A 288,358-nucleotide genomic window follows, 5' to 3' on the forward strand; every position below is an offset into this window, starting at 1 on the left:
TCCTCTTTTGGAAACTGTCACCCCTTCCTTCGCTTTCCTTCATTTTCCCCCTCCCGTCCCTGCCCACAAGTTGCATAGTTCATTTTCCACATACCTTTTCTTGTCTTTTGTCTCAGAAGATTTTTCTTAGGCTTCTTCTTTAAACCAGTGCTTACTGGTGTGCTGTGAGTATGTATTTATTATATATATATATATATATATATATATATATAGTCTCTATATATTATATATATACATATTTTTTCCTATTTCTTAACTTTAGGTTTGGGATAGATGAGGCCATTTAACCAGTCATGGAATTTAACATAGTATTTTCCCTGGGATCTGCGCTCACTAGTCAGTCTGCTCACTCCTCTCTACTCAGGGGAGTCTGCTTATATTTGTTTTACATTAAGTTCAACTTTTTGTCCTTTGATTCTTAGCTGTAGTTTGAAGCAGAATAAAGAAAAGTGTGCGTTCTTTCTCTTCCAAGAAGCAAAAGTCCCTTTAAAATTATGTATCTATGCAGATTATTTTCTTTTTTCTTTCTTTTTTTGGGGGAAGGGTGTTCTAGGGTTTGAACAAAGGCCTTGTGTTTGCTAGGCAAACACTTTGCTACTTTATCTCTTGAGCAATGCCTGAAGACCTGTTATGTTTCTTTTTTAAAAGCATCGCTGTGTTTAGTACAGGGTATAGATCTAGGTAAGTGTAGATATTTCGTTCTCTGTTGATCCTTCATGTCAAGCCCATGAAGATGAATAAACTTGTAAGCACCCATATTGTGTTTAATTTTCCTTTCAATGAGCTGAACTGTTGGTGACTGGAGAAGTTTAACTCCTTTATTTGATAGCTGGTAGACCTCTCTTCAAGACCCTGGCTGTCCTGAGTGAACTGGCTGGGCTTCTCTCATGACAGCAATGGATGCTTTGAATGTTCCGCTGACATAACAGCCACAGATTGCTGCTGGAGCACAACTCTGGTTCTGGAAGGCACTGTTCTAGCAAAGACTTTGCTTGAGACTTTGTCACCGTAAGCCTCAGTGAGCCCTACAACACTGTAGTACCTGCTGTCCAGACCACAGGGGAATGCTTCTTTCCCATTGTGGACCAGCAGAAGTCCTCCATGCCTGGTAAAAATTCAAACGTTCATTTCTGTAAAGAACTTGTTAGGGGCTGTGCCATGCCAAGTGCTAACACAGCTGTTCATTTGCATGAGGGCATGGCCAGGACTATTGCAGAAACACTTGGTACACTGCTATTCTGGCCACTCTCTTGTACTGTCTCTAGGCCTTTCAATAGTAGGTACAAGGAAGGCTTTCTCCATTGTTCTTCTTGAGATTTGATTCATTCCATCAAGAGTAACATGATGCAGGAGGCACAAGAAATGATGGTCTAAAGATAAGAGGATATCCTCTATTTTTGTGGCTAGGTTTGATAAACAATGAAGCAATGTCCTTGGAGAAACATATACAATGTGCTTGGAGAAGCAGATACAATTAACTGTGCTAGGTGGAAAGGGGAAACTCAACAAGTACTTACTTCCTCTTTACTCTTTATAGCCTACCTATTGTTTTCCTTCTTCTTGAGTATAGATAGGGATTCCTTCTGAAATGAGGGTCTTATGAGTTACTATCAGACAGGGGAAAACAGAAAAGTTCTTCATGTGCAAGGATTATACAGGAAGGTGGGGGAAAGCTAGAATGATTCATAGGTATTTTGTGGCTTGTTTATGGTAGGTGGTCTATTAGTTGTCTTGAGGAAAAATAATAGAGTAATTTTGGGGGTTTATGGCTGGTCTAGTGCTAAAAACAAAGCATGATAAGGAAAAGTGTGAGGTCAGAAAGAAACTTCATTCTAAATTTTCTTTCTGTGAGCTACCGTTGAAAGTATTAACTCAATGTATCAATGCACTATACGTTTAAATATTATTTTGAGCCCCAATACTTCCCAAGGGACATAGGGAAAATTTTGTTGGTCACATTTCGTGTGTGTGTGTGTGTGTGTGTGTGTGTGTGTGTGTTGGTGGAACAGTACTGGCATCTAATAGGCAAGGGCTGGGAATGCTGTGCTTTACCTACCACACAGGATAGGACCACAACAAAAATTACACAAATATCAATAATGCCAAAGCCAAGAGACTGATTTAAATGACTAAGTAATTGCACATGAGAAGGGAATTAACACATACCAGACACTTTTTATATGGTGGACTTAATTACTAATAGGTTAATTATCTCATCTAATTATCACATTGACAAAACAAAATAGATCTTTTATTTATTCTAATATTTCGTTTCATTTTATCTTGGCAGTTTAAACCCAAGACTTTGAAAATAGTAGGTAAGAACTCTGTCACTGACCACCAACCCAAACCTTGTTACGAACCTCATTTTATAGACATATACAGGAACATGTGCATAGAAGTATACACATATATAAACCAGGGTCAGAGAAGTCATATCACTAGTACACAGACTCGTAGCTAGGAAGTTGAAAAGCCTAGACTTAAATGCTAAATGACTCAAATCATCCAGAAGCTACTCTTTGTCTCTCAACTCTTTTGCTATAGCATCTATTTGTAGCCTGTTAACCTATATTCTAACATTTATAGATTAATACCCAGAAGTTTTAGGAATTTTCTAGAAATGGCATGTAACTATGGACATTGGACTTCCTTCTTCTTATAAAGACCTACAAGATATAATGAGGACAAAGAGAATCACCAGTAATTCTGCTTTGGAGACTAGTTTTACCTAGTGAGAAGCTGTAAGTTGGGCATAACTTTGAGTCTCAAAAGAGTGAATGCTAAGTCGACATCACAGGATATAAACATAGGCTCAGCAATCGCTACCCCTCAGGGACTTAGGCAACCTGGGAAGAAATCACAAACAGAGAATAATTTTCTGTTGTTCCAATTAATTTCTCCAGAAATGTAGATCCCCGTTTGAGTGACATAATATTTTGAAGGCTCCTATGAGATTGTTGTTTTTCTTTTTGTAAGTGAACAGACACTTCACTTTATTTAGAAAAAAAAATCAACGGAAAAGATGCCAAATTCTGCAATGTCGTTCTAGTAGATCAACAGTAGTTTTCCAGTAATGACTATTAACTACTTCATTAGGAACATGGCACTCACAGGACAATAAGCAGGAAGGACTCCTGAGATCCAGGAGCTGTGAAAGTGTCTAGGGATAGAATCATCTTCCTCTTGATAATTTCCCTTCAAACCCCAATCTGTATAAACCATTGGTTCTGGAGAATGCCCTCCCTGTTCATTGCTCATATTCAAAGCTTTAATGAAGACTGAGGTGAAGGGATTGAAATGATATTCAGAGACGCTGACAGTTCTATAAGCATCCTATTGAGTGACGTTACACAGCATGGATGGAAGAAGGAAGTAATGAAAATATCTCAGGTTCCACTATGGTAGGTAATGGTCTTTACCAAGTGTCTCAATATAACCCTGAGTTGTATACTGGTGGCCCCACTTCTTGCTCTGGGTCAAAGAATGAGGGTCCTTTGTCAATGTCATCTTCTACCTTTGTTCCTACAGGTCCCATCCATCAAGCAAATGATCATGAAAAATGATTCATCCGTGATAGAGTTTATTCTTATGGGATTGACAAGCCAACCTGAGTTCCATCTGCCTCTCTTTTTCCTGTTCCTGGTGAACTATATTATCACTGTGATGGGAAACTTGAGTTTAATGAGTCTAATTTGTCTGAATTCACACCTTCACACCCCCATGTACTTCTTTCTCTTTAATCTATCATTCATTGATTTCTGTTATTCATTTGTCATTACTCCTAAACTGCTAATGGGCTTTGTATCCAAGAGGAACACCATCTCCTACACAGGATGTATGATCCAGCTATATTTTTTCTGTTTTTTTGTCTATTCTGAGTGCTATGTTCTGGCAGCCATGGCCTGTGATCGCTATGTGGCCATCTGTCAGCCCCTGCTATACACTGTCCTCATGTCCTCTAGGACTTGTTCTCTGCTGATGTTGGGTTCATACCTGATGGGGTTAGCTGGTGCCATCATCCACACCGGGTACATGACCAGGCTCAGCTTTTGTGATTCCAATGTCATCAATCACTACATGTGTGACATCTTTCCTCTCCTCCAGCTCTCCTGCAGCAGCACTTCTTCCAACGATCTTGTGAGTTCTGTTTGTGTGGGTATATCTGCCATGTTGTGCAGCCTAGTTATCTTAATGTCCTATGGTTTGATTCTTTTTAATGTTATCCACATGTCATCAGCTAAGGGCTGGTCCAAAGCCATGAGCACCTGTGGTTCTCACATGATCACTGTTGGGCTATTCTATGGGTCTGGTCTACTCACACATATCAAACCATCATCTTCTGGGGCTGTAGGGCAAGGGAAATTTTTCTCAGTGGTTTACACGCTTGTGGTGCCCATGTTGAATCCTCTCATTTATAGCCTCAGGAACAAGGATGTCAAACTTGCAGTGAAGAGAACCTTCAAGAGAACCACAAACTGATGGTACCATTGGATGTGCCTTCCTCTCTGTTCACATTACTTATTCTCTTTGCCTCTTCCTAACCTACTTCTTCCTTCTATGTTTTATTTCCGCATCTTTTTTCAGTCTATGCAGGATTTCTACTGTAGTATATAATTTTTAATTTTCGTGTAATTGAGTGTCTGCCAGTTTCTTGCTGCCTGAGACATGTCGTAATTCCTACAATAGGTGAATACACTGAGATGATATGTTTCTAAGTAAACATAAACTACCTCTTTTTTTTTCTTCTCCATCAATGGGAAATCAGAGAACTTGATACTTTCTACAAGTTACTTTTCTTCTCACTGTTCTGAGTGTTTCATAGATTAATTTAGTTTAAGGGGTTAGTGGTTTATAGCTAGTTTTAACAATGGCAGGATTGGAAATGTTGGAGATAATGTAGGAAGATAAGTGTGTATGTATCCAACTCTCCTCATCATTATCGTACATTAGCATATACATTTATCAAAATTAACTCAGATATATTGACTCATTGTTATTAATGTCCATTTTTTTCTGTTTTCTTTAGTTTTGTCTAAGATCCTTTTACTGGACCAGGTTTCCATCTACCTGGTCTATATTGGTGATGTTTCTTCTTGCCTTGGATTCTCAACTGAGCAAACTATGAACAAATTCATAGCTCTGAGTAGTACTGCTAGTCATTAATTTTGTACATTCAATCAACTGGAATTTCTTCTGTTTATCTCATTAGCTGACTGTGGTTATATGGTTTGGGTCTTTTCATTTCAGTAATTAAATGAATCATATGTAAAAAACTGATTTGGGGCTGTTCATATCCTAATGTGTTTTCTTCTTTCATAAACATAGAACACTACAGTAATAGTTCTCATACAGCTTTAATAAAGAGGAATAATCCTTCTTATTAAATGGAATTATGAGGGCTGGGAAGGTGGCTCAGTGGTAGAGCACTTGCCTTGCATGCCTGAGGCCCTGGGTTCGATTCCTCAGCACCACATAAGCAAAAAGAAAAAAGCCGGAAGTGGCGCTGTGGCTCAAGTGGTAGAGCGCTAGCCTTGAGCTGAAGAACTGAGGGACAGTGCCCAGGCCCAGAGTTCAGGCCCCATGACTGGACCCAAAAAAAAAAATGGAATTATGAATGCCTTCATTTACTTCCTTTTTTCCAATTTCTTACTTTTTTACACACTTGGTTAAACAAGTTCGTTGTACTTTTTAATTGAATTTACTTACAAATTTTCCATATAAAAATAAACTGAGAGTGAATCTTGGCCATAATGACCAATGATAAAATCACAAACTCCCTGTAATATTTGTTGGAATTCCAAAAGCAATGATGGCTCCCATCATTGATCCTAGCTACTGAGGAGGCTGAGATCTGAGGATCACTATTTAAAGACAGACTAGGCAGGAAAATCCATGAGATTCTTATATCCAATTAAGCACAAGGAAAAGCTGCAAGTGAAGCTGTGGCCCAAGTGGTGGAACACTAAGCTTGAGCGAAAAACTAAGGGACAATGTCCAGATCCTGAGTTCAAGCCCCAGTACTATCACACAAAAAAATTCATAGCCTTCAAGAATATTTACATTATGTATATCAGAAACAATATTACATCCAGAATATATAATAACTCGATAATAAAAAGATATCTCTATAATAGAAGAGAAAAATTATTCATTCATTTTCCCTCTCTGTCTGTCTGTCTCTCTTTCTTGCTCTTTCTCTCTTTTGTTGGTCATGAGGATTGAAATTGGGGCCTGGTTGCTGTCCCTGAACCCTTTTGCTCAAGGTTAATGCTTTACCTCTTTGAGCCAAAGTGCCACTTCTGGTTTTCTGGTGGTTATTTGGAGATAAGAGTTTCACAGACTTTCCTGCCCAGGTTGGCATCGAACCATGATCCTCAGATCCTTTTGAGTTTCTGGGATTACGGACATGGTCCACCAGTGCCTGGCACATTTTCTCTTTTTGGTGTACACTAATTGTATAAAGGGATTTCACTGTGATATTTCTATATATGCATACAATGACCTTCAGTCAGACTCATTGTCAACTTAATAAGTGGACAATTTAATAAATGGACAAATTATTTAAAGAACATCCTAAATAAAAGCATGCAAAAATACACATGTGTAAACTGGTTTAATTAACTGAACGTGCTCAGCTGTGTTCAGTCGCTGGACAGCACTCCTTTACCCCACTGTGTATTAACCTTGCTACATTGCCTGGACTTTTTCCCTTGAGGGTCTGGAACATCTGGCAGGCCTCATCACTGGTCTCCCTCCCTGGTTAACCACAACCTCTAGATGAAGCCCCTGCTTAAAGGCCAAGCACCACCTCTGGGGCATCCCTAGCCCTCAATCCAAGACTCTGGTTGTGCTTCCTTTTCTATTTTCTATCACACCTGGGAATGATAGATATTTCTCTATAATTTTATTAGCATATATTGATTATACAAGTGGTGGTATTCATCATGACAATTCCACACATGCATACAATGTATGCCAATCAAACTCAACATTTCTATCCCTCTTTTTTATTTTCTTCCTCTTTGAATACTCCATAGACACCTTGAGGAAGGTACACACAACTAAAGCAACTAAAGCTTGCTGTAAAGCAAAACTCTGGTGCAGAAGGTACTGTCTCAGCCAACACCTTGCACTTTTTCCACAAGTCTTTGGACTGCAGTCCAGCCAAAGGAGTAGGTTTTCCTTTCCCGCCTGGCCCAGCAGAATAACTTCATGCGTAAGGGACTGCCATACAGGTCAAAGAGACTCTGCCTTGAGTTGTCACACAGTCCTCTATTTGTATGAGAGAAAGGCCAAAGCTTGTCTAGCTGTACAAGTAAACCCTTTGGTTTACTTTATAAAAAGCTAGGCGACACAGTCCTGTGCTGCCCTCTGGTGTTACAATAGTAGACACACTAAAAACTTCTCTAATGGTCTTCCATATTTCTGATTTTCAGTGTTAGAGAAGCAGCTGAGCTGATAACATGAAGAAAGAAGTGAAGCCTGGTGCTTGTGGCTCACATCTGTAATCCTAGCTAAGATCTGAGAATCGTGGTTTGAAACCAGCCTGGGTAGGAAATTCCATGGTCTCTTATTTCCAACTAATCACCAAAAGGCAAGAAGTGGAGCCATGACTCAAGTGGTAGAAGCATTAGCTTTGAGCAGATAAAGGTAAGGACAGCGCCCAGGCCCTGAGTTCAAGCCTCAGGACCAGCACACACAGAAAGGAAGGAAGGAAGCAAGGAAGGAAGCAAGGAAGGAAGGAAGGAAGGAAAGAAGGAAGGAAGGAAGGGAGGGAGGAAGGGAGGGAGGGAGGAAGGAAAGAAGGAAGGAAGGAAGGGAGGGAGGGAGGGAGGGAGGGAGGAAGGAAGGAAGGAAGGAAGGAAGGAAGGAAGGAAGGGAGGAAGGGAGGAAGGGAGGAAGAAGGGAGGAAGGAAGGGAGGAAGAAGGGAGGAAGGAAGGGATAGGAAGGAAAGAAATGGGAGGAAAGGAGAGAAAAGGAGAGGAAAGGAAAGGAAAGGAAGACAGGTTGGAGGAAGTGAGAGCTAAATTGACCTGGACTGATCAAAGTCATCAGTGACCAGAAACTTCCTGCCCTGAGGCACCAGGAGGCATAGAGGGCTGTAACAATTTATGGCAGGGGTGTGGGCCTCTGAGTCACTGGCCTCTCTCAGTCCAGACTCGACCGTAGTCACCATCTGCCATTCTAGTCTTGATCTGATCCTGAATCTGGCACTGACAGCCATTCTTTCTGAAGTCCTCACCTAGTGGCTGATCCAGATCCTAAACCTATGCCTGGAATAAAGCAAGGAACTGCTCCTCACCTACCCAGGATATCCATCCAGAAAGAACAGAAGGCCAGGCAGATGTATTGTGATAGAGATAGATCTTTCGATTTATTTTTATGTTATTATATTTGATTCCATGATTCCATACTTTCCATCCTACTTCATTCCATTTTATTTTTATTTTGGGATTGGATTTGGTACTTGGATTGAACCCAGGGATTTGTGTACTTAGACAACGTCTCTGTTACTGAGTCATAAACACAGACCCCTTTTAAGAGCCTTACTGTGTTAATATACATAGGAATAAATAAATATATAAATATACATAAACCAGCATCAGAGAAGTTATATTATTTGTCTATATTCTCATAGTTAGGAACTAGAAAATTCTGGATTTAAAAATCAGTCTGCCTTGAGTGCCTATTCCCATTCTTTCCATCTCTGAACTAGCTATCTATTTACAGAGTATTAACCTATGACCTAATATTTGCGAATGTGATCCCAGAGGTGTGTAGGAAAGAAGATACCCTGGATGGGTTCTTGTATCCTATCTACTTTTATCCCTGCAAGGGACTATGTATTCCTAGTTGGAAACTATACTTGCAGCTCAAAGTTCCTCAAGAGATTGATCGTTAGGTCTATTGATTAGAATGTAAACACAGGCTTAGTAATTCCTACCCTCAAGAGGTTCAGCCAGTCTCAGAGGAAATTCTCAAAGAGAATCATTCTCTGAGCCTCTAATACATTTTCCCAGAAGTATGGGGCATAAACGAGATCTTCATATGAGTAAGGGATATCTGGAAGCTCATATAAGCATCTGTTCTCTTTCTTGTGGCGAAGAATTTTCTGGAGAAATTGTTAAGTAGAAATCATGGCATATTCCCCAGTGTACCTCTTGTAGTAGGACAGAGACTGATTTGTACTCGTACTTGTTACCAGAAACTTGGACTCTTCCACACAGTGAGAAAGGCAGGTTTTAGAGGTACAATAACAGTGAGAGCTTTATGGAGGAATGAAGGTAAGCATAGAATTGCCTTTGTGTTGACAAGTTTCCTTCAAACCAAAGCTATGTAAATTGTGGTTTCTGAGAAAAATCAATTATGGTTCTTTGAAGTCCTAGAAAAGACTCCAATGAAGGAAGGAAACTATGTTAAGAGACATGGAAGGTGGAATCACATTTTAATCCCATGACATACAGCATGGGTTGGAGAGACTCATCAGATATTAGAAAGTCTTACTCACTCGATTTCTTGCTGATTGTCTTCAGACAACCCTGAGCTTGAAAACAAGCAGCTGCAATCTTCTCCATGCTGGGTAACAGAAGAAGGATTCATCGTTAATGTCACCTTCTACCACTGTTCCTCCAGAACGCAGCTACGGAAAATGACTCTTAAGTGACAGAGTTTTTTCTTATGGGATTGACAGACCAACCTGAGCTTCAATTGCCCCTCTCTTTCCTGTTCTTGGTGAACTATATTATCTCGGTTCTTGGAAACTTGAGTGTATTGACTCTACTTTGCCTGAACTCAAATCTTCATACTTCCACGTACTTCTTCCTCTTCAATCTGTCTTGCATGGATTTCTGTTATTCATTTGTCTTTACCGCTAAAATGCTGCTAGGCTTTATTTCAGAGAGGCACACCATCTCCTAGACTGGGTGTATCACACAGCTGTTCTTTTCCTTGTCAACTTTGAGTAATTGTGCTGGCTCCTATGGCTTACGATCGCTACGTGGCCCTCTGTCAGCAGTACACGATTATCAGGTCTCCTAGCAGCTGTTCTCTGCTGATGTTTGGTTCATACTTAATGGGGTTTGTTTCTGGTCCACACAGGGTGCATGGTCAGGCTCACCTTTTGCGATTCTAATATTATTAACCATTACATGTGTGACATCTTCCTGCTCCTCCAGCTGTCTTGCAACAGTATTTCGTCGATGAGCTTGTGAGTTCTGTTATTATAGGTACAGCTGTCATTTTATCCAGCCTCATTATCTTAATCTCCTATTTTTTAATTCTTTTTAATGTCGTGCACATGTCATCAGGTAAGCGTTGGTTCAAAGCTATGAGCACCTGTATTTCTCACATAACTGCTGTTTGCTTATTTTATGGTTTGGGGCTACTTGCTTATGTCAAGCCCAAATCGAATGAGTCCTTGGGCCAGGGGAAATTTTTTTCTCAGTATTTTATACTCTTTTGGTGCCTATGCTGAGCCCTCTCATTTATAGCCTTAGGAACAAGGATGTCAAAATTGCTCTAAAAAGAACCCTGAAGAGAACCACACACTGAGCAAAACTTTAGGTGGTCTTGCCCTGTCTGTCTATTGCTCTCTTTCTCATTTTCTTGTCTCTACACACTACCTTCCTTCTATTACCTTTCTTCCTATGTCATAGAGAGTGTTATCCTGTCCTGTTTTTCTTTTTCTTTTCTTAGTATGCAACATAAGTTTGCAACATAAGTTTGTGGACTTTTCTTTATATTGAGACTCATATTCTCACCTAAAATGGGCCCAATCTGGTTTTTATTTTTATTAGATGGCGGCCTTTTTCCTATATAAAGATAATACTGCATAATGTACTTTCCTATATATCTGATCCTTTCATGATATGACAAGTAGTATGGTGCTTTCCGATAACTTCTTTTATTTCTGCTTTACCTAGATCAGCCTAGCACTTGATTGGCTGATACTTTATCATTTGAACCACACCTGAGCCTGTTTTGTTGCTGGCTATTATCAACAGAAGTCTTCTACTAAGGCAACTTCCAATTTCTATCCTTTTGCTCTTAGCTTCCTAAATAGCCAGGATTACAAGTGTGAGCCCTCAACACCTAATTCTGAAACATTTTAATCATATTTTTATTGTCTTTAAATGGTTGGACATAGGGGTTACCATTTGACATGTCAGTTTATAAGTATAATGCATCTTCAATGATATCACCCTTTCACCATTCTAAAACAATTTTTGCAAAACTGTTTTGTTTTATTCTTTGTAACTGCACTAAAACAGAAGGGATGTTAAAATTAGAGAGGTGGAAAAATTACAAAAACCTCTAAACTGCTATGGAGTTCTTTTGGTAATTGTTTGTCTTGTATTTTTAAACTTTTATTTATAATAAATCTGTGCACTTTGTTGGATTTATTTTCTGCTCTCATGGATGTATAAGGGTAGATCACATCTAATTTTTTCAAACTTTAACAATAGTGAAAAATATATTGATGGCCAATTATTTGATGATAAAGAAAGCTAAGGTTTTAGCCATTTTGTTCATATGTCTGTGGAATGTATCTGTGCTTGTGTTTCAAAATTAGAAATTACATTCTCAGCTACAGAGCAGAGTGCCACATATAAAGTGAGATTCCTTGGTTCTTCAGGTGCATAATAATAGCTCAAGAATATAGTTGAACACTTTCACAGCAGGTGACATCCTCAGTTCAATCTCTATTATCCCATAAAAGAAGCTGAAAATGAAAATGAAAATGTATGGGATGCATTACAATGAGTTGGAATGTATTGTGTTAATTAATGTAAACTTAAACTTTCCCTTTTGTATCTTAGAACAATTGTACTTGGTAATCCAAACAATGAAACATCTTCTAAGCATCTTTAAGAAATCCTATTAAAAAAAAAAAAAAAGAAAGAAATCCTATTAGAAAAAAAAAGAAAGAAATCCTATTGAAGCTGGGCTCTAGTTGCTTATGCCTATAATCCTAGCTACTCAGAAGGCTGAGATCTGAGGATCACAGTTCAAAGCCAGCCCAAGCAGGAAGTCTGTGAGATTTTTATCTCCAATTAACCACCAGAAAACCAGAAGTGGTGCTATGGGACAGCACCCAGGCCCAGAGTTCAAGCCCCATGACTGACCAGAAAAAAGAAATCTTGTTGTACATAGGTCTCCATAGCCTGTTCTCTGGATGAGAAAACTTTATGTGATCCTTAAGGACACAGAACTAATTATACACAGTGCAGTTTGGGATGCCTTTGCATATCCTTTGAAGAAATTTTTTAAAGAAAGTAGAATTATGAACAGAAAATTTCTATAGAGTTGTTCAGAAATAGTTCAAAAGTAGGGATTATATGGAAATTAGGGCCTTACTAAAAATACCTATAGTACAGAGATGATTTACAAGGTAAGAAAGGAGCTCTAAGATGTCCTCAAGTAAATTACAGGAGGACAAGGCAATGAATGAAGAGATCATAAGAGATTAAGTGCAGAATCTTTTATCTAAATCAACAAAGTAAAAGGAAAAAAACTCCTCATTCCTTTTCTGCATGTTTAAGGTTTATCATCAGTGTAACATCCATTTTGCTTTTAGAATCAACCAACCAAGAACTTGCAAAACTTTCTCTGGACCCTCTCCTCCTCCTATCCCAAATCTTTGATAGCTTCGTTTTATTCTGCCCTATCATGTATAACCAATGTGCGTTAAAGTAAGTCAGTTTTGTTTACTTCTGTTCAAATCTTCATTGCAAAAATGCCCTGGCTCCTTAAACAATATGATTATTTTCCAACTCTTTTCTGGCTATTCTGGCAGTAGATTACAATGTTTGTCCTAAGACTGGTGCTTTTGCTTCTGTATAGTATCTGTTACAGATCAATGCAACTTTTATTCAAGAGACTTCTTGGTCTCAAATGTTTGATGAAACCAAGGCTTTAATGTCTAAGTAGAAAAACACATATGCTCTTGCAGGAGTCAGGTTTTATATTGAAACAAAGAAATGTTTCAGGCTGAGAAGGTGGCTCAATGGTAGAGTACTTGCCTCACACGCATGAGGCCCTGGTTCGATTCTTAAGCACCACATAAACAGAAAAAGCTGGAAGTGGTGCTGTGGCTCAAGTGATAGAGTGCTAACTTTGAGCTGAAGAGCTGGGGGACAGCGCCCAGACCCAGACTTCAGGCTCTACCACTGACAAAAAAAAAGAGAAATGTTTCATTTTATTCTTTTTCAATAGTTATCATTCTCTAAGATGGCTAAAAGGAGTACTTTGGGCCAAGGTTCTGATGACTTCTTCATCTTTCTCTAATATTTTCCTGTGTATGTAAACTAATTTAATTCAAAGTTTACATTTAACAAGGAAAACAGTGAATGGAATTAACAATAGACCAGACATTACAGAATAAATGAATACGTTTGAGTATCAATAGAAAATAAAATGCAATACTATTACTACTATTAAAATTATTAGAAAATTTTCAATCCAAAATATATTCCAAAATTCTTAAGGAAAATATATATGTGTTCCTGGGCATAATTTTTATGAGGTTTTGTTCTTGAAACCCTTTTATAGTTCTTGTGTTTTTATTTTTATTTTTTGCTAGTATTGGGACCTGAATTCAGAGCTTCACACAGCTGGTGCTCACCACTTGAGCCATACCTTCATTTCTAGTTTTTGCTGGTTAAGTGGAGATAATAAAAATAATCTCATGGATTTGTTAGCTCCGGCTAGCTTCAAAACTTGATCATAAGATGTCAGCCTATTGAGTAGTTAGGATTATAGGTGTGAGCCACTAGCACCCAGTCATTACCAGAAATGCTGGCCTGGCCTCCCACATCACAAAACCCAAACTGAGTACTGTGCTTCCTCCTTAAGTACCTGAAACACAACTCCACTAGCAGCCCCAAGGGTCTCTGGCCCACAGAGGATTCTGTCTCTCTCTTCTTGTGACTGCTGCAGCTTTGCTTAGGCTGTTACAATGGAGCAAGGATACGATTTTATCCCACTGTTCTTGTCTTGCCAAACACATGGTTTGCTGCCATGCCACGCGTCCTTACTCTTGACCTCCCAGACCTCTTCCTAGATAGACTACAATCTGTCATGGTAATCAAACTGGATTTCCTACAACATATCACACCTGACAGGCCTGGACTCAGTTCTTGTGACCCATTTATCATTCTGTGTGATATGCAAAGGTTCAAATTCTCTGCCCTCATCTATATTCCTGGAGAAGAGGGAATGAGAAAGAAGTGCCAAAAAGACTTTCACAACTGGGATGGGCAGGGCACTGGTGGCTTGTGCCTGTAATCCTAGCTACTCAGAGGCTAGGTTCACAGCCAGCTCAGGCAGCAAAATCCGTGAGACTCTTATCTCCAATCAACCACCAAAAAGCCAAAAGTAGAGCTATGGCTCAAGTGGTAGGTGTTAGCCTTGAGCACAAAAGCTCAGGGACAATATCCAGGTCCAGAATTCAAATCCTAGGACTGGTACGCACACAAAAAGAAAAAATAATTCTAGGATTCAATTTCAGCATTTTTAGTCATAAGTTTTATTAAATTTGGATTTGATGAAAATAAATTGGATTTTCTAGGTCAATGCAAGCAATTGCAATAGTCAATTAAGACTATTGACTTCACAAAACTGAGACAGGCTATTATTTGACTCAATGTCCACCAGACTGTGTTGTTGACTACATTATGGTCTTCAGCATACATGATGTCCTGATTGTGAGTCACATTTTGCTTTTTGGTTAAGTACCAAGATTTTTATAGAAGTGCATACTACACATATCATTCTGTGTCTTCAATAAGCTAGCCATGTCTTTATGAAATCATGTACTTCAGAGCAAATTTCAAACCAAAAACATTTAAGAATGCCGTGTAAACATGTACTGTCATGAATATAAAGAAAAGAACAACCAGCACTAGAGGTTCAGTCTCGTAATCCTAGCTACTCAGTAGACTGAGATCTGAGGATCATGGTTCAAAGCTAGTCCAGGTAGGAAAGTCCATGAGACTCTTATCTCTAGTTTATAAACCAAAAAGCTGGAATGGTGCTATGGCTCAAGTGTTTTAGCACTAGTCCTGAGCAAAAGAGCCCAGGGACAGTATCTAGGTCCTGAGTTCAAGCCCCAGTACTAGAACAAGAAAGGAAGGAAGGAGAAAGAGAGGGAGGAAGGAAAGAAGGAAGAAAGGAAGGAAGGAAGAAAGGAAGGAAGGAAGGAAGGAAGAAAAGAAAACAAAAGAAAAGTACATACTAGGCATTTAGACATAGCTTCAGAAATTAAATTTGAGATAAGTATCAAAATAAATATAAATGTTTAATACACTGCTATAATAGCAATGTTTTCATCAGATTAAAGTTATTAACTGGGATAATTAGCCTCTAATTATATTCTTTTCTAAACATGTTTATTATCATATATTAGTTATACAGGGGAGTTTCCTTGTAATATTTTCATACATGCTTACAATGTGTCTTGATTAATTCACCCTTTTCATTTCTCTCCCACTTCCTTACTGCCCCCATTCCCCAAAAATTTCAGCAGACTTTTATTGTTCTATTTTTATACAAGAATATAAATCACTTTGACCAAATCCACTCTCTTCAATCATCCTTTATCCTTTCAGTGATGCCCACCCCACTACAGACTTGTTTTACATTTCTGTCATTTATGTTTTAAAGTGTATATTATCAATTGTAATATTTTACACAGTCAGATTTACCCCCCTTTATTTCTTTCTCTTTACCTATCGCTCTTCCTCTTACTATTTGTTAACTTTCAATAAGTTTCACTATAGCATTTTAATAAGCAGATGCAATTTATATTGAGATTATTATCTTTCTATCATTTTTATCTCCTCTCCTTAATTCCCTAAAATACTCCATTATTATGAACACAAATACATCATACATATTTATTGATATACTTATTTTTAGGTCTAGCTTCCAAATTCAGTGTTTTATAATTCCAAAAATTATGATCTTGATATAAAAGTACAATGTTAAAGGACCATTCTGCAGAGCCATACACCTTGTTCTAGTTGGGCATTGAAGCCATGCATACTATCTCTCTGCTAGAGGCATCTTGCTTGAGGTCATCATTCCGATAGAATACCCACTTTGGGATCCATGAAAAAACAACTCTCCAGCAGTTCTCTTTCTTCCTCCATAGTCCTCCTTTCTTTCATCTATTTCCTCACTGGATGCACAATGAATTTGAACACTAGCTCATCATTATTAGCTTTCTGGCCTTGAATGAGTCACATCATCCTTTTCTCCTTCAGAAAACAGGATCAGGAGAATTATGCCTAAAAGGATTTGTAAAGAATGTGATACATGGTATAAGCCTTCAAGCCAATATTTGTTAGTGAAATACAAAAGAATTTACATATTAAATTATATATTAAAAGAAAAAAATCCAATCGGCAGTTTTCTACCATGAGCACATATAAACATATAGTCAAGATGTACATGTAAACATGCATAATCAAGATATCTTTGTGTATAAATATATTAAATTCCGTGCTAGGTGTCAAGCCCAATAGCATATGCATACATATCCTTTATTATTGCACTACACTTGCAGCTACAATTTATTTATGAGAGGAAGAAAATAGAGTGTTCTTTGCAAAATGGAATCCTTATGCAGTAGAGAAATAGAGTTTTTAACATTGCCTATCAGGAAAAAAGAGTTTTTAACATTACCTATAGAGTCAGAAATGTCAGGATACAATTTATTTTTAAACAATCACATACACAGTCCACATATCGAAGATAATCCAGTGGCAATTTCAGTCCTACTAAGGACAAAAATCACTTGACCATATATTGTCATTGTTAGTGAAATTTTAGAAGCTTGGTATAGGAGAATATCTCAAATAACTAGAAGAATTAATTTCAGTCCAGTATAGTATGATTGTATGCATGAGGCTAAGATTCTAGAAAACTATTCTTAGCAAGACACTGAAAATTTCTGGAAATTTGGACAGCTTCATTTTGCAATTTTAGTCATTCCTTATCTCTTGGTTGGTGTTGGTGGTGATGGTGATGGTCATAGGGCTTGAGCTCAATGCCTGGGCTCTGTCCCAGAGATTTTATGCTCAAGGCTAGCACTCTACAGCTTTGAGCCACAGCACCACTTCCAGTTTTCTGGTGGTTAATTGGAGGTCTGAGTATCACAGACTTTCCTGCCCAGACTGTCTCTGAACCGTGATCCTCAGATATAAGCCTCCTGAGTAGCTAAGCTCAAGGTAGGCATAAGCCTGGCTCCTTACCTCTTGTAGTTTTAAGTTATAAGTCCCTTGAAAGATTAAATAGTTGTACAAAAGTGTCCAAGAAAAACAAAAAGAAATGAACTTGTAGATAGTACACTATCTTTGGCTGGAGAAGGCATGTGCATAAAAAAATAGTACATAATAATATGTTTAACAAGGAAAAGTTATCAGCCCAGTCTCTCTCTCTGGTCAGGGACCATAGCCGTGTTGGAGCATAATGGTATGGAGAGGGACTAGTGAAAGTAAGCTAACACAATCAGATTTCATAGAGAGAGAAAGACATCACACAAGAAATCTAGCATAATTTTTTTTTACTAATAAAGCTGATTAGAAAGAAAAAATAGAAGAAAGGTAAAAAGAGGATTTAAGAAGAGTAGAAAAATGGAGCACTATAGACCAAGGTCTAAGGTAGACCCAATGGTTCCCTCAGTCTGTGATTCTCTTTAGGGTTCTCTTCAGAGCAAATTTGACATCCTTGTTCCTGAGGCTATAAATGAGGGGATTCAATGTGGACACTAAAAGAGTGTAAACTACTGAGAAAAATTTCCCCTGGCCTCCAGCCCCAACAGATGATGACTTAATATGAGCGAGTAGCCCAGACCCATAGAATATGACCACAGTGATCATGTGAGAACCACAGGTGCTCATGGCTCTGGACCAGCCCTTAGCTGATGACACGTGAATGACATTAAAAAGAACCAAAGCATATGAAATTAAGATAATGAGGCTAGAAAAACAGATAACTATCGCTACAACGATAGAAGTCACAAGCTCACTGACGTGGGTGCTGCTGCAGGAGAGCTGGAGGAGAGGGAAGATTTCACACATGTAGTGATCGATGATGTTGGAATCACAAAAGATGAGCCTGATCACGCATGCTGTGTGGATGATGGCACCAACTAACCCCATCAAGTATGAGCCCAACATCAGCAGAGAACAGGTCCCAGGGGACATGAGGACCATGTACTGTAGGGGCTGACAGATGGCTACGTAGCGATCATAGGCCATGGCTGTCAGCACGTAGCACTCCGAGTGGACAAAAAAGGAGAAGAAGAAGAGTTGAGTCATGCATCCAGTGAAAGAGATGATGTTTCTTTCTGAGACAAAGCCCATCAACATTTTGGGACTAATGACAAAAGAATAACAGAAATCAATGCAGGACAGATTAAAGAGAAAAAAGTACATGGGGGTGTGAAGGTGCAAGTTCAGGCAAATCAGGCTCATTAAGCACAAATTTCCTACCACCGTGACTATATAGTTCACCAGGAACAGGAAGAATAGGGGAATTTGGAATGCAGGTCGGTCTGTTAACCCCATGAGGATAAACTCTTTCACTGAAGATTCATTTTCCATAGCCATCTGCTTCATGGGTGGGATCCGTAGAGGAATGATAGAAGGTGATATTGGCAATGAATTCTAATTTGACCCCAGAAGGAGAACTGGAGTTGCTGGCTTCTGAGTTCAGGATTGTCTGTAAATTCACAGTAAGTTATCCAAAGAGTCATACATCCGAAGTTAATTCCTGGAGAATTCCCATTAGCTTCTTCTCCCACCCATGATGTGTGTCCCTGTCCAATAGAATGTGGTTAGATCTACCAATGTCACTGAACATCATTTCTTCCATTCACTTGAGTCTTCAGTAGAGATTGTAACAGAAAATGACAATAATAGCAAATGGCTTTCCAGGATCCTCCATTCATGTAGCTTTGGGTTTGAAGACAGATTATGAAGTGAAAGATGATTCAATGCTTACCCTTGCTCCCCTAGAGGTTCAAGACCTCAAGAGGCCTTCCTCCTCACTGGCTTCAGCGTTACAAGATTCTAATGATAAGCCATCAGTGAAGATTTGCTTTTTACATGCTAGAAGACAAATACTGGGGAACATTCCAGGATTTTTATTTGGGAATCTCTCCAGAAGGTTATCTTCACATGTGAGAAGGAAAACAAAAACTTTATATGACTGTCTAAAAAATCACCAACCTCAAGTGAAAGTCTATTTCATGCAACATAGTTCTAGAAACGTTGGTTGGAATAACAGTATATGTATATCTAGGTATATATAGATACCTAGTCTCCTTTATGATTTTGTCCCAGGTTGGTTGGCTGAACTCCTTTGAGGATGATTACCATGATTACATCCTGGGCCATAGACCAAACATTAGATCTTTTGAGACTGGAACTTCTGTTCAATTTACTTTCCCTACAAGGAATAATTAGTCCTCTGAGCAGAGTATAGGACAGTTCCCTGAATCACTCTGCTGATCCTGTCTTCTATAGCACTTTCAAGGGGAAAGTCCAAGGTTATAGTCACTTTCCCAATCCCAGGTATGTCACACTAGCCTCTAGGATTGAACTAACATGAGGTTTCTCTCTCTCTCTCTCTCTCTCTCTCTCTCTCACACACACACACACACACACACACACAGAGTTAATAAGAGAGAAACACGATAAATTATTTAATCCAAATTTTATCAACAGAAGCTTATTTTAAGAAAAGGACTAAAGACACATACAGAAATGTGACTGGATAAAAAGATGGATCTAACTTACTAGGAGAATGAGGAAGCTCAGGAAAAGTTTGTATCTGATTCTTCTAGGATAATCTGTGTTGCTTTCCTGGGTAACATCAGGATGCTTTCTGGAGTGAGGGTTTATCAGATAAGGAAGGTGTGTGTGTGTGTGTGTGTGTGTGTGTGTGTGTGTGTGTGTGTGTGCCAATATTGGGGCATAAACTCAGGCTTGGCTTTGTCTCTGGCACTCTACCACTTCAACCACATTCTACTTTGGGTTATTTGCTGGTTAGTTAAAGATTAAGAGTCTCTTGTGGGGCTGGGAAGTTGGCTCAGTGGTAGAGCGCTTGTGTTGCATGCAAGAGGCCCTGGTTTCAATTCCTCAACGCCACATAAACAGAAAAAAAGCCAGAAGTGGTGCTGTGGCTCAAGTGGTAGAGCACTAGCCTTGAGCTGAAGAGCTGAGGGACAGCACCCAAACTCAGAGTTTAGCCTCCATGGCCGACAAAAATAATAATAATAATCATGATAAAAAGAGTCTCTTACGATTTGTCTGCCAAGGATAGCTTTGAACCACCATCCTCATATTTCAACTTCCTGAGTAGCTATGAGTACAGGTCTGAGCTATACGAACCCGACCAGGAAGTAGTTCTTCATGTGCAGCTTTTTTTAAAAAATGGGATTTTTGTTATTCATTTTTATTAACTTTATTATTATAAAGGTGCAACTTTTACACAAAAAGACAGAGGAAGGTTAGAATGACATTATAAGTGCTATCTCTGGCTTGGAGGAAAGAGCTATCATTTTCTCTCAGACAACTAGAGGAAGAAATTCAGTTTTCATGGCCTGCCTTATAGAGAAAGGCAGAGCATAAAGAGGAAGAGCTGACGGAAGTGGCGCTGTAGCTCAAGTGGTAGAGCGCTCGCCTTGAGCTGAAGAGCTGAGGGACAGCGCCCAGGCCCAGAGTTCAAGCCCCACGACCGACCAAAAAAAAAAAAAAAAGAGGAAGAGCTGAGTCCTTCCAATGTCCTTCAGTTCAAAGTACTCAGCAAATCCAAGTAATATATTTGGTCATGTCATTTTTGAGCCCTGATCCTACCCAAGGGAACTTTGACAACCTCTGGGAAAAATTTTGTTGGTCACAACTGGTTGTGTGTGTGTGTGTGTGTCTGTGTGTCTGTGTGTGTCTGTGTCTGTGTCTGTGTTTTAGGGGAATAGTACTGGCATCTGATGGGCAGGGCCCAGGAATGCAGTGCCCTATCCACTGCACAAGATAGGACTACAACAGAAACATACCCAAATGTTAGTAGTGCCAAGATCAAGAAACTCTGCTTTAGATAAATAAGAATATGGAACATGGGAAGGGGCGCTAGCACCTACAAGGTTCACTTTATATGGTCGGCTCAGTTCTAACATTGTATGTAAATTATCTCATTTAATTCCTATACCAACACATCGAGATAACCCTTTCATTTTTTATTTTTGGGTTGCTATGTTTAAACAAGGACTTTATTTATAGTACACAGAAGCTCTACTCACAAGACTCTGTCCTCTTGTATTTGCTTCATTTTATATATATATATATATATATTATATTTATAGTATCTTTATATATTATTGTAGATATTTATTTTCATTATATATATATAAATAAAGAGGAGTATGCAGAAATTCAAATAAACAAGGGTCAGGGCATTTACATCACTTATCTACTAGTCTCATAAGTTACAAAGTTAAGTCTGGATTGAAAGGACTGATCGAGAGCCTACTCTTATTCTTTCAATGCTTTGTTACCACATTTACTTGATGTGAGAGAGAGAGCGAGAGCGAGAGCAAGAGAGAGAGAGAGAGAGAGAGAGAAAGAGAGAGAGAGAGAGAGAGAGAGAGAGAGAGAGAGAGAGCACGGCACTGGAGATCAAACTCAGGTGCTCCCACTTGCCACGCAAGCACTCAGTACTACTGCGCTTCACTCAACCTCTTAAGCTGCCTTTTGTTAAAAGAATTTGGCAGGTGGAGTGGGGGGGGGGGGCTGGGGGTAACCACTAGGAATGCATGTTTGAAATCCCAGGCTTGGGACACTGATGATGGAGGATTGCTACTTTGATACCAGCCTGGACTACATGAGGTGATTATGCCTGAGAAAAGAAAGGAAACGTGCCATCCATGAATGCTGTGATGAGAGGAAAGGGATCACACTCTTGTATCCATACAGTGGCAGAGCCATCTATATTTGGGAGTCACTGCTCTATCTGTACCTCCTGCACTTCCATCAAATACCAACTAGCTGTGGTGCTTCTGCTCTATCAGGACAGAAGGTGTGGTGTGTGAGAAGAAGCTTCTTTGGTTATTCTGGGACTTTGGTGGGATTTTAACACTGCTTAGGGAGCAAGAGAGGTACAGATGACAGTGAGAAACAGGTGATATCTTCTTCTGACAATGGTAGCCTCAGGAATGGGACTGGTTGGTCGCCTGTCAGCACCAGGGTCCAGAACTTCAGTGGTTGACACCACCAGCTTCAGGGCTGAAACTCAAAGCACCTGAAGTTGCTAGTGTCAAGCCTTGCCTCCTCATAGCTCAGGAGCCAGAACCCCGTGTGGGCAGTGCTCAAGATCTTTCCATCCTCAGTGTCAAGACTCAGAGTGGGAAGTCTCTTGTTAGAAGTGATTCCCAGGATTCCTGGCTTGGCCTCATGACAGAGACAGCACTTCTGGGTGAGCATGTACTCTTTGGGCTCCTGAAACCCAACTGATGGGCAGACCCAAGGGTCTCTTACGCACGAGGTCTCTCCTCCTTCAAGTGTAACTGCTGCTGCTGCTGATTGTGGGATGACTCTTTGCTTGGGATGTCAGAAAGGAGCAGGGATTCCATTTTATCCAACTGGTTTCACGCCTCCCAAAGCCATGGTATGAAGTCACACCATACTTCCTTACTCTTGACCTCCCAGACCCCTTCCTATCCTATAATCTTCCACGGTGACCAGACTGGAGCTTCAAATGTAGCAGGCCACACCTCAGTGGCCTGGATTCAATACCTCCACTCATTTGTCATTCTGGTTTCCATGCCGTGGTTAGATAGCTGTGTCATCTTCTCTATTCATGAAAGACAAAGAATGAGCACTGTGGCAGCAATTACCTAAAAACTCTCGATGACCCATCAAATGAAGACTGTGATGATGTTTCAATTCCTTTGGGTGATGAGATAAACTTGGTGGGGAAACAAGCCTTCTTCCACAGACAACAACATATTTACACTCAGTTTCTGAGATTTCTTTGCTTTTTCAGAAAATTAGACCTTGAGATAGTGCTCTTTTATGTTAATGTTACCTAATCTATTTAAGTCAGCTTGTAATATTAATCTCTTATGGAAAAAAGTCCTCTTTACATTTGTTACTATGGAAGTAAGAGAGCAAATATTCACAACTCAAAATGTGTGTGTGTGCGCGCGCGCATGTATGTGTGTGTGTTTGTGTAGAATCTATGAGATATAAGAAGAGGATAAGCAATGTGTAGACCATATCTATATTTTAACAAATTATACATAGAGTGCTGTTAGACAATTATTGTCAGATATATTTTTGTGTATCCAAATTGCTTTACATTTAATTATACTAATATTTGAGTTCCAGACTTCAAGTACTTTTAGTTATTGATAACACATGGATTTGATTAAAAAGTTAAATCAATTGGGCTTTCTAAGTCCATACATGCAAATGGATCTGTTAAATGGGTTTATTGACTTCACCAGGTGGAATCGGACGTGTAATTAGCTCTCCACCAGACTGTACTTTAGAGTACAAGATGGTGTTCTGACCATAAGTTATGTTCTCTGTCCATTACATTTTATTTTCTGGTAAAGTATCAAGGTTTCATAGCAATGAATGTTACATATGCCATTGTATGTCTTCATTAGTGAGCTAGGTCTTTAGCATCAGAGCAAATTTCAACCTTTTTTTTTTGGTCAGTGGTGGGGGTTGAACTTGGGGGCCTGGGTGCTGTCCCTGAGCTCCTTTGCTGAAGGTTAGCACTCTACCACTTTGAGTCACAGCCCACTTCTGGCTTTCTGGTAGTTAACTGTAGATAAGAGTCTCACAGACTTTCCTGCCTCGGCTGGCTTTGAACTGTGATCCTCAGATCTCAGTTTCCTGAGTAGCTAGCATTATAAGCATGAGCTACCGGTGCACAGCCAAATTTTAACCTTATGCTGGAATTTGAACTGAAGCTTTGTAAAAATCTGGCCTTCAAAAATTGTTTTTATAATTTTTGTCATTCCTTTTGTATCAATGCAGTCATAAGAAATGAAGCAATTGACACAGAAATGGTTTTATTAAAACTGTTTTAGAAAACCAAGAAATAAAAAGAGCTGTCAGAAAGCACCCAACTTCCCAGCTTTCAATGAGAAGCAGATATACAAGGAAAGAATGGCATATAGCATTATCTTTATATAGTAACATATGCCAGTCTAATGTTTTTATATGGTACAGAGTATAAAGACCAAGTTGAGCCTTGTTGGGACTAAAGGGAATAAAAAATATTGGGAAATTCTTGATGTATTAACATGTGTATATATATGTATATAGCTTTGTGATAGAGGAAAAATATTTCATAATATTTTATACCCTAGGACTTCCCAGAGCCCAGGGTATAAAAAGGAATATGAAGAGAACACCAGAGGAAGTTAATGAGTAGAGGCAAGCAAAGGAGAAAGCAACAGAGCAACAGAGACAGAGACAAGGCAGGCCAATTAAAACACTGGATTCAGTTTGTGATTCTCTTCAGAGCAAGTTTCACATCCTTGGTCCTAATTCTATAAATGAGGGGTTCAGCATAGGCACAAAAAGAGTATAAAATACTGAGAAAAATTTCCTCTGGCCCACAGACTCAGTTGATTTTGGTTTGACATAAGCAAGCATCCCAAACCCATAGAAGAGGCCAACAGTGGTTATGTGAGAAACATTGGTGCTCATAGCTTTGGACCAACCCTTCCCTGATGACATATGAATGACAATATTAAAAAAAAATCAAAGCATATGAGATTAAGATAATGAGACTGCAACAAATGATAGCTGTATCTACAACAACGTAACTCACAAGCTCATTGACGTTCGTGCTGCTGCAGGAGAGCAGGAGGAGGGGGAAGAGGTCACACATGTAGTGACTGATGATGCTGGATCACAGAAGGTGAGCCTGATCACGCCTCCTGTGTGCAGCATGGCTGAAGCTAATTCTATCAAGTGTGAAGCAAGAATCAGCAGAGAACAGATGCTAGGGGACATAATGACTGTGTACTACAGGGGCTGATAGATGGCCACGTAATTATCATAAGCCATGGTGGTCAGCACATAGGACTCAGACTTGACCAAAAAAAGCAGAAGAAAAATAGCTGAGTTATGCATCCAGGATAGGAGACGATGTTCCTCTCTGACACAAAGCCAACTAGCATGTTGGGGGTAATGACAAGTGTGTAACAGAAATAGATTCAGGACAAATTAAAGAGAAGTACATGGGGGTATGAAGATGTTAGTTCTGGCAAATTAAGTTCATTAAGCCCAAGTTTCCCACCACAGTGATCATATAGTTCACCAGGAACAGAAAAAAAAAAGTGGCATTTGGAGCTCAGGCTGGTCTGTCAATCTCTAAGAATAAACTCTATCACTGATGAATAATTTCTCATAGCCATTTGTTAGATGGATGGGATCTGCAGAAACAGCAGAAGGGGTTGACATCAACAATGAGCCATCTTTTCCCTGATTCCAGAGGTAGGTCTGAGGTGCTGAGTTGCTGAGCTGCAGGCAATCCAAGCTCTGGGTTGTCTGAAGGCAATCAGCAAGACAGCCAAAGAATAAGACTTTCTATACCGATTTCTGAATAATTGGAATTTCTTCTCCCCTTTCTGCCATGATGTATGGTTCTGGTCATTAGGATGAAGTGAGATTCTCATGTCTCTGGACATCCTTTCCTTCCTTCACTTTAGACTTCACTAGGGATAAGAAGTGAGAAGTATAATAAACTCCATTTCTCAGAAGCCATGATTTACATAGCATTGTGTGTGTGAAGGTACAATTGTGAAGACAAAGAGGATTCTACACTCACTTTTCCCCCGGAGGTCTCACTGCTACTGAACTTACAGAGTCTTTTCTTCTCGTGGTGTGGAAGTGTTTGTTTTCTGTTAATGGACATTGTAGATCTGTCTTTGCAATAGCTAGAAGGGAAACACTGGGGAAAACATGGGGCTGTGATTGCTATTTAACAATTTTGGCTAGGTGCTGGTAGCTCACGCCTGTAATCCTAACTACTCAGGAGGCTGAGATCTGAGGATGGCGGTTCAAAGCCAGCCAGGGCAGGAAAGTCTGTGAGACTCTTATTTTAACCAACAGAAACCTGGAAGGGACACTGTGGCTCAAGCGGTAGAGCACTAGCCTTGAGCTGAAGAGCTGAGGGGCAGTGCCCAGGACCATGACCGACAAAAAACAAAAACAAAAACCAAAAACAACACCCCCCCCCCCCCCACCAATTTCTACAGCAGGCTCTTTACAACATGAAAGAAAACAAAACCTTACATGAGCCTCCCACACATTTCCTCACGCCAAAAAGAATCTAGCTTATGTTTCATTCTTTTGGGAGAATTTATTAGAAGCACAGAAAATGATTCTGACTTTGAAGATTTCCTCTAAGGTTGGCTGGATCCCTTGAGGGTAGAAATGACTGAATCTATGCTTCTAGTCTATTCCATTGACCTAACTTTGGATCTTTTGAGAATTAAAGTTCCTTTCAATTTATACTTTCTTGCCAGGAACCCTTTGAGTTCAGTACCAAGTAGTTGCTAGGGCTTTTTAACATTCTGCTTTTTGTGTCCTAAGGTGAACTTCTTGACTGCGAAGCCATGGACAACAAACCTAACACTTCTATGTCTTGCATATTTATACTTGTATCTGCACATACATCTATATACAGCTATAATTTGAGGCTCAAGGAAAGCTCATATATTGCATTGTGGTGATAGTTAAATAAGATTTTTTACAAAAAGTATTAGAACTGCATTTAACATATATAGTAGCGGATAGCATTTTTTTATGCCTTTCCTTGTTCCACACAGGGCTTCTCAACCTCAACACAAATGACACTGGATGAGAAATTAGATTGTATAGTATTGCCAGTTTAACATAAAACGAACAGTATCCTTATCCCTGTCCTGAACACTCTCCTACCCCAAAGAGAATCTCACTTTTTCCAGACATCTCTCTGTTTCTAGGTTGTTCCAGGGGCTCAGAAAATGATACTGCAATGTATGACACTTGAATTTGTTGAGTTCTTTAAATGGAAGAACACTGGGAAAATCTCGGAACAGTGGTTTTCTAATGTAATCTTACATTTCTTTCTTCTTTTGCCCTTAATCCTTAAAACCAATGAATTGTATTCATTATCCTAAAATGCCATATGTAATGGAAGGGAAAAAAGCCATGTTCTGTCAATTGCTCAGCAGTTTTCTTTCGTATGTTGTCTTCCCAACAGTTGATCGTTCTCTCTAGCATTTACAATCAATGTCATGTAAAACAATTTTGCAGATGCTTCTTTTCCAAACCATATTTAGAAATATTTGTTCTTCTTGGCTTAATTTTGTGATATCCTTGTAAAATGTTGTAACTCTTGTTTGGTAAGATTCTGCTGAAATACAGCTTGGGACAGAGAAACATGAACAGAACTTCAGTAGAGTAGGGTCCTCAAGACAGACAAAATTAAGATTGGAAACAAGGTTAGTCCAGCCTAAGAGCAACACCTACCAAAATCTTACTGGCTTAACTTTGGGTAAAAGTATCTTATTGACATAACTCCTAGTCAATTCTCTGATATTGGATAAAATTAGACACATCAGGACAAATCTTACACCAGAAGGAAGAAAGACCATGCAGGACCAACCAGTGATGAGAGCCAACTACAGAGTGGTTAATCAACAATGTCTTCAATGATAAGAAAGTTGTCAGAATCAAAACAGTCATAGTGCATATGGTGACCCAAGACTATAATCCCAGCACTTGGCAGGATCACAAAACAGAGTCCCTTGTGTCATCCCTCCCTAAAGTTAACTACCAATGACAACTTATGAAGAGCTCTTACACTTTATCTAAAACTCTAGTCCTTCCATGTATCTATCCCAGAGAGAAGGCAAGGTCATACCTTTGGCAAAAAAATGCAAAACCAAAAACTTACAGGTAAGTATTTAACAAAAATGACCATATCTCTTTAGTCCAAACATATTTTTAGTAGTTCATACTCAGGGAGTTATTTAAAAAAGTGTACCCTACAGAATTTATTTAATTGGGTATCTTGTCTTTAAGTATTTATTTTATAATTAGGTTACTTTCAGGCTTAAATAACTGGCTCTTCACAGCCACTTCAATATGTCCCTTTCCCACATAGCAGTTTCTCCCCAGCCAGGCTTTTTTTTTTTGGGGGGGGGGGATCTGATAGCTAACAGGTCTTGGAGAATATTAAGTCCATATCTCTTTTTACTTGGAGGTCACCTTTTAACTCTTGCTCTCCTACTACTCCTAGCAATTGAATCTGTGAAGGCACTTCCCATTGCTTCTAGGAGAACGTACTAGTGATCTGGAACACCTGCCTTTTCTGTTTAGTCATCTTCCCAGTCATAGCCTACCCTGACTTGTTTTCTTGTTTCTTCATGCTATTTCCTTTTTACAAAAACAAAACGCCTTGAAACTCCACGTGACCTTCCCAGGCTAACCTGCCTCTAATAATCTTGAGAACTCATTAGAACATATGTATCTATATTAAGTGATTTCATTAGGCTTCTTGCCACATCAAGAAATAGATAATGTGTCTAGCACAGAACACAGCTTAGAGATGATCTATTGTGATTCCTTCATTTTCCAGGTGAACAGGCCCAGGGATCTCCCTCGGGATCAGAGCTCCTAATCCAATGTCCTTCCTGTCACCCCCTGAGCTATTTTGTGTTATCTCCTTGTCTAGTCCAATTGTTTAAATGCACAATTCAACTGACATATGATAAAATCGGAATTCCTATCTTGGTGTTTTCCTGGCTCTCCTACCTTCTTTAAACTTTCCTTTTCCTTCTGGGGTTGTCACAAAGGGCGTTTTTCATCCTTATTTTCATGAGTTACAAGAGCAAAGGAAGCCACTGGTAACAGGACTAGCCATAGACACAATGCGTCTGTCACTATGGGGTACCTGGTTGAGATGTTAAGAGAAATGAATGAGACTTCATTCTTGCTTTCAGAGAATAAGAAAAAGGTGATTCCAGATCCTATAGCAGCCAGTCATTCTCAGCAAAGTTCAGAGCTGTTTATGTTTTCTCTTTGTTGTTGTTTGTGAAGGTCGTAGTTCAAACAGAATCTTCTTTCCACCCCTGCCCCAAGGTCAAGAGTTCATTTCCCATGAGTCAGAATGTGGCCTGGATAGTTTACCTTTCACTGGGAGATCTGTGTAGGACCTGGTGTCCTGTAGACTAAGAAATTAGGGACTTTAAGAGTGTTAGTTAGCACCAGAATCAAATTTTGTAGGACTAAAGATGAGAACATCTATACACTGGAATAAGGCATCAGAGTTCAATGATAAGGGCATTGATTTTTTTGCTAAGACATTACTAGTTTCTTTTTCTCCTCAAGATATGTGTGTAGCATGTATCTGTATTTATCAGGTCTGACATGTTAGCAGCTAAAATGATTAAACTGTAATCCTCCTTCCCACATATACATTCCACCCATCCTTTCCAATATTTTTCCCCTATAAAGCTATATTCTTACATTTCCTTTTCATGTGTATGAGCTCCATGTTGTCCAGGATCATTGCCTATTTCATTTACTGCTGAATCTGCAGCACCAGAAATAGAGTGTGATACTTTTTAGGGACTCAATGGTTGTGGTATGAAATCATGAATTTATCTCCACCATGGAGATCAGCTTCTAAAGCTCCAATCAGTAACTGTAGTTAGGACAAGGTAAATACTGCAATGGACACACTGACAATTATTAACTCCACAAATTACATGTAGGTCATCACTATAGAAAAACGACTTGGGACAGACCTCTCTCAGAATATAGACTTTTTATCTTCTTAATTAAAACATTGATTAAAACTGAATTACATGATCTCTCATTTAAAGTATTACTGAAACTTTTCTTGAGCTTTTTTTTTTTGGCCAGTCCTGGGGCTTGAACTCAGGCACTGACCCTGAGCTTCTTTTGTTCAAGGCTAGTGCTCTACCACTTGAGCCACAGCGCCACTTCTGGCCTTTTCTGTTTATGTGCTACTGAAGAATTGAACCGAGGGCTTCATGCATGGTAGGCAAACACTCTACCACTAAGCCACATTCCCAGCCCAAGCATTTCTATTTAAGTAATAGAGTGATTTTCTAAATTCATGTTAAGCAATAGGAGGCTGGGTAGTGGCTAGAATCTAGATCTTGGGCTTTGCTCTTGAGTTATCATTGTTTCTATTGAATTATTCCACTGACGGAGGGAGGACATGCAATTTCCAATAAGGTAACTCAGTTATTTGCTTACACTTCTGAAGAACTTCCTGTTTTGTTGTTTTCCCATTCTATTCACAGATATTATTAATTTGATTGAGTTGCTTTGTTTTTCCTTAACCTTTCTGGCTGCTTGGTGACTTTTCCCAATCACCAAAACAGGCTATACAACTGGTGGCACTTACAATAGCTGGTGTCATCTCCTCTTGCTTTTCTCCCTCACTCTCTCCCACCCCGCTGCGCACAAACCCATATCTTTATTTCTGTTTCACCTGGATCTTGGTTCAAGCAATGACCACCACTTATGTCTACAAGCACCTGGTTTAGAGATTTATATAATCTCTATAAAGCTGTAGGCATGTTAATACAAGTCTTTCTATAAAGGGAAAAGTGTGAAAACAGGTTTTTATAACTCCCCAATTCAGTGCTCTTTTCACTAATCTACTCAAACACTCTGAAGTAACCTAAATACCAGGTACCAAAGAGAAATGGGTCAAGATTTTCATTACTGAAGGGGAAAAGACATTTAAATAGACACAGCACATTAAGTGCTTGGATTGCTGATATAGCAGCCTGTTTAGACCACACTTTACTCATATTTGAGCTTCAACTCTTATCACAACTTCCTGGCCATAGCAACTCAATACACTTCCTGAATAAATGTTTCCATGTCCAAGAGTTCTAACTGGGCTTCAGATTCTCTTATGTTCATACGTGTTTGTTCCACTCTCTGCATCAGATCTGCATAAACAGTCACAGGCTATACATTTCCTTGGATTTTATATGCAAATGTACATTAATATCCCCTGCCAGTCCCAGACATATTAAAAGTCCATTGGGGGAAAAACTAAGTAGCAAACTTGTCATTCGAGAAACAAGCGCATTACTGAAACTTAAAAGTGCATTCATTAGGATTTAACACAGATATGTGCTTGGTTAATTTAATTCACTTGTAAAACTTCACAATCTAGAACCAAGCCTGCCCTCTAGTGCCAAAACTGACATGAAATAAGAACAGCAATCCCCCAACTACCAGAAAAAGTAACTAGTAATATAACCTTAAATAGCCCCCAAAGTTTTAAGAATAAAATGACACATTTGTTACACATTTGTTAACTATTATCATCACGTCCAACCTCCCTTTCTAACCCTATCCTTGCTCACTAGATACAAGGATATTGCTGCTTGAACACCAAGCACAGTTAACAGAGCACCTTCTCACCCTGTGCATCCCGTCTGCCTTTAATGCTGTGCTTTAGACGTGCTGGTTCATTTTGTCTCCCTCACGTCTGCTCCATGTTCTATCACAAAGTCCATCTCCTGACTTCCTTCTCAACTCATTTTCCCCAAATAATCTTGTCACCATAACCTATGTCCTTCACTTACACACACACACACACACACACACACACACACACACAGAGGTCAGAGAATTTTAAGGCTGTGGCCTGCTTTACATTCAGACCTAGATCACGTGGCCTAAAGTACTTAGGATTTATTGCATTAATAAGCTAGTAGATGAATATATCTATAAAATAGATTAAAATACATAGAATAAAACAGGAAATCCTAGTGGTTCTTACAGGATGGTGAAATTTACTGGAGAAAACTAAACTTTTGAATCCATTTTTGTTCCTCTACCAGGAACATTTACTAAGTTCTGCTGGATCTTATTTGAACTTCCTGACAATAATGACAGTGATTATTATTAGCATTTTACAGGAAAAACTTAAAATAACAGAGGCCAAGTAACTTGTGAAAAGTGATAAACCAGGAATGTGTAAAAAAGGGTCACAAACCTGTTTCTCAGGTACTACTATGAAGTCTCAATATTCAAATGTGGTTCCAGACACTATAAATAGGTGAGTTTTCTACATTTGTAGATAAAATTGTATCAGCCTGCTACAGGCCCTGTAATTTGCACAACAGTAGCGCAGGTTATGTCCTATGTACACTAAAAAAAATGCTACGAAATTTGATAATACCCCCCAAATGACAAGCTGTCATTTGGTTCACATGTGATTGGTAGCAAGTTGAAAGCATATTTACTTTGATTTTCTAAATATGTTTAATTGTAGAAAAATGCATTAGTGCTTTCCTCAATCACACACACACACACACACACACACACACACACACACACACTTCTAGTTTTCAAGGTTGGGAAAGCTAAAAGACAGAGAGATAACACTACTCCAAATTATGTAATTTTGGGGAAAATGAAGAAATGTTTAATAAGACTGTTTTGCTATGCTTTTCCATTCATGGACCATAGATACATAAAATAAACACAACAAATCAGCATTATAACTGTACTTATGTTAAGAAGTCTAGTCAGAATATTTAACACATAGTAAACCCACATAAAAACAGGCCACATGATAAGGTTTTTTTTTAAGTACACTTCACACACAGCTCACATTGCCAAAATGTCTTGTCCATTCTAAGGACAAAATGTACACATTTCCAACAACTGATCAGGAAAAGGGACTAAGGAAACACTATCTGTACTTAAAAACACAGAAGACTGAAAGGTGGATATAGAAAGGTAAATAAATTAAGGGTTTTTTTTTTTTTTTTTTTTTTTTTTGGGGGGGGGGGGATCCGGTCGTGGGGCCTGAACTCTGGGCCTGGGCGCTGTCCCTCAGCTCTTTAGCTCAAGGCTAGCGCTCTACCACTTGAGCCCACAGCGCCACTTCCGGCTTTTTTCTTTTTGCTTATGTGGTGCTGAGGAATCGAACCCAGGGCCTCATGTATGCCAGGCAAGCGCTCTACCACTGAGCCACCTTCCCAGCCCCAGGTGTTTTTTTTTTTTTTTAACTGAAAGATTTGTTGCAGTGAAGTAAAAAGTTTTCCACAATTAAACATTCAGAAAATTTTACTCAAGGTTTGGGAAAGAACTTCATTTTCCCACTATCTATAAAAGTTAGGATGTCTTATGGGTGGGCTTCTACACAATAATCACAGATAACTAGCTCTGTTAACCAAAAAAAAAAATTGAGCCAAGCAATCAGTTACCAAATACTCAGGAAGAAAAAAACTGCATTCATTGAAAATTATGATCCACAATATTTGGTATTTCAGACTAACGTTTCCTACTGAGGGAAGTAATGAACTTTGCTGTTACTTGTTCTTCTTCCTGAAGAGAAAATGATCCTATCTTTGAAATGTTCCTTCTGTTGATTTCCAGTATCACTCAAGATCTAGTTCTCAAGTTCTTTAGGAATGAGAATTCGTCAGCAGTGACTGAGGTATTTCATGCTTTTTCTCCTAGAAATGCAAACACCCTCAACTTATTTACTGCTTTAGACATTTAAGAAGCATGAGTTTCCTAAATTATAAGCAAAAAGCTTATGACTGAACTTTAAGCTATAGAAGGCTCAAAAGCCAGAACACCCATGAGTATGAATTATTACCCACAGTATTAAGTACATGTCTTCAAGAAAGCAGCAAAATCCTAGCTACTTAGGAGGCTGAGATCTAAGGACTGCAGTTCAAAGCTAGCCAACGCAGGAAATTTTGAGACTCTCATCTCTAAGAAACTACTAAAAAAGCCGTAAGTGGAGCTGTGGCTCAAGTGGTAGTGCTAGCCTTCAGTAAGAGTTCATTATCACTATGTACTCTTCAAAAACTAAGCACATAATTTCAATGATTCTTTTAGTAATTTCATATTTGTAATCATGCAAAAAGGACATGTTTTACTGACAAAACACTTAAGAGTGAAGTGTTCATTAGTACTGTACTTTTATGTGTCCTATCTGGGCAACTTCTGATGTCTTGAATGCCTTAAAATGTCATTACTTCAAATTCTTCTCCCATCTTCACCCTACACCCCAAAGTGACTACTGTTAAGATTAATTTTTGGTAAACTAGGTGAAAAGGCATTTGTATACTCACTCCTCAAGGTCAACCTAACAACATCCTCTTGGGAGATCCTCAAATTCCCATTCCATTAACAGTCTACATTTCTTCTGGGTAAAAGCACAATCAACAAAACCTATACATTATACATAAAAATACAATTATCAGAAATGTATTGTCAAGAATTTTATAAGCAGCATTTAAAGCACAAAAAAAATCATTAGACAGTAAGAAACAAACATGGTAACACAATTTAGATCAGCATATAATACACCACTTTTTACCAGTTACTTGAATCCCTGGCAAGTTTTTAATTAAAAATTATTAGCCCACTGTGGAGGGCCAGCTGTCTACCTTCCCACAGTTGAGAATCAACACACTTGGCTCTACTTCCTTCAGTAACATTATATTTGAATACTATCTATCCTGTAAAAGCAAGTTAACTGCATGTTATAAAGCACCAGAGTATTTCATCCCGTACAAAGTAAACACATCTGAAAATTTTACAAGATTCCTGGGAAGGCACTTTAGTCAGAAAAGCCACAATTAGGAGACTTCCATTTTTATACCACAGGCTCCTTAATCCTGTCTTTGCTTAACATCTTCATCAGTTTCCCAATAAATTAAAATGGTGTTTAAAAGAAAAGGAAGACACAGCCCTAATCCTGATAGATGAATTAGGAAGAGTAAATGTGCCTCCAATGTAGGTGAATATTACAGCTTTAAAGGTAAGAGAAGACAGAGGTAAGACAGTATGGTGGGTACCAATCAGGATGGAATTTGAATTTACGCTGCAGATCTCATGAAGTAAATTTAATTTTCATTTTCAGACAAGAAAACCTAAAGGTATCCTTGGATGGGTAGATGGAGTAAATATTTTACATTTAATTTTTAAAGGTCATCTGTACATTTTGAATATTCTTTTACTCAAATAAAAAATAATGCAGATGACAAAGACAACGCCATTATCAGCTGAAGCCGTAACTTGACAACTTATAAGACTTGTTCATTTAGAGCTAAATAAAATTTGACAAGATTAGGCTGCAATGCTTGGTAAGAAATGTATGCATTATCCTGCCCATGTAATTGTAACCCCTCTGTACAGTATGTTCTCAAATAAAATAAAATTAAATTAAAAAAAAAAATTTGACAAGATTCCTCAAGTTTAGAAGTTGAGCCCTCAGAGAGAACTCAGTTATAACTTCAAAGGTCTAGAATTTGTAATAAATTTGATATTAAATCATTCATGATATAAAATCACAACATTGTTTGTAGGCTCAATGATTCTCCTACAGAAGAGGAACATTCCAAGAACATTATCTTTATCTACTTAACATTTAGGAAACCTTTTATATCCCAGTATTGTATCAGTTTTACAAAACTATACAGAGTAATCTTAAGAAGGCAAGTATAACATTGGCAAGTTTCTCCCTGGACATTAAGAAGCAAACAATAAAAAGCTATGAAATCCTCTTAAGCAATCAATCCTGAAAATTACTCATTAAAACAAATTTACCATCTAAAATCAACTTTTATCTCAAATCTCAATAGAAATTTCCTTATTATGAAAATGTAGCCTATTTACTTCTCTTCACTCCTACACTGAAACAGTAATTTTGGGGTTGTGACTTGGACTGTGAATGTGCCCAAGTTTCCCTATCACTGGGATACTCAATAGTTTAAATATACAAACAGGCCAGCTGCCAATCTTAAAGGTGCTTCTTATATGAATTAACAAAGGCTGTTATTGCCTCAAGACACCTTATTGCCAATAGTCAGACACCTGTGATAGAACAGCAGAACTGTGATCGCCAGTGCAGATGGCCTCATTGAGGCTGGGTGTGTAGCTGTGTGGCAGAGCACTTGCTTATTAGTGTGCGCAGGACATGGTTTGAAATCCCAGCACCTCAAAAAGAATGAATAAATAAAGGAAATGGGCTTGCTGAGTTTGCAGTTGCACCCAACGTTCTCTTCTGATTTCTCGTTATCTTCTTCTTCTATGTGTATCTTAACATCCAAGATAAAGTTTTCTTAAGGCAAACATGAATATTCTCAACAAAACTCCCCATACCATAAAATCAATTAAAAAGACCATGAAAATGTAATTTCATAACAGCGAGAATACAATTTCAATATTGGTTGTAATTCTTTCACAAGGACGTTTGACTTTGAGACTCATATATAACAACCTTGCACTTTAAAAAATAAATAAAACTTTTTTAACTGACAGAAATACAGAAAACCGAGAAGTCATGTTATACATGCAATGCTCATTAGTGCTTATTAAAATACTAGTTCAAGTTAGAAAATAAAATGACTGGGCTTATCTTTTTAATTCTAAACTGTTCAGGTAAGGTATATATACATAAGATATTGGCAGCTTGTACAGAACCCCAGAGCTCAAGTGGGAGTGATTTCAGTATCTAGAAACATTTTCTATTAGTGGCATTAGAAAATCATTATCCCAGGAGTCATAGCTAATAAGTATTCTTCTTAATTGTGCAAAGATGAATATAATGAGCCATACCAACAATGGACTATATCGCCATTGTTTAAAATCTGTGAAGTTCCACAATTTCAGGGTGACTGAGAACTCCAAGAATTCAAGTTTACAAAAATAAATACCACTCTGACACTCAAGGGAAATTTTTCGCTTTAAGGCCTTTGTCACAAATTGGAACCTTTATTGTTCTGAAATAAATGTTAAAAACATAACTTGAAACAAAACATCAATATTCAGTCTCAGAAGAGGTGTGGCTCAATGCCTATCACATGTAACAAGAAAACTTCCTTTAAAAAAAGGAAAACAAAAGTACTATGAGAAGTCTTTCACATGAATGAAAATGCACCCCTTTTTTTCTCATCTTATTAACTTGTATACACGTGGAAACCAAAAAGTTTGCATTTTCTTCAAAATAGTTCTTGCTATGATGACTGACGAACTTTTTGCCACTCAACAAATTCATCAAGAAGAACAGGCCCTGGGAAAAAAAGAAAGGTTTGTTGGAATTCAAAACTCATCTCTGGAAATACACAACCAACTCTGGGCAACTTCTGCAAGGATATAGGCCTGACAGTGAATTCCCCAAGGGTTCTGCTTCTGGCCTTTACAGTGCTTTTTGGCCATTTCCCTTTTGCCCTCAGAACAAAAATATAAGGAAGTATAGATTTCCATACCAACATATCTCAGAACCTTCCAACAACTGACTCAATACCAGGCTGTCCCACAGCATTCTGGCATTATCACATTAAGAGACTATTTTGTCTTCCAAACAGGACATAGTACAAAAATGGACATAAAGCAAATAATACAGAATTGAAGACTATTCAAAATTAGATGTTTGTAGCAGTAAAGATCCAAATATTTACCTTCAGAAGCAGTCAAGAGGCAATCTAAATGACTGACAGATTGTTTGATTTCATGCCAGTCTTGGAGCTTGAACTTTTTTGCTCAAGGCTAGCAATCTATCACTTGAGCCAGCCACAGCTCTACTTCTGGCCTTTTGGTGGCTAACTGGAGATTAAAGAGTCTCATGAACTTTCCTGAATAGGCTGGCTTTGAACCACAATTCTCAAATCCCAGCCAGAGTAGCTAAGATTATGTGCCTGAGCCACTAGCCCAGCTGTTTCTCTTTTTTTCTTTTTTTAAATTTAGGAAAAATACTTGTTCTATCTTGTCCCTCAAACCATGAACTCTCAGGACCTCTCTCTTTTTTTTTTCTCATTTTTAATAGGATCACACAAAAAAAACAGCAGAGCAAGCTCAGTAACGAACAGCCTAGATGTTGGCATACATGTGAACAGCCTAGATGTTGGCATACATGAGGACCGTCAACTTAAGAACAACCTAGGTGTTAGCATACTGTGAGGATTGTCAAACTGGAAAGCAACTTCAGCACAAGCTATTGCTTAGCTCCAACCTCTGAATTCTACAAAGGAATACAGGTACAGTTTTGTCGATTTTTCTTATTCAAACAAATCCAGAAGTTTTATTTCTACACAAAATCTCCCAGTTTTAAATGGTGGTTCAACAAACATCAATTTTCATATCTGCTTTGTGTAGGCTTTGAGCTGACAATGTACTGCAGTGTTGTCTCATTAAAATATTATTCATTTTATGTTATCCTGTAGAAGGGCATGCTATATATAAGGAAAAATCAAGATTATCCTTTTTCAGGATCTTATTTCTTCATCTCACAGAATTAAATGCTTAATTTTAGTTTGCATTTTCAAGGAATATACTTCTCCATGTAGCCATTCTAAATGTTAAAACAATGCATAGTCAAAATAATAAACTGAAAATTTATAGTTCTAGAAATTACATTTATCATTATTCAAAAATCGCTTTGGACATTCTAGCCATTTCAATGGAGAATACAAATATTTTAACTTGGAAGGACTAGAAAATTATACACTAGAAAATTAAACACACTTGAGTTTACTCAGAACCTATCTGCAGTTTTGAGAGGGAACTTATTTGGCATTATACTGTTGTTTAATGGGTCCTATATTAGTTTTAAAAGTCTCTTCTATTATTATTTTGTATTGAAAGTAGAACAATCAGAAAAACCATTTCATTTTCATATTTTAAAAATCAGTGATTGCAGTTTTTCTCCCAAAAGACAGGTATCATTTCTTGAAGCTAAAAATCTTACTTTTGGGCAAAAAAAAAACAACTGTCAAGAAACTGTCATTTAAATTTAGCTGTAATGCTTAGTTTGTAAGGAATGGAAAAAATTTCAGTTACTAGCAAAATTCTGTAACATTGCTGAGTCTAAGCTTTCTATCTCTACGGTACATGATTAAATAATATAAAATACCGTTATGATGTTTTAAGACTATTATTTTCATCAATACTACTCAATGCATACCTTCTTATTTTCAGAATTTTATTTTCATGGAAATTTATTACATTATACTTACAAGCGCCATCTTCATCATAGTTACTAAGATCGGCATGGACTGTTCTGCTAAATTCTAACACATTATACCACTGATCTTTGTTCATAACACGGTACTTTGATTGCTGTGGAAGTAACAGATATATGTTAACCACAGAACAAACATTACTTCTTTGAGTAACTCTAGTTTAGTAATTTTAGTAACTCTAGTTGTGATTTGTTTTTTCCCAAAACATTTATTTTTCCATCAATTATTTGTGCTTTTGCAGAATGCTCAAAAAGCATTTACACATTAACACCACCTATTTTTCCATTATTTTTCTTTCATTTCTGAGGAATAATAGTAAATAAAAAGATTCAACTGATAAGACTAAAACTCACTTCATTTCACAAATGAGGATATATACCAATGTATATCTTCTACATGTAGATATCTCTATATATCAAAAGACATCTATATATCTTGATATATATAGAAGATAGATATAAGATACATATATCTAATTATATATAGATATCCATATCGCTATGAAAAGATATATATCTTATATGTATGATATAAATATATCCTTATGTGTGAAATATAGTAGGTTGACATATCTATCTACGCATATCGTGTAACTACCAACAAAATCAAGATATAGAACACTTACTTTGTATCAATTCCCTATCAATAGTTTCTTGCATGAGCTACATCTTGAGGCTGTTATCTATGGAGGTAGAAGAAAGAATGTAGGCTTGGGTTCAAATCCCACTTGATACTTGTCTGAGTGACAAGGCTATTTAAGAATAGAATCTAAGCCTGGCTTGGTAGTACATGCCTAATCCCAGTACTGTGGAGATTAAAGAAGAATTTTGAGTTAGAGGCCAGGCCTGGACTAGTGAGATATCACTTCAAAAAAAACCTCAACAACAAACAAAAGATGCCACCAAAATTAAGAACAAAACCTAAAAAGACTTAAAAAAGAAAAGGAATATAACCTTTATTCCGCAATTGCTAAATGAGAAAAGTAAAGGAAGTGCTTGAAAATGTTTAATTCTTCTCAGCTCCCTTTACAAGTGATTATTTTTACATTTAATCTCTTTTTGGCCAAAACTACTAGTAGGAGAAATGTATGTCACTCACCAATAATACCTACTTTATCAGGCGTACAAGTTTAACTGTGTGCAAAACTCACTCACACAGATCTTTTCATACAAACTTTAAATAAAGCCACTCCAAAAAATTCAGTGAAGCAATCAGCTTTGTAGGAAATTATTTCCAAAAGGAAAAGGCATGTTTATTCAAGAACTGGTGAGAGTTGTATCAAAAAACAAATTAAAAGACATAAAGTTTTTTTTCATACAATTGTTTCTAACATATTTATAAGATGATTTCTATGTTGCTTTGTATGTCCTTCCCCCACGGTATAATCCATGCTTTCACTGTATTTGATGTTGGTGTAATTTGTGGAGGGGAAGGGCAAAAACAAATCATTTAAATAGGGATAGATACAGGTGGACCCATTGCAACAATGAGATCTACAAGTCATATCGAATATCAAACTTTACAACTTTGGTGGGGGGGAGGAAGTGGGGGGGAAGGGGAAGTATGGGAAGGGATGGGAAGGGGAAACAAAGAGGAGGCAACAATACTTGATAAGAAATGTACTCGTTATCTTGCCCATGTAATTCTAACTACTCTGTATGGTATTCTCACAAAAAAAAAAAAAAAAAGACATAAAGTAAGCCCAGTGTGGGTGGTGGGTGGCTCACAACTGTAATCCTAGTACTTAAGGAGGCTGAGATCTGAGAATTGAGGTTCAAAGCTAGCCCAGGCAGAAAAGTCTGTGAGACTCTTATCTCCAGTAAACCACCAGAAAACTGGAAGTGGTACTGTGGCTTAAGTGATAGAGTGCTCAACTTGAGCTGAAGAGCGAGGGACAGTACCCAAGCCCAGAGTTCAAGCCCCACGAATGACCACAAAAAAAAAAAAAAAAGAAGACATAAAACATATAAAACTAGACAAAGAAAGGAATGGAAAATAGTCTCTTCTTAGACACTGCATCTAGTAGATATGTCTTTTAGAAGCACTACCTACTTTATGAATTCTGTGTCTTTTAAAAGCATTACCTACTTTATGAATTTCAGCATATTTTTAAAAAATTATCAGTATAGTTAAGCATGCTATTATAGTGGTTCTTATATTTTTGGACATAAAACATTAAAGCCTCATATTGACTCTAACTAGAAAAGTAGAATTTATTAATATTATGGGTTCTCTCATATACATTTTAGCCTAGACCCTAGAAGCTTGATGTTTGTGTGCTAGGGTCTGTTATCTCTTGCAATCCTCCCCAACAATTTATCTTGTATGAGGAATGTCTATGCCAAAAATCTGTTTGTTAGTTCTCTTTTTGAGATGGAGACGTGGGTAAAAATATTTTTTCTTCTTTAAATGGGATGCTGAGGATTGAACCCAGGGCCTAAAACATGCTAAGCACATACTCTATTCTGAGCTACCTAAGTAGTCCAAAAATATCTTACCAGAAGAACATATCAAATAAATTCACACCTAAAACACCAAGATATACATACATTTTTGAAGAATTTTATCACTAACAAGCAGATTTATGTGTTTGTGTATGTGTGTGTGGTACTAAGGTTTGGACTCTAGAACCTTGCCTTGCTCAAACCAAAAAAGCCATGCCTCCAGTCCTTTTCAGTTTGTTTTTCAAATAGGGTCTCATGCTTTTTTTTTCTTTCATTTTTTTGGCCCAGTGCTGCCTCAGACCATGATATCTCAATTTCTTCCTCCTGCCCAGTGGGGATTACAGGCCTTGCCTCAAGCTGCTTTTATTCTTTTCTTTTTTAAAGAATAGTATTAAAAAATCCATTGTGCCTCAATTAAAAATATTTTTTTCAATCAAATTAAGTACTAAAAAACATTAAAACAAAACACACATACCTCCAGGTACTGGTAAAATACTGAAAAGAGTGGCCATGTTCTCCCAAGCAGAAGGGCTAACATAGACTTAGCAGTATCAATATCAAGGCTCCTCTGATCTTTATCCTGAAATGAAGTAAGAAACTTTCCTAAGTATGGTCTGAAGATAAAAAACCATGGCAATGACTAAACACGGAAATTGCACCTACCCTTGCAAAATCAAAGGCATATCTGTATATATTCTTAAACGATGAAATATCATTCAGCTGTGAGCGCAAAAAGTCAAATTTGTTCTGTAACTTTTCTGTGCAGTCACACCTTAAATTAAAAAAAATATAATCAAGAAAATTAAGTTAAGGCATTCTTAAAAAAATGAATTAAGAAAAAAACTAGTGCATTTATACAGTTAATTTAGATTTAAAATCCCGATTCAAATTTAAAATAACAAACTTGCTGTCTTGAATCTTCCATTCAGTAACAAAAGAAACCAAGAAAAATCTGCCTGAATTGACTGGAAGTTCATGCCAATAATTCTTTACAAGGAAAAAAAAAACTCCACAAAATTCAAAGTATCCAATAGAATCATAAATTATCTCTTGGGTTGATGGCAGCAATCAGTGTGCAGAGTTTGACTAACATGTGTAAGGTCTTGTCTTTGATCCCCTGCACTGCCAAAAATAAGTCCCCAAACCCCAAACACTCCAAATCAGAGTAACTCTTAAAAGATGTATTAAAATGTGATTTTACCACAAGTGGAGAAAAAAATAAAGAGCAGAGCAAATTAAATCAGGCCTCTGTCAAATTTCCTTTGGATGTTCTTAAGTAACAGCTTGGTAAAAGAAATTAGTGGGTTTAAAGGTTTAGGATACAACTCAGAGGAAATTAATACCTGGAGTCATAAGTCCACATTCCCTCATTTTTAGTTTAAAAGGTCTAAATCAATCATAGAAGTACCTAACTTTAGACATGCATAGTAACTAAATCAACAGAATGCTCTTCAATCTTGACTGGATTTCTCTCACTGGGTCAGTAGGTTTTACTATATAGAACAAGAAGCAAAGCAAAAAAACCCCAAAAAAATCCTCACAATTTGTCATAAACCTGTAGTCTTACCCTCATCCATAAATAGCACATGAGAAGGCTCTATCGGTGAAGACGAGCGGAATGACATGGCGGTGAGTACTACCATTTTGGGGAGGCAGAGTAAGGAGGATCACAAGTGCAGTCAGCCTAGCCTAGCTACAAAGGAATCGAGGCCTGGTAAACTAAATACAGAGACTATTTCAAAATCAAATCAAGCACCAGAGAAGGGCTGCAGCTGACACTGAGTTGTTGCTTAGCATACATAAGGTCCTACTATTGATCCCCAGCACTACAAAGAAACACACTCTATTCCAGTTAAGCATAACTGTGGTCCAAATCCCACCAATGCCACTAAAGCTTAAATGGGGACCTAAAATGTCCACCCTCCTGTTTCTCTCAAATCCAGCAGTATAACAGAAACCTCAAGGGGAACATGAATTCATACTAACCCACCGGTGCCCTCTGGTGCTCAGCTACGTGTTTAGTAGTTTTTATAGACTTCAAAGCAATTGTCATAAAAATGCTCTAATAAGCAAATAAGAACCCACCAGCTGGCTGCTAGTAGCTCACACCTTTAATCCTAGCTACTCAGGAGGGTGAGATCTGATGATCCTGCCAGCCTGGGCAGAAAAGTCTATGAGACTCTCATCTTCAATTAACTACCAAAATTAGCTGTAAGTAGAGTTGTGGCTCAAGTGGTAGAGTGCTAGATTTGAGCTGAGAGTTCAAGCTCTGGGACTGGCAAACAAAAAGCACCAAAACAAATGAAAAGACAAAAGTGTAAGCAAAGAAAGAGAAATCTAAGAAAAGAAATATGAATTCAAACTAAATAGAGGGGCTGGGAACGTGGCTGAGTGGTAGAGTACTTGCCTTGCATGCATGAGGCCCTGGGTTCAATTCCTCAGAACCACATAAGCAGAAAAAGCCAGAAGTGGTGCTCTGGCTCAAATGGTAGAGCACTAGCCTTGAGCTAAAGAACTGAGGGACAGCACCCAGGCCCAGAATTTAGGCCCCACAACCGGCCAAAAAAAAAAAAAAAACTAAAAATCTTCAAACTGCAAAGGGTAGATTTATATCCTAACATTAACCATCATGAGACATAAATGGTCTAAGTATCAATTAGAAATGACAGAGTGGATTAAAAGAAAACAAACCATAATCCAGGTTTAGGTGTGATAACAAATGGAATTTTAGTTATTCCCAACTATTTACAAGGCAGAGAGTAGGAAGACTGAAGTTTGAGGCTAGACCAGTCAAAAGGTAGAAAGACTCCCATTTCAACCAACCCGGGCTGTAGCTATGCAAGAGGCATAGGTTGGATCTTGGTTTGAGAAACGTAAGACACAACACATACAAAAAAATGATCCAACTATTTTATGATTAGAGGAGCATAACTTTTCAAAGTATAAGCTATAAGCAAGCAAAGTAAAATAACTAAAAAATAACATATAATGAAACAATCTCAAGAAAGCAATAGGACCTATTTTAATATTAGCTAACATAAACTTTACAGCAATGTGTGAAATTCTTAGTGGGTCTTTAGCTTAATTACTTTCCTTTTCAAACAAAGGGATTAAAAGTCATCTTTACTACTTACTTCTGTCCAAACTATATTCTATTCTCTTTTTTTTTTGGTTGGTCATGGGGCTTGAACTCTGGGCTTGGGTGCTATCCCAGAGCTCTTCAGCTCAAGGCAAGTGCTCTACCACTTGAGCCACAGTACCACTTCCAGTTTTCTGGTGGTTAATTGGAGATAAGAGTCTCACAGACTTTTCTGCCCGGGCTGGCTTTGAACCGTGATCCTCAGATCTCAGCCTCCTCAGTAGCTAGGATTACAGGCGTGAGCCACCAGTGCCTGGCTATATTCTATTCTAAATTACAAATTGTAAATGTTGAGCAGGAAAAAATCTAGAAGAACTGAGTGAAAGAGTAAGAGCACAAACTTCTACACTACAAGTGTCCTATGGCCTTGCAAAAGCTAGTTAACATACTGCAAGGAGTTGCTAACATCAACACATGTTTAGGTCCCAAATAAATAGTTCCAAGGGTCTGTATCTCAGGACTTGGAAAGTTTAGAAATACTTCCTTTAAAGAGAAATGAGTTTTAAGTAGTTTATCATGGGAAGCAAGATCATTTTTAAGAACAACCAAATAAAACCATTATGTTTAGAATGACAACAAAACTTTCAATTTCAGAAATTAACTTTCTGATGTTGTTAACCATCTGATTATAGAAGGCGGCTTTTGGATTTCTGCTTATTTAAGATCTGTAGAACAAGCTGTTTTGTTCTTGGGACTGAACCTAGGCAAATGCTCTATCACTAGAGCCACATCTCCAGTCTTGAGGAAGGCCTCTTTTGTATAACAGACCTAAGTGAGATTCTCTTCTAATGAGTGAATTTTGATAAATACGCTGTGACAAATAAAGGCATGGCAAAGAGCTTTATTCCACAATATTAGATTTAGAATTTTCAATCAGCTTTACCAACTACAGAAATTCAGTCTACTTGTAAGAGTATCTGCAAATAGTCAGTGCATCTTGAAACTGTCATGTTTACCCTAGGGAACAGCAGAGATGGAAAAGTGAGGAATGCTAATTGCAGTTTCTTGGGTACCAAAAGAATGACAGTTACATACCACACCCACCATAGCATCTCAGCTACCTTACTACTTCTGCTCCACTAAAAATGAACAAATGAAAAAAGTATTCCTTTCCTTTAATTCAAAACAACTCATTCCCTCTTTTCTTCCAAAGTCCAGGGTTACCCCAGTGCTGGTGGCTCACACCTGTAATCCTAGCTACTCAGGAGGCTGAGATCTGAGAATCAAAGTTCAAAGCCAGCCCAGGCAGGAAAAACCATGAGACTCTTATCTCCAATCAACTGCCAGACAACCAGAAATGGCCCTGTGGCTACAAGTGCTAGAGAGCAAAAAGAGCTCAGTGAGGAGGGGCTGGGAAGGTGGCTCAGTGGTAGAGCGCTTGCCTCGCATGCCTGAGGCTCTGGGTTCGATTCCTCAGCACTACATAAGCAAGAAGAAAAACAGCCAGAAGTGGCGCTGTGGCTCAAATGGTAGAGCACTAGCCTTGAGCTGAAGAACTGAGGGACAGCACCCAAGCCCAGAGTTCAGGCCCCACGACCGGACCCAAAAAAAAAAAAAAAAAAAGAGCTCAGTGACAGTGCCCATGCCCAGAGTTCAAGCCCCACAACTGGCAAACAAAAAAACAAAACAAAACAAAACAAGCAACAAACCCTCCAGGGTTCAATATGAAGCCCAGAAAATGTGCTACCTGCACCCTCCTGGCAGGCAACTTTGTTCTACCACTATTGTCAGATGCTACCTGCATGCTTATTTCATTATCATAGTCAAGTACAGGCCTCTTCAAAGGGTTGCAGCTCTTTGAAAACCAGTTTTTTTCCACCAGCATAGGTAGTATTGCTTCAACACCAAACTTGTAGCTAGCAGTTCAAAGTTTTTCACCCTAGTATAGCATGTCATGATAAAACTTTCAAGTATCCTTGGAATTTTGTAGATGGAAGAATATAATATAGGCAAAATTTGGTGTATAATAGTACATCTTAATAGGTACAAGGTCCAGTCTGCATAAAATTCTCAGAAGACTATGACTTTAAAACATGAAGAACAACTGCTCATTGACAATGATCCCCAAAATCTTTGATTCATTCCTGTGCTCAAAAATCTGATACCATTTCAGCTGGATACAGTGGCTCATGTTGATAATCCTTGCTATTCAGGAGGCTGAATTAGAGGATGGTGAATCAGGGTCTAGAAGAAATGTCTGCTAGGTTTCATCTCCAAAATAAATCAACAAAAGGCAGGGCTAGAGGCATGGCTTACGGGCAGAGCTCCAGCCTAGCAAGCACATGCTAACAAGCATGAGGTCTTGAGTTCAAACACCAGTCCAAGCTGGGCGCTGATGGCTCACGCCTGTATTCCTAGCTACTCAGGAGGCTGAGATCTGAGGATCTCGGTTCAAAGCCAGCCTGGGCAGGAAAGTTCGTGAGACTCTTATCTCCAATAAACCGCTAGAAAACCGGAAGTGGTGCTGTGGCTCAAGTAGTAGAGCGCTCGCCTTGAGCTGAAGAGCACAAGGACAGCGCCCAAGCCCAGAGTTCAAGCCCCATGACCGACAAAACAAAACAAAACACCAGTCCAAATACATTATATATATATATGTATGTATATATGTTTGGAAAGGAGAGTGCAGATTTTTATCACCTTATATAAAATTAAGAATATTAAAATGCCTATCGATTCTTAAAATTTATGCATAAAGATCACTTTTTGTCCCTTGGTTTCAATTTCAAACTTCATGCTACTTAATTCTTGCAAATTTATCACAGGGACATTCAGAGAGTAATAGGTCTTGGCCAATTGAAGAAAAGTACTTTGTACTCACATAGCAATCTAGCAATCTAGCTCATGGGGAAAAAAATCAACTGCTTTCCCACGTCAGAATGCATACTTGAGTACTTTCAAAGCTCTGTGGCGTATTGTTCTAGGCAAATGGGAAAGGAATGATAAACAAGTGACAAAGTTCCTAGGCATTTTACATAGTGAATAATTTACTTTTATTTTAGATAGCCTGTGAAATTCCTATAGCAAATGTATGTTTGGTTACTTATGTTGAAGACCACATGCTAAATATTCAGGAGTAAAAACAAGTTTTTTGTTTACATATTTTAATTATAGAAGGGCACTTTATAGCTACTTATGCAAAAGCATCAACAATAAGGAACTCTACCCACCCCCCAGGGTGGGGGGGGGCCCTTGGGCTTGAACTCTGGATATGGGTGCTGTCCCTTAGCTTTGTGCTGAACACTAGCACTCTACCACTTGAGCCACAGCTCCACTTCCAGTTCTTTTGTTGCTAATTGGAGACAGTCTCAAGGACTTTTCCTGGCTAGGCTGGCTTTGAACAGTGATCCTCAGATCTCAAACCTCTGTGTAGGTAAGAATACAAGTGTGAGCCACCAACACCTGGCCAGAACTTTTGTTTTTAAAATACAAAACCATCTATGAGATGGGATACTATAAAAAAGCAGTATGCAAAAAATAGAAATAACAAGAGCACATATGTCAAATATTTTAGATTCAGAAAGCCAGGTTACACATAACAATTTAAATAGAAACCAGCTTATATTTCTTTGTATAATGTTTGTACATGTTACTTTATCTAAAATGGTAACTAAATGTAGGAAATTGCCCAAATAATTTCAGGATTAGTACATTTAATGGGTATATTAGGATACCTAAGTATATGACTGAAATCATTCTTGGTGTTTACAAATACTGTAATTTAAAAAATTTTGAAAAGAACCTAATTTATCTATTAGAGAATAATATGATAGAAGTGTGGTGGCAGACTGGTAATCAGGGAATTTAAATTTTAGATCCTAACTCTGCTGTTAAGAAACTGTGTAAACTCTGCCAAATATTTTCTTAACTTAGTTGATGCTCAGGTTGCTCATTTACAAATAATGGAAAGTTTGATTTTATGTTCCATTGCAAAAATTATGATTTGGTTCAGCTGAGGAAAAGTTTTTAGTCAAGAAAAATTTTTATGAACTATCCATGTTAATGCTAGTCTAAAAAGACAAACATGCATTAGATAATGGAAATTCAAATGTAACAGAAAATTTTGAAGGGCAGATAAATAAGGATTAACAGTATTTAAGCATGTTAATAAAAGCATAACAACAAGAAATCATTGCTAATAATACTCAGTTCCTGACTTAAAGATAATATAAATTAGAGCTGAGGATGTAGCGAAGTAGTAGAGCACTTGCCTGGCCTGTGCAATTCTGCGTTTAATTCCAGGCACCTCAAAACAAACAAGCATGCCAACAAAAAAATATTATAAACTGACAATTCCTCAGCTTTAGAATGTTGACTATAACATCCGAATTACTATTAAGAACCGACATACTATAAAGTTTCCACAAACTACTAATTGATTGTGAAATTAAATTCAATCTTAGAAAAACAAAATCAAGTTGTTTTAATAGGAAAACAATTCTATAATTTGCAAAATATTCAGATAGCTCTAAACTCAAGATATACAAATATTAAATGGCTACCTGGGAACTACAGAACATCACTAGTTTTATTTTTCTATAAGTTCTGGGCAAAAAAAAAAAAATATCTGAAAAGAGTCATGTTATGGGGCTGGGAATATGGCTTAGTGGTAGAGTGCTTGCCTAGTATGCATGAAGCCCTGGGTTCTATTCCTCAATATCACATACACAGAAAAAGCTTGAAGTCGCACTGTGGCTCAAGTGGTAGAGTGCTAGGAACAAAAGCGGGTCAGGGACAGTGCCCAGGCCCTGAGTGAAAGCCCCAGGACTGGCAAAAAAAAAAAAAAAAAAAAGTCATGTCATGTAAATGTAACTAAAAAAAAAAAAAAAGTCATGTAATGCTATCTTCAAATTTATTAGAGAAGAGAGGAGGCCCTAGATTTTAGGACAATCAACAAACTTCATATTGTGGAGTTTGTAATTCAGAATGTGAAAGCCTGGAAAACCTTTATTACTCATCCTATGAACAAATAGCTTTTATCAAAGACTTGTAATGTACTCAGGAAAATCAACAGTAATTAGACTGCACTGAAGTTCTTTCCTTAAAGAGTATGAAAAATGGGTTCACTACTCACTTGTCAAACCCACAATATAACTGTCAATTCCCACACTGTTATAAATCAAACCAACTGAAAATGATGAAGCACAAAATACCAATAAGATCTTCAAATAGGCTATCAAATTTGTTTTTTAAAAAATTTTCTTACTGTAATGAAGTCATTCCCTTTAACCATTCTTCCTTGGTAAAAAATCCCATGCTTTCAGCCTCCAATTTCCACGCTAAAACTAACATAATAATCTGGAAAGAACAGAACATAAAGGATAGGGGAAAAGTCAGCATAGAGATAATCATGGCTATATTTTATCATGGAGAGTATTTTTATAACTATTTCAAACCTCCAACTATTAATGAGAACAATCGCTGGGGATTATTAACTATAAAGAAACTGAAAGGTGCCAGACAATTTCTTAAAAGTAGAAATTTCTAATCGTTTATGAAGGTAGAATCTCTCTTACTCTATTATAAATGACATTCGTATTGAGAACATTTGCCCAGTTTAAGCAGATTAAAAGTATCTTAAGTGCAAATTTACGTTAAATATGAGAAAATCTTCATGTAAGATTAAAATCTCAATTTTTAGAAATTTATGAATATGATATACCCCACTTATATTCCATTCTACTTAGAAATAAAACATACATTTTCAGGTTCAACACCAATGTCTTCACAAAATTTTTCCATTCCTTCTGGCCCTACAACTTCATCAGGACCTTCAAAAACAAAAACGTGATTTATATATTTTAGTATAATTTAACATTAACATAAAGCAGACTATTATGCTAAGGTCATCCATAAATACAATATAATAATTTACAAGTAACTGAATTTGAATTTGGCATAGCATTAATATTTGGTACGTGATTTAGAATTTAAAACTTGTAAAATATTTTTTTAATATGTCACAATATGAAGACATTTTGAAAATAGTAAAGAAATGCTCCATTAATATCTATTACTAGTTTGTTGAAAATTTTAAAGATCCATTAGCAAAACATTTCCTCAAGTTTTTCTTTACATAGGCTTTGTATATAGTTGATTTCTACAGTCATGAGCTAATCAGAAATACTGTCTGTACTGAACATGCACAAATTTGTTTTCTCATCATTATGAAAACATCTACACCACATTATATTACATTAGGCATCAGAAGCCTAGGGATGATAGATATAGAGTATACAGTAGGATATGCATGGGTTAAATGCAAATACTAACCCATCTTCTATAAGGGACTTCAGTACCCTAAAATTTTGCTGTGTGAAGAGCAGAACAGAGCTATTACATGGGACAGTTACTACCACTGATTTTTCTCTCTTCAAATTCTATTTCTGAATTAACATCACAGGTAATATCAGGGAGTTCATTGTATATATCATTGAATTCTTGTTCATTTAAGTATTACTTAAGTGTCAGTGCTTCAAGTCTGTAATCCTAGCTACTCAGGAGGCTAAGATCTAAGGATTACAGTTCAAAGCCAGCCCAGCAAGGAAAAAGTCCATTAGATTCCTATCTCCAATTAACCACAAGAAAGCCGGAAGTGGTGCAATGGCTCAAAGTGGTAAAGTGCTAGCCTTGAGCAAATAAGTTCAGGGACAGCACCGAGGCCCTGAATTCAAGCTCTATGAACAACAACAATAACAACAAAAGTAGCAGGTGTCTTGAAAGAGAAAAATGAACAGTTTATTACATATGACTTACAGCAGGATATTTTCAAAATTATAAGAATTATGTACTTTTGCCTTCCCAATTTCTTTATAACCACAAAGAAATTTTTCTAGCTATATATACGGGTCTAATACCACGTCAGCCATAAAAAAATACTAGGGAAAACAAAAAAACAGAAATTGCTGTGACACAGTGCCTTTGTCAGTAGTAGTTAAATTTTGGAACAACATAAAAGATAGGTTGTAGATTCTAATAACTGAGTTGTACGCATACACACACACAAGGTACTATGCTAAGTGCTTTATATCTATGAGCCTAAATGAAAGACACCCACATTTTAAGACAGAAAAATTATTATTTATTTAACAATCGATTCTCCTCTATTAGGAAGGTTTCTGCCTAGACAGTCTCTATAGAGAGGTCTTACCTGATTACTCTTAACTGAAACTTTATCCAACTCTTCCTTATTCTCTATTCCTGAACCTCCTCTTGTTCACCTGCATGACCCTCCACAATCTGCAACTACCTTGCCTACATCCCTGTTCACTATCTACCTTTCTCACTAGAAGCCAAGAATCCTGAAGGAAGAGATCATGTTGCATTCTTCAATATTATATCTCAAGCATTCAGCAGTGTCTGACTCACAAACAAGTGCTAAATATTTACTGAATGAATTACTGAATGACAGAGAACCTTAACTGTGTTTATTAGTATTTTTCTGTAAAAGTGAAAATTAGTTGCTATTTCCACAGTAGTGTAAACATTTATATGAAAAAAAAAAAGCCCTAAGCATGAGACAACAGTAATGCGAAGCATGGTTGGAGCTGACTGGGGTTTCAATCCTGGCTCTTGGGATTGTATGGCCTTGGGAAAATTACTCAATTTATCCTCAGTTTTCTCATTCATAAAATGAGGATGGTGTCACTTATTTAACAGAAAAGTCACAAGGAAAAAAAAAATGATATACTTAGCACAATTCTTAAAATGACAGCAATTAATACGGTGACTACTGAGATGCTGATAATGTTTAACGCATAGGAATTTATGATAACCAGGAAAGTTCCAAGTAGAGCTACAACATGTAAGCATGTAAAAGAAAAAAATGTACTAGTTATTTTTATGGTACTTAGTACTTTTTATATAGTAAGTAACATAAATAGTGATCCTTAGATTGCATAGCATGTATGTCAGTAAAACTGGCATTTAAGATAATGGGTCATCAACTTAAATGGAAGTCAGTAAGAAATGAATTTCCTTCAACTAAATTGGGTTAGTGGTTGTCTTGGGATGCCAGTAATAGCATTCTTTTTTTTTTTTTTCCTTGGTCTAGAATAAATCTGCTGAACAATTTTTAAATTATACTTCTGGGACCATTTGGCTGCTCTCAACAGCAAAGTCGATGCCCCTTTTCAGTCTTACTTCCCACACAGTTAGGCTAAACTTAACTTCAAATTCAAATTTGAATTTGAAATGAAAAGATCTTAGACCTTAACATGGATTTGTACTAAATATAAGGCATTAAGTATCTACTTGCCTTTATTTTAAATAAAGACTGTGAGAATGACAGTAAGGGGAAAAAATTAAATAAAAGTAGGGAAAGTAAGCAAAAGGAACAGGGAAGACCCCTGCCCTCCAAAAAAAGTTACTTTAAAATCACTAACTCCAAAAGACATGTAACTAGTCTAAGGAAGAAAAACTTAAATATATGAAAAAGTAATAATAAGGGAAACAAGTATCTTTTTATGTATTTATCTAACTCTTCAGCCTCAGCTAGCTTAGACTTTCACCTCTATGGTATGGCCTTACTTGGTCCTATAGGTTTCCATCTATCACTTACAGGACTTAGCTCAGGTTAGTTCACTACTCCAAAAGGTTCACTTGATACTTTCAGGGCTGGGTTATGTATTACTCCTATCAAATTCTACACTGTATTAATATTAGTCTATTTACTTTCTTACTTTTTATTATATCTGGAGTAAATGTAAATGGCTACATAAAATAACCATTAATGGTACAAGCACTGCAGGAGGATGTATGTAAGGTTTAAATCTTTGGCTGTCTCCCCACATTTCAGAAAATATTAGACTCTAGACCAGGAAAAAAATTATAAAAACAAAGAATATTACAAAACAAATTTTAGGCAGCTTTTGTTTCCCAAAAAGACTTTTGTTAGCCAATGGGTATTAATTAGTAAGTGAACTTGTGTGGGTGTGCATAGTAACAGTAAGAGTTTCTTCTTCTCCTATATTATTTAAATATGTGTCAGCCTTAAATGGTACCAAATAGCCACAATTTTTAGATCTGACCTTGTCCCAACAAACAGTACTACAACACAGCAGTCCTGCAATAAATAATTTGTTAGCTAAACAAACAAACAAACATTTTTCAAGCAAATGACTGATGTCTTCTTACATTAATTTCATTACCTGCATACTCATAAAACCAAGCCAGGCACTTCTTTCTTGAAAAAACTTCCTCTCCACTTATTAGTCTAGCAGGGGGTTGGGGTCTGCAATAGCTTAGAAAACACAGAAATGCTTAAGATGTTTATTAAGTTCAACTCTTAGTGAAACATAAGAACTAGTTCAATTCAAATGAAACAGTAAGTTGGCATTATCAGGAAAAAAAATCGAGTTAAATATTTGCAATTTGAAAAAGTAGTTTACACCTAAGAATTTCTAACAAAACCCAGATTCCAAAATTCCAAAACATAACCAAATTTACTTCCCAGATTTCAAGACTATACAGAAAGTCCAACCGAAGTCTCCATGAAAAACTGGATATGTATAAATCTTTGTGATTCTGCTACTGACTTACATGGAAATTGTTTTGTATAAATTACATATATTTGAAAACAATGTCTTAGAAAATGTATTATGATACTTCAATATTCAAAATAAAATGTTACATTAAGAGCTGCTTATTACCTATTAAACAGATTTTTAAAAGATAAACGGCAACTTGGCACTTGAAGGCATTTTAAATTCCAAAGATTAAAACAGCAGAATCACTACAACAAAAGTCTCAAAGAATACTCCAAATAATTAGGTCAAAGCTATTTCATGCCAGATCTTTTTTCATAAAATTGTTAAAAGTTGGAAAGTTAAAAATTGGCCCCTAGGATTTACTGGGCTTCCAAAAACATTTTCTCAAGAAACTCAAATAAGGAGATGAAGCTCAATGATATAAGAAATACTTAAATTTCGGCACCGGATTAATGGAATGTAAAATGACGCAAAATTTTAAATCTCAACTGATTTGAGTTCTAATATTGCCTTATCCGCTATTTTAAGATGTTTTAATTTTGAGACGGTATATACTATGATGTATGCCTGAAATCTCACTTGGTAGTCTGCCTGGGCTACATAGCAAGACTGTGACTTAATCCCTTCCCCCCAAAATAGAAAATAACCCCAAACTCTAATTTGTCTATGTCTCATAAAATATGAGCAGATATAGTAACCAGGTCAAAACTACCAAGTGGCATGAGGAAAGTGTATCGCATTTATGGCCCTAGAAGGATTCCTTCAGCAATTCTGCCAAAGCATACCAATGAAAGAAAAAAACGAAAAGGAAGATAAAACTGTACAGGTCCCCTCTTTCACATTTTAAATGGGAGATCTCTCTTTAAGGATAGCCCTGTTATTACTTCCTCGTTAAAATGGTGGCTACGGTCTTGTTTCAATGGTAGTATCTGAAGTGGACAACCACTGCTATACAAACACCAAAGGCCGTTTCCCACACCTAAACTGCAAGGCCTTTTCACAGCATTCAAATGTTTCTGATGCCTGAATGACATGCAACTACAATTTTGCTTTGTCTCCTTTTTCTCCAAGGGAAAGCAGTACAATAGCTGCTCAAGTTATTAATACTTAGGACTGAGTTACGAGGCTGGAACACAAAAGCACTCGGGGTCTTTCCAACTCCCCACACTGGGAACTGGAAGAGGTGCAGGCACTTGTCCTTCGAGAAAATAGGTTCCAGCAATTTAAAAGGCCTCCTGCCGGTGGAGGAGGGAGGGAGGGAGGGAGGGAGGGAAGGTGGGGGGAAGGGAGAGGGAGATCGTCCAGTTGGGGCCACAGTAAATACTCAACTCTGGACGCCAATTAGCTTAGTTTTCCTTTCTACCATTCCCAAGGCGGTAGTTAAGATTCCGCAGGCTCTGCTCCTTTCTTCACATTCCACAAAGAGGTTCTAGAAGTGACCCTACCCGCAGGTCCGGCCGGGGCTCACTTCTAGGTTTGGGGGTGGGGGTGGGGGAAGGGGAGGCGAAGGGAGGGAAGGGGAAGGGGGGCAGAGCGCAGTTCGCACGGGCACCCTCCCTGGCCCGCGGGGGGCCCGCTGCAGCTCGTCCGCAGACGGGCGGGCACGCGTGCGAACACCGCGGCGGGCTCGGGGTCCACCCCGAGCGCCCCGGGGGTCCGCAGCGGGCCCTCCCCGCCCCCCGCTTCCACGCCCATCCCCCCACCCCGGCGGGCCCGCAGCGGGAGGGAGGCGGTGGCGAGGCGGTACCTGGAGATCTTACACTTCTTGAGGCCTCCGTCCTCCGCCACGGCGGCTGACACCCCGGAGGCTTTTCTCTTCTTCTTCACCGGCATCTTCCTCCACCCTCCCCCGGCAGGGTGGGCGGGGGAGCCGGGGAAGGGGGTCGCGGTCGGGAGGGGGCCCCCTCGGCGCCGGCACCCACTCCCCCGACACAGCAGCAAGCCGAGGAACAGGGTCGCCAGTGCACTCCGGCGCGGGCCGCGGCTCCTCCCCAGGTCTCCTCGGCCCCGGACGCGGGCTGGGTTCTCCGCTCGGCGGCGGCCACCACCGGGAAATAACGCGGACAGCGCGGCACCTCCACCAGTCACTGAGAGCCGGAGGCTCAGCCTGACCCGGAAGTCGATGCCCGGGGCCGGAAGTGACGCGAGCGAAGAGGCGGTCGCGGGAAGCCGCTGGGTTTGTGGGACCGGCGTCTGCGTCAGGCCGGGCGGAGGACGACGCTGACCCTGCAAGTCCAGACCCGGGGCCGGCGACACCCTGCGGGATCCGGTCCGGAGCAGCCAGGCCCTGTGAAGCTTTTGCCCCTTGCTTTACAGGTAGTCACCACTGCGAGAGGCGTTGGGAGACCCCAGTGCTCTGCAGCTGCCATTCAAAACCAGCCGACTGTAGGTCTCACCGTGCTACCTGTGAAATACTTTGTCCCCGTGTTGTTACTTCCGCGTGTGCGCGCGCGTGTGTGCGCGTGCGCGCCGTGCTGGCTCGGGCGCTGCCCCGGGGCCTGTGCACTCCAGCATCGCGCTCTACCCCTGGAGTCGCAGCTCCACTTCCGGCTTCTTGAAGTTCTTTGGACGTTTCACTTTCTCGTGTGAGCCTCGTGGACTTTCCTGCCCAGACCGGCATGGAGCCAGGATTCCCAGATCTCAGCCTCCTGGGTCCCCAGGCGTGAGGCACTGGCACTTAGGTCACGCTTTGTTCTTCATGGTCCGAAGCCAGCTTCTCATTCACCCATCCTTAGTTCTCCCTTGTGCCCCACCTCTCCTCACGTCCTTCTCGAATACTGACACCTAAACGTTACCATTCTTTTTATAGTTCACCTCTCAGATAAGAGGTGGGGGTACTCACTGACTTAGTAGAGAGGGACTTTGGGGTCAGTTTTAAAGGTCTAGGCTTTCACTTTCTAAACTCCTCCACCTCAGTAGACATTGTTTATAAATAAGGATTACTGTCTGTAAAGATCATCTACCAAAAGGTGATTGTAACCACATAATAATATAAGAATAATCTTTGCAAACCAAACTGATGGTAGAAGGCTGAAAGTTTCTTTTAAATTCAGAAACAGTCCATGTTGCTCTGGTGAGATTGCCTCCTCTATGGCAGGCTAATCTAACCAATCAGAGTATCATATTTCTTTACTGCTGTTAATTGACTCAGGATGGATGCTTGGTCCAAGCCAGGACAAGGAGTGCTAGTGACAAGTTGAGCTGCTTATTTCCCATGGACTCGAACCTGAGAAGATGTTGGGAATGAAGCCAAAATTTAGAGCAGAATCAAGTAAAAAGACAGAAGAACCAAGATATGATTATGTGATATGTCCTGAATTCATGCTATCCCCTGGAATTTTCAGTTGAACCAATGAATTAAACTATTTTGCCTAAGTAAACTCTGCTGAAACAAACAAAAATCAACCTAATTAAAAATTCAGGAGGCCCTAAAAGTAGACACTCAATCATATCAAGTCTTAGTAGAGCTATCTACAGAAAGTAGAGGACAGGAATATGTTAAATACACAAAATATAGTATATCAATCTATAGGACAAATGATCCTGATTCTGCAACAAATTACTACAAAGAGAAGAGAGAAAGAACTTAGAAGGGATTTGAAAAGTATATTAATAATTTTCCTTACAGAAACAAAGATCAAATCCAGAGCTGTATGAATACCAGTCAAGCACTTTCTCGTTGATCTATAACCCCGGCCTTGATCATTTTCAGTATGATTCTTATTTAAGTTTCTATTCAAACATTTTAAACACTACCATGATGTTGTGCAATGGGGATTCTTAACACTAGCTCGATATTAGAAATAATTCTAGAACATGTAAAACTTATCTATAATGAAAGCATATCCATGACACTTGGGACTGGTACAAAGGTTAAGTTTCAGGGGCAGACTGCAAAGAAGTTCAGGGACTTTTTGGATAACAGACTATTCTATGATTGAAGTGGTGGTATAGATACTTGTCAGAATTCTTACTAAGATGTAGATAACACATCATTTCATTTTCATTAAAAAGCACTTATAACAAGAAACACACTATTGCAGAACACCTGTGCTATGTCCCCCCCCACCCCACACCTCATTTCCAGATCTAAAGAAACATTCAGTAATATTAGTAATTTTATCTTCTATCTTACCCTATCATTGTAATAAGGCATGTAAAAACCTTCACAACTAGAAAATAGCTATCTGTAATGACTAGACATGATGCTTATATTGAATAGGAAAATACGCTAAGGGCTGAGACAGCTCTGGCATTTTGGTCACACATCTTTTGGCTTTTGTAAATTATAGAACAAAATTATGGAAAGGGTATTTTAAAGGTTATAGCTGTATTGGGGTGTCCAAAAATAGTCCCTTAATGTATGTTCTATACATAGTTTTTTTTCCTTAGTACTTTTAAAAGAGAATTTCCCACCCCTCCCCCACTTGCCAGAAAAACAAATAATGCAGATATTAAAGGATTTGTGGGAAACAACATTATTTGGCCCTAGATCTTTACATCTCTTTTTACTTCAGTTATTTTTCAGATAGCGACGGAGAAAAAGGTAAGAGGGCTTGGATCCTCTTACTTTGCGTTTTGATTAGTTGGAACAGCAATTGTGCATTGTCATGCCTAGCTCATTATTTAGACAAGATCTGATTTCTTTGCCCAGGTTGGCCTCAAACCTCAATCCTTCTGTCTCCCCTAGGATTATAGACATGTAGCTGACATCTGCGCTCACTTTTGTTTTTAAACAAGCCCACTCTTGGCAATAACTAACCCACTGCAGTGATAGTGATACTAATCAGTTTGCCAGGGCAGAACCTTGATGACCTAACCATTTCTTTTGAAGCTCTACCTCCTATCACTATGGGTTGGGATTATATTTCCAACATGAATTTGGGTCACACATTCAAACCATAGCACATATTAAAAAAGTGTTCCTTTTTGGCTTTGGTTGGCTATCAACTAGGATGTATTTACCAGAACTATTCATAAAGTTATTCATGGAGCAAGGCTGATTGGAAACCTCATCTTGACTTATACTTTAATGATTGCCATGGTAGTAAGAAAGAATTATGGTAAAGAATACATTACCTTTTATCTGCATGATGGAGATCAAAATAGAGTGCTTTGGAATGTTTTAATAGGCCACCCAGAGGGGTTTTCAGAAATAATTTCTGAAATAATTCTTTCAGAACTGTCCTTTTGTGTGGGAGACTTTCATCTGTTGTAGATATACAAGAGGTTGCATATGGGCTCTGTCTTTTTTTTTTTGCCTTATCTGAATCAACCCACATATTTTAGAGGATGTCACATAGTCTACTGAAAGCTGTTACCTGTGAACTTCATCTGTATAATATGAGAACTATCAGTTGATGCATTTTTCTTGTCTCACTTCCATAACTTGCATTGTTACCTTTGCTCCAGCACAAGTACTGATTTCTTTCTTTCTTTCTCTTTCTTTCTTTCCTTTTCTTTCTCTTTCTTTCTTTTCTTTCTCTCTCTCTCTCCCTCCCTGCTTGCTTGCTCGCTCTTTCTTTCTTTCTTTCTTTCTTTCTTTCTTTCTTTCTTTCTTTCTTTCTTTCTTTCTTTCTTTCTTTCTTTCTTTCTTTCTTTCTTTCTTTCTTTCTTTCTTTCTTTTTCTTTGTTGGTCTTGAACTCTGGGGGGCTTGAACTCTGGGCCTGGGCACTGTCCCTGAGCTCTTCAGCTCAAGGCTAGCACTCTACTACTTGAGCCACAGCGCCACTTCCAAGTACCGATTTCTTTCTGTAGCTCAAGATGTGAATCTATTTTCCTGCACCAATGGCTATAGTCATGTGGTAAGTTATTCCTTGCTTGACAGAAAGTTCTTTTTCTGGCTCTTCTCTTTCTTAGCACACATAGGGTTGCTCTTTTTTTTTTTTTTTTAAGTTTTTTTTTTTCTTGCAACAGTCTTTTTCTTTCTTTCTATTTTGTCAGTCATGGGGCCTGAACTCTGGGCCTGGGCACTGTCCCTCAGCTCTAGCTCAGGGCTAGAGCTCTACCACTTGAGCTACAGCACCACTTCTGGCTTTTTCTGCATATGTGGTGCTGAGGAATTGAACCCAGGGCCCTATGCATGCAAGGCAAGCGCTCTACCACTGATCCACCTCCCCAGCCCCAGGGTTGCTCTTTTTAAAGAGAGCACAAGCTGACCTCAAATTCACAGTCCTCCTGCCTCAGCCTCCTAAGTTCTGGGACCTCAAGAGTGCAGCACCACATCTGGCTTGAAGAGTTTAGATATTCACTCTGAAGATTCGATCATTTTATTCTATGAAATAGGCTAACAAGAAGAACTTACCAGGAAAAAAATGCATGCAAATTGATTACCACGTAGATACTAGGAACCATACACTAGGAGTATGAGTCACATGCTTCCTTTGAGTATGTGACTCAAAGGAAAAGGTAGACGGTAGAAACTCAAATAGGTGTTGTTGTTGTTTTTGTTGATTGTGGGGTTTGAACATAGAGCCTGGGCACTGTCCCTGAGTTTTATTTGCTCAAGTCTAGCTCTACCACTTTGAGTCACAACTCCACTTCTGGTTTTCTGGTGGTTAATTGGAGAGAAGAATCTCATAGACTTTCCTGCCTGGGTTAACTCTGAACCTTGATCCTCAGATCTCAACCTTCTGAGTAGCTAGGATTACAGGTGTGAGCTACTGTTGTCTAGACTCAAATAGCATTTTACATAATCTATGAGCAAGGATCAGGTGAATGGTGGTCAGTCACTTTGCATATCTCAATTGTTTCAGTTAGCATAAAAAATCCACCAGGCTGACAGGAGGACATAAGTATGTGGAAGGAACTAAATATTGAGAATTATTTACAGAAAAGAACTAGAATATGAAATTTAGAATATGGATCTAAAATCAAATACATCAGAAAGACTCCATTTTAAGAGAATTACATTAAACTATTTGCTGGATTAAATAAGACTTTAATATTATGATTAAAATATTAAATTATTTAATATCTGTTAATGTTAACCTAAGACAACCATAATCATAAGACAACCATTTTCCTCTCAGAGTTTCTCCATCAGGAATCTCAGATAAGTTCTCTTCTTAGTTTATAAATTACTGAGGTGTGAGGAGTTGAACCTGATCTTAGATCTTTTCTTTTTCTAATGAAAGTTCCTCAGAATGTGTCTCCAAGGGCTGGGCAGCCTTGTTCCTGATGTGATCACTAAATACATGGTAGGAATTACTTTACCTCAATAGACTCACTGAGTATCGTCCTTAAGGATGTAAACTCACGAATTTCACACTGGATTAGATATTCTTAGAAATTAAAGGTGTCAAGCCAATGCTTGAAAAATAGGCTTTGAAACTTTAAATTTATCCTGAGCTACCCTGCTGAGTAAGTTGACACTGACAAGTTTTGATGTTCTATTTTCACAGCAACAGGCTGTGATGTCAGTGAGTTATTTTATCACAGAATTTATCCAAAAAAAGATGTTAGGCTCTGAGGCAGAAAGCTCTGATTTAATTGCATATTATTCAACAATCATTTTCTATAAATAAAAATGGAAATAGAATGAAGCCTCAAAATAACCTCTTATGTGAATTTTTTTTATTAATAGTTGCCATGGTGTAAAAAAAGCTCCAACACTTTATATGGATGGTATGTATTTTTAAAAAGACATTAAGGACATTCAGCTGTAAGTCAAAGCAAAACTGTTTCCTGCAAAGAAAAGATAAGCTAGGTAATACACATTGTAAAGAAAACAGCATTAAAGCATCTAAAAGAATTATTAAAATAATAAAAGTATAATTAGCATAATCATAGAGGAAAATGACCCTAATAGTAGGTTTTTGAAGAGGCAATGTAGATAAAATTGAAGATATATATACATATATATGTATGTATGCATGTATGTATCTATATATGGTTGAACAAACCATTTAAACAGCATTACATAATATCAACACATAAATCAGTGAAGTAGCCTCAATACTAGACACTGGGATAGGTGGACCCTGTGGATGAATTGCAAGTGCTAGCAGTTAATAGCAATAAAGCAGCCAAAAACTCAATTGTTTAAGAAAGCAAAATTTTCTTCCTTGGTCACACTACTCAGAAAGGGTTAGTTGGGGGCCTCTTTCTCTACCATTAGAGCAGCCTTCTGGAATATTACTAGTTCCTGTGGCAGGATGAATATAGTTTTTTTCCTTGTTCAATCATTTTTTTCTTAATTTGAAAGACATTAGAAGGTAGGATTGTTCTCAAATATTCTGTAGCTCTCATTTTGTATACAAGCAATGAAGTTACCTGTCCTTTTGCAGTTAGATGTGAACCATTTCACTTCCTTGGCCAACAAAACATGAATGAAAGAGCCAGTACCTGATTTTTTTTCCCATCAATGGTAACAAGATGTATTGTCAAAAATAAAAAATAAAGACTATTCAAGAAAACTCTTTACTTTAACTATAGCCATAGCTCAAGAAGTAGGGAAATTGGGAGGCAGAGGCAGTTTGAGGGTAGGCAGGGCAAAGAACATTAACAATTGATTATTATCTTGACACGAGACAGTATCAGTCAGAGTTCCCCAGAGAAACAGAATAGCACACATCCAGATATGAGATTTTAAAATTGAGAACTACTGTAGCTCACATAATTATAGGGGTCTGGCAGCCCCACAATCTGTCATCTCTAAAGCTGGAGGAACAGAAAAACCATGATAATGCCTGAGTCTGCAACTTTGAGCATCAGGAGAACCAATAGTATAATTCTCAGTATGAGACTGGAAATTTGAGAACTTGGTCAGGGGGGAGACATAGCTAGGGTTCAAAGTTCCAAGAGCCTGGAAAGCAAAAGACAGGTTTCAGATTGAGAACGAATTTGTTCTGCTTTGCCTATTTTGTTCAATCTGGACCCTCAGTGGTTCTGTTGATACCCTGGCCAGCCCAAGATATCATCCATGAAGGCTATCATCTTACTCAGTCTGAAATACTCAGAAAGAATGTTTTACCAGCTATCTGGATATCCTTTAGTCCAGTCAAATTGACTGGTATTTTTTTCTTTAAAAAATTAAGTTACTCTGGGGGCTGGGAAGGTGGCTCAGTGGTAGAGCGCTTGCTTTGCATGCCTGAGGCCCTGGGTTCGATTCCTCAGCACCACATAAGCAAAAAGGAAAAAGCTGGAAGTGGCGCTGTGGCTCAAGTGGTAGAGTGCTAGCCTTGAGCTGAAGAACTGAGGAACAGCACCCAGGCCCAGAGTTCAGGCCCACAACTGGACCCCACACACACACATACAAAAATTAAGTTACTCTGAATTAATTGAATGAAATTATAGTTATGTGGGAAATACATTATGGCCAACATTACATCTTTAAATTGCTCAACATTTATCAAACATGAGCAAAAGAAATTTTTTCTTCTAGTCACCTTCAAACAATGAATATAGGTAAGAGATCATCTACAACTGGGTTTCTGGAGGAACTAGAGACGTTTTCATATTTACCAAGTCAAAGCTTGGTAAAAAAAAATTTAATAGACACTATATGTCTCATTCACTGGGCTTAGCAAGGTACACAGCAGTAGTGGCTATGGTAGACAGAAGTCTGAGATGGACCCTGAGTTCCTACTCCCTGCTCTATACAAGTGGTGTAATTTTGTGGGAGGAACTTGTCACTCCCATGCTTAGTGTATTAATCAGTTACTCTGAGTTAATAAAAAAGGAGATCATCCATCTGGCCCGACTGACCCCATCAGGTAATAGCACAGAATTAAGGACTCATCCTTCCAAATGGAAGGGAATTAATTCTGCTTCAGTGGCAATACTGTGGGAGAGGGTACCAAGCTCTGGCAGGGGAATGCGGGCTTTCCAGTATCTCGATTTAAGCCTGAGATGCTAACCACAGAACTTGGCCACGCAGCACTGGCATTTCCTGACCTCTAGGACCGTTAGCTGGTAAGCTCGCGTTCAGGTGACTGAATTTTTAGAATTTTAATGTAGCAGTGAAAACATCCAGGTGTTCTTGCACTCATGGGAAAAAGATTGCCTTGCCCTGAAGAATGTTCTTGTGGGAGCCAAGTTTATTCAGACTCAAACTTTTGAGTAGAAGGCATTCCCAGGTTCTGAGTAAAGAAACAGGATAAGACCGTTTGGCTTCGAAGGTGAACGGATGTCTCAAGGGACAGAGCTCTCAAACCGCGATTACGAGAATGACTGTCCAAGGACGTAGCGGCGGGTGATGCTCGGTCGGCGCTGATCTTATGTTCTAACTCGCTGTGCCTGTGACTAAACTAACACACATTACTACACAGGCCTTTCAAGAAATTCAGCTCTGTCACGGCAGCGATCGTTAAAAAAAAATCATAGAGTTGGTAAAAATTCTTTAATCAGACAGACCTCGGGCACTAAGGTGCTGTGCCGGACAGCTCGTAGGTACGTCCGTGGTCCTCGATGCTGACAAAGGTACGTCAGGCCCAGGCCCCGCCCAGCTGCGCTGGAAGGCCAGACCTACGTCCCCTGGCCACGCGTTATAAGGACTCGGAAGGAAGACTAACAACACGATTCTTCAGTCAAACTGGCTTCAACCTCCTACAATCCACCACCGCACCGCACAAGGCCTGCCGGGGCTCTGCAGGCGCCCTTGCGTGCGCGCTCCCCGGGCGTGCGTGCGTGCGTGCGCGCACGTGTCTGAGCCGTTTAAGTCCGCTGCGCGCCGCCGGAGGCGCCCGTCGCCATAGCGACCGCCTGTGGCCCCGCGGAGCTCGGCGGTCCTGCAGGCCTCCGGGAGTTTGAGGTCTGCACGTCCCCGCGTCCACCTCAGGACGGGTTTCTGGATCCTTCCCGGCTCCCCGCCCTCCGAATCTCCTCTCCATCTCCAGAGTCATGGCGGGCGGGGTCCGGGACATTCGGAAGCTCTTCGTCCTCACCACTACCCAGAATTACTTCGGACTGATGTCGGAGCTGTGCGAGCAGCCGCTGGTGTACCACTGTGTGGAAATCAACAACTTCTTGGACGACGGGAACCAGATGCTGCTCAAGGTGCAGCGGTCCGACGCCGGACTCTCCTTTTCCAACACGGTAGGTTGCCTGACCTGGACCCCAGGCCTAGGCGCGGGGCTGAGCGGCTGCCCCGCGCGCCCAACCCGCGCCCAGCCCGCTCGGGCCCCGAGGGCCCCCGCGCTCCCAGCCCGTTCCCAGCCCGCTCGGGCCCCGAGAGCCCCCCGCGCTCCCAGCCCGCTCCGGCCCCGAGAGCCCCCCGCGCTCCCAGCCCGTTCCCAGCCCGCTCGGGCCCCGAGAGCCCCCCGCGCTCCCAGCCCGCTCCGGCCCCGAGGGCCCCCCGCGCTCCCAGCCCGTTCCCAGCCCGCTCGGGCCCCGAGAGCCCCCCGCGCGCCCAGCCCGCTCCGGCCCCGAGGGCCCCCCGCGCTCCCAGCCCGCTCCGGCCCCGAGAGCCCCCCGCGCTCCCAGCCCGCTCGGGCCCCGAGAGCCCCCCGCGCTCCCAGCCCGCTCCGGCCCCGAGGGCCCCCGCGCTCCCAGCCCGCTCGGGCCCCGAGAGCCCCCCGCGCTCCCAGCCCGCTCGGGCCCCGAGAGCCCCCCGCGCTCCCAGCCCGCTCGGGCCCCGAGAGCCCCCCGCGCGCCCAGCCCGCTCCGGCTCCGAGGGCCCCCCGCGCTCCCAGCCCGCTCCGGCCCCGAGAGCCCCCCGCGCGCCCAGCCCGCTCGGACCCCGAGAGCCCCCCGCGCTCCCAGCCCGCTCGGACCCCGACAGGCCCCCCCGCGCTCCCAGCCCGCTCGGACCCCGACAGACCCCCCCCCCCCGCGCTCCCAGCCCTCTCCGGCCCCGAGAGCCCCCCGCGCTCCCAGCCCGCTCGGACCCCGACAGCACCCCCCCCCCCCGCGCGCCCAGCCCGCTCGGGCCCCGTGGGTCCCCCCCCCCTGCCGCGCGCCCCCGCGCGCCCCCTGGGAGCTAAGTCGTCCCGCCCCGCCCTCTTTGGCCTTATATCCCTCACCTGGGGAAAGAAACGACTCTGCAGAAGTATGTTTTCCCGTTTTATTTTCCTCCCCATGTTCTCCAGGCTAGCCCCCAACTCCTGGGTCAAAGAGCTTTCTGCCACTGTAGCTGGGACTTGTGAATACTTGGAACTGTGGGGGCGTGTCTCCCTCCCCTCCGTTTTCTAAGTTTTTAAAGATTACAGATAGGTTCTAGAAAGAAAACGTTTATTTTAATTATTTTTCCCTCCCCCCGCCCTCGTCTTTTCCCACTTGAGGAGAATTCTGGTGTATCTTTTGTGTTATGCACTCAGTTTTACTACTGCCTGAAGGAAAGATTGCCCAAGGACTTCCAGTCTTTACAAAATAACTTGATAGACTCATAACAAAGTTTGCACTAGTTTCTCAGGGGACCACCTGTGGTGTATTTGTTGATCTGTCCTCTCAGCCAGAAGGATTGTTTACAAGATAAATGCATTTACAACCAAGTGTTGCAAATGTAAAATTCAAAGCACAAGACCTTGACAGGCTCACTCATAGATGAGCCCTGACAGATTGTAGACAGCTGTAATGGCTAGTTTGGTGTTGGCATTCATCTGTAGGTCTGGCAGTCTCAGACAGTAGTCAGTGCACTTTCCTGTTACGATCATTACAATATCTCAGGCTTTGCCAGGAGGTAAATAAAGACTTTGCTACAACTATAGCTTTGCCATGGTAGTATAAAATCTATATAACACTACTTAAAACACTACATGTAAGGCTGTGTTGTGGTAAGACTTTGTGGACACTGATAATTTGAATTTCATATTACCTTTATATGCCATGAAATAAGAATCGTGTCAGTTCCTGTCGACTAGCTAAAAGTTGTTGTCATTAGGATGAAAGCCACGTGACATCAATCTTGCTCACCTTCAAAGGGATCTTCATACTCAGCAGTAATAAGTTCATAGACAGCAAAGTGTCAATAACTTGAAAATGTGCAATACTGTAAAAACTTCTTTAGAAAGACGTATACTTTGTGGCTAATAATCTGTTTACTGTGAGCTTTTTAAAATTTTTTTTGTGTTTGTGTGACTTGAACGTGGGGCCTGGGTGTTGTCCCTGAGCTTTTTCTTTCAAGGCTAATGATCTCCCACTTTGAGCCACAGTGCCACTTCCAGTGGTTAACTGGAGATAAGAGTCCTGTCTGTGTTGACCTTGAACAATGAGCCCCCTAAGTAGGATTACAGGTGTGAGACACTAGCTCCTGGCATATGAATTGACATTTTAAGATTGCTTAAATGAATTTCAATTGAGTTCACCTGGTTCCAGTTTTATCTTTTTGATTTTCTTAATTTTTTTTGAGATAGGGTCTTGATATGCAGTTCAAGCTGGACTTGAACTCATGATGCTCTCCTATCTCACCCTCCACAGTGTTGGAATTAAAGGCTTGGAACACCATGCTTGGCTTTGTTCCAAATTTAAATAATTGACTGTGACAATTGAACTAAAAAAATTTGATGCTCAAACATTTAAAATGTTAGCCAGGTGCTGGTGGCTGACACCTGTAATCCTAGCTACTCAGGAGGCTGAGATCTCTGGATCCACGGATCAAAGCCAGCCTGGGCAAGGAAAGTCCATGAGATACTTATCTCCAATTAACCACCAGAAAACTGGAAGTGAGGCTGTGGCTCAAGTGGTAGAGCACTTGCCTTGAGCTGAAGAGCTAAGAGATAGCACCGAGGCCCAGAATTCAATCCCCACAACCAACAAAAAACAAACAAAAAAAAATGTTTTCTTAAAGGAAAAACCTTGGTTAAGGTAAAGATAATTTTCGGGAAAGTATTGGCAGTTTTCAGTACATATATATTTATAATTTAAAAATAACTTTCTTGGGCTGAGAAAGTGACTCAGTGGTAGAGTGCTTGCCTTGCATGCATGAGCCTCTGGGTTGGATTCCTCAGCACCACATACGCAGAAAAAGCTGTAAGTGGTGCTGTGGCTAGGCTTGAGCTGAAGAACTGAAGGACAGCACCCAGGCGCAGAGTCTAGGCCCCACGACTAGCAAAAAAACAAAAAAAGAAAACTAACAACAAAGAACAACCCTCCCCTTCTCAAAACCTTCTTTAAAAACATCACCTTCTAAAATACTCTTTTTTTTTCTAAATAGGAGAATTAACATCTCTGTTCCAGACTTTCTGGGGTAGTTAGACAAGTACACTGCTCATCACTGTGTACCTGTATTACTCAGTTTTGATTTGTAATGTGAATGAATCTGGCTGGAGTGGAATAGTTAGCAGTATATGTCAACAATGTATAATATTTTATTCTCATAAATCACTTATCAAAACAGCTCTATGATATAACCACATGTAGGTAGGAATACATTATAAACTCATATATTCTTAAGCAGAGATAGAATGGTTTTTAATATTTTAAAGTTAACATTTTTTTCAGCAAGTATTACAGTGATACAACATTTTAGAGCATGATTCATTTCAAACAATAAATTTTATGATGATTAAATTACAAATCATTTATTTACCAATTTAGATTGATTTTGGTGACACAAAAGATAAAGTGCTGGTGTTCTTCAAGCTTCGACCTGAAGTAATTACAGATGAAAATCTGCATAATAACATTCTTGTTTCATCCATGTTGGAATCTCCTATTAATTCCCTTTACCAAGCAGTACGGCAGGTGTTTGTACCAATGTTGTTAAAGGTGAGTAAAGTTTTCTCTAGTAGCTTGTGCAGATGGTATATAAATACATAAATATTTAGTATTTAATTTACTGTCTGTCATGTTTTTGTGGTGCTTAGGATATCAAACCTAGGGCCAAAATTTTTTTTCTCCAGTTTTAATTTTAAAATAAGCTTTGTTGACAAATACACAAATTGGGAAAAGGTGTGAAACATAATTGACATCAGCTCTTACAATGTCCATTAGTAATTAGCTTTATAAAGTTGTCACTGTTCAGAAGACTCTTCATCCCTCTTACGAAGTGTAGTTAGTGAGAAGTTTTTGGTGAAAATGGGTTTGTGGACTTGGTTCTTTAGACAGTGTTTTAGGCAGCCAGTTTTGCTGGTGATCTTTTGATCAGTAGTCATTCTTGTCCTCTTGTATAGGATCAGGAGTGGAGCAGAAACTTTGATCCAAAACTTCAGAATCTTTTGAGTGAACTGGAAGCTGGATTGGGTGTAGTTCTACGAAGATCAGACACTAACTTGTCAAAATTGAAACTTAAGGAAGATGACATACGAGGTATGTAGTATGTGCAATGTTTTATGTTTCCAAATTGCTTGCCAAAATAGTTTTATAATAAATACCAGTAACATAAAAGACGTACAAAATTATTATATTAGTACATCAGTAAATTAATATAGTTCACAGATTTCTTCTCATTATTTTGAAACTATTTTCAGGATAAAACTTTTTAAAATAGATGTATATGTATTTGGAGAAGAGAAATATATTTTTAAACTATAATAATGAAACTAGGAAATCATCACTTGCATTAATTACATCTTAAAAAGTCACTGTGAACACTGAATTAGAAAACAATGGATGACTGCTTCCAAGGGAAATGCAGGAGAAAGTTACTTTGAGCCTCTGGTCATATTTAGCCAATTGATGAGTATATGACTTTTTTTTCAATTTATGTTTAAAGACATATATATATATATATATATATATATATATGATCTATATCAGATATAATACAAATATATGTGTATATGTTTATAATTGATCAGTTAACAAGGAGAACCTTGTGTTTAGGAATACTAGGTCACATTTAGCACTGTGCTTTGGGGGTCATCCTAACAGTGGAGTCAACAAAAAGCTTAATACATGTCACTGAACAAAGAACAAAACATGAATATATTGACATTAGCAAGCTTACAGAGAACAAATTCAGAATGTTTACCAGAGTAGATAAGAGTCATACTGAGCAACAAACTCAACAGGTGCAATGTGAAGTCTAAATTTGGGGCTACCAGTGTTTTAGTGAATTTCAGTTAAGACCTTACTGTTGATAGAGATTTTAAGATTCATGTTTAGTACATCTTCAAGAATATGGAATATGCATGAATGTAAATACAACCAAAGTTAGCAAATGCACCACCTAATTTTCTGGCTCCCTGTTTTCTATTGATTGTTTTTTCTCTTCACTTTTACAGGCATTCTTACTCCAAGTGATGAATTCCAGTTCTGGATAGAACAAGCTCATCGTGGTAGTAAACACATTAGTAAAGAAAGAGCCACATATTTTAAAGAATTGTTTGAAACAGTTGCAAGGGTATGTGATTCATATGTGGTTATGTAGCAAGCTTCTTGTGAATGCACTTTAGGGTTCAGTTTTCACTGCATATTTCTCTGTTTTAAAATCAACTTGATGGTGAACAAAATGTATACTTCATATATAGTAAAGTTTAAGTCATGTATTTAAAGTGAGTAAAACTTACGAATATAAAACATCAAAGAAAGTTAAATTTTGGCCTAGAATATTTTTTTTTTCAAATTACATGTGTGCTTTTTGCCGATACTTAGTGAAAAACAAAAATCTTATCTATGTAGAGGTAATACGGTTTTCTGAATGAAGGCTTACTTTACACAAATGAACATTTCTGAAGTAATATGAAATATGAAGTCTGTTTTATGCCTGTATGTTGTTCCAATGTATATGCATAGAGCTTAATAAGTGATACTTTAAATGTGCTTGTAACATGTCTATTCTTTTTGAATATGTAGCAATTTTCTACTTGTTTCCACTATTATTTCACCATTATTATTTTAATGATATGTTTGAAATAATGGTAAACTTTTTTTGCATGGCTCAATTGGTAGAGTACTAGCCAGAAAGAGTTCTAGAAAGAAAAATATGTGAGAGTGTGAGGCCCTGAGTTCGAGCCTAGGTACTGCCACAAAATAAATAAAACTTTTTGTGGTAATAATAGTGAAGAAATATGGCATAATAAATTTTGCGCTCTGATTATATTACTCTTAACCACAACATCATGCAGCACAGTGCAGCAATGAATGAAGACAGGTAAACTACAATGCCTACTGTGTTTATGCACTTAGGGACATCAAAAGTGGGAAAATAACGACATCCAAGTTAAGAAAAAATTACCTAAATGTGCAAATAGGCTTTCATAATCATTATTTTTGACTTTATTGAAATTTATGCTTTTGGAGGACTTTTATGTAACAAAATAATCAGTAGAAAGAGAAAAATATGACTAATAATAGAATTACAGCAGTTAAGAAGTTTTAGAGGCTTTGTTTTTTTTAGTGCTGGTCCTGGGGTGCGAACTCAGCCTGGGCACTTTGCCTGAGCTTTTTTGTGTAAGGCTAGGGCTCTACCACTTGAGCTGCAGCTCCACTGGTTGTTGTTGTTTTTTTTTTTTTTTTGCTTTCCTGTCTGGGCTAGATTTGAGTCATGATCCTTAGATCTCAGCCTCCTGAGTAACTAAGAGTATAAGCATGAGCCACCAGACTGTGGTTAGTTTGAGACATTTTGGCTATGATACATGAGGTATGGATATAATTATGATAAATAATGCACTCTTGATTTTAGGAATTTTATAACTTGGATAGCCTGTCTTTATTGGAAGCTGTTGACTTAGTGGAGACTACTCGGGATGTTGTGGACGATGTGTGGAGACAAACAGAACATGACCATTATCCTGAGTCGCGGATGCTACATCTTTTGGATATCATAGGTACTGGGAAAGAAATTAATTTTTAGAACCCTGCAAGTCTGACTTATCATGTTTTCTTTTACTTCTAGACATTCTTAAGATGCTCCCAATGAGGGCTGGGAAGGTGGCTCAGTGGTAGAGCGTTTGCCTTGCATGCCTGAGGCCCTGGGTTCGATTCCTCAGTACCACATTAGCAAAAAGAAAAAAGCCGGAAGTGGCGCTCTGGCTCAAGTGGTAGAGTGCTAGTCTTGAGCTGAAGAGCTGAGGGACAGTGCCCAGACCCAGAGTTCAGGCCCCACGACCGGACCCAAAAAAAAAAGATGCTCCCAATGTAATTTAACAATTGCTGTTTAAAGGAATTCTTAGCGCAAATTATATAGAATTAATTACGTAGATACTTGTATATAGTTGATTCATTTATATGGCATATGTCAGCTTCTTTGAGTCAAACTCAATTTATATATATTTTTAATATTTATGCATTAATATATATATTCAAACTGAAAAATGTTTTAAATTATATTGGTTTATGTGTGTGTGTGTGTATGTGTATCTATGTATCTGTATGTGGTAGTGGGGTTTGAATTTGGTGTCTAATAGTTCAGCACTATACCTAAGCCTTTTTGTGTTTTAGTTTTCTGGTTGGTTCTCATGTTTTTGCAAGGATTGGGCTTGACTGAAGTTTTCTTACCTATTATGATCTACTTTGTAGCTGAGATCACAAGTGTGATCATACCAGGCTTGTTAGTTCATCTTTGGTCTCGAGTCTCGATAACTTTTTACCAGGTCTGGCCTCAAACCTTGAGCCTCCTGATCACCACTACCCATGTAGGTAGGATTATAGATGTGAGTCATTGTGTCTGGCACCTATGGCACCTATTACTGTAACTTTTTTTTTTTTTTTGTCGGTTGTGGGTCTTGAATTCTGGGCCTGGGTGATGTCCCTCAGCTCCAGCTCAAGGCTAGTGCTTTATCACTTGAGCCACAGCGCCATTTCCGGCTTTTTCTGTTTATGTGTTACTGAGGAATAGAATCCAGGGCCTCATGCATGTGAGGCAAGCACTTTACCACTGATCCACCTTCCCAGCCCCTACTGTTACATTTTGACCTGGAAAATACCATTTGTATTTTCCTAAGCAATATCAAATAAGTATTTAAAGGTATATATACAATGATATTTATTGGAGCACTGTAACATGAATAGAAATGAGCAGTTGCAAATTATTTACATAATGCTACTCCAATTAAGTAACCTTAACAGCTTTGATAACATACTTATTTCTACACTATATTAAAAGATGAAAATATACAAAATAATGTATGTACTTTTAACAAGACACATTATTGACAGTGGTGGTCTAAGAGTAATGTGCTACTTCATAATTTGCTAGCTTGTTAATTTGTATGTTTTAATCTTATCATATTTTATAATTATGCATAAGTTATTTATTTCAGTTTCAATCTTTGCCTTATGTTCAATTAGGTGGTTCATTTGGAAGGTTTGTTCAGAAAAAGCTGGGAACTTTGAACCTGTGGGAGGATCCTTATTATGTTGTGAAAGAAAATCTGAAAGCTGGCATTTCAATTTGTGAACAGTGGGTGGTAGTCTGTAATCATCTGACAGGGCAGGTGTGGCAGCGCTATGTTCCACATCCTTGGAAAAGTGACAAATACTACCCTGAAACACTGGACAAACTTGGCAGACGTCTTGAAGAGGTATAAATTGGATTATGTATCTATCTTTTAAGTGGAAGTAGTCTTCAGTTATTTGTGAATGTGTGTTTCTTCCCTGGAACTGGGGCTTGAACTCAGAATCTCATGATCTCATTGAACTTTTTTTGCTTAAGGTGGTGTTCTGCCACTGCACCACTTCCTGGTTTTTGGTAGTTAATTGCTTGGGATGACTTTGAACTTTGTTCTTTAAGATTTTTAGCCTCTTGAGTAGTAAAGATTACAGGTGTGAGTTACCAGCATCTGGATAAAACTGTTATGATGTTGTCAAATCTTAACGATTTTTAGCAGTTGTTGATAATCTTGAAGGGTTGTAAAATAATGATTTTTCTAATTCTGTCATTCTTTCTGCATTTTTTTTTTTTTTTGTCGGTCGTGGGGCTTGAACTCTGGATCTGGGCACTGTCCCTGCACTCTTCAGCTCAAGGCGAGTGCTCTACCACTTGAGCCACAGCGCCACTTCCTCTTTCTGCATTTTTGTAGTGATGATTTAGGAAAATGTAGCATTGTTTTTACTTTCCTGAAATACAGTTTGCATAGGAATGGCAGAATGTACAACTTCTTTCTACTTACAATTTTTTGAACAATGAGTAAAACCATAGATTCGTGCCATAGTTCCATAGTAGCAATAAAATATTTTTGGTATTATCATGAATTCATGGATTATTGTGTTTTATGTGTTTTAGAACATTGTCCTTATTCTTACATTATTCCATAGTTGGGCAGTGAGTGTCCCTTGCAGTTGCCCCTGTTATTTTAACAGTTTAGCCTCCACCCTTTAAGGAGTTGCACAGATCAGCTGATCTCATGCATTTTCTGTATTACTCTTGGAATCATCTACATTTCCAAGAAACTTGATTCTTTTTTTGGTGGAAAATGACAGCAGCAATGTAGTTGGGGAAATGCTGTTACTTAGTTAAAACTACTTTCTTTTTGTTGTTGGTAGTGGGGCTTAAACTCTGGGCCTGAGCACTGTCCCTCAGTTCTTCAGATCAGCAAGCACTCTACCACTTAAGCCACAGCGCCACTTCTGGTTTTCTGAGTGGTTTATTGGAGATAAGAGTCTCTCTCACAGACTTCTGTGCCGGGCTGGCTTTGAACCATGATCCTCAGATATCTCAGCCTCCTGAGTAGCTAGGAATACAGGTGTTGAGCCACCGGTGCCCGGCTAGTTAAACTACTGTTGAAACCTTTTACGTAGACAGAATTGGTGATGTTCTTGCAACGAACAAGTTTATACAAATATTTCTAACTGAAATGGAAGATTATAGTGTTTTTACTTAACATTTTTGAGTACTATTTGGTTGTTAATAGAAATTTTCAGTTCAAAATGCAATTATGTTTGTTTTCAGATATTTGTAAGTTATAAATAATGCAGAATAATGAAAATCAGAAGTCATTACAATATTCATGGAAATCTCTATACTTTTACTTAAATGAATCTTAAACACTCTTAAAAATATCTTAATCTTTTATATTTTGTCTAGATTTGAGCACCCTGGCTAATGTTAGTGTGATGGCACAGTTATGCCTTTGAGGTCACCTTAATTCTCAGGGTTATGCTTCAATTTGATTCATTTTGGAGAATCTGTTAAATTTTCATTAGACCCATTTATACCAATATTGATAATTTGATAATAAATTTCATTATTTTAATGTTTTATGTTTTAGGTCTTGGCTGTTAGAACAATTCATGAGAAGCTTCTCTATTTTTTGCCGACCAGTGAAGAGAAAGTCATGTGCCTGTCTCGAGTTTTTGAACCTTTTACTGGTCTGAATCCTGTGCAATATAATCCATATACTGAGGTTAAGAATATATATGTTTATTTCTTTATAATTCCCCTCTGTGTTGTTCTTTTTAAAGATAGTTTTAAAAATATTAAAATCTAATAATATTGTTAATTTGTTTAGCCTTTATGGAAAGCTGCAGTATCTCAATATGAAAAAATCATTGCCCCTGCAGAACAAAAAATAGCAGGAAAATTAAAAATTTACATTTCAGAAATTCAAGATAGTCCACAGCAGGTAAAATATTGAAATATTTTACTCTTACTATTTCTTTAACCTACTAAGGATATTTTTACTCCTAAAATACTGACCTAGTCTATCATGATGACATATTTTATTTTATGTTAGCTTCTTCAAGCATTTTTAAAATACAAAGAGTTGGTGAAGCGTCCAACTATAAGCAAAGAGTTAATGTTGGAAAGAGAAACTTTACTGGCAAGACTTGTGGACTCAGTTAAAGGTAAGTTTACCAGCTATTCTAGTGTTTGCTTGAAAAATATTTTATAAGTTGGTTTTTCTATTTGTTGCATATCCTTTAGTGTTAACATATATTCTGACATCGTCATCCTGGAGATAGTTATAAAATGACTGGTTATTTTCCTTCTCTTTCTGACTTGGTACAAAGTCGACGGTAAGGGCCAACTTTTTTTTAGACACAAGTTTTCATGTAGTGCTTGTTACATGGGAGGTGTTCAGGAAACTTGCCACCTCTATGTAATCATTTATTTGATTTAATTGCATAGATTTTCGACTAGACTTTGAAACTCGGTGCCGAGGAATCCCGGGTGATGCATCTGGACCACTTTCTGGCAGAAATCTTTCAGAAGTTGTGAATAATATTGTTTGGGTTCGTCAGTTGGAATTGAAGGTATTTGTTTTAATTTAAGCTGAAGAAGACTAATTGTTTAAAATATAGCAAATTGAGAAATGTATAGTAGAATCTCTAAAACTATAGTGCAAACATTCTGCTTTCCTTCACATCTCCAACTAATTTCATGTGAAAGGTATTAGTCTGAGAAAGTGTGAATAGCACAGTCTAATGATTGTTTGTTCACATAGACAAAATTGACAACTCATTTATCATTTTAGTTATACTTGCTCAATGCAAGTGCATTTACACTTTCTTAAATAAGCATCCTTTGCGCTGCATTAACAATGTAATTGCAAAATCTTAGATAGTTGTGGTCTCTAAGTTGGTTTATATGATTAAATCACTTTAGGTTGATAGAAAATTCAAAATTATTGTGACACTGAGGAAATGACAGATTTACAGGTTGAAATGACTATTATTTTATGATCTGGGCACTGTTGGCTCACCCCTCTAATCTTAGCTGTTTAAGAAACTGAGAATTGGAGAATCATGGTTCAAGGCCGGACTGGGCAGAAAAGTTCATGAGATCTCATCTCAGTACACAGCTGGGTGCAGTGGCAAGCATCTGTTATTCCAGGGCTGAGAATGGGAGGTTTGCAGTCCCAGGCCAGTTCTAGCTGAAAAGTCTGAGACTCTGTCTTTATGGAGGGAAACTGGATGTGGTTATACACCTGTGATTCCAGCAAAAGAAGCCTACAATAGGTTGATTGTGGTCCAAGAAAGTGCTGATGCAGAAAATGAGACACTATCTCAAAAACAACTGGCAAAAACTGGGCTGGAGGCACAGCCCAAGTAGTAGAGCACCACACTAGCAACTGCTTGTCCCTGAATTCAAACCCATTACCAACAAAAAACTTTAATATTCCTGGTCGTCAGTGGCGGCTCATGCCTGCAATCCTTGTTACTCAGAAGACTGAGCTCTGATGATCATGGTTTAAAGTCAGCCCATGTAGGAAAGTCCATGAGACTCTTACCTCCAGTTAACCACCAGAAAACCAGAAGTGATGCTGTGGCTCAAAAGTAGTAGGGTACTTGAGCAAAAGAACTCAGGGACAGAGCCCACCCAGGCCCTGAGTTCAAGTTTGACAAAAACACTTCTTAATATTATTAGCCGGGTGCCAGTGGCTCTCATCTGTAGTCCTAGCTACTAAGGAGGCTGAGATCTGAGGATCACAGTTCAAAGCCAGCCCTGGCAGGAAAGTCTGTGAGACTCTTATTTCCAATTAACCACCAGAAAACTGGAAGTGGCGTGGTGGCTCAAGTGGTAGAGTGCTCACCTTGAGCTGAAGAGCTCAGGGACAATGCCCAGGCCCAGAGTTCAAGTCCCATGACCAACCAAAAAAATTATTAAAGTTACTTAAGACTCATAAGACCCTACTGTTCTTACCATGTCTATTGTCTTTTGTATTTGACATATGCAGTAAATACTAATTTGATCTGTGATTAAGGGCAAGAGAATATTATAAAATCTAGCATTTTGACACTTAGCACTCCAGTTTGTCAGTGTTCTTTGTGTAGTTAGGGAAGCACAGTATTTTTCTCTTGATATTCAGATTTGCCTCATGGTTTGCTGTATTAACCAGAGCATTAACTCAGGGCACTATTACTATGGAACTTGTGTAGGAGTATTGCTGAAGTTTGGAGTTTTCTCTGAATATCAGTGGGCACAAGTATTTTGAGACCTGTCCTTGTTTTATTTTACCATTAAAATTGTGCCTGTCTGGACTGCCTTCTTGTGAGCTGCTGTTTTGAAGTCATGACTAAAGCAAGGACTGATGTCATGTTCTCTGGAAAACTTTGTTTTATTATTTAAAGATGAGGGGAAATAATTTATGAATGAAAGATCAGAAGAGGGTGTTAATTTTGTTTGAATTCCAATAATGTACATTATTATAATTTGACTTTATTAACCTCTTTATTCTTTTTTATACATTTTTTTATTGTAAAAATACCATATGGAGGGGTTAGTTACATGAGTTAAGGTAATGAGTACATTTCCTATTGAGCATTGATGCCTCCTCTTTTGTTTTTCTCTTACCATTCCTTCCTTCCCCACCTCTCCAACTACTCCCTATAATTTGACTTTTAAAGGTAGATGATGCTATGAAGATTGCTGAGGCTCTTTTGTCTGACCTGTCAGGATTTCGATCTTTCCATCGAAGTGCTGAAGATCTCTTAGACCAGTTTAAACTATATGAGCAAGAACAATTTGATGATTGGTCCAGGGATATTCAGTCAGGTTTATCTGACTCCAGATCTGGTTTGTGGTGAGTATAAGTAAACTAACTGTAAAACAAAACCATATACCATTAATCCAAATGGCACGGTAGAACTAATGATCTTTCTTCTTTCTCCAAACTTAATCCCTCTCCTTTGTCTTTTAGTTTGAAAACAAGTTAGTTGGGTTATAACTAATATGTAGTTAAGTTTGGAAACCTTGATGTTATGGTTAGATTGACCACTGTTTTGCCTTGATTTTTAACATCTATGCCCTGAAGTTGCAGATTCTCATTTGAGAATTAGGTTTTCTCTCTAGGTTTCCTTGAATTAGTATTTACATATTTTCTCTATATTTACATTAGATGCTTATTATTTTATGTTAGTATTGTACATGCACATTACAGTAATTTTAAACTTCTTGAGACAGGGACTATTTTTTTTCATGGGGCTCAAAGTAGTAAGCCTTAGGTTAGTATTTATTGAATTTTATATATTGATTGGTTAATATTATTCAAAAATAACATGTTTTCTAGAACCAAATACAGTTGCTTTGTATCTAGGGTCAACTTTCTTCTCCAGCATATTGTCTGTAATTTTAAACTTAAGTTTCATTTATTTTTTGTTTTAAGCTTGGGCCTTGAACATACGGTTCATATTGAGCTACATTTCTAGCCCCTTGTTTTTTTCTTCCAGCTTCTTGTGTTCTAAGACACAGGGCCTTCCTCTGTTGCTAAGGTTGGCCTTTAATTCTTGATTCTCCTGCCGAGTAACTGGGACCACATGTATATATACCAGCATGCCCAACTATATCTTTTAAAAAGAAACTTTTAAATATGAACTTCTATATATGAAGTCTGTCTTTACTGGTATAAAGGATGATTGGGATAAAAGTAATGTTTCTTAAATTGAAGGAATACTTTTGTTTTTATAGAAGGAGAATTGAGGAACCAAAAGGTCTGATACATAATGGTTCTTTCCCTTCCAACTCTGAGCCTAAAATAGGAGAGATGCTCCAGGCCAAAATAATTAAAAGTGCTCTATCCAACAAATTTTGGAACATTTGCACACTTTAGCACCGTGGTTGTTGGTGATGAATTCTGTGTAGTAGCACACCAAGGGACTGTAATCTGCTGTAGAGAAGACTGTTAAACTTGCTTCATTCTAGTGAGTGCATAAAACCGTGTCCTGAGTCATTAGGGTGGTTTTGAACACATTTTTGAAAGTGCTGGTATATGCAAACTGATTTTGAAGATAGTTCTGAATAAAAGTAAAAAGACAGATGGATACCAGTAGATGTAATAATAGCTACTCAGGAGGTTGAGATCTGAGGATCATGGTTCAAAGCCAGCCTGGGCAGGAAAGTCCATGAGACTCTTATCTCCAGTTAATCACCAGAAAACTGGAAGTGGCACTATGGCTCAAATGGTAGAGCATTCACTTAAGCTGAAGAGCTCAAGCATAGTACCCAGGCCCAGAGTTCAAGCCCCACAACCAACCAAAAAAAAAGTATAAAAAGACTATTAGACAACGTTGTCAGACACCTTGTATTCATATACTGTTTTGTAGAATGGGAACTTCTTTGTACAACTACTTCAAGATAATAATAAAAAAATTTAAAAAACTCACCATTATAGTTTCATGGCAGGCATAGTATACAGACAGAAAAGCTTAGACTGATTTTTTTTCTTTTTTGTTTCCTGTGCTGGTTGGCCTAGGAACCATCCCTGACCTTTTTTTGCTCAAGTCTAGACTATGCTATTTGAGCCCCACAGCTCCATTTTGGAGCTTTTTGGTGGTTAATTGGAGGTAAATGTCTTGTGGACTTTCTTGCCTGGGATTGCCTTTGAACTTCGGTCCTCAGATCTCAGCCTCCTGAGTAGCAACCAGGATTACAGGTGTGAGCCACCAGCACCCAGCCTATCTGATCTTTTATAACCCATTTCAGGTATGCATTTGGTATTGTGTTCTGTTGTGTGTACCATTGAAGGAGGTCAGGTGTATATATCTTTGCTTTTTAGTAGGCTACCTTGAAGAACTGAAGATTTTCTTAACTATGAAAATGATTTTAGAAATGAGCATTGTCTGAAACATCCTAAAAGGGTGTGTGTGTGTGTGTGTGTGTGTGTGTGTGTGTGTGTGTGTGTGTGTGTGTGTGTGTGTGTGTGTGTGTGTGTGTGTGTGTGTGTGTGTGTGTGTGTGTGTGTGTGTGTGTGTGTGTGTGTGTGTGTGTGTGATGAAAACATAATACCTTAGCTAAATTAAGACTGACATTTTTATAATACAGCAGATTTGAATATCCTTAACTAATATGGAGCAAATGTAGCAGAATGAAACATTTGAGTATTTCTCTTCTTCTGCACTTTAGATTGTTTTAGAAAAGATTGGCCTTTCATAGGCGGGGTAAACACTTTATCGCTGAGCTAGATCTGTAGCCTCATTTCTATTTAAAAAAATCATTGATCTGTTAATAAAAATATAAAAAACTCAAGTAGACTGGAAATTCTTGGATACCTTTAGAAAACGAATCAAAACGTTTCCTTTTTAGCTGACAGTTAAGAGATTGATTTTTGTCTTTAAAACTACTTGGTTGAAATATTGATGTAACAATGTGATTTGAGTATTGCAGTTTCTTTCTAAAATCTGGGTTGTGATTTGTGAAAAAAGACCATAATTTAAAAGTCATAATTAATTATTTTTGTTTTAATACTAATATTTACACAAAAATTAAGTTTTTCACCAGTCAAAACATTGATAATATGAGACTTAAAAGATTGTATATTTTTTGTAGCATTGAGGCTAACAGTCGAATAATGGAATTGGATCCTAATGATGGGTCATTAAAAGTACATTATTCTGACCGTTTGGTGATACTTCTACGAGAAGTTCGTCAGCTCTCTGCCCTTGGCTTTGTTATTCCTGCCAAAATCCAGCAAGTGGCAAACATTGCACAGAAGTTCTGCAAGCAAGCAATTATTCTTAAACAAGTATGTCATCATGTAACATGACTGCTCTGAATCCATTGCTTCAACTCGTATGTGCTAAGGGCTTCCTGTTGATATTTTTAGGCTAATAAAATTAGAATAGATCATTAACTTGTGAAATTATAGTTTGGTAAATGAATTGCATTGCAAAATTTGCTTTACAAATGGGATAAGAACTTATTGTTACTACTTTTCATTCAAAAGTCATTTAGAAAAGTAGAATATTGTTTGTTTTCTTTTTTATGTTAATTGCAAGGGTTTTAAAGGACCTTCTAATTAATGAGTTCCTCATCTGCCTAGCTAGGGTATGTTCATAGAGAATTCTGGGCTATTGGATTAGTCTTTATTTCTTGTCATTCCTTAGTCTAATTTGGAGTAATGTATTTTCATGCATGTTAGTAAAAAGAGGACTCCATCATCCTAGCTTGCTTTCAGTAGATTATTGGAGGCTATGATTGGAAGCAGAGACTAGAGACTGGTTTACTCTGTTGCTGAGAGATGGAGGTTTATGAGTTAGTGCTGGATCAAGAGAGCTAGTGAAGTGATAGGATTAAAGATACATTTTCAAAATATAGGTAATAGGCTTTTGTTGATGTAGGATGTAAGAGAAGACATAACAGACAACTCAAATAAGTTTTGATTGAAGAAATAGATAAGTCCTTGTGCTGTATCCTGAAAAAAGGACTTTTTAAAAGGCACAGAAGTTAAGAATTTAGATGTATTTGCTTGTTTTAGCACTCGACATGCTTTGCTAACTTCCTTTTTTAGGTGTCTTTGGGCTTCTTGATTCTAGGAACTAGATTCGGTCACCTTTGTTCAGTGAACCTCAATACATCACTTGAAAACTATAGGAATTCAATGTATATGTTGACGATATGTTAATACATATCGTCAACATATACATTGAATTATTCTTGAATTAGAGAAGACAAACCATTTCTGTTTAATCTTAGGATCGAGAAAAGTTACTATTCCCATTCAAATAGTAACAGTGAAGAAAACTAAAACTTACAGATGAAATCTGTTTTTATCAGTTGTTGCTAATTGGACTTATACTTCGTAGGTAGCGCATTTTTATAACTCTATTGATCAACAAATGATCCAGAGTCAGAGGCCAATGATGTTACAATCTGCCCTAGCATTTGAACAGATAATTAAGGTAAGTGGATATCTTATACTTTATTTTTAGACTTTACATGTGAAGTGATTATTTTAGTTTCTCAGTATAACATTCAGCTTAACATAGCCACCGATTTACACTTCCTTTTACTCCTTAATGCCTTCCTTTACTGTTAGTAACTTATTTTTTTAATTTTATCTTATTATAAACAAGCTGTACAGAGGGATTACAGTTACATGAGTAAGGCAATGAGTACATTTATTGTTGAGCATTGTTACTCCTTTCCTTGTTGTTCTCCCACTAAGTAACACATTTAAACAATTATTTCACATATTTTGCTATATGTTTTGATCAATTGTAATAGTGTAGGTAATATACAGTTTATATGCTATTTATTTTCCATTGAAGTTTAAGGTCCTTGTATACAGGGTTTATTAGCACTTTTATATTATGTCTTAATTTTGTGATTTAAGACTTAATTTCTCATTTATTTGTACTTATGTAAAGTCTGTAATGTGAAGTTGGGAAAACTCAGTTATTTTTATTGTAAAGGTGATGTATACAGAGGGGTTACAGTTAACATGTCAGGAAATGAGTACAATGCTTTTTGAACAATGCAGCTCTTCCCTCATTTTCTGTCAGTTTTTTCACTTCTGACCCCCTCCCTGAAACCTCAATAATTTTTAAACTATATGTTACTTTGTGACTACTGACTTTCTGAGATTTATATGTTTAGTTTTTCTAGACATAAATTGGTTGGAAAAATACATAAAGAGGAGTGCACTAACTCTTCTTTTACTTGAAAGTGGGTTGCCGTTCCTTTCAGGATCCTTAGGACCATTCCACATTCTGAGAGTCACTAGGAGTTGTGTGATTTAGTGCAGAGTTGTGTTCTCAGTGCTTGGAATGCAGCAGCAATTTATTACAGTGAATGAGTACAAAGCAAAATTAATACAGGAAGAAGTATATGGGTTGAAGTCCCAAAAAAATTCAGTATAAGCTTCCTGGAGTGGAACCACACAGGGCATTGAATTTCCTTACCAGCAGTTAAAGTACAGGTGAAATGTTGTCTTGCTAGGTAAAGTCATTAGAGATTCACCACTCAGATTTATATTGGGGGCTGTCACTTTGTCATTTTCTCTTTCACGTGTTCCCAAATCCCAGGATACTAGAAGGAAAGAGTGTTCAGCATAAACCATGTTATTTAGATATAAATAGGCCGTTCTTAGAGTTAGACTGGTGCGGTGCTCACCTTTCAGAAATCCAACTTCCCACATGTCAACTAAAGGCAGATTTTTTTTTTTGGTTGGTCATGGGGCTTGAACTCTAGGCTTGGGTGCTGTCCCTCAGCTCTTCAGCTCAAGGCAAGCACTCTACTGCTTGAGCCACAGTGCCACTTCTAGTTTTCTAGTGGTTTATTGGAGATAAAAGTCTCTTGGACTTTCCTGCCTGGGTTGGCTTTGAACTGTGATCCTCAGATCTCAGCCTCCTGAGTAGCTAGGATTATAGGTATGAGCCACCGATGCCCAGCATGAATAGATTTTTTTTTTTAAAGCAGGCATTTCATTTCAAATAATAGACCAACCATGTTAACTTTTTTTTTATAAGTTCTCAGGCTTAAAATATACTATAAGCTATATGATTCATATTGTAGATGCTTTAATAAAGATGATTTAATAACTTTGTTTTCTATGTTTAGTGAATTTATTATAGAAAGTTTAAAAAAATACAAGTCAATAAAAATAAATGTCTCCTATATTGCAACATATAGCAATTTTTCAAGTCTGATATAGTAGGGTAATGTATATAGATATATGTATATATGCATGCTATATCTATACACATACATATATATATTCTTTTAAACTTTTTTCTGTGTATTTATAAATATATGTAAGTATATGTATATCTGTATATACATGATTACTTTTTACTATTTTTCACCAAAGGTAGAGATTTGTTTTCAATTTTAAACCTTTTAATTTAACCTTCTCTAATAAATATATTCAAAATAACATCTGTTGATGCTGAGGTGAGGCTCAGTTGGTTAGAACATCTGCCTAGAGACCCTGAGGCCTGGTGTACAAACTTCAGGACCAACAGAAAATCAAAGCAAACCAAAACAAAATAACATGCTGATATTTCTGAGGAGAAAACTAATTTACTTTGTGAAATCTTGTAAGAATAAAATATTTTATAATGTATGTATACCATCTTGTAACCAAGAGGTATCAATTTGTACTGCTTCATTGCCTCCCATTAGGGTGTAGGCTTGGTATCTTGATGGACCTCATTGATATCAGGAACAGTAGAGCACAGGACTGATTGACACTGTTGTGTTGCTCTGAAGTAGAGGTGGAAGTTCTCCTTCCTGCCAACAGTACCTTAGTGGGGAAATTGGAATGATACCTGCTTCTACAAGTGGGGTAATGGTGGAAGATGAGCATTCTACTTGGTCTTACTAAAACTGCAGAGAGAGACGATTTTTCCATTAGTGTTTGACTACAACAAGGGAGGATTTGTTAAAAAAAAATTCTGTATGAGACTACTGTTTTCTGATCCTTTGGGGGAACAGTTGAGTCCTGGAGTATTTTTGGTCTGTGTGTGTTAGTGGATTGGCATTGAAGTTTCTCCAGGATATGAAGGAGACTGTGACAAAACCTAATTTCTGAGGTCTTTGCCCTTTGCATCCTACCTTCTTGTCTTCCTATGCTTGCTTGCTACATTGTATCTAGGGTTTTTTCAGTTATATATATAAAAAAACAAACCCTGCTAGCCCTGTACTGGTGGCTCATTCATGTAATTCTAGCTACTCAGGAGGCTACTCAGGAGATCTGAGGATTGCCATTCAAAGCCAGCCCAGGCAACAAAGTCCATGGGACTCTTTATCTCCAATAAACCACCAGAAAACCAGAGTAGTGCTGTGGCTCAAGTGGTAGGGCACTGGCCTAGAGCAAAAAAAAAAACAACAACAACAACAAAAAACCCAAAACAAAAAACAAAAACAACAAAAACCCTTCTTTCTTCCAGAGAGAACCTGGAAGAAATGGAGCCACGCAATCTTGACCAGATTGTTTTATCCATTATAGAATTGAAGGTGTGTGTGTGTGTGTGTGTAAGAAATGGAGCCATGCAATCTTGACCAGATTGTTTTATCCATTATAGAATTGAAGACGTGTGTGTGTGTGTGTGTGTGTGTGTGTGTGTGTGTGTAAGTAATGGAGCCATGCACTCTTGACCAGATTGTTTTATCCATGATAGAATTGAAGGGTGTGTGTGTGCTTGAACTGAGCCTGGGCGCTGTCATTGAGGTCTTTTGCTCAAAGCTAGCACTCTGCCACTTTGAGTCATAACCCCACTCCTAGTTTTTGAGTGGTTACTTGGAGATTAAGAGTTTCTTGGGTACTTTTATGTACAGACTGGCTTTGAAATGTGATCCTCAGATTTCAGCCTCCTGATTCGCTAGGATTATAGGTGTGAGCCACTGGTGCCTGGCTTAGATGCTTTATTGAAGGTCAGAATTGGTGATAATTGTACTTATGAGATAGTATTAAATCTTTTGGAAAAAAGATGTTTATCTAAATAGTAAATGTATCATAGAATTCAAAAGCAGGAAGTGGAGGAAAGTCACAAATTACTTGGGATAATCCTAAAGAATTAGAAGGCTACATCCAAAAACTTCAGAATGCTGCAGAAAGACTTGCCACTGAGAACAGAAAACTGAGAAAATGGCATACTACATTTTGTGAAAAGGTATGAATAATATTTTATAGAAAGTTATTAGTACCTAATTTTTATTTGGAAATAATTTGAGTCTTAAAGTTGCAAAATTGTAAATATTGTTCACTCAGTTTTCCCTTTAACAATTTGTATACCTATGGTCTAGTCTTAAAGCAGGAAATATGCTGCTTTTGAATTTTACACATTTTCCTTCTAAAACCTTTTTTATTTTCCAAGTATAATCCAGTTTCTTTGTGTTTAGTTGTTGAGTCTTTGTAGTCTTCTTGTTAGTAATTCCTTGTTTTTCACAACTGTGATAGTTTCAGTGAACCCTGGTTAGTTATTTTGAAGACTGTCAACTTGAGTTATGTGATATTTTCTCCTTGTAATTTGTTAGGTGTACTTCAGAAGTGATGTTTTGTGCTTCTCAGTGCTTTAGTGGATTGTTGATATGCCATATAGGCTAAGTGGTCCTCTGTCAGTTGATGAAGGGTACCTGAATAGGTACTTACTTTCTAGCAGGTTTTGACATTACTGTGCTTTAACTTTTGGAAGGTGGTAGTTCTTATGAATATTGATCTGCTTCGGCAGCAGCAACGCTGGAAAGATGGATTACAAGAATTAAGAACTGGCCTAGCCAGTGTAGAAGCACAGGTAAGAGTCTGTTTCACTTCTGTATTTTGAAGTACAATCTTTACAGATGATATGAATTGATGGCACATTCAGAATAAAGCTTTATTGATTAGCTCTTAAAAATCTTATGTAAATGACATGAAATAACAATGAATTTACAGTAACAAAAGTTTGTATGTCTTACTGAGTCCCAAATCCTTCAGAAACTCTATGTGGTTTTTCTGACTTGATGCTTAAATGTTTGTTGTTTGTTAATTCTCTTTTAGGTGATTGCAAAGTTAAGGCAAAAATACAGTGATTGCAATAAATCTCATGTCATAATTGTTTTATCTTTTGGGTAGTATTTCAGCCTGTTAACATTTTGATCTGAGGAGATAAATATATAGAGAGGTGGCAGCACAGAGCCTGCTACCCAGATAATAATCAGATCTTGGTGGAATATATATATTTATGAAAATGTATGAGAATTGATTTGTAGTTGTTTGGAAGCAAAATATGTAAACTATCCTAAGCTTTATATTTTAAATTACTTTGTAAATATCCAATGAATTATTTGGGATAGGAAAGCAAGAGAAAAGGTATATGTAATGGGCATTTTTAAAATTGATTTAAGAATTTATAAACTATTGTTTATTACTACATTCTAAAATAAAATCCAAATAGGTATAATGTTAAGTTTCAGTGATTTTTTTTTTTAAATTTTTTTATTTTCATTTATTTTTATTTTTTTGTCGGTTGTGGGACTTGAACTCTGGGCCTGAGCACTGTCCCTCAGCTCTTCAGCTCAAGGCTAGTGCTCTAACACTTAAGGTACAGCGCTACTTCTGGCTTTTTCTGCTTATGTGGTGCTGAAGAATTGAATCTAGGGCTTCATTCATGCAAGGCAAGCACTCTGCCACTAAGTCACCTTCCCAGCTGTTTCAGTGATTTTTTTTTTTACGTACTATTTATGAGCATTTAAATATTTTCATATTTATTTAAAATTTTATTTTATTTGAGAACATACTGTACAGAGGGGTTACAATTACATGGGCAGGATAATGCATACATTTCTTACCAAGCATTGCAGACTCCTCCTTTATTTACCCTTCACCTCCCTTCCCAGCCTCCCCCCTCCCCCCCACCCAGTCATATCCCCCCTCCCCCCCCCCCACACCGACATTGTAAAGCTGGTTTTGACATGACATTTTGTACTTCTCATTGTTGCAACAGGTCCACCTGAATCCTTAAACGACTTGTTTGTCCCCATCTCCTCCACATGTTATACTGACATCAAATATAGTGAAAGCAGGGGTTACACTGTGGGGGAGGGACATACAAAGCAACAAAGAAATAATCTTATAAATGCATTAGAAACACATGCATGAAAGAAACAAAAACATTAAAATACATATTTAAGGGTTCGTTTTCCTAACAACACATTATCTGACCTTTTCCGCTTGACTCATACCTATACTAGATATTGCAAATAAGGGAAACCATGGGACCTATGTAATGCTGTATCAAATGTCTTATTAATGTGACAACAAGTAAGGGGCTGGTGATTTCTGCCAGTAGTCTAAATTAAGAGTTGAGATCTGAGAATCGTGGTTTGAAGCCAACCCGGGCAGGAGAGTCAGTGACACTCTTTATCTCCAGTTAACTACCAAAAAAGCCAGAAGGAGAACTGTGACTCCCTTTAACAAAAAAGCTCAGGGATAGCATCCACGCCCAGAGATCAAGCCCCACAACTGACAAAACAAAACAACTAAGGACTGTGTAGTTTCAGGTATTTAAAGTTACCTTGCTTGTAAAGTATTTTCATATGATAAAGAACGAAAACTCTATTCTACTACCTAATTATTAAGCCAAAAATGTGACTGTCAATATTAGGGATTCCAAGCCAGTGACATGCATGCATGGAAGCAGCACTGGAATCACCAGCTGTATAAGGCCCTGGAGCATCAATATCAGATGGGCCTAGAAGCCCTTAATGAGAACCTGCCAGAGATAAATATAGACCTAACTTACAAGTAAGATGATTTTGAACCCTAATTTAACTTCCAATTTATAATTTTCTAACAGTTTATATTGTTAGTTAAAATACATATACTATTACACATAAAATTAAATCTTATATTTTATTTTCAGACAGGGGCGGTTACAATTTAGGCCCCCTTTTGAAGAAATCCGGGCTAAATATTACAGAGAGATGAAGAGATTCATCGGCATTCCAAATCAGTTTAAAGGAGTAGGGGAGGCAGGAGAGGAGTCCATTTTTTCTGTCATGATTGACAGAAATGCAAGTGGATTTCTGACAATTTACAGCAAAGCAGAAGACTTATTTAGGAGATTGTCAGCTGTGTTACATCAACATAAGGTATTCAACATGTCATTTTCTTGCCTTTGATCTTAAAATTTCATTTGATTGAATTAACAGTAAATGTACAGATTAATAATTTTATCTGGCATAAAATTAAAACACTGCAGACCAGAAAACCAGACTTAGAGATTCTTAAACAATTTGGATTTATCCTGATAATGAAAAAAATTTTTTGGTTCTTTTTTTTTTTTTTTGTAGGTCGTGGTGCTGAACTCTGGGCCTGGGCGCTGTCCCTCAGGTCTTCAGCTCAAGGCGAGCGCTCTACCACTTGAGCTACAGCACCACTTCCAATTTTTTGGTTCTTTATTTTACGAAGTTGAATAAACTTCACAAAATAGCAAAATTGCTATTTTAACTTGGAACGTGACATTGTTGTGTCATTTTAATTCTCCTGAATATATTTTGAGGTGAAGTGCTGGCATGTTAATGAAATCAGACTGATAAAAAGATAGTCACATTGGTAGTAGGTGTTGCTGGCTCACACCTTTAGTCTTAGCTACTCAGGAGGCTGAGGTTGAAAAATCTCAGTTTGAAGTCAGCCCAGACAGAAAAGTTCAAGAGATTCCACCTTCAGTTAACTAGCAAAAAAGCTGGGCTGGACTTGTGGCTAAAGTGGTGGAAGATTAGTTGTTGTTTTTTTTTTGTGTGTGTGTCCAGTCGTGGGGCCTGAACTCTGGGCCTGGGCGCTGTCCCTCAGCTCTTCAGCTCAAGGCTAGCACTCTACCACTTGAGTCACAGCGCCACTTCCGGCTTTTTTTTTTTCTGCTTATGTGGTGCTGAGGAATTGAACCCAGGATCTCATGCATGCAAGGCAAACGCTCCACCACTGAGCTGCCATCCCAGCCCTGGAAGATTAGTTGTGTGCGATCACACCTTGTCAACAATTGATGTTTGTTCTGTGAAATCTGTTACTAGGAAGTTTAGTCCTTGGGAGAATGCCATATGCTTACAAAAACTTCCATAATGAGGTTTTACTGCCCTACTGGACTGTATGGCATATCCGCACGAATGTGTGCGGCTGTCATTGTTTACAACATCATTAGGTGTATCCTGCCAACCAACCACATATAAACTCTAATCCCACTGCTCATTTTTATTGGTCCTAAGTGCTAAGACTGAAAACTAGTCCAGTTCCTAGAATGGCTTTGCAGTGCTGCTGAATTTTAGATTTGTACACTACTAGGTAAATCTGAATACTACCAGATTTGTACCTTATAGTGAGTTTTGTCTTTGCAGAGTGAGTCTGTTTATTATGTGTCTAATTTGGGAAGAAAATCTAAATTAAACTTGTATTTGCTGTATTTTCATGTTAAATTTTTCTTTATTCTCTTGGTTGTGTAATAATGACTACATTTACTTAAATTCGTATTTACTTGACTACCTTACATTTTCTCCATTTGTTTTAATAGCTGGATCCTAATCTTCTACATCTCAACTTATTCTACTTCTTTAACATATTTTTCATTTTTTAAATAGGAATGGATTGTAATTGGACAAGTTGATATGGAAGCTTTGGCAGAAAAGCATCTTTTTACTGTACATGATTGGGAGAAGAATTTTAAGGCACTGAAAATAAAAGGGAAAGAAGTAGAACGACTTCCAAGGTATTGGAGGTTATGTAGCACTTAGGACTATACTCATTTTTCTTGGGAGCAGTGGAATCAACTTCTTCCTTCCTGTGATCTCAGCTGTGACATTTGAAATACCATCTGGGGGGAAAGAACTTCTTTCTAGACGTTCTATTGGCTGAGGTCTAGTTGGGTAGAATACACTGAGGGAGGAAACTACTCTTCAGATCCAGTATGAGAAGGAACTATGTCTGCACAGCCTAACTATGGTCAGGAGCTACTGATGAGAGCTTCTTATATGTTATCCATATAACAGTGCTCTGCTTCCTTTAAGAATGCCCTGGGAGACATACAACATAGTGAGGCATCTATGTATTGATGAGAGGAGTATTTTATAATCCAACATTTTATAAACCTCTCCCCCTTGCTATTTAAAATTCTTATTACCACAACCACTCTTGGCTGAGAGTTTCATGACAAGGCTTGTATAATAGTGTACATATTATCTATAAAAAAGATAACCTCACTTTATTTCTTTCAGTGAATATTTAGAGAACGTTTGTAACATGAAAATCTTGTGCTGTAGCATACTGAGATGAAGAAGAGAGAACCTGAGATCAAGTTGTTAACTCTTAGTAGTGCCATATAGCAAGTGTATTTAATGATGAAGTCATTCTGCAGAAGGGTCAGTGGTTCAGCTCTGTCATTGGGTAGCTTTTACTGACTGCATGATCTTGGTGGTCATTTAAATTATGATCGTTATTTTTTTTTAGCTTTACAGTACTTAAAACAATATTATTGGTAATGCTTATGGCTAAATGTATAACCTGCATATAAATTACTGGTATAGGGTAAATTTTCAATAAACGTTAGCTTTTAGCTGGTATTATTAACACCACATGTCTGTGTTCCAAAAACAGATGTGTTATATAAAGTCATTTTAATGAGAATGTCTTTATGAGAATCTTTCTTAAAATGTTTCTCTCTTACATGGATATGTCCATTGGCATTTTTCAGTACTGTCAAGGTGGACTGCTTAAATATTAATTGCAGCCCTGTGAAGACCGTGATAGATGATCTCATCCAGAAGCTGTTTGATATGCTTGTTCTCTCTTTGAAGAAGTCTATCCAGAGTAAAGATACTTTAATTTTCATTTCTACTCCATTTTGTATGTAATGGCAGTACTTTGATGGTCATAAAATATGAGTCAAGGATGAACTAAAAACTAAAATTGAACTAGAAAATGCTATTAAATAAAATACTCTCAAGATGAAATTTTGAGAAAGTAAAAAAGTCCTATTCATCCTTAACAAGTGTAAAGAGTGAAGACAATTTCATTATTTGGAATCTGAAATACTATCAGTTTGTTGTTGAAGATGATATTGGAAAGTTTACATGATTTTGGCATAATGTATTTCTCAAAAGATTGAAGAAGTTTCTAACTTTTTAAAGTTTAGTAAGACTGAAGGCGTTTTATTTTCAAAGATTTAAAATACAAAACTGTCATGGGAAGAAATCTGTTTAATGCACTTCTTGAAATTTTATTGTATGATACATGATAATTTAGGATTTGATATGTTAACCCTCCTTGATTTAGAAATTTTGTAATTGAATTTCTTTTGGTAATGATAATGTGCCTTATTTTTACTATTACCTACCAGCTCATATACATGAAATTGATACGTTTGTTACTGAGGCGATGGAAAGCTTAACAGTTACACCCCAGTCTGTGGAAGAAATAGGCAATGCAAATTTACAGTATAGCAAGCTACAAGGTCGGAAGCCAGAGGTGAGGACTACAAGGCAAAGTTGTTATTGTTGTACTTACTATGGGTCTCTAGGTATTTTTGTGTGATTATGTAGAAGTATATGTTCTTCTATATAGAGGTCCAGGCAATCTGGTGATCTGGGCATCTATTCTCTGGACTTGATGCTGTGTTGGTATAATAGGACAGTAACTGTAAGGCTTCTTTTTAGCAGTAGTTGTTTTCTTTTTTCTTTTATTTTTTTATTGTAAAAATAGTGTACAGAGGGGTTACAGTTACATGAGTAAGGTAATGAGTACATTTCCTATCAAACATTGTTACCTCCTCCTTTGTTTTTCCCCTACCATCCCTTCCCATTTGTAGTTTATTTCATGATTTGTGACACATTAGAATTCTAAGTTGAGCATGCTACAGGATGAAATTAAAACTGAAATATGAATACCCACACAATAGAAGAGTTCATAGATAAAAATTAGTTATTTTAATGAAAAATGTATTTTAGAAAAGCAAATCATGAAGCAAAATGAATGGGGGCTGGAGGCTTGGTTCAAGTGGAATGCTTGATTATAAAGCACAAAACCCTAAGTTCAAACTCAAGTACCACAAAAAGACATCTTGAAAGAACTGATAAAACAAAAATTTGTTAAATATGCTTTTTTTTTTAACCTTTAGATTTTGCCCTTATTTCAAGAAGCTGAAGATAAAAACAGACTTTTACGAACTGTGGCAGGTGGAGGTTTAGAAACAATTAGTAATCTGAAAGCCAAGTGGGATAAATTTGAGTTAATGATGGAAAGCCATCAACTTATGATTAAAGATCAGGTAAGAAAAGTTTAGGTATTAAAATGGAAACTTAATTTATTCTCCCTTCATTACAGCCCAGTATTATGAAAATTTTAGGTTGCTATTGAAATTGACCTCCCTTGGTACATTTATAGTATTTTTATACTTTATATAGTGATTATTTCACATGGTTTGTCTTCAGTTCTTGGCATATGTATAATCTCTAATTTTATGAATTTTATGTTAATACCTTAGTTGATTTCTTAGTTGATTTTCTTAGTTTCTCAAGCTACAGTGCAAGTTAAAATGATGCTTGTACTTTATAAATTTATCTGGAATCCAAATTTCTTCCATTTAATTTCTCACCATCTGAAGGTTACTGTTCCAGATATTTCCCTACCTTATTCATTTGCTACCTAATAAGAAAGGGAAAGGGAAGGGACACAGTCTGTCATTTAGAGGTGCAGCCTGCAGGTTGTACACATCTTGTTGGCCTGAAATTAGTCTTATAAGCTCACGCTTCATGTCAATCCTCTGATAACAAAAGCCAGCAATTTTGACTGTGTGTGTGTGTGTGTGTGTGTGTATATATATATATGTGTCATCTTTGTTGATAGGTGTAGTTGGTGCTGATAATCACAGGAATGATTGGCATATTAATAGTTGAGGATTATCTCTTGTTATTGTACATTTGTGTTTTAATTTTCTCATTGAATTGTTACACTTAGGCCATCCTTTGAAAAGTTTGTGATGTATTTTTTACTTTAAATATTGGAAATAAAAACATGAACATACAATGTGAATTTATTCTGGACTAAATTATTTAAACTTTGCTGGCTTGTAGATTGAAGTGATGAAAAGAAATGTGAAATCACATCTTCAGGTCTACTATGAAGAATTGGAAAAGTTTAAAGCTCGCTGGGATCAACTGAAGCCAAGTGATGATCTCATTGAAACTGGTCAACTTGAAACTCTTGAGAAGAGTGCAAAGTTAATAAAGGAGAAGAAAATTGAGTTTGATTATCTTGAAGTCAGAAGGAAAAATCTGGTGTATGTTTTTTTCTCTAAAAATAGTAGTACTTATTTTGGCTGGGTGCTGGTAGCTCACACCTGTAAAACTGGCTACACGGGGAGCTACGATCTGAGGATCCAGTGCAGAGCCTGGTCAGGAAAGTCCATGAGACTCTTATCTCCAATAAACTACTAAAAACAAAGCCAGAAATGGAGGCATGGCTCTAGTGGTAGAATGCTAGACTTGATCAAAAAGAAACTCAGGGATAGCACTGAGGACTTGAGTTTAAGCCCTGGAATAAGAGAACATGTGTGCGTATGAGCATGTGCTCATACACGTAAGTTCTTTTTGAAAAACTTTGTTTATATGTGATAGTAGTTTTTCATTGCCTTTGTAAGTGAGGGCAGTTTCCTACTATCTCCACTAATCATACAAGCAGAATTCAGTGAAATAGCTTAGTAACCATTTTTTCTTACCTGTTTCTGTAGTGATGATTGCCATCATTTTGGACTAGAAGAGCCCAATTTCTCTCTGGCATATACCATCTCTAAAGACATTGAGAGTTGTGCACAAACTTGGGGACTTTATGAAGAATTTCAGCAAGAATTTCAGGAAATGGCCTGTGAAGACTGGATTACTTTTCGGTTTGGTTAAAAAATTATTTAGATTCTTGTAACTTGCAAGTTTTTTTTTTTGAGATGGGTAAACTTTAAGATGTGTTTCATTGTTTTCTAGGACTAAGACATACATGTTTGAGGAGTTCTTGATGAACTGGCATGATAGATTAAGGAAGATTGATGAACATTCGGTTATGACAGTGAAATTACAATCAGAAGTTGACAGATACAAAGTACGATTGTTTTATGTACCCTAAAAACAATGCTTGGAGCTCTCATTTATCTTTATTTACTTTAAAAACAATGCTTGGAGCTTTCACTTATTTAATGGCTAAACCATATTTTAATTTGTATATTTTTTTCAATTAAGTTACTCCATATATCAAAAAAAGTTGGAAAGAGAATAAATCATAGAAGTTATAGATATTTTTTATTGCCAAATGGAAAGAAGTTATAACTAAGACAGTTATAGTAAAACCTAATGGTATTTTGGATAGTGAGAGATAAGTCAAATCCTAAAGTAACCAAGGAGATACTCTCACATGTTTTAAAACATGTTAAACTGCAAAGAGAGATTTGCTTGCATTTATAACAATATTTACAAGAATATAATTTCAAGATTGTTAAATAAGATAATGTAATTGAAAATTTGAGAGGTAATAAAAGTAAATAATAGATATTTTTCAGATATATGCATATGTACATACATGTGTTTTTTTTTTTAACAGATTGCAATTCCTATATTAAAGTACGTCAAAGGAGAGCATCTTTCTCCAGATCACTGGCTAGACCTTTTCCGTCTCCTTGGCCTTCCTAGAGGGACTAGTCTAGAGAAATTACTGTTTGGTGATCTACTCAAAGTAGCTGATACAATTGTTGTCAAAGCTTCAGATCTTAAAGTAAGAATTCTGTTATAAAAATAGTATACATTTGACCATTATTCATACATAGTTTTTCTTCATATCTTGTTCTTTAAAATAGAAAATGAGATTTTTTTTCCTTTCTGGAGATAATACATGTCCTATTATCCCACTCATTAGTAATGAAAGAGTGTTTTGCTCTGTTTAGCTCTGTGTATAGGGTTATAGAAACAGTATAAACCTCTCTTAAAGAAAAAATATGAAATATCTTTTAAGAAGGAAATCAACTTTAATCAGAAAACTAACAAATGCAAAATAATTTACATAAATTTATTCACTTAAATTTATGCATTTCACTTAAATTTATGCATTTTGGTGTGCTAGAGGATACAGAAATTGAGAGAGCTAAACCAATAATCAGGAAAGATCTAAGATAAAAAACTTTTTCACAGTTCTGTAATGAGTGGCAGAATTCGTATGCTGTATTCTGCCCATTCTCCATAAAGCTATGAGAACTCTTGATGTCATATTGCTACATTTTTTGTCCAAAATGTAAATAATTTTCCAAAATGTCCAAGAATTGTGAAATATCTTTGATAATCCTGAGGAGTTATAGAAGTTATTAGCACCAGTGGCTCATGCTGAATTAGTAGCTATTCAGGAAGCTTACATTTGAGAATCTGTTTTAAGTCAGCCTGGCAGGAAAGTCCATGAGACTCTTAATGGCCAATTAACTTTCTAAGTGGTAGAACACTAGCCTTGAGTGAAAAAGCTAAGGGACAGTATGGCCCCAGTACACACACACACACACACACACGCACACACGCACACACGACTCATGGAGGAGATAATTGTACTTAATTGTTAATTCTTGGTGTATCAGATATACTAAATATTTAGAATACCATAATATTTCTATAGTTTAGTCTCCCAGATACTGGCTTTTTGATCTCAAAACTTTTAAGCCAGAACAATTTTTTCTATTATGATAGATGCTTGAATATACTATTTTTCTTTCATAGAAATGAAAAGCATAAGATAGAATCTGTATATACTTTGGTCATAGGAACATTAATCCTTATATCTGATATACCTAGATACAATAACTCGTTAATTTCTTGGACTATATATAAAGTATATCTACTTAGCTTTTTCCCCTGTGGTGAAAAAGCCAGAGAAATTTTTATGTATATTTCTTAGAATTAATGTGTAATTTAAAAATAATAATTGTGGATATTTTGTGCTAAATAGGACTTAAATAGCCGAGCACAAGGTGAAGTTACAATCAGAGAAGCTTTACGTGAACTTGACCTTTGGGGAGTTGGAGCAGTGTTTACATTGATTGATTATGAAGATAGCCAAAGTCGAAATATCAAATTAATTAAAGACTGGAAAGATATTGTAAATCAAGTTGGAGATAATAGATGCCTTCTTCAGTCCTTAAAAGATTCTCCATATTACAAAGGATTTGAAGATAAAGTGTCAATTTGGGAAAGAAAACTTGCAGAGTTGGATGAGTACCTGCAGAATTTAAATCATATTCAGAGAAAGTGGGTGTACTTGGAACCTATTTTTGGCCGTGGAGCATTGCCAAAAGAACAAACACGTTTCAACAGAGTTGATGAAGATTTTAGGTCAGTACAACTACATAGAATGTGGACATACATGTGTTTTTAATTTATATTGTGACATCTGCAATATAAGCTAATTACATTTTCATTATTGCTGTCTTGTGTATTTAATCTTTAGTGGATTTTTCTTCAAGGCTGTTTGCCAGTTATTTACTTCTTGAACTATTTTGTTCTGATCTCTTTACTATTCTACTTATTTCATTTTATTTTTGTTGGTCATGGGGCTTGAACTCTGGGCCTTCAGTTCAAAGCTAGCGCTCTACTTTGAGCCACAGTGCCACTTCCAGGTTTTTCTGCTTATGTGTTGCTGAGGAATCAAACCCAGGGCCTCATGCATGCATGCAAGGAAAGCACTCGACCACCTTCCTAACCCTACTATTCTACTTTGTGTGTGTGTGTACACACACATACATGCACGTGTGCATATATATATATATATATATATATATATATGCATTTCCTAAAGTTGCCAGTTACTTTCCATTTATGTATATATGTGTGCGTGTGCTGTCGTTCTGATTCCTATCAATAAATGCTACTACCTAATGGCTAAACATAGGAATATAATGGTCATATTTGGTGTCTTTCACTCCTTTCATTTCCCAGTCTATTAGAGTATGAAATCGGGTTTGTTGATTCACAACCTAATTAATATCTTGGAAATGCATACCTTGCATACCTCTACTTCTCTAATTCTACTCTAAAGTACTTTATCTTTGACATGGACTTCTATATTAACCTTCTGACCTGCTCTTCTTGAGTTTTCACACAGTAATCAGAATAGTCATTTTAAAATGCAGCTTCTTCACTTACTACTCTAGGTAAAAGTTCAACTGTTCCCCATTGCTCTAAAGATAAAGGATGATCCTTGTCCTTTTCTCTAGCCTCTTCTTGCACTGTTCTCCTTTTTGCTTCAGTAACTCTAGCCCTGAGTTTCGATCCCCCTTCTGCTTCCTCACTGTTGCTTCGTTGTTTACTTCTTAACATCAGTTACTTCCTCAAAAAAGTCATTACATTGCTATCCTACTTGCTACTGTAAAAGCACTTTGTATTTTTCTTTCTTGTCATTTTTGATACTTTATTTAAATACTTTGGGACATTATTTAATGGCTTTTTCTGTCATTGGACCATTAACTTTATGAGATAAGATTTAATACATGTTTAATGAATGAATTAGATGATTGGTAATATGATCATATAAAAATTATAATGAAATTTTAACATGGTATATTGGAAGCATAAGTTATTAGTGGTAATGTTACCACTAGTTTATTTAAAAAATATAAAAAACTAAGTGATATAGTCTCGCTTAAGCCAAAACACTGTTGACATGGATGTAAACAATTATTTCTTGCAGATCAATAATGACTGATATCAAGAAAGACAATAGAGTCACAACGTTAACCACTCATGCAGGAATCAGAAATGCTCTCCTAACAATACTTGATCAGCTTCAACGATGTCAGAAATCATTAAATGAATTTTTGGAGGCATGTTATTTTCCTTTCATCCCCCCCCCATAATCTGTATTTTTTAAAGAACCCAATATCCCAATTATTTGAAAAGAGATAGTTTTTCTTGTTTCTTTTTACTAGGAAAAACGTTCAGCATTTCCAAGATTTTATTTTATTGGTGATGATGACCTATTAGAAATACTGGGCCAGTCTACCAACCCATCAGTGATTCAGTCTCACCTTAAGAAGCTGTTTGCTGGTAGGATTAAACATTTCTTTAGTCGATATGTATTGAATTTTGAATACTTTCTAGACAGAATTGAGTAAATTGCAATTTATACACTCAAAGAACTTGTAGTTTGAGGAGGCAAGCTTAGAGAGTGACAGTTTTTATGACTGTTGTAAGTATATGGTGGTGTTATATGTGAACTCAGTTTTGGGACATTATGGAAAAATGACATCTAAGGTATGATCTGAAGAATATACAGGATTTTGTGAGTAGGTGTAAAGGCAGAGGGAAATAGGCTGTGTGAAGATCTGGACTTAGAGGAGACTATGCCTTTTAATTATTGTGTTTTAAGATCTCAATAATGATAATAAGGATTGTGATTCAACAGCAGCTCAGGCAGTAAAGTCTGAGAGACTTTTTTTTTCCAATTAACTATCAAAAATGCTATACTGGGGGTAAGGTATAGCAAAAATGCTATACTGTGGCTCAAGTGGTAGAGTGCCAGCTGTAATTAGAAAAGCCAAGAAAGAGTGAGTATAAGGCCTTGAGTTCAAGCTCTAGTACAGGTACCAAAAAACAACCAAAAATGTCAACAATAAAAGACAGCCAAGTTGGAAGTGGCGCTGTAGCTCAAGTGGTAGAGCGCTCGCCTTGAGCTGAAGAGCTGAGGGACAGCGCCCAGGCCCAGAGTTCAAGCCCCACGACCGACCAAAAAAAAAAGACAGCCAAGTTGACATACGCAGTAAGTGATTTTTGTTGATGATCCTGAGATAAAAAGGGTAGATTTGGAGGTCATAAAGTTAAGTGATAGGAATGGGTGAGGTTACTTGGGGGAGAAGTATAATTCATGTCTTAATGCTTCAGTATTACTTGAATTCAAATGGCAAATGGAAAGGGTTTGTTAGGAAAGTAATGATTATTTTTTTCCTCAAATACTTTGGTTAAAACCTACATTTTTCAAAAGAAATGAACAATATATCATCTTCACTCATAATCGGAGAATCAGTAAACCATCATATAGACCAAATCTATCTCACTATTTGATGTTTTTCAATAATGTTTGGTTAGAACATATTTATATCCACAGGTTTTACATATATTATTTATAGCTGCTTCTAAGAGTATTTAGTTGAGTATATGACACAGAAATCATATGGCCCATAAAACCTAACTTATTTACTCTATAGATTATTTCCTTTATAGATCTACTTCCCAAATCTTATGCCTCTGAAGCTCTAGATGCTTGTATCTGTGCTTTGGGCTGTGGGAAGTAATAGAGCTTCTGGAATCAAGCTTTCAAGCACTCAAGCTTTGTACTAGTCAGCTATTAATTTACTTCTCTAAAGTGTAGTTCAGTTTAGCAAATACGTTTATTTTTGGATCAAAGTGAGGTCATATGTTTAGGTTTTTAGTGCTGAAAAATTACTGTAAATTTTTGGACAAGTCTTATGTACCCATCCCTTTGTCTTAAGTCTATTACCTGTAGTGATCACTTTTATATTCCAACTAAAAAAAGTTTTATGCTAGTGCAAAACATTGTTTTATGTACTTTACAGGCAGTACTGTGTTTAGAGTTTGTAGTTTGACAAATTTTGTAAAAAAAAAAAATATACATCTGTATAACCAACACATAGGCCCAGGAGTTCCCTCGTTCTTCTTGGCAGTCGGCTTCTGCACTGTCCTCTTCTAGGCAAGCATGGATCTGAGTTTTATCCCTATAGATTCTTTCCTGTAATTTCTAGAGCTTCATAAAACCTTAAAAACATTTCCTTTTTGATAGATACTTTAACCACATACAACACAATTCTCCTGTGGTTTTTAAAACAAACATATACATATATTTGATTGTATATTCTTTATCACCATTTTCTAGAAAGAGTTTTAATATTCTTGGTAGTAGTATAAAATGTTATAATTTCTGGAAGATAACATGCAGTTTCTTTCTTTTTTTCTTTTTTTTTTTTTTGTCAGTCCTGAGGCCTGAACTCTGTGCCAGGGTGCTGTCCCTCAGCTCTTCAGCTCAAGTCTAGTGCTCTACCACTTGAGCCACAATGCTACTTCCATTTTTTTCTGCTTATGTAGTGCTGAGGAATTGAACCCAGGGCCTCACACATGCAAGGCAAGCAAGCACTCTACCTTCCCAGCCTGGCAGTTTCTAATAAAGGCAAACGTATACTTCACCATAGCCAGATATTTACGTAAGAAAAATAGAATGTTCTTAAGAGCTTTATTCATGAATGAAAAACTGGAAGTAATCCAAAAGCTGAATAGGTGAATGGGTTAATTCATCACTTGGTGAATGGATAAATTAATCGATATGTGAATGAATAAATTGTAGCATACTATAAATTATAGAATACTATGCAATAAATGAAATATAATTTGAGGTGTTACAAAAATGAGCAAATTAAGCCATACTTAAATAAGAGTATAGGAATGCGTATTGGGCTGTGGATATGGCGTGGCAGGAGAGTACTTGGCTAGCATGTACAGGACTAGAGTTGAATACTCAGCACACTTCCCAGCCTGCAAAAAGAAAAGATGAGCATTATTTTCCCCCTACAATCTGACATTTAAATACTGGAGCACTTACCAAAACATTTCAGGATGCACATTATAATTCTATTATAATAATGTTATGGTGCATGCAATATGTATTGTGTGGCATGTATATGTATGCATCATATCTAGAAATTAATGTTTTTGCATTTAAATTGTTGCTTTTCTGTAACAGGTATTAACAGTGTGTGCTTTGATGAAGAGTCAAAACATATAACTGCAATGAAATCTTTAGAGGGAGAAGTTGTATCTTTTAAAAATAAAGTTCTTCTATCAAATAATGTAGAGGTAAACTGTTATGGAAATAAGAATTAACCATATGAAATTTGTATCAAAATAGTTCATCAAAGGTGACTAACAAAGGTATTTTAGGAAAATGTCTTCACAAATAATGTATTTTGTTAGGTTCAGAGAGAGAGAGAGAGAGAGAGAGAGAGAGAGAGAGAGAGAGAGAAAGTGTGTGTGTGTGTGTGTGTGTGTGTGTGTGTGTTTGTCTGGTACTGGGGCTTGAACTCCTGTCCTAGGCACTCTTCCTTACTTTCTTGCTTAAGATTGGTGCTCTACCACTTAGGCACCAGCTCCATTTTTGGCTTTTTGGTTGCTAATTGGAGATAAACTCCTTACAGACTTTGCCATCTGGGCTGGTTTGAACTAGCTCTCATCCTTCTGAATAGCTAAAGTTACAAGCTATTGGTGTTTGTTTTAGTGTTGTTGATAGTAAAAAGATAAAATGAAGGCAGGGGTGGGAGTAGGGGTGGGAGGGAGGAGTTGGGGATATGGGAGGGAAGCGACGGTAGAGGAAAAACAAAGAAGGGGGTAACAATGCTCAATAGGAAATGTACTCATTACCTTACTTATGTAACTATAACTCCGCTGTACAGTATCTTTCCAATAAAAAATATAAAAATAATAAAAATTATAATACCCTCTCTAGAGATAAAAAAAGATGGTCAGTCAATGGTTTGCATATTTGTTTGATGAGTTGTGCATATTGCTTTCTAATTTTACTTTTAGGCTTGGCTGAATGATTTGGCCTTGGAAATGAAACAGACTTTGAAACAGTTGTTGAAAGAATGTGTTACTGCTGGACAAAGTTCACAAGGTGCAGTTGACCCATCTCTGTTCCCTTCACAGGTAAGGGCTTGTGTCTGGAATACAGTCAGGCCTGGTATTTCAGAGAGATTCCTGACCTAGACGAGAGGAGGTTCTGACAGCTGACATCTTTTTCATCACTGTCAGAGTACTTAACTTCTGGGTCTCTATTCCCTGCAGCTGTAAAACATGGAAGACAAACTGCAGGATAATGAAGTTATCTTCTTTTTAAAGTAATTTTTCTCTTTAATAGATATTATGCTTGGCAGAGCAGATTAAATTTACTGAAGATATAGAAAATGCCATCAAAGATCATAGTCTTCATCAGATTGAAACACAGCTGGTGAATAAATTAGAGTACTATACCAATGTTGACACCAATTCTGAGGATCCAGGCAATACTGGTATGAAAAAAGCAGTCCCTTTTTGCCAACCTTGGGTTCTTTGAATTGTTTTTGTATTGTATCTTCGATCTGTTTTGTTCCTGATTTGAAATGTATCCATCTACCTATTTTGGCCATTATAAATTACATTAAGACTTACGTATTGAATTTTATATTGCTTGTAAAATGAATAGTGTTAAGTGGAATATAGAAATTTTTACCACACATAGGTTTTTTTTCACTTTTTTTATGTTGTAGCTGTCTTCATATTACATCAACATTCTCAACTCCATTAGATTATATTTTTTTTTGCTTTTCTCCATTATACAAATTTTATGTGATTCAAGAGGAAAAAGTACTAAATTTATCCATGTTTAGTATTTCTGTTGTCCTTTCATTCTTGATATTCCAAATTTTTTTCTATACATGGTACCGAGGTTTAAACTGAAGTCTCATACTTATTAGTCAGACACTCTACCACTTGAGACATGTTCCCAGATCTCTACTGAAAATTTGACACCTTCAGTTTTTCAATTTTCTTTCTTTTTCTTTTTCTTGTCAGTTCTGGGGCTTGAACTCTGGCCTTGGGCACTGTCCCTCAACTCTTCAGGTCAAGGCTATCGCTGTATCACTTGAGCCACAGTACTATTTCCTGTTTTCTGATGGTTAACTGGAGATAAGAGTCTCATGGAATTGCCTATGCAGGCTGGCTTTGATCAGTGATCCTTAGATCTCAGGCTCTTAAGTAGCTAGGATTACAAGCATAAGCTACCAGCACTTGGCTTAATTATCTTATTTCTTTGGCTTGCATGATTTATTTTACTTACTATTCAAATGTAATTGACACTAAAGTTCTTTTTTATACTTTCATATATGAAGTACATAAGTTATAGGCCAACATTTTCCTGTTTTCACAGAGTCAGAAATTTTGGAGCTTAAACTTAAAGCACTAATTCTTGACATTATTCATAATATTGATGTGGTGAAGCAGTTAAACCAAGTTCAAGTTCATACAACTGAAGACTGGGCTTGGAAAAAACAAGTTCGATTCTATATGAAAAATGATCACACATGCTTTGTTCAAATGGTGGATTCTGAACTTCAGTATACTTATGAGTACCAGGTATGATTGTGGCAGAAATACTTACCATTTCCACCTAAGAATTAAAGAGAATTTGCTATTAAAAAGTTGTTTTTATTCTTTTTTGTATTACTGTCTTCAGTAATTTAAATTTGTCAGAATTTAGAAGATGTTATGTAAGACAAATAAAATATTGTTTATTAAAATACTGAAACAATGCTAGTGTTTTACTCAGTTCTCGATGATGTACCTTTACATTGAGAGGTATTTATATAGAACTTGGAATATATTTTTAATTAAGGAGAACTGAGCATTGCAACCTCAGTAGTATCAAAATACTGTAATTGTACTTACATTTAACAGGTTTTCTAAACACTTTCTGTTTGTACAGTAAAGGAATTCTTTAAAAGCCTAGTTCATGTGATTTATCCTTAAAAATACAGCTGTGTCCTTTTTGCCTTTTCCTAACACAGTGAATTAGTTATCTGAATATATTCAATAATTGGTTAATAAGCATATGTCAAGATTGCTGCCAGTTGGGTCTTTCAAAAAAGATTTTTTTGTTGTTGTTGTTGGTCATGGGGCTTGAACTCTGGGCATGGGCGCTGTCCCTCAGCTCTTCAGCTCAAGGAGAGTGTTCTACCACTTGAGCCACAGTGCTACTTCTGTTTTTTTGGTGGTTTATTGGAGAAAAGAGTCTCATGGACTTTTCTGTCCAGACTGGCCTTGAACTGCGATAATCAGATCTAAGCCTTCTGAGTAGCTAGGATTACTGGCATGAGTCACTGCTGCCTGGCAAGGCGATGGGTTTTGCTTCTCAAATATATATATACTTAATTGAGGGAAAAATCCTATAAATGACAGAATTCGAATGTGTTTTCTCTATAGATAAGTAAAACTTTTGAAAATTATTTGATAATTATTTTCTTAGGAAACTAAGGTATGATTGATTACACATTGAGGTTTCAGGGAAGTTATTTTTGAGTTTTATAATATGGAATGGAATTTCTTATATAATGCTCTTTTGGATTTGTCTTAAAAGGGTATCTGTGTGCTATTATCAAGAAATTGAGAGACTGTCTAGAAACCTAACACTATTACACTTCTATGGTAATTGAGGAAACAAAAATACATGCTTGAGAAATAATTATAGTTTGTGCTTTAAAAAGTTCCTTTCACTGAGAGAAAGTCTGGATAAATTTCTGTTAAAAATTTACCTGTTCCCTGGTGGCGGTGGCTCACTCCTGTAATCCTAGCTACTCAGGAGGCTGAGATCTGAGGAGAGATCTGAGGATCATGGTTCAAAGCCAGCCTGGGCAGGAAACTCCATGAGACTCTTATCTCCAATAAACCACTAGAAAACCGGAAGTGGTGCTGTGGCACTCACCTTGAGCTGAAGAGTACAGGGTCAGTGCCCAAGCCCAGAGTTCAAGCCCCATGACCAACAGCAAAAAAAATTGACCTGTTATTTCACTTTTAGCTTTTCAATTAGAATCTCCCCTATATGGTATTGATCCTTGTCAATAGAACAGGAGCACTGATGTTACATTTTTCCTGTGTAGGGTAATGCTCCCAAGCTGGTGTATACTCCACTGACAGACAAGTGCTATCTTACTCTGACCCAAGCCATGAAGATGGGACTTGGAGGAAATCCTTATGGACCAGCTGGAACTGGGAAAACCGAATCAGTAAAGGCTTTAGGTGGACTTCTTGGAAGACAAGTTTTGGTTTTTAATTGTGATGAGGTAGCACACATACTTACTAAAATATGTAATAAATTCTGTTAAGTGTTAAGATTATTTCTCACAAGTTTGTATATGAAATACACTTTTAAAATCTTTTTTTTTTATGGTTCTGAGGTTTGATCTCAGGGCTTCATCTTTGCTAGGTAGGTGCTTTAACCATTTGAGCCATGCCTTCAGCCCTAAAATATCTCTATTTTTATTTATTTTGAGATGGGGTCTTGATTCATAGGCTAGGCTGGTCTTCATTAAGTGGTCCTCCCTCCTCTTGAGTGCTGACTATGGGAATGTCCCAGTTTTAAAATCATTCTACCTTTAAAACATTAAAATCACTTAAATGTTTTTAGTAAGGACAGTACTAAAAAAAAACTCAAAAAGGATATTTGCAAAATTAATTTGAAGTTACTGATTTGTAAGTTACTGAAAGCAGTAAGATGTATATTTTGTTTTAGAGACTAACCAAAAGGTACTCTTAAATTTATGCTGTGTGTAGCCGGGCACTGGTGGCTCACGCCTATAATCCTAGCTACTCAGGAGGCTGAGATCTGAGGATCTCGGTTCAAAGCCAGCCCGGGCAGGAAAGACCGTGAGACTCCTATCTCCAATAAACCACCAGAAAACCGGAAGTGGCGCTGTAGCTCAAGTGGTAGAGCGCTCGTCTCGAGCTGAAGAGCTGAGGGACAGCGCCCAGGCCCAGAGTTCAAGCCCCATGACCGACAAAAAAAAAAAAAAAAATTTATGCTGTGTGTTTTTGTAGTACTGAGGCTTGATCCCTGGGTGTTGCACATATGATATAAGAGCTCTATCACTGAGCCACATCTCCTGCCGTAGTTCTCTGGGCCTTCCCCTCCCCACCTCTCAGTGTACTCAGGTGTATTAAGAATACTATGTTTTCATTACAAGCCCAGAGATGTGGTATAAGACTAACACTGATAATAATTTTTAAAATAATTATATAGAGTTCTTCACACCTTGAAACTATCCCAACTTTTGAAAAGAGTAGCTACTTAATTCCATATTGAGTCCCTCTCCCCTATTCTTTCAAACTAATACCCTTCTAGCTCTACTTCCTGAATGCTGAGTGCCGGGATTGCATGTGTGTGGCATCACATCTGTCTTAACCCCTATTTTGAAAAAAACAAGAGGCATAGATGGTAAAATGATTATTTTATCAATAAATGACCTGAATGTAGTTGTACAGTAAAATAATATCAATTAGAGCTTTTAATCATTTTTAATGAATTTTATTTAAATTGTTTTTAAGGGCATTGATGTGAAATCAATGGGTCGAATATTTGTTGGTTTGGTGAAGTGTGGGGCCTGGGGTTGTTTTGACGAATTCAACCGACTAGAAGAATCTGTCCTATCAGCAGTGTCTATGCAAATCCAGACAATTCAAGATGCTTTGAAGAATCATAGAACTGTATGTGAACTCCTTGGCAAAGAGGTAAAAAGAAAGCTTAATTGAAGAATTTAATGATTTTGAAAGACTTAAACTATATGATAAGACTTGGCTTCATTAACACTGTATTAAGAGTTTGTATTTCCTCTACTACTGCCACTTGTGATCTGAGACCAGTATGGTAAGCCTTTTTTTTTTTTTTTTTTTTGTGAAACTATCGTACAGAGGGGTTACAATTACATGGGCAAGATGTTGCCTCCTCCTTTGTTTCCCCTTCCCATCCCTTCCCATTACCACCCTCCCCCCACCCCCGGCACTCCCCTAAGCCTTCTTATCTATGAAATAGCTTTTTTAATTCCTGGTCCCCCTTTCACTATCCATCAAACACACACACAAATACATGCGTGCATGCATACACACACACACACATATAATTTACATGTCATCTGTGCTGGTCCATTAAAGTACACATGCTTTAATGTATTATCTCTTTTAATTCTCCCTACAGTCTTTTGACGTAAGTACTGTTATGCATTGACACATAACAGAAACCAAGATTTCTGGGAATTGAATCTATATGTAATCCTGAAAGCATGTGTTTAACATGACTCTAGATAATATTGGAGTAGTCACTTTTAATAGTGCTCAGTTCTAAGTTAACACCTGTTCCTCATTGCTACTCACTTTTTACCATGAGAGATTGTAAATGTGCAAAAACTGTAAATGTGTGTTTTTATGAATACTGCTGAACATACCAAAAATTAAAGGAACTGTGTAACAATTCTGTGATTCAAAATAACTTTTCACGGTATTTTTTTGGGGGGGTAGCCCAACAAAGACCAGATTTACTTTGTTAATACATTATTTACATGGTAAAGCTCTTGACAAGTAAAAATGACTTTATTAAGTCATTCCCCCATTTCTATGAAAGTTTACTCTGGTCTATATTTTCTTTCCTTTTTTTGTTTTAGAAAGTATTTTTTTTTCTTTTTCCCAAGGACCTTTTCTTGTTATCCTCTGCAACAGCTCTAGCCTTCCTTCTTCTAATCACATTTATCACCTTTACAAATACTAAAACATATATCTTGATTCATCTTCCCTTCTACTTCCTGATTTTTCTCTTAATAGATAGATTTTTTTGTTTTATTACTCTTTATTTTTATTACTCTTTATTATTATCTTTATTACTCTACTTTATTACTCTTTATTTTGTTTCATTCCTCTTTATTGTTGACATTGTATTTTAGCTTCTGATGTTGTGTTAAATTCTCCTATCAGGTGTTCTCATCATTTGTTGTCCTATAGTTGGCCTATGTAATTCTAGGTATACTATGTTTATGCTCCAGAAGGGCATAAGTAATATTAACTTTGGTGAGACTTGAACTTAGTGAAGTACCTAGTGGAAGAAAAACTTGTAGTAAACACATGTTGAATGAGTCAATACACAATCTCTTAAACATTTCATCTTAAACAACTGATTATGAAGGAAATCTGTATAAAGCTGTGGAGTCTTAAGGAGTTTATGTCAAGTATGAAGATGGTTAGCCCATTGGAAGTTACTTTTTCCAAGATGTAAGTCTTATTCTTATGAAATACAGTACAATTCTTCTATAAATCTTTATGCCTATCTTTCAATTTAACATTCTAGGTAGAAATAAATTCTAATTCTGGAATTTTTATCACTATGAATCCTGCTGGCAAAGGTTATGGAGGAAGACAAAAACTGCCTGATAATCTTAAACAGCTCTTCAGGCCAGTAGCTATGTCACGTCCAGACAATGAACTTATTGCAGAAGTTATTCTCTATTCAGAAGGCTTTAAAGATGCTAAAGTATTGGGAAGAAAATTAGTAGCTATTTTCAATCTGGCTAGGTGAGTTTTTTTCTTCTAAATATTTTCATATTTTATGTTTCCAGTGATTATAACTATAAGTGACCATTTGTGATGCTATTGTACTTAAGATATGGATATGAATATTAGTTTGAATAATAAAAAATAAATACTTATTTTTCAATAAGTTACCATATTTTTTACTGAAATACTTATATTGGGTTGCTTTAGTTTAATGATTATGATTGAACTAATTTACTAACAGACTATTCAGAGGAAACTAAATCTTTAGAGGGAATCTTTTACAATTTATCTTATTTCTTCTTCAAGTAATAGAGATTTGAGTTATTTCTTGTTGGGAAACATGGAATTGTTTTATGTCAGTAGGTAACAGGGAACTAGTTTATCTAAGACCATTATGTATTGATAAAAGTAATTTTCATTCAATATCTTAAGATAATGAGCTCATTCAAGACAGGTTTATCTAGCTTCTGAAGAGCTGTCTGTCCTCAGTGGCTTCTATAATGCTTATTATATGTGATTCATACTTTTAAAGGAATTAATGGTGTGTCAATATTCATTTCCTTGTGTTAGTATTCATACTCTGTAGTTCTTTGGATGCAGTGGTACAAGGGATTTATCATAGCTGTTGACCATTTTAAGAGTCGCATGTTTTTATTTCAGGGAACTTTTGACACCTCAGCAACACTATGATTGGGGGTTGAGAGCTTTGAAGACAGTTCTGAGAGGAAGTGGAAATCTTCTTAGACAGTTGAAGAAAACTGGCACTAAGAAGAATGGTATGATTCATTATTCCAATTCTAGTAACTTTTTTTTTCCTGCTTATATGGTACTGAGGAATCGAACTCAGGGCTTTATGCATACTAGGCAAGCACTCTACCACTTAGCCACATTCCCAGCCCCAAATAATTTATTTTTAAAAAATAAGCTTTAATTTAGAATTGTTTCATATTTATGGGAAAGTTGTAGACTATAAGTAATTTCTGTGTCCACTTCTTCTGTTTGGTGTATAGTTATATCTTTTATCATTACTATAGTTATCCACAACTAATGTAGCAATTTTGCTGTATTGTTTTTAAGTTCATGTTTAAGATTTCTCATCATTTTAACCTTTGTCCTATAATAACTTTTAAATGTACTTAAAGTAAAAAATAGTTTTGATAGATGAAGGAGTAGATTAGTTTTCTTGTTCTTTTTGTCGTTTATGGGGCTTGAACTCAAGGCCTGACTGCTGTCCCTAACCTCTTCAGCTCAAGGCAAGCACTCTACCACTTGAGCCACAGCACTACTACTGCTTTTTTTGTTTATGTGGTGCTGAGGAATTGAACCCAGAGATTCATGCACGAGAGGCAAGCACTCTACCACTCAGCCACTTTCCCAGCCCAGTCTTCTTGTTCTTAAAGTCAACAGTTTATTAGGATTACCTAGTAGTATTGAGCTTAGCACTAACCACATAATCCCATTGTGTTTGGGAGCCTGAGACTGGAAGATTTTGAATTTGAAGCCAGCTTGGCGAGAGACCCTCTCATAACAAAACAACACCAAAATAATAATCACCTAAACCATCTTGTGTTTTGCAGATTGTTGGACTGTTTTTTGGACTCTACCCTTCAAGTTAATGATTAAATAGAGGTAGAATTGAGAATTTGTCTAGTCTTAACAGAAACTCTTGAAACACATTGAGGTTTTTCTTTTTCACAAATAAGAATTCCTTGAGTAGAATTACATGGCATACAAATGTTCAGAAGGAGTAAGGCATATTCATAATCATAACCTTCTAATCAGGGGGTGCATAATAACATCATTTGGCTAATGTGGTGTTTACTAGTTTTTTCTATTGTAGAGTTATTTTCCTTGCTGCCAGTTTTATACTTGGAATTTTATTTAAAGCTAGCTCATCCTCAAAGAAGGGAGGCAAGGATTAAATTTAGGAAGTATCTGCAGATAGTATTTTAAATTCTCTAATAAAGATTTTTCTTGTTTTCTTCACTTTTTGTATTGATCAGATAATGCATTTTTTTAATTTTGTTATCCATTTTTAAGTAGTACAAAAAACTTGCTATTTAATGATATGTGTCTTTAAAAAAGGAAATGACTAACTTTGTTATTAGGTTGACATATGTAAGAGTAGATAGTTAATTTGTACAGTGGCTAGTTTTCTATCTGGTAAAGAAATATTTAAATGATACCTACAATAAGTTATAAAGATGGTTTATGAATTTAGTGTTCAAAATAAACTCTAGGATAGTTAAACCTTTTTAATATCCGTGAATATAGCTATATCAAGCATTTCTATACTTGCAAATAGAAGGCAGATTCTGTGTGTGTGTGTGTGTGTGTGTGTGTGTGTGCGTGTGAGAGAGAGAGAGAGAGAGAGATAATGGTGGGGAGGGAGGGAGAGAAAGAGAGAAGAGGAGTTATCAGTGAGCTCCAGGTATCTTTGAAAATTAGAGTCTAGCAATGATAATAGTTTAATAGTATTTAGTATATTTGGTCTAAGAATGGATTTGTAAAATAGTTTTGATCAAGGTTGTCAGTTTTCTCAGTTTGTCAGCTTTTAAAAAATAAATTATCTAGATGTCATATTGGTATATTTGGAGAGAGATGTGAGTCTAGAATTAGTTACCTAGATTTGAACCCAGTTTCAATGCTTATTGCTATGCTCTATCAGCTCTGTCATTTGAACCTTTAGAGGCTTAATGCCTCACATCTTAAATTGGAATGTTTTCTTACCTATTTTATAGAGTTATCATAATTCTAATAATTCATAAAGTGATAGTATAAGTGATAATTTTTATTATCCAAGTCTATGTACCCTGGGATTTAAATCCTATGGAAAGAGTTCATAACTCTGTTTAGTGATACTTATTTTTCAGCAGTTAAAAAATGGCTAAGCTTTCCAGTTAAGATTTACTTATGTCTTTAAATGTTTCTAGCATATCATTTAGTGATTAATAGCATATACTAAATCTACAGAGTACATAAATCTTTTTATTTCATTAGATTGGTAACTAATAATTTTGGTGAAACTTTGTCTCTAGCTAATGAAAGTCACATAGTGGTACAAGCACTGAGGCTTAATACAATGTCGAAGTTTACATTTGCTGACTGTACACGGTTTGATGCCCTGATTAAAGATGTCTTCCCTGGCATTGACTTTAAAGAAGTAGAATATGATGAATTAAGTGCTGCATTAAAGCAAGTCTTTGAGGAGGCCAATTATGAAATCATACCTAATCAGGTAACTCAAGAATATTTTACAGTATACTAATACATTTCTAACTGTCCTTATTCATCTTTCAGGGATGCTTTCTCTGATCAAGTCCTGGTTAGGTCCTCTTGTTATGTACTTTCATTACTATCATATATGCTTGTTTAATATTTGAGTATTTGATTAATAATGACCCTTCCCATCAGATAGTAACCTCCATGAAAGACAAGATCCATATATATTTTTTATTTCAATTTTGTTTCTGATGCTCATAATAGTGTCTGGCATGTAATAGAGTTGCCATTTGCTAATCCATTTATTTTGCTAATTGTTTACATGTAATTTCATTTCACTAGGACAATTTCTTAGTAAAAATTCTATTCAGAGGTTCTCTGTGTATTGTTTGAATACTCTTCCCTCAGAATTTAATTGAAAAATCACAGCATATATTAATAAGTGAATAAAATAAAGGATTATTGGATTTGGATGAATGAGTAAAGGAAATAATGTAAATTTTGTAATGTCATCCATGGAAAACAACCTGTTTTTTTAATCAAATAATGAGTTTTAGAATTTCACTGTGAATATATAGTCAGATTAATTTAGCTATTGTTCTGCTTAAGGTTTTGTCTCCCACTGAAGAAATGGCAGGCATAATTTACATGTTGAAACACAAATTTTACAGAATGAAATCAGAACTATGATTGAATAGCATAAATCACATATGGACATATTTCTTTTCTACTAGATCAAGAAGGCTTTAGAATTGTATGAGCAATTACGCCAGAGGATGGGAGTTGTTATCGTTGGTCCAAGTGGTGCTGGCAAATCTACTCTTTGGAGAATGTTAAGGGCAGCACTTTGTAGAACTGGCAAAGTAGTGAAACAGTACACTATGAATCCTAAAGCTATGCCAAGGCATCAGTTGTTAGGCCATATTGACATGGATACTAGAGAATGGGCTGATGGTGTTTTGACAAACAGTGCTCGCCAAGTAGTTCGAGAACCACAAGGTTGGTAATTTGATGTTTTACTTAATAAAGCTAAAAGAATATAAGAACCTGTGTATAATGTATGGTGCTGTTTTAATCAAAGCTAATACATGAATATTATATGAAATTTTTTATATGTGATTTTATATGACTTATTTATAAATGACTTATGAAAATTTTATTACATAAATTATCAATTTTATTATACAGTAGTATAAGAAGACCTTATAATGGTGTTCTTAAAATAGTGTTCTTACAATGTTGTGCCTTTGATTATTTACATGCTATCTTTCTTTCTTCTTCTTTTTTTTTGAGATACTTATTTTACTATATTCTCCAGGCTCTCAAACTTTTGATCTTAGACTCTCAAGTACTGGAATTATATACTCGATTCATGTTATCATTTTGACTTACATTTATAGTAACTATTAATATAATTGAAACTCAGAGTGATTAAATTGTAATTTACAACTAATGTACTTACAGAATCTTTATTGGTTGCTTAGTGGACATCATAACACCTTATAATCTAAGTTGAATTTTAAGGCTTAGTTTAAAATGTATCTTTAACTTGTTAGTTTGATTACATTGTTCTGGATAATTTTGAAAATTTAAGTGTTAAAACAGTAAATTTCCTGATCTGAATTTTTTATTTGAATTTTAAGGAATTTTTCTTTTTTTTGACTGCAATTAGGAGATTCCTTACTTTTTTATTGGGTCATAATTTAATTAATAGCTGTTTTTCTAAGGTAGTAAATGAAATAGAACAATGAAGAAGGATTTTTGATGTAGTTTCTTTTTCTGTGTAGTATATTAAGTAAAGGTCAGACATTACTTTCACTTTTATTGCTGACTGTTTTTTGAATTGTTTCAGAGGTTCAAGTATCTGAACCATGCAAGATGAAGAAAATACACTTGTTACTAGAAAAGCTATACGAGCACACTGGCCATTTTCCCCTTTGGGGTTATCTTTTTATATATTAAAAATGACTGCAGTTATTTTTTTATTTCTCAAGCAAGGACAGTGAAAATTCAGTTTCCTATGTTTTCTAAAAGAGATATTACATAGCAAGCATTCATTTGTTCTTATGATATGGTAAAGGATAGGTCTGAAGAACGTTTTATAGTTATCTTGTGGAAATAGTACTTAGGTCAGTTGATGATGTAGGCCTATAATCTCAACATTTCTAAGGCAGAGGCAAGAGGGTCATGAATTCGAAGCTGACTGAGTAGCATAGTGACATCCTGTTTCAAAGAAAAAAACCCCAACAATAACAATTAAAAAACAAATTCCTCTTTAAATCTTTTGCTGATTTTTCTCTCTCTTGTATATTGAAGAAGAGCTTGAAAACAAACTGAAGGTTAAATGAAGTTTTACATTACCAATTTTGAATGCTTATAGGTGAATAAGGCATTATCATATGACTTATAACTGAGTTTTTGGCCAGCTGAACTTGATTGCCAATGGGTTCAGAAGCACTTTTTTTTGGGTTGGTTATGGGGCTTGAACTCTGGGCCTGAGCGCTGTCCCTCAGCTCTTCAGCTCAAGGCTAGCACTCTACCACTTGAACTATAGCACCACTTCCGGTTTTCTGGTGGTTTAGTGGAGATAAGAGTTTCATGGACTTTCTTGCCCGGGCTGGCTTTGAACAGCGATCCTCAGATCTTAGCCTCCTGAGTAGCTACGATTACAGGTGTGAGCCACTGGTGGCCAGCTCAGAAGCACTTTTATAGTAAAAATTTATATAAAAATTTTCAGCTTGCTCTACTTTGTGTGCATAGGGGGAAATCAGTTATAAATAACAAGACATAGTTAATTTCTTAAAGTTTAATCACTTTCTCTTTCCCTCTGTCTCTCTCTCTCACTCCCTCCTCTCTCTCTATGTGCATGTGCATTTTTAAAAATCTCTACTATCTTCACGGTTGTGATTTGGCAACAGATGTCAGCTCCTGGATAATCTGTGATGGTGATATTGACCCTGAATGGATAGAATCTCTGAATTCTGTTCTGGATGATAATCGGCTGCTCACCATGCCCAGTGGAGAAAGAATTCAGTTTGGTCCAAATGTTAACTTTGTATTTGAAACTCATGATTTAAGTTGTGCCTCACCAGCCACAGTGTCTAGAATGGGAATGATATTTCTTAGGTAAGTCACAGAGCTCTTACATATATTAGAATACTCTTTAGTTATTACTTTGGTTTTATAGATAAGTAAAATAAATACACTGTGAAGGATATATAAATATTTTGCCTATTTTCTTGAATTAATATTTAGGATTTTTTACTTAGCAACTAATTTTAGGATCATGTGAAGTCATTTTAGATAGAGTATGACAGAACAGTACAATCACTTTAGTTCATACTGTGTTTTATACTTTATTGCCTACTGTTTGATAATATTGTAGGAAACATTTAGATTGAATTAGTCATGAGCTTCCTTTGATGTGAAATAATAATTAGAAAGTATAGTATAACTTAAATTTATAGTTCATAGCATTTATACACAATTTATCATTCAATATATTCTTAAAATCTTGTAATAAAGTACAGTAAAATATAATTTTATATTAAAATATTTTAATGTTCTTTTGAATGTTTATGATGTGCCTATCATTAAATTGGGCACCTTAGGAAAGATGGTAAGACAGGAGTAAAAGTAATATTTATTGATGGATTGTCATTTTGGAATATACCATAAAGTAGAGATAAACTTCAGTGCAACAATAATTATAATATAGGGTAGAATATAAAGGAAATAAGCAGTAAGCAAAGATCATTATTGCTACCTAGGATTATAAAATTGATGGTGAAACAGGTATAGGTTGGAAGAGATGTAATGAGTATGTACAATTTCCTGTAAAATGTAATAATGTTAACCTTTCCAGGTTGTATATGCATAACTTATACCTTAGTTTTAGATTTATTCCTTAAGAAAATGTTTGTTGCAAAGAAGGTACTTTTTAAAGAGGGAAATTTTTATAAGCATACGTAAGTAACTAAAGCCAATTCTTACGTTCTAGCAGATAATACATGTGTGGAATTAATGCTTGATTGGAGCAGAAATTTGGAAGTTTCTTCTTAAATAATTTCTTATGTATTTGTATTATTCTGTTTCAGTGATGAAGAGACAGATCTTAATTCTCTAATAAAATCTTGGTTGAGGAATCAGCCTGCTAAGTACAGAAGTAATCTTGAAAGCTGGATTGGAGATTATTTTGAAAAGGCTTTACAATGGGTTCTAAAGCAGGTAAGCTGACCATAACACTGAGGTGAGGACTTAATGGTGTGTGGCTTACTCTTTTTGCCTCATGAGAGAACGTACCTGGGATCTGGTGGTAGAGGGAGATGTAAATGTTTGCATTGCAATCTAAATCTTTTGGCCTACCTTTTTGCTAATCTTAAAACATTTTAAATTTCATACCTACAATACCTTGCCTGACTTTCTGAAAAATAATGAATATTGGTTCACAATAAAAAAAGAGTGGAAAAAAATGAATATTGGAATGTTTTGTGTTTCTCATTTGCAAAACAACCTTGGTGTCACAATTTATTATATCAATAAATACCACTATGTGTATCAAACTGAATACAGTATTAAATTAATACTAAAGTGGAAAAAGGATTATGAATAATGTGTAGTAATGTTGGGAGACATTTATTCAATAAAGATGAATAAAATACTATATGTTAAGCATTAAACTAGATAGATTTTAAGAGATGAAGATTAAAAGAATAGCTATTTTTCTGGACAAGGGTTTCTACTGGAGGAAAATTCCATACAAACACATCACCATGATATAACAGCAGGAAAATAAAGTCATTGCTCTCTTTTAGAGGGTTTTAGAAATCAAGATCGCTCTTGTTTTTTAATTTGAAGCATGCATAGAAAGGTTTCCAGGTGTGATACGTGATTTCACCTTTTCCTAGATTTTCTTTCATGCCATTTATTTTATATAAAAACACACATAAAAGAAGTAGAAAAAAGTGCTTTGAAAGTATCTGACTATTAGTCTAAAGGTGATTTAGTGGTCACTAATTTGGGATTGGACAAAACACAGCAGGAAATGGAGATTTTGCTGAGTTTGCTTGACCTTTTTCCTTTCTGGTATTGTAAGGATGAAGATAGGTTTCCTAAGAGGCCTCAGAATATGGGGATTAATACCTATTGCCTACATTATAGCCCCATGTTAGTAGATGAGTTGTTTCTCTCTCTTAAACCATTGATTCCTTCCTTCAAGCACAAAATTCCTTTTGTTTTTCAGCTGTAGTGTTTTCCTTTGCATGCTCTTTGTATAGCCAGGGAATCTCACCCTACAAATAATAGCTATCACCTATTTCAGAGTCCTTGCTTGAAATTTGAGTTACACTTTCACAGTGCCTTGTTCTGCTCTGTAGTTCTTACCACAACTTGTTAACCATTTTCTCTCCTGTGCTTGACTTCCATGAAGACATGGACTGTGTTAAATCCACTTTAATAAAAGCTTCTAATGTATGATTTGGTTTCAGTAAATGTTATGGAAAAAAATGATGATTTTTCAGCTGAACTGTCCAGCATTTACCAAAACCCTAGAGGCCTATAGAACAAAACCCTCTGTATGACCTAAATTCAAAACCTTGATTTTAAAATTCTGTTTATTAGCTGGGGTTAGGGACTCACTCTTGTAATCCTAGCTACTCAAGGGACTGAGGATTTGTAATTTGAAGCCAGCCCAGGCAGGAAAGTCTGTGAGACTCTTACCTTCAATAAACTACCAAAAAGCCAGAAGTGGAGTTGTGGGTCAAGTGATAGAGTAGTAGCCCTGACCAAAAAAGCTCAGAGACCATACCCAGGCCCTGAGTTTCAAGCCCTAGGATGGCAGGTGTGCATATCTGTGACACAAACACATATATACATACATTTCTCTTTATTGAGAAAACTGTAAATCATCTCATTTAGCTTGATTTCTAGTGCTCTTCTTTTATGATCATCAGACAAGCTTTTGCCTATAGTTTCCTTTTATCAGAGGAAGAAATAAACAAGACCAAGCTGGTGATCTATTTTGTAAAATGTATTGTAAAATGTATTCTGCTGGTTTAGGAAGAAAATAGATCAGGTATCTGTTTGAGGACATTAGTATTTATAGCTCAAAAATATAGTTTTATGACTTTCTTTTCAAAATGTGTACATAAATTGAGTAGAATCCAAACTCTGACTTGATTCAAGGGATGAATTTAAAGGTATTTTAAAAAAGATATATGAATATCACTTTATCTAAGTTGAGTTTACTGGTTAATTGCTTTTTTTCTGTCCCATGGATTTTAATCAACAGAATGATTATGTAGTAGAAACAAGTTTGGTTGGAACTGTGATGAATGGTTTGTCCCATTTACATGGATGCAGAGATCATGATCAATTTATCATTAATCTCATAAGGGGACTTGGTGGAAATCTGAATATGAAATCACGACTAGAATTCACCAAGGAGGTAATGCATATTTAAGTCTTGAATTCAGTAATACTTTTCATGACCCTTGACAACTGCAGTATACCAGTTTGTAACTATAAGGTATGGAACTTACTTTTTTGGGGGGTGTGCTCGTCCTGGGGCTTGAACTTGAGGCCAGAGGACTGTTCTGGGCTTTTTTCCACAAGGCTAGTGCTCTACCACTTGAGCTTCAGCTCCACTTACCGCTTTTTGTAGTTTGAGAAGAATCTCATGGACTTTCTTGCCCTGTGCTGGCTTTGAACTGTGATCTTCAGATCTCAGCTTGTTGAGTAGTTAAACTTTGGGCGTGAGTCACCATTGCCCAGCAGGTATGGAACTTTCAGGTTTTGAATTTATGCATTCAGTAGAGTAATATCTATATGTTATAGATGCATACATATGCACACACATATGTATACATATATATGAATATATATGAGTAAATACTTTTCCTAATTCATGACACTTGATGATACTCTATTTTTTATGAAATAATGTCTTAGTAGGCTAAAATTTGGGTCATGAAATGTTATGCATTTGTAAATCTATTTAGCTATAGTAAAGAATATAATTTCATTTTAAAATTTTAATTGTCAAAGTGATGTACATATGGGTTACAGTTACATAAGGTAGAGAATACATTTCTTGTGGAACATGTTACCCCCTTCCTCATTTTTCTCCCACTTTCCTTCCCCTAACCCTCCCTCCAAGTTGTACAGATCATTTCCTCCCTCCAAGTTGTGCAGATCATTTCCAACGTACTGTCTTGTGAGTATCACTGTTGCATCGGTTCCCCCTTTGTCCTTTGTCTCACCATTTTGTTGTTCCCCTTCCCTAATCCTGATAAACATACATACAGTACCTAGGGTACCAAAATCAAATATAGTGACAACGAGATAATCCATATGGGGAAAAAAGACCCAAAAGAAAAAAGAAATCAAGTGTACATTGAAAACAACATCGAAAACAACAATATAGAAAAATCTCTTGTGTCTATGACTGGGAGTTCATTTCGCTTATCATTGTCTTATATGGTCATATCTACATAGCTATTGAGCTATTCTGCTCATCTGCTAAGCTTATCCTAGACATATACTAATTATTACAAATAAGGGAAACCATGAGACCTATGTTTCTTTGGGTCTGGCTTATTTCCCTTAATATGATTTTTTTTCCAAGTCCTTCCATTTCCTTACAAGTGGGGTGGTGTCATTCTTTCTGATGAAATCATAGAATTCCATTATAAATATGTATATATAAAATGTATATGTAAAATATAGTGTGTGTGTGTATACATACACACTACATTTTCTTGATCCACTCATCTACTAAGGGGTATTTGGGTTGGTCTTAAACACAACAGTTTTGGGAATGTTAAACGGAATTAGTAATTTGTAAATTTTTTTATGTGTAAAGATTTTGTTTGAGCCAGTTCTTTATAAAACTGAATTCAATACCAGTGAGATTTTCTTCCGTTTGGCTTCTGTATAAATAGTTAGAAATGTGTTCCTTAATACTGGCTGCAACATCCTGCTCCAGCTTCCTTTTTCACTTTGCCCCTTTTAGTAGTCTCTTTTGTTACTTCTATTCTCTTTTTCTTCTAGTGGCCTCAGAGGCAATTTCGCATATTTCTCATTGTTACTAGTCAGCATTGTATCAGCCATTGAATAACTCAGTTGACATCTTCAGATAAGCTTTGATATATTTGCTTTAATTATCATTTAGAAATAAAATATTAATTTGTGTGAAAAGGTAGTTTGCTTATAAATAGGTTTGGTATATGGGAACTAAGAGGATTCACTTTAACGAATTTTACTTGGAAAAATTAATTTCACTTCATAGTATGGAGAATTTATTATAGCTCTTTCCTTTTAAGGTTTTTAATTGGGCACGAGAATCTCCTCCAGACACTCACAAGCCAATGGACACTTACTATGACTCTAATAGAGGACAATTATTACCTTATGTGCTGAAGAAGCCTGAAAACTTGACTGCTGAAGATTTCAGTAATGGCCAAACTCTGCCAGTCATTCAGACTCCTGACATGCAGCGTGGTTTAGATTATTTCAGACCTTGGTTGAGCTCTGAAACTAAGCAGCCATTTATTCTTGTAGGACCAGAAGGCTGTGGCAAAGGGTAAGTGTCCACAGTGGTTCATCTTGTGAACTTAAACATATGTACCTTAACAGCCATTGTTATATTTACATTTTCAAGGAGAACATGTCATTTTTGCTACTGTAAAAGCAATAACTATGGAGATGCATGTCCTTTACTCTGCCAGATTTTATATGATTTTTTTATTTTTTTTTTTGGTCATGGGGTTTGAAGTCTGGGCTTGGGCTTTTTTGATCAAGACTATCCCTCTGCCACTTTGAGTCACAGCTCCACTTCTAGTTTTTAAGTGGTTAATTGGAGATAAGAGTCTCACAGACTTTCCTGCCCAGGCTGGCTTTGAATTGCGATCCTCAGATCTCAGCATCCTGAGTAGCTAGAATTAAAAGCTTTTTTTTTTTTTAGAAATTGTTTTTAGAAGAGTTTATATATACAATCACAACAAAAGTTGACTACCTCAAACATACTCACAAATTAGCATGTGCTTAAATTATTTATATGTTGACGTTAACTCTATTTCAAAGTTTTTAATGTAGTCCACTTTTACAAAGTGCCTACAGAATATGATTTTTGGTAACAGACTTCATGAATTAGTAGTTTTACATTTTTTGCTTGGGGGGGGGTTCCGGTCGTGGGGCCTGAAATCTGGGCCTGGGCTCTGTCCCTGAGCACTTCAGCTCAAAGCTAGTGTTCTACCACTTGAGCCACAGTGCCACTTCCGGCTTTTTTCTTTTTGCTTATGTGGTGCTGAGAAATAGAACCCAGGGACTCATGCATGCAAGGCAAGCGCTCTACCACTGAGCCACCTTCTCAGCCCTAGTTTTACTTTTTATTGTGAGAATATTTTAAAATTTTATTAAACCATGGTAATTTTTACCTAAGAGAACTTAAAAATCTTAAATTGTGGAGACATAATTGGTGTAATCTAGATATACTTTAGCCAAAACACATTAAATGATTATAATTTTTTGGCTGAAATTAATTCCAACAATAGTTTTAAATGTGCATTTTTTCTAGTTTAAAAATTAGAAAGCTATGTGTGGTGACACACTCCTCCTATAATTCTAGTTACTTGGAAGGCGGTGTTAGGAGAACTGCAAATTGGAGGGCATCCCAGGCAAATTAATAAAAGTTTTTTTTAAACTATTTATGAGGCCCTGGGTTCAATCCCTAGTACCATAAGAAACAAAACAACCACAAAAACTCCCAAACCCCAAGAAAGTTTTATTAATAATGAGGCAACCATATCTGTGTTATTTTACTCTTAACTATCATCATACTTAGTTTAAAAACTGAAATATTTAAGATAAATTCTGTATTGAATTTTAAAAAATATTTTGGCTGTTGCATTTTCTAAGTCAAAATTCATCATCTTTTCTATAGAATGCTGCTCAGGTATGCCTTTTCTCAGCTCCGCTCCACTCAGATTGCTACAGTTCACTGTAGTACGCAAACTACTTCTCGCCATCTGCTACAGAAACTGAGCCAGACTTGCATGGTCATCAGTACTAATACTGGTCGGGTATACAGACCAAAAGACTGTGAAAGACTTGTTTTATATTTAAAAGATATCAACCTACCCAAGCTTGATAAATGGGGGACCAGTACTTTGGTAGCTTTCCTGCAGCAGGTAAGTCCTATCACTTGACAAGTTAATGCTGTTATTTTTTTCTTATCCATTAGGGCCAATTTTATCTAGCATGTGTTATGGAAATTAAACTCCTGAAACATTGTTCTAGGTTGGTTGTTTTGCTCTTCCTTTAGAAGATAGTGCTAGATAGAAAATAATAGATGTTCTATATCTGTGGCCTCTCCTTTTCCCCTAAATTAAGCAGTGAATCAGAAACTGGGTTGGTGCTAGAGGTGGGGAGGGTTGCTGACCTCCTGTGTTGAGGGTGCTTCCATCTGACAGTAGCTTCAGTTAATTCACACCATTTCTGACTGCATAGGCCCATTGGGAAGGACCCAGGACCATCCATTTCTTTCTTTTTAGTCAGTCATGGGGGTTGAACTCAAGGCCTGGGTGCTGTCCCTGAGCTCTTTTGCTCAAGACTAGCACTCTACTACTTTGAGCCACAGCTCCACTTCTGGTTTTCTGGTAGTTAATTGGAGAAAAGAGTCTTATGAACTTTACTGCTCAGGCTAGCTTTGAACCACAATCCTCAGATCCCAGCCTCCTGAGTTGCTAGGATTACAGGTGTAAGCCACCAGCATCCAGCAAAATCATCTATTCTTAGTGTGGAAAATTTTCCTCATATTTTGTACATCATATTAGCTATTCTATAAATTTTTAGAGCTCACTTTATATTTCAAAATTTAGCTCTATTATATTACTGCAGAATGTTATAAAATAATTAAAAAAAAACTTTTTCTGATCCTGACACTTTTATTCTACTGATTGCTGGGATTTAAACAATTTTAACAATTAATGGTGATAAAAGTTGTTTTTCTTTTTTTTGGTCATGGGGCTTGAACTCTGGGCCTGGGTGCTATCTCGGAGCTCTTCAGCTCAAGGCGAGCACACTAGCACTTGGGCGACAGTGCCACTTCTGGTTTTCTGGTGGTTAGTTGGAGATAAGAATCTCATGGACTTTCCTGCCTGGGCTGGCTTTGAACCATGATCCTCAGATCTCAGCCTCGTGAGTAGCTAGGATTACCGGCATGAGCCACTGGCTCCCAGCAAGCATTTTTAGAAATGAAGATATGAATGCAGTTGTGAACAGTATTTTTATTTCAATGATATGAGAATTTAAAGTACATTTCAGACTGAAAGTCTTGAATTAGGTAAAGGGTGAGGAATATGTTTGGAAATAATTGACATTTAGGAAAACATTATTGTGATTACAAAATATAATGTCTGAAACGTTTAAAAACATGTATTTTTAAATAGGTATTGACATATCAAGGATTTTATGATGAGAATTTGGAATGGGTTGGTCTGGAAAACATCCAGATTGTAGCATCCATGTCAGCTGGAGGAAGGCTGGGAAGGCACAAGCTCACCACCAGATTTACTTCCATTGTTCGTCTTTGTGCTGTAGAGTAGGTATCTGAGCAGAGTTACATCCATTGTTTGTCTTTGTGCTGTAGAGCACGAATATGAGTGCTTAAAATTGCTTAAAATTATAACAGGTTTCTATTAGTAATACGTCTTCAAACTGTAGACTATAAAAATAGTCAATCTTCAGACATGTTTTTTTCTACTCTTTCCAAATTATAGGCAGTGATTGAGGATGATAAAGGCTTTAATCAAACCATCTTATGTTTTAGAAACCTACAGGAAAATAAAATACCTATCTGTTATAAAATACCTTGTGTGGATGCCCATGCTGGCCTTGAACCTCAATTCTCCAGATCTCTGCCTCCTAAGCAGCTAGAATTTCAGTCATGAGTCATCACCACCCAGCTTAAAGTGCTTTTTCTTTTCTTTAGTAAAAATTTCCTTTTGTTCTTTTGTAAAGATTTGTAGGTTATTCCAACAGTTGTGTTTTAAAATAATTTTTATTGGAATCCTCTACCAGGAATATTATTACTGACAATCTAATTTGTTTGAAAGTGAGCAAAGTCTCATAGATCTGTATCTCAGAGAAGGAATCTCTCACAGCTGTAATTTAATATTTAAAATAATTTTGAGTGTTGGCTTATTTCAGCTCTCTTCTTTCTTTGACCTTGTTTAGTTACCCAGAAAGAGAGCAATTGCAGACAATTTATGGAGCATATTTGGAAGCTGTTCTACACAAAAATCTGAAGAATCATTCTGTTTGGGGATCTTCATCAAAAATTTATCTCTTAGCAGGATCGATGGTACAAGTATATGAACAGGTGCATTTTACTGTCGTTTTTATGTCTGGTGGTTTTATTCTGAAAATATCATATTTAATCTTCATTTTTGTGTTTATGGCCAGGTTTGACTTTGCTACCACTGTTAATACAGTGCAGCAAGTGTGACAGTGAAAGTGTGTTCAGTTATAGAGAACACAAAGTTGAGAGAGGAAGTAACTTTGTTGTGTATGGTAGTTATTGAGAAGGGGAAATTTGATCAGGGTGTTGAAAATTAATAGAAATTCACAAAGTGGTTCAAGATAACAGGTTTTAGGAAAGGGACCGATGTAAGTTATGGCATGTTTGCGGTATATAATTTTATTTTATTTTTTGGGTCTGGTTGTGGGGCCTGAACTCTGGGCCAGGGCGCTGTTCCTCAGCTCTTCAGCTCAAAGCTAGTGCTCTACCACTTGAGCCATAGTGCCACTTTCGGCTTTTTTCTTTTTTCTTATGTGTTGCTGGGGAATCGAACCCAGGGCCTCAGGCATGCAAGGCAAGTGCTCTACCATTGAGCCACCTTCCCAGCCCCATGTGGTATATAATTTTATAATAGTGGCGTAGAATAGGAAAGGTAAACTAGAAAGCTCCAGGCTAATGACCCATGCCTGTAATTATAGTTACTCAGGAGGCTAAGATCTGGAGGACTGCAGTTCCAGGACATCCTAGGCAAAAGAGTCTATGAAAATCTGTCTCCAAAATAACGAGCCAAAAGCAGGGCAAGACTGGACATATGGCTCAAGTGATAAGAGTTGCCAGATGAAGAAGTAAGCTGAGTGGGTGAAGCTCTGAGTTCAAATCTCAGAACTACAAAAAAAGATAATCTGGGAAGGAAGAATTACCTTTTATTAAAGTCAGATGATAAATGATAGCAAAATCACAATGAGTTATGTCTGTGTCCATAGAGTAGAAGGGATAGGCTCTTGTGAGGAGAGGATCTGTTTCATACAGTGACATCTTGAACTGACAGCTCTGTGGTTCTCATCATTAGAAAAGGAATTTTACCTGCATCTGTGACTTTCAGTCATTATTTTATAAAGCTCAACTTAGCTTTTGTTTAGTAGGACTTTTGAAACTTGTATTTTTGCTGCAGTCATCAGCATTCTCTTTAAACTTGTGAATCTTAGAATTATATGTAGAATGTATAAGAAAGAATATATAGATAGACTAATAATAGGTATCAGTTACAGATAGGATAACTGCTAGAAAACAGTTCTGTTAAAATGAGATTTTGCTCACAGGTAGAAACTGTGAGTCTAAGGTAATAGGAAAATTTATAACATGCATATATATATATATATATATATATATATATATATATGTATGTTTTTCTTTTTCAGGTGCGGGCCAGATTTACAGTTGATGATTACAGTCACTATTTCTTTACACCTTGCATTCTTACCCAGTGGGTACTTGGCTTATTCAGATATGATTTAGAAGGAGGTAAGTTGTACCATTGTGGGGTTGTGTATATGCACATAGATGTAAGCATTTGTTTGGTGTTACATATTTTATTCAAAATCAATAAATGAGTATTGAAACAGTTGTTACACTGATATCAAATTAACCCTATTAATTTTAAATATTACTACTAAAATATATTTCAAACTGATTACACTTTAATTAAAACTTGATTTTTAGGAAAAATGAAATAATTATTTTTATAATTAAGCCACAATTAATATACTTTTTTAAGTTCACATATTTATTGAATGAACTGAGATGATAGTGTTTAAGGTAGCCTTTGAATAATCAAAAAATCATATATCAGCTTATTAACAGAATGAATTTTAACTTTTTTCCCCATTTCTTCTACTTATCTGATGCCAAAATAATGGTATGTAAATTTTCACACTCTATTTCTTTTTACTGTTATGTTAAATAGACAATTTAAAACAAATTGAATATTGCCATTTAAAAAATTGCTTATTCTAGGGTCCTCCAACCATCCATTAGATTACGTATTAGAAATTGTTGCATATGAAGCACGGCGCTTATTTCGTGACAAACTTGTCAGTGCAAAGGAACTCCATTTGTTTGACAGCATTTTAACCTCAGTGTTTCAAGGGGACTGGGGCTCAGACATACTAGACAATATGGCAGGTAAGATGGTGGCGCCTGCGTAAGTATATGATTTTGATGGGTACTCTTGTTATTTTTCTGTAGTGTGATTTCATATCTCCACAAAACTTCAGGTAATTTTAATGCTGATTTTCATCAAATCATTTTGACCACAACTCATGATTATGTTCCAAACAAAACACAACAAGAGTTATTATATTTTTTTAAAGTGGTTTGGCTTATTGTTGTACACTTTAAACACAAAGTTGTTCATCCTAAATGATTTTTCACTAATACAAATTTGGTTAAGGCTATATATTTGGAATTAAAGAAATTGAGGAAATCTATGTTTGATTATAATATTCTTTTGCTTAATAGTAATATCTTTCTTTTTCCTGTCACTACCCATAACATTCTGACCCCAGAATGTCTCATATGTTCTTACTACCTGCTATATCCAGTTTTGTGGCAAGCAAAGTATAATATTCAGTCAAAGCAGCTGTGTTACATTTAGAATTATTACTGTTTAACAAGCAATTTGCATTTTGAAAACTACTGGGGTTGTAATGTGTATGAAAGAAAATTGTGTAATTAATCATAATAACTTTACTAGTTACTTAGAAATACTATATTGTGCTTTAATATTTGAAAGCATTTTGAGTGTCTTTTGGGGCTCTCAAGTTTATTCATTCATTGTTTTTCTTCACTACTTACAGCAAGCAGAAAGAACAATATTTAAACACGTGCTCAGTAGACATGAGTGAATGATGCGTGACTTGTATGTCTTTTAAACAGTTGTAAATATGGTATGGGATTTGCCTTGAAAAAGTATTGAGTGACTTTTTAGGTATATAATTTGTTGATAATTTAATCCAAAGAAAAAAATAGAGGAAAACTTAGAATTAGTGAGTAGAAGACAGATTCCAGAGTACACAATTTATAAGGGATAAGAAAGGAATTGAAAGACCATAGTAGGGTTTGTGGCTTTGTGAGAAGGGTCATGTAGACGTAAGGAAGAAAACTTAAAATGTGAGCTGGACACTGATGGCTCACACCTGTAATCCTAGCTACTTGATCTCACGATCAAAGTTCAAAGCCAGCTCAAGCAGGAAAGTCCATGAGACTCTAATCACTAAGAAAGCTAAGTGGAGCTATGGTTCAAGTGGTAGAGCGCTAATCTTTAGTCAGAAAAGCTCAGGGAAAGTGCCACGGCCCTGAGTTCAAGTACCTGAAAAAAAGGAAATGTATTGTGGGGGTAACAGATGCAAAGATTTGTGTCTGGAGGTTGAGCTACATTGTTATTTCCAAATAGAAGTTTTACTATCCTGGTTTTTACAGGTAGGGATGGTGCAGTAAGTGAAGGTGAAGGGAAGGAAAGAAAGATGAACTCTCTTGGCTTTAGGGAAGTTTGGTAGTTGTAGTAAGAATATTAGAACTGAGAATGAGTTTCCCAGAAAAGTTTCAATAGGTTTCTGAGTAGCTTTTCCTTTTATGTTGCTAAAGGTAAAGTTAAGGGAAACTTGGGAGTATTTTTGTTTTCTAATTGTAACTTAGTTGTTATTTCAGAAGTTTGTGCCTCTGATGTTATTAATAAATCTATATTCTTTCATAGAGTTTTGAAATTGTTTTGTTTTCTAATGTTGTGGAAGTTATTTTTAATAAAGTGGAGACTATAGAGAAAGAAAATGGGAAAACAGGGAGATAATGAAGTATAGTAAGAAGGACGGCAGTTCATGTGATGAGAAAGATACAGGGAGAAACATAGGCAAGGGCTCACTTAGCCAGTTCTCAGGCACCTTTGTTATTTTAATTTGAAGTCATATTTGATTTTCCAAATAATTAGCTTTGCATAACTTTCTGAAGATAATCTTATTGAGACTAAGATAATTTAATAAGCAGTGAATTTATTAATTCATAACCACAAATAATCTTTTATTTCTATAGATAGTTTCTATGTTACATGGGGAGCCCGGCATAATTTAGGAGCAAGAGGAGCCCCAGGACAACCATTACCTCCACATGGAAAGCCACTTGGCAAACTCAATTCTTCAGATCTTAAGGATGTTATTAAAAAGGTATAACATGAATCATGAATTTGAATAAGACTTGTCTGTGATTATAGTTATAGAAATGCTTGTTGGAAACATTTTTAGGGCATGGAGATAAAGTATAGATAGAACTGGTTCTGTTCTTTTGGAATTAAGTCCATTGAGGCAGACATAAGTAAGTACATTTGTACTAACACTGGTGTATTAATACTAAGATGTATTTCAAAAGATGGTGTTAGAAATATGAATGATAATGTTAATTGAGAAATCACCCTTGAGTAGTGACTATCAGGTTGTAGAATCAAAATCACCTGGAAACATAGAAAATATGTAGGTTCTTGGTGTCCAGCCACAGAGGTCAGACTCTCTATGTGAGGTCCAGAGAATCCGAAATTTTAACAGGCTCCCCAAGGCTGTTGATGCTCCTGGTCCTAAAACACTGAAGAGTGCTGTCCTTGACTTTTTCCCTCTCTTTGTTTCCTTGCTGGCTTACTTGCTCTTGGCTCTTTACTTCTTTGTTTTCAGTTTAGTTTTAAAATAGAAAAAACAGTGTAGAAATGACTCATAAATACTAATATTTATATGAAAATCATTGTAGGTTTTCTGTCAGAAAAATTTTATTGTCAAACTAATTTGTATGGAGTGGACACTGAAAAGTTTGGGAATATTGGGAAGTTCTTAATCTTAGAGGTGGAATTCTCTGGGCTGGGAAGGTGGCTCAAGTGGTAGAGCGCTAGCCTTGAGCTGAAGAGCTGAGGGGCAGCGCCCAGGCCCAGAGTTCAGGCCCTGTGACCGGACCTCCCCCCCGCAAAAAAAAGAAGTTGAATCCTCTTTTCTCATTTTCTGTCCTCTGTTGTGCAGCCTTGGCATGGTACAGTACCTGCCTATGTGGGCTCTTGACTCATTCTCAAGCAGCACAAAAAAAGAGTTTATAAAAAACTTTATAGATGCAGGGTTTCTAAGGTTTTGAGATTAATGATTTATATTAGATCTTCAATTTTGAGAGCTTTTTACTGTCATATTACTTTTTATTCTTTGTATTAATGCCTAAAGGTAACTGGGTTTGTACACCTTTGAATCTTTTTGCATCAAGTGAATTTGTTATTGGATAGGTACAATGTAGGTGTGAGGTTACATGAGTTCCTTCTTTTCATTTCTTGAATGTGTCAATAATATAATATTTTACATAAGTGATACTTTTGGAGCAATTGGGTTTAAATAATAAAATATATTCTCTCTGTTTTTTGAAAGGGTCTTATCCACTATGGACGAGATAATCAGAATTTGGATATTTTACTTTTCCAAGAAGTTCTGGAGTATATGTCTAGGATTGATAGAGTGCTGAGTTTCCCAGGAGGTTCACTTCTGTTAGCAGGACGCAGTGGTGTGGGTCGTCGGACCATTACTTCTCTAGTCAGTCATATGCATGGAGCAGTGCTGTTTTCCCCCAAGATTTCCAGAGGGTATGAACCAAAGCAGTTCAGAAATGATCTCAAACATGTGAGTTGTTAATGTTTTGCTTTATTCCTTTTTCCTTCATAATTATGCCAATTATTAGCTTACTACCTTTTTAAAGTCTTCAATCTCAGATATATATCTTTATTCTAAATTTTGATATTTTACACATAATTATTATAAAATTACATTTTTGTAGATAGAAAAGAGATTATTAAGATTTCTAATTTCTAGGTACCCCAGATGATGACATATTTGATGGATATAAATGATGAACAAAAGAATGGAATTTGCATAAAAATGGCCTCTCTTTTAAATAATTAAAATATCCCTCATATAGTTTTTATTCATATGCTTGATTTGCTTACCAACCTTTATGTTTGATTTAATATAAATTAATAAAGGATAGTGACCTAGAGAATAGCTTTTAATGGTCTCCAAAACATAATAAAGAATAGTAACAATTATTTCCCCCTTTGCAGGTGCTGCATCTTGCAGGAATTGAAGCCCAGCAGGTAGTTTTACTTCTTGAGGATTACCAGTTTGTACACCCTACATTTTTAGAAATGATCAATAGCCTTTTGTCTTCAGGCAAGTGGATGGTTTCTACTCAATGAAAGTAAAAGTGTAAATGTGAAAGTTAAGTCAAATTATCTCATATGGCATTTACCTGTGTTTCAGAGAACTTTGGACATGGTCCTTTACTGAGGTAATAATGTAGGCTAAACTTGCTTATGGCTGCAGAATTGGGAAACTCCATTTTTATAACTCCAGGAATATAGAAATTATGTAAAGTTACTGGATATTAGTGAATGTACAGAAAATAAATTTTCTCTCATATACTATCCCTTTTCCCTCAACCCAATCTGTTTTATTTTGCCAAGTTTTGATTTTGGCTTTCTAAGGAATTACACTATTTGAAATCTTCATTAATACCTTTGTATACACTTGTGTACCATTCAACATTTTTTACTTCTGAGTTTGTAAAGTAGATCTGCTTTCCACATATAAGGGGAAACATGGGTCCTTTATCTCTGGGCCTAACTTAATTTACCTAACATAAGTTTTTCCAAGTCTTTCTGTTTCTTCACTAATGGTACAATGTCATCATTTCTAATGGACAAGTAAAATTCCGTTGTGTATTCCATTTGTCCATTGTGGAGCATCTGGGCTGATTTCATACATTGGCTGTGGTGAATAGGACTTCAGTATACACCAGATTTTGTGCTGGCGGCTTTACCATATCCTGGTTTGTAATCTTTTGGATAAATGCCCAGGAGTGGAATTGTTGGACCCAAGGGTTAAGACACATTCCTACATATTACCAAACATCACTAGATGGAGATCTTGTTCAGTTTGGCTGACATAAATGGATACATAATTTGTTTCATTTTTGATGTGTGAGAGAGGGAGTGAGAAAGAGGGAAATGAGGGGTAACTATGTGATTGGATGATAAAGACAGTCTGATGCCTTTTAGTTAGATCTAAAGAAATTAATTAAATCTTCCTTTCTTAAAATATATAAACTATCACTATGACTGAAATCTACATCCACAGCTTCATTTCGCTAATTTAAACTCAAGCCATTCAAGGGAGATCATAATCAACTCATATGTCTGCCTTGATAGATTTATTTTTAATGAGTCCTACAGAAATGGGTTCATAGCAAAGGAATTTTCACTTATTCTCATATTTTTGTGATTTATAAGCATATTGATTTAGTAAATATATATTAAGCATTTACTATTTGTGGTGCCAAGTTAGAAGTATTAGATTTAGTGTAGTAAATCACAGTCTCAGTTCTCTCATCAAATTCTTACTGTCTTCGTCAACTTGAATTTGTTCCTTACCATTAATCTGCAGCATACCAAGCTATTGAACAGGCTGTTTCTCATACAGGTGCATTTGTTCATTAATTCATTTGTTCATCTGACAAACATTTGTGTTCTACATATTTATGAAAGATTGCCTCATGGTTTAATGTGGAATATCATGAAAGATTTATTCCTCAGAAATTCAGAGTCTGTGGAAAGAAAGGGAAGCAATTCATTAACTATAGTAAATGGTAACAATATGTGAGAAAGAAGAGTAGTATATGTATATAGTTAAGAAATTTAGTGTATATGTAATTAAGAAATGATCTTAGGAATTGCATTTGGCAAAGTTGTATCCTGAAAGATAAACAATAATTTAGGGTAAATATAAGGAGCGGAGGAAGACTGACTGGAGGATGTAAATTCCATGAAGACAAGATATTTTGTTATATTTCTGTAACCAGTTCATTGAGGCTGGATTGTAGGTTATGTTGGGGGGAGTGCAAAATAAACCTATCAAGGCAGACATAAGGGTTGATTGTGTTCTCCCTTAAATGGCTTCTTTGAGTTTAAATATAGCAAAATGAAGCTGTGGATGTAGATTTTAGTCATAGTGATAGTTTATATATTTTAAGAAAGGAAGATTTAATAAGGACATCATTTAATACACAAAGTGAAAAGAATTTGTATTTTAGGTTATTTTAGATGTATTTTAGATTAACATATTACAACTAAAATTAAAAAGAAATGTGCTATTTTCTTTCAGGTGAAGTCCCTGGTCTTTATACTCTTGAGGAGTTAGAGCCCTTGCTGTTGCCTCTTAAAGACCAAGCTTCACAGGATGGCTTTTTTGGACCTGTCTTCAATTACTTCACGTATAGTAAGTGATAGTCAATTCACTATTGAATGTAAGTTCTGAGTCAAGTGAAATGAAGGCCACTTTAATTTTCTCAATAGTTTGCAAAAGTAACAAAATATGGGTTAATTTAATAATTTACATCTTTATTTTTTCTGGAGTTTCTAGAATTTATGATACAGTAGCTTATAAATAAAACTTCTTTGAAACATTTTAACAAAAGGAAATGTTGAAAATATGGTTATGTTTCCTTTGTTTTACTGTGATAAAATTAGTGCTACTTTAGTATCATCCATCTTAGAGAACTGTTGAACTATTTAAATTGTGCCAAACTTTTATATATTTTAAATACCTGTTATTGATAGAGAGGCAGTTTTATGTACATTGTAGAAATAAAGTAGGAATAAATAAAAATAAGGCAATAATCATATGATTCAGACATAACTGCACTTAAACCCTTGATGTATCTCCTGGATCTTTTTCTTAGCATGCATGTACAAATACAAATATTTACAACTATCTTTTAACCAAAGTAAAAATCTTATCATAATGTTATAGCTTGTTTTTAAAAGTGCCTGTTATTATATTTCAGTAAATTTCGGTCTCATGAAACCAGACCATACTTAAATGTTCTGATTATATTATTATTATTATTATAATAATTTTCCATGTTTAATTTTTTTGTATTTTTAAGGAATTCAACAAAACTTGCACATTGTCTTGATTATGGATTCTGCAAATTTAAACTTCATAATAAACTGTGAGAGTAATCCAGCTTTACATAAGAAATGCCAGGTGCTATGGATGGAAGGTTGGTCAGATAGCAGTATGAAGAAAGTAAGTTTAACTGAAGTTTAAATGAAGATGGAAAGATTGAGCATATTTGATTTTTGAAGTTAGTGGCTTTCACAACTTCTCTTTGCTGTTAACTTTAACATTAGATTAAGTGTGGTGCTGAACATCTGTTATGTTTGAAAATATTGCTATTCATAGTTTTTTGTTTTGGTGTCATTAACAGAGTTTAATGAACTTGGTGCTTTGTGATCTCGCGTGGCTTTCTTGCTAAAAGCTGAGGCTCTATCACTTGACTCACACTTCTAGCCTGGCTTTTTGCTCATTAGTTAGAGATACAGGCTCACAGACTTTTCTGTCTGAGCTGGCTCCATGATCTTCTGGGTGTCAGCATCCTGAGTTATGGTTATTTTCTTTTTATTGTTGTATGATTGTTGAGTATCAAATTCTAAGTTTAGGTTTACTCTTAAATAAGGATCAAAGAGATAATCATCATACTTTAAAATTTTACAAATGTCACATAATAACATTTGCATAATGATAATTCTTCTAGGTAAAATTTATAAATTCCTCTTTTTAAGATACTCAGATTTGTATTGAAAGCCTAATGTTTACTAGAAAATTGTTTTACCACCTGGGCTGTGCTCCAGCCCATTTTTTGCTTTTATTTATATTTTGGATAGGATCCTGTGTTTTTTCAAATGGCTGGCTTTAGACTAGAATCTTCTTATCCTTGTTTCCCATTAACTGGGATTAGAGGCTCCCAGAACCACCTGAGTACCAGGCGAGGCTGTGGTGCAGGTCTATTAAGAGGAGAATGTGTGACTTTGAGGTTTAGATATGTTAATATGAGATGTTAGAGATCCAAGGTACATGTCTGAGAAGGAATGTGTGTGTGTGTGTGTGTGTGTGTGTGTGTGTGTGTGTGTGTATTGGACTTCGACATGCAGAAAAGCAAATTGGGGAATTATCAGGGTATAGGTGATACTTAAGCTGTAAGGATAAAGGTGAATAAAGAGTAGAGATAACAGGGGCAGAAATTGAGGACTGAACCCAAGGCACTTTATTGTTAAGAAGTTGGGAGCATAGACAAGGACTGCTGAAAGGAGCTGCTGAAAGCAGTGGTACATGATGTAAAACCAAGGGAAGACAACATTTGAAAGGAGGGAAGGTGATAAATTATGGCATATGGAAGTAAAATAATTGAATTAAGCAACACAAAGTTCATATATTAGTTTAAAGAAACATTATGTCTGTTTTAGATACCAGAAATGCTATTCAGTGAAACAGATGAAGAAAAATACAGTGACAAAAAAAGGAAAGAGGAAAAGAAAAAAGAGTCAGGTAGTACTCTGATAGAACTGATTTTATCTGATTTTTTTATTTATGAAGTAATTGCTCTTCTAATGTTTTTAGATTCCTTAAACATTCATGATAATTATGAATCTAAATGTTATTTGTAACAGTTACATTTTACAATTTGAAGCCCTCTTTATATTAAAATATATGTTATTTAAAATAGAGCTCAACAGAATATCTGTAGTTTGAATTTAAGAAATTCAAAAATTATTATTTAAAAATTTTATGTTTCTGTTATATATGAACATAAGACTCTGATATAGCAGCTAAATTATGATAGAAATGTGATTAAGTACATGGGAAAGTGCCTTGGAAAGGCATCTGACCAGAGTATATACTAGTGTGGAAAAGGCCAGAGAAGAAATGAAGGCATTTTGTGGACTCACAAAGAGCCTAAATGCTGAAAAATGCTCCAGCAGCCATACAGGACAAGATTGACAGGGTCAGGTAATGGTGAGACAGCTTCCACACATTATATTATGCCCGATTTGGAATGATCAGGGGTTATTAAGCTATTTTAATAGATATATAACCAGAGACTTATCTTGAGGTCCACTCTTCCCTAATAAATTCAGTTATTAGGAAATGGTCTAGTATAGGGAAAAACAGAAGGCAATTAGTTCATGTTAGACATGCATCTCAGTAATCTAAGAAAGACATGATCAAGATCTGAAATGAGGGGTAAGGATGAGAGGAGGAGAGCTGGGTGGTGCATGCATATAATCTTGGCACTTGAGAGGCTAAAGCAGCATAGTGAACCTTCACTACACAGACTCTCCCCAAGGCAAAAACTAAACAAATAACAAGAAAAAAAACTGGAAAGAAAGGACTTTAGATATTAGGAAGATAGGAGCTCTAGAACATGTGTAGGAATGCCTGTGCATTTGTATAAAATGTATATTTATGGTTATATAAAGTAGAAATATCTAATATGTAATAACTATAATGTCGTTAAGATCATTTTTCCAATTCTTAATTATGCTTTATAACTAATTTTTTATTTTCTGTCTTTATCTAGTTGATCCTGACTTTCTAAAATCATTTTTGTTAATTCATGAGTCTTGCAAAGCCTATGGTGCTACACCAAGCCGATATATGACCTTTTTGCGTGTGTATTCTGCCATTAGTAGCAGCAAAAAAAAGGAATTATTAAAGAGACAAAGTCATTTACAGGTACAATATTGTTAATCTTGAATGATTTTTGTCTTCATGATTATTTCAAATTTATCTTGTTATTGTTTGTAGGAGACAAGAATTATAAATCACAGTGCCACATTGCCTATGGCATTTATGTTAATGTAATATATAAATTCATGCCTTTGGAATGTACTATATTAAAAATGTTGGAAAACAATTTTTTTATTTGCATTATACACTGGATTATGCTAATGATACACTATAGACCTATCTATAATATACGTGTGTGTGCATGTGTGTGTGCCCCACACTGGGGCTTAAACTTGAGGCTTTTTTGTTGTTTGGAGTTTTTGCTCACAGCTAGCATTTTACCACTTGACCCATGCCTCCACTTCTGATTTATGTTTATGATTAACAGTTAAACCTTTTCTTCTTTTTGGTGTTTCTAGAGTTTGAACTTAAGGCCTCATGCTGCTAGTAGGTTCTCTACCACTTAAAGCACTCCACAGTTCTTTAGTTTTACTTATTTTTTTTAATATCTAAAACTAAAGGGACTGAGATCATGGCTCAAGTTGTAGAATTTTGACTTAAATGTGATACTGGAATGATGCCAGCCTCTAACTTGTCAGCAAATGTTTCCTCTCCAGAGATGTAGTTTCTCTCTGTTAGGGCAATAGACTAGAATCTAGCTTAAGTCACATAATTATTTTCTTCTTTCTAATGATTCATTTTCATTTGTGTTAAGCCACTGTCTTTGATTTTGAGAAGTTTGATTTCTGATATGTTCTTAGTATTGTTTGGGTAAAGTACATACACTTGCTGAGTTTCAGTCAGACTAGTGTGAGAGTGTATTAGATAATATATGAGGAACCTAGAATGCTAGCTGTCTTCTACTTTCAGATGATCAGTACATATTGGAATCTTTTTTCTCCAAGACTGTCTTCAAGTCTTCCAATATGTTAGCTGACAAAAACTTTAGCTCATATTATAGAAAAGAGGAATTTACATCAATTCATTCCTTGGATTAACTTTTGGCAATGCGGGGTATCATAATGGTAAATTCAGGATCAGATGCCCACCCATAAAGCAGGAAGGCAGTTTGAACAGTGGTCCACTGGTACACCCATATGTGACCCAGATGGACAAAAACAAGGCATGTCCACTTCAGAGAAGAGTGAATTTTGTTTCCTTTCACCCAGTGAGACTAACAATTGTGAATGGCTTACTAAGTTTTCCCTTGCTTTCTATTTTCTTTTCTAACATGATGAATAAAAAGTCTATAACCTAGTGTTTAAGCAATCAAATATTCATTGAGCACTGTTACTGTTGTTTTAAAATTTGCCTCTCTTTACAACCCCTGAAATCTTTCACTGCATCTCAGTTGGGTATGTTTAGTAAGTCTTTAATTAGCAATGAGAAAAAAACCTAAGACTCCTTTGGTTTCTATGTACCACTTGCATATTTGCTCAATTCTTTCCCACAGGAATTTATTTATGCTGTGTATGTATGCCAATCAGTTTTTTTATTGACATAGGCTGGTGTGTCTAAACTAAATGAAGCTAAAGCTCTTGTGGATGAACTGAACAGGAAAGCTGGAGAACAAAGCATATTACTTAAAACGAAGCAGGATGAGGCAGATGCTGCCCTTCAAGAGATCACAGTATCAATGCAGGTAATGTGAGACTTGAGTGCAGAAATGCAAGTAATAGAGCATTTATGTCTAGTTATCAACCACTGTAAAAATAACATTTTCTACTTACAGGGACTCAAAATATTGCTCATCCATACTGAGTCAGGCTGATAGAGTAATAAACTTGAGCTTTTGTAGAATTGCATGACATTAAGGTTAATTGAATGTCACTTGATAATTCCTATAGGATGCTAGTGAGCAAAAGACAGAACTTGAAAGGCTGAAGCACAGAATAGCAGAAGAAGTTGTGAAAATTGAAGAAAGAAAAAATAAAATTGATGATGAATTAAAAGAAGTACAGGTAAGTTAAGAATGAGACATTCTAAGAGCCATTTACATGCTTCACTACCAGTTGTATGTAGAGTTTAAACATTACTTGTAGCTTAACATGTGGAAAAAAAACAAGGAAAACCTAACAGGAGAGAAAATAAATTAACTGAGGGCAGTTAAAAATAATCTGTGCTTCATAGAAGTTTTGTTGTTTTGGTTGCTGAGAAGAAAATGCATTGTAGATAAACTGCTGCACTTTATTTTGCCCAGAGATGACTAAATTAATTACTCAAGGAGTCCTAAAATACTAAGAAGCTTTTTATAATGGCAAAATAATTTGCCATTAGAACACTGCAGTTATGGTGGCAAGTAGTCTTACTTGCTCAACTAAAACATTCTTGCTTTTTGTTTAAAAGTGTACATTATTTGAAAGCAGAGGGTATTAGTAATTGTTTAAATAAAATGATCATCATTTGTGAAGTTACTTGAAAGTTTATATTTTGAAGTAAAGTGACCTTTTTTTTCTCTTTTAGCCTCTAGTTAATGAAGCTAAACTAGCTGTTGGAAACATTAAGCCAGAATCTCTTTCAGAAATTCGCTCACTACGTATGCCACCTGATGTAATCCGAGACATTCTTGAGGGAGTTTTAAGGTTGATGGGTATCTTTGATACATCTTGGGTGAGCATGAAAAGGTTAGTTTTTGAGCCTGTGCAAAATGTTATTTCAACAATGAATTGCACCTTCTTTCAGAGTTTTTAACGTTTATTTTTCTCAAGCAGACCTTTATCTAAATACACTGTGCCCTGAAATTTCAGGTTGTTCTGTATTATCATATGTCAGAATCCTAAGTATCCTCTCCCAGTAAGTGATTGTCAAAAGTGTTGATAGAGGAAGAAAGGAATGCCATAGAATTTTTAATTCTTCCATAGTAGAAAAAGCACTGGTTTACAGATTTACAATCTCTTTTCAGTGTTGTATTTTGAAGGTGAAGAAGAAGAGGTAGTGATACAGGAGGGAGGGAGAGAGAGAAGAGAGGGAAAGAGAGCATGAGTACAAGCACATGCTTATGCCACAAATCATATGAGAGATACGATCTAGCAAAGTGGGAGGATTAATACAACCTGAAGCCATGGGCTTCACTCAAGTTCTACAATGGGATTTGGATTGATAGTACACTACTAGTCTTTAAACAGATTAGCCTATATTAGTTATATACTGAGGGGTTTCATTGCTACATCTGTACACGTTTGTCTTTCAGTTAATCTTACTCCAAGATTTATATCTGGAAATAGGAAAAATAATTTCAAATACCTTAGAAAGGAATCATGAAGTTTCCTTACATATCATAGAACATTTGAATAGTTCACATGATGGGAGTGGAATAAAATTTTGTGATTCTAATATTTCACTGAGGCTATTTTAAAAATGGTTACTGCATACTAATTTTTTAGTATTTTTATCTTTAAGAACTTGTACAAAGGGTTTTAATTCAGTATGTCAGCTTATGAGTACAATGCATTTTGTTCAGTGTCACTTTTTCCATCATTCTTCCTGCAATATTTTAGTATTCTTGTTAACTAAAAGTACATGTATGTGATATTTTCAGAAATGACCCTTTTTAGCCTTATTTGAATTTGTATTCTTTAATTTTAGTTTCCTTGCCAAAAGAGGTGTGCGAGAAGACATTGTAACCTTTGATGCACGAAATATTCCAAAGGAAATAAGAGAAAGTGTTGAAGATCTGCTTTATAAAAATAAGGCCTCTTTTGAGTCAAAGGTAATTTTTAACAGTTACACCATAAGCACCCTTTTCTACGCTGTAATAATCTGCTTTTTATTTTTATTTTTTAATTATTTTGTGGGGCTTGAACTCTCTGGGCTTGGGTGCTGTCCCTGCGCTCTTCAGCACAAGGCGGGTGCTCTATTGCTTGAGCCACAGTGCCACTTCCGGTTTTCTAGTGGTTTACTGGAGATAAGAGTCTCATGGACTTTCCTGCCCAGGCTGGCTTTTGAACCATGATCCTCAGATCTCAGCCTCCTGAGAAGCTAGGATTATAGGCGTGAGCCACTGGTGCCCAGCTAAATCTGCTTTTTAATATGGGATGCATTGTCATTATTAATTGTTTTGATAAAGTCTAAAATTTAAGGAAAGTTAGAAACTGTAGTCTGTATGAAGGTTTGTAATAGTAGGCATCATAATTGGGAATTAGTAACTAGAATCCAGGTTACAGGAAGTTAGTTTATTCTCTTAGTAGTAAATTCCCAGCTTGCCATGCTTTTACTTTCAACTTATAAGTTAAGATGCTTTATTCCATGTGCTTGTCACATTATAGCAAGTCTCTGGTAGAACAAATTTCAGTGGACTGTCTTAAGTTCCATAATCTGATGTGTTTTGGATCCCTTATGGTGTCATGTACATCTTCCTTGACTCCAATAACAGTGGTTTCAAAATTATTCTTATTTACAAAATGTCACATATAGAAGAAATGGAATCAATGCCTGCATATTGTTGTGAGTGTGGCATGTATTTATTGAAAATAAGGTAATTAGGTTAGGTGGTGGAACATTTTATGATAAGTATGTGGCTCTAAAAGATATATTTTTCTTAATCAGTATAGTTCAAAAATTTCATTAAGTAGAATATTAAATACATGGCTTAAATAAAATGTGTTGAAATTAACTTTGCATTTGTTTGAAATTTGGACTGGGGTGTTGGATAATGTCTAATGAAATCTTTCAGAATGCCAAGCGTGCCAGTACAGCAGCTGCACCTTTGGCTGCCTGGGTTAAGGCCAATGTACAGTATTCCCATGTCTTGGAACGAATTCAGCCTTTGGAAACTGAACAGTCTGGATTAGAATCGTGAGTGAAACATAAAACACAACAGTTCTGACATCTGGATTGCCAGTTGATGAGTGTGTTATATTGGTAGTAATTACTTTGGGCTTTTTAAGGAGCTAACATTATAGAATTTAAAATGAGTTATTTGAAAAGAAAATTAAAAATTAAACAGGTTAAAAAAGAAGCACTTAGGAAGTAGATAGCAGAATCAGCTTTGCTGTCATTTCTTGTGGTAGGGGTAATTTGGTTAAACTTCCTTTAGGAAAAACAAAAGCTTTATAAAGGAATAATACTGAAATACAAAAGAATGGTACAGAATTACGAGCTTTTCTGATTGTTTTCACCATAAATTCTAGGAAGTATTTAATGTTTATATTTCAGAAGTGTGTCTGGGAAGGTAGGGAGATTTAGTCATTTACTTTGGAGCTTAAAGATCTAATTTTTTCTTGTTACCAAATCAGGATTGTATTTTATCAATTTTGTTCTGCATGCAGACCAAGAAGTTTATTCGGTGTTAATAGTGTTTGACATTACTGGTTAACCTTATGCTTCTGGCCAAAGACTTTAACTCTCAGCTTCCGAATTTTCAGTATAATTGAATGAAGTTCTTGTGTTAAATAACTGCAATTATAATATCTTAATACAAAAAGGTACTCTTTTGAGAAGACATTTGGTCAGCTATTCCACTTATGCCTTGCAGAAATACACAGCAATACATGGCCCCCTCTCATTCCCACATTGCTGCCTGTGTTTAGTTTTTCACATGTCTCTCCTTCTAGCATACTACTTCCTTTTGATTTTTGCTAAATTTGAATGTTTTTTAAATTTTACTTTTAAAAAAAACATCAATTCCTCTTACATGAAAGACATTACTGCTCTCGGATGTTGTTTGTTCTGTTTTTTTTTTGTTGTTGTTGTTGTTGCTGTTAATTTCCCTTTTTCTCCTATCTTTGATAATTCCATTGTAATTCTTTCTGTATTTGTTTGCTTTTCTTCAAGTTAGGGTCTTTCTAGATACTTCTGTCTGTGGCAGCCAGTGATTAATTGTGAAGTACTGGAACTCTGATTAGCAGCTTCGAGTGTGGAGTTGACTCCTTGGCTGTTGATGTTGCTCATCATTGTAGGTGATCAAGTATAGACGGGTCTTGGATGGTAGCCCTTCACTATTCATATTTTTCAGAAATATTATTTTTCTCTAAAAGAATCCTCATCTCTTCACATAGGATTTGGTTGGGGTCAGTGGAGTCCATGGGTATAAGCTAGACTTGGTGCATTTGGGGTATAAGCTAGACTTGGTACATTTGGGGTTAGTTGGAGGATAGTTTGCTTTCAATAGGGGAAAGATTGAGGTCTAAACTTTATAATATGGACTAATAAACTTTGCATTTCACTTCATCATTACCTTTACATATAGATAATGTTATTTTCTTCATATAGGCATTTAGTTTGGGCTTTATATGTCCTGGTATGTCAGTTACCACTTTTCAGAATTGCCTTGAAATTTCTCATTTGCCACATTCTTCTCTTCATCTTTGATATATCTGTGTCTTTGTTGGGGGTGGGGGAAGAGCTGGAGATGATATGATTAACTATATATTATGGTTGATTTCAAGTTCATGAGACTAATACTTTCCTACAAGCTAAAGAGGGGTTTTGTTGTTTATGTTTTACAGTGCTACACATTGAATCCAGGTTTTATGTGTTTGCATGTGCATGTGCACACATACTTACATGTATATATTTTGTGCTTTATTTTAGCTCAATAGAATTCAGGGAAGAAGAAGAAATTATGTGCTTAATCTACTATTTCATCTAGGAATCTACATGTACAGTATTTTTAAATATAGGCTTCTAGATATGGCATGGTTGGGTCCAAGAATGCATTTTAATTTTGCCACTGCTTCTCAGTTTAAATTCTAATCAAATATAATATTACTGACAGTTTTTATCTTTCATGTTTACTACAAGTTTACCTTTGAAAATGCTTCTGCTGCCTTACTGTTGAGACCTTAAGTAGAATGACTTTTATAATACTGAGTTAAATTTTAGGAATTTGAAGAAAACTGAAGACAGAAAAAGGAAACTGGAGGAGCTTCTTAATTCTGTTGGTCAAAAGGTATCGGAACTCAAAGAGAAGTAAGTTTTGAAGTGCATTTTGGATATTTGAAGTATACAAGTTAAATTGCTTTTAAACTCTTGAAAGTCCTAATTTGATCACTATTTTACTTCTTCTAGTATACCATTCTAATGTGGGGAAGGGTATAGAATAATACAGAATTGATTTCTTTTTAAAGAACACTACCACTACGTATGTTCCCACACGCTTGTGAGAAAGTCGAGCAAGAGGAACTAAATGTAATGAGTTAATGCTGGGACTGTTCAGATTTGACATTACCTTCTTTTTAAAATTTTATATTGGGGATTAAAAGGGCCTTGTGCATGCTAGGCCAGGGATTTTATCATTGAATTACCTCCCAAGCCTTTCATCTCTCCATTTTAATCCTGTTTGCCAATTTGAAGCTTTGGCATTAAAAAAAACTTAAACAGAAATGGATGAGTTGATTTAACTTAATATTTACTATAGAACTATTAGAAAATATAGTATAGTGTGAATTGTAACTAAAAAATGTACTTTTTTATTTCCAAGTTCTGAAGGTCAGCATCATTTAGTAGAGCTTTTTTAGATGATGGATGTGTTCTGTAATCTACACTATCCACTGTGGTACCATATAACCATGCAGACCTATCAATCAGACCTGTTTAATATGTCCAAGGAATTAAATTTGTGTTTAACTTAAATAGACCGGTGGCTAGTAGCTACTATATTGGATAGCTCACTTCTAGAGGCTTATGTCTAGAGGAGGAAAGGTAAGGGCAGAACCAATGAAATACACCGGTAAATTCATGGAACTCAATATAAAGCTTACTATACATGAATTTTAGGTCCTCTACTGATGATTGTTGAGACTTTTACACTATGTGGTTGGGGTTTAGGTTTTTTTTTTTAATCACTTTAACAGGAAGTATAATACTTATTATGAACTGTTGGTCTAAGAATTACATGAGATGCTATTTTTTTGCTGCCTGGTACAAATCTGGCCATACTATATTTGACAAAGATATGGTAAAACATTACCATAATAGTAAAAATAATACAATTTGCAAGTATTTTTCAGGAAAAAATTTAAGTTATAAGCTCTGGTAAATAGTAAAAGAGAAATGATATATAATATACTGGATATTTAACATGAGTTTTAAAGATGACATTACATCTAAAGGATTGGATATTTGAGGCAGAGGGTATGTGGTTGGAAGATAGGCTAGGCAAATGGAACATACTGAAGAACAAAGGACTTCAAATGCAGGGTCATTTTTGTAATAATTTCAGGTTTTGACACATATTTTGCTTGACTAGAACAGAAAGAGAGATTAGATTGGTCTTAGAACAGGATTTTCAATATCATATGGAGACATTTGTAATGTAGTAGGATGTGGAGGCTCTGTCAAGAGTTTTGAAGTAGACAGAAAATTGCTTTAAATATATTTGTTGGCATGTTGTTTTACTAATCATTATATATATATATATATATATATGTGTATTATCATTAAATACTGGCAGAAAAGAATACTATACTACCTACAGATAATTTCATTAAGCATCTCTTAGACTCTTTCTGTTTTTAATTTAAATTTAATGCTTTGATAGATTTCAGAACAGGACTTCAGAGGCTGCCAAACTTGAAGCTGAAGTAAGCAAAGCACAAGAAACAATCAAAGCTGCAGAAGTCTTGATTAATCAGCTTGATCGAGAACACAAGAGATGGAATGCACAGGTTTGTTTGAGAGTTGTCAGAAAAGAAGAGAAGAAAGGAAAGTGGAGGATCCATTAGTTTTGGACAAATGATTTAGCTATTAGTGGTCATTAAGTAATCTTTAAGTACAGCATCTTTATAGGAATGGATTTATGAAAGAAACCCATTCCCCTTTTAGTTACTGTATTATATAGGGGAAGGCAGTGAACATGACCTCCTGGAAACTCAATACTCTCCTTAGAAATTTTTTGAATTTACCTTCCCCAGGACAGAAATTTTTGAATTCAACACTGTTGGCCATTTCTTTTTTTTTCCTTTCTTTTTTTTCTTTTATTGTGCTGGTCCTGGAGCTTGAACTCAGGCCTAGGTTCTGTCCCTGAGCGGTTTTACTCAAGGCTAGCACTCTACCACTTGAACTACAACTCCACTTTTGGCTGTTTTGGTGCTTAGTTGGAGATAAGAGTCACAGACTTGGTCTGCCTGGGCTGGCTTTGAACCTGAGCTGGGATTAAAGGCATGAGAAACTGGCGCATAGCATGGGGATGTTAGCCATTTCTTTATTCTTTAGATGTTGTGTCATATCAACTCTGTTGGTTTTGTCTCTTAAAAAAATTTAAACTTGATTCCTTCCTTGACTTGATTCTTCTTATTTGCTCACTTAATAACATTGATGATCTTCAGTATTGTTTTCTTCTCTTTTCTGATGATGAACAGAGCTATGGTTTTCTTCTTCATGACACCCCGTCCCTGTGATAAACAGAGCAGTATTTCTTCACTTCTGAGCTTAAAATTCCTATTTCCAGTATACATTAGACATTTGCTCATAGTTGCCTCTCAGGAACCAAACCCAGTGTATCTTCATGAACTTCCTTTCTTTTCTCATTCCACATCTCTGTTAGTTGTTAATTCACTTATTTCTTCTAGATATTAAATAAAAATAGGTGGCTTATTTTCACTTATACATTATTTCATTTCCATATCCAATTTTTTTTGTATTTGTCTTCTGTTCTTCATACTAGTCTTTTCCTTGCATGTGTGTATGCTTGTATGCGTGTATGCCAGTCCTGGGGCTTGAACTCAGGGCCTGTCCCTGAGTTCTTTTGCTCAAGGCTAGTGCTCTACCACTTGAACCACAGCTTCACTTCTGAATTTTTATTGGTTAATTGCAGATGAGACTCACAGACTTTCTTACTTGGTCTGTCTTTGAACTATTATCCTGAGAACTCAGCATTTTAGGATTATAGGTATAAGCCATGGGCACCCAGATGAATTGTAGACTTTGTGTGTGTGTGTGTGTGTGTGTGTGTGTGTGTGTGTTCGTGTGCGTGTGCATGTGCGCATGCGTGTGCACACGTGTGTGCGCGTGCACACATGCGTCTCTCTAGGGCTTGAACTCAGGGTCTGGGTGCTGTCCCAGAGCTTTTTTGCTCAAGGCTAGTGCTCTACCACCTGAGCCACACCTTTATTTCCAACTATTTTTGGTGCTGAGGCAGGAGTCTCAACCGACTTTGTTTCCAGGGTTGGCTTGGAACTGCAGTCCTCAGATCTCAGACTCCTGAGTAGTTAGGATTATAGGCATGAGCTACCAGTGCCTGACTTGAATTGTGTTTTTACAATCCAGCCTAATTATGTTACTTATTACTGGCTTAAATATTCTCAGTGACTTGTGCACAGGTTAAAACAGAAATCTTTTTTTACATTGGATAGAGAAAACATCAGTCTGCCTCCAGTCAGTTTCACTTCACTCTTTCTTCATTCCTTCTGTATCACTATCTTTTCCAATTGATTTTGTGCTTTATCTGCACCAAAGTTTCCCATTAGTCTCTATGTCTTTATCTTCGTTTATATATTGTTTTTTTTTTTTTTGTCGGTCGTGGGGCTTGAACTCTGCGCCTGGGCGCTGTCCCTCAGCTCTTCAGCTCAAGGTGAGCGCTCTACCACTTGAGCTACAGTGCCACTTCCGGTTTTCTGGTGGTTTATTGGAGATAGGAGTCTCACGGTCTCTCCTGCCCGGGCTGGCTTTGAACCGCGATCCTCAGATCTCAGCCTCCTGAGTAGCTAGGATTACAGGCGTGAGCCACCAGCACCCGGCTATATATTGTTTTAATCTTATTTTACATAGTGATGCAAATTTACTCTGAATTCATTATAATCCTCAGAAAGTTTTAATGACAAAATCTACTTATTTCTACAAATAGGATGCCATACCACACCATACAGCAATGTCTGGAGTCTTGTTGATATTTGGTTTCTCCACTGATTCCAAGACAAAATGTTAATTACATAAACTAATATATGAGGTTTTTTTTTTTAATAAGACAAAACTCTGTGATGTTGTCAACTTCTTCCATGTTAGAACGCAGCCATATCCATCTCTTTCTCTCTTGCTAGGTTGCAGAGATATCAGAGGAGTTAGCTACTCTTCCGAAAAGAGCTCAACTAGCAGCTGCATTTATTACCTACCTTTCTGCTGCACCTGAATGTCTCAGAAAAACCTGTTTGGAAGAATGGACCAAATCAGCTGCTCTTGAAAGTTTGTGTTTATTTATTGATGATTTGTATTTTCAGTGTACTAACAATGTACTTTTGACATCTGTTATTTTTTTAAATAGGAAACATTTTCTGATCTTTAAAATTTTGGGTGTGTTGTTAGATATGCCAATTTTAAAAATTGTTTAAATTTTTTCTTTGTGAGTCTCCTGTTCCTAACCACTCTTATGAAACTGAAACTAATGAAGTATTTGTGTTATTGTATGAATGCAGCTAAATATTTTCTAGAATTTCATCTCAAAATAAGATGCAGAGATTTCAAAATTCCCTGTGAATTTTTACAGAATTGTTAGTGTTATAAAGTACTGACTTAGAGCAAATACAGTTGTTTTTTTTTGTTGTTTTTTTTGTCGGCTCTTCAGCTCAAGGCGAGCGCTATACCATTTGAGCCACAGCACCACTGCTGGCTTATTCTGCTTATGTGGTGCTGAGGAATCGAACCCAGGGCCTCATGCATGCAAGGCAATAACTCTACCACTAAGCCACCTTCCCAGCCCAGCAAATACAGTTTGAAGTCTTACTACTTCTCAAAATGCTTTGTCCCTCTTGGGTTTAGGTGCTAATCTTGGACAAGTGGGTTTAAAAGTAAATATTGACATAAAACTTTTGCTACTCTATATTGTATTGGTTTTATTCCCTTTGTCCAGTACAGATTATTGCAGTGAAGGATTACTGCTGTCTTTTAACTTTTCAGAATTTGATCTGAGGAGATTTCTTTGCACTGAAAGTGAGCAGTTAATTTGGAAAAGTGAAGGCCTGCCATCAGATGATCTTTCCATAGAAAATGCTCTTGTGATATTACAGGTAATTAATTTACTCGGAGGAGGGTAAGCCTTTGGAAATCATATTTGCCAAAATAATTTTTATTTTTACTGGTATTAATTGAAAATACTTTTATGTTCTGAGTAGTCATTCACAATGAATACATAGAAATTGCCTTTGAATTAACTTTAATTATAGCTCATATTTGCTTTATATTCAGTATTGCTGAATAGTTATATAGACTTAAATGACAAAACAAAAATTATTTTAAAATTTTTTTTAGAATTTTACCTTATTAAAATAGTCAACATTTTATCTCAGTTCTAAGGTAGACTAGAAAAATTAAAATAAATTGTACATAAAGGTGTAATTGGTTAACATCATTGTTAACATACTATGCGAGATTTGTGATATTCTCTATATACTGGAGTCCTCTTATGAGGAAAAATGCCAGCTAGGTAGTTTTGATTTCCAACATTCAGAAAATTACTAAGTATACTAAAAGTTTTCTGAGATTCTTTCACAGTGAGGTTTTCCTAGACTGTAGTTATTCAATTTTATTGATGCTACAAAAAGCCTTTGATGTTTATAGTTATTTCTGCTGGTCTTACAGAGATGTTTGAAATTCTGTCATTTAGTCTGAGTATCCGCATTACCTGGAAGGAATCAGTGAATTCCTCGTCTTTGGCCTTTCAACAGGAATTGATGTGTGTTAACAGAATGTTTATTTGACCTAGTCTCTGAGGAGCAAGCAAACTTTAGCCACACATATTCTAGTTTTTGGATTACTTGGGCTGTGGTTTATATCTGTTGTCCTGATGTAATTATGTTTTATTTTACTTTCAAAAATTTACTGATATGGGCAATAAACTAATCTTTTTAACATTGAGAAAGTTGGTAATAGAGAAATCAAAGCACTTGATACAGAGTTATGAAAATAGAGGAATGACATCCATTAAAACTGCTTAAAGAAGGGGAAGGGAGATAAGAAAGGTTAGTAGAATGATGAATCTAATTGAAATACATATTATGCATGTGTGGAAACCCCCCATTTTGTACACTTAGTACATGCTAAGGGCAAAGCTCTTCAGAACAGATCAGAATTGAGTTTACTTTTGACTTTTTATGCCTCACCTTTGATCATACTTTTAAATCTACCTGTGACAAAAAACTACAGTTTTCCAAAAGTTCCAAGCTTGTTATTTCCTCTCCCTGTTGTGCTGTTTTTACTCCCAAATGCTTTGTTTGCTTCTTTGCCTTGCTAATCTTGCTTGGCTTGGCTTGAAGTATTTCTTAGTGGCCCACCTTCCCAGTCACCCTTCAGTAGCATGAAATTGTCCCTTTTGCTGCTTTATTGAGCATGAAGTCATTGGGAGTAAGAGAATTCTGTACTACTTTCAATATTCCTGTAGCTAATATCTAACACAGGTAGAAGAGTAAATGCATGAGTGAATGAATGAATGCATGAATAATGGAATGGATGAATGAAAGCTCATCAATTAAAATATATTACAATTTTTATTTAAGCATAACTACATTTTACAATTGTACAATTTTTATTTAAACATAACTACACGGTACAGAGATAAACTGCATCAGAGAAGTTTTATGTAAGCATTTCTAGAGAGATATAAGATGAAATCAAAGTACCATTGAATTTGTTAAACTCTTTTCCTTGCTAAAAATACAGTTTCAAACCTTCTTTATTTTCTTAAACTGCATCAGATCATTGGTATGCAATCATGGGTAAGAACTTTTCAAATTTTAAAGTAGTTATTTTTGTAGTTAGTTAAGCAACATGAGAATTAGGAAATGTAAATTAGAAGTGAAACTAATGTAATGTTTACAAGGCTATTTACTAACCATAAAACTTGGCTAGGAACAACATACATAATGGATCAGGAAGTGAAACATCTAGAAACAGATGCTAGGCCAAGATCATACAGTAATATTGCATAGGAAAACTATAGTAAAGCTGTTTTAACATGAGGTGTCATAGGGGTTAGCAGTTCTAAACAGTGTTGTTCATCAACAGTTCTTCATCTATAGGGCAGATATTCCTTCTTGAAATGTTCCTGAAATAGCATGTGCTCCCATTAGGTATATTCCAGGCCTGATGTTTCCATGGGTGTTTTCTTACCTCTATAGCAATATACATATATATATTTATATATGTATATGTAATCTACAATTGATACATTTTTATTAAATTATACAATTCATACATTTTGCAAATGATTTGAAAACAGTGCATTGTTTAAATCAGATTTACTAGTGATGATTAGGTAAATTCTAAATTTATTACACATGTGCTACATATTTTCTACATGAAATTGGCTTCTTTTGTTTGCTGAGTACTATTTTTTTTTTTTTTTTGGGTCCAGTCATGGGGCCTGAACTCTGGGCCTGGGCACTGTCCCTCAGCTCTTCAGCTCAAGGCTAGTGCTCTACCACTTAAGCCACAGCACCACTTCCGGCTTTTTTCTTTTTGCTTATGTGGTGCTGAGGAATCGAACCCAGGGCCTCAGGCATGCAAGGCAAGCGCTCTACCACTGAGCCACCTTCCTAGCCCCTGCTGAGTACTATTATATGTAAGACATTTCTACTGCTCTCTAAACTTTCTGTTTGCCTTAGAGTTTAACAAGCACAGGACAGTCTGAATGAATTTAGTTTCTTGCGCATTAGATTTTAACCTATAACACTTAGATGAAATTGTGTTAAAATGTAAATTGATAAATTTTAATGATTTACTCAACCAAAGGATATGTGAAATTATAAATAGTTTGATATGTATTTGGGAAGCCAAACAGAATAATGCATGTGGCATGGATATAAAACTAGAGCTCTTGCTTAGCATGTTGTTAATATATATTTTTGTGTTATTGTATGGTCAATGGGACTATACTCACTTTCTGAATTAATATTAGTTCGTATAGTCATTGAAAGTTTGTAACTGTGGTTATGGTTCAGATATAAACCATACTGTGTTCTTCCTTGTAGTTGTGCATTTATTTCAAATTAATTGTTTAATTGCTTTCTTTTTTTTAAAAAAAACTAGAGTCGAGTGTGCCCATTTCTTATAGATCCTTCTTCCCAAGCTACAGAATGGTTAAAGACACATTTGAAAGACTCACGGTTGGAAGTTATTAATCAGCAGGTGTGTAATACTTCTACTTTAGATCTTAACTACAAATAGCATCTAACAGTAAAAACTTTTCTGGGCCTATAATCAGGAAACAGATTCAAGACTGAGCCCTGTTACTTACATGGGGTGGGATCTATGGAAGAAATGGAACTTTCTGAGCTTCCATTTTCTAATTTATATAAAAAGGAATAAGAACATTTATTTGGTTCTAGGCATTGATCTATTACTGGATTTGATAATAGTCACTGTTCATTTTCTTCTGAAGATAACACTCTATTAAGTTAGAAAGATAAACATTTTCACAATTACAATTAATGACAATAAGGTACTGTAGAGATAGAGTTATGGGAAAATCAAAACACCTCTTGCCTTTTCACATATTTATATTTCTTATATATATGTATCCATTACTAAATACATTTACATGCATCATTAAATATATTTAAGCACAATATATGCATATATTCGTATTAATATATGAAGGCCTAGGATACAACTGAGCATAGTTGGAAACTGTGAACATTGTGTGTTTAGGTTACTCTTTTATTCAATAAGAAATTAATCAGCTCACAATAACATTTTTTTTGTCACTGTGGGGCTTGAACTCTGGGTGTGGGTGCTGTTCTTGAACTCTTCAGCTCAAGATGAGCCCTATACCACTTGAGCCACAGCTCCACTTCTGGTTTTCTGATGGTTTATTGGAGATAAGAGTCTCATGACTTTCCTGCCCAGGCTGGCTTTGAACCGCAGTACTCAGATCTCAGCCTCCTGAGTAGCTAGGGTTATAGGCATGAGCCACTGGTGCCCTGCTACAATAACTTTTTAAATGTAACTTTTAATTTTTTAGCTTACAGACTTGTAATAAAGTTTAAAATACCCATTGTACAATTTTACAAAAGATGTTCTTATGTCCTTATTTTATAAGCTTATTTTTCTAAAACAAATGCTTACCTTGACCTAGGCCTACAAAGTTCAGAATCATCAACATCTTGGGGTAAGAGAGCTTCATGGGCAGGAACACATACGACTTGTGATCTGTTATATTTTATTTTGGAGCAACTCTTGAAGGACTGGCCTGAGTATGTTTGGTAGTAAACCATTTTTCAGAAGTACAAGAACACTCAAAAATTCAGTGTAATGAAAATAAAATGACACATTCATTGGTGATCATCAAGTATTATGTGCTGTACGGGCTTGTGTGTGCCATGCCTATGCATCCTGGCAGGTTGGTTAGGTGGTTTGAATTAGCATAGTGACCAGTGTTACTAATGCCACTGTGTCCTAGCCATTAGGGTTTTTTTTAGCTCTATTTTAATCTTATTGTGCCACTGTTGTATATGTGAGGTGTTGCTGACCAAATTATTGGTATAGAGTACATGTTTATAATCCCATTTATGATTTGTAATATGAGATCTTAATTATCCCGAATGCTACATTTTTTCCTACCTTACATAAAAGTCTGGAACAAAGATGAAAATTGATTTTTTTTTGCCAGACCACTTCAAAATTCTTGATTGGTTTTAACATTTTGCCTAAGCTTCTTTTCAAAATTATTTAAACCTGTCACAAGAAAACATACAATACTATTAGTATTGTATGTAGCATTTACATTTTATTTTTGAAATAATTTATAACTATAGTAGAAAATTCAAGAATAGACTTTGTATTGAGATACAGTTATTACACAGTAGTTATGTACATTCCAGATGTGGAAGATGAAAATATCTGTAGCTCTGCTATTTACATTTTTTTAAACAGATTGGTTCTACAGTGGGATTCATTGTGATATTTATGTACATGCATACAGTATCCTCTACTCATTCTCCCTCATTTTGAACTCTTCTTAAAACAATTTCCACAGGTTTTATTTTCTTATAAAGTACATGGACTTCACCCTGTTTGCTTGCTTTTACCCCTCTCCCCACTGGTACCTACCCCACTGACAGAACTTGTTAAAATTCCTTTCTTGCCCCTTCCAAGGCCCTTTTGTGTTCCAAGGCCCTGTTTGTTCCCTTTTCCCTTGTGCTTTTTATCTCCCCATTCTGCTTTTTCCCTTCTCCTTTTTTCTCTTCTCCTTTTCCCTTATCTCTTTTCCCTTTTACTTTTTCTTTTCTCCCCATCTCTCCCTCTCTCTTCCTCTCTCTCCCCCATCTCCCTATCTCCCCCTCCCCCTTTCTCCCTTTCCCCCTTTCTGCCTTTCTTCTCTTCCTCTGCCTCTCTCTCTCCCTCTATCCTTTCTGTCTCCTCTCTCTCTCCTCATGCATGTTCATGCTCACACACACATACACACACATGTGTGAGCATGTACACACCAGTTCTCTAGGACTTGAACTCAGGACCTGAGCTCTGCCCTTGAGGTTTTTGCTCCACAGTCTGCGTGTGTGTGTGTATGTGTATGTATGTATGTAGGTGTGTGTTTAATTGGTGATAAGAGTCTCATGGACTCTTCTTGCCTAGGCTGGTGTGAGTCACAGACCTAAAATCTCAAGATTACAGGTATGAGCCACTAGAGTCTGGCTTTTTTCCCCTTTTTTTTCCCAGTACTAGGATGTATGCCAAGAATGGTTCAATGGGTTATACATATGATTCTCATATTTTACTGTACATATACAAGTTGAAGAGGGCAGATTCTTTTTTGATACAGTAAATATGTGTAATATTTGTTTATGTATTTTTAAGTTAGAAATTTAGAATAATTCAATTAAAATAAGTCAGCACCATCAAGTACATAGAATTATTTCTAGTCATATTATTTCTGTTAGTATCTTCATTCACTATCTCTTAAGGATCTAAGGATTGAGATAATAAATATGTATTAATATATATTCTTTTTTTATTCCAATAGGATAGTAACTTTATTACAGCTCTTGAGTTAGCAGTACGTTTTGGAAAAACCCTTATTATACAAGAGATGGATGGTGTTGAGCCTGTCCTCTATCCATTGTTGAGACGAGATCTTGTTGCTCAAGGTAAATATTCAAGAGAGGGCCTTTTTCTTTTTTTCATCAAGTTTTATCAAGGATTTATTTTGGTGTAATAGAGGTTTAAAATTAGGAGAAAGAGAAAAGGCAAAGAAACATTACCTGCTCCTCATGCAGGATATAGGAATTAAAGACTCAAAATAGCTTTTATATTTTCTGAGCTGGGCTCGGTTTACTTCACTTCTTGGTCTAGTCCTTTTGAATTATTAAAAATATTTCCCTATCTCTTAGCCTTTTCTCTTTGCTAATGGTCTTAGGTCTCTCTTAATTGTGATTGGAGTGAAGAGGGTAATAGTGCCTCTTTTAAAACTCCAAAGTTGTGAAGGTTGAGCCTTCAGAATTCCTCTGTGGGGGAGTCACAGGACAGCTCAGTTCTCCAAGCAACAGAGTACTGGGGCTGGAGGGGTGGGGGAGCAGGAAACCACAAAGCACACACTGTTCTTGATCATCTGCTAGCTCAGAAACAAGTTGTGACAACACGTGTAAATGTTGGTTATGAAAGAGGCTCATTAAAACTCTGTTTTATTGGAGACTGATTATATAAGCACACTTCCTAACTCATAGCAAAATTTCCCAAAGAAAAATAGGAATTTAACATAACCCACATTACATATAAAAATTTTAGGCACAATTAACTTTTTTTTTGTGTATGAAAATACCATACAGAGGAGTTACATGGGCAAGATAATGAGTACATTTTTTATCAAGCATTGTTGCCTCCTCCTTTGTTTCTCCTTTCCATCCCTCCCCACCATCCCCCATACTCCCCTCCCCCCCCCCCCCCCCCCCCCCGCCAAAGTTGTAAAGTTTGTTTTTCGACATAACTACTTGTATATCTCCCCTCCAGCATCTGTTATTAGAGTTCTTGATTATAGCCGTTCTAACTAGGGTGAGGTGGTATCTCAGTGTTGTTTTGATCTGCATTTCTTATATGACTAGGGAGGTTGAGCATTTCTTCATGTGTCTATTGGCCATCCTTCTTTCCTCTTCAGAGAAGTTTCTCTTTAAATCTTTAGCCCACTTATTTATTGGGCAGCTGTTTCTTTGAAGATTTGTTGTTGGGGGATTTAATTTTTTGAGTTCCAGGTATATTTTAGATATGAGACCCTTGTCTGTTGTATGGCCAGTGAAGATCTTCTCCCAATCCGTGGGCTTTCCATTGATCTTGCTAGCTATGTCCTTTGCCATGCAGAAGCTCTGCAGCTTCATGCAATCCCATTTGTCCAACCTTTCTTTGATTTGTTGTGTTTCTGGGTCTCTATTAAGAAAATTTTGGCCTGTGCTATGGAGACCTAGGGTTTCTCCTATTCCATCCTGTAATGATTTCAGAGTGTCTGCTTTGACTCCTAGGTCTTTGATCCATTTGGAGTTGGTTCTGGTGCAGGATGATATATAAGGATCTAGCTTTAGTTTTCTACAAGTAGTTAACCAATTTTTCCAGCACCATTTACTGAAGAGGCTGTCTTTCTTCCATTCTATACAATTATTAGTCATTTTTTAATCAGTTCTGAGAATGTTTGGAATTCTTTCCAAATCCATGTTTCTGCATTCTTTGATTATGGGCCAGCTTTGTAAGCAGGTCATTGTGTGGATAGCACTCAGCATTTGTGTGTTAGCACTTACCCCACAAGGCTAAGAGCTTCTTCATGCTCTTTCTCTTAGATTCTTTAGATTCCACATATAAGTGAGATTATGACATAATTTTCTTTCTGTGTGTAGGTTATTTTACTTTATATACTGTCTACTATGCTTATTTAAATTGTAGCAAATAGCAGAATGCCCATTTTATGGCTATATAGTGTTCCATTTTAAATTTTCTTTATTTTTCCATTACTGAACACTTAAGTCATTGTGTATTATGTCTATTGCAGATAATGCTGCAAGGAATGTAAGATTGCTGATAGTTTTATGATGTGTGGGTAGTGTGAGTCAGTTTTGTTGTTATGACAAAATGCCCAAGATAACAATGTTGGCAAGAGAATAGACAAAAAGGGACAGAGGGGTTGTAGATTTGAGCAGTCATTATGGAAATATATTATGGAGGTCCCTAAAGAAATGGAAAATAGGATTTCTTGTGACTGCTAATCTGAAATGTCCCCTAAAGCTCCTGTGTACCTTCAAAGCCTGATTGCCAGCTGGTGGGTTTTGTCCATGACTGAATCATGAAGGCTCTGATGTTACCAATGGACTATTTCTCTAGTGGAAATGAGAGATGGCAAGACTAGTTAAACAAAATAAATCTGTCTTCTCTTAATTTGTTGATAATGCAATTACTTATATTTTGATATCTCTAGATTTCTGTCACTATGTATTTTACATGTTAAATACTAGCACAATAAATACTTCTAGACAATGAATTTAGACATAGAATATAATATATGATTGAGAGTCTATTTTTGTCATCTATAATACTCCTCTTATAGTTAGTAATTAATAGTAGAACTGTACTATCACAGATATTCCTTTGATGCTTCAGTGTTCCAGAGACTTTTTCATGAAACTTGTCCACTCTCATTATGCACATGCTGACTAATAGAGCATTCTGCTGAACAGTATCATATACCTTAAGTTTTGTGTTAAATACAGTATTAAAAGCTTATAATGCTGGTCACTGGGTACCTCATACCTATATTCTAGTTACTCAGATGGCTGAGATATGAGAGTTGAGGTTTGAAGCCAGTATGGGCAGAAAATTCCACTACATCACCAGTTAACCACTAAAATGGCTCAAGTAGTAGAGCCCAAGCCATGAGCAAGAAAGTTTAGTAAGATTGCTAGGCCCTGAATTTAGGGCACAAAAAGAAAGCTTATTTTAAAAATACTTGTCCTACTTTTTTTTTTTGTTTGTTTGTTTTTTGTCCTTTTTTTTTGTCCTACTTTTAAGCAGCATGTAACACGAAGATTCAGGCCAACTAATCATGTGTATGTGTATGTGTGTATATGTACATATATATATATATATATATGTTTGTGTGTTTTATATAGGGCCACGTTATGTGGTACAAATAGGTGACAAAATTATTGACTACAATGAAGAATTTCGTCTTTTTTTATCAACAAGAAGCCCAAACCCCTTCATTCCACCAGATGCAGCTTCCATCGTTACTGAGGTTAACTTCACAACAACGAGAAGTGGGTTACGAGGGCAGGTATGAAAAATCAGTTACTGTTCATCCTGGAATATTTTGTATTTTTGTGAACTTTATAGTGTAAAGCCACTTGGTTAAACTGCTTACTATGCAAACCCCTGATTTTGAAAATAAACTTGCAAGCATGTTATTGAGGCTTGTTTTATTACCAGCTGCATGAGACTTATACATTTGATGCTAGCCTCAAATTGCTGCTTTTTCTAATAGGAATCACATTTGCCAGTCTATGACTTTATAGAATGGTAGAATTTGAGAGAGCAATGTTTCATAGAGATTAAGATCAGCATGTTTTTTTTAATGGTAAAACGAATTTGTGAAAATTGCAACTTTAAACTTTATTGGCTAGAATATCTTTTTTTTTTTTCTTAAGCTTTTGGCTTTAACAATTCAGCATGAAAAGCCTGATTTAGAGGAGCAAAAAACAAAACTATTACAACAGGAAGAAGATAAGAAAATACAGTTGGCCAAACTTGAGGAATCTCTTTTAGAGGTAAAATTGAACTATTTGGAATTTTTTTCATATTACTTTTTCTTTAATAAATATAAAAATGCTTTTTAAAAACTTAGCAACTTCAAAATAGTTGATTTTTGTAGAATTTCAAAATTTCAACAGAAAATAATATAAAATGAAAATTTTAAACAGCTAATTCTTTATTCTTCATTGTTTCATTATTATATATTTAGAATTTCACAAAACATTAAAAGCATGAAATTGTGATTGAACCTATAACTATGTAGTTTTTTTAAAAGTTTTATTAGATGGATACAGTTAGTGTTATTTAATAATTTGGTATGATATGGTATTATAAAACACTATACTTTATCACAGTAGACATATTCAAGGTTAGAAAATGTTGAAAGTCATGTAGAATAATCTTCACATTAATGATAGCTATTATGGTCTTCATTTAATTGGTTATTTTAATTTGTATTGCAAATTTTTGCTAATTTTTTTCTACAGACACTTGCAACATCTCAAGGCAATATTTTGGCAAATAAGGATTTGATTGAATCTTTGAATCAGACAAAAGCCAGTAGTGCACTTATTCAAGACTCGCTTAAAGAATCTTACAATCTCCAGATTTCCCTCGATCAAGTAATTATTTCTTTCTTGTGGTATTATGTTAGGTTTAAAAAACACAAAGCTGCTATGTTAGAAAAGGTAGAATCACATAGTCAGGGGAAAAAATTATGTTAAAAAATAAGATTCAGCCAGGCGCCGGTGGGTCATGCCTATATTCCTAGCTACTCGGGAGACTGAGATCTGAGGATCGCGGTTCAAAGCCAGCCTGGGTAGGAAAGTCTGTGAAACTCTTATCTCCAATAAACCACCAGAAAACCAGAAGTGGCGCTGTAGCTCAAGTGGTAGAGCGCTAGCCTTGAGCTGAAGAGCTGAGGGATAGCACTTAGGCCGAGAGTTCAAGCCTCATGACAGACAAAAGAAAAAAAAAAAGATTCAAAGCCCCAGAGTCTGAAGGTTGATTCTTGTTATTATAGAGAACAGTTAAGATGTAGGGTACCTTGAGAACAAAGACTGCAGATCATATACCCTAGTAGTTTCTACTGAATGCTGCCACTGTGTTATCTAAGGTAGAGCTAAACTTTTTACTGAAATTAAACACAAATACATTGAACGCATATGAGAGTAGAGATCATCTTTGGTGGTTAGTTGGCATTTCATTACTGTAATAAATAACTGCGGTAAATTAACTTAAAAACAGAAGAGGATTATGTGGAGTTTTGGATGTTTCATTCCAGAATTACTTGGCCCCATTGCTTTGGGGCTTGGAATGAGACCATGCATGGCAGTGGTATATGATGATACTACTGTTATGACTGGGATGTGGAGGAAAGATAAGAAAAGAGCAGGCCCCCACGATTCTTTTTGAAGGCCCTTCCCATTCGGCCCTTTCTCTTTCAAAGTTCTTCCACCACTCTTAAGGCATGCCTGCCTGCCCGTCAGCCCTACTTTCCTCCTGCTTTTTCCTTTTCCTTTTTGAGGGAGCAGTTTGCTATGTACCTCAGATATTTCCTCATCTCTCACTGTGTAGCCCAGACTGGCCTGAGACTTATGATGCTCCTGCTTCAGCCTTTTGAATGCTGGGATTATAGGTGTATGCTGCCACACTCAGCTGGAAATTCTCTTAAGGCAAATAAATAGTGTTTATAAATGGATCCTACTAGTGTGATGATCTGAACCAGTTTCTTACAAATGGCTTTAAATCCTTCTTGCTTTATTCTTTTGATGTTTCCTTTAGCAAAGTTTTGATCTAGTATCATTGTACTATGTCTTTTTCTATACTGTAGTTACTGAGCTTTATTGGATAGCCAGAGAAATTACTATTCATATGAATTTCTAGGCTCCAGATTGACTTAAGCTCTCTGACATGCTTTAGATTTTTCCCGTTTCCTCTAGAAACTTTTCCAATTTTTTCCTAGTAATTTATAGTACAAAGGTTAGACTTATTTATTTCTACTTTTTGGGGAGAAGTCTCTATGGAAACCAGAAAAATAGCAAATTTATAGCCTGATTCCAGCTCAGCTCTCCCTCTTCCCTTCCAAAGATGAACATGGCAGATGTCGTAATGGTAATTTTCTGCCAAAAGCATTTTGAACTCTCTATGCCTTGTCTTACTTAGCAGACATTGATATTTTACCAGTGTCATATTTATAATCCCAGTGCTTTTATCTCCACAGTATGGAGAATCTCTTAGTTTCACTCAGAACATTGAGGCCATTAATCTTGTGATGTTCCCGTTTCTCTCATTCATTACCTTTAGTCAGAATGAAAGACCCTGGCATTTGTTTTTTCTTCAAGGATAGTGTAGGAGTGCCATTCTCATGACTGGTTGTCACTTGAGCCACACCTCCAGTGCTGGTTAATTTGAGATAAGTGTCTCTTGGATTTGTCTGACTAGGCTGGCTTTGAACTGTGATCCTTTATAACTTAGCTTCCTGAGTACCTAGGATTACCAGCATGAGCCGCCAAGCCCACCCTGCCTTACTATCTTGCCTTACCTAAACAGATACTAATAATACTGATACTGATACTAATCTGAAACTGTATCAGCTCATCTCTGACCCCCAACTGCTTGCTGTTATTCCATTTTACCCTCTTTCCATAAATACTCTGGATCCTAATTAAGATCCATCTGAACTATTTGTAGCTCTATCATGTGAAGGTAGAAAAATACTTAAAATAAATTCCTTCAGTCTGAATACCCACCCCCTACCCCATGTTCAAACCTAATTCCCACAGTGGTAGTATGAAAAGGTGGGCCTTTGGGAGGTAACGAGTTCATGAGGGTAAATGGGACCTTTGCCATCTCTAAAGAAGGCTGAGGGAGCTTGTTTGCACCTTCTATGTAAGGATTTGGCAGGAATGACTGTGCCTTTTAACCAGAGAATAGGCCTCAGTAGATACCAACTCTGTAACTGTCTTAACTGGATGTGTAAGCTTCCCGAAATGGGAGAAATAGATTTCTATTTGTAAGTAGAACCAATAGAATGCATTTTGTTAAAATAGCCAGAATGGACTAAGACATATGTTGTTTTCAGCTTCATATAAAAATAAAGGAACAGCCAGGCACTGGTGGCTTGAGTCTATAATCCTAGCTACTCAGGAGGCTGATCTGAGGGTCACAGTTCAAAGCCAACTCTGGGGAGGAAAGTCCATGAGAGTCTTACCTCCAATTAGCCACCAAAAAGCCAGAAGTACAATTATGGCTCAAGTGGTAGAGCACTAGCTTTGAACAGTAAAACTCAGAAACAGCACCTAGCCCTTGCATTCAAGCCTCAGAACTAGCATAAGAAAATAATATTTTTACAAAGCTATTTCTTTGCAGTTTTTTGGTTTTTGTCATTTTGATTTGTTGTATGTGTACCGTGGCTAGATATGTGCATCACCATGCATATACCTGTAGGTGGCAGTAAAGCTCCAATTCTAATGTGTGTTTTTTTTTTTCTTCCCTCTCCACCAATGATGCACAGGAACGGGATGCCTACCTTCCCCTGGCTGAGAGTGCCAGCAAGATGTATTTCATTATCTCTGACTTGTCCAAAATTAATAACATGTACCGCTTTAGTTTGGCTTCATTTCTCCGAATTTTCCAACGAGCTTTGCAGAACAAACAGGTAAGCTGTTGTTACTCTGTAGTTGCGTTAGACAGATCACTGAGGTAGTTCATTAATACGTTCCTGAGCAAACTTACAGAGGATTATACTTCCAAAGCCCACTCTTAAACTGTATTTAAGAGAATTTAGTTCTTTAATTTTATCTTACTCATAATAAACTGTTCGGGGAATGGCAACGATAGATAGATAGATAGATAGATAGATAGATAGATAGATAGATAGATTTTATTTTATTGTAAAGATGCTGTACAGAGGGGTTACAGTTACATGAGTAAGGTAATGAGTATATTTCTTGCTGAACATCATTACCCCCTCCTTTGTTTTTCTCCTACTATCCCTTCCCTTCTCCACCTACCCCCCCCCCCCCCAAACTCCCTCCCCACCCCACAGGCTGTAAAGTTCATTTCCAACATAGTGTCTTGTGAGTATCATTGTCGCAATGGATCATCCTGTGTCTTTGTATCAGCATTTTGTTACTCCCCTTCCCCTCCCCAAATTAGATAAATGTACATACAAGATGCAGGGTGCCAAAATCAAATACATTGACAACAGGGGATATACATACCATAGGATGAAGAACATACAAAAACAAAAACAAAAAAATCACATAGTACATTACAAAACATCAACAACAAAGAAAAACCTCTTGTGTCCGTATCTTGGGGTTCATTTTGCTTAGCATCATCTTACATGGTCATATGTATGTAGCTTTGAGCTTTTCTGCTCATCTGATAAGATTATCTTAGATGTATACTAATTGTTGCAAATAAGGGAAACCATGGGACCTATATTTCTTTAGGTCTGGGTTATTTCACTTAATATGATGTTTTCCAACTCTATTTCCTAAAAAATGAGGCAGTGACATTCTTTCTGATGGAAGCATAGATTTTCATTGTGTATATTGTATATATAGATGTATATTACATATACATATATATACATGAGTATATATGCATATATGTGTGTATGTATACATATATATGCACGTATATATGTATATGTATATATACATGTATGTATATATACACACACTACATTTTCTTGATCCATTCATCTCCTGAGGGGCGTCTGGGTTGGTTCCATATCTTAGCTATGATGAATAATACTGGGATAAACATAGTTGTGCTGGTAGCTTTAGTAAGAATGGCCAATAGACACATGAAGAAATGCTCAACTTTTCTGGCCATAAAAGAAATGCAAATCAAAACAACATTGAGATTCTACCTCACTCCAGTTAGAATGGCTATAATACAGATGCTGGAGGAGATGTGGCCAAAAGGGAATCCTACTGCACTCTTGGTAGGAGTGTAAACTTGTTCAGCCACTCTGGAAAGCAGCGTGGAAGTTCCTCAAGAGACTACACATAGAGCTCCCCTATGAACCAGCCATCCTACTTCTGGGCATTTACCCAAATGATAGCAATTTATATTTTAAGAATAAATCAAGCAGTGTATAGTTGTTAAATACACCAAAGAAGCCAGGCACTGGTGGCTCATGCCTGTAATCCTAGCTGCTCAGGAGGCTGAGATCTGAAGATCGAGGTTCAAAGCTAACCTAGGCAGGAAAGTCCATGAGACTCTTCTGCAGAAAACTGGAGGTGGCACTGTGGCTCAAAGTGGTAGAGTGCCAGCCTTGAGCAAGAGAGCTCAGGGATAGTGTCCAGGCCCTGAGTTCAAGCCCCACAACCTTCAAAACAAAACCCTATGAAGGATTCATTAAGGTGTAAAGGTACCTGTTTTTTATTTAATTTTTTTGAGTCTGTAATATACACTAAGTACTGTTCTACAGTGGGACATGGCAATATCCATAACCTTTATAAGCTTATGTTCTGATGGAAAGAAGAATGTATTACAGGATAACAAATCAAGTTAGCCAAAATGTGTGATGCTATAATTTAAAAAGACAGTATGTTATGGACAACTTCCATGACAATGAATATAAACCTTCAAAAATTTTAAATACTTTAACTTTGTATAGATAGTATATTGGATATATTTACTGAGTATAATATTGCTACTAAAGTTGGCAGATTTATTTTATTGGGTCTGGTCGTGGGGACTGAACTCTGGGCCTGGGCACTGTCCCTCAGCTCTTCAGCTCAAGGCTAGCACTCTACCACTTGAGTTACAGTGCCACTTCCGGCTTTTTTCTTTTTGCTTATGTGGTGCTGAGGAATTGAACCCAGGGCCTCAGCCATGCAAGGCAAGCACTCTACCACTGAGCCACCTTCTCAGCCCCTAAAGTTGGCAGATTTAAAGCACTCATGCTCATGAAAAACAAAGGAGGGGGTAACAATGCTCTATAGGAAATGTACTCATTACCTTACTCATGTAACTATAACCCCTCTGTACAGTATCATTACAATAAAATATGTATATTAAAAAACACTTAATGCTCATGTCAGAAATTTTGTTAGTATACCACATGGTTTGACCATAATTCACAGTGACTGGGCTCCAGTGGAAACTGAGGGAGTGTGAAAGGGGCAGGTACTCCACTTACTGGCTGCCTGGAATACAGGGCCTTGGCGGCTGGCACTGTGGACTTAAACATCTGACAACACAGATTATCTGGCATTAGCACACATGGGAAATTTTATGTTACATTTTCTCATATGTTTACAATGTATTACAGTCTCACATGCACTTCCTTGAGGCACCAAATACTCACCTTCTTTCCTAGTCTTAGGTCAGTATTGTATCTGCTATCTTGTGCTGACTTAGACAGTGACACTTTATTCAGATTGAAGCCTTTCTGAAAGAAAGGCTTGATGGAAGTGTAGAAAAGAGTTTGGGTATTGTGTTTTCCAACAGCTTAGAAATGATAGGTTCCCCTCCACCAGAGCCCAGGTATTTGACATTTTCATTTTTTCCTTTGGTGAACTGTTTTTTTTCCTCTTATGTTTTATGTTTCCTTTTATGTTTTTCCTTTTATATTTTGTTAATATCTCAAAAATGAAATTTTAAGACATGCTTATATATATTAAGGATGTTAATCCTTTGCTCTGTGTTATAAGTATTTTATAAGTATTATCTACCTTTTCCCTTCAAAATATTATTTTTAAGTTGTGCACAAAAGAGTTGCCATTAAACAAAGCAGTTTATGAATACATTGCATGAATACAATGTGCATGAATGCGTTTATGAATACAATGTATCTTGATCAGTGTCACTCTTTAAACATTCTTATCCATCCTCATAAATATTTGCATAAAACAGATTTCACTTAAAGTAGTAGCTGTTTTTTAAAATTAGTTTTGGATGAGAAAAACATTTCTTCAGTGTGAAGTTTTAGTTTTCTTTGGACAGATCCTATATTTCAAGATGCTAGAAAATGATGGAAATTTTTGTGGTCCTTAGTTTTAAAGTGTATTAAAAGTTAAGTATGTTGAACCAAACCATTTGTAATATTGTACTGGTGAAACATTTTTACAAAAGACATAGAAATTAGGTTAAGTCTGAGGTTAGTTCATAATATGTGATTGGTCATACTTCTGATTCACTGTACTAACAAATACAACTGAAAATAGTACTTTTTGCCTATTTTTTCATATTGAAAATTGGAAAGCATTTGTTGGTAAGTTCATTTTTAATTACTCTTTGGTTAAAAAAATAGTTCTTAAAAAGGCTCATATAGGGGCTGGGAAGGTGGCTCAGTGTTAGAGTGCTTGCCTTGCGTGCATGAGGCCCTGGGTTCAATTCCTCAGCACCACATAAGCAAAAAGAAAAAAGCCAGAAGTGGTGCTGTGGCTCAAGTGATAGAGCGCTAGTCTTGAGCTGAAGAGCTGAGGGACAACGCCCAGGCCCAGAGTTGAGGCCCCACAACCGGACCCCCACCCAAAAAAAAGGCTCATATAAACTGGTATAAGAATGAATAAAGAGGTTAGCAGTTCAAATAAGCTTAATAAACATACTAGTTTCTCACTGTTTCAGAGTTTCCTCCAGAACAATAGTTCCGTCATAAATGATATAGCCATAAAATAAGTCTTGTGTATACTTGCATATGTAATTGTGTGCACATATGAATTAATGTCAAAAATTAATATGACTAAATATATGGCGTAAGAACTACCCAAGTGTTTTGATAATCTGGAACTTTTAGATTTGGTAGTCCATTTTACAATAGAGTACTATTTTATTAAACCTGAATTTCAATTTCACATGTGATTTTTCTTGAAAATAAGGAGGTGTATTTGTTTTCTGGAAATGACCGACCAACTCTCCTGGTTTGAACAAGTTACTACATGGCTAGACAAGTCTTGATGCATCTGAATGCATACAATGTTTTATACCAATTCACTGCTAATTCTAGAGGTGTTTTTTGAACCATTAAAAGTATTTTACTGGGGATTTTTTCTTAATAATAATCACAAAAAAGCAAGCAAATTTAGTCTAGATGTAATTTTGAACTTTGTAAGATTCATCTTTTTCAAATGTTTCCTAAAATGAGATGTAGAAGTCCCATCACATTTAGAGGAAAGATCAACATATGCAACCTTCCTTTCCTCCATTCCTATCTCAAGCAGTTTTTCTTACTCGAAGAAAATAGCCATTAGTGATATCCTTTCCAATCATGGCAAGCATGTATAACACAAGTATTAATTCAGCTTTAAAAAACTTAGAGAGTTCTTGTATATACATTTATCTAATTTGGAGAGGAGAAAGGCAATAACAAAGTGTTGATACAAGGACACAGGATGACCCTTTGCAACAATGATAGTCACAAGACACTATGTTGGAAATGAGCTTTACAACTTTAGAGAGGGGAAGAGTATGTGAGGAGGGGATAATAGGAGAAAAACAAAGGACGGGTTGACAATGCTCGACAAGATATGTACTCATCTTACTGATGTAACTGTAACCTCATTATCTTACTGATGGAACTGTAACTGTACAGCATCTTTACAAGAAAATATTTTTTTTTAAAAAAGCCTAAGGGGTGAGCTTTATTAAAGTAGTTTTAAAATTATTGTTAATTCTTACTGAACCTGAAGGGAACAGTTTAAGATTTATACTGAGGATGAAAAAAAATACAAGATGCTTTTAGAAATGTTATTTTAGGATGGGGTTGGTAGTTAATGTAATTAAAATAGCCTATTCCCAGCTTGAAGTACCTATGGATTTTAATGCTGTAAGAATCAAAGTATATTCTTTTGGTATGTGATTTTTCATTTCTTAATCTTATATATTTCAGAAAAATTAACCAGTTGAACACTTACCTAGCAAGTACAGGGCCCAGAGTTCAAACCCCAAGCACTTCCTAAACAAGAGAAAAAAAGACATCAGTCTTTTAATGTCACATTAGTGTATAAGATTGATGCATTTATTTAGTCCTCTGGGTTTTTTGGACAAAGAAATTTATTCCAGAATCAGCTTTAAGTGCCAGAACTGTTTTGATAAGAATAATTAAGCTATGAAATACCTTTAAAGTATTTAAAATTTGTAAATACAAGTTTTTAATTTTCAAATTATAATCTATAGGATTCTGAAAGTACAGAACAGAGAATCCAGTCTCTTATCAGCTCATTAAAACATATGGTGTATGAATATATATGCCGTTGTCTATTTAAGGTAAGAAGCATATTTTTAAATACAAAATCTTACTAGATCCTTGATTTCTTGCAGTGTTTACAGTCTCACCAATAGTATATTTAATGCTTTTTAAATTTCATTTATAAGAACATTACACTAAAATATTTTAGAGGTGCATTTATGTTATTTAAAATTCATTGGAAAGGGAATGTGCTATAAATAAATATTTTCAATTTTTTAATTTTAATTTTAATATATATTTATTTGTTGGTTGTGGGGTCTGAACTCTGGGCCTGGGTGCTGTCCCTCAGCTCTTTAGCTCAAGGCTAGCACCCTACCACTTGAGCCACAGCGTCCACTTCTGGCTTTTTTCTGTTTATGGGGTGCTGAGGAATCGAACCCAGGGCCTCATGCATGCGAGGCAAGCATTCTACCACTGAGCCACCTTCCCAGTCCTCAAAAAGTATTTTAAGAGAAGTGGAGCTGTGGCTCAAGGAGTAGAACACTAGCCTTGGGGAAAAAGCACTCTAGGACAGTACTCAGGCCCTGAGTTCAAGTGCCCCCCCCAAATAAAAATAAAAATATTTTAAATATAAAAATAATATAAATGTTGTATTCATTCTATAGATTATTAACTATTCTGATTAGTTTTCTGATTACTTCAAACCTGTATTTCAGTTTACATATTTGTTTTATTTATTGTAATAAAATATCTTTTCTAGTGAGATTTAAATCTTATGTCATATATTTAATAATGCAATTAGGGAAGACTAAGTGTTTAATAGCAAGATAACCTAGTATGTCAATAGAGGGTAGTAAGTGCTACTTCTTTGAAGTTACTTTATCTTTTAAAAATACATTTGAACTGGGCTGGGATGTAGCTCAGTGGCAAAGCACTTGCCTAGCAAGTATAACGTCCTGGGTTCGATCCCCAGTACCAAAAAAGAAAAGACAAAAAAAAAATTGACTTAGGCTAAATGGAGCAGTTTTTTTCCAATAGGAGAATTCATGAAAGGCTTAACTTAATGTCTTGGTGTTCAGTTGGAGTTCTTCTTTACCTATTTTGAGGAATACAGTTCTGTTGTGACTAGTGGAAAATCATTTTTAAAAAGTGTGGCTTACAGTTCTTCACATGTGTTTTAATTGATGGTGGAATTCATTTCTTTTTAGCAACATTAAACCTGTGCAGAATTCAGCATTCCAGTTTCCATCATGAATAAAATTCAGAAAGCACACTAATCATAAAGCAATGAGATATGTTTCTCAAGACAGCACTATAAGCTTTCTGAGGCGGGAACAATTTTGCATTTTTGTGAAAACTCTTTTGGGTTTTCAGCAATCAGCGTAACATTAAACTGCCTGCCAGGGTTCGTCTCATGCTGATTCAGTTGTGTTGGTGACAGCAGTATGGCCACAACAGGCTCTTGAAATGGAGACAAACTAGGGATATCAATATTCAGGTCACAGAGAACTGAAAGCAAGTTGACCTAGAACAGAAAAATGATTGACTTGTTTTGTAACAGAACATTTAGTCCTTTTAATAAACTGAATAGAGAAAGCTGTCCAGCAGTTTGTTTAGATTATTAGCTATGCCACTGGTTTTCCATCAAAAGATCAGAAGTTTTTAGTTCCCTAAGTATCATAAAAAAATTACAGGACAAATTACACATTTGGTGTTCCTGGTCCTTATAGTTGTTATAAAACCATATACAAGTACCTCTACACATAACATCTTCACTTCAGTTTGTTGTTTGGGATTGATAGAAAACAGTGGAATATCTTGTTAGGTTTCCAGCTATGGTAAGTGAAAGTATGGGCAGGGTTGGGAGAAGCATGAGGAGATACTCTTACTCATTTCCCTTTGAGAAGTATCATCTCAGAAGATAGCTCACATGGTATGAAGGGAATGCTTGGGGTCTCATGAACTTTTTGGCCAGTTTGGCTTTGCACTCTGATCCTTCTATCTCATCCTCCCAAGTAGCAAGGATTTTAAGCCTGGGCCAATGCTGCTTCTATACCTTTCTTGATACACCTGTTTTTGATTCTGTGTTCTTACTATAAGATATTGAGTCATCTGATAATTTTTCTAAGCTTACTTATATTTGAAGTTTATTTCCATTCTGTAAAAAATAACACATGGATGGTAGCACTATTTATTGTTTGGGCTCAGTTGATAAGACTTATTAAGGGCAAAATAAAGAGCTCACAACAATTTCTTGTCTTTAGGCAGGAGAAAACACTAATTACATGTAGTCATTCATACATTTAAACCTTTGCAGTGGTGGTTTTGGTTAGTTATGACTGATTGAAAACTGCTAGTTTTATCTGGCTAGTAACTTAGTTTTTTAGCTTAGCACTTTCTCTAGGTAGCATCACTAACTCTGTCTCATCCATCTTACAACTCAGAAGTATTTTTTCTATATAGATATAACATGAATAATCATTGATAAGACTACTCATTGATAAAATTAGATTCTATGAAAACAGAATATATAATTTTATAATATATATAATATATATATATATATATATATAGTTTTTTATCTATTATTCTTTGCAGGCTGACCAGTTGATGTTTGCTTTGCATTTTGTTCGAGGCATGCATCCTGAACTTTTTCAAGAAAATGTAAGTCTGATTGAAGAAGATTTTGGAGTTACATACAAATTTGGTAATAGTGAATTTTTCATTAGATTTCAAATTGTCTTATGCTAAAAATTGTGTTTTAACCTGTTAATCATTTATTTAGAAATTAGGGTAAGATAACTGTTTTCTGGTTTATCTTTCTGCTGATGAACACAGTATTCCAGAATGATGGCAAGGAAAGAAATGTCAGTAACTTAGCTGTCTAGTTTTACTGAATGTAGACCTGTGAGCACAGGATTTCAGAAGTTAGCCTTCTTATTTTCCTGGTCCACCAATGGGACATAAAATTGTAAAAAGTGAGATGTGTTGGGTACACAACTACATTATTACCTCCTCTGAGTGTCACAAGGTGAGCCAGGCGCTGCTGGCTTGTACCTGTAATTCTAGTTACTCAAGAAGCTGAGATTTTAGGATTGTGGTTTGAAGCCATTCAGGGTAGGAAAGTCCAAGAAATTCTTTGTTTTTTTTATTGTGAAAATATCGTACAGAGGGGTTACAATTACACGGGCAAGATAGTGAGTACATTTCTTTTTTTTTTTTTTGGGTCCAGTTGTGGGGCCTGAACTCTGGGCCTGGGCGCTGTCCCTCAGCTCTTCAGCTCAAGGCTAGCGCTCTACCACTCCAGCCACAGCGCCACTTCTGACTTTTTTCTTTTTGCTTATGTGGTGCTGAGGAATCGAACCCAGGGCCTCAGGCATGCAAGGCAAACGCTCTACCACTGAGCCACCTTCCCAGCCCATTGAGTAAATTTCTTATCAAGCATTGTTGCCTCCTCCTTTGTTTCCCCTTCCCATCACTTTTCAACCCCCCCAATCCTCCCCTCCCGCCCCGCAAAGTTGTAAAGTTCGTTTTTTGATATAACGACTTGTATATCTCGTTGTTGCAGTGGGTCCACCTGTATCCCTATTTAAACGATTTGTTTTCCCCCTTCCCCTCCACAAATTACACCAACATCAAATACAGAGAAAGCAGGGGTTATACTGTGGGGGAGGGACATACAAAGCAACAAAGAAATCATCTTATAAATATGTTAGAAACAATCGCATGAAAGAAAAAAAACATTTGAATACTTATCTTGGGGTTCATTTCCCTAACATCAACTTATCTGACCTTTTCTAGCTTGACTCAGACATATACTAGTTATTGCAAATAAGGGAAACCATGGGCCCTATGTTTCTTTGGGCCTGGCTTACTTAATATTTTTTCCAAGTCTTTCCATTTCCTAACAAATGCGGCAATGCCATTCTTTCTGATGGAGGCATAGAATTACATTGTGTATATATACCACATTTTCTTGATCTGTTCTGTCAGCCACCAGAAAGCCAGAAGTGGAGCTGTGGCTTAACTGGTAGAGTGCCAGCCTTGAGCAAAAAAGCTCAGTGATAGCATCCAGGTCCTGATTTCAAGGCCCAGGACAGAAGTTGTAGGAAGCTTTCTGGGGTCCGTAGGTTTATATTACTTCATGTGCCTTCTCTGCCTGTAGCCTCATGCTAGGCTGCTGTGAGACACTCATTTGACCTGGACCTAATTCATTTCTGGTCTGCTTCTAATAAAAAAAAATTTTTTTTGCAAGTGATTTTTCTCATGGTTTCGTCATTGTTATAAGATCAGCACAGCTTGACCTAGTGGCCTGTAAGTGTGCCTGATCAGATTGTGACTGTCTTTTCAGTACCCTCATTCAGTAGGGAAAAGCAAGCAGACCACTCACAATCTGTGCGAACTCTTGCTTTTTCTCTAGTCTCCTTGCTCTGGTCTCCCTTGGGTTGTTTATCCTGAATTTGTTCATTTGATTCCTTTTGTGTCCACTGTTAACTTTGATGAATTCCCTTCTATAGAATTTTAAACTATTATCAGTATGTTTCATGTAGTATTAAAATCTTACGTTTCCTACTTTTTTCTTCTTGGAATATTAAATTAGCACTTGGAAAAAATAATAAAAATAGTAATAAAAATAATAAAAATAGTAATAAAAATTAGCACTTGGAAAAAATAATAAAAATAGTATAAAATCTTACGTTTCCGACTTTTTTCTTCTTGGAATATTAAATTAGCACTTGGAAAAAATAATAAAAATAAAAAATAATAAAAAGAAAGCATTTTCTAATATATTTTAGTAGTAATCTTTCCTATTTTACTTACATGTAGCTACATAAATCCAATAGGAAAAATAGGTGGCTAGGATGGGTGGCAGCAGGGAATAGGATTTTTAGTAGTTTTTCCATACTGCTCTTAAGCTTTGTTTGCTGACCACTATGTGACAAATAGAATGGGAGTTTTATTCTGTAAATAGCAGAGTCCCAGAGTGAACAACACACTCACTTGAGTCCTTGACACTGGATTATTCTAGATCCTGTGGCTAAAAATAGAATTAATACCAATCTTATTCCAGTATATAAGAATAGTTAACTACCTGGACCTCTTTGTCCTTTTTCATCTGTCAGTCATGAGGCTTGAACCTGAGTTCAAGCCTGGGCACTGTCCCTGAGCTTTTTTGCTCAAGGCTAGTGCCCTACTACTTTGAGCCACAGGGCCTCTGGTTTTCTGGTGGTTAATTGGAGATAATAATCTTATGGACTTTTCTGCCTGGGTTACAGACAGATCTTCAGATCTCAGCCTCCTCAATAGCTAAGATTACAAGGGTGAGCCACCAATGCCTGACTAATTTTAAATGTTTGGTGTACCTTACTGCTTATATGCTAGTAAAGAATAGGATATGAATTATATTAAGTGAAGTAAGCCAGGCCCAAAGAAACATAGGTCCCATGGTTTCCCTTATTTGCAATAACTAGTATATGTCTGAGACAAGGAGAAATGGTCAGATAAGTTGATGTTAGGCGAAGATAAGGACTCAAATGTTTTTTCTTTCTTGCTATTGTTTCTAACATATTTATAAAATATTTCTTTGTTGCTTTGTATGTCCCTCCCCCACAGTATAACCCCTGTTTTCACTGTATTTGATGTTGGTATAATTTGTGGAGGGGAAGGGAAAAAACAAATCATTTAAATAGGGATACAGATGGACCCATTGCAACAATGAGATGTAGAAGACGTTATGTCGAAAAACGAACTTTACAACTTTGGCCCAGGGCGGGGAGAGAGAGGGAGGTGGGAAGGTCTGGTAAGGGAAACAAAGGAGGAGGGAACAATGCTTGATAAGAAATGTACTCATTACCTTGCTCATGTAATTGTAACCCCTTTGTATGGTATTTTGATAAAAAAAACAAAACAAGAAAAGAATAGGATATGAAATAATGTTCACATTTTAGGTGGTCAGGGTAGCACATAGAATGTAGTTATACCTTTGTTTCTAATAAAATTATTCCTATGGAGATTTCATTAATATTTGATAATGATAAGTGGATGTAGTCCTGTAACGTTAAAATTCTAGAAGTAGGAATGTGTGAGGACCCTCCCTTTACTCTCCCCATGTTCTTAGAAAGGATCTGTATGGTAAGTTATCTTTTAGGAAAATTAAAGTAATTCTATTGATTGGTTAGTATTCTTATATTCTTTGTGTTCATATTTGTATTCAACAGGAGTGGGACACATTTACAGGTGTGGTTGTTGGAGATATGTTACGGAAAGCTGTAAGTTAAAATGTCAATATTTCATGAAAGTGCTCTGGCTTTAGGCTCATGAACTATAATTTGCTTTCAAAATTATTACTGAAATTATACATTTGAGCAGTATGTCCTAGCCTTTGCTGCCATATTATTTGATATACTTTTGGTGCATTTTTTTTACCTTGAAAACATCCAATTTTTGAGAATATTAAATACTAAAAAATTCATATAACTAATTTTTTTTGTGCTGTTCCTGGGACTTGACCTCTGGGCCTGGGCACTGTCCCTGAGCTTTTTTGCTCAAGGCCAGCTCTCCGCCACAGCTCTACTTTTGGCTTTTCCCCCCTCCCTTTGGTGGTTAAATGGAAATAAAAGCCTCACAGACTTTGCTGCCCAAGCTGGCTTCAAATCATGATCTTCCGATCTCAGTCTCCTGAATAGCTAGGATTACAAGCATGAGCTGCCAGTGCCTAGCTCGATGTATTTTATTCCTAGAAAAAATTTACCATCCTTAGGAAAGTGAAACCTTGTATTATACCTAGGAACATTTTCTATGTATGTTAAGAAAAACTACTTTTTTAAAAAACTCTCTTTTGGTTATACTGGTGTTCTGAACTCAGAGCTTTACCACTTAACCTTTTACTTTATGCCTGGGCCGGCCTAGACAGCAGTCTTACTACTTGTGTTGCCTGTTGTATCTGGGGTGAAAGATGTGTGTAACTGCTCCCAGCCTTAATTTGTTGAAATGGAGTTTCAAAAACTTTTTATCTGGGCTGTCTTTGAATGTCAATCCTCTAGATCTATGCCTCCCAAGTACTTAGGATTATAGGCCTGAGCCAATACACTCAGTTTAAAATGGGTATTTTTTTTTAAAAAGAGTTATAAATGGCTGGTTAATTGCTATTTTTTTGAAGTCTTAAAGTTATGAAGTATACTAAGGAAAATAATTGCTTTCATTAAAGGACTCTCAACAAAGAATTCGTGATCAGCTTCCATCTTGGATCGATCAGGAAAGAAGCTGGGCAGTTGCAACATTAAAGGTATTCAATTTCTGCTGTAAGGGATATTTTAATTTTGTGTGGTTTGTTTAGTTCTGTTGACATTTTGTAGGTGCTGCTTATTCATGCTAATTGTTGATATTTTTATGAATAAGACAAAAATCTATCAGTAAAGGACACCAAATTTATTCTAATTTGTTCTTTAATCAATATTTAATTTATTAAATCTCATTTATGAAATGTGCCTTCAGTATCTAAACTTTCCAAGTATAGTACTTTCTTTTTCTCACTTTCTCTTTTTAACACAAAGTGTTGAAGAATGAAGGAAAGACATTTCTCCCCAAATCTTTCTTATTTATCTATGTATCTTCCCTCCTCCTACTTTTGTTCACATCATATGATAGCCCATGATAAAGAGAGTCAGAATAGCTAGTAGCTATTGATGTTTTATTATGTTCCTGGTGTTCAGAATTTAAAAATGATTTTTAAGTAATTCCAGTAACATCATAAGGTAGTTACTTACTTTGATTAAGAAACTAATGTGCAGAAAGAGAGTATCACTGTGGTCACTTATGAGTAGAACCAGGTTCAGAACTAGACGCCTTGCTGTATAGTCTGCCTTCCCCACCCCCCCACCCCTATATTCTCCGTACCTTTTTTCATGAATATTTGTTGAATAAAGAAATGGGTTCTGCTTTATATCATTTTATTGTTCTCTTCATTAATCATTTATTTGGTGCTGGCTACAAGTCAACATAGTGCCAGTTACTAATTTTTTAAAATCATTCTCTAATTAGCTGTATGAAAAGATTTCAATGCAGCATGTCAGTTTGTGAGCACAGTGTATCTTGATCAATGCCGTTCCTTCCATCATCTCTCCCTGTCCCACTTGTTCTTTCAAGTTAGTAAGTCTGACCCAACTTTAATCAACCTTCTGAACCCCGTTTTGGGCTCACTTACGTAATTCATGGTCTGGTTGTAACAAACTATTCTGGGTTGGTATGGTCAGAATTTTCCCATCTTCCATGTTGTATACCTATGATACCTGTTTAGCTCTCTCATCCACTCCACCCTCCTGGGTGAGTCTAATCTGTACTTGGCTGGGCACTGGTGGCTATTCTGTAGGCTAAGATCTGAGGATTGTGATTTGAAGCCTGATGAGGCAGGAAAGTCTGCGAGACTCTTAATCTCTAGTTAACAAGCCAAATTCTAGAAACAGAGCTATGGTTCTGAGTGGTTTGAATGAAAAAGCTAAGGGATAACACCAGGCCCTGAGTTCAAGCCCTAGAATCGGCACCAAAAAAAAAAAATCTATACTTGTCTTCTTTAGGAAAAATTCTGTTTAGTCAGAATTCTCTCTTACTCTTGATGTTTTCTCTTTGCAATTTTCTATCTAGTTACCTCTACCTTTTTTTGTTGTTGTTTGTTCCCATCTTCCACATCTTCATAATTAAATCCAGTTGTGTACTGACATCTTTTACCCCTATTGCAATAGCCTTACATATAATCTGTTATACTTTATTACCCAGTTCTGGGGTGTTTTTTGACACCAGTTTTTTTTTACACCAAATATATGTATTTTATTATTATGAGACTGCGTAATGAACACTCCTACACTGTGAAGGACGTACCTAAATAATTGCCTTCAGATATGGTTTGCACCACACAGAGCTGTATCTTGGTGATCTGACTCAGTACCTAACATTATATATTGAGATCTTCCTAACTTTGCTGTGCAGGTAATGTTAGATTTCTAGCTGAACACATGCTGCTTATGTAATATGCAGCAAACCTAAATCAGTGATGGGAATTTAGATACTAATTGCCATTAAAGATATTAGCCTACTATCAATTGTTATCCTAACAAGCTTAAAAATATTTATTAAAATGATTAATAAAATGTAAAATGTTAATTTTAGCTAGATTACATAATGAAATGTGGTCACTATAGAAGATTTTTTTTAGATATGACTGTGGATGTTCAGATAAAACATCCTAAATGCTTGATTCATGCTTCTAATCCCCTCCCCAGTCTACACTACAGATACATGTCTTCTAAACATTATTATTATTTTTTTTTTACTAGTCCTGGGCCTTGAACTTGGGGCCTGAGCTCTGTCTCTGAGCTTCTTTGTGGTCAGGGCTAGCTCTTTACTACTTGAGCCACAGCGCCACTTCCACCTTTTTCTGAGTAGGTTATTGGAGATAAGAGTCTCACAGACTTTTCTACCCCAGCTGACTTCAAACTATGATCCTCAGATCTCAGCCTCCTGAGTAGCTACTGATTACAGGCGTGCACCTGATCTAAATATTATTTTTAATGGGAATTTTCCATCTGCACACATTTGCCTGCTCTTAAATGTTGAGAAGGAATACTGAGGCAGAAGGAACAGATATGTTTGAGGAAATCTTTGAGGGATGGTATTAAGAGGAATATTGAATGCTCAGATATTTATGAAGTAAGTAAGTAGATTAAAACATTTAGGTGCAAAATGTTCTTTAACAGAGACAAATGGATATGGTTAGAAAACTATGCTTTGTTAAGGAATTGCTGTTACAGAAAACCAGAACTACACAGAAGTTGACACTAAAGAGTGTTTGTGTTTTTAATATGTTGTGTGAAGCTATTTCTTTTTCATTCTTTTTTTCCCCTTGGGTTTAAGACCTGTTACCATTTTTTATTTTAGTACCCTGTGTCTTATATATATGTTTATCTGAATTGGGGAAGGGAGGTAACAAATTGGTGAGACAGAGGACAGAGAGTGAACCAAATGCAACAGCAATACTCACAGGACACTATGCTGGAAATGAACATTACACCTTGTGGGGGAGGGGAATTTGGAGGGAGGGAAAGTGGGAGAAAATGAGGGAGGGGTAACAGTGTTCGACAAGAAATGTACTCATTACCTTACTTATGTAACTAACCCCTCTGTAAATCACCTTTACAATAAAATAAAACTTTTTTAAAAAAGAAAAGTCTGTTGCATTTGAGGAACAGAGACTTTAGTGTAGGAACTGAGCTGAGTTCTGGTTGTAACCTGGACAAGAAGGCATTCATAGTCAAGGAGAGGCTGGTGTCTCTGGATGGAAATCCACTAAGAGATATATTTCAGATAAAGGAAACAATTCTGGTTCAATCCATTTAGCAGGATTTTTGCTTACTAGGGTGATCAGATATCAAAGGTTGAGGATGAAGAATATGATTACATATTGAAAGTGGGATGGCTTGCTAATTTGAGACTTTTTTTTTTTTGTCAGTCATGGGACTTGAACTCTGTGCTGTCCCTGCGCTCTTCAGCTCAAGGCCAGTGCTCTACCACTTGAGCCACAGTGCCACTTCCTGGCTTGCTAATTTGATTAGCAAGTTTCTTGCTAAAACTGGGTTCTGAGAGAAGGACGTGAAGCATAAGGTTAAAGAGTAATTTTAAAGAGCTCAGTAGAGCCTGGGAAGCCATATCAGATAGAGAAAGTCCTTGTTGATACCAAATTTGACCTCTTTGCATTTGAACATACAACTCTACTGTAGCAGTCACTAAAATCTATTCTTGGTTTTAGTGCCAGTTGTTCTTTTTCTCTCCACAAGATGGCGATAGCAAAGTAAAAATGTTTTTTTTTATGTGGAGGGAAGATTTTTCTCTTTTAAAATAAGATACTTTAAAAATTGTCTTTAGGGGCTGGGAAGGTGGCTCAGTGGTTAAAGTGCTTGCCTTGCATGCCTGAGGCCCTGGGTTCGATTCCTCAGCACCACATAAGCAAAAACAAAAAAGCCGGAAGTGGCGCTGTGGCTCAAGTGGTAGAGCGCTAGCCTTCAGCTGAAGAGCTGAGGGACAGTGCCCAGACCCAGAGTTCAGGCCCCATGACCGAAAAAAAAAAAATTGTCTTTAAAGAGTTGTACACAAAGGAATTTACATTAAGATTTCTTATGATTACTGATCGATTAGCACTACTTGGAATGATTTTTCTTAATACTGTTTTTAATATCTGATGAATCTACCACCCTACTTCTAACCTAGAAATGATTAGACAAGTGAACATAAAGTAGAAAACGAGCACCTATGAAAAATTGGTTGTCATTTGCTTTTGCTGTCTTTATTAAAATATATACATAATGACTTGTGGGTTCATTATCTGTGGTTATTTTTATGTTTCAGATTGCCCTCCCCAGTTTTTATCAGACTCTCTGCTTGGAAGATGTAGCTCTTTGGCGAACTTATTATCATAATTCAACATGTGAACAAGAGTTTCCATCTATTCTTGTAAAGAAAGTTTCCTTATTTCAGCAGGTAAGATTCAGTGTTTTTCTTGTGTTCAGAAGACATTTAAATGGAAGTTTAAGGGCCTTCTGCTTTTACCACTTTACCTAGACATGTCACTGGCAAAACTTTTGAGTGGGGTATCTCTACCTGTAACCTTCCTTATTTTCTGTTACCTTACAGTAGTTACAATGTCTTTTAGAAAGCAACTACAAGGCAAATGATGCACATTTTTCACTCACCTTTTAGAGTCACATCTAACAAAAGTATGTACTATTAAAATGATATTTTTATTTAATTTCAAAATTAATGAAGAAATCTAATGGTTGATTCACTCAATTTTTTGAGAGACTAAAAAGTTCAAGGTAGGAGAATTCTCAAGAAATTGAAGGTCCAAGAAATAATCTTTCTTCTTTGGTGGCTGTTTTGAGATTTGACTTTTTTCTGAAATATCTAAGATATGTAAGTATACAGACAACATAGAAATAGTGATTTGAAGATTTTAAGCAGGATTATTCAGCCTTCACTCACTGTAGCTGGAAAAGCTTTGACTGTGCACTGTAATTTTCTCTTGCCATTTAGCCTCTTAAAGGATCTTGAAGAGATGGCTAATCCCATTCTTGTCTTAGGTAACAGAGTTAAGGAAACAAGTAGGTTTTGGTAATATTTTGGACATTAAAGAGATGTCTAAGGTATCTCTTACTATCTGAAGGATAGTAATGACTGTAGAATAATGATGTACTCACCTATATCAGTAAATATTTGTTCACCCTGATAATGTTAACTGTTCTTTAGTTAAAGCAGTTGTGGAAAGTTTATTACTTTAAAAATTCTGTTTATTTTAAGGTTCTTGTGGTACAGGCTCTGAGACCAGACAGACTGCAAAGTGCTATGGCTCTATTCGCATGTAAAACTCTGGGTAAGTACAGTACTTTCCAAGAGCTACTCTACAAGCCTGAGGTGCTGGCTTTTAATTTACATTAATTTACACTTATTTTAATGTAGAAATGTTTTAAAATCCTTTTTCATTCTTTTTGTCATTCCTAGTTTAGAATAATAATTCTCTATTGTACGTAACTATATGTTATGTTGAGTTCAATTTCAAACATAATTGACATTCTATATTTAATAAGGTGTTTTGAGATTTTGAGAATTATTTTGTTATGAAAATGTCATAGAAGCCGGGTGCTGGTGGCTCATGCCCTGTAATCCTAGCTACTCCGGAGGCTGATAGCTGAGGATCGTGGTTCAAACCAGCCTGGGCAGGAAAGTCCGTGAGACTCTTATCCCCAATAAACCACTAGAAAAAAAAAAAACTGGCAGTGGCACTGTGGCTGAAGCAGTAGAGAGCTTGCCTTGAGCTGCAGAGTGCAGGGACAGGGCCAAGCTCAGAGTCCAAGCCCCACAGCCGACCAAAAAAAGAAAATGTTACAGATATTTGCCCATAGTGAACACAAGACAACCAAATGTTTGTGCCAAATGTGTACACTCTTAAGGGCTACTTGTAGTCATACTTTGTGAAAAATTAGACAATTTAGGTAAAATATATTCACAGATACCATAGTCTTGGGAAATAAAGCCTTCAAAATGAGTAATTTTTGGCATGTCTAAAACAGAAAATTGAAAATTAGTTTGCCTTTTAGATCATAAATTTCATGGTAAAGTTTTGTTAAGTCTTCCAGATAATGTTGTAAGCATGAAGAATTAAGTTATCACCCATCTAGAAATATATTTTTGCAAGAGATATTTAGAAAACCTGTTTTTGGAAAGAGGATAGAAATAATTTTACTTTAATCATAGATTCATCCAGAATAGTGGATCTTTTTTTATTTTTTTTATCAGAATAGAGATTTATTTTCCATTATTGCGGTGTCTCAGATAAGTCTTATATACTTGGGGTACACACTTCTAGTATTTTGGACTGTCTCATTGACAGTGACATCAGTGCTAAGGATCAAGCCTAGGGCTTTAAGCATCTTGAAGGCAAATGCTCTACCACTGAGCTGCATCCTTAGTCCAACTTATCATATAGGCATAGAAGAGTGGATCTTTACCATTAGTAAATCACAGGCTTATACCTGTGTTGAAAATGATAAGTCTGGCATTGTAAAATAGACTATGACAATTCTTTTTTTTCATAGAAATCCTTCATTTCTATTTTTTTTTTTTTTTTGTTTGGGTCCGGTCGTCGGGCCTGAACTCTGGGCCTGGGCGCTGTCCCTCAGCTCTTCAGCTCAAGGCTAGTGCTCTACCACTTGAGCCACAGCGCCACTTCCAGCTTCTTTCTTTTTGCTTATGTGGTGCTGAGGAATCAAACCCAGGGCCTCGAGCATGCAAGGCAAGTGCTCTACAACTGAGCCACCTTCCCAGCCCTCATTTCTATTTTTTATATGTAGAGTTTTATATAGAAATTTTCTTCTCACATACATTAAAACCAAGAAAGAGTATTATATCAATTGTGTAACTTTTCTATAAATAATAATATCTTATATAAACAAGGTAGCACAGAGTTTTATAAGGTTGAAAAGATAGGCCCTCTATAAATATTTCTGAAAATTTTCACAGAAGTGAATAATCATTCTCCTGTTAGTATACTATCATTGTATTGTTTAGGGAAATTATTCTATTAGCTTCTTTCATTTAAACTTGAATTTTCATAAGGACAGTATCATAGCAAAGACTTAAATGGTGCTATTTGCCAGAGACTAGTTTGAGTACCCTCTGTGTATTAGCTTCTATACTCTTACCTCATTAAGCTCCTGCTTAATGTTGTTTTAAAGCATCAGTAGAAAATAAGCGCACATTTCCTCAGGTCCTTCCTTTCTCTTAGACCCAGACTTTACAGTATAGTTTGAGTGACAAAAGCAAGTTTTATGTACCATTACGGAAGGATGGGCATGAGAGGTGGAAAAAGTTGTTTGACTCAAAAACATTTTGGTGCAGAACCACATAGGTTTCTGGTTTCTCGGTCTCTGTAAGATCTTTGTGGAACCATATCTCTTGATGTTTTTGATACCTCAATCCACAAAACATAACATCCTGTACCTTTCCTTTTTTTTTGAAGTCACAGTTAAGTGAAAATTACACAAACCATAACATTTGCACTTGTCAATGCTTTAAAAGCACAATAGTAGTAATAGGTGGAGATTTTTCCAGTATATAGTTGTACTTTTGTATGCATTCCTAAAAATTTTTTAAAATTTTTTATTATGAAAATACCATACAGAGGAGTTACAATTACATGGGCAAGATAATGAGTACATTTCTTATCAAGCATTGTTGCCTCCTCCTTTGTTTCCCCTTCCCATCCCTTCCCATATCCTGCCCCCTCCCCCACCCATAGTCCCCCTAACCCCCTCCTCCCGCCCCTGGCTAAAGTTGTAAAGTTCGTTTTCGACATAATGACTTGTACATCTCACTGTTGCAATGCGTCCACCTGTATCCCTATTTAAACATTTTGTTTTTTCCCTTCCCCTCCACAAATTATACCAACATCAAATACAGTGAAAGCAGGGGTTATACTGTGGGGGAGGGACATACAAAGCAACAAAGAAATATCTTATAAATATGTTAGAAACAATAGCAAGAAAGAAAAAACATTTGAGTCCTTATCTTCGCCTAACATCAACTTATCTGACCATTTCTGCTTGTCTCAGACATACACTAGTTATTAACAAATAAGGGAAACCATGGGGCCTATGTTTCTTTGGGTCTGACTTACTTCACTTAATATAATTTTTTCCAAGTCTTTCCATTTCCTAACAAATAGGACAATGTCATTCTTTCTGATGGAGGCATAGAATTCCATTGTGTATATATACCACATTTTCTTGATCCATTATATCTACTGAGGAGCATCTGGGTTGGTTCCATATCTTAGCTATGGCATTATTTACCATAGCTAAGTTGTTGTGGTAATAAACATAGTTGTGCTGGTAGCTTTAGTATAGTCTTGTTTGTGATCATTTGGGTAAATGGCCAAAAGTGGGATTGCTGGGTCATAGGGAAGCTCTATGTGGAGTCTTTTGAGGAACCTCCATACTGTTTTATGCCTAAAAGTTTTTAGGATTGGTCTACTGACTTCTGTCTTCAAAATGTTTTCCATATGTTTATAAGCTATCATTTAAAAGTTCATAGATTACAACAAAGATTCTTTTTTTTTTTTTTGGGTCCGGTCGTGGGGCCTGAACTCTGGGCCTGGGCGCTGTCCTTCAGCTCTTCAGCTCAAGGCTAGCGCCCTACCACTTGAGCACAGCGCCACTTCCGGCTTTTTTTTTTTTTTTTTTGCTTATGTGGTGCTGAGGAATCGAACCCAGGGCCTCAGGCATGCAAGGCAAGCATTCTACCTCTGAGCCACCTTCCCAGCCCCACAACAAAGATTCTTAAAGCTTAATGAGAATTTCTCCACATGAATGATGCTTGGGAAATTGCATTTAATTTTAAATCTCTAAAATTTGAGAAATACTTATTCTCTAGCAATTTGAAATTTTAAAACATAGGTATATAATAAAATCCCAATTTTTTACATAAATTCTTCATTACTAAAACTGTTTGGTCAAATACAAAGTCATTCATTTTTTGCTTGGAAATAATATGGTTTCAGAAGTATGTTAACCTTTCAAAGCATTTGAATAAAAATTGGAAATCATGAGATTAGCAGTTAATGCTATACGCCTAAAATGTCATTTGACCTGGAGATGAAATAGTACTATTAACAGAATTATTCCCAAGACTGACTTGGTAGAGGGTCAAGCTATAAGATCAATAAAATGAAAAGGTCTTGGGCAATAGGCATTCAGACCATAATTTTAGAAAAACTAGGCAAGTGGATAGATGATAAGTAATTAAGAATCCCCCCAAATTGTTAGGTTTTTATTTAAACTTGCTTGAGTCATTATGAGAAATTGTAAGTATATAGATGAATCAGATACAAACCAAACAGTGAAAGGTGCTATACAGAAAATGTAAAAATGGGGCTGGGAAGGTGGCTCAGTGGTAGAGTGCTTACCTTGCATGCATGAGGCCCGGGGTTCAATTCCTCAGCACCACATAAGCAGAAGAAGCTGGAAGTGGCACTTGAGCTGAAGAGCTAAGGAATAGCACCCAGGCCCAGAGTTCAGGCCCCACTATTGGCAAAAAAAAAAAAAATTAAAAATGATTGGTATGTTAGAACTGACCAGGTAGCCCATAAAATTTGCCTGGAAATGTGAATTTATAATTTTAACACCTGAATGATACAGTAGCCATCTACTGAAAGCAAAAAGAATGGAAAATATAGAAACAGATGGTACAGGAGTCCAAGGGCTTTTGCACGCTGAAGCACAGTGAGCAAGATGAGAAGTGTACAAGGGCATGCCCTGGAGGGTTTGTAATCCTGGAGAAGGAATCTGAATTTTACTGTTTTGAGAAGACTTTAAAGACTGTGCCAAAGACATGTGATTACCTGGTTTTAAAGAAATCTGAGAAGATTGAAAACAAAGCAAAAATCGAAGTAGGGAGAACCAGCTAGGAAAGTAGCCCTAATTTCACAAACATTTATGTTCCAGTTATTAAGGCCTCAGGGAGACACATCATAAGACATTTGTTGTGTACCACAAAATGTTTGACATTTTTCATTATTTCCAGTTATTCCATTTTAAGTAGTTTCTCATTTAATTTTGGTGGATATATATTGGGTTAACTAGTGGTTACTGGTTTTTCTTTTATTGATATTTGTGTTACGTATTTTTCCAGTTGCCTTTTCTCTCCAACAAAGAAAAGGTAACTTTCTACACAGTCTTATGATGAATCCTAGCTGTGTATGAGGTGCATAGGAAGGTGAATGAATCACAGTCCAAGGCTGACCTCCATCAAAAATTTGAGATCCGTTCTCTTCATTTCCAGGGTTTTTGTTTTGTGTTTTGTTTTAACAGTTCTAGGGCTTGAACTCAGGGCCTGGACACTATCCCTGAGCGTTTGTGCTCAAAGCTGGCACTCTACCATCTTGAATCACAGCTCCATTTTCAGCTTTTGAGTAGTTAATTGGGAGATAAGAGTCTCACGGACTTTCTTGTCTGGGATGCCTTTGAACCACAATCCTCAGATCTCAGCCTCCAAGTAGCAAGGATTACAGGCATGAGCCACTGGTGCCTGGCTTTGTTTCTACTTTGGGAGGGCAAATGGAAGCCTTTTTAGCATGATTAATCACTCTGCTGGATATTAGAGTCTCCAGGACTTTCCTTTATATTTAAACATTTGTGTAATTTTTAAGTTAAATTCAGAATTGTATGCTTGAAACTTTTCATTGAAATCAGCTTTATTCAACTTTTTATTAAATACATTAATGGGGAAACATTCAAGTTTTAGCAGAAGATATTTCAATAAAACAGGAAAGCTATGTTGACTAGGACTTTGTAGTTGGGGAAAGGCAGCAGAGTAGAAGAGGCACAGATGAGTTACATTTAACTACAACTCACAGCAGCTGGGCATCCTTTGGTAGCACATTCAGCTTGGAGTATTATACACATAAAATGAGCATAGTATTTGCTTTTTAAGGTTGTATGGCTTAGCAGGTAAATTGCTTTGTTAAATATTTTTAGAATAAGAATGTGTGATGATGAAGTGGAATTTATTGCCATTTTATTGCCATTTATTCTAGTGTATTTTGACCTCAAACTGTGGATTGATTCATTCCTGTTTTACAAGTGAGGATTCTAAGGCACTGTGTCTTTTAGTGATTTTTATAAGGTCATTCAGCCAACAAATATAAACTGTCATATGTATTTTTGTCTCTAAACTAGGCACATTTTTAATTTTCTCTGACTAGTGTGTGAAATAATCTATTAGCCAGTATCATGAAAGTAAATTTGTTTACTCAGATGATTTAGAGTCTGATTTCCCACATAGAAAGCACAAGATCCATATAAATTGTATTAGTGAGATGTATATATCATCCATATAGATGGACAGGTTCAATCTTTTACAGGAAAGAGAATTTTGTACATTGAGGCAATGTTGGCTATATATTCCTTCAGCTCTTAAATGTGGTAGTCTGGATACTGATAGCCTGTCAGAAGATATCACACATGAAAAGCATTTATAGAAATGCCTGTCTGAAGCATTCAGTAAACATTAGTTATTGTGGATTTTAAGGTGAAAACATATTTAATATGTGAGGTTATATAGTTTATACAAGCATTCTCTATTATGCACCTTGTAATTGTTTTAAATAAAATGATGTATGATGCAGTTTACTTTTTAAATATATATATTTTAAGGATTGAAAGAGTTGTCCCCACTTCCTCTGAATCTCAAACGTTTGTACAAAGAAACACTAGAAATCGAGCCCATTTTGATCATTATTTCCCCGGGAGCTGACCCTTCTCAGGAGCTTCAAGAACTTGCTAATGCTGAAAGAAGTGCAGAGTGTTATCACCAGGTGGGTGCAGACTGCTCGGTGGTTTTTGACCTGCTCCTATTGCTGCCACACTAGGTTAGTGAAGTGAGCACTTTGTGTGTCAAGCCAAATGATCGCCTGATAGGTACTTGTCCTAATCTCCAGTCATTGTGAGGATGCTATCTTCCATGGTGAAAGGACCTGTGCAGACAAAGTTAAGGATCTAGTGATGGAGAAATTTCCCTGGATGATTGAGGTGGCCCATCCAGTTGGGCCACAGCACCTTTAAAAGAGGGAGACAAGACTTGAGAGTGAAAGTATGCAATGTGAAGGTGGAAGTAGAGGTCAGAGAGGAAAAGAAGATGAACTAAGGGACCACAAAGGAATGGTAAACAGTTTCCAGGATGCACATGAATGGTAGAGCTACTATTATTTTCAAATTTAGTACCTTGATTTTAAATCTATGTAAATTCTGACCTCCAGAAGTCTGAAATAGTTTGATTAAGGCATTAAATTTGTGGTAGCTTGTTAGAGCAGCAATTGGAAACTAATATATTTGCTTAAACTTTTAAGAATGACTTTAAAAGATTTATTTGGTTGCTTTTAATAAATCACAGTAATGTTTATTTGCAATTTCTTGATCTAAATTGGAAAAGACACATAAATATTGTGAATTAGATTTATCCAGTGTGATACTCTGTTTCCTCTTAAGATAGAAGCTTTCTTCTGTTCTGATAGCCCCCTTTTTTCCAAGGCAATTTACATGTGAATTTTAAAAATTTATTAGTTTATTCTTAGCAAGTGCATAATCTTTTTCATTAGGAATTTAGTTATTGATTTTAAAACCTTAATACATACAACCAAAACTTGGAAAGTAAGAGGTTTACAAGGAATAATGTAAATAGAAGACAGCAAAATAACATGGCAATTGGGAAGCTGTGCAGGTTTTTCTCTGACTTACTTAGAGCTGCTTCTTATTGAGCCATTATCATAGTACATTTGTCTATTAATTTAGGACAATAGTTGTCAGATTTAAGGCAGTGAACCTTTTCCATAGGTTGTACCGTCAACAGTAACTTTAGCAGGGAAACTAAACTAAGCATATAAACATTATTTAATGTTCCTGGAGAAGATGATGTAAATCCTGAAATTATTTTGGTTTTTCTTCATTAAAAAGCTGATCATAAAGGTTTACAGATTATTGTTATTAAAGACAGCTATGGAGGTTTATCAATCATTATGAAAATGCTTACAATGTATATATTAGAATATTACAGATATTTTTTGTTTCACTTTATTTTTTGTGTTTGTAGGTTGCTATGGGTCAAGGTCAAGCTGATTTAGCAATTCAAATGCTAAAAGAATGTGCCCGAAATGGAGATTGGCTCTGTTTGAAGAACTTGCATCTTGTGGTATCTTGGCTACCAGTTCTAGAAAAGGTAGATTCAGATAAATGTGGTACATTTGTATCAATTCAGAAATCACTAAAGAACATCAATATTAAAATGTATACTTAACTATTTTTAATAGTATTTAAACAAAAGCTTTTTTTCTAAAATAAATATATCTGTGCCAAATGATAGATCTTTTACTAGAAAGTCTCAGAATCTTTTTTCAGGGTGTATGAACAAACTCAAGAATTTATTAATCAAAATTGATGGGAAATCCTAGAAGACTTTTCCAGAAGAAAAATAGAAGATGCATAAAAGATTCTAAAAGATCTTTTTAAACCATTCCTCTGTGCTCATGTTCTGTTACCTATATGGAAAGGAAAGGGAGTCAGGGAACCACACATTCCTAAGGCTGCAGAAGTGGAATGTAAACTGAAGAAGTCATTTCATTTAGCCCACTGGCCCCAGGAGGAAAGTAACCATACAACAGAACAATTGCTGGGTAGACTTTGAATGCAAATCTGGGATTAAGTGTGCCGCTCATTTAAGAAAGATGACTTGGTCTTGGGTAAGGATTACAACCAAAGACCAGATACTGCTGGAAGGCTGAATGTAATTCAGCTAAGTGTAAAGGAAGAAAGGATCTCAGGCTAATTCTAGCAACAAAAGTAGATAGGTTAGAGATGCGCATGCCTCTCAGAATAATGTGGTGTCTTGGATTGAACTGGATGGTGGAAAGTGGGAGATAGGTGACTGGAAGAGCGAGGCTACAAAATACCTCAAGAACTCAACAGCGATAGTTTCGTTTTTGTTTTGAACCTTACTGGGGTTTGAACTGCGACATCCTGCTTGCTAAGGTATAGTGCTTAACTACTTGAGATACATCTATAGCCCTAGTTTGGAAATTTTACCCTGGGACTTAGCCAGAGGAAATCTTCAGTAGGGGTTAGTAAGTAAGTAAATGGGCAAAAGTAGCATGACAAAGAGGATCAAACAGAATAGAGTAGATTGAGGGTGGTCCTAGCCTAGTTGTGAGTTGTTGAAAATTTGTGCAATTGTAATAAATTGGCAACTACAGAATCTTGCACAAAGAAGATAATCATTAAATCTTAGAATAAATTAATGATTAAATAGATGGCTCAATGGACCATAATGTTATATTATTTGTAGTTAAATAGATTTTGGAACTGAGGTATATAGGAATAGTCATATAATTCTATAGTCTGTCTGTCTTTCTTTCTTTCTTTCTTTCTTTTCTTTCTTTTCTTTCTTGTCAGTCATGGGGTTCTGCGCCTGAGCACTATCCCTCAGCTCTTCAGCTCAAGGCGAGAGCTCTACCACTTGAGTCACAGTGCCACTTCCAGTTTTCAGAATGGTTTATTGGAGATATAAGTCTCACGGAGTTTCCTGCCTGGGCTGGCTTTGAACTGTGATCCTTAGATCTCAGCCTCCTGAGTAGCTAGGATTATAGGCGTGAGTCACCGATGCCCGGCCTTCTACTGTTTTCTGTAAAAGTCAGTAATGGTATAAAATGAAATTTGTGTGTAATGACTCATATGTCTTAAAACCTAAAGGATAAGTAGTTGTAGCCTGCTTTCGCCTATGGTTGAGTGATAAATACTAATCTTCGTAAAATGAAATTATAATTAAGTTTTAATTTTGGAACATAGAGTACATTACAAAAAATGTTAAACTTTTTTTGCTTTTGGAAAGTCTATATGAACTCTTTTGATATAAATTTATGTTTATTGTATACCCAATCAAATCACAGATGTGTTGTTTTTATTTAAAAAATTTAATTAAAAATTTTTAGATATGTTAGTTGAAGGCAAATTTTCATATAAACTTTATATTTTAAAGTTATGAAGTATAAATTGATTCACAATTTTTGTTTCATTTTGTTCCAGTTCTGAAGCATGAACTCAGGACTTGCACCCTGTCCATGAGCTCTTTTGCTCAGGGCCAGCATTTTACCCCTTAAACCATAGCTACACTTCCAAGTTTTTTGGTGTTTAATTGGAGATAGGAGTCTCATGGGCTTTCCAGGCTGATTTTGAACTACAATTGTCAGATCTCAGCCTCCTGAGTAGTTAGGATTACAGATATGAGCACTAGCACCCAGTAGCACAATGCTTTTATAGTCATTATTTTAATATTCTTTTGTCATCTCACATCTACATTTTACATATTAATAGTGGCAATTTGTGTCATAGAATATATTAAACTATTTTAATAGCTATCAGCTATATTTCATATATTCACTCTATAGATACTTGAGTAAACAGTAATAAGCCAAATGCTAGATGCTGGTTGTACCTGCTCTTTAGAGACATATCAAAAGAAACAGACCACATTAGTAAATAACTATATTGAAGCATGTTGTACACTACAAATAAGAAATGTATAAACTAGCAAGAATCACTAGTATAAACTAGTGATTCTTGAATTTTTTGTAGGAAAGTAGAGATTAAATTGTATTTTGACATAAGTAAGAATTTATCTGGTTCCCAAGAAAACAATAGAGCAGAGTGATTATGCTGTGTACAAATACTGAGGCATAAAAATCTGAGCAGATGGCTAAAACGTACATTGTCAGGGTCACAGGTAGATGAATCTGTGTTGTGAAATTCCCAGTTTAGGGGACAAGACATAGGTACTATGAAAAATTGTCAAGAAGGGAATTAATATCATTATATAATTTCTTAGAAGCATAAATAATAACAGAATTTGAAGGCCTAAGGCAGTTGGTGATTTACATATAGCAATGGTAGCTAACAAACATATCAAGGATGCAATAAGGGTTAAGTCTAAGGTGCTTAGAGTTGGTGTAAGTCATTGAGACTAAGGTCACAAAGCAAATAAACAACAAAGACAAGGTTTGGATTTTACAGAGTGGAACGACTTGCAGGACCAAGTTGTTATCCATTATACTAAGGGAGTAAATGTACTTTTACTGTTTGTTGTTGTTGTTGTTTTTTTTTTTGGTCGGTCGAAGGGCTTGATCTCTGGGCCTGGGTGCTGACCCGGAGCTCTTCAGCTCAAAGCAAGCAAACGCTCTACCACTTGAGCCACAGTGCCACTTCTGGTTTTCTGGTAGTTAATTGGAGATAAGAGTCTCACAGACTTTTCTGCCCAGGTGGGCTTTGAACTGTGATCCTCAGCTTCCTGAGTGGCTAGGATTACAGGCCACGGGCACCTGTTTCTGTTTACTCTTTTTTAAGTGAACAAGGCTATCTGTATGCACTGCATTGCACAACAGATCTCTAGGGCTTTTTCATTCTACATTCATCACACTAAGCTGGTAATAGAGAAGCTAAACATTTGAAGCAAAGAATTGATGTTTTAGAAATTTTAGTAAGATCTGATTTTTCATAATAGATTGTTAAAAGGGAAATGTATGTATTTAACTAGATTTAATTTTGGTTTTGTCAACCAGGAATTGAATACTCTTCAACCTAAAGATACCTTTCGTCTTTGGCTCACTGCAGAAGTTCATCCTAGCTTTACTCCTATCTTACTGCAGTCAAGTTTGAAGATAACCTATGAGGTGAGAAGTTTTGAAATGTATATCATGTGTTATATAACAACAATGATCTGATCATGCTCTCCAAAACTTTATAAGTAATTACATATACTGAACCTGTAAAAACTTCCTTTTATACTTAAATGAGGTGTAATTAATAATGTAAGTGATATAAAGCTTCACACGTATTTTAAAAGTTTATTTCTTATTTACCTCTTTGATTTAATGTGATAAAAATAAATAACATACCAGAGTTCAAGCCCCACGACCGACAAAAATAAATAAATAAATAACATAAAATTTACCTTCTGAACAACTTTGTTATATAACAGATTCCTTGGAACTATTTATCCTCTGGAATTAAGACCCTATTCTACTGAGTACTGTTAGTGAAATATAAAATATGGCAGCAAGCATTATGGAAAAATAGTATATACATACTTCAGAAAGTTAAAAAAAAGAGCTAGTATATGAGCCAGAAATTCCAATCTTGGTTTATATCCAAATAATTGAGAAAATCATCAAGGTTCCCCAGTTCCACATTTTTCCTTTTCCCTCTCTCTAGCCTCTGGCAACCACCTTTCTACTGTTTTACAGAGTTTGACTCATTTAGTACACTCGTTCAGTGTCTGTTTTTTTGTGACTGACTTACTTAGCACAATATCCTTGCTCATGCCTTGGCAACAGGATTTCCCCTTTTGAGGGTGGGGCAGAAATGAGGTTAAACTACAGGCCTCACATTTGCTACACAGTTGGTCTACTACTTGAATCCCATCTCTAGCTAGGAACTTAATTTTCAGACTGAGTAATGTTACATTATATGTATATACCATCCTTCCTTTCCTCCTTCCCTTCTTCCTTCTCTCCTTCCCTTGATGGACTTCTAGGTCCTCAATTTTTTGGCTGTTATGAATAGTGCATTGTACATAGGTGACCACTTCTCTTCAAGATTTTGTGGTGATTGTTTAGTTTCCAATCAGTGTCATGCTTTGTTAAGTTCTGCTGTGAAATTTTGGCATAGTTTATGATAATTTTTAAATGTTTCGTAAGCAAAAACTTTATTCTTAAAGATTAGGTTTAATAGTATATTCTTAGTTTTAACAAAAAAATTAAATAGTAATGAAAAAGTCTGCTCAGTATGCAGTAGTCAGTATTCTTAAAGTATGAACTTGAATTATTTTCTGCTCACATGAGAGACTATTTTGGAAATAAGATTTTATTTTTAAAACTTTTAATTATGGTTAGCAGACAAATGTAAACCATTTTTTTACTTTAAAATTCTCTTTGAGGGCTTTACTCTGCTTTTTTTCTAACTATTGAAATTTTGAAAAGTTATCTTTTAGTAGGTGAAATCTCAACATGTCAATTTCAACTCAACATGTCAATTTATCAGTACAAGAACCTTGATCAATGTCACTCATTTTCATCTATTCTAACCCTGTCCATCCCTTCAAGTTACTTGCTTTCATTTTCACATAGGTACATTGGTTATCATGACTATTCCCCCATCATCTCTCACAGAATTCTTCTAATCATCTCACATGCTACGTCTGCTTCACACGGAAGAACATTTTTGGAGTTACAAAATTTTATTTATTTATTTTTAAATGAACATTTTGAGTGCTAGTTTCATTTAAAATTTCATTTCTTTGGTTTATATCTGTGTTTAGCTATGTCAGGTAATGGCCATATCAACTTTTGTGGACTATTGTAAAAAAATTACATTATATGTAAATTTATTTTGAAGTCTTTATGGAAATTCAAATCAACTAGCAAAGTCTGATGGGCATATGTTAAACTTAAAAATTCTTAGCCCTGTATCAGGTAGCAGGTAGTACTGAAATGGTGATTATAAATTACAACTATATATAATTCTAGATTTATAGTTAAGATGAACTGTTAGATGTACAGTATTTAAAACATTTTATATTTGTCCACTTCCAAGTAACTGATTGAAGTCAACCTTCAATTTAGATTCTTTATCAACATATGTTCTCAAATATTTCAAATACAAATTCATTTGTGCATGTTAGGCAATAAGAAAGCTGTTAATTTCTTTATTTAGTCACCTCCAGGTTTGAAGAAGAATTTAATGCGTACTTATGAGTCTTGGACTCCTGAGCAAATTAGCAAAAAAGACAACATACACCGAGCTCATGCTCTTTTTAGTTTTGCATGGTTTCATGCTGCGTGTCAAGAAAGAAGAAATTATATTCCACAGGTAATTCAATTATAATGTGGCTAATGTTGATAAATTTGTGTGTCTAACTCAGCTTTTTGTACTAATCTTCTGGACTGCATATAGTTATCTATTTCACATTTCACTGAATTAAAATGTTAAAGCAACCTGTGACCCAAGATAAATATCCAGTCTAGCACTTCTATACTTTATATCTCACAGACATCTCAGACTTCAAAAGCTGAATCCTTGGACCCTTTTCTGTAATGTCTCCTCTGTAAAAAGCATTGATATCCATTTATTTTGGTTTTTTTTGGGTCTGGTTATGGGGCCTGAACTCTGGGCCTGGGCGCTGTCCCTCAGCTCTTCAGCTCAAGGCTAGCTAGCACTCTACCACTGGAGCCACAGCGCCACTTCTGGCTTTTTTCTTTTTGCTTATGGGGTGCTGAGGAATCAAACCCAGGGCCTCATTCATGCAAGGCAAGCGCACTACCACTGAGCCACCTTCCCAGCCCCCATCTACTTTCTTGAACTAGAATCCTAGGAGTTTTTTTAAAATGTATTTCTGTGAATTTCTGACTTGATCTATTATCTACTTATGTCTACTACTTGTGTCCTTTTCTCCATTTCCCCAAGCCTAGTCTTCTCTCACTGGGACTGCTTTGTGAGCTTACCTTCTGACTGTGCTTCCTCCAGTTTGCATTCAGCAGCCAGACTTGTCTTTCTGTGAGTTTGATTAGTTCATTACTTTCTGTTGTACTTGGGAAAACTATGCAAATTATGACCCCAAAGGAAAGATCTGTCTCTTCAGCCCCTTCTCAGCCTTGGTCTACTGTTATTTATTCTTCAGTTACGCTGGCTGTCTTTTTGGTATGAATCTACCCAAAAGATCTAGGCTTCCATTTTTCTGTTGTTGTGGCAGCCTTAGCTGGTGCTAAAACCCCATTTATTCCACAAGCCCTTTTCAGCCATAGATTGGATCTTTGTCCCCTCTTTAGATTTTTTTCCATCCTTATTTTTTCAACTTTGTCTGTTTCTGCTGGGAAACTGTTTCCTCATTCTTTCCTTGTCTTGTCCTCCCTTTAGCTACTGTCTCTACTTGACTTACAGGCCAAAGAAAGAAATCGGTTCTGAACCTAGACAGACTTTGACTGGGTAGAAGCTTTGGTTAAAACATTTTTTAAAAAATTTTACCACTCAGGTCCTTAATTCCTAAATATTTCACAACTTAATATTGATTATACGCTTTCTTTAATGATTCAAAATGCTACTGGCTCTCTAATTTATATTCCTAGCTCAGTTTACTTCTTTTAGGTTTGAGTTTCGATATTCAACTATTCATTTGACCTGCCTACTTATGTATCTCCATGTACTCTGGATCTATTTCTAGAATATAGGCTTCTTAAGAGCAGATTCTTACTGTTGCTGAATTGTCATTGGCCCAAATAGGGCCTGGTACTTACCAGACACTCCTTAAGATTTTGTTGACTACATTTTACTTTAAAATTATCTTGGGCTGGAGGTAAGGTTTAGTGATAGAGTGCTTTACCATCAGTGAGGTCCTGGGTTCAGTCTTCAGTACCTTTAAAACAAAGAACAGTAGGCAACAAGCCTTCCAATAAAAATATTTGAAATTGTTAACCTTTAGTTTACTGATCTCATCATAATTCTTACAACTTTATAGTCTTTCAGTGAATAGTTACCATCTGCTAAATTCAACACTTGTTTAGTAATCAGTGGTAACACTTCTCTTTTTGATGTCTTCATCCTTCATTACAAACTGATACAATCACTTTTTTCCTAACAGATTCTCCAATACTTTGTCTTCCAATCTGTTCTTTCCCTTTCCCATCAGGGTAACTTACCACTTAGCCTGGGTTTGATCTCATTCTTGTCTGTACCAAGTACATTACTTTCTATCACTTAATACAGTTTGTAGTTGTGCAAATATCTTAAGTGATGGTCTCCACCTCACGTATTCCTGAATCTGCCTGAAGGGTCCATGAGAGCAAGTATTATTTCTATTTGTTTTATTCTTATGTGCCCACAACCTGACTTGTAATAAAATTTAAGAAATATTTTTGAATGATGAATAAATAAAGCCGGTATCAATATTCCTCAAAACCAATGCTACCCAAGTATAAAATACCCAAGTATAACAAATTGAACTTGCAGGGCTGGGAAGGTGGCTCAGTGGTAGAGCGCTTGCCTTGCATGCCAAAGGCCCTGGGTTCGATTCCTCAGCACCACATAAGCAAAAAGAAAAAAGCCAGAAGTGGTACTGTGGCTCAAGTGATAGTGCACTAGCCTTGATCTGAAGAGCTGAGGGACAGTGCCCAGGCCCAGAGTTCAGGCCCCACAACTGGACCCCCCAAAAAAAATTGAACTTGCTTTATTACATAATTACTTTCAGCTAAGGGGAACCTCACAAAAATTGTTTTTGATGTTTTGTATTCTCTCTATATACAATGTAGAGCTCTGGATTTTTCTTTTACATAGTATTGTTATTGGATTAGGAATGCTTTATAGATTCAGTAAGAATCAGAATGAATGGATAGAAAATAATGTTAAGTACTTTTGAGACTCTGGTAATATTTTTCTTTTGTTTGTGGTGAAATTTTATAGCTACATAGCATGAATTATAGGAAATAACTTATTGTGCATAGTGTATAGAATAAAAAAATTCTACACCAGTTTTTAATCACATTTACATGTATTGTTATATATGTAAATGATAAACTATATGGTTTATGCTTTAAAGATTAGTATATTTACTTGTTAAATATATAGAATATTGATTTTATTAAAAATTCTCCAATTTATTTTTTAGGATATCCTGAGCATTTTTTAAAATAGCAAAAGCAGTCAAAATATATATACATATGACTTGATGCTGCTTAATTCTTTACTACATTTTAAATTTATCTTGATAGGGTTGGACCAAATTTTATGAGTTTTCTTTATCAGATCTTCGGGCTGGATACAACATTATTGACAGACTCTTTGATGGTAAGTTCTCATGAAGACATTTTCTATCTCCGATGTTAATGATAGATTTGTTTAGAGTGTTATTGATAGTGTGATTTTTCAGAAGTGTCAATTTCATATCACAAATTTGACTTTTTTAGTTTTTAATATTCTGACTGTCAAGTCTTCGTTATATGAGAGTCTGGTATTAGCTATGGTGGTTATTTTATATACCCCATTCAATTTATCTGTAGCTTATAGGGAAGCAGAAAGCTAGATAGATCTCATCCTCATTTTGTGACCCACAAACTTCAATTGAGTTAGACTTTCAAAACAACTGTAGAAGCTGGACATTAGTGGCTCACGTCTGTTATCCTACCTACCAGGAGGCTGAGATCTGAGGATCAAGGTTCAAAGCCAGCTTGGGCAGAAAACTCTGTGATACTCTTATCTCCAGTAAGCTGCCCCAGATTATACTCTATCTGATACTACTTTCCAGTTTTCCCTATTTTCTTCCTTGTTCCTGATGCAGTCTATCCTCAGTGAACTTCACTGGTTTCATAATCTGGAACTATGCAGCATATATGCCTAGTGACTAGATCTTCTCAGCTAACATTTTATGTGTCAGTTTTGTGTTTGCATGTAGTTACAATCCCCTTATTACTCTATAGTATGCAGTTGTATAGGTACTTCTGCTGCTGAACATGGGGCTAGTTTCATTCTGGGATGGTTAATGCTGCTGTAGCTTTAGGTGACTATAGGACTTGTTTTTGTGGAGTGTATATTCAGGAGTGGAATTACTAGGTCATAACACATGCATTTTTTATCATTGTTACTTAATGCCAACTAGTATCCCAAGATTATCTTCATTAAATAATACATCAGAAAAGTAAATGTAAGTATGTACTTCAGCAAATGTTCATAAATTGAACCCATGTCAATAACATCAGTTTCAAGAAGATTTACTACAATTCCAAAAGCACCTCCTAAACTGTATAGCACCTCGTGCTCTTCCACCTCACACAAGGATAGATACTGTCCTGACTTCTGTGAATTATGACATTAAATGCTAATTTGGAAATTTTTCTAAAGGATATACACTAATACTTAGGATATCTTGGTAGTTTTTCAAAATGTCATAATTAGTGCCTTTTACAGCTGGGAGAACCAAAGCACAGAGAGTTTGTATAACTCATAATTGTGTTTTAAAGTTATGGTGGAATCCTGTGGTTTTTACATATGTTGCACCATTGATTTGTCAATAAAAATTAGATAGCTCAGAGCAATATTGACCCTTATGGTAAAACTCTTTGCATAATCTTATAGTTAAAAAATTTCCCAATATTAAGAGATTCTGTATATGTAGAATTCAAAAATAAATAAAAGTCATGAGAAAATTTGTATGGAGATTAATTGCCATGTAATCTAGAGTAAGTTTCTTAATGTTTAAAAGCAGTAGAAACATTAGCACTATCTGTTTGTCTTGTTATTGAAAGGTTTAAATGATAAGCCACATGAAACATTGATGTTTAGTACATTTAATATATGGGTTAAGCAGTGTTTGGCTTTGTTGTTGTAATTTAATTTCTCACTTTTGTCTTGAACAGCCAACATTTATTTTTGAGAACAGTGACTATTAGGAGAAAAAGACGATTTTGTTATATAACTTCTGTAAAATATTGTGTAAAACAGCCAATGTATTTTATAAATTGGAAGGTCTGCTATAATGTTGCTGCACTCCTGGGTGACCTATTTACTCATGACTGGCATCCATCACTAATACCTCATTTGGGGAATAGCAGTGGAAGGGAGGAAGTTAGGTCTTGATGAAGTGCTCGGCTATTGACCACTGTGTATATGCAGGACAATAGTGGTAACTCTTTCTCTGCCATGTAGGTCCCTTTATCCCAAGGAGCATCGTAACACTTCTATTTTTGTGATTATCTCTGAATTATGTAATGATGAAATACAATTAAACTAGTACTCCTAACAAAAATCTTTGTTTCCTGTACTTACGAGAGATTTGAAACTTCTTATTTTCTACTGTTAATCACTGAATTGTGATTTTTAAAGCGATTTCTGTTGCAGAATGAGATCATATCTTATAGAAAACAATTGTCATTTTTTAAATTTTTGGGTTTTTTTTTGTGACTCTGGGAACCACCCCACCCTCCTGAAGCCTTGCACGCGCCAGGCAAACCCTCTACCACTCATCTACCTTACTAGCTCCTCCTACACTATGTTTCTCTCCTACTGGAATAGAAAAATGAAAGATTGACTCTAAGTCAATAGATAGAAGACTATATTGTCTGAAGGTGATTTGTAGAATTTCCCTAGTCAGATTATTTTAGGAACCAAATATTTTATCATTCCCCCATTCAATAATTCAGTAATATGCACTAAATATTCGCTCAGAATAAAATTAGGTTTGGAGGAGGTTCTTTTAAGGCATTTCAGTGGTAAGTAGGCAATGTTTTGTGGTAGAAAAGGATGACTGTGCATTTAGAATACCTCATTACCAATCCAAATTCAAACTTCCTAGACCTTAATGTCTCCATTTATGGAGTAATATTGATACTTCTCTATTTAATACTTCTGGGGTGGCAAAGATTGAGTTTATAAGTATAAAATACTTGGAAATTTTTACTTGGTTAACTAATATTTAAGTAAATATACCTACTGTTAATATGGACCATTTTAAGAAATACTTTAGGAAGTTGCAGCATGTCCTCGCAGTGTCGTGGCTATTACTGGGAAGGTAAGTGGATGAATGTAGAAGGTGGAGGAAGGCAAATATAGTCATAATAACGTATGTGAACACATGGAAATGGAACAAACTCACTCAGACTGATTTGGGAAGGGGGATATGAGGCATGTGAGAATGGAGTGACTGATCAAAATGCATTGTAACCAAAAGCAGACACGATGAACTGAACCCCCTAATAAGTGCTAATAAGTGATTTAGTTGTGTTTTGTATATATATATATAAATTTTGTATATATATATATATATATATATACATATATACACCACCTATATATCCTTCCACAACTGATAAATATAATTTTTGTATTTTTATTCACCTTTTAAAATGAGATTAATAAAAGTATTTTTAACTTACAGGATCCAAAGACATACAGTGGGAATTTGTACATGGTTTGCTTGAAAATGCTATTTATGGAGGACGAGTAGATAACTATTTTGATCTTAGAGTTCTTCAGTCATACCTGAAACAGTTTTTTAACTCTTCAGTAATTGACGTATTAAATCAAAGGAACAAGAAAAGTGTTTTTCCATATTCCATAGCTCTACCAAAATCCTGCAGCATTTTGGTAGGTAATATCATTTTCAATCTATTAGAGAAATATTGGGATTATTTTAACACTGTTAAAAATATTTTATTTTCAAAAACTCAAGTTGTTACTCCTAGGACAGACTGTTTTGTCAATATACCCTGTATGTGTTCTGTGAACTTTTGGGTATGTATTGAAGATTTATTGATTCTAGTGACGATTGACTAGTGCTTAGGCAAATCTGCAATTGCCAAGAAAAGTGTAGTGTAGGGCTCATGTTAATATCTAGAATGGGAGATGTTGCTTTCTAATAGGTGTGACCTACTCTGAGGAGTGCAAAGAAGTCAAGTTTTCTTAAATCTTACCTTGAGTTTCTGGCTCATAAACTTAAAACAGGCCTGGATATATGCAAGGAAATCACAGCAACTATTGTGTGTCGCTTTGACCTCCAGTCATCACTTGGAAGACTTCCAGAATACAGTCATCTTCCAGAAAACAGTATTAATATAGCAAAAAGATTTCAATCCTACTTCAATTTATCATAAACTTACAGTTGTACAAATGTCCCAATATTTTATTATAATATTATAATATATATATATATATACACATATTCGATGTAATAAAATATCTATTTATATATATACACACACATCTATCTATCTATCTATATCTGGGGCTTTGAACTCAGGGCCTCCTGATTGCTCTGGTGCACTACCACTTGAGACAAGTTCCCAGCTGTTTGTTGTTTTATTTGTTTTAGATAGGATCTCTTGTTTTTGTTCAGTGATCTTTCTATTTAGACCTCCCAGATAGCTGGGGTTACAGATGCACACTAACCACAACTGGTTTATTTGTTGAGATAGGATCTTGCTAACATTTTGCTCAGGCTGTCCTTGAACTGTTGTTCTTCTGATCTCTGCCCTCCTGAGTAGCTGGAATTATAAGGATTAGTCACTACCCTCAGCCTACATCAAATATTATTATAATGTATTTTTTCATGAATTGCAAATGTATGTGTGTATATATATTTATGTGTGACATTATATATTTTCCTAATTTGTGTGATGTCTTTTTTTCTCACCCAAATACTTTTAAAGATATTTTTGTTTGTGACATAACTGTCAAAACACCAAAAATTTTAAGAGTAAATATTAACTATATTAATATTACCTTATGTATTATGTTAATGATTATCACATCTGTTTTTGCTTTTAGTATTTTTACTTTTCCCATTCAGTAATTTGCACAGAACACCTGTTTCAGCTGTTCTAAGCATTGTGGATGCAAGTGCTTATTTATGGAATTTACTTTCTAGAAGGAGAACATTAGTTTGAATAAGGAAACAACACATAACATTTATTTATGTATAATATTTATGTATTCTGTATTTTTCAGATAGTACACCCACGTCTTTTTCATGTGGTACATTTTTCAGACAGTATACACAACATTCATTTCTAACATAAGTATGCTACATTGAGCTTTTATACCTTGAATGCATAGAGCAAGTAGAACACAGCTCCCCAAACGCTCTTCTCATAGCCCTTCTTGTTATTCTTCCCCCACAAATGTTCTTGTTGATTTCTCACAATCTACATTTGTTTTCCCTGTGTTCATGCTGTTTACATTAATGGCATCATGCAGTAACATCCTTTTGGGTCCATGTGAGTGAATCTGGAAGTGTAGATGCTAGTTCTTTAGTCAGCATGTCAGTATATAGTTCTAGGGAGGCAGAAGACTCCAGTCTAGACAAGACTTCACGGCTGTATTGAAAAGAACCATGTAAGGCTGCATGCCAGGGCCACAAGCAAACTGAGGACTAGCTGTGGGTATGGAATTGCTTTACAATAAAGTGGTAACAAGGAGAACTTGAATAGCAGGCTATTCATCGGTTTAAAGAATTTTCTATACTTTTGAGAAACATTTCTGGAACATTTATCTTAATTTTATACCAGTACGAACTGAATTCTTTAGGTAGACTGAAGGAAAAGAAATGACAAAATTTCCTAAAACGTCTAACAAAACGTTGTTATAGAAATGTAGATATCATTGTTTTAATCAATTCAGGACACTTTGATGGGAAGTTGCATAAGAAAATAAAGAGTATCAAATAATTAATGCCTAGAGAAGTATTAATGAGAAATTATTTCTTATGGATAACTGAGATAAAGTACAATGAGATTTATCTAGAAAATGTAAAATATGGATAACTAATATTTTACAAATATCTATTCTTTCTGTTTTTGCTGGTTGTAAATTCAATATCTAATGAGAAATCCTTGTACTTCTTTGTGTCCAGGACTATCGTGCTGTCATTGATAAACTTCCAGAGGACGATAAACCGAGTTTCTTTGGTCTGCCTGCCAATATTGCTCGCTCATCTCAGCGCATGATCAGTTCTCAGGTAATCTAAGAAAATAATTTCCCTTTTAGAAAAATGCTACTGCTGAGCCCGATTCCAGCAACCTTCAATTTCTTTAGTACAAGGCCCACAAGCTTTGTTTCTTCCATTATTGTTAAAGTATCTGTTCTGCAGTTTTAATGTTCATTTTGTATTATTGTAAAAATTGTTACCCTGTGTGTTTATGAAAATAAATGTAAGTGTTCCTAGGTACAAATAGGCTCCTCACCTATGCCAACTGAAGATATTTCTGTTCATTTTCTTAGATAGTGTCAACTCAGATAGTCTATGAGAGGACATGAAGTTTACTGAGTTTCCTTTCATACATGATTACACTCTAGGTATTTCCCTGCATGCTCTTTATCCAATCTAAAATAATAGATTATTATTGTATGTATTATATAATAGCATAAAATTTTATTATAAACTATATTGTAAAATAAATTTTATATATAAAATATTTTACAATACCCACTTTAACAGTATATACAAGGATTTTTTAAATTGTGAAAATACTGTACAGAGTGGTTACAATTACATGGGCAAGATAATGAGTACATTTCTTATCAAGCATTGTAGCCTCCTCCTTTGTTTCCCCTTCCCAACCCCCCGACCCCCCCAACCCTCCTCCCCTCCCTCCACCAAAGTTGTAAAGTTTGTTTTCGACATTACAATTTGTACATCTCATTGTTGCAATGGGTCTACCTATATACAGGGATTTTTTGTGTGTGTATATTCACATTAGCTCTGAAAATATATTCTCTTGTTTGAAGTAAACCTGAAAGAACTTAAGAATAAATATCTAATCCTGTTTTATTTTTCTCTATTTAAGTGAATAAAACATGCTTCTAGTGTATAAATTATATCTGTAAATAAATGCACATAAATGCATGATTGTATATAACTATATTCTATATAAATATATGTCTTTAACTATTATAAAGTATGATTCTAATTGTAATGCTGTTTTGAGGTATATAGGGACTAGGGAGATGGAAAGAGAATGATTGTCCTATAGCCAACATAATGCCCAAGCAACAGATTGAAAAAATACTGAAATCTCAATATTGTTTTGATTTACATTTCTTTATGGTCAGGAATGTTGAGTATTTCTTCATGTATTTATTGGGTATTTGTACAACTTTTGAGAATTTTCTGTTCAGTTCATTTACTTATTAATTGAATTGATTTTTTGGGAGTTTAAGTTTTTGAGCTCCTTGTATATTCTGGTTATTAATCCCTTGTCAGATGTATGTCACAAAGATTTCTTCCCATTCTGTGGGCCATCTCTTTATTAGACCAGTCTTCAGATTCACATAGTCTTTCTCCTGCCTTCTCAAGTTGTTGAGGTTTACAATTGTATTTTAAATTTTGACTTAATTATTTAATGTCCAAGCTCTCTTTTTGGTTCTTTTTCAAAAATGCTACTGAATTTCTCATATTCCCTATTCATCTTTTAATTTCATTTAGCTGTTTTTCTGTATCTTATGTCTCATGAAGTTTTTTTAAATTATCATTCTCTTAGGTATTTTGTCTTTATTTTTGTAGTCATGTTTGTGTTGAGAAATTAGGTAGACCAATGTTTACAACTGTTAGATTCTCTTATGGGTTGTTCCCTTTATCAGTATGAAATTAATTTCTTTGTCTCTTTTGACTAATTTTGTTTGAAGTCTGTTTTGTCATATATTTCTGTAGTTAGTTCTGCATGGTTTGGCATCTTTTAATCCACAATTACAATATATATTATTTCAAGTAATCCTTAAATAGCCGTCATTCCCCTTCCAGCAAAGTTAAACCCTGGGCAGTATCTATGTTCTGCTGTTGCCTCTTACCTCAGAATTCTCTGAGAAATTTGTCTAAAAGATGAAGTTAAGCGAAATGAACCCCAAGATAGGGACACAAGTGATTTTTTTTCTTGCTTGCTATTGTTTCTAACGTATTTATAAGGTACCATGTGATTATTTTGTTGCTTTGTATGTTCCTCCCCCATGGTTTAACCCCTGTTTTCACTGTATTTGATGTCAGTATAATTGGGAGAGGGAAAGGGAAAAACAAAATGCTTAAATAGGGATGCAGGTTGACCCATTGCAACAATGAGATATATAAGGCACTATGTTGAAAAATGAACTTTATAATTTAGGTGGGGGGGGTAGTGTAGTTTTGGAGGTGGGAGAGAAGGGATGGTAGGGGGCAAACAAAGGAGGAGGCAACAATGCTTGATAAGAAATGTACTCATCACCTTGCTCATGTAACTGTAACCCCTCTGTACAATAAACATTTCAAAAAAAGGTAAAATAAGTACCATCCAAGGTCTGTAAAATTAAACTGTATAAAAAGAGGGCTTTGGAATCTTATTTTTCTAAATACATGTCTTGGGTGATTCTTAGATACCTCAGCTTTGAGAGCATCTGTGCTACAGTTAGGAGAGACTGTAGAGAATACCCAGTCTTGTTATTCTAAAGGCATGAAATCTGCCTTTCAGATTCTTTTTTAAATCTGATCACATAGAATAATTTTCCTTAATGTATGAGTGCAAAGTTAAAACAACCTAGTAAGATATTAGACTGATGGAACAGGGCTTGATGAATAATCTATTGAAATTTTTTTTACAGTGCTAATCAGTACCAGTGACATAAGTGATAATCTAAGTAGAATAACCTGGGTTTCTTGTATTAATGATACTGCAGGCTATTTCCATCAATTCAGTTATTTGAAACATTTTTGCTGTCATGAGTGCTTTAAACTTAGGAATTTCTAGAATTTGATAGTTCTTAATTTTGCCCTTCTTTTCTTTCTGTCGGTTGTGGGGCTTGAACTCTGGGCTTGGGCACTGTCCCTGCACTCTTCAGCTCACCACTTGAGCCATAACGCCACTTCCCGCTTTCTAGTGGTTTATTGGAGATAAGAGTCTCACAGACTTTCCTGCCCAGGCTGGCTTTGAACCATGATCCTCAGATCTCAGCCTTCTGAGTAGCTAGGATTACAGGCGTGAGCCACCAGCACCCGGCTTTAATTTTGCTCTTCTATTCAAAACATACAGATAAAAAATGTCACTTGTACTGAGTTTGTCATTTGGTTCCATGGTTATTAGAAAGAAATGTCATGTTATTGAATATCTTATTTAAGACATTACATGTTGACAATTCTGAGCTGTGATTTATGGACTTAATAAGTTTAGTAAATGGTAGCATAAAATTATTTAAATAGTTTCTAGCAAAAGCTTTCCCTTTTTTAGAAATCAATGAATCTCTGGAGAAATATGAGATAACAATGAAATTTTGGTGTAAATGCTTTTTAGTTTTCTGCATCTAGTCAGTGTGTTGGATGACTTACCAAAAAAAGATGTCTTAGCTGTCATTTGAATCCACATTTGCATAAGCACTTAAATCTTCCCATGAAGATTTTAGATCTAGGCAACTAAGAATGAGTCTCAGCATATCTATGAGCTTAGGCCATTCTGAATCTATCTAGGAAATAAGGTCTTTCTACCAAAAGATAGGTATTTTCGTATTCTGTAGATAGTAATATAAATAGTCTTTTCCTATAGTTACTTTGCATCTAACTCGGAGTAAAATCAGTCTTCAAGATCTTCACGATCCCACATGCATGAGTCTTCTCCTTAATCTGTTGTAACCACACTGGTCTTATATTTTCTTCTTGAACTTCTGCCTAAGATCCTCCATGCTTCCCATATCCTTCACCCTGACATCAATACCTTATATATCTTCATGGTTTAAATCTGCAGGTCTATAAATGTTATAATAAGCGTTCATATAAAATAATATTCCCTTTCAACACTTACACCACTTATTTCCTAACCGGCTTTGTTTTATTTTTGTTACAATCTTCATTTTTTAGTTATTTGTCTTTAAGTAGTTGTACAAAGGCGTTGACATTTAACAAAGGAGTTTATGAATACAACGCATCTTGATCTCTATCATACCTGTCAACATTCTCACCCATCCCTCCACAACCTCTCCCTTTCCCTTCCTTTTCCCTCCTTGCCCTTGACCCCACCCCACAGGTACTTTCAAACTTCTAAAAATAGCAGTATTATGTACATACATATTCTCTTTCTCTCTCTCACATGCACAAACATTAGACAGTGGGGCTTCCTATGTAAATGTATAGTCAGGCACAGGTAAAGAGGATTACATTAGAAGATATATGTGTGTCTGTGTATATATGCCTCATAAAATAGTATAAGCTTTTACTATAGCATTTTTGGTAGATAGCAATGATAATACCATCAAAAATATGGGAGAAAATTGACAAACTAAAATTACATAGCCAATTACCAGCCAAATATAATAATATTTTCAGATACTTAAGTCTCACAAAATTTAGCTCCCATGTACTTTCTCAACATATATGTGCCTAAAATATAGTTTTATTTTACTTTTTTCTTTTAAGTAGTTGTACAAGAGTTGCCGTTCAACAGAGTAGTTTATGAACATCGTGCCTCTTGATCAGTGTTGCGCCTTTGAACATTCTAACCCATCCCTCCCACCCTACCTACCCTTTCCCTCATTTTTCTTAATTTTTATGTTATGTATTTTTTTGCCATTTAACAAAACAATGTATATTTTTGCTTTGCTATCCTTTGCTATTACTGTGCCTATTTCACTTTGCATTATACAATTTGAGTTACTCTAGATATTTGATTCTTATGTTTGCTATTATGAGTATTTGTGGATGCATCTCCTGGTATGCAGGAACAAGTGTTGCTATAGAACCATTGTGTCAAATTATTTGATGTTCATCGTAACTTACGGTCATGCCATCCCCATGTAATAGCCACATCCTCCTAATTCCATTAGATATGGAATTATAGATGCCTTTATATTCTGCCAATCTGATGTGTTAAAATATTATTTCTTAAATTAGCATTTTTGATCAGTATGACTAAACATACTGCCATATGTTTGTGGCCATTTCTCTTTGTTTTCAGTTGGAAAGATGGTAGTAAAGCAGACATGGTTGAAGAACAGAGTGGGAGAGGGCTATTAGTGTAGCGCTAGCTAGGATGAAGGTACTGGAAAGAAGGTTGAGCCTTGTGATCTATAGCATTAACTAGATCCTTCTGACAGTGTATAACTTGTGGAGAATGGACAATAGGGGAGTAAGACTTGGAGCAAAGAGGTGAGTTAGAAAGCAGATGCAGAAAGCTAGTGATGTTACTCAAAAACAGCAGGTTTTGGAAGGGAATTGTTACTAATCAAATCTATGAGTAGCTTTACTTTTATAAAAGTTTTATATGTGTTTTCTATGAGTACACATTTTTTTTATTTTCCTAAACATGCTTTGGAGTTCCAGAATATGATTATATTTTCATAGATTCAGAAGCAATTTCATAGCAAAGTTCTTCAAATGTGTCATATTTATTCCTAAAATGCAATGATGAGTTTTCTGTTGCCAAAGATTTGAGGATTAATTGCTGGTATAATCATTTTAGAGCATGGCACTGAATGGCTTTTATGAGCCATTCACAGCAGCTGTGATTCCTCATGGTCAGCAGCTGTGGTTATCCTGACTCAAATACTTTGTCATCATTATTAAAGTCACAAGTTCCTGGTAAATTCAATTTTTGAAATAAAGGAGCTTAAGTTACACTTTTCTCTCAGCTAACCTTCTATTTGAATATAAGAATGTGTATTTCAGGAGCATATCTGTTTCCACTTTGCCAGTAGCATGATCAGCAGTGTGAGATACTATGTGCCTGTATATTAACTTCTGACAAACTTGAGTTTGAGTACTTTTCACATCTTAAGTTCTAAGACCATATGAAACAAAAGCAAGTACACTGAAAAACCACATCAGTCTATTTATTTTGGTCATAATATAGTGATATCACTTTCTTTTGAATGTTTATGTGGAAGTAATAAAATATTACAAACTTGAATTTTAAGCTTTTATAGGTTATAAGGAATAAAAAATCTCTTAATTTGAGGGCTGGGAAGGTGGCTCAGTGGTAGAGCGCTTGCCTTACATGCCTGAGGCCCTGGGTTCGATTCCTCAGCACCACATAAGCAAAAAGAAAAAAGCCAGAAGTGGCACTGTGGCTCAAGAGGTAGAGCACTAGCCTTGAGCTGAAGAGCTGAGGGACAGCGCCCAGGCCCAGAGTTCAGGCCCCACGACCGGACCCAAAAAAAAAAAATCTCTTAATTTGAATGCAAATGGTAAAAGAAAGAATTTTCGTGAATTAAGTCATGGTAAACAAAAAATGATTAAAAAACAGTGTGGAAGATTGAATCTGGTAGATGGAAGGTTGATGGGGAAATCTGCTGTTACCCCTTTCCCCAGTGATGAGCTTTTCATTGCAAAGCGGAGGCATTCAGTGTGTAAAGCAGGATAAAAAATGCTTTCCAAAGGAATTCCCTAAAAAACAAACTTTTCCATAAGAATAACAGAGAATGACATAGGGTCCAGAATGAGACATTTTGCAAGGTTCCTACCCTCGCACACCATGACCTAAGATTTCCCACTCTGCCTCACTTCCCAGTAGCAGCACCCTGGGAACCAAGTCTTTGTTCATAATGGATTCTTGGGGGACACGGAGCTACATGAAAACCATGCCATGTCTGTGATGAAAACATGCTAGAGACCAGGTGAAGCCTGCCAGGAGACGTTTTCAGGAACCACTGAATATCTCTTTCTTATAGGTCTTTGAAATGAGGATAGGTGGAATAGCAACAAATTCTGTAGCTTTCCTACAGTTCTTAGGCATGTATTTAGGCTTGTTTTCTGAGGTTCCCAAAGTGGTCTGATTTCATAACACAAGCTTGAATTTTCCATAGAATACAGAAGAATTCATGTAAAAATGCTGTTAATAGATGGCATTCTATCCCCTTTGACATGACCTTAAGGCAGTATTACTGAAAAAAATTATTTTAGTGGTTTCAGATATGATTAATAGACATTATCTGTGCTTGTGAAAAGTATGTTAGAATTTGCAGAAATGATGGCCCATTGTTAAAACCTTGTTAATAAGAATATTTTTTCTATTTTTGAACTCATATCATGTTTATGAAGCATCAAAATAATTTGTTAAATAACTCAGCATCATGTGTTTTTCTAGGACAGAAAGCAAAAACCTTTGACCTTGTTTACATTTTATTAAAATAGTTTTTAGCTTCATGTATAAGAAGTACTTTTACTTTGTTTCTTTTCCCTATAATTATATGCTGTCCTGTTGACAAATTTAAAACACAAGTAAGTGATAGCAATGTTACCAAAGTTAAAACTGCATTTCCTGACTACCAAGTAGTGATGTTTCGAAGTGTACAAAGCTGATAAATTAGGTGCTGTTGCAGAGTTCAGCTAGAACAAATGAAAATAATTTATCAGAAAAACAGAGAATCAAACACTGAATCACTACAGCTTTTTAAAAGACTAGAAAATCAATCAAAAGCACAAGAAGTAAATTAACAACATGATTGTGAATGTTAATGATAGAATATTCATTCTGAAAGACTTGTAGCTCTTATTACAAATTCTACTAATATAGGAACAACAAAATATGGCATATAGGTCATAAGGAAAAACAACTTAGATCTCTCAAAAAACAAAAGCAGAAAAGTAATTAACAGTGCTGCAGATGTCATAAATTTAAAATACTGACTTAGGAAAATATATACTTGTTTTTTTTAATTTTATACTTGTTTTTTTAAATTTTATGTTAGTTAATTGTTAATTAATGTTCAGTTGAAACATTAAAGAATCATCACCTTGTTGACTTTAGACTCACACCATATTATCTGTGGTCCAGTATTTAGAATACTCTATAATCTGGATTACTCATAAATGATTGTAAATGTTAATTTTCTTAAAATGGGAACCATTAAACATTTTAGAAAGCCTGGGGCTGGTGGCCCACCCCTGTAATCCTAGCTACTCAGGAGGCTGAATCTGAGGATTGCAGTTCAAACCTAGCCCGGGCAGGAAGGTCCGTGAAACTCATCTCTCCAGTTCACCACCAGAAAATCAGAAGTGGCACTGTGGCTCAAATGGTAGAGCACTTGCCTTGAGCGGAAGAGCTGAGGGACAGTGCCCAGGCCCAGAGTTCAAGCACCACAACCAAAAAAAAAAAAATTAGAAAGTGTTAACAATTGACTTTTGATGAGAATGATGAGAATGATGACAAACTAAGGAAGTTACCGAGGTGAATGTAAATAGTGAATGTTAACTTGGCTTCATTCTAATTAATTGATACTTCTTTGGAGCCTTATGTAGAAGAAACACTGAAATGACAGCTTAAAATTACTCTGGGGTGTTAAAAATTAGATTTATGAAATCTTGTCAACCAGTAATGACTCAACCTTGCTTTACCATTTTACAATGTTTACTGTGCTATTATCTTGCTAGTTTCTGCTTTTAAAGAATGTATCTTTTTCAGCATTTTTATATTATGGAATTAAAATAGACAAACATGGATTTCAAAAATGAGCCAAGAAGATATTAATAATAGGTAATGAGTGCTTTCTGAATAAAGAAACACCTTTAAAATGAGAGTTATCACAGTCTATAATGTTTTCCTCATCTTTATTTTTTAACTATTCTGGTAAATCACTAAAATATGAAGCCAGTTGCACAGAGATAATAAGATTAAAACCTCTTTGTAATCTGATATTTAGGAGTTATTTTCATTTATTGATACTTTGTTCATTCAGGTTATTTCACAGCTGAGGATCTTGGGCAGATCAGTAACTGCTGGCTGCAAGTTTGATAGAGAAATCTGGTCTAATGAACTTTCTCCTGTCCTCAATCTCTGGAAGAAACTAAACCAGGTTCGTAGTGAAATGCTGTTTATCTTTTGTATTGAGAGTGGCAGTGTATCCTGCTCTCTGCTTTGATGTCCTAATAGAGTATTGCTTCTCAGTATGATTCCTCTTTTCTATATTTCCCCCCATATAAACACATATGCTGAATTCCAGGCTCCCTTGCTTTGTATTTGTAAAATGAATGAATTTGACCATACATAAAATGAGTATTTCAGAAATTTCTTAAAAATAATAAACAGTCCTAATTTTGATGTGGTTTAATATGTCTATGATTTGTATTAGTATTTGGTAAGTTAATGGCATTTTTCTTTTAGAATTCAAACCTGATTCATCAGAAAGTATCTCCTCCTAATGACCGACAAGGATCTCCAATATTGTCATTTATCATTCTTGAGCAATTTAATGCCATTCGTTTAGTACAAAGTGTTCATCAGTCTCTTGCTGCTCTCAGCAAAGTCATCAGAGGAACTACTTTACTGAGTTCAGAGGTACAAAAATTGGCAAGTGCTTTATTAAACCAAAAGGTAAGCCAATTCTAGCCATATGTTTTTTTTTGTTGTTGTTGGTTGGTTGTGAGGCTTGAAATCAGGGCCCGGGCTCTATCCTTAGCCTCTCTGTGCTCAAGATTAACACTCTACCACTTGAGCCACAGTGCCACTTTGAGTGGTTAATTGGAGATAAGAGTCTCCCAGGAACTTTTCTGCCCAGGCTGGCTTCAAACCAAGATCCTCAGATCTGAGCATCCTGAGAAGCTAGGATTATGGGCATGAACCACTGGCACCTGGCAGCCATATATGTTTTTATTCCATTGTTTAGGTGGCTCTTCCTTTATGCCTACTTCCACCATAGATCTCATAGTTAATAGTAACAGAAAACTAAAGTCAAAGTGGCTGAAGCCATGTAAGAACTAATTGGCTAACATAAGTCTAATGATGGCTAACATTGTCATTTGGATGTAGCAGCTTATAAATATCTTTAGATTCTCTTGTTATTTAGCTTCCTTTTCATTGCATTTGGAAAGACATCTATGTTGATTTCACTATGGGGAAGATTGTATATACATTCAGTATGTATATGTAGATATATCTGTATATATACATGTATGTATATATTGTATAGCTGTGCCCTACCAGCCCAAGTCTAATACCACTTGAGCACCAAATCCAATGGAAAGAACACCAATCCTGGTAATTTAAGAAAAAAAAACTTGGTGTTACTTCTGTTTAAAACATTAACATATTTGCATAGAAATTGCGACAATGTGCAGTTTTCAATAACTTGTGCTTCAGTCCAATGCTTGTTCCAGGAGGTGGGTATGTGTTTTTTTTCATCATTAACACATATACAGGGCTTAAGGGATGATGTTTAGCCTATGGAAAATCAGGAATATGAAATCAATAATTTTATTAAATGATTGAATCATTTTATATAGTAAAATCTATGTAATTCAGATCAATTGAGCAGAAGCAAAACGCCTTGAATTTGATTGTAGCTCTTTAAAAAATATAGACATTATAGAACTTGATAACTGAGAAAAATTCCACTAGGGCTGTATGAAAATTAAAAGTTTTTGTGTTCTTTCCTGTTGTGTATATCCAATATAAGAAATTTTCTGATAGTCAACCTAAATTCCTCTTGGTGTGAGTATAATCCTATTGATGTTAATATAAAGATAAAGCCTTTATAGAACTTGTACTCAATGATCTAAGAAGCTATCCAGTGCCTTTCACCATTTATAGAAAAAAAATTTTCCTGAATCTATCTGGAAAAAGAATTTTAATAGCTTTGTAATGTATAAATTAATGTATAAATTAATGTATTTTAATCAACTGTGATTAACAAAAATTACTATAGTGTTGTACTGTATTATCAACTATAATAGAAACACTGTCAGTCCTGAAAAATCAAGACACAGAAAGAACCAGTAAGGGGGCTGGGAAGGTGGCTCAGTGGTAAAGTGCTTGCCATGCATGCATGAGGTCCTGGGTTTGATTCCTCAGGACCACAAAAGCAGAAAAAGCCAGATGTGGGGCTGATGCTCAAGTAGTAGAACGCTAGCCTTCAGCTGAAGAGCTGAGGGACAGCACCCAGGCCCAGAGTTCAAGGCCCACGACCGACCAAAAAAAAAAAAAGGAAAACTTTGAGAACTTTATATTGACTGATATGTTGAATTACTACAGTAATGAGTGCTCTACTACTACTGTTATTATGATTTACCATGAGAAACTTGAGGAACAAGGACTGTTAAATAATCACAGTACTAAGATCAGCATTTGAATCTAAACAGATCTTGTTGTCAAAATTAATGTAACTTTAAATCTACTGAAATCAAAAGAGAAATATTCTTCAGTGTGTTACTTTTAAAGCTCTTCTATATGCTGCCTAAGGGCAAAATAATTGGCTTTAAATTAAGGAGAAGGGAGTGATAACATAAGAATGTGACTTGTATAATATAGTATGACTAGCAGAAATGAAGCTGAGAAAATTTAAGGGAGATGAGGTTAAGAGCAGTTTTCTCAGCCAAGGTAAAGAAGCTGCACTGATACATTTTGCTGTAGCAAAATGATATTTTATGTAGACATACAGTATAGCAAAATGGCTAGAATGTGGTCTCTGGAGTACACTTACTATGTGTAACTTGGGCAAGTTACTTAAACTCCACTAAACTACTTTTCTTATTTGTAAATGAGGATAATAATAAAACCTCCTTTATAAGAAAAGTGCTTGGCATATAGAGTACCACATAAATGCTATTTTTATTACTTCAGAAGAGCTTCATTATGAACAGAATAGTTATTTATGTAGAAACAAGCAAAGTGGGTTACTGAATACTCAGTAAAAGTAAGTCAAGAATGTCTTTTAGATTCCTACTATTTTTATCAAATAATTAATTTATATTGTCCTTATTTATTTTTGCTGAGTGAACAACCATTTTTACTTCTTTTTTTTTATTGTGAAAATACTGTACAGAGGGGTTATAATTACATAGGCAAGATAATGAGTACATTTCTTATCAAGTATTGTAGCCTCCTCCTTTGTTTCCCCTTTCCATCCCTTCCCTTCCTCCCCCCCACCCATTCTTCCTCCTCCCCCCCCCACCAAAGTTGTAAAGTTTGTTTTCGACATAACGACTTGTACATCTCATTGTTGCAATGGGTCCACCTGTATCCCTAGTTAAACGATTTGTTTTTTTCCTTTTCCCTCCACAAATTATACCAACATCAAATACAGTGAAAACAGGGGTTATACTGTGGGGCAGGGACATACAAAGAAATAATCTTATAAATGTGTTAGACACAATCACCTGAAAGACAAAAAAAATTTGAATACATATCTTAGGATTCATTTCCCTAACATCAACTTATCTGACCTTTTCTGCTTGACTCAGACATATACTAGTTATTGCAAATAAGGGAAGCCATGGGACCTATGTTTCTTTGGGCCTGGCTTACTTCATTTAATATAACTTTTTCCAAGTCTTTCCATTTCCTAACAAATTGGGCAATACCATTCTTTCTGATGGAGACAGAATTCCATTGTGTATATATACCACATTTTCTTGATCCATTCATCTACTGAGGAGCATCTGGGTTAGTTCCATATCTTAGCTATGGTAAATAATGCTGCAATAAACATAGTCGTGCTGGTAGCTTTAGTATAGTCTTGTTTGTGAACATTTGGGTAAATGCCCAAAAGTGGGATTGCTGGGTCATAGGGAGCTCTATGTGGAGTCTTTTGAGAAACCTCCATACTCCTTTCCAAAGTGGTTGAACAAGTTTACACTCCCACCAACAATGCAGTAAGGTTCCCTTCTGTCCACATCCCCTCCGGCATCTGTTATTAGAGTTCTTGATTATAGCCATTGTAACTGGGGTAAGGTGGTATCTCAGTGTTGTTTTGATTTGCATTTCTTTTATGGCTAGGGAGGTTGGACATTTCTTCATGTGTCTATTGGCCATCCTTCTTTCCTCTTCAGAGAAGTTTCTCTTTAAGTCTTTAGCCCACTTATTTATTGGGCAGCTGTTTCTTTGAAGATTTGTTTTGGGGGGATTTAATTTTTTTGAGTTCCAGGTATATTTTAGATATGAGACCCTTGTCTGTTGTATGGCTAGTGAAGATCTTCTCCCAATCCCTGGGCTTACTATTGATCTTGCTAGCTATGTCCTTTGCCATGCAGAAGCTCTTCAACTTCATGCAATCCCATTTGTCCAACCTTTCTTTGATTTGTGGTGTTTCTGGGTCTCTATTAAGAAAATTTTGAAGCCGGGCGCTGGTGGCTCACGCCTGTAATCCTAGCTACTCAGGAGGCTGAGATCTGAGGATCGCGGTTCAAAGCCAGCCCGGGCAGGAGAGACCGTGAGACTCCTATCTCCAATAAACCACCAGAAAACCGGAAGTGGCGCTGTAGCTCAAGTGGTAGAGCGCTCACTTTGAGCTGAAGAGCTGAGGGACAGCGCCCAGGCCCAGAGTTCAAGCCCCACGACCGACAAAAAAAAAAAAAAAAAAGAAAATTTTGGCCTGTGCCAAGGAGACCTAGGGTTTCTCTTATTCCAACCTGTAATGTTTTCAGAGTGACTGCTTTGACTCTGAGGTCTTTGATCCATTTGGAGTTGATTCTGGTGCAGGGTGATATATAAGGATCTAGCTTTAGTTTTCTATAAGTAGTTAACCAATTTTTCCAGCACCATTTACTGAAGAGGCTGTCTTTCTTCCATTCTATTTTTTTTAGCTCCCTTATGGAAGATTAGATGGATATAGGTCTGTAGGTTCATTTCTGGGTTTTCAATTCTATTCCATTGGTCCTAAGGACTGTTCTTGTGTCAGTACCAAGCTGTTTTGATTATTATGGCTTTGTAGTAGAGTTTGGAATTTGGTATTGATATTCCTCCAGCACTGTTCTTTCTGTTGAGGATCGTTTTTGCTATGTTCCATATGAATTTTTGGATTGCCTCTTCTATTTCCTTGAAGAATGAGGTTGGAATATTGATAGGTATCGCATTAAATTTGTAGATACACTTGGGAAGTATTGCCATTTTCATGATGTTGATCTTTCCAATCCAGGAGCATGGGAGGTTTTTTTTTTTTTTTTTTTTTTTTTTGCCATTTTCTAAGTTCTGTTTTGATTTCCTTTTTCAAGTTCTTAAAGTTTTCATCATAGAGGTCCTTCAATTCTTTGGTTAAGTTAATTCCTAGGTATTTTATTTTTTGTGGGGCTATTATGAATGGAGTTGCTTTCCTAATTTCAGCCACACTTTTCTCATTGTTGGCATACAGAAAAGCCATTGATTTTTTGAGGGTTAATTTTATACCCTGCTACTTTGCCAAAGTTTTGAATCAGCTTGAGTAATTTGGGAGTGGGGTCCGTGGGATTCTTTAAATACAAGATCATGTCATCTGCAAAGAGGGAGAGTTTTACTTCTTCTTTCCCTATTTGGATCCCCTTTATGTTTGCATCTTGTCTTATTGCTGTAGCTAGGCATTCTAATACTAGAGTGAAGAGAAGAGGAGAAAGTGGACATCCTTGTCTCATTCCTGAGTTAAGAGGAAATGGCTTTAGTTTTTTACCATTAAGTCTAATGCTGGCTGTAGGTTTGTCATATACAGCCTTTATTGTATTGAGAAATGTTCCCTGGATTCCTAATTTTTCCAGAACCTTCATCATAAAGGTGTTGAATCTTGTCAAATGCTTTTTCTGCATCTATTGAGATAACCATGTGGTTCTTATCCTTGCTCCTGTTGATGTGATGAATTATATTAATTAATTTGCATATATTGAACCAGCTTTGCATCTCTGAAATGAATCCTGTTTGATCGTGGTGTATGATTTTTTGGATGAATTGTTGAAGTCAATTGGCCAACATTTTGTTGAGAAGTTTTGCATCAGTGTTCATCAAAGAAATAGGTCTGTAGTTCTCTTTCTTTGATGTGTCCCTGCCTGGTTTTGGAATGAGGGTTAGTGGCTTCATAGAATGAGTTCAGTAGTGAACTTTCTCTTTCAATTTCATTGAAGAGTTGGAGGAGTATTGGTGTGAGCTCTGCTTTGAAGCCTTGTAGAATTCCGCTGTAAAACCATCTGGTCCTGGGCTTTTCTTAGATGGGAGGTCTCTTAATGCTGTTTCTATTTCAGTACTTAATATGGGCCTGTTAAGATGGTTTAACTCGTCTTGGTTTAGTTTCGGCATGTCAATATTTGCTAGGAAAAGGTCCATTTCTGCCAAGTTCTCAAACTTATTAGCATAAAGTTTTGAGAATTATTCCCTTATAATGTTCTGAATCTTGTTTCTGTGGTGATGTTTCCATTCTCACCTCTGAGTTTATTTATTTGCGTGTGTTCTCTTCTTTTTATGATAAGATTTGCTAAGCATCTGTCAATTTTGTTAATTTTTTCGAAGGAACAACTTCCTACTATTTTTGAAATGATCTTATTTCTTCTTTCTCTCATGCCACATAGACCACTTTTTTATTTGGAATTTATATTCTCAGAAGCCTAATATTTCCTTCATGACCCTTCATTTTTCCTTAACTCTACAAAGTAATGGTTTCAATAAGATATCTTTACATGTGTACAAGTACTTGGATCATATTAATCCTTCTATGACCCGCTGTTATGCCCCTCCCAGGTCCTTTTCCTTTTCGGTACCCTAACATTCCCTGTGTTACTTTCAAGTCTTTTCTTTTCCATGTAAGCTTCACATAATATGCAGTAGTATCTTTGTGATACTATACTAGTGATTTCACTTAATGTGATTTCTGGCTCTATTTTCCTAAAAATGATATAAATTATATTTATACTTAATTGCATATATAGTATATATATACACACCATATTTTATCCATTCATCTATTGATGGGCAAATCTATTGATCTGTAACTTGGCTAATGTAAAGATAGGCAAGCAGGTAATTCTGTAATAATTGGATTTTTGTTGTTTGATATTGTTGGATCAACATGGTAATTCTACTTTTTTGAGAAACTTTCATACTGAGTTCCATGGTGGCTGGATTAGAATACATTTATACCAGCAGTGTATATGGATTGGTTTTTCTATGTATCACTAGAAAAATTTGGACTGTGTTTACTTGATGTTAGCCATTTTATGGTTAAATGAGAAAAATCAATGCAGTTTTTATTTAGATTTCTCTTACGGCTTATAGGTGTTGAACATTTTTTTCAGTTACTCGTCAGTGGTTGTCTAGGTGCTAACATTATTGAGGTCTTTTTTCTAGATAAAGCAACCATTGTTAGGGTGGTTTTATATTTTTAGTGGGTTTAAATATTTACAGTACCTACTCCTTTTACTTTTTTTTTTATTGTGAAAATACCGTACAGAGGGGTTACAATTACATGGGCAAGGTAATGAGCACATTTCTTATCAAGCATTGTTGCCTCCTCCTTTGTTTCCCCTTCTCACCCCACCCCCCCCACTCCTTTTTCATTTCTCTTCGTACCATATATCTCAATTAAAATTTATGGGTAAATTTGCATTATGCTGCTTTATATATAAAATACTGTAAGGGAATAACATTCTTTTTTTTATCCTTACCAATTTTTAAATGAATTTAAGATTTTTAATTTGATTTCCTTATGAATCATATATTGTTTCACGATATGGTAATTGACTACTCTGTTTACTAATTTGAGTTCATTTCTGTGAAGGTCACCCTTTTAGGGAAGTATTAATTCATTTTGTGTCTGTCAACTTCAATGAAATTAAAGGAAACAGACATATCAATGAAATGAATTTACGGTTTGAATAATGTAAATTGTCAGTTTTTTCCCTTGCCACTGATGTTGAAGCCTCTTCTATGTAATATTGTGTATGTAAACAGTTTGGCCCTTTTAAATTGTAGTGTCCTCTCACGTGGCAGAGCAAGTGGGAAGGCCCTGACGATCCTTTGCAATACCTCAGAGGCCTTGTGTCCCGTGCCCTTGCAATACAGGTAAGACTGAATTATTCAGTGATTGTATTGTGTGACTCCTAGTCAGAGAATGCATATTGAGATGACCTTCTTACCCGTGAGAATAATGTGATTTTGCACAGGAAACATCATGTATTCTCATTTTGTGTTTTGCCATTTGATTTTATTTTTGCATAGGATTCTTTAAAGATTATATATTCCTTCTGATTATTGTGCCTTTCCATCATTTTTGAGAATTTAGAGAAAATTTAGTTACACATAGTAACTGAACCAGTTCATCACTATGACTAGTTTGCTTTAAGGAATATTCTCCCTGTAGGATCAGTGTGTGAAAGGCTCCTTTTTTCCTTTGTAAATTTTCCACTGCTTTCCTCCCTTCTTCGTCTCTTTTGCCCCTGTTTTACAACTAAGCTGTCTTAACCACATAAACTCAATCTGTATCCTTCTCTATCCAGTAAGACTTCATCTATTCTTATACCTACCTACATACTGAATTTGGCCCTCACTATTTACAGCTTCATGTTTAAACCTCTGAGGTGTACATTATCATTTGTTGACAACTACACATAACAGAGGCCATGAGCTAGGAGCCCTCTCTCATTGTCTTGGTTCTAATGTAAAAGACATTAGTCATCTGCTGTTCAAGACTCCTCCCTAGTCCTGTGGACTTGAATCCATCTGCTTTCAACTCTTCAGAGACTCATAAAGGGGAGGGTAGATATCCCGATACCCTGGTTGTTTCTTGTTTGTTTTTGGCCAGTCCTGGGGCTTGAATTCAAGGCCTAGCCAGAGCACTGTCCTTGGGCTTCTTTTGCTCAAAGCTAGCCCTCTACCACTTGAGCCACAGCACCATTTCTGACATTTTCTGCTTATGTCGTTCTAAGGAATCGAACCCAGTGCTTTATATATGCTAGGCAAGCACTTTACAACTAAGCCACATCCCAAGCCCCATGCCCTGGTTGTTTCAAATGCTTTGAAGAACAAGCTGTAGGTTATAATGTCCCTGTTAAACTAGTCATCCAGAACACCAGATCCTTAAATGCCTCTGAGTTTCTTTGATCAGGCCCATTACTTTTCTGGGTCTTTACGCAGAAATGCCGTCTCCCAAATGTCTAAAAGAAACCTTCTCCTCCAAGTCTTTACTCTGATGTCACCTTCTTTGTGAGGTCTTCTGATCATTGTATTTTAAGTTGTAATTACTCTCTCCCTTCTTTGTCTCTCTATAGTGATAATTTCAGTATTCTGTATATTTTCGTATTTTTTTCAACTTTTCTGTGTGTTCTTCAGCTAAAATGGAAGCTTTACAAGGGCAGAAATCCAATAATTTGCTCATACAATAAATACCTGTTGAATAAATGAAATATTAGATCAAAGGGGGCTAATGCTTAGGTAGATTGACAGTAGATTGACAGGCTTTCATTTCTCTCTTTGTATTTCCCAGTAATCATGACTTAGGCTACAAGGCTAAGAAGCATTCTATAGACTTCATGATATATTTCTAGGATTTTGCCTCTCATCTAAATCTTCCCAGTAAGCATAGCTTGTTCAAATAGTGTATAAAGTTAAACATTCAAAACTTGTGATTAAGACCTCAGCTGTTAAAAGTGTTACTAGAATTATACCATTCTTTATTTTTGACTGGTCTTTTGGAAGATTTAGTAGTACTTTGCATTCTTAGAAAAGGAAATTCATCATTTTTCTAACTTAGCAATTCTTATAATCAGTAGTACAATGTGTAAATATTGTACTTTTTACACATATTGGGTTCACTAAAATCTTATCAGAAGACTTGTAAAAAGATAGAAGTATGCATGTAGCTCTGCATTGTATAGCATTGCATTTTACAGATAGTATTTGGCTATAAGGACCACCTTGTAAATTCATATACATACTGCTTCTGTTCTATATCAACCTTTGTTCTAAATGTTAAAAAATGTAGAATTGGGAAACATGACATTCTTGACAACAGGAATCATAGTGTTGAAGGATATAAATGTAGATATATTTGATCCAGTTGTGGTATTTATATTTTGGTTCAAATCCTGAAACCTAAAATTAATATACAAGCCAAGATCTAAGTTACATTGTCACCATTATTGAATGAAGTTAGCATATGTATATGTGAAATTTACCCAGTGAATAGCTTAATAACAGCAGTATTACAAAATTGAAGAGTTAACATTTTTTATAGGGACAGTAATTCTTTAGCACTATCAGATGATAAATTCTTCCTGTGGTTAACTTCCTTGCACATGGAATACTGAATAGTAGTCTATGGTGATTTGCAGTTTTATACAAGCATTCCTACGAAACACAATTTACCCTGTTTGCAAAAGATAAATCTTAGTTTTAGAAATGTGACATAATTGGCCTTCTTGAATTCTGTCTGCATTGCAGTCTTCATCACAGGCATACCAATTTTAGCACCTTCTGATTGGCATAATAAGAGGACTTTTACACAGAAAACATGCAGTGACTATTTACACTCTTAGGTAGTTTCTTAAAGAACCAGCCAGTGATTGTTACTAGTGTCTATCATGTTGTTACTCTTATTTGGGAAATCATGTTTCAATGCTCTCCTTGGGTTAAGGTAGCCATTTTCTACCATTTAGAGATTGGAATATATATATATATTATATATATATATATATATATATATATATATATATATATATATATAAAACAAGACAGCTGAAAATGTCTTTAAGGTCATGTAATTTTGCTACAAAACAATAATAGAAGTGGTAAAACTTCTGCTGTGGTCAATAGGTTTGCTCTATTAAACACAATATTGTTTGTAACAAATGGTATTTGACTCCTGGATCAAACAGCTTTCAAAAGATTTGTCAGTGATAATTACATATGATTTTACATGCTTATTCTATTCTCTAATATGTCTTCTATCGGATTTACCTTGATAACTAATTACAAATCTACTGTGCCATCATCTCTGATTTCTTTAGCTAGAGGTTTGGTGTGAAAAAAGCTGTTCAGTAAGGTATGCACATGAGGAAAGATGCCAGGAAATATCCTCAGCTGCCTCCTCATGAAATTTTTATTCATGCAATAACCCACAGAGTTTAGACTAAGAATTTTAACCCAGAGATCACATAAATATTTTTCCTTTCAAGTGGCATATAAAATGACTATATATGATGATAAATCTAATTTTTATATATAGTAAAGATACTGTACAGAGGGTTACAGTTACGTAAGGTAATGAGTACATTTACCATTGAGCATTCTTATCCCCTCCTTTGTTTTTCCCCTACCATCCCTTCCCTCCCCACTTTGTTGGCATTATTTGACAGTATTACATTTATTCAATATGTTTGTACTAAACAAATGTTGGTACTGTTTGTTTCTGGGATAGAACAGTGTTGAAGTAGGCACCTGTTTGTTGCGCCGACATGAAGGAAAGACAAGTAACAGATATGACTTAAGTGTTGAGAAGTGAATTGCATTTCTAATGAACATCAGGGTGCTGTAAGGAAAACTGATGTTGGTTTAAGGGGTTTAGAGATGACTGGGCTCAGAAAAGTAATACTTCAGTATCGCTAAGCAGACATGAGTAAACTTATTGAGGGACCACAAAGAGACCAGCAAGTGCAAAATCTCTCAGGCAGGAACATGCTCTGCTTGAATAGATCGTGTACATAAAGAGAGATCTCTGGACATGAGGTTGGAAAAGGTTGCTAGAGACTTTGATATGGTTCATTGTAAGCTTGTTTGGTGAAAAGGACTCCCAAGACTTAAGTGCATGAGAAGTCAGCAGATGAGGTTGGTATATGAGTAGATGAGAGATGGGAAGAAGGAAAGCAGGTTGACTAGCGGGTTAATTCAACAGTGCCAGCAGTGATAGCTTTAGGACATTTAATACTAAGACACAAAGAAGTTAAAAGTCAAATGATAGGAAAAGATATGGTGTGCTGATACTGGCCAAAGAATTTTAAGTAACCTATGAGTTAAATGGTGCTGTGGCTCAAGTGGTAGAGCACTTGCCTTGAGCTGAAGAGCTGAGGGACAGCGCCCAGGCCCAGAGTTCAGGCCCCACGATTGACCCCCCCCCCCCCAAAAAAAAATGGTTGGAAATTAACTGGATAAAAATCAAAACAGTAAAATTTTAGAGCTGCAATCAAGATTTAAAGGCAATGTAATTGGCTAGTGAACATTAATGGATAGTATATTTGCATTAATGTATTCAGCACACATTATTAAAGCAATTCTCTAAAGTTAATGGGGAAAGCAATCTTTCCCTATGGAAATTTCTTGCTCTATATGGGACAAGAAAATTATTTTTAAGGATATATAGTTAAAAATGACCAGAATACCAGGAAGTTAGTTCAACTAAACTTAGGTTGAATAGCAAATTTTCTTTTTTTTTTTTTATTGTGAAAATACTGTAAAGAGGGGTTACAATTACATGGGCAAAATAATGAGTACATTTCTTATCAAGCATTGTAGCCTCCTCCTTTGTTTCCCCTTCCCATCCCTTCCCATCCTCCCCCCGCCCCCCCCACCCAAGTTGTAAAGTTCGTTTTTCCACATAACGACTTGTACATTTCATTGTTGCAATGGGTCCACCTGTATCCCTATTTAAACGATTTGAATAGCAAATTTTCTATCTCTTCAAAAGCTAGCGAGTAAACTTGACAGAGAATACTTTTGTTTTCTTCTAGGAATAATAATGTAACTAGCAAATCTAATGCACAAGATTTATTTGAATGATGATAAACCAAAGTTTGGGCTCAGGAGCAATTTATATTCAAGAATGACGTGTCTAGTAATATACCAACAATTTTAAATGTCTTATTTTTAATGATTAATTTGGAGGCTTTAACTCTAGGACAATTTTGGTAAAATACCTTGCTGATGAGCTGTAATTTGTTACATCTATTCATTTAGTGATCTGAGAAACTTCCAATGTTTTGTTTCTAGTAAAAGCAGTGACTGAGGCACTTATTTTTTCTGAATAGATTAGACTTTTTAGTTCTGGATGAATTTATTCTCAGATCCCTTGGCTTTAAATTTACAGTAAATTAGAAGAAAAAATGTGGGAATAAAAGATGTCATTGAAAAGAATGATTGACTGTTATCATTGACTGTAAACACCTTTTCCAAGGAACATAGTGAATGAAAAGAGAATGGCCTCAGGTAGGTGCAGAAGTAGTTAAAAAGAAGCCGTCCAGGCATCTAGTTGCTCCATTCTTTCAGCTGTTTAAGAATTTTAGGTATACTGTAAAGTCTCATAATCATAGATCAGACTAAGTCTTATATTCTATCTCAAACCAAATCCTTGGCCATGACTAGATGCATTTGGTGAAAAATATTGCCAGCTAAGTATGCTAGCTACAACATTGCTGCACTCTTTTTCTTCAGTGTGAAGTATATAGCTTTAACTTATCAAACGGTATCTTTGTGCTACTCTGTACTTTTAAGCTTAATAGACTAGGAGTTATTTTTCCCCATCTGGTCCAATAACATTCTTACCACAGGACTTTAGTTAGGTTAAACAAATATACATTTATTTGTTAATAAGCTTTTTTATTTTTTTTTCAGTTGTGTGCTTAACTCAGGTCCTAGGCACTGCCCCTGAGCTCTTTTGCTCAAGGTTAGTTCTCTATTACTTTGAGCCACAGCTCCACTTCCAGTTTTTTATAGAGTCTCACAGGGACTTTTCTGACTGGAATGGCTTTGAACTGAAATCCTCAGCTATAAGCCTCCTGAAGAGCTAGGATTACAGGCATAAGCAATCAGCGTCTAGCTTAGTTTTATTTAGAATTCTTTGAATTCAAAATTAACTTTCAGGCATTAATGAAATAATATAGTTGAAAAGTTGTATTTAAATGGTTTTTGAATAACAAATATTTTATTAGGTAAAAAGGGTGATATGAGTAACTTGTTGACTGTTTAACTCAAAGTAGGGAGTAAAGTTTTACCTTGTATAATTAGTTGAGAATATTTTTATTATTGTTAAGGATATCTGAAAGAATTATACTTGGATTGGGAGGTATCTTTTTAAAGTCTTTGTACTATAGGATTTGAATACTAGTCAATGTATTACAACATTAATGCAAGTAGGGTAGCATTGGAGATTTTAATTTCTCATTCTCATCATAGCTGAGGTGGATAATAGGCTGTTACAGTACATAAAACACACCTTTTTCAGAGCAGCAATAAGATTCTTCTAGGACGTTTATAAATTAGGTAAAATGACTTACCAAGTAAATGGCAGTTTTGTTAAGTTTTTAATAGTTAACATTATTCCAATCCCATCTCTGCACCTGCTAGAATCATCAGTGTACATGCCCATTGACACCTGTAGGAAATAGAAAAGCAAATCATGGCTGACTGAGCTTGTGACCTTGGACAAGACCTTCATCCTTGCTTTGCTCCATTTCTTATTTGTAACCAGGGGCTGCTAATCTGCAGAGCAGTGGTGAGCCTAACATCAGTTAGTAGATGAAACAATCTTGGATAAGGTTTTGCTGGGATTTTTTGTTCTAAGTGAGAATTTTTAAAATACTTTAAAAACTTTATGTTGAGTTTCCAAATTAACTAAGTTGATGTGCAACAGGTAAGTTCAGGTAAGTGGAAAAGCCTTAGCCACCTGTGAAGGAGAATGTTGTCCTCTTGGGTATTACCCTCTCCTTTGACCCTTGATGCTGTAAGGTGCAAGTCACTCTCACGTCTGATACTGTTTGCAAGCTGATGAGCCTGTGGACTGAGGCAGGCCTGGAGCAACACTGGGAGGTCCTAGTGAAAGGCTATGCAGAAAGCTAACTTCCCAGGCTCTTATGTTGAGCACAATTTTAGTAGAAGTATATAGAGGGAAGCTTACTTGGACAGATGGATGGATGTAGTGCAAGTTGCTGGGTCAGGCTTCCCAGACACATTTGGAAACTTAAGTGCAAAACTCTCAGCACAAATGACTTGTGCATCACAGATCTTCAGTGATGTAGAGGGTATGTGTGCATGTATATTTATAATGTTCATTTTCTCTCTCTTCCTCTAGAACTGGGTGGATAAAGCTGAAAAACAGGCTCTTCTTTCTGATACACTTGATCTGTCAGAGCTTTTTCATCCGGATACTTTTCTTAATGCACTTCGCCAGGAAACTGCCAGGTAATTAATAATGAGCTGCTTTGAGTTTCTAAAATACATTTATTGTTAGAATCCAGACAGTTGTTATTCCCTGATAATTTTAGTTTAAAAAACACTGCTTTTAATTAAAATATTTTATTAGGATTGGAAATAATGGAATTTGACTTTTGAAATTGTCATTTATCTAGATTTGTACTGTGAAATATGGTAACCAGAGGTCACATGGAGCTATTAAATTGAACTGTGATCCTTCTGGTCACTTTTAAAGATTAGCATAGCAGAAAAATTAGAGCCTTAACAAAAAAGCAGGGTGGTGTTGTTCACACTGTAATTCGAGCTACTCAAGAGGTATTAGTAGTCATGGACTACTCAGTCATGGACTGAGACTTGCCCCAGATAAAAGTAAGACCATATTTGAAAAATGAGGGGTGATGCTCTCACATGGTAGAATCTTTTCTGCAAGGCTTTGAGTTCAAATTCAAGTTCCCCAATCACACTGGCTTGCTCGGCATCCACAGGTGGCTAGCTACGATTTTGGAATATATGAAAACTTTTTTTATATTTGTACTAATGTTTATTGTACAGTGTGAAGAACAGGATCTCATGGTCAAGATCAAATTCCTCTTTATACCAGGGTAGGATTACTAGCTTGTATTCAGAGAACATTTTTTTAAACCAATGAGCACATAGTGAAAGAGATGCTACCACAAATAAGCTGAACAAAATTTAGTTGTATAGTCACTTGGACATTTCATTTTATACTTTCTAAGGATATAAGGAATATTAGTATTTTGATTAATCTGATAAGCATTTATTGGACATTTATAGTGTGCCTACATTTGAGGCTTAGTGTCAAAATGGAGAAAGTAAAAAGCCACTCTGCTAAGAGAGCTTGTAACCTGTATATGCAGTTAGGTATTATTTGCACACTTTGATGTAAGATAAAGAAGAATATCTAGCTGCAGTTCCTTATCTCATTTTAGTGTCTGGGGGTTGTTTTGTGGAATTAACTAGGTCTCCTGAGCCATGTTGAGGTCATTCATCCCTGCTATACCATTGAGCTTGATAGCAGAGAATGACTTCTTTGTAACATTTGATTCCTCAACTTTACAGGGCAATGGGCCATTCTGTGGATAGCCTTAAATTTGTAGCCTCGTGGAAAGGTAGACTTCAAGAAGCAAAGCTGCAAATTAAGGTACTAACTTTAGATGGTTATCTGGGTTAAAAATGTATAGCTAATGAAGACAGATTCTGAAACTTCTGTCTAATTGTTGTGAGATCAACACAGATTGACCTATAAGAATTACAATACAAATAAGAATTTATAATGTAAAATCTGATATTAATCCCACCGATGAAAAAATAAAGATGTCCTGTTATGCTGAAAGCTGTGCCATATACAAGCAAAGCAAAAATAATTAGGGTACATGACATGACAGAAGGTACACATTCAGACACCTATTACATTCAACTTCAATGGTAAATATACACAGATACCATGCCACCTCCTCAGTAAACAATGTGTCTTCTACAGTAAGACACTAGTGCCAAATTTAAGGCAGGAAGTATGAAGTACACATGTACAAATAGCATGGGTTATTGTTGACTAGTGGTGGATAATTAGTCAAAGTACAGCATCACTAAAATTGTAAAGTATGCTCCAATACATTTTCCTCTCATCTACAAATGAAATAATAGGATGGACTCAGTTGTCTATCTGGAATGGAAAAAATGCAGACGGTTTAAAGAAAAAAGGCTTTTGGTTGGAAGGAGCCAAGTAATTTTAGTAATTTTGCTTCACCTAAACAGTTTTAGCTATTGTTCATTTAATCTAAATTCTTCCAACTATTTTAAATAGCTTGTGAAAGAGGGATTCTTATTTCCCACTAGTGTTTTTTGAATCTGTTGAAGGGTCATCTCTTTATTCCTCCCATCCCAGGGAAGAAGCACCTTCACCTGGTTGAATTACAGTGAAGATATTAGGGCCCTTTGCTTGTCTCTTCCTCATTCTTTTATTTCAAGTGTAGATATTCTGAATGAAGGGGTTCTGCATTTCTAGAAAGGCTTGTTCCAGCATGATTGTGACTAAAAATTAAGCCTGCCATTTTTCCAGAGAACATACGTATCCTCTAAACTATACTTCTTGAGAATAAAGGTGACAAAGTAGATTGACATTGGAGAAAATCAAAGAAGGAGCTCTGTTTTACTTTACACCAGATTTCATTTCTGTTGCCAAGGCATCTGAGGGTACATGGTTAATGGCATTTACATATAAGCTAAAGTGAGAATTCAGTCTGAGTTACTAGTCTGTACCTTTTCTTTATATTCTCCAGTAAGGTGCCACAATGGAACATGTGGCCTTTGATCTTCAGCTATGCCCATTTTGAAGTGGAGAGTCACTGAATATATTAACAATATTTTCTGTGGCAGATCAGTGGCTTGCTATTGGAAGGCTGCAGTTTTGATGGGAATCAGCTTTCTGAAAATCAACATGACTCTCCCAGCGTGTCAGCAGTTCTCCCTTGTTTTATGGGCTGGATTCCACAGGTAATTTACCCATAATCTTTCAACAAGTTATTCTGGCCTGTGTATTTCTGCTTTCTAATCTTAACCAAATGATTTTATAGTCAAAATCTTTTTAAGATGTGTAGGACATTTTAACCCATTTTGCTTTGGAAATCACATAAAGAATATATAGTGAGAACCCTGTTTGTATTCCTGTTCTTTTCAGCATTGTGCTAGGCACCTCATGTACTTTTATGTTAGTTTCCTGAGGCAGCTGAGTAAGGCAGATATTTTCCAGTGCTTAACCATGTTCAGGGGTTAGAGGTTTCCCCACAACTAGGAACAGAGTGACAGAACCAAGGTATAAATACTATTTTAGTTTCACACCAAATAATAGCAGTATAATGCTGAAATAGGCAGATAAAGAATGAAAGCTTCAATTATTGGAAGTATAATGCAAATTCCTTTTTAAAAAAGCATATAGGTGCTGGGAATGTGGCTCAGTGGTAGAGTGCTTGTCTTGAATGCATGAGGCCCTGAATTTGATTCCTCAGTAACACATAAGCAGAAAAAACTGGAAGTGGCACTGTGGCTCAAGTTAGAGCACTAGCCTTGAGCTGAAGAGCTGAAGGACAGCGCCCAGGCCCAGAGTTCAGACCCCACGATCGGCAAAAAAAAAAAAAAGCATATAGCTGCAGTTGAAACACATGACCTTTCCTCCATGAAGACCTTTAAAAAACGTAAGTATTAATACATGGCAAGGAATCCCTTTCCTAAAAAGCAGCAAATATATGTATTGCTTACTACAAGAAAAATGAATTTTATCATTGAGAAATAACACATTGAAATTTCTAGTTTAGTCTTTTTGAAAAGAAAAAGCATATGAATATTTATTTAAGAAAATCCAAAGCTTTTAACAGTAATTGTTCAGAAATCCACAAGCAGTACTTACAATAGGATATCAACATCCAATTCTAAGCCAAACACCAGTACTCACACCTGTACTAGCTGCTCAGGTTCAGAGGCAGTCTTGACAGATAAATCCAAGAGATTTTTTTTTTTTTTTTGTCAGTCATGAGGCTTGAACTGTGGGCTAGGGTGCTGTCCTTGTGCTCTTCAGCTCAAGGCAAGTGCTCTACCGCTTGAGCCACTTACAGTTTTCTGGTGGTTTATTGGAGATAAAAGTCTCACGGACTTTCCTGCCTGGGCTGGCTTTGAACAGTGATCCTCAGATCTCAGCGCCCAACCACTGAGAGATTCTTATCTCCAGCTTACCTAGAAAAAAGCTGGACATGGAGCTGTGGCTCAAGTGATAGAGTACAAGCCCTGAGTAAAGTAGCAAAAGCCACAAAACTGCTCCCCCAGCTCAGTATAACCATAATACTTAGATTTTAATACATTTTAATTATAAACACTTCATATGTAGTGTTAATGTGAGTTACTTGAGGTCTTCATATATCTATGTATGTAAAAGCTCTGATCATGAAAATGCTAAAAACCTTAGGTTTGTTTCTACTTTGACCATTAGGTTTTAGTGACTTAAGAGCAAGTTTACACTTTTCTTCCCCCCCACCCCCTGCCCAAACTAATAAAAGTCTGTCTCGGGAGAAGGATTTGTCACTGCACTTTAAAACATTGTATAAGATTCCAACTAGGTTTGTAAGGGTTTAGAAACAGAAAGCCTAGTAGCTGATAGTGCATATGCAGAGCTTTCCTTTTAAAAGGAGATTTTACTGGTGTGAAGAGATAGGGACATCTCCTGACTAGAAAGAAATATATCGCTGAAAGACATTTCCATTTCATTTTTGATCTCAAAGGAAATAGGAAAGCAAAGCAAATATCAGGTGGCAGAGACAGATAATTCAAGACCTTTTCTGGCTTTAAAATCAGTTGTCCAAAGACAAGTATGCTGTTCTTTGCTGAAAAATCCTGAAGCAGCTCCAGAAGGCTATTCTTCAAGGGCTATTAAACTCAGGCCAGACTGAGCAGTTACAGGCAATGCTTTGCCATTTAAACAGAGTAAAAAAGAAGGAAACTCTAATCCCTACTTTTTGTATTTTTCAGCTCAACTCAGGATTCATTCTTTCTGCAAATCCTTATATTATTTTTTATATTTTAATTTTTGAAAGTTTTGAAATTTCCCAAAAATACTAGATATTTGTGTTTCCTAAATTGAATTTAAGTCTAAAGAATATTATGTAAAATGCTTAGCTGCTTAAAGTTTTAGGTACACTATTAGCACACAAAAATGCTACTAATTGGCAGAATCATCAATGCAGAGAGAGAACTGGAAAGATCTAGGATGGCTGATGTTTTCACCTATTCAGGGAATGATTCTACATGACAAATTTTTTATGCACATCAGGTTAAGATTTAAGAATGTTAGGAACAAATAATTTCTGAAAGACATGTGTGGGAAAGAAATGGAGTGGGAGAAAGAGGATTAGAAAAGATAGTAATTGTAATTTCATAAAATTAGTGCCCACTTGGACTTAATAGGCTTTTAAAAATTCTCCATGTAGGAGAGATACATTTCTCTTATAGAAACATGTAGCATGGGTGCTAAAAATTGGATTTTTTTGTCGGTTCTGGGGCTTGAACTCTGGGCCTGGGTGCTTCCTGTCCCTCAGCTCTTCAGTTCAAGGTGAATGCTCTACCACTTGAGTCACAGTGCTGCTTCTGGTTTTCTGGTGGTTTATTGGAGATAAAAGTCTCACGGACTTTCCTGCCTGGGCTGGCTTTGAACAGTGATCCTCAGATCTCAGCCTCCTGAGTAGCTAGGATTACAGGCGTGAGCCACTCTTGCCCAGCTTGGAAATTTTTTCTAGATGATTTAACAATAGAAAGAGCCTCATGGATGGATAAACGGTGTCTTCAGATTCCCTCACCTCCCTGTGAGGTGTCCAGGTGTCACTTGTACTTTTATAATCGGGAAACTGGTACTGGGAGGGTCATCCACTTAGCTCTCCAGAGTGGCATTCCAGGGCCAAAAATTGGTGATTTCCACAAATGCCAGAACTTTAGTCAACTGCTCTCAGTGACAACTTTGCACATCTTAACTATGTACCATGGGTAAATTTTCACTGGGTTTTAAAACTGACCAGTTTTGGAATATTTTGCAGGGAGTCCAGCTTATTTATTAACTTCTATTTTCAATTTGAACTGGAAGTACCATTATGAACTCATTTAAAAATGTTTTTAGTATATATGTTGGGGGGGGGGTATGTATTTCTGAGCTTTTATCACTGAAAGATCCTAGAATAAGAATGGTCATTCCTCCACTTAAATTATAATCTCCTCCACCATTTCTCTTGAACCCGTGTACTTATAGGACAAAAGTATGTGACTTTGTACCATCCTACCATACCAGAAATACAGTGAAGCCATTGAAGACAACTAGGGACATAGCAAAACTCAGGAGCCAACTTAAAGTACTACCACTAAATATTGACAATTTGAACATTAATAAGATAATTGCACAGGTTGAGCCAAATTAACAAATTGAAATCTATTTAGAAAAGGAAATTAGCAAATTAAAATCTATTTAGAAAAGGATATACTTTGGAGGTATATCAACAAACACCAGTTTCATTATTTTGAATGAAATAAACTAGATGCATTTAGACAACCTTTTCTGTGTAAACTTTAAACTGTACTTTCTCTTATAAAAACTAATAAATGGAATTAAAAAAAGGATAGAATCAAATTACCATTTTATACTCTTGAATGAAATCACCATCATTATTAGCTTCTAATATCCAAAAAGACACCAGACATTGTGTTGCATCTTGATAGAAATTAGTTAGTGTGTGCTTATATTGGGACTTGTATTCAGGACTTCATGCTCTCACTGGCTTTTTTAAAATTCATGGCTCTATTCAGCCACTTGAGCCACACCTGCACTTCTATTTATGAGAGTGTGTAATAGCATGTATACAATGGTTTTGGCTAATAAGTATGAGGGAAATACCATGCATGGAATGTAACCCCCCCCCCAAAAAAAAAAAGACTCTGTGGTTAGTTTCTTCATAAGTATTGCTAAGGAAAAAGCATACACCTATATAAATTTTGGAGATTTAAGAGACATTAACAAACTGGAAAATGTAGGTTTTATCTGAATTACAATTTTAATGAGAAGTATTAAAATTATATGATGAGTGAATAGAGATTTAACATTGGGAAATAAATATTGTGAATTATTGGTTCAAAATACTCAAATATCTTGAGACTGAAAGGAAACTCAGTTGGGCATGAGTAATTATTGCAGTGTGATAGCAGGGGCTTATTAATCTAAGTATTCCATAACAACTTACTGGTTAGAAGATTTTCCGTTGTGGACAAGGGTCTCATATCTAAAATATACTTGGAACTCAAAAAATTAAACCCCCCAACAACAAATCCTCAAAGAAACAACTGCCCAATAAATAAGTGGGCGAAAGACTTAAAGAGAAACTTCTCTGAAGAAGAAAGAAGGATGACCAATAGACACATGAAGAAATGTTCAACATCCCTAGCCATAAAAGAAATGCAAATCAAAACAACATTGAGATATCACCTCACTCCAGTTAGAATGGCAAAAATCAAGAACTCTAACAACAACAGATGCTGGAGGGGATGTGGACAGAAAGGAACCTTACTTCATTGTTGGTGGGAATGTAAACTTGTTCAACCACTTTGGAAAGCAGTATGGAGGTTCCTCAAAAGACTTCACATAGAGCTCCCCTATGACCCAGCAATCCCACTTTTGGGCATTTACCCTAATGTTTACAAACAAGACCACACTAAAGCTTACCAGCACAACTATGTTTATTGCAGCATTATTTACCATAGCTAAGATATGGAACCAACCCAGATGCCCCTCAGTAGATGAATGGATCAAGAAAATGTGGTATATATACACAATGGAATTCTATGCCTCCATCAGAAAGAATGACATTGCCCCATTTGTTAGGAAATGGAAAAACTTGGAAAAAATTATATTAAGTGAAGTAAGCCAGGCCCAAAGAAACGTAGGTCCCATGGTTTCCCTTATTTGTAATATCTAGTATAGGTATGAGTCAAGCGGAAAAGGTCAGATAATGTGATGTCAGGAAAATGAACCCTTAGATGTGTATTTTAATGTTTTTTTCTTTCATGCATGTGTTTCTAACACATTTATAAGATTATCTCTTTGTTGCTTTGTATGTCCCTCCCCCACAGTATAACCCCTGCTTTCACTATATTTGATATCAGTATAACTTGTGGAGGAGATGGGGAAAAACCAGTTGTTTAAGAATACAGGTGGACCTGTTGCAACAATGAGAAGTACAAGTTGTCATGTCCAAAACGAGCTTTACAACGTTGGTGCGGGGGGGGGGGGGGGGGGGGGGGGGAAGGATTGGGATTAGGGGGGGAGGGGGGAGGCTGGGAAGGGATGTGAAGGGTAAACAAAGGAGGAGGCTGCAATGCTTGGTAAGAAATGTACGCATTATCCTGCCCATGTAACTGTAACTCCTCTGTACAGTATGTTCACAAACAAAATTAAATTAAAAAAAAAAAAAGATTTTCCGTTGTTTCTTTAGGCACAGAATCTGCTTTGTTTGCAATAATCTATTTTAAACATTGTCTTTAAACAGGGTGCTTATGGTCCCTACTCCCCTGAAGAGTGCATCTCTCTGCCTGTTTACACAAGTTCAGAGAGGGACTGTGTGGTGACCAACATCCATGTTCCCTGCGGGGCCAACCAGGACCAGTGGATCCAGTGTGGAGCTGCCCTGTTTCTAAAAAACCAGTAGGAGCGAGCTCAACAAAGGATGCCTTACAGGATGAAATAAAATGTGTACTGTCTACATTTGAAATGTTAGTTCAGAATATGCTTCTAGTTGACCTGCACTGTTGATCTCCTTGGGTTCTTGTTTTGTTTTAATATGTAGTAGTGGTGCTGTGCACCTTTGAAAGTAGTGACTTCATGGAATTAATAGTGGAAGTGTACTATTCCTTTGCTAGGCAGTATTTCTGTGAGGAGCTCCATCCTGGTTCAGATATGTAAGTAAAACCTTTAAAAATACTATATTTAAGAAATCAATAGTTTGGCTACCATTTTAAATATTTAATAAAATATGACATTATTTTTTTCTGTCTTCCTTGGCTTATGATGCATCTACTCTCTTTTTCAACTCTATTAGATCAATATACTTACACATTAATTATTACATATTACATATAATAAAATGCAATAAATAAAATGCAATAATTATAGCTGATATATAACTCATTTATATAATTCATAATACCTATATAAGTTACATTTCAAAATAGTAAAAGGGATAATTCAGATGATAAATATAAATACTGGTGATATTCAGCTGTTGACAATTTTTGGAGCTTGTTACTTCAGCTCTGCTAGACCCCATCTGGATGACAGGTATTTCAGTAGCCAAAAATTGGCTCCAGCTGTACTTAGAATTTCTTTTAAGAGCTGAGGTCTACATTTTTGTTAGGTCTTGATAAAAATGAATTATATTACTTACAAGAAATTAGGTATTCTCAGGAGAAAGGATGAAATGAAAGGAAAACAGTCTTTTTAAGGACTATAAACTAAGAAAGCATGTAAAAGTATTCCTAAAGAAATAATAGTACAGGAACCAGAGTAAATAATGAAAGAACAAATTGGTAAAAACTTAGTATTTTCCATACATATGCCTCTTTCTAGGAAAGATATTCTGTAATGGCTAGAAGCTTATTCTGTTTTACATTCCAGTTTTGAAATTTCTGGGAAATATTAATTAGATCCAGAAATTATAACCAATTTTCATTATATAACCATTTGTGTCCAATCAAAAGATAAAAACTATAGACCACACTGTGGTTTAAACAGAAAATATGGAGTTAATAACCACCAATGAGAGAGAGGCTGTATGATATAATAGAACACAGATTCCCTATGGCTAAAGCGAGAACTCAAGGTAGGGGGAAAAAACCTCACCAAACTTGGGATTCAGAACAGATTTGTTGGAAAAGGCCGTCACAGATTCACACCAGCAAGAGGAACCCCTTCATCTTGGACTTGCCATGTTCCCTGTCTGGCTCAACTGAGCATTCTAATGGAAATGCTTAAAGATATGCTATGCATTGTTGCAAAGCAGACATCTAAGAGTGAAGTTGGATTCTAGAGGCAATACACTGCTACTGACATACTTGGCATTCAGCAAGTGTTGGTCAGCTTTATTCAGGGGATACATATTTATCAAGTATTGTATTTCCAATCTGATGTTAAACAGTAAAGATACTAGGACTATCAAAATACATCCTGACCAGAAGTAATAGGTGTGGCCTCTGACTGATGCAGGTTCCCTTTGTTAGGGAGGCAGCGATCACACAGACACAACTGTCTTTCCAGCAGCATGAGAACCTGGGAGTGTTGCTCAAAATACATACACATATATTTACCTAGGAATCAGCCTAACCAAGGGACCTCTGCGATGAAAATAAAACCTTGAAGAACTGAAGAAATTAGAAAATGGAAATCAGCAGCATATTGTGGAAATGGCAATACTACCTAAGGCAATCTACAGATTCAATGCAACACCCATCAAAATACCAATGTAAGTTTTCACTGAGATAGAGAAAATCCAAATATTCATATGGAACCACAAAAGGCCTCAAATTGCAAAAGCAATCGTGTTGGGGGATGCAGGGGATGGGGAGGGTGAAGTAGTGCTGGAGGGATAGCAATGCTAGACTTCAAGCTACTACAGAGTTATAATAATGAAAACAGCTTGATACTGGCACAACAAACTGAGGGTCAATGGAACAGAATACGGAACCCGGAAATAAACCCACAGACCCATAGCCATCTAACATTTGATAAGGGAACCAAACACATAATATGGGAATTTTTTAAAAAGCCGCTTCAACAAATGATATTGGGAAAATTAAACATCTACCTGCAGAAAACAGATCGGATCCCTGTCACCCTGTACTACAAATCCACTTAAAATGCATCAAAGACCTCACTCAATATAAGACCTGAAACAAGGAGAAGACATTAGAACTTCTCAGCATAGGCAGCAACTTTCTGAGTAAAGTTCCCAGGGCTCAGCAAACCAAAGAGAATTGACAAGTGGGATTGCCTCAAACTAAGAAGTTTCCGCATGGCAAAGAACAACACAGTTAACAAGATAAAAAGGCAGCCTACACAATGGGAAATCTTGGCCAGCTATATATCAGATAATGACACAACATCCAGAATATACAAAGTTCAAGAAACTAAATCCTTAGGGAATCAACAACCCAATTAATAAATGGGCAAACAAGAATCTTCTCAGAAGAAGTAAAAATGGCCAGTAGACACATAAAAACTCAACATCTCTAGCCATAAACAGAAATGGCAATTCCAGGTAGGATTGCCATCATCATGAATATAAACAAGCTGTTGCCAGTGGCTCACACCTGTAACCCCAGCTATTCAGAAGGCTGAGATCTGAGGATCACAGTTCAAAGACAGCCCAGGCAGGAAAATCCACGAGACTTACCTCCAGTTAACCATCAGAAAACCACTGGGGCTCAAAGTGGTGGAGTGCTAACCTTGAGTGAAAGAGCTCATGGACAGTGCCCAGGCCCTGAGTTCAAGCCCCACAACTGACAGAAAGAAAGGAAAGAGAAAGAGAAGAGGGAGGGGGAAGGGAGGGACAAAAGAAAAGAATACACACTACTGGCTGGCATGGATGGCCGGGAAGGGGAAGGAACTCGAATACACTGTGGGTCTGTTAACTTGTTCAACCACTGGAAAGCAGAATGTAGGGTTCCTCAAACATAGGACTACCCTAGGGTCCAGCAGTACTATTCTTGAGCATTTATCCAAAAGATGGCAAGTCAGGATACAGTAACACCACTGTACATCCATGTTTATTGCTACACTATTCACCACCGCCTACATGTGGAGACAGCCCAGGTGCCCCTGAATGGATCAAGAAAATGTCACACATACACACAGGAACTGTACTCATCCATTAGGAAGAACGATAGCACATCATTTGCAAAGAAATGGATGGACCTGGAGAAAAATTAAGTGAGGGAAGTCAGGTCCAGAGAGACAAAAGACACATGTCCTCTCTCATAAGTATGCAAGTAAACATACACAGGGTTGTATGCTAATATACACAAAGTATAGTATTTGCAGGGGAGGATTCAAACAGTGTAATTTCTTAGAAAAACAGCCTAACAAAATGAATATCCGGAATCTGGCACTGGAAAGGTGTAGGAGACAGGTCAAGGGAGGGAGATCGAGGAATGAAGAGCTGAGGGGGAGGGGAGAAGGCAGTCACAATATTTACTGCATGTCCTCTGAATCTTAGAAAAGTGAGGGAGGGAACGGGTTGGAAGGAATTGCAGGAGAATGTGAAAGCGTTGCTTTTATAAACTGATTTGTTGAATGGTAAGTCCTTTGTACAACTACTTAAAGATAATAAAAATATAATTTAAAAAATACTCCAGAGTCCTGCTCCCTGCTCATGCCAGCCGCTACTCCCTGCTCATGGTACTCAGGCTATGTTTGTGTCACTAGATAAATATCTCGAGTAAATTGTCTTTGCCTAATGTTATTAGGCAAAGATAAAATATTTTATTCATTATTTAATATATAACATGTATGTATAGCATCAAATTAGAAATCACTTAAAATATTAAATGATCACTTCTGGGTAAAATGATAGGTACTTTTTGTTTAACTTTGAGTATTTCTTTACATTCTTTGCCAGTCATGGGGCTTGAATTCTGGGCCTGGGCACTGTCCCCGAGCTCTTCAGCTCAAAGCTAGCACTCTACTACTTGAGCCACAGCACCACTGCTAGTTTTCTAGTGGTTAATTGGAGATAAGAGTTTCACGATCTTTCCTGCCTGCGCTGGCTTAGAACCGTGATCTTCAGGTCTCAGTCTCCTGAGTAGCTAGGATTACAGGTGTGAGCCACTGGTGCCTGGCTTTTCATTCTTCAAATATAATACAAATGATTATATTGTTTTCATAAACCAAATAAAACAAGATTTTAAAGTTAAATATAAACATTAAAAACTATATTATATTGACACATTCCAATATATAACCTTCAAATTGGTTCTTTACATTGTCATCTTAGAACTAGATATGAATTTATGAATTTAAATGTTAAGATTTTAGAAGATCATAATCTGAAGTTTTGTATAAAATGTGTACCATGTGGAAATGAAAACGTAAGTTGAGGTTTATGCTATTCTCAAGCTTTATATTGCTTGGTTTAGTTATGTTGTTTCTGGAGGTAAAGATTTGTTTTGTTTTCACACAATTTAACACAATGCCTATTTCTGACAATAAGAACAATAACTAGCAAATCCAGCATTGCCTCAACTGACTGGTAGATACACATCCATCATCATGTGTCATTATTGTGTCCATTTAGTGGATGACTAAACTGAGATACAGGTGTGGCAGTGGCAAGAAACAAACAAAACATAACTCTTACCCCACACCCTCAGCAAAGACGACAGCCAGGCTGAATTCTCTAAAATCCATCATCTAAAAACTGTGTAGGCAAAGAGGAAAGAGCAGTGGTATTTCAGAACCACATACGGATCAATTCTTCATCTTGACAAATATTTGCTACAGCAGAGCTTCTGGCAAGAAGATAAAATGAACTGACACTGCCAGTCAAAATATATTACATTATATGCTTTCATTGAAGAGTCACCTCCATAAAACTTACAAAGAGAATATAGGTAGAGTGGCAGGGGGTGGGGGTGTTGAATTGTGAACCTCACGTTCAGAAATGTCAGCTCAGACCACTCTGTGGTCTCTGCAATGCGCAGTTCTCTTCCAGGGGCCTTTAGAGCCTCATAGTCCCATTCTTCACTGCATGAAAGGAGTAATGAAATCAAGCCCATCTTTTATCTTTCACATTTCTTCTAAAGAACACTGTAATATTTCAAACAGACAGGAATGTGTGAGTGTATGTGTGCATTTCAGAAATAGCTAATCTCTACTACTATTTGATAGATTGATTCAACCTGCCTAGCAGCTTTCTTCATGAGGCACGTGCCATTTGTTGGAGCTAACTAGAATATTCTAAGAGCTCTGGGTACATCTAAACATAACCCCAATCCCAAGAACCCATGGACCATGGCTCTTTATTCCTGCATGCTGATGATACCGAGAATCAGAGGCAGCCTGGGGTCCTACAGAGAAAAGGAGCAGCCACAATGCCTCACCTGTTATTCACTTCTATCTAAGGCCACCTTTCCTCCTCTTTCTTCCCACCCTGCAGCAGAAATAGCACCATACAGCTTCAAGCCTGGGTCCAACCCAACACCAGCTTGTCCCCACCCCACCACTCTCTACAGTTGACCTTCACCTCATGAGATGCATCCTGTGCTGAATGAATCCACAGATAACTACAATCAAGACATTATGGCCAATACATCTTGCAGATCACAGGATAAGCTGACAAACCAGCACTTACTTGGCAACAAAATGGGGGCAAGGAGATAACAAAGGAATGGGGTGATAAGGACAAAAGAATGAGGAGATAAGGATAAGACAGAAAATCCCTGACTTCACAACCTTACAGGAAACAGAAAGGAGACCCACCAATCAGAAAGCCATTCAGTTCTCACTATTTAAACCAAGGCCAAGCTCTGTAATAAGACTGCTCACATAGTTGAAGTGGGTGAAGTGCTGTCTTCCCTGTGGCTTATCTGTGCCACATGCTCTCTCTGTCATATTCATTTTCTAATATTATTTTCTATCATTTTACGTTTGCATCTTGCCTGAATCCTTCTCTTACCAGACTCAAGGACTAGTGTTATTCAGCTGCCTGAAACTTTCTACTATTTAGTCTGTGTTCCTCCTCCAAGCTTTCTCTGTGCTGAGGTAAACCTGTCCCCCCGTGCACTAAACATTGGGCCATGGTGGCTTCTGGAACTATGTGATTGCTGTTTCCTCCTTGAAAGTCAAGTTGGTAGCTATCATTCTCTATAAATGAAACAATTCTGCTACCCGCCTCCCTCAAAACAGGAAACGAAACATGGGCATAAGTCATGCCCTGCTCAGGGCTCACTGTGTCCCAATAAACACAAGGTCTGAGTTTTCTTTAGCCTTTTTAGCTAGCTATGCAGATGGTGGCCATTCTGTATAAAGAATGGAGGAAATGAAACTCCCAAACAAAGCTGAAAACAGAAACGTGTGTGTCTACCCAATAGAGTAATCTCAAAGAGTGACTTCAACGGCAAAGGAAATAATAAACAGCTTTTTATACTTGATATGTCTGGTTTGGAAAAGCATGCTAAGAAAGAGAAGTGGTTTTAGATAATTTTATGGTAAAGTAAACATTTTGTCCCAAGTCTCAGTTCTTTTTCCCCAGCTGGTCCTAAGCTATATCATATTGAGTTTTATAGCTTAATGTAAAAAATCAGAGAGAAAAATAATAAAAATCTTTTAACTAGTGTTACTGGAAAAATGATACGATTGCATTTTAGTTCTCAGATTCCTCTACCAAAATACGAGCATGTTATCTTATAAGAGATCAAGAAGTGAGCTGTGCATACGAATGAGAAACGTGAGTCCTGAGGTAGAAGCAGTAACTGGCTGGTGGCATTAGTGTGGCTTCCCTGACTCTCACCAGAACTCTCTAAAGCTCAGATTCTTTGTGTCTCCATTGCGTGCTCTGAAGGAACTCACTGTGACCACAATGAGGCTAGTGACGTGACTACGGCCGTGCCTCTGACCGCCACGTTGTGGAAGGGTGCAGAGAGCCTGGAGTTGTTGCACTTGCCCAGCTGAGCTATGGCTCCTCCTCCTCCATCATCACAAATCCTCCCCCAAAGCCCTTAGCTGCTTCAGACATCATTCTAGAACACTACTTTCAGGGGAGAACGCTACACATTGGAGACAGAGCTCTGAGAGCACCACAGCAGGTCCTGACAGCAAATAACGCCAGAGCCTTGCTCCCTTCCAACCATTCATCTACGAAACCATCGGTCAAGTGCTGCGTGGCAGATTTTAAATTACAAACTACTTTGAAGTACCCTGTGATTTTCACTGGGCTCATCCATCTTAAGAAATCTGAGGAGCATTAAAAAAAATTGGGCACTTTGTGAAACCTTGAGATCAGCCTTGAGGACGGACAGTGAGAATGCACAAGAATTATGGGGCAGCAGTCCTGTCTCATTTATCCCAGGATTAGTTTGATGGATCGGAGCAACTCTACAGGCAATTCTTGCCTTCCTCTGGGCCTGCAGTATACTTGGTGATGGGAGGTGACCTTCCCCACATAGAGAAGTCTTGATAAGGACTGCTGATGAATCACATAGCTGGGATGAACCACTGTGCTGGGACTATCTGCTGGGACGGGGGTCCTGCTAATTGCTGGCTTTTCCCCTCCCTTGAGCCACAGTCCTCTCAATCTGCAACCTCCAAGTAGCTGGGACTTCAGGCATGAGCCACCATTCCTATTTTGTTTGTTGTGTTGGTGGTGCTAGGGTTTAAAGTCAGTTGGTAGGCAAAGTGTCTACCCCTTGATCCACACTCCTCAGCCCTTTTTCCTTAAGCTTGTTTCAGATGAGCTCTCATGCTTTGCCCAACATGGCCTCAGACTACTGTCTTACTTCAGCCTCCTATGTGGCTGGGATTATAGATGTGAGCCACCATGCCTGGCCTTTTCTTCGATGTTTAAAGTTGGATATGGGCCTTTTTTTTTGGGGGGGTGGTCTGGTCGTGGGGCCTGAACTCTGGGCCTGGGCGCTATCCCTCAGCTCTTCAGCTCAAGGCGAGCGCTCTACCACTTGAGCCACAGCTCCACTTCTGGCTTTTTTCTTTTTGCTTATGTGGTGCTGAGGAATTGAACTCAGGGCTTCAGGCATGCAAGGCAAGCGCTCTACCACTGAGCCACCTTCCCAGCCAGATATGGGCCTTTTTAAGCTCTTTCCCCTTATCTAGGTTCTGTCAACTCCATTCTCCCAGTAAGAGGACACAGCAGAATACCTGGTGGTGAGAGTTGAAGATGGGACACTAGTTTGTTCTCGTTAGCTTCAGTAAGACAGCTTCTGCCTATACAGAAGGAAAGTGGGCAGGGGAAGTTGATTTCCACAGCTCTTGGCTTCAGATCTCAGTTTTCTTTGCATTCCTGGAATCAGCCTCATGGACCAGCACTGGCCAGGTAGCTCGTTTTTACTAGCAGTCTTCACTCTACAAGGCTTCACTGTAAGTTCTATAATGTATAGAAAGGTGAGAATAAAAAAGAGGATCCCTCCCTCAAAAATGGTTGGTAATAATGATGCAGTGCCCACAGAGCACTAAACTAAGCCATGCTGAGCATGTGGTACCGTCTGACTAAAGCCACCCTTGGTCACCCCTGGGCCCAGCGCTGTCTCTTAGTTCCTCTGGCCCTTGTGTGGCTCGGTAGCTGTCCCTGGTGGCTCGGACACGTCAGCTCTCCCTCTTCACTGTTTCAGGTTCTCATACCTACTCCATGCTTCCTCTCTTTTATTCCTTTTTGAATTTCTTTTTTATTGTCTTTAAATGGTTGTACAGAGAGGTTTCAACATGTCAGTTTAGGAGTACAGGGCATCTTGATAGTGTCACCCTTTCAATTCCTCTTTTTAATTGAAGTATCTTGGATGCTTTGAGTGGACTGTAACCGAGTCCTCTTACTTTGCTTACAACATTGGTTTGGCCGGTCTTGTAAGCAGTTGTGCTTTTCAGGTGAATGGGGTGCTCTGTGGGCTTTTAGGGGATGCCAGGAAAGTCTACTTGTTTTGGGAACAACAACAACAAAACCACATCAAAACGCCAGAAATTTAAATACGGAGACATTTGCAAAACGGTCAAAACACACACACACCTATTTCTTGGCTCCTATCTACTTTAGGTGTTAGAACTTTATCTAGTACATCTTTCTTACACAAATTGTTTATCTGGATGTAAATTTTATTTTAAGTAGTATTAGCAATAAATCCCAGTGCATCTATAAGACTAGCAAAAATTACAGACTTCAGAACTTTGCTAAAATGAATAAATAAAAGGCTCAACTCCCTCCTTCTGATCTTCCATGTTTTGAAACAGCACAGTTCTAGAGGAAAATAAAAATGTATGTGGACTGTTAGATGCCTGTCTGTAGGGCCAGAATTCAGTATTGTGATTTGGCTTTGGGGGAGAATGCTAGTCTCCAAAGCACAGGAGAGCGCCTGTTTGCTTCTGAACAATGAGACACGTGCTGGCTTGCTTTTCCATATGTGCCCTACATTAATCACAGCCTGCTGTTATCTAACTGCTGATTGCTTTGAAGGATGGCGAATATCATGCTTTCAAGTTGCCAGACAACCACAGAAGCCAAGACAAGGCAGCTACATGGAAGTAGCGGCGCTGTACCTGGGAAACGGAAGATAGCCACTCATAATGCACATGCGGAGGTACCTGGAGGAAAGATGGTTTTATCTTGTTCGGGAGCAACTTTGAAGATGAGATGTTATAATCATTAAAGGCAAGTCGGTTTGGAAACTACTTGCAGAGACAGGAAATGTTAAGACAGACTTATAAAATGGCAATTCACATCTGATTGGGACTTCATTTGAAACTCCACATGGTAAGGGAACCCAGTTTCCTGTTCAACACAAAAGCTTAAATGAGAACAGAGTCCCCCGGAGACCACCGACTGACAAGACCCAGTCTTACCCCAAGGCAGGCCAAGTGGGTACCTACCAGTGTGGTTCATTAAAACCTAGCCCAGCTGCCAGCTGCTTATGAAGCCTCAGAGCCCAGCAAACAGCCCTGAAGACAGGAGAGTCAGCCAGCAAGAATGGGACTCAGCTTTCCTTCACATTCTAACATGGATTAGCGGATGGCAGATTTCTGCAGCCCAGTAACTCGGCCAGCATGAATGGGTGATGAAGATGACAGGTCTACACCACCAAATGTCACAACCTCGGGTTCCATCAGAACCTCCAAGGCTGCCACTAAGGTTTGGGGGGTGGAGAGGGGATTACTTCAAACAATTTGACAGAAGGTAAGAGTCTAGTGGTCACTCACACTTACAAATGGGATTTAGCATGCCTTCACACACATACACATACACACACACACACACACACACACACACACACACACACACACACACACACACACACACACACACACACACACACGACCTTTCCTGATGCTTTGTTCATAGTAAGAAAAAGAGAGACTGAGTGTTGAAGAAATAACAGTCTTTTGTTTCTCCAGCTCTACTCTGAGTGAAACTTTACCTACAAAGCAAAGGTTCACACAACTGCTAGACTTGGTTGTGCTGGTGACTCACCCCTGTAATACTACTCAGGAGGCTGAGATCTAAGGATCAGTGATTCAAAGCCCACCCAAACATACAAATCCAAGAAACTCTTACCTCCAATATGCCAGCAAAAAGGCAGAAGTAGAAATGTGACTCAAGTGGCAAAGCACCATCCTTGAGTGGAAAAAGTCAAGCCAAGAGCTCAAGGTCCTGAATTCAACCCTCCCCACTATCACCCTACCCCAATACTTTTGTCTCCCCTTGTAAATGTATCACCTTCCTCACAAGCTAAATGAACAGTAGCTTATAAGTATGTGATCCTGGTATTCCTCAGTGGTTTCTCACTTGATTAAACATAATCCAATAAAAAAAGTCTTCTTAGCTGAATACAACTGACAAGTGAGGTGTGAAGATTCAAAGGTACACTTTCCTCCAGAATCCTTTGTATTGCTTGGCAAAGCCACTTATAAATGAGTCCTGAGTCTAGACTGATGATAAACTTGCCAAAGCTTTACTTGCTTGTTCTAGATTATGTGTCCTGCTAATGCCTTCCTGGGCTTTAACAGAATGGTCATTTCTCAGCCTCCCTCTAAATTGGTTTTCTGAGCACCTATTGTAGACAAAGCCCCGGTGAGGTGCGGTAAGTGGAAGCTCCTGTCTACCTGCTTGGATAACAGATATTAAATCACAGCTTGAAAGCACCGTTTCCTTGGCAGAAAAACTATTGAGAAAAGAGCCTCTGTGGCAAATACCAAGGTACCTGAGATTGGTTTGCCTTTGACAGCTTCATACAAGGGAAGTGCTCTCCAAATGCCTTTCTTTTATCTAATAGGAAATGCTACTGCTGCAAGAGTCTTCTCCCTGTTCCCCCTCAGCGGGGTGGTAGGTCTCTGAACTTGAGAATCTGATTTATTCTTTTAGTATATCAATCCTCTTTGTGAAATGCAGGCTGAAGAAACTGAGGATGCCTCATTTGAATACTCAGAAGGCAGACTGACTGGACTTAAGCCCAGCTCTGTCCCTTATTAATCTGTTACTTTATGCAAATTATTAATTCTCTGTTACCTGGGTTAATCTACAAAATAGGACAAGTTGAGCATTTCTCTCAAGATGGTGCATACCTTCAGTCCCAGTTTATAAGAGGCAGTGATTGGGAGGATGGAGGTTCAAGGCCAGGGTGGGCAAACAAGCTGGGCATGGTCATTCACACTATTCCAACTATGCCAAATCTACCTCCCCATGTCTTGTCCCACCCCCAAATATCTTTCAGGATGCCTGAACAGTGATACTCTGTCTCAGAGGAAAAAAAAAAAAAAAAGAACAAAATGGACATGCAGACATGCACACAGCAGTACATAATCAGTATTTACTATAATAAATACATTGATTGTATATATCGATGTATGTGCATATATTTACACTCAACCTTAAGAGAAATTCAAATTAAAATCACAAGGAGAAATTACCTCACACTTGTCAGAATACTATTGTTAAAGCGTCTGTACCTGTGGTAGTAGCTTTACAAATTTTTCGTAAACTTTGACATTGAAAGATTCTTACTGTGGATTCCTGTATGAGACTAGCTGCGACTGATGAGATATGACTGTATATATTTCAACATCCATAAGAGTGGATTTAAAATGCTGTCACCACAAAACAAAAACAGTGGTTGTTTGAGAGAATGGGCCCTTTTAACTAGCCTGATTTAATCATTCCACATTGTAAACATATGTCAAAATATCACACACAAACACATGGGATTCCTGGCAATCAAAAAAATTAAAAGAAAATGACTGGCGTTACGGCTCTGTGGTAGAGTACCTGACTACCAAGGGCGAGTCCCTGAGTTCAAACCACAGTACCAGGTAAAAAGAACAATTAAAAGGACCATACTAAAAAGAGATGCCTTAGCCCCATTAAATTTAGTAGACAACATAAAAAACAAAAGATGTTCAAACCCCCAACAGTTCCCAGAATGAAAGCAGGTTTTGAAAATGTCAACCAGTATTGTGACTGTCCATCCTTAATAGGAAACAGAAACGAGGCCTGGGGAAGGCCATTATTGGCCTCAGCCTAGAAATCAACAGTCAACTTTTTATAGCTTGTTGCTTATTTTTAGCCCAATCGGTTAACTGGCTACGAAGCTGGCCTTCTGCATCCAGCCAGGCTCAGCTTCTGTGTTTACGTTCTTCCTTGGCTTGGTCTGTTGGCACCAAGGCAGGTTCTCAGTCCAAACCCAAGGTCTCTCATAAAATTTTAAATGGAAGTGGTATGTGATTTCTGACAAACTTCCAAGGCATGACATCTGCCCATGTCATCATCATCCAGCTATCTAAAGTGCTTGATAAGGGCTGGGAAGGTGGCTCAGTGGTAGAGTGCTTGCCTAGCGTGCATGAAGCCCTGGGTTCCATTCCTCAGTTCCACATAAACAGAAATGACCAGAAATGGCGCTGTGGTTGAAGTGGTAGAGTGCTAGCCTTGAGCAAAAGCTCAGAGATAGTGACCAGCCCCAGGACTGGCAAAACAAAACAAAACGAAACATATATTAAGTGTACTCTCTTGACAAATTTAATATCTGAGACTGCTCATCCAGCCAGACTGACCCAAGGTGAAGCTGGGCGTGGCCTAATAGCAGACTTCCTGTGGGCCACTTCCCAATCCTTTCACTATTCCATTCCTTCCTCTCTCCTCGCCTCAAATCCAACAAGTATTTATCATAAATCCCCACACATAATTGTGAATCCCATGATATAAGAGATTGTCTTAGATAGAAGAAAGCTTAATGAAAAAAAAGAAAGCTTAATGATTTACCAAGGCAACACATATATTCATTCAAAGCCCAGACTTGGCTGAAGTTCTACAGAAAACGGATGAACTAAATGGGCAACCTGGAACTGTGTGTGGGTAGTGTGTTTTGTAGGGCAGACAGGCTAAAAACTGGAAGATAAAACAAAAATAAAAACCACCTTTCTCCCATGGTTTTTATAGGTAGGATTGAGACCCTTTTAATTTTACACCTTGCTATCTTTTCCTCCTGAGGTAGCACATGCACACGAAATGCCAGATGCCAGGTGACCGGTGAATTTGGATAGCACGGTTGAGACGCAGAATGCTCCATCACTCCAAAAGCCCTTCACCTTGGCCACCCCCGCTCCCCATTAACAAGGACCATCCCCATATCTGCATGTATACTGGTTTTGCCTGTGGCACAACACGTGCAAGGGTGAATTCTCCCACATCGCTTCTAGTCTGGCAGTGTGGCAGTCCTTCTTTTAGTCTGGCAGGCCAGGATTAGACACCGAGGTGAAAAATCACTCTTCCTGCCCAGTGTGGTTTTTACTGTTATGGTTCTTTTCCCATTTCTTTTGAGCTCTCTGTCAAGAGCTCCCATGAGCCAAGGCACCCACTTTCTAGAAGAGCTCTGAGCAGGCAGAAAGTCAGGCGTGGGTAAAACCCAAATACACAAAACAGAATGAACATTACTCATTTTGCAGAGAAGTTCCTGGTGCTGAGAGAGCCTGGAGAAGGAGGGGGCAACAGGAACCCAACCACCTGTGGGGCCAGGCCTTCACTCTGGTGCCCAGGTGTAATCCCTTTGGCTTCCCAGAAGAAGGGGGTTGGGGATTGGCTGGCTGGAAGAGAACACGTGGGAAGGAGGAGCTTATGAGTATCTTGTGATGTCCCTTACGCTCATGGATCATCGAGATGGGCAGCGGATCAAATCCCTGTGTCACAATTGCTCACCTAAGGCAGGGAAGTAAGAATGTAACCAAAACATGTGGAAAGACTAGGTTTTCGTTGTTGTTTTGGTGGGTTTTTATTATTTATTTGTGCAGGTCCTAGGATTGAACTCGGGGCCTGGGCACTGTCCTGAGCTTTTTCGCTCAAGGCTAACACTCTACCACTTCAGCCACAGTTCCACTTTTGGCTTTGTGGTAGTTCATTGGAAAGAATCTCATGGACTTTACTGCCTTTGAATTGTGATCCTCAGATCTCAGCCTCCTAAGTAGCTAGAATTGCAGGTTTGAGACACCAGTGCCTGGCAAAGACTTGATTTTAAATCATTTACATGAGAGCTGCAAGGGGATACGGAGGCACCACCTGTATTACAGGAGTTGTGACACCATCTCTTTCTGCTTCAATCCACCTCCTCCCAGGCTCCAGCTCCACACACAGACACAGATACCGGGTAGAAGTGCTGCCTACCTCTGCCTCAGCCCGACTGTACTGGCCTGTCTTGCCCTGAGAACTCTGTTCTGTTCCATGTTGCTAGGTCTCAAAAGTGACAGGAAATGTGCAGCCGGCTCTGAGTCACTGCTTATACCTACGGGGAGAGGAAACAGATGCCATTTGAAAGGGGCCTGATTAGAGGACTATGTTTGCCCAGAGTGCACCTGATTGGCATCTGCGACTGCAGCCAGACCATCTGTTTTCACTAATGCAAGCTCTAGCATGGGGCGTAATGAGGCCGGGGGGTCAGGATTACTTTGTTCAAGTCTGTGCTTGTGCGTGTGCCTGCAGCTAGGGTGACGGTTGGGGACACTGCCAGGACCCGGAGGACACGCAGAACTTTTCGACTGAGATGAGTGGGGATCACAGGAGACCATGGTGTCCTGCGTGTCTTTGGGGGCCTTTCGGAACAGAAGGCTGGGAGCTACAGTGGTGTGTGGGCTAGGGAGGTTGGGTTTAGGACTGACAGAGGGATGGCATCTCAAATGCGAAGAGGCGCATTTAAAATAAGAGGAAATCAAGAATGGCGGAGAGAAGAGAAAGACGCAACTGTTTATGACTCTTGACAGCATTTACGAGACAGAACCGCCTAACTCCCAGCCCATTCCCCACTCACGAAGAGACTAGGTATCCCTCCATCTAAAATAACTAAAGCACCTATCATGCGACAATTCAGCCATGTAGCCTTGAGCCCCTTGAAATCTTACCCTCACACCAAAGCCAGGACAAGATCCCCAGTCCATCTACCCACATATGTGTGGGGTAAGACTGCCCTTCAAGTCTGGCATGTGACAAATGATGTTGAGACAATCAAGTCTCTACAAATTGCCGTCATGCAATAGATTGCACAAAATAGGGCTGTTTCTAACTTTGTGGGACTCAGATGCACTCCTAGATAATAGAGATTTCTCAGCAGTTTTTTTTTTTTTTTTTTTTTTTTTTTAGCAGACAACCCCTGTTAACAAGCACAAAACCTATCCCCCTGTAGAGTTACTTGAAGGTTTTTGTTTATTTGCCTTGTGCCAGTTCTGAGGCTTGAACTCAGGATGCTGTCCCTGGTGGGGGGGGGGGGGGTTGCTTGTTTTCTTTTTTGTTGTTGTTTTTGTTTCTTTTGTACCACATCTTCACTTCTAGCTTTTTTTGGTGGTTAACTGGAGTTAACTGGTTAACTTTCCTGCCTGGGCTGGTTTGGAACTGGGATCTTCAGACCTCAGCCTCCTGAGTAGCTGGGATTCCAGGAGTGTGCCCATTAGACAATCTTTCAATGATAATGTGGCCAGGCAAAGGGAACTTTTGTGTGTGCATCCTCACACCACAGCCTTATGTTCGGGATGTTGCTGTGACAATTCTTATATTCAGTTGTTGTTTAATAAAGACTGCTAAATTTCTGTTTCTGGATCTTAACCAGGTAAGAATATTTTCAACAAAATCTGCACTACAGGAATTTGTGACAAATTCACTATCCACGGATGTCCTTGTGGTTATAATCCTTGCAAGGCTCTGCCTTTGCTCATCTTGGCTTGCTAGAGGGGTTGGTGAGGTTTCTTGGTTTCCTTTTTCCTTGAGGGTTGAGACTCCACTGGCCCTGGCTCTATATCCCCTGCTGTACTCAGGCACACTTCTTCATGCCCTTAGCTAGGCATGCCCTAGGCTCTTAGCAATTCTTAGTCACAATATTGGTACGGATATTTCACTTCATCAACCTGTCATGAATCAGAGTTTTCAGAGAGACCTTTACAACAAAAAATCTGAGGCCATGGTGGTGGTGGGGGAGATGGAAAGGGATGGGAAGGGGAAATAGAGGAGGAGGCTACAATGCTTGATAAGAAATGTACTCATTACCTTGCCCATGTAATTGTAACCCCTCTGTATGGTATTCTCACAATAAAAAAATTAATTCAAATAGGAAAAAAATCTGAGGCCATAACATTGACTAGATTGAAGAATTTGGTTATCAAGATCCCTTAAGTGGGAATACTGACGGGCTGGTTAAGCTGATGAGTAATTTCACTGGGCAATAAGATGCATTGATATGTGGTCAAACTTTCTCCATGGTTTTGTGAGGGGATCTTGCACCATTTTAGCATTGAAGTCCATAGAGGAAAGCAGATTGTAGTCTCCAGCAAGTATGAAACCCCGAGTTCAAACCCAGATACCTCAAAAAAATTAAATACTGTAACTGGACATAACAACCTTTATAGGACGCTAGGCATTCACACACAAACAGACTAAAAACAGAACTCAAAGAGGTAAAACCTCTCTGAACATTTGAAATACTATTTATCCAAACAAACTCCAGGAAACGAAAATGTTGGGATTTTTGATGGTGTTATTGGTGTTGGTGTTGGTATTTGTTTTTTCTTTGGGGTCCTTTTTTTTGAGGGGGACAAAGGAGGTCCAGAAAGGGAGGGAGGAAGGACATAATCATGCTATTCAGTAGACCCTGTGGAAAATGACCTATGAACTTGTGAGCTGGGATGGGAGGGTGAAGGTGAAGGAAAGGGTGACATTGTCCAAACAAAGGAAAAAGAAATGCACTCATTACCAGACTTATGACATGGTAGCCCCTCTGTACATACCTTAATAAAATACTTTATATACATATATAAGGCTTTGTTATAAACCAAGCCCTAATTTGTTCATATCTGAAACTGATGACATGTCGAGGAAACTGATTAATTAACCTGATTTTGCAAGTCAGGCATGGACTAGGGGTGATTTTGACAGTTTCCATAGAAATCACAAAAAGCAACGCAACGCAACCCTCCAGTCTGCCCTCTGTCAGAAATGGCTCAAATAGAAGCTGTTTTAATTTGGGGCTGTGCCCTGTCCTCCCTCCCATTTAATTATTCAAATTTACTCAGTCACATGCAGAATATTTTCCACACTCAAGATCTATAAATTATTCTTATTCTTCCTCCTATTGTTTGTACCTCAGATAATTTTTAAAAATTGAATTTGATTAAAACTTTGATGAGGCTTTGGGCACCGCTGAACAATTTATAAACATCAAGCAAATAAGACTAATATTTAAACATATGATGATGATCTAGGACTTGAGATTTGTAACGATCCATTCTGAAGCTGTAAAAAATCCACTATTTTCAATTAAGTGCTAAGATCATGTACGCTAAGCCAGGCAGAAGAGTGAGAGCTGGTGATGGAGTAATTTCTAGTTTAAACACCTTTTAGGTGAAGAAATTATCCAGAGCATTGCCAGTGATATTCTTGTCCACTTATACATGCACACAGGCATATGGAGCTCAGCTATATTCTAGTGGTTTAGCTTTGTATCTGAGTATCTGATATCTTAGGACAACCCCATTTCCCTTCTCCTTCCGGCCTCCTCTCTACATCTCCAATAGAGAATGGTCAGTCTTCTGTCTGCTTCCACCTTGGAAAGGCCACCATTGGCCATCTGCATCCTTGCCCAGCTCCATCCATTCTGGGGATAGAGGGGCAGGGTCCATCCAAAGCCCATTAATCTCCGAAGTTCGTTTTATTGAAAAGTTATAGGGTAACATAAAAGTAACTCCTCAAATTAGATTGTCAAGAGAGAACCTTATTAAACTGTTCACATCTCTTGCATTCTGCACAACAATGGGGGCAGGGGCAAGGGAGGGTTGGTTATGGCCAAGAATAACAAATGATAGTATGAGAATCTACATGGCATACTAATGCCGGAGGAGGAATATGAGGAACAAAGTAGAGGAGTGTCTAGGGATTTATTGTCTGTGCAATGTTCCCTGGAAATATCTAAGAGCATAATAATGCTGATGTGGTGTTGGCCAATTCCCAAGTAAGAGTCCAGCAAAGGAAGGAAGGAAGGAGGGAGGAAGGGAGGGAGGGAGGGAAGGAAGCAAGGATAGGGAAGGAAGGGAGAGACAGAGGGAGGGAAGGGAAGGGAAGGAGGGAGGGAAGGGAAAGGGAGAGAGGGAGATGAGCAGAGAGGGAATAGGGAATGGAAGGAGAGAGTGGGAGAGGAGAAGGGAGGGACGGAGAAAAGGAGGAGAGGAGGAAGGAAAGGAAAGAAGGAAGAGAGAAAAGTGGAAAAAGAGAAGTAAGTAGAAAGGGAAAGAGAGAAGGAGAGAAAGAGGCAGGGAGGGAGGAGGGAGGGAAGAGAAAGAAGAGAAGAAAGGAAAGATATACTTGGAGGAATGTAGGCCAAATTTCTGTTGTAGTACTGCTAGTGTTGCTGATGAATGGAAGCCATGGGTTTCTTAATACTGGACAACTTGATGGAAATATCAACACTTGATAAGGCAGCCTCGCCATAACTTCAAGGACAGTCACTTGCCAAATAAAGGAAGAGTAGAATGTACCATTATTTAATAATTTCAAATTTAAACTTGCTAGGTGGAAATACTCACACCATATTCATTACACGCAAAATGTAAGTACATTGTACAGTTAAACACACTTGTATTTGCAGCTTGAGTGCTAGAGACCAGCAGATTAAATTTGGAGAGCCCTTCCTCTGTTTTAATTGATGGGTTTTCCTTATCCTCTTTATATAAATGAAAATGATGCATAGTGAATCAAGACCCGTGTTATAGATTTATTCCCTGACCTTACAAAAGTTTCTGTCTGTGTAATTCAGATCTCACTGAAGCAAAAGTATATGTGAAACATTTAAAGTTTTTCTTAGTGAAATCTAGGGCAGTATCCATCAAAGAGATAACTTCCAAATGTTTGATGTATACACTTCTCTGCAAGGAATCTTAAGTTTTCCTGTCACAAATATAGGTGGCTCACTCCTATACTCCTACTCAGGAGGCTGAATCTGACGATCATTGTTCAAAGCCAGCCTCGGCAAGAAGGTCTGTGAGACTCTTATCTCTAACTACCGAAAAAGCCAGAAGTGGGGCAGTGGCTCAAATGGTAGAATGCTAGGCTTGAACCAAAAAGCTCTAGGACAGTGCCCAGGCCCTGAATTCAAGCCTCAAGACAGATAGACAGAGACAGAGACAGACAGACAGTCAGAGACACAGACACATACAGACAGACAGGCAGACAGACAGACACACACACACACACACACTTAACTCTTTCTGGCAACACTGAGAGCTGAGAGAAATTTACTGGTGGGAATAAATGTACTTCGAGACCTGTAACACCTGATGACATTACAGCCCATAGAAGGAGGGGAAACAGAAATGAGCTTCAAACTTCAATCACTTGGGATAAAGATGGTAAGACTTGGCATCAGTGAACACTTCTTTTTTCAGAGTCAAATTGCCCTAAGAAAAGCTGGGCCCAGATCCCATTTCTGATACTCAGTCAAAACAGTTATCTTGGATCAATCCAACTCCCAAACATGTACTTAGTCCAAAGTAACAATTTAATATTTATGGAAGAGCCTAAGATTGAATGAACATGTATGATGTGATTGTTATGCACAAACTGCTGTTCAAATACTTGCTATTGATTAATTACTTAATTACTTATTAATTAATTAATAAAATCATGGCCAACATCACAATTTTAAAATTACATGGGCAACAGAAGTCATAATGCTTGCAGTATATTATTGTATATATTATGTCATATGCACGGCACACACACTTTAATTCTCACTCTGATGATCTGCTCTCTGCAAACAACAGATGCCAACTTTGACTCAGTAGAAAAAGAGGTTATAAAAAAGATGGTTATCTTTTTTTTTCCTTTTTTGTCGGTCATGGGACTTAAACTCAGGCCTGGGCTCTATCCTTGAGTTGTTGTTTTTTGGTTTTTGGTTTTTTCCCCTCAATCCTAGTAGCCTATACCACTTTGAGCCACAGCTCTATTTCCAGTTTTCTGGTAGTTAATTGGAGATAAGAGTCTCACAGACTTTGCTTCTCTGGCTGGCTTCGAACTCTGATCCTCATATCTCAGCCTCCTGAGTAGCTAGGATTACAGGCATGAGCCACCAGCACCTGGCTGTTATCTTTGAAGATAAATGACAGAAACATTTGGAGAGCCGAAGAATCGAACCCAAGTCTATAGTACCTGGAATTATATCTGTACTTCCTACAATGATCTGATGCCCTAAACTAGATTTTGATCCATTATTATGTATGTCTATGTTAGAAACTTACAGCAGCAATTTCTACCATTCACAAAGAAATTTCACCCATGGTTACTAGTAATGTACCACCAGTTACCAAGAGAATAGGGAGACACTGGATGGGCTCTCTGAGCACTGCAAAGCTGGGAGGGTATCAGTGATCTAACATTACAGCGCCAATCTTTCTACTCTCCACTGATTTCTTAAATCAGGAAGGAATCCAAAGGCGTGAATGACACATTTCTACTTACAGCACTTTGAAAGGGAAATGTTGTGGTCTGCATTTTAATGGATCACAGGACTGTTTCACGTATTGACTTCTTGCAAATATATTCTAATGTTTAAAATTGTGTGCCAAAGGCTACTAGAGAGTGCTCTGAGGAGATACCCCTCTAAAATACAAAGATGGGGCTGGGAAGGTGGCTCAGTGGTAGAGTACTTGCCTCGCATGCATGAGGCCCTGGGTTCGATTCCTCAGCACCATATAGGCAGAGAAAGCCAGAAGTGGCGCTGTGGCTCAAGTGGTAGAGCACTAGCCTTGAGCTGAAGAGCTGAGGGACAGCGCCCAGGCTCAGAGTTCAGGCCCCACGACCAACAAAAAATAAAATAAAATAAAATACGAGGATGGCAGGATGGGACAGAGGAAAACAACCCTAGAGACAGTTGAAACTGAGGGCTCAGTCTGTCCCATAGAGACTGCTGGCTGGAGGGAGAAAGGGTTTTCCCATATTAAGACAGGAATTGTCTTCCATCTCTTGACTATGGGTGGGCCTTGGACAGGGCAAAATCTTTGAGAAAGCAATTTCCTGTGGCCAAGAGGGAAGGAGTTCCTAGTGTGTTTCTGTAAATGGCAAGGAAACAATCAATTCAATGAAGACTAATTTCTAGCAAAATGTTACTAGCGTATAAGATATGAGAATAGCTCCTGGCTCTATGCGGTCAACCTGATGCTATAAGATAGGAGTGTGGTTCAAGTAGTCGAGTACCCATCTACCAAGTGTAAGATGTTGGGTTCAAACCCCAGTATTGACAAAAAAAAAAGGCAAAAAAACTCGTGATGTTATAAAATGAATGAATTTAGTACTTGTGAATAAACAGACTCACATAAAAGTCAGAAATTCTACTGGGTGCTAGTGGCTTATACCTGTAATCCTAACTACTCAGAAGGCTGAGATCTAAGGGTGGTAGTGTAAAGCCAGCCTAAGCAGGAAAGTCCGTGAGACTCTGATCTCCAATTAAACATCAAAAGGCTGGAAGTGGAGCTGTGGCTCAAGTAGTAGAGTGCTAGCCTTGAGCACAAAAAGTTCAGGGACAGCACCCAGGCCTTGAGTTCAAGCCTCAGAACTGGCAAAAAAAAAAAAATCTGAACATTTTATTTCCCTGGGGAATGTGGGAGGGTGAACGAGGAAACATGGTAGCAGCGGGCTTGCCTTTCTTTGTGGAAATACTTTGTGCTAAGAGCAGGTTTCTTCCTATAGGCAAGACAAGCACCTTCAGTTCTCCAAAGCCCCAATTCTCCCAGCTGATTCAGCAATAGCTCATGTGTGTTATCTACGGTATCTTTCTGGCTTCTGAGTTTGCTTCCGATAAATCCCCAAGACTAAAGTTCTCTGACCCAGGCCCTGATTTAGTATCCCGTTCAAACACTATTTCCATGAGGAAGCTTTTCCTACTCAAGCCGGGTGGATACTGTGATCTCTCCACTAACCTCATCTGGTGAGAAGGCACTTAACCACACTTTGCTTGACTTTGCTGCTGAAACTTTCTCCTCCTTCTTGAAGAGAGCGAGTAGATACAGAGAAGAGTTGTCTTTAGACATTTGTTCAACAAACGCCCTGCATCGACTACTAATAATGCCCCTTGACAAGCTGATTTTTCACTCTCGCTTGGAAATAGCTTTTTTTTCTACACAAGGGAAAAGCTTGCCTGCTTTCGGTTTAGACCGCAAAGTTTATTTTTGAAATTGGATTTCATTTCCTCCTGGAATTGTGGAATCTTTAACCTAGCAGAAAAGAATAATTGAACTTTTCAATGGTAGAACTTCATAGTTGTTAGTGATGTTACCCTGCATCTGCCAGAATGGACTTTTAAGATGCAAACTTACAAATCAAGCTCTTTCCGCTCTCTAGAAATCAATGTTAGCCCATTCTATAGTGCCTAGAGCTTGCAATTGAATTTCTCATTACGAATCAGTTTCAACACAATTGTTCTGGGCATTATTATTTTTTTTCAAGTCACAGTCATTTTGGGGATTGGAGGCAGATGTATAGTTTGCTTTCTTTGATTTAGTATGGACTATTCAAAATAAGTGATAATTGAACATTTGGTAACAGTCTTTGTATAGTGAATGTAGTATTTATTTCATGTTAACTTTTTCCAAAATTTAGGCCCAGAATATTAGTTTCTTGAAATGTCTCCCTAAACAGCCCATCTAAAAAATTGGGTGGCAAACTTACATGACACCATGCTCAAATAGACTAAGCTTTTAAGCAAGCTTGCTATCTGAATTATTTCAAGGACACAAGGCAGTCCATGAAGGAAGAAAAGGGGAAAGATCAACAGCTAATCTTCAAGGTTCCCAAGTCATTCTGCTTTAAGTCTCTAAATTTCTCCTAAGTTCTATCTAGTGACTGCCATTTACCTTCTTATTGGACAAAACTGGGTTGCCTGTTTTGGGGTTTCCTGATTTTGGGGGTGAGAGGGAATAGTGGAGCAGCAAAGACATGTGGGAAATGTAGTTTCTAGATGAATTTGATCGGCTCTTATAGTTCAATTTTTTTCTACAAGAAATATGTAGAGCTATTGGGTTGACAAGTAGCCCTCACTCATTCAACATCTATTTCATTCAGGCTGAACCATATCACTGAGTCAAAAACATCAAATAAAATGAAAACTTGACTGCAAAGACTGAAAAGCAAAAGAACTGTTCTTGGGACAAAATAAATCCATTGGTTATTTCATTAATGGAACATGGAAATCTCTGACATCTTTTTATGTTTGTTTAAATGAAATACTTGGATTCAAATTTTAGAAAGTAGGCCTTGGAATGCTTCAAATTGTCCAATTTTAAATGAATTCTGCTTTAGTAATGTTTCATAAAAATGAATCTAAATCAGAACAAAAACCTGTAGGGTATAACAAGAGTTGCAATTTCTTTACAAAAACAGTAATGCACCAGTAACCACAAAGCAATAAAGAAAAATTAGAGAACTATATCACAAGGGAAGAAATAATGGAAACCATTAGAGACTCAAAAAGCGGAAAGCCACCAAGAGAGAAGATGGATGTCCTTGCAAATTTTATCACAATTTCCCAAAAAGATACAAGTAAAACCATTTAGTGAAATTACTGATGTAGACCCTTTGTAACCTCCTTCCCCCGCCCCCAACACACAAGAAATGAGATAATCATTTCTCTCTTCCCGAATCCAAAGAAAGCATGAGGAACACAGACCCAGTCTGCCAATAAAGTCTTTGAAAGGAGATTATAAAATACTCTCTGGGATGGAATGATGAGTCTCCATATGCACACCACAAAGTCAACCTTAAATGACATGGTAGCTTTAGAAAAGCATGGTGCCCCTGTGTCTATAGCCAGGCCCTGTGCCTGGCTATAAAAAAAAAAAAAGCAGAGTGATGGGCTGAATTCTCCAGATTCTCAAGCGTAGATTTAGGGAGAGAAAATGACTGGTGGCTCAAGTTGTAGAGATGTCACGGGACAAATCCATCGGCTATTATCACAAGCCCTGCCAGTGAAGGAGAGAGTGCAGATGGCATGGGATCCTAGGAATGATGTGCCTCTTCTGTCCAAAGAAAGACATTTCAAACAAAGAACTCATCAAGAGAATCTGTCTAGGCATGAAGTGCTATCGGCATATGCCGATAGTCTATTGTTTTTCCATTCACACAGGGGCACAGGGGCAAGAATGTATATACATGCCCCTTCATGATGAAATTTTGTTGGTTTGTTTTGCTTTTTAATTTTTGCCAGTCCTGGGGCTTGAACTCAGGGCCTGGGTACTGTCCCTGAGCTTCTTTTGCTCAAGGCTAACATTCTACCCCTTGAGCCACTTTGTGGTACTGAGGAATCAAACTCAGGGCTTCACGCAGGCTAGGTGAGCACTCTAACACTAAGCCACATTCTTAGTCTCTTGTTTTGCTTTTTGTGGTTATTGTTGTTGATTGTGGGGAACTCAGGGTCTAGGCACTGTCCCTGAGCTTGTTTTTCTCAGGGCTAGTGCTCTACCACTTGAGCCACAGCTCTTTCTGGCTTTTTGGTAATTAATTTAACAGTCTCATGGACTTCCCTGTCCTGGCTAACCTTGAACTGCTATTCTCAGATCTCAGACTTCTGAGTAGCTAGGAATGAGCCACCAGCATCTGGCCATGGTGAAGAGTTAAAAAAAAAACTCTTTTGTCATGGTTGTGCCAAACTTTCTGTGGAAGGAAATGGTCATGTATCAATGATAATGAATAATATAAACCTAGATGATTTTCTTATTATATATTCTTTCTTCCAGTGATTTTGGACTGGATTTTGAGCTCAGTGCCTCATACTTCCTAGCTAGAGGCACTACCCCTTGAGCCAGGCTCCCTGACCCTTTTTTGCTATAGTTATCTTTTGCATAGGCTCCCATGTTGTAGCTTGTGGCCAGCCTTGGACCACTATCCTACTACATTTATTTCCCTTCCAGTAGCCGGCACCATAGGCATACACCATGCCTAGTTGAGACGGAATGTCATTCATTTTTGCCTAGGCTGCCTCCTGAGTAGCTTTGACTACAGACATGAGCCACCAGTCCTGGCTTCTTATGTATTCATTCATTTATTCTGGAATTTTTCTGTTAAAAAATTATACAGAATAATGGATTTTGTCATTACATTTTCATACACAGTATATAATGTATGTAATCACAGACATATTTATTGAGGAATTACTAAATCCAGGGCTCTGTCTAAGCCCTAGGGGACAAAGACTAACACGTCTCTCCTATAGGTAATCAGAATCTAAAGTGAACAGAGTCCAAGTCTAATTCGCTCAGGTGTTCAACTGAGAAAGCCTTTCAGGAAGAGGCTGAGGAAGGGAGCGGGCAGGGTGCTTAGAGAACTACGAGGAATTCACCTGCAGATGGACAGGTCCAGAGATGAGACCAGAGAGGAGAATGTGTTACAGGCAAGCGTAGGTAAGGGGAAAGATGGCAGATCTGAGTCTGCTCATTTGGAGCCGGTGAAAAATTATACAGACAGAAGGGAATAAGTGATTTGATCAAATGGATCAAACATATGTCCCAGACATGTCAGTTTCACGGCAATGGAGAGGAAAGACCGAGATCAGATCGGAAGCAGAGATGCCAGTGTGGAAATAACGGCAAGAATTGAAGAGACTGAGGAAGAGGGAGGAGCAGAAGGAGGGAATGGATGTGAGCGTATGGAGTGGCGGACGTGATGTGTCAGGGAGAGAGCTAATATCTTGGTTGATGTAAATGGTGCTATCTACCAAGATTGAAGGGCAGGAGAAGTTCGCACTGGTGAGATCCAAATGGCTGACCAAATTCGGTCTCTGTCTCAGAAGAGAACTGCAACAACAGCAATCTTTTATAACCTCTCTCCCTTCTTCTTCTTCTTTTTAATCCTCCATTTTTGTTATTTAGAGGTTCAAAATGGAAAACTGAAGCAAAGTCCAAGGAGAGGTTAATATTCCCTGTAGGGAGAACAGTACACACGCTCTTGAACTGTTTACAAGCCAAACAAACAGCGTAATTGTTTGTTAGCAGAAGAAATTATGAGTTTATTTTAGGCCATTAGCATCTATTTCTCAGTTAAATTGTGTTTGCATTCTGTAAAACTGCAATGTTTCACTGGAGGAGGAGTTTAGCCTCCATTTTCTACTTCAGTGTACCCAAAAAGCTTTAGAGCATGAGCCAAGCAAACTAAAAATTAAAATTAACTTAAGCAAAAGGTTAGTAAATGAATTTGACATTTAAAGCTTCAGTTGCCAACCAGAAACCAGGTTTTAGTAATATGATGTGCTGTTGTTTTCTTTACAATTGTTCTAAGTAAAGAAGTTTTCATTCAAAGCCGGGCCATTCCTGTGATTCTAGGAACTCAGGAGGATAAGATCTGAGGATTGTGGTTTGAAGCCAGCCCAGACAGGAATGTCCATCCACTCTTATCTCCAATTAGTCACCAGGAAACTGGAAGTGGAGCTGAGGCTCAACGTGGTAGAGCACTAACCTTGAGCAAAAAAGCTGAAGGACAGCGCTCAGGCCCTGAGTACAAGTCCCACAACAACAACAACGAAAGAAAGAAAGAAAGAAAAAGAAAAAGTAATTGTTCAAAAGTCACCTCACGTTTTGTCTCACTTTCTGCATGCTATTTATTTTGAGTCATGGGCAGAGTTCTCTCAATTACAAAGCTATAAGAAAAAATAGATTTTTTTTGTTCTTTTTTTTTTATTGTGAAAATACTGTACAGAGGGGTAAAATAGATTTTTTTTAACCTAATATCCTTTCCAGATACTGGGAAAGGGATCAGGCAAATCAATATAGGCCTTGAAACTTCCTCTAAATACTTTCCTCTGGAAATCCTTGAAACTGTGTTTTAGAAGGAGCTCTCTGAGGTCCAAAGGCTGAAAGGAGTCATAGGAAAACACCAGGTGGATGGGGATCGTCTTCACCCAGTGTCTTTGCTGAGCCTGGTTTGGGCCTCTAGCAATTGCACCTAAAATCTTTTCAGGCCCAGCCAATCCTGAACTGTGGTTTCTTCCATCTAAAGTGGAGGACGCTGCAAGGGGCCTGACTCCCAGCAGTGGACAAAGACAGAATTACTAAAGTTTTATGACTGGGTTTGGATAGGGACCAAAGGTGAAAGTAACAGGAGAAAGAAGAGCTAGAAATAGTAGATTGGCTCACTGAAAGATTTAGCTCTAATAAAGGCAAAAGAAGCATTCAGAGATGTACTAGCTGGGAACAGTGGTACACACCTAAGATTCCAACATCTTGAGAGGCCTTGAGAAAAACTGTCTTTTCTATCAAGTATATTGCTTAAAAGTTCCTGTTTTGACTTGGTGGTTTGGCTCTTCTTAAGAAGAACGTCTTTGGGATAAGGCAGGATCTTTTGAAGTATAAGGTTTTGTCTTAAATTTCCCAGATGAACTGAAGACACACGTCAGATTGTTCAAGAACTAGCAGAGGGTAGAGGTATACTTTGAGATGATTTGAATACTGTTCATCTTATTTCAAAGTCACTTTATGTAAATACTCTATTCAAAGTATCCAATTAGGGGCAGATTTTGAATTTGAGCTCAACCAATCTGAGCAGTGGGGCGGGGCTTGTAATGTTAGGGATAAATAGGGGAGCAGCCTGCCTGCTCTGTGTGCTTGCTTGCCAGATTTTTGACTTGTGGCGCACCCTTCTAGAGAGGTAAATTTTGCCTTGCTGAGACAATTCTTTTCTTTCCTTTTTTCTTTCTGGGCCAGGGCACTGGCCCTGAGCTCTTTTTGCTCAAGGCTAGCACTCTACCACTTGAGCCACAGCTCCACTTCTAACTTTTTCTCTGTGATTAATTGGAGATAAAGAGTCTCGTGCACTTTCCTACCAGGCTGGCTATGAACCGTGATCCTCAGATCCTAAGTTGCTAGGATTACAGGCATCAGCCACTGGTGCCTGGCTTTACAATTCTTTATTTTCATGTCTATCACTGTGACTCCAGTATTCTTGGAGAGCATATTTATAACAGAGGCTGAGATGAGAAGATCATGAATTTGAAACCAAGGTAAGATATATAGTGAGATCCCCCATCTTAAAAAATATATATACATACATATATATATATATGTATGTATATATATATGCTGCCCAGAGAAAAAGAGCCAATAGCAGGTAAGTAGATAGGTAGGTAGGTAGGTAGATAAGTAGACAAGACAGACAGACACACGGATGAATGGACTTGACCCAAAGTCACGGGTTTAAGGAGGGGCTGAAAGGGGGTTGTGAGTGTACCTCCTTTCCACTATTCCATTTTTCATTCCAAGTTACCTCCAAAGGGACATCATCTGCCTGCTAGTTTTTGAAAACAACTTGTTGTCCTGGTTTAAAATTACCTTAAAAGCCTTTCAAAGGACATCGCTAGGCTAGCTTCTTACAGAGAACTAAAAACACCCACAACTTGTGAGCCTAGGCCTTGTCCTCAAGCTTATCCAGCCAGGATTATGCACCGGCTAATGAACCTATTGCTTCACCAATTACTGTGGTTCTGGAAAGATCTTTCATCTGAGGGTGGCCTCTGGCAGTGCAACGAGGTGGCCTGGACACAGCACCACACCGTGGGGGGCTCTTGACCTGCCTGCACTGGCGCTGGGCGGACACAGCAGGGCTGAGAGAGGCGAGGGAAGGTAATTGCCTATGTAGGAGTGCTGGGAGGTGGGCCATTACGGTCCCCACACTAGCACAGCAGGACCTGGTGCTGATAGTTGGAAGGGGGCAGGAGGGAAGCCATGGCTTTTGCTTTGCTGTTCGGCCTGTGTGGCATTTCTCATCCTCCCGCTGTGTTTCTTAAAGGTCTCTCCTGGCAGACATCCATCGGGGTGGCCTTGATGCCACCCACAGGACTGTTGCCTCCAATCAGCTTGCAGTGCTTCTTGCAAGGGGCCTGCATCCTTTCTCCTGGGCTGCTTCTCACTTTCGTGCATGATGCCACGCATGGCCATGGGTTGCTTAAGCGAGCCTGCTCTTTCCCCAGGCTGCGAAGCTCACCCCTGACACACCCGCAGGCCAGCCACAAAGAGGCCCCCGCGAAGTCCTCTGCACAGGGCTTTTGAGAGTGATAATGAGACTCATTAGCATTCACAGGTGGAGAAAGGGAACTCGCTGCTTGTGTTCAGTTATCAAAGCATGGTGGAGGGAAAGGAAGGGAGGAAGAAGTGGCCTCCAGAATCAGTTGCAGGTGTGAAAATGCTGCACACCACATCTTTTCCTAATTAATATCAATTGTACATTCCGCAGTGCGATCCCTCAGCTCTTCCGGGCTGTGCGTGTGTTGTGTGTTTATTACCGTCTTGTTTGAGAAGGAGGCCCCTGATTGACAACAGTTCTCTTTACAAATCCCAAGTGGTGTATAATTTGGTTTTTCTAATTGTGCATGTTTGCACAATCTGCTTCCACCTCCAGCTAGACTGCTGAGTGGAAGGCTTGTCAGTGTGGGATTATGTTTCCCACACTATTATGTTTTGGGGTTGATCTGTGGCTGTAGTATGAACAACAATGGGACATGTGCAGCCTTGTGGGACCTCACACACGTCAGCAGGTACTTAGAAGCCACTGTACATGCTACAGTGGAGAGAAAATGGATGGGGAAGAAAGCAAGCTTCACAAATGAAGGTACCCTGTAAGTTTATCTGTAAGTTTATCCAATCATGGAAGGGAAAAGGAGTCACAGAAACAGCAAGACAAAGGATGAACTAATGCAACAATGATACTCACTAGACACCATGTTGGAAATGAACTTTATAACTTGGAGTTGGGGAAGGGAGTAGGGAGGGGTAAGCAGAAGAAAATGAAAGAGGAGGTAACAGTGTTTAAAAGGAAATGTACTTATTACCTTACTTATGTAACTGTAACCCTGTTCATCACCTTTACTATAAAGATCTCTCTCTCAGTCTCTGTCTCTGTCTTTCTGTCTCTCTCTCTCCCCCTCTCTAAAATCCTGGAAGCTGGGTGCCGGTGGCTTACACCTGTAATCCTAGCTACTCAGGAGGCTGAGATCTGAAGGTCATGGTTCAAAGCCAGCCCTGGCAGGAAAGTCCCTGAGACTCTTATCTTCAGTAAACCACTAGAAAACTGAAAGTGGTGCTGTGGCTTAAGTGGTAGAGCACTAGTCTTGAGCTGAAGACTGCAGGGACAGCGCCCAAGCCCAGAGTTCAAGTCCCACGACCGACCAAATAAAAAAAAAAAAAAAGAAGAGAAAATCCTGGAATCGCAAAGCCTACTTTGAAAATGGTGGCCACAGCCATTATGTCATTTTCTCCATAGCCATTTCCCCGGCACCCCTTAAATTACGTGGAACTTGATGTGTCCACTTAAATTTCAAAGATTGTTTCCAGATTGTTCCATAGTACCAGCTAAGCTATGGGGCTCATAAGAAGAAGATGCCACTTCTGGTTGGCATTGAGTTCGGAGAAATCTTTTGTCCTTGAACTGTCAGTCAGCTTCCCATTTCTACAACTACTATTCACTATGTTAAGGCAATGGATGAGGGACTGTGGCAGGGTCGCCATCCTCTCTAGGGCTCAGGAAAGTCTCTGGGAATGGGGAGGCAGAGAGATGTGACTGGGAGTTTTCTCGCAGGCTTCTCTGCAATGTATATGGTGATCAGTAGGCTTGGGGAAAGGAAAACGTGCCTGGAACAAAAATGTTTGGACCTTCCACCTGGGGAAGAAAGCTTGGAACTCCTAAATTTAGGCTATGTGTACATTTTCCCTCGGAGGATTCATGGTGACCATCAGGAAAATGCACACACGTCTCCGTGACAGTCTTTCAGACTGACAATCTATGAGATGCCCTGAGCACATTTCATGTTCAAGACAAAGAACGAGACTCCACAGGGAAAGAGCAGTTGGGGGAGTGCTGGGGAGAAGAAGCGAAAGGAAGGAAGAATGGATTTGGGAAATCTTTAAGGCCCAGCTTTGGGTTGAGCGTGTTCTTGGGTTTTCTGTGATACCAGAGTTCGACATCGAAAACTTCTAACAGTACAGATCCCTACATTTCCTGTTTTGGTTTTTGTTTTTCTTATCATAAGTAATTTAAATATTCTGGAAGCTCTAATAAGATAATTCTGGGAGGTCCAACAGTCCTCCTCAATAATGCTTAGGACACAGATGTAAGGAATCAGAGAGTCTCAGTTGGCTTTATAGAACCAGCCAGACGAGACCTGCAATTAGTCCTTTCTGTCCTTCAGGCCACCCAAGGAGACAGCTAAAGACTCAGCCCTCTGTGGGCAGACTTCCAAGTTTCTCTGGCTCCCATGATACCATGGACAGTCCTCAGGCTGGAAGAGGAGCTTCCTTGTTGCTCAGGAAGGACAGAGCAGCTAGTGGGTGAGGTGAGGGCGCCCCCTGGCTTCCAGTACATTTTTTTTGCACAGAGACAATAGGGATCTCCCTCCCTGGGAGGACAAGAAACAAATTGATCATACATTCATGGGAGAAGAAAAATAGTAAGGAAAAAACATAACTAATTTACCTGATTTATGAAGGTCATTAACAGCCTACTAGGATGTTCTGATTCAGTTGAGACAGTAAATTTTACGTGACAAGAATGACAACTAGAAGAGTGAATGGGAGGACACATAGGAACGGAGGCTTTGTTTCCCTGTGAGTCTTGGTTTTGTACTTGTGGAAATCCTTGCCCTTCTCTCCCTTGATCCTCTCCCAGAGGGAGCTTGAGTCCTCTTCTCTTCCCCTTCATTTGGACTGGTAAGCATCACTCAGTCGTTGGGGCTTTTTGTTTAGTTTGGTTTTCTGTTTCCTTCCTGGTCCAAGCATTGACTTTGAAACTGTGGGATCTTCCATACTGGAGAACAATAATCTGCTTGGTTCTGGATTCTCTTAACTAAAAATGAAAAATCATGCAGATGTTGCAAAGCTAAAGACTGTTTATGCGCAATCTTTTTTTTGTGGTGGTGGTCATGGGCTTGAACTCAGGGCCTGGAAGCTATCCTTGAGCTTTTGTGGTCAAAGCTAGAGACTCAATGCCAATTCTGGTTTTGGGGTGGTTAACTGTACATGAGAGTCTCATGGGCCCCCGCTCTGGTGGCTCACGCCTGTAATCCTAGCTACTCAGGAGGCTGAGATCTGAGGATGGTGGTTCAAAGCCAGCCCCGGCAGGAAAGTCTGTGAGACTCTTATCTCCAAGTAACCACCCCAAAACCAGAAGTGGTGCATAGCTAAAGAGCTCAGGGACAGTGCCCAATCCCTGAGTTCAAGCCTCATCACTGGAAAAAAGAAAAAAAGTCTCACAGACATTTCTTCATTGTGGTAATGATGTTTGAACTCAACGTTTCATGAACTGTTATTGTTTGAGCCATTTGTCTTTTGCTCTGATTATTTCTGAGTTAGGCTCTTGTTGCCTAGACCAGACTAGACAGCGATACTTCTACTTACGCTTCTCCCTGCGGCTGGGATGACAGGCACATGTCATCATGCCCAGATTTTTCTCTTGAGATGGGTTTTGCATTTGTTGTTCTTTCTTCTTTTGTCCGGAGTAGCCTAGAACTATAATCTTCTATATCCCAACCTCCTGCACAGCTGCAGTGAGAGGTGTGCATGACCTGACGAGCTAAAGTCTTAAAGCTTTTGAGGTCTTAAACTTCAACCTCCCAACTTGCTAGAACTACAAGTCAAAGTCATCATTTTTTACGATGCCCAATTTAAAGATTTAAAAATTTGAGGCAGATTTAGCAGGTTGCCCAATATTAGGGAGCTAGGAGAGGGGTATCCTGGGTATTCTTGGCCTTGTGTTCATATTAAACCCAATGATTTTGACGCAAATCCTCAAAAAATAAAAAATAAATGCTTTGTTCAGGTACTGATAGCTCAGGCCTGTAATCCTAGCTACTTAGGGGGCTAAGAATCATTGTTCAAAGCCAGCTGAGGCAGGAAAGACCCAGAGACACTTATCTCCAATTACCTATCTAAAAGCTGGAAGTGAGGCTGGGAAGGTGGCTCAGTGGTAGAGTGCTTGCCTTGCATGCCTGAGGCCCTGGGTTCGATTCCTCAGCACCACATAAGCAAAAAGAAAAAAGCCGGAAATGGCGCTGTGGCTCAAGTGGTGGAACGCTAGCCTTGAGCTGAAGAGCTGAGGGACAGCGCCCAGGCCCAGAGTTCAGGCCCCACGATGGGACCCAAAAACAAACAAACAAACAAACAAAAACCATAAAAAGCTGGAAGTGGAGTTGTGGCTTGAGTTCAAGCCCTGGAACAAGCACACCCATGCTTGCACGCGCACCCCCCCCCATAGTTCTCTGTAAGTTTTTTTTTATTAGTTTACATACCATGATGGCGCTGAAATCTCAAAGTAGTCTTTACATAATTTGATGTTCAAACTTACTTTAAAAGCAGCTTTGTTTTCTATTCTCATCTCCACGCTGCATTTAAATATGCGATCACACATAATTTGACAAAGTCCCTCAAAGAGGATTAGGTGAAGCTGGAAATTGGTAGGGTAATTAAAATGTGTTTTACGCAAACGAATTTCAGAATTATGGAAAGCGGAAAGGATGAGATAAAGACACGTGCGGAGAGGAAAGTAATTTAGAATAAAAACAAACAACGCCATTAACAATGATAATGATAATAAGCAGCCATGTATGTGTGAGCTTAATATGCCCAGATCTACCATCAGTACCTATTCATACATGGCCGAAATTCTCACAAGAATCCTTTGAGATTCTTACTACCATCCTACTTGCATAGGTGAGGACACAGAGACTCAGAGCCATTACCTGATCCATCTCTGTAACCACCCAGTGGTCAGAGCCCGCGCATGCCATCCTTATCTCGTCCACAGAGTCCACAGAGCCTCTGGTCTGTGAGGCTCTTTCATCCTATTTTTGGTTTGAGTCGTGTTTATTCATGACTCAACATGCTGCATTCTCCACCTTAGTTTGTAGTGTTAAGAAACCCTATTGGGGGGGCGTCGGCGGGGGTTAGGGGGACTCTCTCGACAGAAGTAGTTTTTAGAAACTACTTCTAAACAAGAAACAGAGCCAGCAACAGCAACGAACCCAACCAATCAACCCCCAAATACAAACCTAAGAGACAGGCCAGAATGATTCTTCTCGGTAAAAGGCTTGGAAATTTCCCTGGCCAAGGGGTAGAATCTCTGGGATACAATTATAACTTTCCACAATGATAATTTTGAAAGTACCATACTAATTTTGATGTCTGACTCATTTGCTCAAAAATATCCACTATAGCCCAGACGCTGGTGGCTCATGCCTGTAATCCTAGCTACTCGGAAGGCTGAGTTCTGAGGATCACGGTTCAGAGCCAGCCCCAGCAGGAAAGTCCGTAAGACTCATCTTCAATATGCTACTAGAAAACTGGAAGTGGTGCTGTGGCTCAAGTGGTAGAATGTTCGCCTTGAGCTGAAGAGCTGAGGGACAACACCCAAGCCCAGAGTTCAAGCCCCATGAGTGACAAAAACAAACAAAAAAAACAAAAAAAAAAACCCCACTATATACAAGATGCAAGATACCAAAGTCAAGTACAGTGACAAATAATGTACTCATTGCTATACTCATGTAACTGTAACTCCTCTGTACAGCATCTTTACAATAGAATCAAATAAATCCACTATATATGAAGTTCATTATACATAAATATATTATAAATATATAAACACATTATACATATATGAAGCAAATTACACATAAACTGTAAGTCCAAAAAACAGCCCCTTGGTTAAAACAATAATCCACTGTAGATTGGATTGAGGATTATTTCTTTGTAAGCCTGAAATTCCAGCCACGTTTTCCAATGCAGGATTTCAAAGCAGTAGAGCACCAGCTTGCTGACTTTTCTACATGGCAGTTTCTCACGTATCTGAAAGTGAGCTTTCTTATTTTCTCTGTGTTATCTTTTCTTAAGGTTAATCAAGGTTTTTTTTGTTGGTGGTGGTAGTGTTTAATGTCTTTCTTTCATGGGACGATGAAGAGGATATTTCCTCCAGAGAGTTTTCGAGTCAGAGATAACCCCAGCCCAGTTCATTTCTGGTTTGAAAAACAAGGGCTGTGCAATGATACGATACTATTTGGCCTGTTTTCTCTTTGCAAAGGCAGGCTTTAGGACGATGATAAATATTTGTCTAAACTCTGCAGCTGAGCCATATGCAAATTTGCATAATAGCACTCCAGGTGATGTGCTGCATAGTAATTACGTGTTACTTGTAACTTGACAAAGCTGGATCTTAGTAACACAGTTATGACTGAATGCCCCGTCAACAAGCCAGGAGCCCCAGCTTATCTGCATGGAAGAAGAAGAGGAGGAAGATGTCACAAGGGAGGGTGGAAGTGAGCTGATTTATTACATTTTTCCAAGGTCATAAAGTGTGCAATTTCAAATAAGGACACAATACTGATTCCACACCAAAGACCGTTTTAAACACTGTACACGCATGAACTCATTTAGTAAATTTTAGCCCCAAACTTCAAACGGATATTATTTCCTCCACTATACAGAGAAGGAAACTGAGACAGAGAAGAAATTCTCCCAGTCTTCAAACAAGGATGCATGTCGGATCTGAAGTTTGGATTTCAGGAGGCCTGGCTTTGGCATCAACGCATTTATTCACTGGGCCATAGTGCCTCTGTCCCACTGAGATGTGGGTTTCTTTCTTTTATGATAATTGAAGCAGCAGCATAAACTTGAAACCTCAGTGTTGGGAAGAAATTTGTAAAACCGGAGAAGAAATAGCCCATCTAACCTGGACAGCTTCTACTCACACGCAGCTAATGGCCACAACAGGTGTTCCTGGCCCAGAACTGCCAGCCTTCATCCTAAATACAATAATCATCTCCATTAAGCATCTACTAAGAACATAGGTCCTGCAGAAAGCACGAATGCCAGTCTGAACCAGATGGGGTCCCGAAGAGTTCTGCCATGGTCTCAGTCTTTAGTGTACTGATGAGTTACCTGGGCATCTTGTTGAAACGCAAGTTTCTGGTTCTGGCCCCGATGGTCTTGTGAATGTAGGTTTGAGTGTGGCCCTGGTCTTTATTTACATGAGCCAGTGAGCCACATGTTGGACTTTGAGAAACACCGATCAAATAGAACAGATCAGGGGATTGGAAAATGTGGACCACTTCCTCAACTATGTCTCCTCCCTCACGGCTTTTTTGATCCAAAGAATCATTGAGTATTCTGAGCCTTTCCCAGTCCAAGGGACCAGTGCTAGCTTGTCACTTGCCAGGTCTTCACATATGAACTTATCTTGCATCAGTACAATGCAATGTTCTGTCTTGTTTAGACATAGATTCTCACTGTGTACCCCAGGCTGGTCTCCAACTATTACTAGTCCACCTGCCTCCGCTTCCTGGGGGCAGAGATCACAGGGAGATGCCACTATGACCCGCAAATGATGAGATTTGGGGAAGGTTTTGTGCCCTGATGGAAGAGAGCAGTGCATGATGCCACCACGTGTTTTCTTCTTGGCTTCTGATGGCAGCAGGCTGAGGAGACAAGGTCTGGAGCTACTACAGCCCTATTTAGCCTGATCAGAGGCCAACATTGAGGATGGAAGACCGGAGAAATTGGTTCTTGATACTTTTAATTATTAGAGATTTTGTTATTTAAAGTAACTGCCAGTGTTATGACATACTACTTGTTTTTAGAGCGTGATAAGAACTTGCTGAACCAAGTAGATCGAATGGAGGAGAGTGGCGATTATTCCCACTCCATAGAGATGACACCTCGTATGTCTGAAGCTACAAAATATTTGATCCAACTGCCAGTTGCTTCCTGTGATGCCGATTCTCTTCTGGCTTGGCATTAATGTGGAGGGAAAATTCCAGTGTATAGGGGTGTATACTGCTGCTTAGAGACTCCTTCCATAAAGCACTCCAAGAACGAGCCCAATCTTGGGAATGTGACCCTCTGAGAACAAAGAGGTTGGAGAACAGGCTTCGCTTAGGGAGGCGTTTTATGCCTAGAGGCTAAAGCAGAGTCTTTTAATTTGAAGTCTTGCAGTGCTGAAAAAGTTTGGTTCTGCCCCCTCAGAAGAAGCTAGTTTATGAAGCAGCAGGGAGAATAGAATTATCAGAAGATAAACTTAATAAGTTTGGCCTCGGGCCTCTTACTCCCCCTTATTAATTACTTCAAAATGAAGTCACGGCAGGTCTGTTTGCAAAGACTAACTAAAGGTAGGCCTGACCCCAACAAGGATGCTCCTTTGGAAGGTCTTAAGGCGGAGGGCTTTGAACCAATGGAGAGGGGAGACAGTCCAGGATAGAGAGGTCAAAGTTTATCTAGTGCATGGGAAGCCGGAATTTCAGAATTAGCCATCATGTCAAATCAAACATTTTAGCTGTGGTTACTAACCCATGAAATCGACTGGAAGTAAATTGACTGGACATTGCTGTATTGTGAAAGAAGCGCTGATCCTGACTGAGGCCACTTGCAGGCCTCACACCGAAACCAACAGGAAGTAGATTATGTACACCTGCACATCGTCCAGAGAATCTGGTCCCCACCATTGGTCTTGGGTCTGATCAGGGAGGATAAAGTTCCAGATCTACTGCGGACAGTGGCTAAGAGCTACCCTTCCAGAGGGCAGCACGCAGCTCTTTAGACTCATTGTCCAGATAGAACTGGCCACGGGACATAGGCATCAGGTTCTCAGGGTTCCTGGCTGGGTAGCTGGGTATTAGTGACAGTCGTTGTGAAATTCCTCCTTCTTTCCTATGAGGTTTGGGGCAGCTACCTTCTCTTATTTCTTTCCAGTATATATTGGTGGTTTATGGTTGAATATTTAGGGCACTGACTTTGAGATATGGTAGCAAAGAATAAGATGCTGTATTCTCTCGATGTCCAGTGTCTGATACCCCTTTCAAGAAAAGGATGAATGAATGATGCCCAAGTGTGAGGGTATTGTATTGGGCATCTCGATAGTAAAATGGCATGGATAGCGATTGAATAGCCAGAGCAGAAGATGATGAATTTATTGGATACCCCACATCTTTGTCTCCTCTCACCACGGACTTTTGTATCTTAATACTTCTAAACTTTGTTTTTGTTTGTCTATTCCTGAATCCATTTGCTCCAGGGAGAGTCTCTCCAGCCCTGGAAGGATGAAATTTGATAAAAACTAAGCCAGGGCTGGCAGTCATTTTCAGTGGTAGCCATTAGATCAGCTACGGGACAAGACTACACCGTGGCCAATTAGGCAGCCAGAGCACTGGCCAGGAGACTTGCAGAAAATGTCTTCCTTCCTATCAAAGTGAAATGTGCAGACAAACCCTCCTCCTACGTGGCCTTGCTTCTGGAAGTTTCTATGGGAAAAGAGGCTCAGCTGCAGCATGCATCTGGCAACTCTCCCAGAACCGCAGAATGACGGAGCAGAAAGATGGATGGAGCCCAAGTCCCAGATGACCCTGCGCGGTTTCCGAGTGAGACTGTCTCTGCCTTGAGTCTGGCTTCTTCGGAGTGAGATAATGAATGCTTGGTGTTTAAGTTGCCAACTGGGTTGTTACTGAAAACATTCAGCATCTTACACAAGACAGAGACAAGGTGCTCCTTGAAGACTAGGTATGGGGGGGTGGTCTATATTTAGTCTTTGTTAAGTCAAATAAACACCTGAATTGAAAGCCAGACTCTGTCGCTTAGATGTTTGAACACATTACTTAACCTTCTTGTACCTTAGTTTCTTGCACTGTAAAAATGCAGATAATAGAAACCTACTTGACGAGATTTCCCTATATACAGTAAGTATTCAATAAAAGTTTATTACTTTTCACTATTGCTTCATTGCTGAAATACCCTAGCTCAGCCTGCAGTACAAGCGAAGGTCGGTGGAGCGTACCAGCACGCTGATTTGAACAGCGCTCTCTGGCACTTTACCTAAAACACAAATGCCAATTACTCCTGGATTTGCTGCATTAGAATCAGGGAAACAGGAGAAAGTTTCTTTACTGCAGTGGAATCTCTCCAAACAGGCGCAGCTGCTGCCTGCAGCTCCCAGGTAGCCCCGCTGGAATGTGTGTTTCTTGCTCTGGCAGTTGATGGAGAGAAGGAGATGTCTGAACAGGGATGCTGAATTACTTTCAGCATGGGAACAGATTGGCTGGCCCAACAGTTACTGTATTTGTTTAGACCATCCGAACATCATTGCTATTCTCTCTGCTTGCGGGAACTGGCTATCTCTGCTTCTCCAGGATGGTGTGTGCCACATATTCCCGGACCACACTGGAGATTCAGGTCAGTGTTAGGATGGACACAGGGAAGATCCCCAGCTGAGACGGAAGGGAAGGGGTGAACTTCTGAAGATATTATAAAATCGCTGGACACTGGTGGCCTTATGCTTATAATCCTAGCTACTCAGCTGCGATCTGAAGATTGTGGTTCAAAGTCAGCCCAGGCAGAAAAATCCATAAAACTCTTTTCAGTTAACCAGCAAAAAAGGCTGGAAACAGAGGTGTGTCTTAAGTGGTATAGCGCCAGCCTTGAGGCAAGCAAGAATGCTTGAACTCAAGCCCCAATTACTGCCCCCGCAAACAATATATACGTATCTGTATAAAACTGGACGGCACAGCATATTTCTGTGAGGATTAACACAGATTCAATGGAAGTGGTTATTTGGTTCTGCATAGTTCTCTGAAGCTCTTTTCTTTCTTTCTTTCTTTCTTTCTCTTTCTTTCTTTTTCTCTTTCTTTCTTTCTCTTTCTTTCTTTTTCTCTTTCTTTCTTTTTCTCTTTCTTTCTTTCTTTCTTTCTTTCTTTCTTTCTTTCTTTCTTTCTTTCTTTCTTTCTTTCTTTCTTTCTTTCTTTCTTTCTTTCTTTCTTTCTTTCTTTCTTTCTTTCTTTCTTTCTTTCTGCCAGTCCTGGGGCCTGAACTTAAAGCCTGAGCACTGTCCCTGAGCTTCTTTTGCTCTAGGTTAGCACTCTACCACTTGAGCCACAGCACCACTTCTGGCTTTTTCTGTTTATGTGGTACTAAAGAATCAAACCCAGGGATTCATGCATTCGAGACAAGCACTCTACCACTAAGCCACATTCCCACCCCTCTCTGAAGCTATCTGACCATCAAACATTACTTCCAGACATTTTGCAATAGTTCCCAATTAGCCCTTTATCACAACCCTAAATTGACTACAACAGCTAGAAAACCAATTTCAGCTTCAATTACCGTCTCAAGAACAACTGTACACTAGAAGATGCATTTGAGGGGTGATAGTTGTGGGAGACAGTAGATAACTGATTTCCTTCACAAATGTCCCAGGCCTTGCTTGGGACAAGCTACTGAATCTTAATGAATCGTTATTTCCTAAGGCTATCTTTGCATCTACCATGATACTGCCATGATAGTCAGATCTGGACACTGTTTAGGAAAGGACCAAGGGAAGTGAGTTCATAGCCCAATTTTCTATTTTGGAGTAGCTAAAACTGGGAAGTATGCTGTAGAGATATAGGGTACACAAAATCGTGCATCATTGAATGTCAGGTGTACATTATTTTGGCATGATCATCAGCAAGCACACAGTGTCTAAGACTATGGCTGGCATCAATACAGCAGCAAGTATGCTATTGTAAATACATAAACAAATAACATAGTTGTTTATCATTATCAAGTACTATGTACTCCACAAAATGTATCATTACATTTTTTGTATTATTTTATATTTTTGAGAGAGTCTCACGAGGTAGCCCAGGCTAGCCTTGAACTTGTGATCTTCCTGCCTCATCTTCATAAGTGCTAATTACTAGTGTGTATAGCAGTAGTGCACTGTATTAGAACATTATGCTGGCCACCAAGAGGTAGAAATTTTAAGCTCTATTATCATCTTAAGGGGCCACCATCTTACAGGCTTATGTATGCAGCCCTGTCATTGATCAAGATGTCATTTGGCTGATGACTGATAGATTTAAGTGTCTTCGCTTTGAAATTCTCTCTATTTTACTAAATAAATCTTTGTAGAACTTTCTTTTTCTCTCTCTCTTCTCCCCTTTTCCTTCGGTTGGCTCCTGGGGCTTGAACCCAGGGCCTGGATGGGCTGTTCCTTTTGGTCAAGGCTAGTGCTCTACCTCGTTAAGCCACAGCTCCACTTCCAGTTTTGAGTGGTTAATTGGAGATGAGAGTCTCAAGGGGACTTTTCTGCTTGGGCCAGCTTCAAACTGCCATTTTCAGATCTCAGCCTACTGAGTAGCTGGGATTACAGGTGTGAGCCACGGGCACGTGGCTTCTCTCCTTTCTCTCCTCTCTTTCTCCTTTCTATCTTCTCTTTCCTTTCTTTTGGTGAAACCCCTGAAAATGCTCTCTGCTGTCATTTACTGAAAACTTGGGAAGCTGGTAGAGGATTTCTACCTCTACTCCTTTCTCTCTCAATAGCAAATCCTCTGCATCCCTCTCTTTTGCCTGGGGACCGTGCTAAAGAACAGCACAAGTTGGGAATGCCCAAATCCCTATGTAACAGAGGTGATGAAATGCTCAAAGTAAGGACCAAGGTCCTTTCGGGCCTAACAATCCTGAGAAGGAGGAATGGAAAGCAGGTGACACCAGGCCATGCTCCCTCAACAAAGCCCCCTTACCAGTCCCAGGTCCTCTTAACTCGCAAGTCTGGCAGGAGAGTTTGTAAATAAGAGACTCTTTTAACATTGAGCCTAAAAGAATATGAATCTGTGTTTCCTTCATAAGGTGTTATCAGGAGATCTCCCTTCAAGCCAGGAGGACAGATTCATTCCTGCAGTTGCTGGGGATATTGGTTTAAGAAAGATCAAACCAGTTTGTGTTTCTATACCTCTGATAATAAGCAATAACAATCACCTCTAGTGGAAAGAAAAATTCTCCAATAACACACCTAGGGAACTTGTGTGCACTGTGACTATGGACGATCTTCTTCTCTTCCCTTAGATATGAACCAATGAGTAATAGAAATCCGGGGATATTGTGACACCTTGTTTTGAGCATAATCAATGTAATGGCATCCCGTAAGAGCTGATCATACCAGATATCTCCCAAGAACGGAGCTTACCAGCTTTGCTATCTGCCACCCTGAGCTTTGCAATGCCTCCTTTTAATATCTATAAAATATTTTATGCACCATCTCTTCCCTGTTCCACTGCCATTTTCTCTCCTGCTTTTTGCATTTCAGGTGTGATGTTACAATTTGCAATTCATGGTAAGATAAGAACAAAACATAAACTCACAGAGAGGAAACAGCAGAAACCTTGGCACCTGTGGTCTAAAAGAAATCTGCTCTTCAGATAAGGAATATTTAACTATCCTTGCTCTAAATCTTTAGTCTCTTTCAGATTATTTCTTAAAACTCACCTGGTTTTGGGGTTGGGGGGGTGGGGAGAGGCAGGGCTTTTATAACCTCTTGGGAATTTAAATTTCCTTTGCTAAACCTTCATTTTTGTAAACAGATCCTTAGCTTATACATCATTGCCAGGTTCTGGCTAAGGGTAATACTTCATTTTAATAAACTTTAATTGCTACATTAATCCAGTTCATTATTCGTGTGCATTGCCATTTACTGCTCTTTTAAAAATCTTTCCAGTGGCGCCTGTGTACATAGCCTGTAAACAAAGGCAGCTGTGGAATTTGTTCGGACTATTACCATTTGGGATGTGCCATCCAGCTCTTGTTCCCAAATTAATTAGAGCAGATGAAACTGATTACTTTACAATCGACAGAGCTGGTGTCTATGTGATAGGATACAAAAAGTAGATCATTTTACTCTCAGAACAGCCTGTCTAACTCACCCTCATAAGTGTGCTTTCCAAGTCTGGGAGCGATCAATTATTCATAGCCAATTGTTTCCAGGGGATGATAGATCAAGTCCTGATAATATCACTCACATTAGAAATTCTCTTTCTCCTCCATGGAGCAACTTTAATCAGACATTGGGGATAGAGATTGCCAGGCAATTCTGCCTGGTTTCAGGCATCATCCAAGCTAGAAGCTACTATATGCATGCCTACCTTCGGGAGCAAGAACAGCATATTTGTCTATTGAAGGTCAGTAAGGACAAGTAACTCTCTTACAATGGATTGCAAAGTGGGTTTAGGACAGCAATCCTTACGAGAATAGCCTGCTTAATGAAATTACTTAAAAAAATCAAAGAAACACAGAAGAAAACCCTCCATAATAACAAATTTTCCTTCAAGCATGTTTAAATGATACTCAGTTTACAAAACCAACCAGATTCAGTATTCAGAGAGCATCTCTCTTCTTAAGGATGAAAAACAAAAACAAAATAAAAACCCTCCCTAAACATCACAGTACCCCCAGCCTTGAATTCAATGCCAGACAATTCTAACCACATTCTAAGTTACTGTGGGTAGCTCTTAAAATGTACCTGAAGATGTCATTTTATTGGATCATACTTCAGTTACAGAGATTAAACTGTGATTTGTTTCTCTCTCTTTCCTCCTTTCTTTGCTGAGATTACAGAGTGTGGCTTGCTGGACTGTAATTGTAGGAGGATTCTAAGCAGGAAACAACGAGGAACACAGGACAAGGTTATTAAGAAGAAATATGGACTACTAGTTGTGCCATTCCCAAAGCAAAATGATCCTTACTGAAGAAATGCCAATACATGATGGTTCCGAAACTTTCACCTAACCTCCAAGATGGTAGCCTGAGCTTCTCACATCGGCAATGCTTTGTGTTTTTATGTTTTTTGTTTTGCTTTGCTTACTGAATTGACTGTCTACTTCTCTTCTTTCTGCTTCAAATAGCATTATCTTAGCATTACAGGACATCAAAGAAAGCCTAATGGTTGTATGATGGGCTATTCAGTTGGCACTGATTAGTAGGTGACCAGGTTATTGTCACACATTTTAATCTGCAAGAAATATGGAGAAGATGTAGCTTGAAAAGTTTTGAACATGTGTAATCCATGCAGAGAAACAGCATATTTTCATGACTTGGGAGAATTGCTTAAATGTAGAGGCTACACCCAAAGAGAGTACACAGAAGCGAAGTATGGGCACCAGAGGTGGTGAAAGGTTTTACCTAAGGTGGACGCTGTTGAACGTACAAAAGGAGCAGAACAACTGAGGAGAAATATCTACGTGAAAGCTCTTCTATGAGAAAAGAAATGAAAGTGGAATACATGAAAGAATGGTTTGCTGCAAATATGCAGTGCATGATGGGAAAAATGTTATCTGGTTAGAAACAAAGCATATTTCTCTCATCAAATTGTGTTCATGTCAAGGGTCATCTAAATCTTATAAGACTTTTGCTCAATTCTTGCTAACAGTATTTTAACAGATGACAGGGTTCCAGAAGCCCCTAAAATAACCCCCAAGTTATAAGGTTTTAAAACTTCAAAACAATCACAGGATGTATTTTCCTTTCACAGAGTGTTAACAGACACCTTTTACATCTATATCTATACGAAAACTAAGAGCACTACAGAAGAAAAGTGTGTGTTCAATTACAATCGTGATTTGTCCAAAGATTATGTAACTGGTACAAGTGGTAAACAAGCCACACATTAAGGACTCCAATGTACGTAAGATGATGCATCTTGAATGATACTCTTCTGGTTATCTTGGCTAGATAACCAATTACTTGAAAACATAGCAGCTTACTACAGAGGCCTGTGTTTAACTCATGAGTCTGCAATTGGCTGGTACGCCGTGGAGCAGCTTGTCTCTGCTGGAGTTAGCGTGACCCTGCTGGGGTGGCCCTCATGCTGGAGACTGGAATTATCTTGAAGCCTCTTACTTCTGGTACTGGTTGGGAATCTCATTCTGGGGCTGAGGCCAGAGCACCTGCATGTGCTCTCTATGAGGCTCTTTGGCTTTCTCAGAGCGTGGGAGTTGACTTCCAAGCTCAAGCGTCTACTGCTACCAGAAAATGACTTGGACAAGGTTGAAGAATTTATGATGACTTAGCTGTGGAAGCCAGAGAGTATTAACTTCTGCGGTATACAAAGGCCTGCCCAGATTCAAGAGGAAGAGACCAAAACAGTCTTTCATGGGAGAAATGTCAACGTCACACTGTAAGGAAAGGATCAGAGATGGGCTATCTGCCATCAGAATAATTATTTATCATCCTTAAGAAGATGGAGAAAGATAATCATTTTGATAACTTTTTCTATTTTTCAGCTCAGACTTGGAATGTGCGAGAAAAGCTAAGCCCAGTGACTTGGACTTTGGTTAAAATGATGACCCGATGCCTAACACTTCCCAGTAGATCCCTCCCTGCCTCTCGTATAAACTGATTAAGTCTTGTCATTTCTAGGCTCTTACCAAAGAACCAAAGTTAAATTTTAGTTGTTTTAGACTCACATTAATTCATCCAAAAGTCTCTCTTAAAGTGCCATCTTCATTATGTCTGGGAACCAATTCATCAATTCAAGAATCAGATCTAATAGCATATGAGATAGCATGGAGAGATTTTCTTTTGTTTTATAATTAACAATAAATCCAGTGTCTGTTAATGTGCCATGACCCAAGGTATTGCGCGAGAGACAGCAGAGGAGACAGACGTGATAGGAATTAAAACAAAAACGTTTCCAAGTTCTCATAGCTTATCAGAATGATGTAATTGAATTGTATGTGGGATTTATAATCTGAGCAACCTGTGTTCAAAACTTGACTCATATTCTAATATGACATTAAAGATAATCGCAGTAATGATACTAGCAGCCAATAACTAATTGTATATGAATAACTATAAATAACTGTTTTCATTAGTTGCCACAAACATGGTTTTATACATCAATAAAAAATGACAATCCTTTGAGACAAAGTCTTTGCCGCGGACTGTGCATGTATGATCATGTTTCCCAGCAATCCAAAGTTAGAATCCTATCATCTCCCTTCACCTCCGTTGCATAGTATGTGGTTGGGCTAGTCTGAGAACCTGTTCAGTTTCATACAAATTCTTAGCTGCTTTGCAAATTCCTCAAGTGTCCTGCATGTCCTCTTCTATTTCATGGGGGTCGTGTCCTACTTTGAAGGAATATGAATGTGATCACGTATATGAAAACTTAGGACATCCACAGTAGGCACTCAACAAAGGCTCATTTTACTTTCTCTTTGGGCATAAAGGAACTCAGTCACAGGTGCTGCCTAACGCAAGCAACACTTGAGCCTTAGAGGTATATCTACCATTAGAGGTAGCGAAGGCTGGGAGGATCCTTGGGTATCCATTTCACCAGCTTGTTTTTAGGCTGAAAGAAAACCTAAGAACTAGAAGACCACATGTGTTATCTAAAGGTAGAAAGCTAGTAAGTGGCAGAGCTCAGATCTAAGAACAGTGTTCTACTAGTTCATGAGACTACCCTGTCATTTTTTGAACAATGAATTATGTGTGTGTGTTTGTGTGTGATGGGGAAGCTAATGGTTACGCTCAGAACACTTACCAGCACTTTGTGTTTTATAACTGATATCAATGTAGTTTATATTGATAATTGAATCACTGAGCCATTTATTAGTCATGTATATTCGTGTGTATTTCCACATGCCTGCCGCTGAAACCCCTTGGCCTTTGTGATGACTGTTAAGTGGGTAGGCAGAAACTCCTCCTGCCAGGGTTAATTATGACACCTAATAATACTCACGCTAGAAACTCCTGCTTAGACTAATTACTCTCATCAATCTCTTTAGAGAAGTGTAAAATTCGCATTACTTAAATGATAAAACAACTAATCTTTCCTCCTTGTCCCTGTGAGATAATAAGATCGTCAGGACTGCTGCCGTTGAATGATGTCTGGGGGTAATTAATAATGCTACTAGAACCAATGACCTAGAGTTCACAATTATGCCCTGACACTGAGGGAGGACAGAACTTTCTGGAGTCAATAAAAGGGAATAATGGGGCGGGGGGCAGTGTCTACCTTGAAATTTCTGAAGGGATCCTTTTTCCATTTTGGTCTGACTTCTACCCTTTTTTTTGGGGGGGGGTCTGGTCAGGGGGCCTGAACTCTGGGCCTGGGCGCTGTCCCTCAGCTCTTCAGCTCAAGGCTAGTGCTCTACCACTTGAGCCATGGCACCACTTCCAGCTTTTTTTTCTTTTTGCTTATGTGGTGCTGAGGAATCAAACCCAGGACCTCAGGCATGCAAGGCAAGTGCTCTACCACTGAGCCACCTTCCCAGCCCCTGACTTCTACCCTTAACTGCTGAAAGTCATGTTAGGTTATGTGACTAAGTTCATGTCACCTGAAGCTGGACTTAGTGTTTAATTGGATCATTCATTCATTCACTTACAAATATACATGAGCCCTGGGTATAAAGCTATCATGGTGGATGGGCAGATACCATCTCTCCCTCTCAGAGGCAAAGCCTGGAGGGTGGTCAACTAAAACGGGCAGTCCACGTACTTCATGACTGTGAAGCTTTCCTAAAGTGGCATGCCTTTCTTCAGCATCTGCCCCCAAACGGTCACCCAGAGATGCCACATGGCTTAGAGTCACCCAGCTTGCCGCTCCAGAAAAAGAGTCATTAACTTCTGGAATATCCCACATCTACTTAGTCATTAACAAGACCATTTCAGGTCAGGATCCGGTTGACAGACAAATCATACTTGTTACATATTTGAACAGAGAGATTTCAATAGAAAGAACAGATTCCTATCACGTTGTTTGTTGGTAGCAATATCTACACAATCATTAGATATCAGTAAAATGGTTCTTGAAAAATACATTAAGACCATGACTTTATGGTTTAAGAAGATGCAAGAGTATTGAATTGATCAGGGAAGGGACAAAGGGCTGGGTCTTGTTAACTGTTTTTCCAAGCTTGTGATTTAAATATAAGTTCCTTTTCTTGGTGACCACTCTCATGAGGAGATTGCCATGGAACTTAATTCTAATCAATTCACTTGTAAAATAATTGATGTTGAATACGGCAGGAAGAGCACAGTGCTGTGATACGACTTAGGGGAAACTCTTTAGAAATATGACAGGTTTACTGAATAGGAAACCCATATTTTATCTGTAAAAATCTGATAGCCATTTTTTAAAACGGATGAGGTCAAATTGATCCAAGTCACGCCTCGTTTGATTACTGTTTGTGATCAAGGCTCACGATACTCATGTATGGACATATCACGGCAGAGCCCCTTTGGATAATTAACAGATACTAACGCAACAGTAGGGAGAAAACCCAGAGAATATAACTTGAAGGGATCATATACCATTCATGCCCTGTCCCAACCCATCAACATCTTGCTGTCAGCAGCAGTGGGAATCTGAGAGAGCTGCGTGGCTCTTGCGTTGTAGCATCTTAACCCATACTGTATAAAAACAGAACTTGGAATGACATGATTTTTTTCCCCACACTCCATCTGCCTGTCCTAATTAACCATTCCTTTCCTAGCTTTTAAGCAAATTGTCAAAAACAAATGCTTAGAAGGCTTTGTACCCTTCCCTGGAGGTTAGAGCCAGGGCTGCACAAAAATCACAGAGACCGCCCGGGTGCTGGTAGCTCACACCTGTAATCCTAGCTACTCAGGAGGCTGAGATCTGAGGATCATATTTCAAAGCCAGCCCAGGCAGGAAAGTCCTGTGAGACTCTTATCTCCAATAAACCACCAGAAAACCAGAAGTGGTGCTGTGGCTCAAGTGGTAGAGCGCTCGCCTTGAGCTGAAGAGCTGAGGGACAGCGCCCAGGCCCAGAGTTCAAGCTCCATGACTGACAAAATAAAAGAAAAAAAATCACAAAGGCCAACCTGCTGACCTCATTTGTGAGGGCCCCAAGTCCCACAGATGCTTGCTTCTCATAGAGTCGGCAGGGACAGCACGGTCAGGACACTACCGCTCCTTTGAAGCTCATTTCTCAGATCTTCTATGGCAAGGCTAACCCGACAGGCCTTACAGCAAGCACTAGCTCCTTTGTGTGTGGCGACGTGCTTTGGCAGCTCACATTCTACTTTCCAACACTGGAGTCATTTTCATTTGATCCACAATAAGACACCAAACCATTTTCTCTTAGTCACAAGGCTGTCATACATGTCAAGATGAGTTAGAGCTTCTCAGAGAATTCTCTTCCAAGCCTAAGATCTTTTTTTTCTTTCTAGATTTTAAGCTCAGAATCGACATGTATATTTCATAAAACATGATTTTTTTTCCTCTCTGACTTGCTTTTGAAAGTTTGCCTCTAATGAACCCCCATGCAATCCAACAGTTCAGCAATACCCACATGGCAGGTTTCTGAAAAATTTCTACTGAGCTGTAACACTAGAAGATGTTTATACTACTCAATAGCAACTTGTTATCATTCAGGTAGCTTTGGGTAGGGGACACACACACACACACACACACACACACACACACACACACAAAGGGTGGTGGTAATAATGGAATGCATAAGTAAAACAATAAACTATAATTTGCATAAGAGCTAATTTGCTATACAGTAAATGCAATCTATTTTGGTCCTATTGAAATATATTGTGCATTGCCTTGTGAAATCTTCTTTGCAAAACAAATTTAAATTGTCTTGGAGCAGAAATGACTTGAAGAGTATAAACAAGAATTAGCAATAAATGGGCAAACTGTAAGTAAGAAAGTGCATTCAGCCATTGGGAACCAAAGCTGTCAGTTATCAGTCTTGGGAGACTGGAAAAGGTGGTGGATTGAGGCAAAGAAAGGAAGGAAGGAAGGAAGAGAGAGAGAGAGAGAGAACTAGGAGTCATTGAAGCCCATGGTGAAGGGGTTTTCAGCATTTCATGCTCCCCTTATGATCAGCTGAAATAAGGATACTGAATCTAACCAGTGCCATCTTGGCCACATGGTAGATGATAGGGAATTGGGTTTAACTGATGCCATCTTGTCTTCAGGGTAGAAGCAGGGAAGTTCTGCCCTCAGCTGACATACCTGAGTTCCTAGAGATAGGGGCGCATACTTGGATGATAGGTTACTGGACCCGTCAGTCCTGTGCTTTGAACTCAAGAGACTCTTGAGTTTCCTGTGACCCTGCGCCCTGCTGCTGACTGTTGAGGCTGGTATTAGTTCAGGCACCAGTTCGTGTCTCCTGGCTCTTTGGCTCTCCATTGGAGTTGATCTGGTTTGTTGGTATTACTTTTCTGCTCTTTCTTTGCTCTCCTGCTCTCATGGCTCAGTTTTCTGACAATGTTAAGCGTATTCGGGGGGCTGCAGGTCTTTGTGGCAGGAGTCCACCTGCAGGCACTGGTTCTCCAATAGAAACTCTTGATTCGACCTCTCAAAAATGTGGCTTCTCCCTTTCTCATGGCTGAGTTCCCCCCAACACGATCATGATGGTCATCATTTTCTGTTTCCTTTTTAGAATAAAGAGAATGGAAACCTTTTGCTCTGCCTTTCACATAGACTTCCTCTGCACACAGTAGCCTTACTCAGCACGCAGTGCAGGCTCTGGTGCATCCTTTCTTTAGTGACCTGGCAGAAGAAAAGGCACTCTAGATTTTTAAATTATTCATCGCTGGTCACAGCCCTCAGAGGGAAACAGTGAACTCAGGAGGCAGTTAGCCACCCATCTCAGGAGCTCAGGACAGTGATACAGACTGAAGGCCCAAACAAGAGAAGACCAAAGCTAGGGCCAGGTGGATTATAGCATCTGCCCTTGCCCTGACCTTCAGCCGAACTGCATGTCGAGTCTGACTATTGCAGTTTCCAGAGCACTGACTCTGGTTCATTTTAGTAATTCAATGAAACCAATCAGGCAGTTCCGTGGTTAACAACTCTCCTTATAAACCCCAGCAGGGAATTTCCTGATCCCAGACAGAACACAATGGCTATAAATTTGCACCACAAATTATAAAAGGCTGCAGAAATTCTAAACCAGCCTTTAACTGAACAACCCCGGGAGACCTAATTGTCTGCAGACCACTTTCTGCTCCCTCCCCTCAGCTCCCCTCCCTTCCTAGAGTATGGGAGCTAATTTAAATTGCTGATTAAAATGGTTATTTCTTCTCCTGTGTTTGGGTGCTAATAACAACAATCCCATAAATTCCACAGTTAGGAACGATGGAGCTGTCTAATCAGGGAGAGCCTTGTACTAGTACTGAAGACCTAGAGCTTAATGAGGGGTCATCCAGGCTGCCCAGGGCATGCTGGGAAGTCAGAGGCTAGAGGAGTGAGGCCAGTTTCACCTTGAGATAATAATCCAAGACTAGCTCAGGGAGAAAAAGGTTTCTCTATTCTTCTTTAATACCTGTTTTCAAAAATAAAAGCCAGAAGCCCTCAAATACTTGTATGAATCTTGGAATACAATGAAAAGGAAGTTTCAACTAAAAGCTTCCTGGAAGCCTGATGCTGTGTACAGGTGACTTATTCAAAGTCAGATTATTCAATAAGTAGTAGCAACCCCTCAACTTCTGTCTTTTTCTGCTACTCTTGCAGCTCCAAGGTCAAAGGTCAACCCAAAGAACCTTAACTGATTCTCATTTCTTTCTCTCTATGCAACTGGACTAATTTAAAGAGTTATCTATGCTGAAAGGCTTAAGTGTTCTCTAGAAATCCTGTCCACCATATTTGTAGCTTTTAGGCTGATAAAGTAGGAGGAGGAAGACTGGTTCTAACGACACTGGAATTCTATGTTTAGCATTTACACTGCTAGATCACATCTCTATCTTTTGGATGAATAAACAGCACTCATTTTTGCCACCCAGAGCCATTGTGTGATGATCAGGGGTGGCTAGAGCCATGACTTCATGTATTCCCTGTGAGGAAAATAGAGGAGAATGGAAAAGGAAAAGGCCCAACTCGATTGTCAACAGGCTAGGACTGTTTATCACCAGCCAGGGGCACAGACCTTCCTGTGGGTTTGGAGGTCGTGCAAGGGACTGGATTTGGGGGCCAGGTTAATATAGGTTTATATAGGGCGGTGTCCTTGGCCAGGCCCAGAGTGGAGTGCTCTGTCTGGGGTGAGGGGACCTCCAGCTGAGCCCTGGAGGGAATGGGCTGCCTGTGGGCAAGCAGATGCCTGAACTGAGGGAATAAGGCGGGGGTCAATCCTTCATAGTCTGTCTTTAGAGACAGAAAAGGATTAGGCGGAGAAGGGAGAGGCAAGTCCTTCATTCTCCAGCTCAGAAAATCTAAGCCCAAAGAGAAGAGCCACCATTTTGAGTCCTAACTTCCATTTTGTGCATGGGGAACAGGAAATGTTTTTGTTTTTTTGTCTGTCTGACTGTCTCTCTCCCATTTTCTCCTTATTTTATCCTGTTATACTAAAACAATTCCTTGTGAAAACTTGTCTCACCTTGTGAGACTCTCCTTGTAGTGAGACATCTTGAAATTCTTTTCATGTGTGGAACTCAAGTACCTATGAATTTACCTAAAAACTAGGAAGCTTGCGAGCCCTTCATCCCTTACCCGGTGACAATAGTAGCCCATCTTAACCTGTTTAGGCCAAAACCTGTTTTGTCACAAGAAACGAACTGCAGGACAGAATGAAAAGTAGCACTCCAGAGCAAAACTTAACCTTAAGGAAGATGTGGCTGTTGAAGAAGAACACAAGTTAGCCAAGTTAAGGGACAAACAGTTGTTGGAAAAACCAGTTTTTGGAAAAGTTCTCAGAAAACCCACAATTGAAACTGCAATTATACCCCTAGCAACTACCAGTTAGACAAAGGGTTGAGAAACACGACCCCAGTTACTGGAAAATTGTCAGGTTGGTCAAGTTCCTGGAAAAAGCAGCTGTCGGGTCATAAACAGTTAAAAAATATATTGTTGCCTGCATTCCTATGGTTAGTCTCATGTATCTCAACCAATGATCTGCTTGCTATGTATGATTTAACCAATCCTATAATCACTAAGTTGGAAAGCCCCTACTCTTACTGGAAATGATTATACCCCTAACCCATGAGCCTACCCTGAAACTTGCCCGTGAAATGCTGACCAATTATGTAGAAGCCCTCGAACCTTAAGCCAATCATGTAACTGCTAAGATGGAAGCCCCCTCCTCTTGCTAGAAACCCTGCTGACCATGTGGCTGGGACTCACAACTCTGACCCGCTGCGTTGGTGACAATTGTGAGTCCAGGCTTGAGCTTGCAATAAATGGCTCTCATGTACTTGCATCGGATTCGGCTCCTTGGTGGTCTTTGGGGGTCTGCAGCCTGGCACAACACCGGCCACACCAAGCTTTCTCCCTATCAGTTTGTATCAAGCCATTTCATAATGGTGTTTTGTTCATTTTTCATGGTGTTTCAAAGTATGTGGAACTAGAAGGTTAGGTCTAGAAAAAGTTGGTTTGCAGCATGTGAACAAGCAGGTCATGAGAGAGAGAACATGGTGTCTCTCTCTCTCATACTCTCTCCCTCCTCCTCTTTTCTCTCTCATTTATGTTCCATTTGCAGATCTGTAGCATTCATGTCTAACTAGATGCCATCTTGACCAGTGGTGACTTGTGGGGGACAAGGAGCAGGTCTAGGAATATCACAGAGGCATACAGGGTCCTTAAGAGAGCCTCATTATCAGCTGACTGATGCATATGGATTGACTTCACTGTAAAACAAGTCTTAGGAGAAAGTTAAGGGCCAGAATTTTCCTAGTGTTTTAATCCAATACAAAATAGTAACATCATTTCCTGCAATGATCAACGCAGGGATGATGAGATTTAAGACACCAGAATATGTTATAGGAGACCAGATTATGCCATTTCTAGTAGTATATCTTTTTAGCATATTGAGTATTTAGAGAAACTGCAGAAGTAGAAGCTCTGAAAGGTTATTATACTTGTAAGAGAAATTTAAATGTTTTTATTAGTAAAGGAATACTATCAGCCAGGCTACTCAGGAGGCTGAGATCTGAGGATCATGGTTCAAAGCCAGCCCTAGCAGGAAAGTCCATGAGACTCTTATCTCCAATAAACCACCAGAAAACCAGAAGTGGGGCTGTGGCTCAAATGGTAGAGTGCTAGCCCTGAGCTGAAGAGCTGAGGGACAGTGCCCAGGCCCAGAGTTCAAGCCCCACTACTGACAAAAGAAAAAAAAAAGAAAAGAAAGAATACTATCAACAAGAGTGATTCTCTGAGGCAATAACTCTGACCTAAGGGATTTTC

The 288,358-nt window shown here is 37.5% G+C and overlaps 4 protein-coding genes and 2 pseudogenes across 5 annotated transcripts; 3 read left to right on the forward strand and 3 right to left on the reverse strand.

The window, feature by feature from the left end:
- The first annotated feature begins 3,525 nt into the window (after positions 1 to 3,525).
- On the forward strand, positions 3,526 to 4,482 carry LOC122104190 (olfactory receptor 143-like). The gene has a single exon (XM_042674907.1). The coding sequence runs from the start codon at positions 3,550 to 3,552 to the stop codon at positions 4,480 to 4,482; it is 933 nt and encodes a 310-aa protein (XP_042530841.1). The 5' UTR covers positions 3,526 to 3,549.
- Positions 4,483 to 9,028: 4,546 nt separating this feature from the next.
- LOC122104165 lies at positions 9,029 to 10,555 on the forward strand (annotated as a pseudogene).
- A 7,130-nt stretch (positions 10,556 to 17,685) lies between these two features.
- Positions 17,686 to 18,642, reverse strand: LOC122104195 (olfactory receptor 143-like). Its single transcript, XM_042674915.1, has one exon. It carries the CDS (start codon positions 18,625 to 18,627, stop codon positions 17,686 to 17,688), a length of 942 nt encoding a protein of 313 aa, XP_042530849.1. The 5' UTR covers positions 18,628 to 18,642.
- Positions 18,643 to 24,523: 5,881 nt separating this feature from the next.
- On the reverse strand, positions 24,524 to 25,469 carry LOC122104220 (annotated as a pseudogene).
- An 11,317-nt stretch (positions 25,470 to 36,786) lies between these two features.
- Positions 36,787 to 56,201, reverse strand: Dcun1d5 (defective in cullin neddylation 1 domain containing 5). Of its 2 annotated transcripts, XM_042674901.1 has the most exons (8): positions 55,878 to 56,201; positions 53,792 to 53,883; positions 50,343 to 50,413; positions 49,849 to 49,940; positions 42,170 to 42,278; positions 41,982 to 42,086; positions 39,057 to 39,159; positions 36,787 to 37,114 (listed from the first exon to the last, which is right to left on the reverse strand). In XM_042674901.1, exons 1-8 carry the CDS (start codon positions 55,961 to 55,963, stop codon positions 37,059 to 37,061), a joined length of 714 nt encoding a protein of 237 aa, XP_042530835.1. In that variant the 5' UTR covers positions 55,964 to 56,201; the 3' UTR covers positions 36,787 to 37,058. The 2 variants fall into 2 exon arrangements, with proteins under 2 accessions (XP_042530835.1, XP_042530836.1); XM_042674902.1 differs by lacking the exons at positions 49,849 to 49,940; positions 55,878 to 56,201 and having other exon boundaries at positions 53,792 to 53,813.
- An 8,669-nt stretch (positions 56,202 to 64,870) lies between these two features.
- Dync2h1 (dynein cytoplasmic 2 heavy chain 1) lies at positions 64,871 to 234,223 on the forward strand. The gene is made up of 89 exons (XM_042674847.1): positions 64,871 to 65,168; positions 68,607 to 68,777; positions 69,182 to 69,317; positions 70,235 to 70,353; positions 71,635 to 71,779; positions 73,242 to 73,474; positions 75,161 to 75,295; positions 75,401 to 75,514; positions 75,626 to 75,737; positions 76,021 to 76,145; positions 78,240 to 78,415; positions 81,157 to 81,352; positions 82,413 to 82,508; positions 86,070 to 86,222; positions 86,745 to 86,843; positions 88,695 to 88,834; positions 88,953 to 89,181; positions 90,661 to 90,788; positions 91,770 to 91,885; positions 92,415 to 92,542; positions 93,192 to 93,341; positions 94,147 to 94,352; positions 94,803 to 94,958; positions 95,050 to 95,164; positions 95,660 to 95,830; positions 97,043 to 97,425; positions 98,780 to 98,912; positions 99,018 to 99,135; positions 101,840 to 101,952; positions 102,679 to 102,798; positions 103,010 to 103,160; positions 104,057 to 104,262; positions 105,783 to 105,965; positions 107,227 to 107,409; positions 109,013 to 109,236; positions 109,879 to 109,994; positions 112,257 to 112,456; positions 113,175 to 113,439; positions 115,359 to 115,566; positions 116,538 to 116,667; positions 118,730 to 118,885; positions 120,762 to 121,021; positions 122,381 to 122,627; positions 123,888 to 124,039; positions 124,675 to 124,819; positions 126,157 to 126,259; positions 126,752 to 126,919; positions 128,822 to 128,952; positions 130,177 to 130,425; positions 130,863 to 130,971; positions 132,961 to 133,074; positions 133,745 to 133,887; positions 135,105 to 135,186; positions 136,220 to 136,374; positions 137,873 to 138,010; positions 138,216 to 138,329; positions 138,832 to 138,992; positions 139,954 to 140,077; positions 141,041 to 141,162; positions 143,191 to 143,277; positions 144,848 to 144,974; positions 147,345 to 147,486; positions 148,198 to 148,307; positions 151,324 to 151,422; positions 154,256 to 154,379; positions 157,377 to 157,540; positions 157,911 to 158,030; positions 158,502 to 158,636; positions 161,531 to 161,674; positions 167,155 to 167,244; positions 169,766 to 169,831; positions 173,386 to 173,436; positions 174,375 to 174,452; positions 178,562 to 178,693; positions 179,510 to 179,582; positions 185,920 to 186,080; positions 187,352 to 187,477; positions 190,866 to 190,976; positions 193,018 to 193,173; positions 196,065 to 196,140; positions 199,223 to 199,431; positions 201,695 to 201,799; positions 210,466 to 210,582; positions 210,891 to 211,100; positions 218,427 to 218,516; positions 225,511 to 225,620; positions 226,713 to 226,794; positions 228,030 to 228,146; positions 233,720 to 234,223. Exons 1-89 carry the CDS (start codon positions 64,974 to 64,976, stop codon positions 233,876 to 233,878), a joined length of 12,921 nt encoding a protein of 4,306 aa, XP_042530781.1. The 5' UTR covers positions 64,871 to 64,973; the 3' UTR covers positions 233,879 to 234,223.
- Positions 234,224 to 288,358: the final 54,135 nt, after the last annotated feature.

This window comes from Dipodomys spectabilis, unplaced genomic scaffold, assembly GCF_019054845.1.
Source record: "Dipodomys spectabilis isolate Male_0828 unplaced genomic scaffold, ASM1905484v1 ptg000023l, whole genome shotgun sequence".
In the NCBI taxonomy this organism is placed as follows: domain Eukaryota; kingdom Metazoa; phylum Chordata; class Mammalia; order Rodentia; family Heteromyidae; genus Dipodomys; species Dipodomys spectabilis.

Bases quoted from the DNA above. Each gene is read 5' to 3' on its own strand.
- LOC122104190 (XM_042674907.1), top strand. From the start codon at position 3,550: ATGATCATGAAAAATGATTCATCCGTGATAGAGTTTATTCTTATGGGA.
- LOC122104195 (XM_042674915.1), bottom strand. From the start codon at position 18,627: ATGAAGCAGATGGCTATGGAAAATGAATCTTCAGTGAAAGAGTTTATC.
- Dcun1d5 (XM_042674901.1), bottom strand. From the start codon at position 55,963: ATGCCGGTGAAGAAGAAGAGAAAAGCCTCCGGGGTGTCAGCCGCCGTG. The intron at 42,087-42,169 runs GTAGGTGCAATT...ACTTCATTTCAG, and splicing joins ATGCCTTTGATTTTGCAAGG to GATAAAGATCAGAGGAGCCT. The intron at 37,115-39,056 runs GTAAGTATAATG...TTTTTTTCCCAG, and splicing joins CTATGATGAAGATGGCGCTT to GGCCTGTTCTTCTTGATGAA.
- Dync2h1 (XM_042674847.1), top strand. From the start codon at position 64,974: ATGGCGGGCGGGGTCCGGGACATTCGGAAGCTCTTCGTCCTCACCACT. The intron at 78,416-81,156 runs GTGAGTATAAGT...TATTTTTTGTAG, and splicing joins GACTCCAGATCTGGTTTGTG to CATTGAGGCTAACAGTCGAA. The intron at 135,187-136,219 runs GTAGTACTCTGA...GTCTTTATCTAG, and splicing joins GGAAAAGAAAAAAGAGTCAG to TTGATCCTGACTTTCTAAAA.